Source organism: Armigeres subalbatus, chromosome 3 (genome assembly GCF_024139115.2).
Source record: "Armigeres subalbatus isolate Guangzhou_Male chromosome 3, GZ_Asu_2, whole genome shotgun sequence".
Classification (NCBI taxonomy): domain Eukaryota; kingdom Metazoa; phylum Arthropoda; class Insecta; order Diptera; family Culicidae; genus Armigeres; species Armigeres subalbatus.
In genome coordinates, this window is record NC_085141.1 from 330,911,076 (window position 1) to 331,199,433 (window position 288,358).

The 288,358-nt window shown below is 40.8% G+C and overlaps 7 protein-coding genes and 3 long non-coding RNA genes across 17 annotated transcripts; 4 read left to right on the forward strand and 6 right to left on the reverse strand.

The window, feature by feature from the left end:
• Window positions 1-4,457: 4,457 nt before the first annotated feature.
• LOC134225657 (membrane-bound transcription factor site-2 protease) lies at window positions 4,458-17,904 on the reverse strand. Its single transcript, XM_062705914.1, has 3 exons — window positions 17,590-17,904; window positions 16,355-17,042; window positions 4,458-5,531 (listed from the first exon to the last, which is right to left on the reverse strand). Exons 1-3 carry the CDS (start codon window positions 17,662-17,664, stop codon window positions 4,780-4,782), a joined length of 1,515 nt encoding a protein of 504 aa, XP_062561898.1. The 5' UTR covers window positions 17,665-17,904; the 3' UTR covers window positions 4,458-4,779.
• Window positions 17,905-27,588: 9,684 nt separating this feature from the next.
• LOC134225659 (LYR motif-containing protein 2) lies at window positions 27,589-29,286 on the forward strand. Of its 2 annotated transcripts, XM_062705916.1 has the most exons (3): window positions 28,462-28,557; window positions 28,629-28,678; window positions 28,750-29,286. In XM_062705916.1, exons 2-3 carry the CDS (start codon window positions 28,640-28,642, stop codon window positions 29,020-29,022), a joined length of 312 nt encoding a protein of 103 aa, XP_062561900.1. In that variant the 5' UTR covers window positions 28,462-28,557; window positions 28,629-28,639; the 3' UTR covers window positions 29,023-29,286. The 2 variants fall into 2 exon arrangements, 1 of the variants encoding a protein (XP_062561900.1); XR_009983294.1 differs by having other exon boundaries at window positions 27,589-28,678; window positions 28,736-28,872.
• Window positions 29,287-29,330: 44 nt separating this feature from the next.
• Window positions 29,331-31,001, reverse strand: LOC134225658 (transmembrane protein 39A-B). The gene is made up of 3 exons (XM_062705915.1): window positions 30,491-31,001; window positions 29,637-30,422; window positions 29,331-29,567 (listed from the first exon to the last, which is right to left on the reverse strand). The coding sequence occupies exons 1-3, from the start codon at window positions 30,854-30,856 to the stop codon at window positions 29,331-29,333; spliced, it is 1,389 nt and encodes a 462-aa protein (XP_062561899.1). The 5' UTR covers window positions 30,857-31,001.
• Window positions 31,002-52,287: 21,286 nt separating this feature from the next.
• Window positions 52,288-173,027, forward strand: LOC134225660 (sine oculis-binding protein homolog). Of its 5 annotated transcripts, none has more exons than XM_062705918.1 (6): window positions 52,288-53,155; window positions 53,239-53,469; window positions 68,576-69,307; window positions 131,098-131,710; window positions 171,137-171,454; window positions 171,513-173,027. In XM_062705918.1, exons 3-6 carry the CDS (start codon window positions 69,191-69,193, stop codon window positions 172,826-172,828), a joined length of 2,364 nt encoding a protein of 787 aa, XP_062561902.1. In that variant the 5' UTR covers window positions 52,288-53,155; window positions 53,239-53,469; window positions 68,576-69,190; the 3' UTR covers window positions 172,829-173,027. The 5 variants fall into 5 exon arrangements, with proteins under 5 accessions (XP_062561902.1, XP_062561903.1, XP_062561901.1 ...); XM_062705919.1 differs by having other exon boundaries at window positions 52,288-52,783; XM_062705917.1 differs by having other exon boundaries at window positions 52,288-53,469.
• Window positions 151,723-155,491, forward strand: LOC134225661 (uncharacterized). The gene is made up of 3 exons (XR_009983295.1): window positions 151,723-151,923; window positions 152,112-152,309; window positions 154,854-155,491. It is a non-coding gene; the product is annotated as an uncharacterized LOC134225661 (long non-coding RNA).
• A 6,039-nt stretch (window positions 173,028-179,066) lies between the features above and the next one.
• LOC134225665 (uncharacterized) lies at window positions 179,067-213,208 on the reverse strand. 3 transcript variants are annotated; one of them, XR_009983297.1, is made up of 2 exons: window positions 212,889-213,208; window positions 179,067-180,513 (listed from the first exon to the last, which is right to left on the reverse strand). XR_009983297.1 is itself a non-coding variant. In XM_062705931.1 (2 exons), the coding sequence occupies exons 1-2, from the start codon at window positions 181,259-181,261 to the stop codon at window positions 180,443-180,445; spliced, it is 654 nt and encodes a 217-aa protein (XP_062561915.1). In that variant the 5' UTR covers window positions 181,262-181,572; the 3' UTR covers window positions 179,067-180,442. The 3 variants fall into 3 exon arrangements, 1 of the variants encoding a protein (XP_062561915.1); XM_062705931.1 differs by lacking the exon at window positions 212,889-213,208 and adding an exon at window positions 180,679-181,572; XR_009983298.1 differs by lacking the exon at window positions 179,067-180,513 and adding an exon at window positions 212,682-212,722.
• Window positions 193,875-196,169, reverse strand: LOC134225664 (guanine nucleotide-binding protein subunit beta-like protein 1). Its single transcript, XM_062705930.1, has 2 exons — window positions 195,674-196,169; window positions 193,875-195,163 (listed from the first exon to the last, which is right to left on the reverse strand). The coding sequence occupies exons 1-2, from the start codon at window positions 195,812-195,814 to the stop codon at window positions 194,345-194,347; spliced, it is 960 nt and encodes a 319-aa protein (XP_062561914.1). The 5' UTR covers window positions 195,815-196,169; the 3' UTR covers window positions 193,875-194,344.
• On the forward strand, window positions 202,922-203,686 carry LOC134222730 (uncharacterized). Its single transcript, XM_062701893.1, has one exon. It carries the CDS (start codon window positions 202,922-202,924, stop codon window positions 203,684-203,686), a length of 765 nt encoding a protein of 254 aa, XP_062557877.1.
• Window positions 213,209-226,989: 13,781 nt separating the features above from the next.
• Window positions 226,990-232,151, reverse strand: LOC134221240 (uncharacterized). The gene is made up of 2 exons (XR_009982281.1): window positions 230,896-232,151; window positions 226,990-230,835 (listed from the first exon to the last, which is right to left on the reverse strand). It is a non-coding gene; the product is annotated as an uncharacterized LOC134221240 (long non-coding RNA).
• A 13,776-nt stretch (window positions 232,152-245,927) lies between these two features.
• On the reverse strand, window positions 245,928-246,717 carry LOC134221241 (uncharacterized). The gene is made up of 2 exons (XR_009982282.1): window positions 246,581-246,717; window positions 245,928-246,497 (listed from the first exon to the last, which is right to left on the reverse strand). It is a non-coding gene; the product is annotated as an uncharacterized LOC134221241 (long non-coding RNA).
• Between the last annotated feature and the right edge of the window lie 41,641 nt (window positions 246,718-288,358).

A 288,358-nucleotide genomic window follows, 5' to 3' on the forward strand; every position in this document is an offset into this window, starting at 1 on the left:
TTTTCCGCCATTTTGCAGCTGCTGTTTTCGTTGATAACTTGGGTCGAATCAAATCGCGTTTTTAGCACGTAAAAAGCAATAACCGAAACTATTAATCCGCAATTTTGTCACAAACTTACTGGGCCCATAACCTATTGGCAGAATAGGCTGTAGGAATCTTCGGATAGTGGGTACGAACCGTAAAATATACGCAAATCTGCAAACAGACACCTGAAATTATCACTCAGAGAGTGGGGTTGACAGATGGCCGACCCACTAAACCCACCCAAGTAGCGGAAGGTTACTTAAGTTACCCTCTCGGCTAGAACGGCCTAGCGAACGGAGGAAGTGGACCGGTGAAGGGGCCCCGCCAAAGGAGAAGAGTAGTGAGAAGGTGAAGAAGGTAGGAGATAGCCGAATAAGAAAGTGGGAGAAAAGATACCTGTGTCCCTGTGTGCTGAATAAAGTGGTTGAAGATACTAACGGTTTATTAAGGTGTTTTCTTGGTCGCGAGAGAACCAAGCGCGTATGCCGACCCTGAGGTTATGGGAGTCTCATGTGTGCCGAAGTGAGGGCTGCCCTATTAGTTACTAACTCTAGCACATCCTGCCACTCTTCCTGACACACCATGTGGGACTTACTTAGGTTCTAACTTCTGACATGCCATGCGAGACGGACTTGTGTGCTCGCCCTTAACATACCACGTGAGGCTGACTTGGATGCTCACTCTACTCTCCTCTGCTATGTCTCGAGGTGTCGATTGCGATAAGTACCAACAGTTCTAAGCTACGACCCTCCTACCTCGGCATGTGCAGTCCATACTAAGACCTATGCACTCACTCTTCTGCCATGCCTCTGGGTGACAACTGCGGTTGCCACTCACTGCGGCACTTTTACCTCGACATGTGCAAACCTTTCATTCACTACCCTGCGCTCAGTCGGTTTTCGCTCTAACTAACCAATCACAAGTTAGTCATGCTTGTCGTCTAGAGAGCTTCAAACTCCGCTTTGAAGCGATCGTGACTTCACCCACGTGAATCACTGCATGTTGAACCAACTTGCGGTTCTACCTCGGGAATTGACTCCCCGTAGACCTCCAAGGTTACGTCATCGGCGAAGCCGACGATCTTAACACCAGGAGGGAACTTTTGCTTCAGAATCCCGTCATATGTAAGGTTCCATAAAACCGGGTCCAGTATTGAACCTTGTGGAACTCCTGCGGTAATGGAAATGCTTCTCTGACCGGCATCGGTCTCGTATAATAGTACACGGCTCTGGAAATAGTTTTCCAAAATCCTGTACACGCCCACCGGCAGGTTAAGCCGGTGTAACGAAAGCGCGATGGCATCCCAGCTTGCGCTGTTGAATGCGTTCTTCACATCAAGTGTCACTAACGCACAGTATCGAATACCTCGCCTTTTCTGTTGGATCGCTATCTTTGCGGCCCCTTGCGAAAACTGAACTGATTGCTTGACAGGCCGTTCGTACCCTCTGAGTACAGGGTCAGCCTGTTGAGGATAATCCTCTCTAGCGGCTTGCCCGTCGTGTCTCGTGTCTATAAGACAGATTGGTCTATGCGCCAATGGGTCACCCGGCCTTCGGCAACAGCACAAATTTCTGCCTTTTCTATCTTTTGGGGAATCTACACTCATCAAGGCATCTCTCCGTAGCCTGAACATGTTCGGTTTCGCTATGATTGCTGCCTTGAGAGCGCGGTTCGGAGCTCCATCAGACCCTAGAGATTTCTTCGTTACCAGGGATTTGGCCACTGCGAGTAACTCTTCGTTCGTCACCGGAGCCACCATTTCGGCCGCACCCATATTGCCTGGTGCAGGAGGCCAGGGACTTGTGGCTCGAGACGGGAAGAGTACCTCGACAATCCTCGCCAAAATTTTCCGGAGACCGTTCGGGGGGTGAAGAGCTCCTTTTGGTCTTGGCCATCACTATCCTGTAGACGTCATCCCAAGGATTAGCGTTAGCTTCTTCGCATATGTTGTCGAAACACGCTCTCTTACTGCTCTTGATGATCTTATTAAAGGCCAGTTTCGCAGCTCGAAACACTTCACGGCGGTCCGCCCTTTCATCCTCGGTGCGGGCACGTTGCATCCTTCGTCTAACCTTGAGGAAAGTTGATCGAAGGGTCGCAATCTCGGGACTACACCAGTATACCGCGCGTCTGCCATTTCAACGCATCCCCGCTTAGACCTTCAGTGTTGGCTTCCAGTCCCAGGGCCGCGGTGCAAACTTCGCTGTCGAAGCGATTGGTTCTCCCCCGAGCAACACAAAGCGAACGAAAGTGGTTGCAGCAACTTGATTGTGACTGAATCTGGTCATATATAAGTTGAAGTAACTTTTTTGGAACAAGTGTGCTGCTAGGGCCACCCACGGACCTAACAGGGATCCCCGGACCTCGGATGTTGCACGCCATAGTTGATCTTAAAGCGAATTGCTAGATGACCACTATGGGTGTAACCCTCATCCACCCTCCAGTCCAAGTCTGGTGCCAGACCAGGACTGACAAACGTTACGTCAATCCAGGACTCGAAACCGTTCCTTCTGAACGTGCTAGTGGAACCATCATTGACTAGCACTGCGTCGAGCTGTGCTAGCGCCTCTAGTAACGCTTGACCCCTTCGATTGGTGCAGCGGCTGCACCATTCCACTGCCCAAGCATTAAAATCTCCTGCTATGACTACCGGCTTACGATCCACTAGGTCAGAGGATACCCAATCGATCCTCTGGTTGAACTGTTCTAATGGCCACCTTGGTGGGGAAATTGCCGTTATCAACAGGGACGTTGTAAGGGTCACACAGAAGGGCGACATCGGTCCTCGACTCCGAAACCGACTGCCACAGCAGCTTCTTGGCAGTTGCACAGTAGTCAAGATTCAGCTGTGTTACTTGCACGGCTTCTTCTTATTTGTCTCTCCGATGGAACACGAAGATCCACCCATAACAGCACGCTTACTGGGCATACTGACCAGCCGATCTTCAGCTTCCCTTTCTCAGTGACTTTTTTGGCATCCGCCACCGGTAGTCTGAGATAGGCTACCTGCGTACCAAAGAGTCCCCCTCTTATATGTACAGAGGACCGCTCAACCTCTGTACCGCACTGCTCTTTGACGGCAGAGACGACGTCTTCAGCGGTCGTGACCACGTCCAGTTGCTTACACTGGAGGGTCACTTCCGCACCCAACGACCTGACCTGAGCGCCGTCACCCAAGACCTCCGGGCCAGCTTTTTGTACGCTACTCCGCTGGATTGCGCGCCACGCTTCAGTACCAAGATCATTTCACCGTTCTTGGTACGTCTGACGCTGTGCACATCCTGTCCCAGGGCCGATAGGCTATCGGCCGCTCGCAGCGATTTGAGGACATCGGCGTACTTGTCCTTGTCGGCTTTCACTAGCAAGGCCTCGCCTCTGTCTCTCATCTTCTTTGCTGGTCGAGGGGTGTTCGACTTCCGCACCCTACTGACCAGCTGCTAGGGATTTGTTCCCCCTTTGGCGGATACCAATGGCCGGCTGGGGCCAGCTTGTGGCTCAGCAATTTGCGTATTTGTTTTACCTTTCACCTTCTTGGGCACACGCCCTTCGGGCTCCGTTGCACCATCCAGTCGACGTTTGGCCTCCCGAGCGGCACACATGTTGTACATAGATCACAGTAGCTTATGTGTGACCCGATTTAGTCACAATTAGGTTGCTGTAACCAGTTTCATTAGACTTGTGCTGCTTGGGCTTTATGGTAGCGCGGTCCCTTCGAGTTGGGTGTTTTTATGTCGTCGCTGGCCGTAAGGGCGGAGTCCGTCGCCTCTTTGGCCGTAGTAACACCGCTATGGGAGGAGAGGGCCTTAGTCTGGATACTTTTGGCTACCTTCTCTGTTCCCGCTACACGCCTGATGAAAGCGTCCTGATCTTGTCTTGCGACTCGAACAATTTGCCGAAGCACCAACAGGCTCTGTTTAAGCTCTTTGTTGGTGTTCTGCTTACTGCTTATGAACTCAATGATGTCATCGAGTTTCTCGACCACCACCCGTATCCCTGGTAGTGGCTCATCGAGCGTGCAGACAGGGCTACTCCCTACCACCATTGGAGAGTCTTGGATACTGCCAGTTGCAGCAACCGTCACTCCTTTCTCCCCCTCTCTAATAGCGGACCTCGCTAGACCCTTTTTGGCAAAGGATTTTTGACGTTCAAGACTCATTGCTATATGGGTCCTCCTTGCGGCTGCCGCCGAATCCTGCTGGAATAGTTGCCTTTAGTGATCCCATGGTTATCTATGCCTGTCTTGCGGCAAGCAGAGAGGCCATGCGAGGGTTGACACTTGTGTGTTCAGAGCCAGATCAACGCAAGTCAGGAAAGGGAATCTGAGCCTACTCCCACTCAGTGGGCAAAACTGGATGGCAGAATTGGGCAGCTTGCTAATGCAAACAACCATGCGTCTTCATTAGAGGTCGAAATAATAACATGAACCAAGCTGTATGATATTTTAAAAGAGTGATTGTTTTTAGCTACACTTTTTTCAATACTCGGTACAAGTAGTACTACAATCAAAGTTGCACATCGTTGCTCAGTATACATACACACACTACTACGGTATCCCTATGAACTATTCATAACAACTATTGCTATCATCGCCGTTTCGTGATTACCATACTCACAAATCTTCTTAAATACTATTGACTACAGCTCATTATGTCTTATATTAACGCCCTAGAAGTGTGGTTCTACGTCAACGTAGAGCCACTGTCAGTTGTACAAATTTCAGATATAATCTTAATTTCCTTCGACCCGATTCAATTTTACTGCCATAGCGCCCTGAACAGCATCTGCCAGAAGACCTTGGTCAGCAAAATGAACACGAACAGCGTCCCAACGATGTTGATGCACAGAGCAATCACGTCCCGTTTGCTCTTCTGCGGTACTCGGCTGACAATCAATCCGTTCGACAGCAACGTACTCACAATTTGCTGCCCATCGAATCCGAAGCAAGGAATCACGTTTATGACTGCTAGCCCCAGGGAGAACACCGTCACGTACTTGAGCAAAAGTTGAATGTCATCGGCGAATCCGGGCCGGAAGAAGGACGTCTTCGGGACGAACTGTGAGATTCGGATGGTGCGGGTCAGGTCCGCTGGGTGGCCGATGTAGATGACGTCCGGTTTGCGGTCCCTCCGGATTTGCAGTATTGTCGTGAAATTGTTGATCATCGGTTTGAAGCAGTGCCCTTCGGAGCAGACGGGCTTCTGGTGGCAATAGGCAAACGAGTTCTCCACCACTTTCCGTATGTTGAGACACATGTGCTGCGGGAGGGCAACGTCCTCTTCGTTCACGTCGACCTGGTACTCGAAGCAGTTGGAGGCTTTGTTTTCCACGTTGCAGCACTCGATTAGGCCGTCGTTCTTGTGCGAAATGGGGACCGATTCGTCGTTCAGGTGGACAAAGTCCGGCGAGATACAGTACGATGGCTGCAAATGGAGGGACTCCAGGAGACAATCGTACCATGCTATATCGTTGCGAACTTCGCAGCTGTTGATTGCGGTTATAATGTCCCCTGGAATGATAAAAAAGGGTATTTTTTAAAAACTATAAGCAATATGAGTTTTCCCGGAAGGAGCAATGTGTGTCTTCAGATAAGTATCTGTTTATTCATAATTCATTGGTTAGTTGCTTAGGCCTAATTTGATACATTATGTTAACCTTCATGTTAACTGAGATTTGGTAATCCTTTCAGCAGTAATATTGATTCATTGTAATAGACATTGATTAGGGTTCTATAACAAATTTAGCATGTAAGGAAAATTCTGAGAAGAAAAACCTTGTCAATTGCTTTTAGTAGATGGGATAGCTAGACTGCCGTAATCTGAAAAAGTGACGTATGCGCCAAATTAAATTTACAACCTACATGTTTTCCATTTTTCTGTTAAAGAGCTCGATGAGTACTACTCGTTAACACCAAAATGGCGTATACGTCACTTTTTTCAGATTAAGGCAGTAGAGGAAAATTTTCTTAAAATATATTATCACAGTAGGCGGGGGATGGTTTATAGCAAAGGATTTTCCGACGAATCACAGCTATTCCAGAATTTCAGTTCGACACAGTGGATCCAGTTGTCGATTGTGTCGATTCTAATTTGTGCAGCTAATCTGTTCGGCAGTTAGGTTGCAGATCCAATATCATTTTCAGCACTCGATTCTGCTTTGTTTCAAGTTTTCTACGATGGGCGCAATTGCTCCATGCTGGAAAGCCATAAGTGATGGTAGGACGAACTATACTGCCGCTAACCGCAAGTCGAGCACATCTGTATATGGAGGCCCATATACAGATGTGCTCGACTTGCGGTTAGCGGCAATATAGCTTTGTAGAATAATAGTTAGTTGGTGACGCGCAGACGAGATCGACGACATACCAATGGGTATAGCCTATACCGTATAGGTACTTTATGAGCTTGTCACATTTTTGGAGCGTTTTCTGGATGTGCACACTAAACTTCAGTTTCCGGTCTAGGTTCAAACCGAGATACTTGACTGCCGTGGACCATTTCACTGCGTGTCCTCCTGCAAACACGCCATATTGGGGAAGGTGTCGTGGGTTACGACGATTGGTGAAAAAAAAATCCTTGCGTTGTGATGGGATTAATTTTCATTTTCCATTTGTGTTGAAGGATATCAGTGCATTTTATGCTGCTTACAATATGGTGATCACGACTGCAGGATTCTGTGTCGGTTCCTATGAATTCAGAATCATCAGCAAAGATGTAATAAGACACGCCATCAACCATTACGATATCGGCTGTAGAGTAGAGTGGGACAAGAGTACGCACTTAGTTTTTAATCGATCATGTGGCCCTTATGAAGCAAGCTTCTGCATTTCGAATCAATGTCAACGATTCGCACCCAGTGGAACAAATATTGAAATTATTGTGATTCATTTTAGTAGAACCCTAATTGCAAGACACGTGAAAAACGCACTCTTACTCCACCGGTGGGGCAAGAATGCGCATCGGGTGGGGTAAGAGTACGCATTTATCTAATCATGTGCTTTAAGGATATATTAATACAAATATGACTTAATAATATTTAATTGATGTTTAATGAACATATATTAGGGAATGTTTAAAGATTACGTAAGGGGGGGGTCCCATAAATGTGAATTTTCATACTAAATACCATTGTTTTTTTTTATAGACAAAAAATGCAGAGGTAAAATATATCAGGTTACGCGTAGCGTAAACAAAGGAATTTTCCTTAAAGAAAGTCCACCAATCACGTAGCCTAAAATTTGGCCATTTCATCACCCCTCCCCCCTATCTCACACTTTTTGTATGAATCCTCTAAGAAATATATGGATCGTCATACATCTCTCAACCTCTCCCAGCTAAGCATTGCGTAATTTATGGATGTTTCTTTTGATTAAATGAAACTATCATTTAGATGAAATTGTGTTTTTGTACTATGTTTAGGTGTACAACAAGTCCTAATACAATTTCATAAATTCGCTTCAGTGCTTTGTTCGCTGTCCTTTCTAACATCAAATTACTTCAACTTATCCTCAAAACTGGTAATAATTTTCGATTTCTGACCCTTTTGTCTTAGTTGTGGAACTTTACATTTCGGAAGTAGGCTTATTTCGGCCAAAGATACGGATTTGACATCAGAACTTGAAGATTCACATGCGTACTCTTGCCCCACCCGTTCCTGCGTACTTTTACCCCACAGTCCCAAAATTTATGCATGTAATGGTTTTAACTTCTTGGAAAACCAACCGGATTTGTCCTCGGCACCATAGGTCATCGAAATGATATAATGTTCACCTGATTGAACGTATATATGGTAATGAAATACTAGTTGCGAAAACATAATTATTTTTAGCAAAGTGACCAAAAAAATATCTAACTCCATATCTCCCTTGTCGTTTATTCAAATCGTTCACAATTACACATGATAATAGTTGGCCAGAATACCTGTTAAACTGATGCAGTGCTGCTAGTTAATCTATTTTTTATTACTTCAAAAAATCCAAAACGTACTCTTACCCCACACGCACTCTTGCCCCACTCTACTCTAAATGTGCTGTACAGAGTTGGGCTATGAACTGAATTCTGAGGGACTCCATAGAGAATAGCTCTTTTAGGGCCGATTTCTTCACCTCCGCTTAGGCCTTAAACCAGGTTTAAACGTATGGGTAAGCACCGCTTAAGAGTTAAGCGAAGGTGAAGAAATTGGCCCTTAGAAGATAATGCACGGTTTACGTTGACTAGAAAGCTTTGGCTTTTAATGAAGGATCGAACGATTTTTGCCAAATAAATCGGAAAGTTCGCACATGCCATTTCATGCAGTATGGCATCTTGCCACACTGAATCGAATGCTTTCTCGACGTCTAACATTAATATTCCCGATGATTTTTTGTTGGAGAGACCAGTTTTGATATGAGAGACTATAGACGAACTAACTGACGACGAGTGACCTCGTTTAAATCCAAATTGTTCATCGGGGATTTTTTTTCCTTGTTGGGTATTTTAATCACTGCGACCACTTTTTAGATCTATTGTGATATATGCCCCATTTGATCTAGCTTAGTCAAGTTGACGCATCATTACTATTTAGAGCAATTGCATTACCTTGACTACCAGCGTTATCCCAATTCGGTATTATGGTTCTGATGAATCGTACTACAATATTGAGACTTGTTCTCCAAACTTCTGAGGGTTCTATCAGCCCCTTGTTGAAGAACTGTAATCTCTTTCTAAAAATTGTCGGACAATGGCATAACAGATGTTCCGAGTCTTCTACATGTATGCCGCAGAAACGACATACATCATCTTGAAGTTTTCCTAACAGCTTCAAGTGATATCGGCTCGGGCAATGGCCTGTTATAAGGCCTGTGTATGTGTTAAGATCTTTTTTTGAAAGATCTAAAATTTTGCGAGTGATAAATACGTTTGATGTGATGAAACGCTTAGGCTGCCGCGCAATCAAAGTGTTTTTCCAAATGTCCTCTATTTTAGAATGTTCCCAAGATTTGAGTTCCATTCGAAGAGAACACGCAGATACGCCACAAAATGGTTCGGGACCTATGAATTGTCGAGATGAACCAAGTCTGGCCAGCATATCAGCTTGTTCATTGCCTTCAATGCCACAATGTCCAGGAACCCAATACAGGTTCACTTTGTTACGACTACCCAAGGTTTGGAGTGACTGAGCACATTCCCAAACGAGTTTAGATCTACATATTGCTGATTTCAAAGCATTCAATGCTGCTTGAAATATTTGAATGCCTATAATTTCTGCGTAAACATAATTTAGAGCATTCAAGAATAGCCTGAACTTCAGCTTGGAAAACAGTTGGCCATTTGCCCATGGGAATCGAAATATTTATCCCTGGGCCAGTCACGCCTGCTCCAACTTGATTGTTCAGCTTTGAACCAAATACAATTGATCCTGAGCGAAGATTTGGTCCACCGTTTGCCCATGTATTTCACTCAAGATTGATTACATCAAAACAACGACAAAAGTTACATCTTCTCCTCATCCAGTCATCATTGTTTGTGATAAGTGAGCTGATATTTATTTTGTTTAGAATACTAAGATGTCCTTTTAGGTCACCTTCAAAGAGGTTTTGATCTTCAAAGCACTCTTCTCTGCTTCTAACTGAATAGGTAGCACGTGGAGCAAAGCGTCTAGCGCTTTATTCGGCGTGCTTCTCATTGCACCAGTTATTGAAAGAGTAGCCAATTTTTGAAGTTTTTCCAACTTTTTCTGAACCACTCTTTCTTTTGTTTTTGGCCACCATATTATTGCGGCATATGAAATTCTGGGTTTCACAACCGCCGTATAAATCCATTGAATCATGTTTGGCTTCAGTCCCCACTTTTTACCGAATGTCGCCTTACTTATCCATAAAGCATTTGTAGTCTTACTCAATGCTTTCTCAAGACGTAAGTTCCAATTCAGCTTACTGTCAAGTCTAACTCCAAGATGCTTGACTGAGTTTGAAAGTTTCAAATCTGCTCCTTTCAATTTTAAAGTATGAAAAGAATAATTTCTTCTCCTCGTAAACCCCACCAATGTGGCCTTTGAAGGATTTATGTTTAATCCTTCTTTTTCACACCATAGTGTGATGAAATTTAGGGCAATTTGCATTCGGTTAGTAATAACACAGTCATTTTTTCCTCTCACCAATATAACTATATCATCCGCGAAGCCAACTATTTCGAAGCCACGAGCCTCCAGTTGTTTGAGAAGATCATCAACGATTAAAGACCACAATAGAGGTGATAGTACGCCTCCTTGGGGACACCCTTTTTCTGCTCTTACACTAATTGATGAGCTTCCAAGGTTGGCTGATATTTCTCTTTTTGATAACATCTCACAAATCCAATCAACAATGCATACATCGAAACCAGGTTTCAACATAGCATTTTTAATTGAACTGTGAGATGTGTTATCGAATGCTCCTTCAATGTCAAGGAACGCTGCGAGATTTCTTTTGCTTCAAAAGATCTTTCCAACTTTGTAACTAGCTTGTGAAGCGCTGTTACTGAAGATTTTCCCTCCTGATACGCGAACTGATTTCCGCTTAAAGGAGTTTTCGTTAAATAAGATGATTTTATATGCTCATCTATTAGTTTTTCCATTATTTTTAATATGATGGACGATAAGCTAATTGGTCTGAAGGATTTTGGGGATGATTTATCCTTCTTATTAGCTTTTGGGATAAATGTGACACGCACTCCCCTCCATGCAGTCGGTATATAGCCTAATATTAAGCTTAATCGGAACATCTTAGTCAGAATGGGTGCTAAGATTTCTTTTCCATTCTGTAGTAGTACAGGAAAAATTCCGTCCCTACCTCGCGCCTTGAAGGGAGCAAAAGAATCAATCGTCCATTCTACTTTCTGTTCAGTAAATATTTCACTGCCCAGAGTACTAGCATCGCTCCTAGTGCAATTCATCCCAGTGACCTTATTCGTTTGCTGAATATCTCGCCTGGCTTCATTTACACTAGTTTGCGATACAGATACATTCTGGTCTTCATGTAAATTGATGATAGAACACGGGAAGTGTTTTTGCATCATTACTTCTAATGTTTCATAAGTTGTCTTGGTAAAAGAACCATCATCTTTTTTAATAGTCCCAAGACCATTTGTGTGATCCTTAGCAAGGACTTTCTGCAGTCTGGCAGCAACTGGAGTACTTTCAATGTTTTCACAAGTGTGCCTCCAGTTTATCCTTTTAGATCTACGAATTTCTCTATTGTAAGTAGTGAGGGATTCTCTGTATTGATCCCACTGTTGAGTGCGTTTAGCCCTGTTGAAGAGTTTCCGAATTTTCTTTCGCATCTTTTGAAGATTGGTATTCCACCAAGGAACGTCTCTCTTTGAAGAAAGTTCCTTAGCAGTGCAGCTGACTTGAAAAGATTGCAGTATCAAGCATGATAAGAGTTTAAAGAGGTGCTAACGTTTTCCGCCTCTATTATTAAATTTGAGTTATACAATTCCCAGTTAGTTTTCCTCGGATCTCTTTTGGTTTCTATGAGTTGATTTCCAGCCTCATATTCGAATAATATGTGCATGTGATCAGATAGAGATGTTTCATCTGATATGTACATGCCAATTTTCGATCTTTTCCGATAGTGTATGACTGCACAAGGTTAAATCAAGAACTTCTTCCCTGATGACATTTGAAAAGGTTGGTTTATTCCCCGTTACATATATCTACTTCGTTTTTTGCGATGTAGTCTAACAGGTGCTCACCTCTTTTGTTGATATCCGAACTAGCCCATATTGTGTGATGTGCGTTTGCGTCGCAACCAATAATGAAAGCTTTATTTTGCTTTCTGCAATAAGAAATAAAAGCGGTGACTTCTGGTGGAGGCACATCATCAGCATCTCCCGGAAAGTATGCCGAGGCGACAAATATTTCAGTTTTTCCACGAATTGTCGATACCTCCATCATTACCGCAACAATATCTCGTTCAATGAATTCTGTGATTGGAATTTTTTTTGCTTTTTCATTCACCAAAATTGCAGTCCTGGGGGGTTGCTGTCCATTTTTGTAAATTATTTTTGAAGTACTTGTAGGAATACCTAAGATTTTACTGTTGTTCGTCCATGGCTCCTGAACTAACGCAATATCCAGTTTGCTCTCAGCAATCGTTTGCTGTTTGCTCTCATCGGGGATTAATCGAGCAGTATCCAGGTGCCGTTCAATTTTGCAAAGGATAATGCGCTCTAACAGCTTGCTTAGAGACGGGAGCAGGCTGATAGGTCGATAGTTCGAAGGGTTGGTAATGTCTTTGTCGCGTTTTGGAATTGGTATTATAGCAGCGTGTTTCCAAACATTAGGGAAGTAACAGAGCTGTAAGCAGGCTGTAAATATTTTAGCCAGCACAATAGTAGCTTTTCGCGGTAGGTGTTTCAGCAGTTTATTACAAATTTGGTCACATCCAGGTGCTTTTTTATTTTTCAGCCTAGCGATTAGCTGTTTCACTTCCTTCGGTCTGACTAGACGAGCTCCATTTGGGTGATTTGGTGATTCGTCAATCAAACGTATCGATCCAGTCACTGCTGATATCGTTGTCCAATGTATTATTATGTGCTGAAGCAAAGCTGTCGGTGAGTAATTCGACTATACTGTGCGGAGATGCAATTAGGACATCGCCGTTTCGCAGAGGGGAAGTAAACTTACAGTCTTGGTTACGAAGTCTCTGCTAATTTTCCACAATTTATCTTCACCAGGAGCTAAGTCACAAGTAACATTCCCGCACTTATCAAAATGGGACTGCGCTCATTTTTCCCGGATTCTGTTGTTGAGTGCTTCGATGATGACCTTGTAGAGTGGCTCTTTTGATCTTATCCACTGACGCCGCCACACATTACGGAGGTAAATCAGATTTCTGGTGTTAGATTGTATTAAATACAGGACCGCACATACCACGTAGAATTACGTATGGTTCGATAGTGGATGCAAAATTCAATTATTTATTTGCATGTTCATTGAGGATGCATACAGCCGAAATGTAGGCAATGTACTGTAAAAATTAAATTTCAACACTACCTGTCGAAATAGGGTTTTCAATAATTACAGGGTTGTTACGGAGATCCTAAAATATTTTCCGCGCCAAATCCGCGCCGACTAAAATCAAATCCGCGCCATTTCCGCGCGACGTGAAATCCATTCCGCGCCAAATCCGCGCGATCCAGATCTAAATTCTAAGCAAATACACGTTAAATTTCAATTTTTGTATAACAATTTATTGAACGTCTTCTCTTCAAGTTCTTTTCTTACAATATTACTGATTTCAAATATGATTTTAAACTGCAACATATGTTTGTATCGAAATGCTAATAGGACTATTAAAACCGCAGTAAGTATTACAACCCTACTAAATGTCCTTATTCACCACTAGAAGTACTGAATCTAAGGGAACAAGAACTAAACAGTCAAAATTATTTGCATAAGCACCGCTATTTGGATTAGATTATGGCTTTGGCATGTTTTGTTCCGTTATTGTCATTATTTTTGTTAATAGAACTTTAAAAAATTCAGCACAAGGTACGTTGATATACAATTGAATGTTAAGGCCAGATTTGATCATAATTGATTAAAGATAAACGTGGCAAATATTTAAAAAATCTGCCAAAACCGCAATTTCTTTTGAAGTAATTAATTATGCAGCTTTGTAGTAGTTATTGACAAGACAAACTTGCGTAGATATTAAGAAATTAGACAATGAAGCTAAGTTTTTTAAACAAAACTTCTGTAAAACAAATATTTGAATTCATATCAAGAAACAAATAATACAAAATCTAAAATAGTTGCTCAAGCTCCGTTTATTTTTTAAGTTAGAATCAAGCGTAAATTCCTTCAAAGATTCCAGAGAAATATTTTTAGAAATTTCAGAAGATATTTCTTTGGAAATACGGCAGAATAATATGCGTAAACTCCAACAGAAATTAATCCGTCATTTCTCCTTCAATTCTTGTAACAAGCTTTTTTTAAAGTTCATGCAGAAATTTGTTTGACCATTCTTACTGGAATTTATCTTTCGTGCGCAGATTCATCCCAGAAATTTCTGCGGGTCATCCTCCGGAAATTTTCATAGAAATGTTTGCTGAAATCCAACTGCCATTGAATCTGCTGAAGTACAGAAGTCGCTCCAAATTATCTGTTGGAATTCCTCCGAGTATTCTTACAAAAATTCCCTGTGAAATTATTTTGTAATTCATTTAAGAATTTTATCATGACTTCAAGTAAACTCTCCTCAAATAACCTGCGGAAAATCTTCAGAGCTTACTTGCAGAAATCCCTTCATGAATTCCTGCGGAAATCGCTTTAAAAATTCTTGCTGAAATTGATTGGTGACTTCCTGCGGAAAAACTCCCGGTTCTATTATTGAGAAATTATTAAAGAAATTTCTGTGATCATCGCTATAACTCTTTTGTAAATTCAAGGCGGCATTCTTTTCGATTTTCTATAGTCATTCCTGAGGTCACCGCTCCAGGAAATTCCTCCAAAAATGTATTTATAATTTTTCGGGTTTTTAATGCTGCAGAAATCCTTTTTACGCTGTGGAAATTTATTTGCAAGGAATTTATACAAGGATCACCATAGGGTCCTTGTGGAAAATTCTTTAGGAATTTTCTTTGTTTTCTGTTGGTAATCCTGTAAAATCGGAGTTAACCGAAAACATCATAAAAAACCCGCCAGAAATAACTTTTGAGAATCATTTTCTAATTTTTGATCGACTTTCTGCGGAAGAACTTATTAAAATGAGGCATCTGCATTAAATTACAGAACATTTTTATGTTTTCAATTGTTGTATAAACCCTTATTCGTTCTAGGTGAATGTTATAAAGGAAATATAAAATGTTCCAATATTATGAAAGAATTCTTGACTACTTTTGAAGAATGATATAATATATCATGCTGAGTGGTTCATCGTAAAAGAAACAACCAATTAGAAACTGACAAACATTTTGGAATTACAAAGAAATTGACAAGATGAAAATGGGTGTTCATGTCCTTCAATAGACAACATGGTTTGTGTGCGTCGTGTTTCAGAATGGATTAAAAATGACAACAAGTGGCGTATCTCTCCTCATAACATTTGTTTTAATAATGCTTGAGAGTGTAATACATGCCATTAAATAAGGACTTGTACATATCCGAAAAATAATGTTAAATAACCTTGAAACGTAAATTTTTTTTCAACACCATTGTAAAAGAAAATAAAGCCCATCTATAGATAGGCATCAAACTAATTTTCAAATAAACTTCCTTCGATTTAGCATTTTATTTATTAAATTTCCACCTAAAACTAAATCCGCGCCAAATCCGCGCGAAACCCTAAAATCGTTATGTAAATCCGCGCCAAATCCGCGAAAACCGCGAAATCCGCGAAAATCGCGAAATCCGCGTAGTCGTAACAACCCTGTAATTAACTGCATTGAATCAATTGTTTATAATACTTGTATGAAATTTTAGACAATTAACTGAACGATTCATGCCGTTGAAAATCGGCTGAGTTATTGACTTTTACTTCCTGACCTATTTTCGAAAATTTGCATGACGGTCCCAAATTTGAAACTTTAGAATGACCCCCCTATCTTACCGAAAGACGTAATTCTACGTCAAAACTACTGGCAGGTGGTCGGAGGATACAGAGCTGAGAATTGTTCTTGCTTGTTTTTGCATGCTTGCGGACAGTGAAACATATCACGGGCCAGGCATAGAAATTCCGTTATGGAGAATAAGTTCGATTCCATAGCCTCGATCATTGGTTCGCCACTATTGCGAGTCATTTTCGAGTAAAGAGGACGACCTTGGTTGGCGATTGTTCGCGGATGTTGTGCTGAACTGGAGTACTGATGTTGTACACGGGCCGCTGGCCGATTAGCACATGCACGTTCTTCAATCGATTTCAGGTACGATTGCCTGGCTGGTCATTCACGGAAGTTTGCAGTGTGTTCCGCTGCAGTTGGCACATTTAATATGGGTTCGATTGGAGAGATCACTGTAACTAAGCCTTGCTTTCATCGGTAGTTTACACTGATTAGTCTCCTGTCGTTCACCACATTTAACACATAGTGGAATCATTTGCAATTTGTTTTCCCGTGGTCAAAACGTTGGCAACGATGGCATTGAACGACATCTGACTTCTTTTTCACATAGGGTATCCACTTTACGATCACATTGAAAAGTAACCGGGTCTGCCTAAGGTCTTGTAGCTTTACCGATCCCTTTCGGAAATGCAAGGGATACAGAACACTGTCCTCCACACTGTTTTTTTTTTACAGAGGATAATTTCACTTCCAGTGGGTTTACATGATTTCAAAACCTGCAATAATTCCAAATATTATTAATCTAACTCACCTTCTTCCAGTCCTCGTGCACCCAAGAGCGGTGAGTTGTTCTTAATATGGGTCACAATCACCGATTCATTTACCCGGTAAATCGCCGACAGCATTACCGGAGTCGTGACGAACAGCAAATATGCAAACGCCCCCATCAGCAAATTATGCCAAATCCCAGCGCATAGAACCTTCAGTCGCTTCCACATCTTCAGCGCATTCAACTGGTCCGAATCAAGCTGCGTGTAGGCCATCGGAATGATCAACATCACGTGAATGCCGAAGCCCTTAACCGGGACATCCTCCAGCACCGCTGCCAATCCGTGGCCAAACTCGTGGATGATACTGTTGATACCCAAAGCTGCTATGTAGTATCCAATTTCGTTTAGCGGAAGGTTAACTCCCGGGATCAGCAAGTCCAACGAAACCGATTCTGCCACAGCAGCAGCTCCTGATGATGCATCCGCAGTTGCACGCCCGGAACCTTTAGTGTGGAATGCTGACACCACGATCAGAAGCGATGCCAGCGGCATGAGTAGAATCGAGAGATAAACTCCCAAGCTGAAACTCAGCTCTAACAGTTTTGGGTAAGCCGTACTCCACTTGACGATGGATCTGTTCAGCGCCGTTGTGTGCCATTGTAACCGAAAAGGTTTGACTGACAAGCCGGTTCCTTTCAGAAATGCTTCATATGGGTAGTGCATGCAACTCTAGAATAGAAGAATCGTTTGGTTGAATCAGATATGCATAATGAGCTATTCATTTTAAAATAACACTTTTAAAAATGTAAATGATTTGCAAATATACGTATACGATCGAAGAAACGTAGAAATATAGACAAATCGTTTGTGCGACATTATTGTCCTTTGTTGATTTCTAAAACTGTAGTATGTAGAGTTCTAGTTCAAAATTATTTTTAAAATTATTTCTCGAGATTGTAGTTCATTCTGATTTAAGAGATAGTTTACATCACCGAACGCATATGCGAAATACTTGCAATGTTCGGTAACATTTTTAGGACAAAGATTACAATTACTATAATAGTTTCACGACTTCGGTGTCATTATTTATTTCTTCATGCTGTTACCCAGCAGACATAAACTCAATTTAGTATAATCATACATTCAATCAATAAAGCTCGACTTTCCTACGGTGTGTAATCGATAATTGCTCTATGTGCAACATAGTTGATACATAACTTTTAGGTCAGCGTAAGCATTAAAATGATTAAAATCCATTGAAGATCGAAGAATTTACCTTGAAAAAGTTGTCAAAAAACCACAGGACTCCATAAATGGCCACCACCACGCCCAGGAGCAGCAGAAAGTCCATCGCGTTTGTTTGTTCAATAATATTAATATGCCGTCGGGTTTCCAGTAATTAAACCATTGGACGACCGACCTTCCGGAGATGAAATGATGCAATGCAGATTCGGTTTCGGGACAAATATAATGCAGTTGCTAATGTTTTTTCTCCTGGCCGGTTTATTTTTTCTCCGGGAATTTTTTTCTTTCGATTCCGCTATGCATGCAGCTTACTGCAGCACTGACTAATGAATGAAGACCAAAACAAACAGACAAAATCATCGATCCGGCCGCGACTGTCATGAATGAAAAACAAAAATCACCTCGAGGTGAATTACGGACGAAAAAAGCCCTCTGGTAGTGGAAGTGTGATAATCATTAGTGGTGAATGAAATATAAGGGGGAGTGGTCCGCGAAATGCACTCGTGCCCATATATGGCACTGCACAAAAGATATTTTAGTTACTAGATAAAGATTGTCGCTTCGGTTCCATTTGTTCTGCTGTCCGGAACATATTGGGTACCAAGCTGTCAAATCGTATGGATTTTCCTTCTTTGACATTTAGCTCCCCTATCCTCGCCAGCAAAAGATGTTCCGGACAGCGACGAGAGTGACAATTTTTATCTGGTAACTAAAATATCTTTTCACTGCACGGACTGCTTCCCTGCTTCGTCCTTGGTAGGGTAAAATGCCCAATAGTGGACCCCCTAGTAGCGAAATTTTGCTCTTCCTGGCATAAGGAGTGGAAATTTTCAAAATATTAATTTTGCGTGATATCTAATATCAAGCTCTGCATCTCCTCTTCACGATACATACATAAAACACTCAAATACTCGACGTTATTCTTTGAAATTAACATTGTAAAGTCGGACTGAATTTGCCCTATAGTAGACCCCCTGGGGGTCCATAATAGGAAATTGCTTCCCTATAGTCGACACTTCATTTGATTTTCATGTTTCGTTTCGGGACGTTCTTCTTCCCTATTATGGACCCCCCAAAATATTCCTTTAATGGACACTCTCGTGTTTATTTTTTATAGAATGGTAAAAAATCATCTAATTTTACTTTCCATAGCATTTTCAATGCATGTAATCAAATCATAGGACTGTAAGGTAGGTTCTCCCGATGGAATTTCATAGCAAAATGTTTCCATTGTGCTGTAATAATGAAAAAATGTCTGGAGGGTCCACTATTGGTTGAGGGTCCACTATTGGGCATTTTACCCTACTCTCCCAAATTTTATGCCGTTGACTAGCACCAATTGCAAGGAAGTTCGTGGGGCAGTACCAGGCGGGTTTTAAGGGCGAACGCTCCACCACGCCATTCGCCAAGTGCTGCAGAAATGCCGCGAATATAACGTGCCCACACACCATCTATTCATCAACTTCAAAGCCGCATATGATACAATCGAACGGGCCCAGCTATGGCAGATAATGCACGAACACGGATTTCCGGATAAACTGACACGGTTGATCAAAGCGACGATGGATCGGGTGATGTGCGTAGTTCGAGTTTCAGGGGCATTCTCGAGTCCCTCGAAACTCGAAACGCGTAGAGGGTTAAGGCTGGTTTACAGTTCGGAAAACGTGTCCCGGGATTTGATCTCCCATGTAATTTAAATGGGAGCAGGATTTGCGTTTCCCGTGACAGGAGCAGAAGTCTACACGAAAAAAATATTTTTCTGAAGTGTAAACCCAATCGCGGGAAAAGTGTACGGTTAAAAATCCCATGTGTAGAGATGCAAATCCCGCGGGGAAACAATTCCGTTTGAATTGTTTCCGCACGGGAAATGTGTAATCTATGACGGAAATTTATTATGGAAAGAATTTAGTGAAGTGGATAGTAAAAAGTGAGAAATGTGAGAAGTGTGAAGAGAAAACTAAGGAATTATAAGCGAGAAATGAAAAAATGAGTAAATAGGCAATGAGCAATGAGCAGTGAGAATAAGAAGTAAGAAGTGTACAATTAGAAGTGAGAGTTGAGTAGTGAGAATGAGGCGCGAGAAGTGAAGAGTACGAAGTGAGTTATGAAGAGTGAGAAAAGAAAAGTGAAAAGTGACTAATGAGAAGTGAGAAGGGAAGAATGATAAGTGAAAAAAATAGTTGTGAGAAGTGAAATGAATAGTGAGAAGTGGGAATTGAGAATGAGAAGTAAGAAGAGTAAAGTGAGAAATGAGTAATAAGAAGTGAGAAGTGAAAAGTGAGCAGTGATAATTGAAAAATAGTGCATAGTGAGACGCGCTCTAACTTATTCTCACTCACTCGCTCTAACTCATTCTCACTTACTCGCTCTAACTCATTCTCACTCACTCGCTCTAACTCATTCTCATTCATTCGTTCTAACTCATTCTCACTCACTCGCTCTAACTCATTCTCATTCATTCGCTCTAACTCATTCCCACTCACTCGCTCTAACTCATTCTCACTCATTCGCTCAAACTCATTCTCACTCACTCGATCTAACTCACTCTCACTCACTTTCTCTCACTCTCTCATTCACTCACTTAATCTCTCAATCACTCACTCAATCTCACTCATACACACACATTCTCACTCACTCGCTCAATCTCACTCACTCACTCACATTCACTAACTCTGGCTCACTCACTTTTTCACTCTCACTCAATCACTCACTAACTCTTTCTCACAAACTCACTTTCTCTCATTCACGTAATTTTACACACTCACTCAACCTCACACAGTCATTCTCACTTACTCACGAATTCTCACTCACTCACTTTCACTCAATCTCTTGTTCACTCACTCACTCACTTTGACTTACTCACCCACTCTCACTTACTCATTTTCACTCACTCGCTTACTCATTTCCTCTTTCTCTCCCACTCAATCGCCCTCTCTCTCACTCATTCTCTCTCTTTCTCTCGCTATATCTCCCTCTTCTAATTATCTTTCCAACTCTTGTATAAAGAAATCCGAACCAAAACCCCGAAGTGTAAACTCAAGCACGGGCGAGGATACGCAGATTCTCAAATCCCGAAGCAAAATCCTGAAGTGTAAACCCAATCACGGAAAATGTTTTGACAGTGGAGACTTATCGGCGGAAAATTTTCCCTGGCAAAACCCGGAGCAAAATCCCGCAACAAATCCCGCGGACACGTTTTCCGAACTGTAAACCAACCTTTACGGTAAGGTGATGGTCTGTCGTGTCTGCTATTCAACATCGCTTCGGAAGGGGTAATACGAAGAGCAGGGATTAACATGAGTGGTGCAATTTTTAATAAGTCTGTCCAGCTATTTGGCTTCTCCAACGACATTGATATGGAGGATGCCTACATCAGACTGAAGAGAGTAGCTAAGCAGATCGGACTAGTCATCAACACGTCGAAAACGAAGTACATGATAGGAAGAGGTTCAAGAGAAGACAATGTGAGCCACCCACCTCGAGCATGCATCGGTGGTGACGAAAAAATGTAAATGAATTAATGAATAAAAATAAATAAATAAATAAATGAATAAATAAATAAATAAATAAGTAAATAAATAAATCAATAAACTAAAGTCGGAGTAAAAGAAACGAACAAAATAAATAATACATCTGAAGACATCAACCAAAAGCTACTGAACACAAAATAAATATCACTCAAACACTACAAAAAGTGGACATTTATTGAATATTCAGACATTTACAACAACACAAGACATTTATAACAATGTTTCATTTGGGCTAAACCACTAACTGGCCTTCCCACCAAATATTTAATTGTGACCCGAAAATAAACGGTCACAAACTCTGCCTAATAATTCGTTGTTAGGCTCTGTCTCATTTGGAGAATTAAATATAAAATTGACAGTTCAAAAATTAACAAATAACCCGGTCATAAGAATGGCTGGTGCTACCCAGCAATTCCAATAAGACATCGATGCAAAATTATTCGATATCTGTCAAAAGTAATCTTGCTCTGCGAGCAGGGTTATTTGATAATTATTGAAATCTCGCTTAACTTTTCAAAAGGACCTAAGTAACATTTTTTTCATGAATTAATTTGAATAGCGCAATCAACAGAACAACATGAAAGCTATTGATTGCGCTATTCAAATTAATTCACGAAAAAAATGTTACTTAGGTCCAGGCCTGGGATTTGTCACCTTCATACAGAAAAACCATGCGACAAAACCAAAGAGAAAACAGTCACATCAAATTGGACAACACAACCTAACCAACGTAACTCGATGCAGGGTACTACTGGTCTCTCTCTCCTACAAGACATTTTTAATCTTGTCACAGACTTATTTTGTTACGATATACTTGTCGTGTGACGCTTTCCACCACGACTAAGGCTTTGCACAACCAGACGGACAAGAATTGTTGTCATGGCTATTGACAAAAATGTTCGTCATGTCACCTTCGAATTCTGTCGCGACAAAAGTTGTTGTCTTGTCAGCAAAATGTTGTCATTCTGAATTGACGACGAAATGTTGAAAAACCGCTGAAACGGTGTGGTTTTTGGGTTTTACAGCAGTTGAAGCCTAGCTCATTATAAAAACGACTAATATGTACTGCATAATAAAAATGTTTCGAATTTTGGTTATTGGTTTGGCTGAACATTTAGTGTGTTATTTTTTAAATATATAAACATTATCGCAAAGTTCAGTCTACGAATATATTTAAGAAAATGCGACCATCAAGATGTAAAGGCAAAGAATTAATTGATCTTGAAGACAATTGTTTAATTTATTTTTGGTAACTGAACAAATTGCAATTTTTGATATTCAAACAATCTGAACCGCCTACGTTCGTTTATTTTTAAAATAAAAACAAAGCCGTAATAATAGCCGATACTAGGAGATACTTTCATGTTTAATGTTTAACTAAAATTCGTCATTTAATTACATATCTAAAATTCATGTTTAAAAAATCACGAATGGTTTGTAATGATCTATAGTCGGAAATCTTCTAAGCGGGCCATTAACACTCGAGCACACAAGCTGTTGTATTTTGAAAAACATAAACCAAAAAACATAGTTCGCTGTACATAGCATGAACAAGCCCGCATGCGACTTTCATGGCCGTACACTTATTACGTAACCACTTATGGGGTACTATCATTTTCTTACGCACCGTATAAATAAAAAAATAATGTATGAAAAAAATTTACATGGGAGGAGGGGGTTTCAAAAGACACCGAAAAATGCTCACGTATTAAGTGTACGGCCTCCACAACATCGCGCGTGCCGAACGATTAAAATGTAGTACTTCGCCCAAATAAACGTGCAGTAATTCCAATCAATCAAAAATGTATCGAATGTTCCTTAATTGCCCCTAGTATAGGATATACACATGAACATTATTCCGTATTTATCTTATAAATAAAATATTGCAGTCAAAAAACCCTTTATCAGGCGATTGCTACAAACGGTGTACCAGTTAAAATCCACTGAAGTCGATATTTACGCGGACAATTGTACTGCGTAAGTCAAAACCGCGCAAATCACAAAAACCGCGTAAAAACAACTTCATCCAAAATCGCTATTTCGTTTTCACGTACCCTCCAAATTTTTTCAAACCCCGTAAACAAAATCCTTAAAAAAACACGCATAAATCCAAAATCCGCTTGAAAAGCGCGAAAACTCCAAAACCGCGTGAAAAACTAGCAAACTTGCGTTGCGTTAAATGAAAAGATATTTTTGTTACTAGATAAAGATTGTCGCTGTCGTCGCTGTCCGGAACATCTTTTGCTGGCGAGGATAGGGGAGCTAAATGTCAAAGAAGAAAAATCCATACGATTTGACAGGTATGTACCACACATGTTTCGGACAGCAGAACAAAGGGAACCGAAGCGACAATCTTTATCTAGTAACTAAAATATCTTTTGTTAAATGGCTCAGCTATTTGGCACTGGGCGGTCTTCCTCTACAAAGAAATAATTAATTATAAAGTGCTCTTTTCGGTAAGACTTGGTAAGACATTTCAAATCTGTCTGCTGCTATTGCTGCTCCACGAGCAGACAACCAGATGATGCGACATAACTTACCTTCGGGACGAATGTTGTGTCGTGCACAGAGCCGAAAGTGTATGCGTTGTCATACTTTTGTCGCAGATGTGTGCTCTAACAAGACATACAACAAAAGCAAATTGTCGCGATTGGAAAAAGTTGTCATCAGGTCGTGGGCATCCAGTCGTGCGACGGTAAACTGGAAGTTGACAAGTTTTTTTTGAGTGACCATAATTTTATGTATCTTGTCAGGTGTCACTGACAAACGCGACAATTCCCAGGCCTTCTTAGGTCCTTTTGAAAAGTTAAGCGAGAAATATCACTTTTAAGTTTAATTTCGGTTTAATCATTAATTCTCCAAATGAGACAGACCTTAGAATTTAATTAATAACGGAGTTATAAAAAGATGTTTTAGTTACCAGATAAAGATTGTCGCTGTCGTCGCTGTCCGGAACATCTTTTGCTGGCGAGTTAGGGGAGCTAAATGTCAAAGAAGGAAAATCAATACGATTTGACAGCTTGGTAACCAACATGTTCCGGACAGCAGAACAAAGGGAACCGAAGCGACAATCTTTATCTAGTAACTAAAATATCTTTTGAGTTATAGCACAGAGAACAGACACGGATGCTCGAACAAAATTTCGTTAAAAACGTGTGTAAAGATTTAAATCGAACCTCAGCGCCACCAACGCAGGCTGCCCGACATAAAAACTTAATATCACTAAGTGATGGCGTTGGCATACACTACATAAACAATGTAGTGCTGCCACCTAGGAGTGAGCCTAGGAGCAATTCGAAATGAACACTAGCGATAAAAAGTAAAACACGGCAAATTTTTACCATATCTATCAGCACACTAGCACCGCGCAACGGGGGCATAACGACATACTTCAAAATGACCAGTACAAACTTTTACACAAGCACGCGAATGAAGATGAACGTCTGTTCTCTGTGGTTATAGCGCTAGTTGCAGTAATTTAAACTAAATGATTGGAAATTTGTTATCATTTAGTCTAAGAGCAAGACTATCGGGTGCGAGTATAAGGCTTGCTGACGTTAATCATCTTTCTCTTGCACGCACGGAGGGGATAGGATTTGTTTTCATCTGGAAACGCTTCCGAAGCGTGGCAGTTTTACAATAGAAAATAGGGGTTGTTAGTTACCGTGACAATAAAAAAATCGTTTTTTCTCGAATAATTTTTTGCGATTACAATAGCATTTATTGTAATTCTATTGTCAAATTTTTTCTGTCAATAGATTTTATTGCACGTTTATTGGAACAACAATAAGGCATTTTAATTGGTATAATAGAAGAACAATAGAATTGAATGTTCATCAAAAAAATGTATTGTAATTTTATGATATTTTAATGTAAATCTATTGAACTTTCTATTCGGGAAGTTACTGAAACCACAGACAAACAGACGTAACAGCTAGAACAATTTGTTTTAAAATCCATCACCCAGCTATTTTACCACCACCTAACGTGCATGTTGTACGAAACAAAGTTTAGTACGACAATGTCAACAGAAGGCGCTAGTGTGAGATGTCAAATACAAAGGTATACGATGCGCGCGCCCCTGGATGTGAAACTCGCAAGCAGTTGAATTTAAAACGACCGTTGAGCTCATGGTCGATGGGAATTTCCTCAGTGTTACGTCTGTTTGTCTGTGCTGAAACTATGGGCACAGACAAACAGACATAACAGCTTGAACATTTTTCTGAAAAATCCATAGCCCAACTTCTCTACCACCATCTTGCGAGCATGTTACACGAAACAATGTTTCGTAAGACATTGTCACCAGTAGGCACTGGAGTGAAACGTCAAACACGCTAGCGCCTCTAGTTGTGAAACGCGTAATCAATCAAATTCAAATTGATCGTTGAAGTGATGGTTGATGGCAATTTATCTTGTGTTACGTCTGTTTGTCTGTGCTATGGCTATAACCACAGACAAACAGACGTAACACTAGATAAATTACCATCGACCATGACTTCAACGATCATTTTGAATTTGATTGATTGCGCGTTTCACAACTAGGGGCGCTGGCATCGTAATCCTTCGAGTTTGACATTTCACTCCAGCGCCTTCTGGTGACAATGTCATACGAAACATTGTTTCGTGTAACATGCTCGCAAGATGGTGGTAGAGGAGTTGACCGATGGATTTTTCAGAAAAATGTTCAAGCTGTTACGTCTGTTTGTCTGTGCTATAACTCCGTACTAGTGGAATTCATACTACGAACCATTGGACACATGTTTTGCAAGAAATTTTGTTCGAGCCTCCATGTCTGTTCTCTGTGCTTCTAGTGCGAAAGTTTTTCTTCAACTAGGCCCAATAAAAGATATTTTAGTTACTAGATAAAAATTGTCGCTGTCGTCGCTGTCCGGAACATCTTTTGCTGGCGAGGATAGGAGAGCTAAATGTCAAAGAAGGAAAATCCATACGATTTGACAGCTTGGTACCCAACATGTTCCGGGCAGCAGAACATGTTGAATGTTGGACAAGTCTAATGTTTCGTGTACGATGTTTATAATCCCTTGCCAGCCCTGTGAATATGTTGTTGTCTATAGGGCACTGCGCGGACTGCTTTGTCTCTTTCTCGCTGCATAGAAATTAGAAAACAACAAGGCCAGTAAACGTCAAAATTTATGAGGAACGAAGGAGAAAGAGATGTTTCCGTGCAGTGCCCTATTGTATGTTGAATGTAAATAATGTTAATAAACGACCACCGCGGAGAGCGAATCGCTTGTGTTTTCTCGTCCACTTTACGCGTCCGAATCCGAAATCAATGTGTCGGTTCCGCTGTGTACCGTGGGAAGCCTCAGTGATAACTTCCCACAGGTTATTGGCCCAGTGATAGTGGAGAAAACGGTGGATTTCGCTGAGAAAATAGACCCGGAGTGTGAAAGTTTGCCCGCGGACGCTACCCTTTGTGCTTGTCGTTCGGCGGGAGCAAATTTGTTCCACTCGTTAGACTGTGCTGCAGTGGGTGGTTAAAGCAGCTGAGAACGTTGTACATGGTAAATAGTGATTACCGGGAGGTGGTTAGTGTCCGGATTGCCAGCTGTATTTCGTTCCATCAACGCTGGAATCTGAAGCAATTAGTGCGGACTGAGAACCATTTTGTGCAACGAGCTGTAACTGTAGCCGGTGGTGATCGAAGACATTGTTGTGTACCGACTTCGTGTGTGTACGGGAATACAGTGTGCGCCATCAGAAAACGAACGATTTCGAAATGGCTGAAAAAGTTTCGATCGCGCGTTTGGGTAATAAGAATTACCAAACGTGGAAAATAAAAATTGAAATGCTTCTGATCAGTGTCGACCTGTGGCATACGGTGAATGAGAAGAAACCGGAGCCAGAGACTACGAGATGGTCGAAAGAAGATCAGAAGGCGAGGGCAATGATTATTCTTAACGTCGAAGATAATCAGTTGCCGTTAGTGAAAGACGCCAAATCGGCGGTCGAAGTGTGGAAGAAACTGAAGAAGTACCACGAAAAGGCTACGGTTACGTCGCGAGTGTCGCTTCTGAAAAAGCTGTGTAGTTTGAACTACGAAGAAGGTGCGGATATTGAAGCGCACCTGTTCGCCATCGATGAGCTGTTTGATAGGCTATCGTGTGCCGGTCAAAAGATCGAAAGTGCGCTGCAGGTCGCGATGATCTACCGGAGTTTGCCGGAGTCATACGACGGTCTGGTGACGGCGTTGGAGAGCCGGCCAGACGCGGACCAGACGATCGAGTTTGTGAAACAGCGGCTGATGGACGAGTACCACAGACGGATGGAGAAGCGTGCAGGAATGTCCCATGAGTGTGAGGACCGAGCATTGAGTGTGCACAGAAGAAGAAGAAGCGAACGTGCGAGGGAACGAATTTGTTATACCAATGCCGAAAACCGGGACATCCGGATAAATTACCCGATGCTGCGGGAGCCAGAAGCGAAAACGGCAGCAAAGAGGGACCCCCGAATTTGTTTCGGCGTGGGAGGCAATCGGCAGCATGGGAACTGGTACGTGGATAGTGGCTGTTCGAGCCACATGACCAGTGACCGGGCATTCTTCTTGCCCAGAAAGAACTGAGTGTAAACTTTAACAAAGCTAAGTGCGAAATTATAAGCCTCGGAAAAAGAGTGGAAGCCGTTGCTGAACTTCGTGGAGGACTGTATGCCTTGAGAGTTGCAGAAGAAAAGAAGCGGAATTGGCGTACGAGTGTGCAAAGCAAAGCTAGCAATGGGCGTTCGCTTGAGGAGGAGCGCCTGATAGAAGAAACCGATTTTTATGACTGTGTGGACGAATATTGAGGAGAAACCCGATGCTGTGTGCCGGATGAGTCGTGAATAACGAAGACTAAGCGGTGAAGAAGACGAAGCAGGGGCTGACGACGCAGGGAGAGTACCGAAGACTGAGTGTCAAACTATGTAGAACTTTGTTTGACTTTGTGATATCTGTTAGAGATGATAAACCTCGAGGAGGAGTGTTGAATGTTGGACAAGTCTAATGTTATGTGTACGATGTTTATAATCCATTGCCAGCCCTGTGAATATGTTGTTGTCTATTGTATGTTGAATGTAAATAATGTTAATAAACGACCACCGCGGAGAGCGAATCGCTTGTGTTTTCTCGTCCACTTTACGCGTCCGAAATACCCCGCCGGGAGTTGTGTCGGTTCCGCTGTGTACCGTGGGAAGCCTCCGTGATAACTTCCTACAGAACAAAGGGAACCGAAGCGACAATAAATATCTTTTAGTAAAATCCACAATAAAGATAAAAAAATACCATATATAGGTATCCCTGGCATCCCTGCCTGAGATGAATGATACAATGATTAATAGATCCATAACTCATATTTTTAGCAGTGGGTTTGTTGTGAACGTGAACAAAAATGAATGAAAGCTTGACAGTTCTTTGTTTTGATTTTTGTGCCTTGATGTGCCCTCTGTCTGTTTTTTTTTTGTGGAAGCTAATAGTAATATATAAAATATCAAACAAAACATATATTTTTGGTACATAGATTTAAAGGACAATTTGTTTTAGTAGAAACTTGCAATATGTCAAAACTACCTAAAAGTGCGCTGAGTTTGAAACAGGTTTGTGAAGAAAAATCATGAATATGAGAATCTGGTAAAATTTGACTGTACAATAAGCTTTCTTCCTGCAGTTTATGCTTCGCCAGGAGGTGCTGAAGCTATACCGAACCATCTTTCGTACGATCCGTCAGGTGCCGGATGAGTCCAGCCGCCAGGAGCTGCGTCAATGGGCACGGGCAGATTTCCGCGCCAATATGCACCAATCCGAAGAACTGGCCATCAAGATGCTGATGCAGCATGCAAACCGATCACTTAAGGAACTACAGACCAGTTTGGGACTGAGTGGTGTTTCTACGCCGGCCGATGAAGTTAGCTCTGGAAAAAGTGGCTGCAAAACCACGTAACTGTATCTTTTTGTTAACAAATACTGTAGTCAAATGGATGTTCCTCCTACTGTTTTAATATTATTTATGAAAAAATGTGCTAATGGCTATTTCGAAAGTTTTAGAATTGTTTAAAAGTTGGCCTTTTTTTATGATTCATTTCAAGCGCTCATTCGTTTGAGCTTTGTTTTAATGTATTCAATACATATGAAAATGTTATAATTAAGTAATGTGTTAATTTGTGAAATAAATAACACCTTTGTGCTGTAGAGGAAGTAATACAAATTACGTGTCTAAAATTACCTTCATTGACGTGACTTCAATAAGATTCACTGAGTTTTGAACTTCTCGTTGATTGCATTCTCGCCGGCGTAAATTCGCTTCGCAATCAGGTAGTCCCGGGCAATTTTGAACAACGTAAAGTAGTTGGCCAGCATGAGGAAGGCAATCGAGATGAGATTATGCCACTCACGCGAAAGGCACAAAATCAACAGCTGGATTGCCACCAGCGCAATTTGGATGCCGAACAATACCAGATAGATCAGCGCGGGGTTTTTGAAGATGACCTGTCGGAAAGTAATTCATAGATAAGGTAGATAAGTCAAGTTTAAGATAAGCATCGGTTATATACTCACAAAAAACCGCACGTGACTGTTGTTGGCCGGTATTGCTGAAGTACAGAATCCGGACGCCCGATAGATCTCCCCCATGTGTCTCACGTAGGCTCCGTAGGGAAAAATAGTTGACTTTGACCACGCGTACGGTGGCGGATGATGTGTCCGGTGCGTCATTCGATTCCACTGTCCCAAATGTAGGGCTGCCCTGTGGAACACGTCGCAGTATTTGACTGGAAAGCAGTATGCCACGCACATCGTGAATCCTCCAATAAAGATGAATCCCAAATGCTGCGTCGCCCAGAAAATATCGTAGTAAAGATGCTTCGGAACGAGAACGCACGGCACAAATCCGGAATAGTAAGCATTCAGGACGGAAGTAAAGATGATCTGCTTGAAGCGATTATTGAAGTCCGTTTTCAACGCATCGATCTCCGATCGAACAGAAACAGCATTTGACGAACAGCTATGGACTGGCATACCATTGATGCAGTTTGCTTCCGTATCGACAATTGTACGAAGAAACTGCTCTAGATTGAACCCGAAAATCGTCAGATACAGCACAAACGGGTAGGACAAGCAGAATAGATAGAGGTAACTGTTCTTCTGGAATATTTGAACTCCGCAGCCGACGAATGAGATCACCACGCATGCTAGGAACACGTACTTGGCTATTTTCTTGCTGACATCCACGTAAACCTCCGGGCAGTTCAAATCGATTAGCTTGAGAATGCAGCAATATAGCAGCCGCCGACTGGCCATCACGTAGATGAAGATTGCCAAATCCCAGTCAATCAGGTAAAAATTCTGTTAAAAGAAAAGATCTAAAACAATCCACAATTTGGAGGATTTGATTTACCCTCTTCTCTACTTACCACTGCGTGTCGAGTGTACGAATTCGGCAGCCACCAAACCGTCCGGTACAGATGCAGGAACTGAGTCGCACTTGCAATGATTGTGAATCCAAAAATCAAAAATTCGTTTACCAGCTCGGAACTGTGTTCTACATTCGGAAACGGCACATGCTTGGGAAACGGTGTTCCAAAGCTGAATTGGGTATCCTCGTCGCCGTTTATAGCAGCGGAATTGCCACCCTGTCCGCCGCCGGCATCATCCGCATTTCCACCCAGCCCGGCCACTCCTCCTCCACCAGCACCCGGAGGATGTTGGAAATGCTGCGGGGGAGGCAAATGGGCTCGATGACCCGATAATCGAGGGATCCTCCTATTGGATACTGTCATTTTAAGTTTTGCTAATGGTTCTATCAGCTATCTGAACGTTTTTAGTTCATTTTATATCAAATTTTCGAGAAAACAGATATTATGAATGACTTTTCACAGCTGGAGATTCCACAACGAACTGATGCGGCTGTTTTGTTTTGTTCTAGGTTTTCGTCGACCTGAAGTCGATTTTGACATTTCATACAGTGAGTGAAAAAAAATTTTACCCTCCGGAGGTAAAGAGGACCTCTGGCTGTGAAAACGCATACTAGTCGTCAGTCCAACCACAGAGAACAGACGTTCATCTTCATTCGCGTGCTTGTGTAAAGTTTGTACTGGTCATTTTAAAGTATGTCGTTAAGCCCCCGTTGCGCGGTGCTAGTGTGCTGATAAATATGGTTAAAATGTGCCGTGTTTTACTTTTTGGCGCTAGTGTTCATTCCGAATTGCTAATAGGCTCGCTCCTAGGTGGCAGCACTACATTGTTTATGAAGTGTATGCCAACGCCATCACTTAGTGGAATTGAGTTTTTATGTCGGGCAGCCTGCGTTGGCGGCGCTGAGGTGGGATTTAAATCTTTACACACGTTTTTAACGAAATTTTGTTCGAGTATCCATGTCTGTTCTCTGTGGTCCAATCATGGTCCAACGAAAAGATATTTTAGTTACTAGATAAAGATTGTCGCTTCGGTTCCCTTTGTTCTGCTGTCCGAAACATGTGTGGTACATACCTGTCAAATCGTATGGATTTTCCTTCTTTGACATTTAGCTCCCCTATCCTTGCCAGCAAAAGTTGTTCCGGACAGCGACGACAGCGACAATCTTTATCTATAGTAACTAAAACACAGAGAACAGACGTTCATCTTCATTCGCGTACTTGTGTAAAACTTTGTACTGGTCATTTTAAAGTATGTCGTTATGCCCCCGTTGCGCGGTGCTAGTGTGCTGATGAATATGGTTAAAATTTGCCGTGTTTTACTTTTTAGCGCTAGTGTTCATTCCGAATCGCTCGTAGGCTCGCTCCTAGGTGGCAGCACTACATTGTTTATGTAGTGTATGCCAACGCCATCACTTAGTGAGAATCAGTTTTTATGTCGGGCAGCCTGCGTTGGCGGCGCTGAGGAGCGATTTAAATCTTTACACACGTTTTTACAGAATTTTGTTCGAGGATCCATGTCTGTTCTCTGTGATCAGTGTTTGTACATCTACACTCAGAAATAAAATAAATCTCTAAAGGATTAAAAATTAATCTCTCTGGTAATTTTTTAGTGTTATACCACAGACAAACAGACATAACACATTGAACATTTACTTATCAAATACATCGTCGTTGAAACACTAACGACATCTGTTGATTTCAGTTAGTTGGGCAAATCACGAACCAGATGGCGGTAGAGAGCAAATGTCAAACTCGAGCAAATCCGATGCGCGCGCCACGAGTGATCGATTGGCCAACTAATGATTATTTGAATCGACCAGTATTTCAGTGAACGATGGAAATTTGACGAGTGTTATGTCTGCTTGTCTGTGGTTATACTTTACATAGTATAAAAAGTATACTATCGACCATTATCATTTATACTAGACCAGAATAAAGCAAACATATTTTTGTTTGTATTCTAGCTTTTGCAAAATTCAACAAGTCGCGATGACATGTTGCTCCGAATTTTAATTGACAAAAACTAAATTATTTCCATCATAAAAAGTGCAGCAATGTCTGGTGGAATTTCGATCGCTAATCTGTTACTCAGAAGAAAATACGGGCAAGATGTTTCTCTCGTCCGCAAGCTAACTTACAAAGATCCCAAATTGGAACACAGTGGACAAATTAGAACACAGAAGGACGATGCCTCAACGACAATATCCAAGGGAATCCGGCTTGCTGATTGTTTCCGTCCTGAATCCATACCTCTGTGTGAAGCAATTCACAACACCGTTGACAACATGTGTATTCTCGGATGTATCATCCGGAGCATTTTGATTGCTGGATCATGAGAGTTCGCAACGACACGGGAACGGTGGAACGGTTGCCCTTGTTCCCTGCGGACCATTGCATCGTAAAAATCTCTCCCTATGTTTAGTAAGATTGCATCAATTTTTGCAGGGTGTTTATATTCAGTTCATTATTTCTCCCCAGATTACCTACACTACGGAGCTGGTAAAACCACGGCGTTCGTCCATGCCCCGGATCTAGATCTAGGTCGACCAACAACACGCATTCCACTAGTTCAACTTTTTAACTACGTCCCGGCTCCATATCTCAGGTGACCCCCCGTGCGTTTCTAGTGTTACGGCTAGCGAATCATGGCAGGCATCAACGACCACCACAAAGATGACGAAATATCGAAAATGTAAGTTTCACACTCTGACCGAGTTCCACACCTTTGATGTGACTCATATAATGGTATACAGGGTATACAACATTACTGTTATATTAGGAATAAAGTATATGTTCTTAGCTTATCTGGCTTTTCATTTGATCAGTTATAATTATTAAATTAACTTATTGAAGTAGAACAATAAAAACAAACATAACCTAGAAACTATGACCAAAACTAAAATAAACTAAACAATCATAGTGCTTACTTATACTATATACCGTATTCATCAAAGTTATACTAATCGAGTATAACCTGCATTTAAACGAACTCGGGGTCAACCAGGCGAATAGCCAGTTAGAATGAATTTTAATCTATTTAGTATAGATTATTTTCAGAGTGTAGTTTTCACTGGAAATAATGCATACACGGTTAGATGACTTTACCCATTAATGGGTACTGTGTTATTGTTGATATTATTCCCACCGTGAAAAATTCACCCATTTTCTTCAAAAAGCGCCACTACTCATTAAAATGGGTAGTGGCACTTTTTCAAGAAAATGGGTGAATTTTTCACGGTGGGAATAATATAAACAATAACACAGTACCCATTAATGGGTAAAGTCATCTAACAGTGTATGGCATCTCATGTCAAGATTCGCTATATCAAGTGATATAGCTCATAATCTGAACGTACACGTTTGTTTTTATTGTTCTACTTCAATAAGTTAATTTAATAATTATAACTGATCAAATGAAAAGCCAGATAAGCTAAGAACATATACTTTATTCCTAATATAACAGTAATGTTGTATACCCTGTATACCATTATATGAGTCACATCAAAGGTGTGGAACTCGGTCAGAGTGTGAAACTTACATTTTCGATATTTCGTCATCTTTGTGGTGGTCGTTGATGCCTGCCATGATTCGCTAGCCGTAACACTAGAAACGCACGGGGTTCACCTGAGATTTGGAGCCAGGACGTAGTTAAAAAGTTGAACTAGTGGAATGCGTGTTGTTGGTCGACCTAGATCTAGATCCGGGGCATGGACGTACGCCGTGGTTTTACCAGCTCCGTAGTGTAGGTAATCTGGGGAGAAATAATGAACTGAATATAAACACCCTGCAAAAATTGATGCAATCTTACTAAACATAGGGAGAGATTTTTACGATGCAATGGTCCGCAGGGAACAAGGGCAACCGTTCCACCGTTCCCGTGTCGTTGCGAACTCTCATGATCCAGCAATCAAAATGCTCCGGATGATACATCCGAGAATACACATGTTGTCAACGGTGTTGTGAATTGCTTCACACAGAGGTATGGATTCAGGACGGAAACAATCAGCAAGCCGGATTCCCTTGGATATTGTCGTTGAGGCATCGTCCTTCTGTGTTCTAATTTGTCCACTGTGTTCCAATTTGGGATCTTTGTAAGTTAGCTTGCGGTCAAGAGAAACAGCTTGCCCGTATTTTCTTCTGAAAAACAGATTAGAGATCAAAATTCCACCAGACATTGCTGCACTTTTTATGATGGAAATAATTTAGTTTTTGTCAATTAAAATTCGGAGCAACATGTCATCGCGACTTGTTGAATTTTGCAAAAGCTAGAATACAAACAAAAATATGTTTGCTTTATTCTGGTCTAGTATAAATGATAATGGTCGATAGTATACTTTTTATACTATGTAAAGTATAACACTAAAAAATTACCAGAAAGATTAATTTTTAATCCTTTAGAGATTTATTTTATTTCTGAGTGTACTACAACTCATGCGCATGATAGTACAGTCACAGAGAACAGACGTTGAAGCTCCACTCGCCATGCTGTGATCATTTTTTACTGTTCATTTTGAAATTACTCTGGGATGTCGCCGTTATCCCGTGCATAATCAGCGCTAGCGTCATCAAAAAATGCCACTGTGCGCTAGTTTCGTTATGCATGCAAGAGCATACCAGCGCCATCGTGTTTCCAAAATGAGATTGTGAGTTGCAATGTCGACGTCGATGGCGTGGAGGTTCGATGTGTTTGTTTAAAAGATATTTCAGTTACTAGATAAAGATTGTCGCTTCGGTTCCCTTTGTTCTGCTGTCCGGAACATGTTGGGTATCAACCTGTCAAATCGTATGGATTTTCCTTCTTTGACATTTAGCTCCCCTATCCTCGCCAGCAAAAGATGTTCCGGACAGCGATGACAGCGACAATCTTCATCTAGTAACTAAAATATCTTTTGTTTGTTTACACATGTTTTGCAAGAAATTTTGTTCGAGCCTCCATTAGGGTCTCGCCGACATTTCTCACCAACACGAACGCAGGTTCGTGGTTGCAAACAATCCCATTTGATTTTGCCGTGACAGCTGCTCGTGGTTGCAAACAAACCGAGTAAAAGTGTGAGTGAAACGTGCGTGTATATTAGAGTGGGGCGTCATGGTCATTTTTTCAAATCAATGGTTTTTCGAAGCCATTCTGGGTCCTGAACAACTGTGCAAAATTTGGGACCGATTGGTTGCTGCCTCGCTTTCCGCATCGCGTTTGAAGTTTGTATGAAAATTAGTATGGAAGAACGTATATTTTTGCATTTCTACTACTAGAGGTTTCAGTTCATCGTAAACCAAGTGGCACATTGCGTTAAAGTATAACCCAACGGATGCCGAAAAGCTTTGCTGAAGAAGGCACGTTGCTGGAACGTCCACGAAAAAAGTTATAACGCTTCGAACATTAAGTGTTCAAATTATATGCAAAAACCGTTTAATCTGCCAGCACTGCCGTACTACGTAGACCAATAATTTAACTGAGTGTTATTTCAAAATAATTGATCTTATAGGGCTTTAGAGCTAATGGGAGCTATCCGGAATTATTTCACAAAGAAAAAATCCGACAAGAAGGAAGATGGGTTTTGCCCTTCGATAACCATAGGTTGTCCGGTAGTGCTGGCAGAAACATTGATTTCTTGCATATGGTTTGAACAATCAATTTTCGAAACGCAATAACATTTTTTGTAAACCTTCCAGCTACGTACCTTCTACGACAAAGTATTTCGGCATCTTCCAGATTATATGCTAATGTATTGAGCCACGTGATTGATGATAAATTGAAGCCGCTAAGAGCAAAAATGTAAAAAAGTACGTTTTCCCATACTAATCTCCATGTAAATTTAAAACGCGATGCGGCATGCGAGGTTGCAACCAATCGAGTCCATATTTTGCACAGTTGATTGGGGTCCCAAAACGATTCAGAAAAACCTTGATCTCACTTGATCGGACGAAGTTTGCGTTTTCCCATACAACTGCGCCCCACTCTAGTGTATATACACGATCGCTGAAAGCCTAATGTCTGTTCTCTGTGGTACAGTATCCCCCCGCTTATCCGGACCTCGCTAGCACAGACAAACAGACGTAACACTAGAGAAAATATCGACTATGACATTAACGACCAATTTGAATTTGACTGATTGCTCTTTTCACAACTAGAGGCGCTAGCGTCGTAATCCTTTGAGTTTGACATTTCACTCTAGCGCCTTCTGGTGACAGTGTCATACGAAACATTGTTTCGTGTAACATGCTCGCAAGATGGTGGTAAAGGAGTTGAGCCATGGATTTTTTAATAAATTATTCAAGCTGTTACGTCTGTTTGTCTGTGTCGCTAGTTAGACCGACGACTCGTTAGTCTGGATCTCGCTAATTCGGAATTTTCCGGATTAAAAAGTATCAACACCCATTTAAACACATTATGCTGTCAGTTTTCAAATTTGTGCTGTGATTTTGTTTTGGATCATTTGTATGGATTTGACAGTCGGATTAACGAGGGAAACCTCGATAGACGAATCCAAGTAAAAATAAGAAGAAGACACACGACGGTGTTAACTTTGACAGATCCTACAGCACAGCATAGGGAGATCATTTTAAAATGCTTGTAATAAATTCTAGACAAAATGTAATTAAAATCTGATTGATGTACGGTACGGAAAAAGTTCTAAATTACATATCTGGAAGCTTATCTCAATTTTTTGAATATTTTCCAAAAATGTGTCTATCATACAGTTCGGAACTTTTTCCGTATCATACATCAATCAGATTTTAATTACATTTTGTCAAGAATTTATTATAAGCATTTTAAAATGATCTCCCTATGCTGTGCTGTAGGATCTGTCAAAGTTAACACCGTCGTGTGTCTTCTTCTTATTTTTACTTGGATTCGTCTATAGTCCGGCCATACATTTGTCGGATCAGCGGGGGTATACTGTACATAAAAGATAGTTTAGTTACAAGATTGTCGTTGTTGTCGCTGTCCGGAACATTTTTTGCTGGCGAGGATAGGGGATCTAAATGTCAATGAAGGAAAAATACATACGATTTGACAGAGGGGTACCACACATGACTCGGACAGCAGAACAAAGGGAACCAAAGTGACAATCTTTATCTGGTAAATAAAATATCTTTTTAGTACATCCACGCGTGCATGATGCACACTACTATGTTGGCCTTTTATACCGGATATTCCGGGTTTCCGGAATCTGTTTGGTGATCATCTGGAGGCCAATTTTTGGCTATTGTTCAGAACAATATATTAGGCTCTTTTAGTGGAATGTATTCAACCGTCTAAGACGAGTTAAGTACTCTCCATTTAATTCCACCAATTGTTTTCGATATCTTTGCAGATACGTATTTCGACCACAACACGGCGTGTGTATGGGGGACCTTTATGACAAAAAAATGAGCATCCCCAAAACTTTAACCACAGACAAACAGACGTAACACTAGATAAATTACCATCGACCATGACTTCAACGATCATTTTGAATTTCATTGATTGCGCGTTTCACAACTAGGGGCGCTGGCATCGTAATCCTTCGAGTTTGACATTTCACTCCAGCGCCTTCTGGTGACAATGTCATACGAAACATTGTTTCGTGTAACATGCTCGCAAGATGGTGGTAGAGGAGTTGACCGATGGATTTTTCAGAAAAATGTTCAAGCTGTTACGTCTGTTTGTCTGTGCTTTAACTACGTGAAAATATAGCTCTTAAGCTTTAATTTCGTGACTATTGACTCCCTGAAACGGATCTTTGTAGTTGGAGGACCAACGATTATTATTTATCGCGTCCCATTTAAAATGAGATTCCTGGATTTTTTTATTCCAATAATCGTATATAAACTCAGGGGTACCGAAATTACCAAGTTATAGTCTAAATTAATAGTTTGTTGGAGCTCAAGCGCCAAAGTGCATGACGAAGCCGAACTCGATATATTTATGTTATCCTGCAAACAGCTAAGAAAGGCTTGGATGGAGATTATGCTCTGCATCGTCATCTTATGCATATATACACCCAATTCTTTCCCCAATATATACCAAAATTGAAACTTTGGTGGTAAATTTGATGGTAAAAAAATGGTAACTTGGCTTAGAAACCTCGCAGTTAATAACTGTGGAAGTGCTTATTGAACACTCAACTGTGAGGCGGCAATGTCTTAGTGGGGAATGTAATGCCAAAACGAAGAAGGAGAAGTAATGTAGATACACATAATTCACTTTTTACACTTTTTTCTGTCGTATTTTTGATTGTGTAACTTCAATTTATCACTAAAAACTATCCAACATGCTCATAGAAATCCTTAATACCTCATTCAAATAGAAATCAGATTTCAATTGATATACGGTAAACGGATGAGCGCAAAAATGAGTCATGCTAAGTGCACAATAAAGGCAAAAATGGAAGTAAATATCTAGCTTTTAGTTTAAAATAAAATTTCTTCTGATTTCAACTAGACCTGTGCGCCGAAGTATTTGTGAACGGCGGCGGCGTAAGGCCATTTTTACACCGGCGGCGGCGGCGTCGGCGGCGTCACGCCGTAAGCAATGTTCGGCGGCGGCGGCGTGAATCGGCGTGAATGTTTTTAAGCTGAGAAAAAAAAAATCACGCAGCAACACCTATCATGCTTTTATTGTATTTTAGGTTTTTGTACAATTGCTAGCTACAGATAGACTGAAGGGTGAACATGCTAATAGCTATATCTTGTATCTCCACAGCAAAAGTTTACATAACATCCTCCATTAGAATATTGCCGCATCACAGCACATAAATTCAGTGGAAAGTACTTCAGATATAAATCCAGAAACAGTGATGGGAAATGTCAAAAAAATGTCATGGCATTGCTATTACTAATTTTCTAATAACTTTTTACACAAGTCATTTACAGCCGAACCGAATTGCCGAACAGATCATTGTTCTAAAAACAAAGTTTGAGTCATGAGAGCAAGATTTAAAAAATATCATGACATTAATGTCATTTGACATTAATTCGGCTCTCACGTCGCCAATATCACGTTTCGATAAATTACTTGTTAGAAAAAGTTTTCAGGTCCTTTGAGGGCTACATGTTTACATGTAAAACATAATTGTAAATGACTTGTGAAACAAGTTATTAGCAAATTAGTCTCATGACATCGAAATGACATTTCCCGTCACTGTCCAGAAATTCGTTTGGAAATTCCTCAAGATATTCCTCAGAAAATTCAAAAAAGGAATTCGGTGAACTAATTTAGAATTCCCCTATGAATTCCTTCAGAACTTACTCCAAGAACTCCCTTGAAAATTTATTTGGCTATTGCTTCGGAAATTCTTTCCAAAATTTCTTCAAAAGTTCCTTCAGGAATTTCCTTGGAAATTACTTAAGGGATTGCTTCGGAAATTCCTTTATGGAGTCTTTTGGGAATTTCTTCGGAAATTCATTCGAAAACTTTTTTCCTTCGGAAATTCCTTTAATTTCTAATAAAAATTCTTCCAGTAATTCTTTAAAAATTTCTTCGGAAATTCTAAGAAGATATTTTTGGTATTCTTTCGAAATTTCCCTCTGGAATTTATTTAGAACTTTTTCCAGGAATTCTTTCTGAATTTCCTATAGGAATCCTTCGAACATTCCTCCGGAAATTCCTTTAGCAGAAATTCCAGAAATTCCTGTAGAACTTCGAAAATTTCTTTTAAAATTCCTTTAAGAATTCTTTCGAAAATACCTTCAGACATTCTTTTGGGAAATCTTCTAAAATTTCGTTTGTAAATTCCTTTATTTTTTTGAACTTTTGTTTAAGTGTTTTTTTTTTTAATTGAAAATAAGTTTACCGCTCAAATACCTTTGGAAATTTCTTCGAAAATTCCTTTATAAATTCCTCCAAATAAGAATTCTTTCCGGAATTATTCTTGTATGAATTTTGTAAAGTTTATTGAAGGAATTTCCTAAAGACCTCCTGGAGGAATTTCCAACTCAATTCTTGAAGGAATAACCGAAAGAGAACCTGAAAAGATTTTCTAACAGAATTTTTAAATGAATTTCAAAGGGGTTGACCAGGGCTGAAAACCTCTATAATAAATTTTGTTTGACTATTATCGGCTCTTTCAGTCAAAAAAGTATCACATCAACTCTATAATAAAGAATTTAAAAAATGAATTTCTGAAGGAATATCCGAAAGAATTCTGAAAGTAATTTACGAAAAAATGTTTAATGGATTTACCGAACAAATAGCTATTGGTATGTACACAGAAATTCCTATAGTTCTCCAGAATTTTTTTCGATAGTCCGGACAGTAGTAGACTCAGTTTTGGCTTTAGAATCAAGACTACATGCCAAGAAAAACTCCCAAAACATCGAGATTGCAGAAATTCGGATATTCTCAAGAATTCTTTGGGAATTTCTTGCACGAGTTCCTTCGAAAATTTCTACACATTTTTTTTCATAAATACCTTAAGTAATTCCCTAGGAAAAATATTCAGGAATTAATTCGGTAAGTCATCAAGAAACTCATCCTAAAATACCTTCTAAAACTCCGTCAGCAATCCGATCGAGAATTTCTTCAAAAACTTTCAACAAATGAAACCAGGCTTTTCTTCTAAATTCTCCCTAGGAATTGCTTCGGAACTTCTTAGGATCTTAAGAAATTTCTTAAGGAATTCATCTGGAAATTTCTTCAAAAATTCATATAAGATTCACACTGAATTCCATAAAGAATTCCTTCAGAAATTCTTTTTAGTAATACTTTTAATAATTTCTACTCATGTAGATGGGTACACTTCCCCACAGTTGTAATGGACTCGACGTGCCCTTCTTCAAAGAAGCCGTCCATTATTTTAACAATTCCACTGGAATTTTTCCAGGTATTTCATAAGACATTCCATTCCCTCGGAAATTAATCTAGTAATTCCTTCGGAATTTCCAATACCATTTCCTTCCAAAACTGTAGGACGAATTTAAAGATACCTATCTCCGTACGAATTCCTAGAGCAATTTCCAAAGGACCTCCTAAAGGAATTACTGACATACTTAAATTTCTTAAACAATTTCTTTGGACATTCTTCGTAGAATTCCTTCATGATTTTCTCCAGAGATTCCTTCAGAAAATCTTACAACGGAATTACAACGGAGATAAATTCAGAAATTCTTCAAAGCTCTAAGAATTTTCTTCAGATATTCCTTAAGAACTTCCTCCAGGACTTCCTGGAAATTATTTCAAGAAAATCAAGAAATTGTTTCTGAAATTTGTGAATTGTTTATCGAAATAAATCGAAACCAATTTTTTTAAACAACTCTAGCAATTACAAGGAAGATGAATGAAATGTTCAATTTGTTGGGTCACGTGCCCAATCGTGTTCCAGCTCCAGAAGCCAAAAGATCAGTTTTGCATTCGCATATCGTGAGGCTAACACAATGATACTCCATGCCCAGGGAAGCTAAAAAAAATCATACCTGACTGGAAATCCAAATCCAACATTCATTATGGTGTATGGCTGTATTTTTTCCGGGATCTCAGCAATTTGTTAAACTTTTACCGAGATTCGCACAGCCGAGCCCCAACAAACATGTTTTTGCCAAGATTTCTGTCAAAATTGCTGAAAATCAGCCAATTATTTGCCAAGAACCAGGTAACAAACGTTATTTTTGCCGGGATATCAGTTTTTATTTTGCTGGGCTAACATTCCAACCATTAAAAAGATGATGAATCACCCAATGCGACCAGAATGAGATTATTCCACATGAAGTTACATATGAGATTAGAAGTTAATCGCCACGCACATTGATTTGTAGATCTGTAGCCAAGAAGTTTTTGGATGACCTTATATTTAACACGACAAAGCGTGTTAAAGTGACAGGGATAAAATTAAACAAATCTGCTAAAGGTATAATAGCAATTTAATTAATGCTTGATAGGTTGCCTTGGTTCGGCAGATGTAAACGCACTGCATAATGTGATTTTTGTGTTGGTCAAACATCGGCGTGAAATACGAAATTCGGCGGCGTGGAGCCAACCGGCGTACGGCGCGCCGCCGACACCTTGACCGGCGTCGGCGTACGTCAATAAGTGTCGGCGGCGGCGGCGTGGCGCGGCGGCGCACAGGTCTAATTTCAACAAAAAGTGGCATGGGTATAAAAAAAACTTAAAATGTGTACTGTATTTTGTCCTAGAGATCATATCGCTGCGATGCATAGTTGATGAGAACGAGTGATTCATCCAGACAAGCAAATTAATTTTACTACAAATGTTGTGGCAAACATGCAACTTTCTATGATATTGCACTGCGTGAGCTTGGAGAAATACTCATTCGAAACGATTATTTTCACTCGAAATTCATTACCAATTTAAAAATGAGTCCACTTTTCATTGTGTTGTCGCATTATTGCTATTTTGCTTTTGGCAATCACTTTCAATAACGTTCAATTATTTGGTCAAGCAGAATATCACCAACATAAAACGCAAACATAAAACCTGGACGATCAGAACCAGGGTAGTTTTAGAAGTTTTTGGAAAAGAGTTTGAATTTTTAGACACAAAAATCGTGCTGAAGGGATGACTCTAATAAAATCTAAATTGCCTAAGAGTTCAGAAAAGTTAACCAGTAAACGAAAATCAATCTCCTGCCCTATGCATCAAATGCATCTTCTTCTAAAAAGACACTTATTTTCATGACTCTTGGTACAACCACCAGACTTTGAAGTAATCGATGAGCTTTACTTTTATTCATCTATCTAGTGGAAAAAATCTAGCTCAACAATGATCAGAAGCGTAATTTAGAAAAGCTTTACTAATTATTAAGCCCCGTTAATATTTATAAAAACTCCATAGAATAAAATGTATTCCTTACTTTCAAAACCAAAAATATCTTTATCCCACATAGAAATGCCGAGGAAATGTCCAACCTAAACATTTCCTAGACCGAACCTAGACCGAACCGGGAATACAACTCAGCCACCTGCAGCATGGTCTTGGCATGCTTATCTCGGTAGGTTAAAATAGTTTTATATTATCTTGGAAATGTTATAAAAAATCATTAGGTTTTCAGAAATCGTTATGTCTTGAATATCGGAATCCTGTCGTTTTTTTGAGCTCAAACAATCAATTTGAAATTTCTCAATTGTCTGGAATAACTTCTACGAATTTCGCTAATTCTCGTTTAAATCCAAAAAGTATAAAATTGAAACTAAACAAACACTGTTAAAAATATTAGTGGGTTCAACCCTTGCGAAGCAGTATGTTTGCTAGCCAAATGTTGAACTTAATAATTTTGGCTCCGTCATGCTTTTCCATATTTGAGCCTTTTAAATTAGGTTCAAAATAAAAGAACATGAAGAATATTCATTCCTTGCATTTAATTCATGAAAAATAGTTAAAAAAATAAATGACGAGTCAACTCGTGAGGGACTCGTGACTGGCAGCTGGTATTAGATTAGAATGCAGGTTCCATTTGGAAAGGAAAAAAAAGTTGTTCGGGACCCCCCGGTAGATTTTTTTAAAATACCCAGGAAATGAAAGATAAGAAGCTATATTTTCACGTAGTTGAAATTTTTGCCATGCTCATTTTTTTGTGATAATATTGTTCAACTGAACACGCCGTGACAACCACAATTGTGTAGTCAAAATACGTATCTGCAAAGATATCGAAAATAATTGGTGGAATTAAATGGAGAGTACTTAACTCGTCTTAGACGATGGCTATTGTTGTCAACCATTCACATTGACCATTAATTACTTTTATTCTAGAACACCTGCTACGATGTATGACACACTTCAAAACTCCCCCTCTAAAAGAAGGAGGCTCATCTTGAGCATTTTACCCATCTAGAATCTCGTCCTTGTAGGATAGCATTTATGACTAGCTTTAGCTTCCCAAAATCTACCCGTTTTTGTTGCTCATATTAGAAACTGACGTTGGCACCTTGGAGCTCAGAGAAGACTGCTTCGAGATAAAGCAAAGACTGGTATTCATTGGTTTTTCAATCTACAATTCAAATTTGTTAATATATATATAATTTGAACTACTGAGAGATCGTAGTAGTCATGTCTCGTGAAGTAACGTGTTTTAACATAAGTTTTGTCGTAATTGCGCCGCTGCCGCTTTCCTGTTGATGATTGCCGAAAAATCTACAAAGGGCCCTTTCAAAGGGACCGTGTGCCGCTCTAAGCCCAGGTAGTGCCAATTGGCACATCAGGATCAATACCACCGAGATCCTGATTATGGCATTTTGGCCGCGTGTTAACGGACCTTGTCTTGGATATCGTAATATTGTGAAAGCGACTTTCTTAGTAGTGTCGGGTGACACTGACTCGAAACGGTGAGTGGGCAAATGGCTAGGCAGTCTTCCGTCCCCTAAAACCGCGGCGGGCCTTGTAGCACGTTGTACAATCCTGCCACCAAGCTTACCTGCTGGATGAGAGTAGGCTCAGATGCCTTTTCCTGACTTGCGATGATCCCAACCAAAGGAATTTTCATAAGAATTTTGGGAACCTAAGGAATTATTTTGGGAAGTCTTTTAAAATACCTTTAAAAACTCTTTAAGCAGTTCCAACGGGAATAATTTTCAAAAACCCATTCAGGCTCTCTTTTGAAAATACTTTCGGAAATTCATATAGAAATTCCAGCACAAAACCCTCCAGAAATTTCTTCAAAAACTCCCCCAAAAATTCATTTGAGAACTCCTCAAGATTATTTTTCCTAAAATAATCTAAAAAAATCCCCCAAGAATTCCTTCGGATATTTCTCCAGGGATTTCTTTAAAAGTTTCTTCGAAAAGCCTCCGGGATTCCTTCGTAGATTTCTTTAGAAATTGTTTCGGAATTTCTTCCAGAAAATCCTTTGAAAATTAATTATAGAATGAAATAGTTTCCGATGGAGTTACCAGTTAAATTTTCGAAAGAATCAAACAAACAAAAAATAAACAGCAAACACTAAAAAAAACCGAAGATATTACTGAAAGAATTTCAGAAAGAACTCATGCAGGAATTTTCGGAGAAATTCCTACAGGAACTTCTGAAAGAATTCCCGGAGAATGTTTAAAGGAATTGCTGGATAAAGTTCTAAAGAAATTTCTTAGGGAAATTTTGAAGAAATCCCTTATGCAATTTGTGAAAGAAATTATTTATGGAATTCATGGAATAATTGCCGAGGAAATTTCATAAGGAGGAATTTCTGAAGGAATTCTCAAAGAAATTTCCGAAGGCATTGCTTAAAAAAACTAAAAAGTTGCTAAACAATTTTTAAGTAACTCCTAATGGAATTTCTTGAGGAATGCCTTAAGAAATATCCGGAGGAATTGCTAGAGAAACTTCCGAAGGAATTCCTTAAGGAATTCCTTAAGTCTTCTAAGGAATTCCTAACGAAATTTCCGTAGGAATTCCTGAAACAATTTTTTCGTATACATTCCATAAGGAATTTCCGGAAGAAATTCGTCGAGGATTTTCTAAAGAAATCCGTAATGGAAATTCTGAAGGAATTTTTGGATAAATAATCAGGATTTTCGGCTTTCAGTCACATGAAAATGTTGATAATTTTTAATCATTGCCAACGTTTCGATCCGGAAGTTTGGATCATCATCAGGGAAGAAATTTCGTATGAAATTTCCGGAAGAATTTATAAAGTAATTTTCAAAGGATTTTTTAAAGCAATCATTTCGGACGATTATCTGGAGGAATTTACTAGGAAATATACCAAGTTAGTTAAGGTACCCCGGGGCAAGTGAAAATACGGGGTAAGTGGGAACTATGACTTCCGATTAATCGGTGAACCTTTTTAATGTAAACAATGTTCTAGAAAAATGAAGCAGAACTATCAACGAATTCGCCTGACGCAAAAATATTTGGAATCAAAACCATTTGCGGCACCATACTAATGATATTGTTTAATCATGACCTTAAGTTACCAGCAAAAGGTGTTACTTTTATTTTAATTCAATCGATTTCCAACAAAACAGTCGTTTCTAAATTCATCATTGATGTGGAAAGTGAATATTTTGAGCAATTAAATAATTGTGTGACATCGAAAATGATTTAAAAGTTTTGATTAAAGCCTAAATCTGCAATTTTCCCTTGCCCTTGAGTTTTAGCATACATGGGGCAAGTGGGACATATTTGAACAACATGTTCGATAGAGCCATTTCAACTGTTTTTAGATTGTTGCCTAGTGATACATAATTTCCACACTAATATATCATATGGATCTGAATCAAAGGCAGTTGATATCGTTGGTTTCGTTGTTAAGAAGCAGTGTACACTTGATTTACCACATGTGTATTTTACTTTCTGAAAATTATCTTCCTCAATGAAAAGAACAATGATTATAACTATGCGAAATTTTCTGTAAACAGTGCAACAACAATCTATTTATTCTACAACAGATAAACAGGTTCAGTCTTGATTTTTGTTATTTTTAAACTTTACATCAGATTAACAGATTTTCAGATAAATAAAGTGCTTAAGACATAAATTGGCCATTTCGTTCTATTAAAAAATAAACAACACTGCCCATCGCCTGAATAAAAACGTTCCTTTTAAAGTATTAATTTATGTAATAATTTGTGCTCCAAACAAGAAACATTCTTTCGAAAAGTGAACATAGATTTGCTTATCCTTTCCATCTAACACATTTGGTATGAAAGTAAGCTAATGAAAGCCAGGCAACAGCCAATTAAACAGTAAACCGGCTGTTGTCTTCTTTTTATATCTGTTAGCATTGTAATCCCTTTCTTTTTGCAAAAACAAAAGTCTGACAAACAATAAACCTCCATCCATGATCTGAAATACTACGATACCCGTAACGCTGGGTAGACACCTTTACGTGGTGTGTTACGGGGTAAGATCTACCACGGTCACATTGCCAGCTACAGGCAAATCCTGACCCAACGAATACCTTCCCAATATCCAACTCCGTGGTACTTATGAGGGTGTCGCTGAGGGAAGAGCCTCTCTTTAAGTATCACATCAACATTTCCTTTCCCTCCCCTAGTTGCGGTACAGATGGGCGTAGTACGGAATAGTAATCCTCACGCTTTTGTAATTCTTGTCTTAGATTGAAATCAAGGAATACACCTACCTTGATTTCTGATAGCAATCTGGACAGTAATTTCAAAAGAAACATGAGTTTTACTCAAGGTTTTACTCCACTTTTATTTATTCATTAATTTGGAATTCGAATAATTTCTTATTTTCGTATAATTATTTCCTCACTTTTCCATATTTATATGTTCTATATTTAATTAATTTCATAATGTCATATTTTTATACACCCATATTTTCAAATTTTGCTATTTTTTTATCTCCATATATTTTTTTATGTTTATGCTTTCATAATTTCATTATGTTGTATTTTTATGCTGCCATACACTGCTGACTTATACTGACTGCCATACACTATTTTTGACTTATATATTTTCATATTTGTATTTATATATTTTTCAAATATGTATTCATACTATCACGTTCTCATTTTATCATTTATTCATATTTTCCTATGTTCAAATTTTTATATTTCCATTTTATCTTGTTTTCATATTTTTGTTTCTTCGTGCGTTCATATTTTTATATGTTTATGTTTTCATTTAGTTATATTTTCATATATCTTTATTTTCATATATTTTTATTTTCATATATTAATTTTTTCATATACATTTATATTTTCATACTTTCGTTTTCTCATATTTTCATTTTTATAGTATGTGAATATAATAGTGTGAAAGTGTGAAGTTATTTTCATATTTCACACTTTCTTATTCATATGCTTTATTCTCATAATTTTGCTTGTTTCAATGTTTACTTCTTATATTTCATATTTCAGTTATATAACATATTTCCATATATTCATGATTTATATTTTCATATATCCATATTGTCATATTTTGATATTTTTATTTACTATCATATTCATTATTATTTATATTATCAAATGTTCATATTATTTTTTTAAATATTTTCATATTCTCATATTTTCATATATACATATTTTGATCCCTTCATATTGTCACATTTTCTAATATCTATTTTTCCACATTTTCATTAAAATATTTATTAAAAATTTACTAAAAAATACGGATCGAGAGGGCATCATTTGCCTAAGACGTTATTATCTGACAAAATTTTAATACGTTCGATGATCAAACTTTAGAAAAAACGGGAGGAACTGACAAGATACAAAGGAAAGGTAACATTTCCAATACAATAGAATAAACATATTTATTTTAATAATTTTTACCATTTGTATTTTTATAATTTTTGACACACGGTGATCTAGTGACGCTGATTTCTTGAAGCTGAGGTCCTTCGGTCAGGGACACTGTGAACTATTTTTCAAATATTGTAATCCCAATCTAAATATTTATATTTTCTTTTCAGCTGAAACAAGTGTTGCTGGTGAAGTTTGTTTCACACCAAGGATCAATTTGCTCTCCTTTGATTTTCATAAATTTCTACGTTTTTTATACACTTATTCTTAATATTCCATACATTTTCTCAAATTACCATATATTTTAAATAATCTCGCATAAACATTTATAAACAATCTTCTTGTCATAAACGATTTACCTAACCAAATGACAATTATCTTCACTTTCAGAAACATTGGGTGCTGACGTAGATTCTGAAGACGCATCACATTACATCACACTCTAATATTACTGCAATTTATTATTTCAGTTATATGCTGCAGAATGCAAAATCAATGGAATTGTTTTGCCAAAATCTATTCATTCATATTACATTCAAGAACAAAACATCACCTTTTACAATATCTATTGATCGATCAATATCTAATAAAAATATAATCACGCTTTTTCGCCAAGAAAAGCACCCCTCAATAACCCATCCAAATTCCAACTCCAGATACCTATGAAGGTCGCGCGAGTTCTCCGCATCTTCTTAAGTAGGTATCTAATCAACACTTCCCACCCAAATCCCCACTGATCGTAAGGACCTGGCCAGGTGTTGAACAAAGGGATCGTTGAATGAAAAACATGCAAGCCCCAGGCTGTTTTTCTGGCGCATCTAACGTCCCTATCGACAGCCAACCCAGGATAGTGTGCGGTCAGATATGCTATGCTATGCTATGCTATCCATGATCTGAAATACTACGACTCAGAAATTACATGAACATTATATCTACATTCTTCAAATTAGTTTTGTTCAACAGTATAAAGCAGAATAGGTCCCACTTGCCCCGTTTGAAGGGGTAAGTGGGTCCCACAGGTAAATTCATTTATGTCACTACCAATATTTTTTGTAACTGAATAAATGGCTTACAACACGTCTACACTTCAACAACGGAAGCATATAATGATGTATCCGTGGTAAATGTCCTGAAATACCCTGTTTTCTAAGTATGCGTTAACAATGTTGCTGAACTAGCGTTTTTTAGGTCCCACTTGCCCCGGGGTACCTTATACTCAAAAATTGATTTCAAAATAAAAATAAGTTCTACTCTAAAGTGGGGATTCAATTATTTTTGTTTGCCAAATAAAGCAATATTATCAATGGTAATAAGATATATATTACTAAGAAATGATAATAAGATAATTAATGTGCTACTTAACTTGGAATTCCTGAACTGCAATAATTTGCCTACACCAACACCAGATTCTTTAAGAATGAGGGTGCTTTGAGCAGGTATTCAAGTCGTCACAAAAGCTTATGTACCACAACAAACATAATTGGCACATTTCTGCTAAGTAAGCAGATAGTTCACGTGGAAGTTCGTGGAAGTGCAGATGACTCGCCGGCTTCTATCAAAGGGAGTATCACGTCAACAATTTCTTTCCTATTCCTTAATTGACCTGCATTCGGACACGGCCGGCGCTGGTATTGCTTATTGTTAGGTCGCCAGGTCTTACACATTGAAGATAATGTTAGTCCCAAACATCATCTGTTGCTTCTCTGTGTAATTACAGCTGACCTGGCAAAAACGAATTAGCAACCGTGGGCGGTCAATCATGCTCATACTCATGCTCATAAGACGAGTTTAGTACTATTCCAATCAATTCCACCACGTTGTATTGTTTTACAGATACGTATTTCGTCCTCAACTGTAAAGCCGACTCGACTCAAGTCGAGATTCACTGAGCTGCTTCAGCTAAAAACGTACTCTTAAAGGAACTTTGGTTACTTGGGATCTGGTTCTGAACACGTACGTGTCAACCCTTGCATGGCCTCCCTCCCATGGCAAAGATAACCATGGTAAACCCCTCTCCCAGGGAGGCGGAGAGCGGAGTGACGGAGGCTGGAACTAGCAGCACCGGAGTCTCACCAGCAGTAACGGGGTATATCCCAAGAGGCCCAAGGTCCAAGAGGCGATTGATTTGGCCCTGACGGCCAATGAAGAAAAGACTGCGCCTAACCCGATACGGCTCAGGCAGTAATCCGGCGAAGGCGCCCAGAGCAAAGCCAAACTACGTGCGACCATAAAGGCTAAACGTCGTCTGGACGAAGCAGATCGGGGTGCAGAGGAGCCCGAAGGGCGTCGACCCGAGAAGCTGACTTCTCGGCTTAAAAAAGCCAAAGGCACCAACCAGGCGTAAGACGAAAGGCATCATAAGGGAACGAAAATCCCTGGCAGTTGGTCAGTAGTGCAAAGCGGATGTCTCGACCCGCAAAGAAAGCTAAGGAAAGAGGCGAAGCAGAGGTGAGGTCGTTGGGGCGGAAGCAACTGGACGAGGTTACGAACGCGAACGACGTCATATCTGCCGTCAGAGACCAGTGCGGTACAGAGGTCGAGAAGTCCTATGTACGCCTTAAAGGCGGTCCCTTTGGTACGCAGATAGCCTACCTTAGGGCCGATGCCCTAACTTAGAAGTCCGCCATACAAGACTTTTCGGAATTCTGCCTCTGGAATGAGTTATTGGCTGAATACTAAATGATAATGGAATGATAAGTTCAATCCCTGCCTCGAAGAGAACAAAGCAGAGTAAAGGCACACCTGCTGTACCGTCGACCAACAACAGCTGAATTGATGGATGCATCCACCAGGGTTAGTACACTATTAATGATATGAGTGTATTACTTCTACGTGAAGTTGAACAATTTACAATGATATGGAAATGCTACTATCATCTTCCAAACTTAGACGTACATGTTCATGATAGAATTAGAGGCGAAAGTATAGATTTGATAGTTCTGCTAGTTCATACCAATAATTATTTTTGTTCTCGAGATCGTCACTCCCGCTTGGGGATGCTTTGATATTAACTCTTTGCTTTCGGTCAACTAACTGTAGGCTGCACAGTATTCAGCAAATGACCTGATACTATAACTTGAAAAGCCATTATTTTGTCACATGTCTATAACGCAAAATTTATTACGCACCTGGAACACGAAAGAATACCTTCACACTTTTCTTATTATCCTTTTTTTTGGTTTGAGGATGATACCTCGATGGTGATCATCAAATTACCACACCACCCAGCCAAGCACCCATCCAGCCAGCATGATATTCTCTCACCAACCAACCATGATCCGAGATCCCTACAATAACGCTGGCAGCAGCGCAAGGAGAGCGCAATAATCGTGCAGTTTTTGTAATTCAATATCCTCCGCATCGACTTTCCGACTAAACTTATGAAGCGGAGCGGGACGATGCAGAGACGTCGAAATGTTGAAACGTTGAACTGAACCACCGCACAGTGGCGAGACATCAAGCAGGACTGTGATTCGTTCAACTTTCAACATACAATAATAATGATTAACATGTTGGCTCATATACATGATATTTTAATTTGAATCGAGAACCCTTTCGTATTCAAGTGCGCCGGGAGTTTTCTTCGAATGGTACTATGTTCGGACACAGTATTGAATATGAAAACAACAGGAATGCGATCTTGGGCACGCGTGGAAAATTTCTTAGGGGTTTTCGTCCACCTTTCGGCGGAAACCCCGTCACTGTGCATCGCGCTCGCGTTGTTGTTGTGTGGTGCCATCGCTGCCGGTGAAGCACGTTCCCGCTCTGAACATCAGCAATAGATTCGCAGCAACCTTCGCCGGGAGTGGACGTGTTTTCCAATCGGCTTCACCGGTCAATTCCATGCGGTGGTAGACTGCTTATGCGGTCAAAGTTTGTTTTTGAAACTGGGATACCGGAGGAGGATATTTGCTCGTTCGGTCGTGTGCAGTTTCTCGCGCTGAGTCGTTGTGGAAAATTTATTTTTAATTGAGTGAACGGCCAGAAGTTTGCCGCAACGCTGTTTGGTGCAACAGATCAGATGATGAAGAGAAGAGCAAACACCTGGCACCGAGCGATGATGGATTATTAATTGTGATACAGTCCGGCGGTTGCAACTAGTGAAGGAGACGCTTGGTAGATTTAAATTTTCCATCGGTCGAAACATAGAAGTTGGGTGAGCTAATAGAAATTAGTGAAAGAGAATCGTGAAAGCGATGAATTAAAAATAGTACTCTGTGAGAGAGAGAAGCCTGCGGTGCAAATTCTGGAATCATGATTAGTGCGAAGACGAAACGTGGAAGTGTATCCAACAGTGCATTATTGCTTGGGTATTGAAGAGATGTAGCGAGAAATGCAAACGAAGAGTGCTGAACAGTGAGAAATGCTGAAATTTGATACTTTTAAAATACGATACCCGCGCACAGTTGGTGGTTCGTACGTGCGAAGTTCAAAGATCCCTTGACTCTGGCGGTGTGGTGACCAATAACCAGAACGGTATATCGAAATTTTTGCGCGAAACAGTGTTGTTTGTAAATATCGGACGAAGGTATTACACACGCAGTAGGGAATTGGCAAATTTAGCGCCTTTATGAAACAGTTCGCGTCTTGATCAATTTTATCCAAGCATAGGTACTAGAGTTTGGATAATAGTGAACACACAACGTCGGTTATAATTTTGAAATATGAGACTGAATAGTGCTGTGAGAGAATGAACATTGGACATTAGGCAATATTAATCGTGTAGAAATAGGAGGAATAATCGAAGTGACAGCCTGAGTTGAGCTTTAAGATGTCAATTATCTTTAATCGATAATTGGAAACTGTCAATTTAGATCAACTTATCAAATGGAGCACGACAAGGTGAGTTTCTAATGAAGACATTTATTGAGCCCTATTTTAGCTTCGTGAACATGATATTTATAAATATCATAAATATATGCATGTCCAAACATGAATATTGAAATATATTCATGTCCACACGGTTGTTGTTGAATTCATATTAGAAAATATTAGGAAAACTGGTAAGTGACATGGATTATAGATTTTTACAGAGCGGTTTTATCATATGAATTTGTACAATAGGAGTACTCGAGCCACTTAAATATAAATGGTTTCTTGACTATCCTGATTCTAATATGCAGCACCAGAACTATCATCCTTATTCTTGTTTATGGACGACCGATACTTTCGAAGAAATCCTATTCCTTCGAATGGTTTTTCCATTTGATTTTGCTAGCGCACTAGATCCTAAACAACTGGCCGGGGTTCTGCCAGATCGCACTAAGCACCAATCCATTGTTCTGCCCAAGCTTTCGTTTATCAGATTCATTTGATGAATTCTATTAAATATCTCTCAATCCTATAACTGAGGATATCCTACAATAAATGTAGGCATGAATTGACATGAAATGATTTTCGTTTTCCTTCCTACAAACAAAATATCACAAGTCAGTCAAAAAGCCGCTTAGTGCGGTTTGGCTGAAGCCCGACCAACTTCAATTTTGACATTTTAGGGAAATTTTATAGCAAAAGGAAGAATAATTCAAAACTTTGAACCAAACGTGTTCTATAATATTCCATATTGGTATAATACTAACGCAGAAGTTTACCAGAAATCGAATGCATGCAGTGGTTACCCGAGCAGGAGCGACGACCTCGATAACAGAAATTGGTATGAAGTAGCCTTGCATAAGAGGTAAAATACCAAAAAATAATACCAAAAACTTATATGCAGAATACTTGAGGCATAACATGCTTAGGTATTTCAATACCAAACGAATAATAATTGGTTATGCATTTGGTATTGAAATTCAATTTAATAACTGAGTATGTTATGGCTTAAGTATTGTGCATATTAGTTTTTGGTATTATTCCTTTGGTATTTTACCTCTTATGCAGGGCTAGTTCATAACAGAGTATGGTTACAATTACAGAATTAGGTATTATTGAGCCAATTTCTCCTGCTCGGGTACTGATGGTATCCGGTGCAAGTTGGTCTTTTTCACGAGTTTCTATCTCGTATCTTGAGTACCGATGGTCTTGAAAATGCATAAAATTGCTTATAATGCCAAACCTCAATGGAATCACCAATCAGGCTTTTCCCCAAAAGTTAGATAGGTACCCCCAAAAGTTTGATATTTTCAACAACTTTTCGAAAATAGTATAACCTGTGGTATAACATTGCTAATACCGACACGAATCGGTAAGATATAACTTCCCGGAAGAAACTTAAAAATTATTATGTTATCGAAAAGTAGAGCATATTGCTTAAAGTATCAAACTTCAATTCTACTTCACAAATATATAAAGTTATATATGAAACATTGCATATTCAACCAGCTTTATTTAGCTGAATTATGTTGATAATACGTGGACTCATTGCTGAGATATGATAAAAAATATCTTCAAAATAGCTCATAGAAATAGTAAAAAATCAAGAAGATACTTACTTGATAAAAGTGCACGTTTCTATTGGAAACAATGCTTGATACTTCATAATTATTTGCTGATTACAGATTGAGGAGAGTTTGTGTGGCGACTACAAAAATCTCACATATACATTTCTTCTTCTAAATGAAATGGTCTATGTTCGTATCCGCATAACGCGAAAACGGCTGGATGGATTTTCTTCATTCCTTCAGCAGATAAAAAACGATCCCGTTAAGCCCTCAAAGTAATGGTCTGGTGGAACGTCAAGATCAGGGCATCATAAAAGCTCTGGCAGCTTCAAGAATTGATGGGAAAAGTTGGCGGGTGGCCCTACAGCGATATGTGCATAACCACTAGGTAGTTTGCCTTTAATCCCATGTAAACAATTGAGTTTAATTTATCCAAAGCGGACCTTGATTAACTCAAAATTGAGGATATTGAATTTATTCAAATTAGGGTTATTGGGCTGAGTAACCCCGGTGAGTTGTTTGCATCTTGCTCTAGTTTTGACAACAATCATGGGAAAGAAAGGGAAACTACCCAAATTTGGGTAAATTTTTTCTGCGATATTCTCATTAGTGCGTATATTGAACTCAAAGTTTGGGTTGATTTATCTGTCCCTGTAGTTTATGGGGTCCATCTGCTTTGACCTCGTCGGACCCCATAAACTAGGGAACATGCCTCGGTATTTCCACCCCACCAAAAGCTCGAAGGGTGTTACTCCGAGCCTTGCGTGTGGGGTGAGATTGTTGTGGTTATGCATCGCTGTAGGGCCACCCGCCAACTTTTCCCATCAATTCTTGAAGCTGCCAGAGCTTTTATGATGCCCTGATTTAGACATTCTACCAGAACATTACTTTGAGGGCTTAAAGGGATCGATTTTCTTACCCACACTCCTTTGCCTTCCCAAAACGTAGTAAAAGCCGAACTCTGACATGGTGGGCCATTATCGCTTTGGATAACAAGTGGACAGCCCCAAATCTGGAATATTTCGCAAAGTGCAGTGTTGGTACATTGCGCCGTTGTAGATTTCATTTCCATAACAGTAATATGTCGCGAGTAGGTCCACGACAACTAAAAACTCACCAGAGCCAAAGGTGTGCATTGACAAAAAGTCCACTTGCAAGATTTCCCAAGGATTTTCCGGTAGGATTCTGCTAGACAACGGTAGCGGGGGGTTCTTCTTCGATAACAGAGTACAAGTTTCGCAGTTTTTCACGTATTTACCTATTTCGGATGACATAACGGGCCATCAGAAAAAGTTACGCAGTATACGCTTCATAGCAACCTCCCCTGAATGCTCGCTGTGTGCGGCTTTCATCGCTTTTGTTCGGAGAGCCAAAGGAAGAACAGTCCTTTCATCCTTGAAGACCAAGCCTCCGAGGTAATTCATATGTATTTCGTTTTTGGGCTTCGTACTTACGTAAAATATCCGGCCAATAATCGTGTTGCAGAGCTTCTCTTACTTCGCCATCGTTTTCGGAGTAATTTTCTATTTCGGTCCACGATATTTCTGTTCCTGCCGTTAGAATGAAGCCGATGAATTGAACTGCCTGGCTTCCGAAGACACACTTAGTTGTATTTAGCTTGACATTATGATTTTCGAGGCGAGCAAGCACTCCTGCTAAATTCTCGTCATGTTCCTCTTTTGTCCGGCCATGCACTAGAACGTCGTCATGGCAATTTCAAACGCCCTTGCAACCGCCCAAGACTTGCCTTTGCAAGATTCCTTGAAACAAGTCTGGCGCGTTGCAGACCAAATGGTAGACGAACACATCTAAACATTCCGTATTCCGTAAAGAAATTCGTCAAATGCCTCGATTCCTTGTCTAGTTCGACATGGAAAAATGCGTTTGTCAAGTCGATTGTCGAAAACCATTTTGCTCCATCAATATCAACCAAAATTGACTCGAGGGTTGGTATAGCGAAAGGAGATCTATGAATATAGCGATTCGGTCCTCAAAGGTCTATTACGAGCCGAATATCCTCCTTTCCTTTCAGGACGACGACCAATGACGAATAGAAGGAGTCAATCCATATCATCGTCGACTCTTTCAATGATATTGGCGGATACTAGTTGCCGTAGACGCTCTTCTACTCGTGGCTTGACCGCTTGTGGAATGTTTACAAAAACGTTCCTGCATGGTGGTTTCGATTTGTCGTAATAGATTTTCACGGGAGGGACGTTAAACTTGGGAAACGGTTCGTTGCATAGTATGGATGCCACTTCTTTGTTCTTGCTGTCCGATTATTTCAATTTCCTAGCATTAAGACACTGTCCTTGTAGCTGTGGACCTTTCCAACAATGCAATGCTTTGGCTTCGTTGACGACGTAGAATTTCTCCATTAGGATAGGTCGCTCTTCGGATAAGAACAGATTTGCCTCAAAAGTGGCTACTACGTTTATCTCACCAGATGATGCGTAAGCTTTCAACGACTTGTCCGACCCACTATGCAAGTAGAAAACTTTGCTCTTGTATCGTTCGTTGCTCATAAGTGTCCTAAATGAAGATTCTGTGAACGTGTTCACCTGTGCACCAGAGTCGATTAAAAACTCGCATGCTATTTCAGCTACTTTCGCTGAAACGACGCTGTCATCCCTGAATCCACTTATCTGGTACAATATCATCATATCACTATGGTCACATGCAGAGCGTTAATGAATAAAGCTTTCAATGAATGATTAAATTTGTTATGATTAAATCATTCAACTCTATGATTAAAGATTATGATTAATGATTTATTCATTTTTGACAATGATTAATGATTATGATTAACGATTAAATTAATATTCGACAATGATTAATATGATTATGATTAATGAATAAAACGGTTGAAGTTTGATTAACGATATGTGTATGATTAATGATTAACGATCCATATGATTAATGATTAACGATTATGAATAATCAAATAAACTTTCTACCAAATTATGTTATTAAAGGTATAAAAATTGTATGATTATGATTAAAGATTAATGAATAAAAGCGATGTATGCAATGATTAAAATTGATGATTAATGAATAAACTCAAAACAATCATGAATATGATTAGTGAATAATGATTAAATGCAAAAATCTATGATTAACGCTCAGTGAATAATGATTGAATTGTATTCTTTGTATGATTATGATTAAAGAATAATGATTAAATAACCCATTATTCATTAATCATGATTAAATCTATGATTAATCACTAATGCTCTGGTCACATGTATGAGTTGTCATCTGTTGATCAAATTTCATCTTGAATTAGATGCATGGCTCTACCAAATACTGTAGTAATCATATCAATACCACGTTGAAGTGACGACATAAAGTAGTATATTATGACAATTACGTCTAGACTAATAATTAATTGAAAAAACTAACAGTGGGTAATGTCTGTGACATAACCGGAAGTGGACGTAGGACTTGGCATGTAGGACCAAGCATGTAAAAATACATATTTTGCTCAGCATTATTCAGCACGTTTCGTTACCAATCTAGAGAAAATATATCAAAATGGAAAGCTATCAATCGATTTTTCATCTAATGTTGATTTTTTTTGTCATTGATGAAAGTATGTAAAAAGATAATTCTTTGATTTCTAGAGACGGCAATATCATCATCCCTGTCCGGGCTGACAATAGTCATTCTCGTCGTATGAAGAAAGCGAAAAAAATTTTGTCTTCGTCATAACATTGCCCGACGCGACACCTATTCGGTTTCTTCATGCCGCATGCCTACCACGAAGATAGTCGTGCAGCCAAAAGTAAAAAGACGATTTCCGTCGCCACTACTTCACATAATCGATTGCACTTCATTATAGACGGAGTAGTTAAAAACATAATGACGTCTAGAATAAAGAAATAGTACGAACTTTGGTAACATAAATGTTTCGATAGCATTTATAACATCTTCATACGTTACTTCAAATTCATTTTCACAAAGTAATAATAAAAATCTTCGCAGGGCAGCTGCCGCTTGAAGAATAATGGTATGAAGTCTTCGTTCTTTGCTGTCGTCATGACGATTTGGTTGCACGACGAAAGCTAACGTTGCGCGCGTCATTGACGATGCGTCGAGTAGCAATGAAGACAATAAATCTCGTCGCTACTGAGGTTTTTCTTGTTGCGACGATGACTATTGTCAGGCCTGTCCCTGTCGCTGGATGTTGGTACTCTACCGACCGCTCAAGATAAAATTTGAGCAGGAACTAAACTCGCCTGAGCCATGATTTTAACATTATATCAGAACTCTAGCCGAAGCTCCGCCCCTTTGATGAATAAGACCATTGAACATCGTTTGCTCACAGCTAGTCGTGGGTAATTAAAGTGACAAAACATTTCAAAATTATTATTTTCTAAATAATAAGTAATGAATAAAAGAGTTCACTATCAAAATAATTATATATGGGACATTCGAAGTATTTTCAATGCCATAATTGCCAAAAAGATGAACTATAGCATAGGAAATCCGCCGAAGCTCCACCTTTTCGATGAATAATACCATTGTAAATCAGCTGATGGCTACACCTTTACATTGATCAATAAAACGAATGATTTCTTCATTATAGCATTGCAACTTAAGCCGATGTTCCGCCTTTTTGATGAATACATCGCAAAACATTTGTTGGTTCTACCTTTACGTTGACCAACCAAGCAAAAATGATTTGTCACATATATAGTATACAGTATAGTATATTAATAACATGGTCCACTTCGAGAATCCCATATATTGGGCAACAGACAGCACATTCACACCATCTTGGGTTACCAAAGATGACTAACGCCTAAAAATGATTGCCAGGGGTTCGATAATTACAAATATTACACTAATTTTACAATTTTTGAAAATTTTAATTACATTTTTCAACATTTCATTTTTAAACTAAGATTCCAAAACGGGGTCATGTGATGATTTCTAGCACATTATTTCGACATGTTATGCTGCACATTGAATTATACGTTTAAGCACCCCTCGCAATGTCTCTCCACTACATTGCTTGTCTTTTGTGATACCGCGACGCTACTGCGTTAAGTTCACTCCTGACAGAATCCAAGTTTCAAAGTGCTCGCCTTTTCGGGGGCACACCACTCGATACGGAAGCAACGCACAACTGTCATTTTTATTTTTTCACGCATGCTGCGACGCAGCAAAGCTGAATCAACAAAAATGACAGTTGTCCGCCGCCTCCGTATCGAGTGGTGTACCCCCGAAAACGCGAGCACTTTGAAACTTGGATTCTGTCAGGAGTGACCTTAACTCTTCAAATTAGCTAGAGTGGTAATAGTGGTAATAGAGTATACTTGCTGAAACACAAAGTCACGTTAACCAAGAATATTCAAAAGCTTTATACCAACGTTTGAAAGTTACACAAAATTCAGTAGCTAGGGACACGGCAGGTATTTTCGTCTGTTCGTCATAGTCTCGAAAACCAATAAAAGAGACGCTTTTTTTGTAAAAATCATACGTCCCAAATCGTAAGCTCAGGTGAAACGTTCTGCTATAGTGGAGTTCTAGCAAATGTACGTTGCTTTCGTTGGTTTTAGCACAGAGAACAGACGTTGAAGCACCACTCGCCATGTTGTGATAACTTTTTACTGTTCATTTTGAAATTACTTTGGAATGTCGCCGTTATCTCGTGCATAATCAGCGCTAGCGTCATCAAAAAATACCACTGTGCGCTAGTGTCGTTATGCATGCAAGAGCATGCCAGCGCCATCGTGTTGTCAAAATGAGATTGTGTCGATGGCGTTGAGGTTCGGTGTGTTTGTTTACACATGTTTTGCAAGAAATTTTGTTCGAGCCTCAATGTCTGTTCTCTGTGGTTTTAGCCCCTACGACGATGGACGGAAACACCTGCCGTGTCCCTATTTACCTATTCACATCAACAAATAAATCAAATTTTAAATTGAAATATTTAGACTCAAAACAGTGACAATTTTTGGAATTCTAATGGAGAAATTTCAAAAATTTTCGTTGAAATCTTAGAATAAGAAACACATTTTCTTTTGTCGTGAGCGAGGAAGACAGAATTTTGTAACAATTCATCGCCAGGAACGCGAATTAATAAAATTGTCACGCAAACGCTCTCTAATTAGTTGATTGTACTACATTTTCAAAATGATTCTATTGCGAAAAACTCTTTAGTAAGTATATTAGTGGTTCTGAAAAGATCCATTCACAATGTTAGATGAAAATTTCCTCTTGAGCGGTTCAACTTGGAGTTAATGATTGTTTAAAACATTATGAATCGATGTCTGCAGGAATACCAAACGCTTAACCGCTGCTGCCATCGGCCGAGAAAACTTGATCAGTAGTGTTGTCGTCGACACTCTATCGTCACACACCGCCGTGCCGCGCTTACTGTTGGCTTCTCGACAATGCCGGGCTAAAAATGCCGATGATGTTGACCTGAGATGAGAATACTGACGATTCTGCCGTGCTCTTGAAAAGGCTTAGGTTTGCGAATGCGTGGCTGAGACGATGATGCAACCGTTCAAAAATTCCGACGATGCGCTGCTGTTATTGCTTTGCCTGTTTCGATCAGATTGAGAGGAAAAATTCGCGCTGCGCTATTTTATGCCTTCTTAGCAGACCTAGCGTGAGCTCATTCGTTGACGTCTGCACCAATCAGAACGTGGTAATGGAATGATGCAAGAATGATGCGGTACCCATATTTATAGGTTTTCGTGAATTCAATGTTTTGCTTTGAAAACAGTTTTAGGCCTATTGAAACAAGTTTTCGGATATTATCAAGCATTAATATGAAAAGCATACTTGAAAGCTGTCGATTGAGGGGTTAACTGCAGAAATCTGTTCACTAGGGTTAAAGCTATTAACGTTTGAAATCTTCCAACTCAGCGTAACGCGGCCAATGTAGAAATTTTGAAATGACACCCGGTATAGTAAAGAGAGACGTAAGTCCTACGTCAAAAAAATCAATACCCATGTTCATCGTAGTTTATTTAATTCAATTTTCAATAAATAAAATTATTTTGAGCTTCACTTGTCATAAGACGAGTTTGTACAATCCCGTTTAATTCCACCACTTGATTGTACCTTGACAGATACGTACTTCGACCTCAACAGCAAGGTCATCGTCAGTGTCTCGTCGAGTCAAGTACGAGACACTGAAGACGACCTTACTGTTGAGGTCGAAATACGTATCTGACAAGGTACAATCAAGTGTTGGAATTAAATGGGATTGTACAAACTCGTCTTATGACAATTATCCTGTTGACCAATTGGTTTATTCATTTTCCGATTGTCAAAAAATTGCGAATCAAACTGAAAACTCCGAGCAAGGCCGGGCTCATACAGCTAGTAATATATATTAATGAGTTTACATTTATTTACAAACGGTTAGACTGATTTACAAGATTTCCTCACTGATCGATTCGTCTTGGGATCAGCTGCGTTCGTACATACTAAGAAAGAGTTGATCAATTTGACTGATAAAGTTGGAAAATTGTCTAAATGCAACGATTGCATGAGTTCTGAAGAAAGTCATCCAGCTCGAACTGAAATCGATCTAGAGTGCGACGCTGCAATCAATTAAATGATTGACAGATCGAAAATATAACAGGAGCGAAATCGGGTGGGTTCTCTTAGTGTTTTATAAAATACTAGTCGACCCGGCAGACGTCGTCCTGCATAGTAGGCGAAAACGCGCGTTGTGAACTTCCCATGCGAAATTTTCATACGATTCTTAATTTTAGTTCTTCACGATTTACTCCATCTTACCCGTGATTTTCGCATAAGGAAATATCATATAAACCCGTCGGAAACGATAACGAATGTTTCTGCTGAAGAAATGAAAAAAATCCATCCAGCCGTTTCCGAGTTATGCGGATACGAACACAGACCATTTCATTATTATATATAATATAATATAATATAATATAATAATATAATATAATATATTCTAGATATATTACTATCTTCTGTATATACAAGTTTACAAAGAAGTTTACATTTCTTTGAGGCAATATAACTCTCGAACGGATATACTGATTTGCAAGATTTTGTCATCAATCGATCCGTGCAGTTATTGTGTTTATATAAATGAAACGATGAGAAAATTTACCGTGAAAGTTGACAAATTTTCAAAATGAAACATCTTCATGAGTTCTAAAGAAAGTGATCAAACTCGAACTGAAATCAATCTAGAGTGGATTGACAATTTGATCGAAAACAATCGTTAAAATAATATCTGAAAATTAAAATACTTTCAGCTCGTTCCAAAGTTTTAATTTTCACATCAAGTGCCTTTATGAGCAATTTAGCTGTTCAAATTTTTTGAAAATAGAAATTAACCCTCCACAGCCATATTTCCCCAAATTGTTTGCTGTAAAATCTGAGTTTCTCTAATATTATGTTGTGATATAAAACTAGAACAAGCATTTGGGCATTTTCGGACCACCAAAAAAATAATATTATATTGAATCAAGTCAATGCCATTCAAATCTCTGATCTTGCACGTCATCCTCGTATGCATCGTAAATTTCCTCATCAGGATTTGCTAAAAACTTCTTCATTTCCAGATTGAATTGATTTTCAGGAGATCGTTGCTGCAATACCAAACAGCCAATCTTCGGATCCGAATGCGCTAATAAAGCTGTCTTCATCATGTCGGACATGTTGGTTTCCGGAGAAGTTTGTTTAGCTAGATGTGAGCGAACGAATTATAAATCTTGTGGCATCTTTCTCCAGCTTGCTCGTCTATGAAGCTCATGTGGAAATTAATTATTTATTATATTGTATGTTTATAACATCAGTTTTCTCTCATATTACCATTTTTCTACAAATTCAGCAAGATGCTTGTAGGGGAAGTGCACCGGTTTTGGCCAACTTAGTGCCTAATTTGGCCAACCCTGAAAAATACATATTTTTCCAAAATAATCGATTAGTTGAAAGCAGCGTTGAAGCGTGAGGGATATATCTCTTGTTGAAACTAATAAAACCTTTGCGAATTGCTTTAGTTTTGGTGTTATTCGCAAAATTGGCCAAATTAGGAACATGGCCAAAACTGGTACAGTTCCCCTACATGTACAAACTAGGTGGCAGATTTTTTACAAACGGAAACTCTTAACGAATTTGTTGCTCGAAGGTTGAGTAAAGGTTGGGGTCTAACATTTGGCTCGATAAGGCTAAATCACTAATAAGACGTAAGCTTTCTACAGCTCCTTCGTCTACCTTTAACACGTCTGCCAACTTTTGTGGCTCTGTTCAAAGCCGGCGAGTCATGTTGCTTTTGTTGCTACTGCAGCTACAGCCGATTTTAGGTCATCAATTGAGATGAAAATATTCTTCAATCATGAGAATTCCGAGCCGTGAATCAACATCAGGCACAAAGTGAGCAAGCGTGTATCTCGGTTTCCAACAATTGCGTTGGACGCTTTCCCGTCAATTAATGAGTACAATGAAGTTATCATGATACACAACACTACTTCGATCTCCAATCCATTTTCATTATTGTTGTCGACTTCTATGTAAAATTCCTTGTACAACTTTTTTGTAAAATAATCTGTTTCCTTAACCCTTGACATTGAACGAACTCTGTAAAATAAGTCAGACTGAGGATATGGATTTCCGCCTATCGTTTGCAAGAGTAGTGTCATGTGTGTAGTGTTCCGATAGTAATGAATTATCTTTACCTCTGAGATGTGGCTGGTTATGGGCCGATGCCCACGTAGCGTTTTTTCAAGCTGCGTACACGCCGCGCCCACGCAAGGTACCCAGCATCAAATATGCATCATGATTTTCTTTGGAAATTTGTTCGAGAATTCATTCTGAAATTTCTCCAGGATTTTTTCTGAAAATCCTTCAGAAATTCCTTCCACACCAGGAACTCTCTCCAGGAATAATAAAAAAAATACGCTTATAATTCCTTTCGACATTCCTACAGGGATTTCTTCGAAAAATCCTCTGAAAAGGCGTTTGTGAATATATCCGGAACTTCCATTGGAACTTCCTTTTGCTTTTAGTAAAACCATACAAAGTGCTTCTGCAGGAATTATTCCGGAAATTTAGATGATTTTTTTTCCTGGAAATTCGTAAAATAATGAAATAGAAAATCCTAAAGAAATTGTCGGAAAGGTTTCTAACGAAAATGTCAAAGGAATCTCCAAATGAAATTTCCAAAGGAATTTTTGAAGTAATTTTTAAATGATTCCAAAAAGAATTACTGAATTAATTTCTAAAGAGATTTCCGTAAAAATTTCTAAAGCAATGTCCGAAGGTCTTAAGAAATTTCTAATAAAATTTACGGAGGAGTGTGCATATGAAATTTCAAGGGAATCCCATTTTTTTTAGATTGTTGGAAGGGATTTTTTGAGGAATTACTGGAAGAATTGGTTTAATAAAATCTTAGTATAATTGCTGATGTAATTCATTCAAAAATAATGAAGAAGTTCCCAATTAAATTTTGGCAGGAGTTCGTGGAGCTATTACCAAAGGAAATTTGAAAAAAAAATCTTAAACAATTTCGCTAGGTATTCTTAATGAAATTCCTAAAAAAAAATTCCGAAGGAATTCCAAAAACAATTAGTAAAAGAACTCTCGAAGGAATCCTTAGAACGGGCTTGCCCAACCTTTTCAAGCCAAGGGCCAATTTTCAGATTGACCACTTGCAGGCGGGCCGGTACATATTTTTTAAACATTTTCAAAATAACCAAAGTGAAATACACTTTTTTCAGAATGGCATTTAGTTTTACAGAATGGCTAATTAAATAGTTAATGAAAAGCTAGACATGATATTATTGCGTATAAACAATCTTTTTTTCGTGTGTTCATTTTCTTTTTTCTTTTTATGTAATTTTTGACTTTTTTCCAATACTCAACGCATATTGATTGATCGTATATTGATACTACTGAAGAGATGTGTCTTTATGAAATTCAAATTTGAACTCATTCATTCATTGAAACATTCCAGGTGCATTATTTACATCATTAAACTATGTTGAGAAACTGTGTTCTCAAAAATTATCGAAGAGGCTTGAAAACTACAGTCGAAAAACTGCTCTACTGGATTATTACAGAAATGTATCAGTTTTCGACAATCAATTGTGCCAAATTGTTTAAATTTTGTTTCTATCTTGAAAATCGTGGTTTTTATTCTCTATACCTCGTAATGATTACAAAATGAACAACATTATTACTAGAAATATGGTTGTTTGCTATCTTATGCAAGCTGTATTGGAATCAAACAAAAAAAAGCCCAAAAAAAATTGAAATTTTTTTTTTTTTACCGGTTACATTTTTTGAAGAGTTGACGTGGTGACTAGGGCATCGCCCCTGGAGCGATTGGCGCCTACCCTAGACTTCTTGCTACCCTCATTCGCCTGGGCCTTCTTTTCGGCCCTTGACGTCTTCGCTTTCCTCTTGTTCTTGACCAGGGTCCAGGAGGCGTCACCCCCCTCTATTTCCCTGGCCTGGTGCGGCTGAGAGCTCTCAGCCAGCCGTAACCCCTTACCACCGTCTTTCCTGGGTGGACGGACCTTTCCAGGTCTTTCCTCCCCCGGTTTTGGAGGTACCTGGCCGGGGTTCAGCTTCCCAGCCCCACTACCCTTGTTCGGGGTAGTAACCCTCCGCGTTTTGAAGCAGCCCCCAGGGAGCTCATCCCCTGGAGACTGTCTCCCTCATTTTTGTGTCTGCTCCGTTGGAGCAGTCACCCCCGACGTACCCGCAAATACTTGAGCCTCAGTCTGGGTAGACTTTGGTACCACCGTCTTCGCTGGCACGCCTTCGATCGATTCGACCTTGCCCAAGTCCGCGAATCCTTGGGCCTCAGTCTGGGTAGACCTCGACTCCACGGATTTCACGGGTTTACACTTGGCCGTCCCGACCGCCCTCTCCAGCTTGGCGTCCAGCATCGACTTTCGAAGTTTCTGCAAGCTCCTCTTGAGGTCCTTACTGACATAATGCTTCGATGACGCAAAGTCGATGATGGGGTCCAGCTGTTCCGTCGCCACCTCGAAGGCTGAAAGCCCATCGCGTTTGCGGTTCATCGCCTCCACAAGCCATGTGCCGTCAATAACCTCTACCGGCGTCTACCCACGCTGGCGCTGCGCAGTGAGCTGCCGACTATTGCCTCTGGCCTCCTAGGCGGAGACCTGAACATCCCACCTCTTGCGAAGGGGTTGTCGCCTACACTACTACCACTAAATTGAAGAATTGACTTGGTTTTCCATTTTGGTCCCACGAGTTGCTTGGGAAAAGAGGTCCACCACGCCAGAGCCCAGCATGACGCGGTAAGGGACAATTACTGTGGAGGGTGCCCAGGTACACCACAGGCTCCGTTAAAGGCCTGGCTTATTATTTCACCCCCCTGGCCATGCATCCCCTCGGCACGGGTAGCTTGACGCCTTGGGATTAGGGGTTAGGGACGATGGTCCCGGTCTAACTCGCAGTGGACATGGGGAGGGGTCGTCAAGCCCTTGGACAAAGTCCCTGCTGCCCCCTAATGTGTGTGTGTGTGTGTGTGTGTGTGTGTGTGTGTGTGTGTGTGTGTGTGTGTGTGTGTGTGTGTGTGTGTGTGTGTGTGTGTGTGTGTGTGTGTGTGTGTCTGTGCGCACCCACCCATTAAAAAATGTCACTAACTTTTCAGGCATTTATCCTTAACCGATTTGCTCGCAACAAGTTGCATTCGACACATGCATTCCCATTGTTTCCTATTGAAAATTGGCCAGATCGGACTATGGGATCGGAAGTTATGGCCAAAATACCACTTTAAAAAAAAATTGAGAAAAAAATTTCACTTATTTTTCAGGTACTTATCCTTAACCGATTTACTCGCAATAAGTTGCATTCGACGCAAAATCGTGTCCCATTGTTTCCTATTGAAAATTGGCCAGATCAGACTATGGGCTCAAGAGTAATGGCCAAAATACTATTTTTATAATGCACGAGAAAGGCACCATCACCGCTAGGTGGATTAATCTGGGGTTTTTATTCCTTTATTTATTTGTTTAGGCACTCTGTGTTACTTAATCGCTACTGTGCTGAGATCTACTGTGGTATCCTGCTTTTGCAGAATCCACACAGAATCTATTTTTAGATTACCATTGCCATTATGTATTGTTGTCGTTGCCAGTCCATCTCATCGTGAGTCCATTGTGTCCGTTTATCCATGTCGTGTATCCAATGATCGTTACATTGTTCGTTTGCCATTTTATCCGGGTACGTTGGAGGAATGCCTCCGAGAAGAACAAGTATCATTCGTCATCAGGCAGCCATGACGATAGGCGCGTCTCCCAAAACGCTACCGAATGGGCTGCGCATCCGGCGACTGACGAGGGTTTGGTGGAGGGGCTGGGAATCGAACCCATGACCATTCGCTTATAAGGCGAACGTGTAGCCAACTACGCTAAGGGACCCCCTAATAAATAATTGTGTACGCAAAAAATTATATCTGAAAATTGATCCATTTTTGGTGAGACGTGGTGAGACAAAGTTTGCCGGGTCAGCTTGTTGAATATAAACGATTGCAACCAAACATGTACCCGTCATAGTGAAACCCTAATTTCCGAAATATTTTCTCTTATTTCCAGAATTCGGTGCAGTGAAGTGGCGCAAAATGCCTCAACACATTCATTGGACAACTGCTTCGATACATTTGAACGAAGTTATGATAAGCAACTCTTCCGGTATTAGTCTCGCACCAGTAGTAGATCTAACATCAAATAGAAGGAAAGAATGAAACAAAAATACACAAATCACTCGTGGAAGACAACGGATCAAATTACATCCATATCCAAACCACATTCTTCACGCGTAATCAATCGAATGGAATCTTAATTTCAAAATCAAAACTCTTTACCCGCTCGATTAGACCGCGTGGGATCACCTGCTAAGTATTCGTTTCTCTCCTTTTTCGGGTTCTGTTTTGATCGGTATTTAATCCACTGTGCAACCGAACGGTTGAGATTAGTGACGACATATTCTGCGCCGTAGGAAACAACTACCGAAAAAATAAACCCCGAACGGTGGAACAGTGAAACGCAACAAAAGGGGGAAAACCCGAGCTGTTCGCGCCCTCATTCAGCACATCGCGTCCTGCTGTTATGCTACCATGTGAAAAGGATCCAATTTCAAGCACTGAACGCGCGTGACGCCGTCGTGAGAGTTACAAATTGTCACATTCGCAACCTGCAAACCGGTGGCCGATGGATCTAGTGATGGCCGCTGCATCTGCGACCACATCGGCATCGAAGAGCTGTTCACCCGCACCGCACCGGATTAAGGTCAAAAAGGAGATTTGCAGCGAGCCGGACAACATCAAGGTAAGAATTGCAATGCCCGGGGCGTGGGGCAAGTTGGAATCGGAAGGAATTTGCACCAAGGGTCCTACATATTTCGAGATTCCCAGACGCCACATTCCTGAAACATGTTTTGCCTCGATGGATATCGGGTGGCATGGCAGACGGGTGACTTGTGACTGAGAGTATATATTAATGATAATCCTATCACCAGACCATTGATTTATATTTCGGACAGTCAACATTTATAAAACAAAAAGTTCAAATTTTCCTTGTCGAATATTAGGACAAGTGTTTTTAAGAAAAACACCAGCCATCATAGAAATAATCATTGAAAATTGTTGACTTAATGTCAACATATATTTCATGAGAAACAAATCCGGAAAGCTGTCACACAATTTGATAAATTTATCAAACCCCAATTGGCACTTTGATGTTGCACGAAGAAGAAGAAGCAGAAAGATGATAATCGAAAAAATCTTCACGGGAAACTATACGGAGAAGTTTTTAAAACTCTTCTCTAAAATTCTAAAAGCAATTTAATTAAAAACGGTAAGCAGTACGGGGTTGGACTTTTCTTATACTGTGTTTCAAGTGTAATATTAGAAAATAAAATTTCGAATAGAAATATTGTGTTTCCAGCTTTTTTCTACCTTTATAGTCTCGTCCTAGTAACGTTTACCTTTCATTATTTTCGTTATTGCCATTAAACAAATATCCCGATACTTGACATGCTTTCAAACTTCGTTACAAATGGGAACAAACTAGTGGTTCTCCATTCCCAATACCTTCAATGCCGTGTGGCAACAACTCAAACGAAATGGTTTCCGTATGGTTTCCCGTGGAGATTTTTTCGATTATCATCTTTCTGCTTCTTCTTCTTCGTGCAATATCAGAGCGCCAATTAAGAAGGTAAAGAGAATTTAAAAAAGTGTCCACTTGCAAAGTAGGTAGTAAATAATGCTTTGAAAACATTATTTATCTGATACCTACTGTCAATAAGTTTCGTTTAGTTATCTTGAAAATGAACAGCGAAGTTGTCATTCTAATGCAAAGTACAAAGAATTTTCAAAATTATCACTTCAAAGGTTATGAATGAAGTACTTTCATGTAAAAACTGCTAATATTCCTAATATAATTAATCGAGAAATATGGTTTACTCGGGAAATGGGGAATTTATACGATTTGGAAGTAACGCACGGCTTTTGTTGGAATTTCTGCCACTGCACGACGACGGCGACTCGGATTCAGGATATTGAGTTACGATTTGTGTCTCATCTACAATACGCTCGAGAAACGGGAATGGATCGAGCGGGATGCAGACGGGTTTGCTATATATCGGCCGAATATACAACACATTATATGGTGCCATGGTGGTGCCAGAAACGTGTCTGCAGTAATCGGATCCCACTGTACATGGTAAACGTAACCCGATACCGTCTGATTTGTATCGGATATAAAAGAACTATGCGTTCTCGAGTAATGCAATGGGCGAAAGAAATAGAAGTATCTGTGGGGATGAGGTGGTGCAGAGTTGTTTGTAGGAAAAGTGGACAAACGGTTGAAATTGCGTCTTGTGATTGGGTCGAATTAATTTCGTTTGAGTTATTGCCACACGGCATTGAAGGTATTGGGAATGGTGAACCACTAGTTTGTTCCCATTTGTAACGAAGTTTGAAAGCATGTCAAGTATCGGGATATTTGTTTAATGGCAATAACGAAAATAATGAAAGGTAAACGTTACTAGGACGAGACTATAAAGGTAGAAAAAAGCTGGACAGAAAGATAGAGGGATAAAGAGGATGAATCTTTGGAGTGTAGAAGAATTTAAAGGTTTAAAATATAATATGGGAGCATGGTAAGAATTCTGTTCGGAACGATTGGTTGAAGAAAAGGATCATACTATTTAAATAAAATACAAAAGGAGAAGAAACGTATCGTAGAGTAAATTATTAGATGCATAGAAGATAGTTAATAGAAGACCAAAGAATACTAAGCGATTATGACCAACACTCGCCGCACTCATTAGTCAACCAGATCGCAAGTATACAGCACCTAAAATTTAGTCATTAAGCCACACCCACGCTCGTTTCACTCCAAACGAGCTCACAAGTCGCGATTCAACTTCACTGTCCACCAGTCAGTCAAAACAACCAGACAGCAACTCGCAACAACATCGCCGAACTGGGATAGGAATCACCATTCGAAACGAAATAACCCTCTGGACGCACATCGCCGCCGGTTGAGGTATCGAATTTCACACGGCGGACCATATCGTCGCATCCCATCATTGCCTCATCGGTAACGGTTCAGCGTTGTCTCGGTTTGTTTTGCACCGTATTTTGAGTTTATTTCTAGCCGCTTTACCGAAAAATATTCACCGGAGAATCGTCGTCCGTTGGTGACCTTTCACTTTCGAAATCAGTAGTCCGCTTCTCGGAGAAACGACTTGGGAAATGGATCCTACCTGCGAGTTTGAATTGTCACTAAAAATGAGAAGTTCTACGCTGGCTTGACAAGGTTGGTGTTAATTTTAGATGGACTTGCGTTACAACACTCTGCAACGGCTAGATGTGATATAGGAGAAGGTTGGTCTATATTATCATTTTCACGTCCACCTGCGAAATCTGCGGAATACGATACAATGGCAGCATTCTGCCAGCGTCATTTTTTGCCATCATCACCATTAGCGGCGTATGTATTTTTAACTGGGCAGAACTTTGATATTTGAATATTTTGTCAGAGGATATCGTTCGCGTTCTAGTCGGGTCGTTATATGCAAGTCTCATACCAATAAATGAATTCTGTACATAAGTACGGCGTTGCTACTGGGCGGATGTATGATTAGGACAGTGGTTTAGTACGTGCCGGAATATACTTACTTTTATTTATCATCAGACTAAGGCCGGAGTGGCCTGTGCTGCACATAAAAGACTTCTCCATTCAGCTCGGTTCATGGCTGCACTTCGCCAACCACGCAGTCTGCGGAGGGTCCGCAAGTCGTCCTCCACCTGATCGATCCACCTTGCCCGCTGTGCACCAAGAAGGCGAGGTCGTCGGATCGTTGTCGAGAATTATTTTCACCGGATTACTGTCCGACATTCTGGCTGCGTGCCCGGCCCACCGCAGTCTTCCGATTTTCGCGGTGTGAACGATGGATGGTTCTCCCAACAGCTGATGCAACTCGTGGTTCATTCGCCTCCTCCACATACCGTCCGCCATCTGCACCTCACCATAGATGGTACGCAACACTTTCCTTTCGAAAACTCCCAGTGCGCGTTGGTCCTCCACGAGCATCGTCCAGGTCTCGTGTCCGTAGAGAACTACCGGTCTTATAAGCGTTTTGTAGATAGTCAGTTTGGTACGGCGGCGAACTCTATTCGATCGGAGCGTCTTGCGGAGTCCAAAGTACGTACGATTTCCAGCAACTATGCGTCGGTCACCAGTGAGCCCAAGTACACGAATTCTTCAACCACCTCGATTTCGTCACCACCGATAGAAACTCGTGATGGGTGGCTCACATTGACCTCTCTTGAGCCTCTTCCTATCATGTACTTCGTCTTCGACGTGTTGATGACTAGTATACTTACTTGCTACTTGAATATATTTGGGCTTTAGCTCTTCATGATGCGCCTACGCCGAATGGAGTATCTTTCTCCACTGGACTCGATCCACCCTGGACGTTCAGCCCCTCAAATCCTCTTGCAAAGAGTCATCGTGTACGCGATCACGCCATACGGCTTTTTTCTGGTTATCTACTGAATACTATCTTTGCTTGACGCTCTTCCGGCATACGAAAAACGTGTCCAGCCTACGTGCTAAAATATAGTACGGTTAAATTAGAAAATTTTATTCATCAAGAGCCCCTTTCCCAATATAAAATATAAAATATAAAACCTTTCTCCTTTCCAATTTAAATTTTATCGAGTTTTTGGCTGCAATCTTGAGCTACATCTGATCGCAAATACTGCCGTAATCTGAAAAAGTGACGTATACGCCATTTTCCAAAAATGGTGTTAACGAGCTTTCGAGCTCTTCGAACTCTTTAACAGCTCTTTAAGGCCCAAATTACCGTAATCCAGTCATTGACAAGAAAACAGCCACGTGCTTGTACCACCCCCAGGAAAAAATCCGCCCACTGAGGAGAAAATGCATTCCCCAGCTAAATCGGGGAAGCACTCTTGTTTTAAAACTACATCAACATATAGTGGTGACTTCAATACATCCGTGAGATGCTTCATTTGGATGAATTTCGTAATATTATTTGAAAAAACTGCCTTTTGCAGAAAATATTGCAAAGTTGAAAAAATATTTTTTCAGGAGGGGAAACCGTCGATTTACTCTCACGCTCTCTTATACTTTGCAGATACTCGAAAATCATCGTTCAGTGTTGCGTGTTGATTTGTTCTATATGTTATGCTTGTTTTCTCGAATATGTACGTAAACATCAAGCAATAATCTATGAAAATGATACTTTTCATGCTATATATTGACACTAAATATTAGATGTGAGCTAGAACTGTAAAAACGCAAGCATTCATAAGCAACGCAGGTTATTTTTTTTCATAATTCAAGTGTTGATAATGTAATGTAATGCTAAAATAATAATGTAATGCTAAAACGGCATCACTGTTCATGTACACAGAGAGAAGACCGATCATATGGTCATGTAAACAATCCATTGAATCTGGACGAACATTTGAGAAGGTAGTCAACTGCATCATAATTTTACATTCATGTAAAATGCATGTAGGAAATTGTGTAAATAGGAGAAGGATGCACAACAAATCAATCTCAGATGCATGTTTGAGGTTGTTTATGCGTATCACCATAATCTGTGCGCTGTACAGGTATTGAAAAGGACGTTTATATTTTGTGGAAATATATAGAGTTTGATACCTTTTGAAATGTTTGTGTACATTGTACAAAATCAGATCTGAGCGAATAAGTAGGCTCTCCGCAAAAAAAGAAGCGAACAGCAAGAAAAAGAAGTCGATTTGATGTATGACATTTGAACCTTAACAGAAAATGGAAATCATGTAGGTTTTAATTTGGCGCATACGGCACTTTGTCAGATTACGGCAGTATATGCAATTTTGGTAGACTTTGAGTTATGTTCACGAATTGAGATCGTAGTAAGCTATGCTTGAGAAAGGACGCATATTAGCATTGTTACGGTGTAATTCGTAGATTGGACACCAGTGATACTCATGATTTACTTTTGAGATCCTTATCTAGCAGAAATCAAGAAGGAGAGTGGTCCTTGATTCCAGTCCTAAACAAAAATTACAGAAACATGAAGATTACTACTCCTGGCCACGCCCATTTTCACCGTAACTAGGGAGAGGAAGGAAGTGTTGATGTAGTACTTACTTAACTATAGAGACCACCGACTTAGCGACACCCTCATAAGTACCACGGAATTTGATAATGCTGAAGGTATTCTTTGGGTCACGTTTTGCCTGTAGCTGGCAATGTAACCGTGGTAGATCTTACCACGTAACACATCACGTAAAGGTGTCTACCCAGCTTTACGGGTCTTTCTACTTTTGAAGTGTTTTACATTTACACATTAAAAACCACGCAAAACATGATAAAATAATGAATTAACTAAACTGCTCCTGAATCGAAATCCGTCCATCGTGGATGGATTTCCAACCAAAGGATCCAAATCCGTACAGCTATTTTTTAACTAAATATTTAAAATTTAGCAGTCTGATTGACTAAACCACTGTAAAAAGTTCAATACCCACGTTGAGAAGCGATCCCAGCTGGAGCAGCCATACGATGGATGCCCACTGCGGGACGTCAAAATCGTCAAAATCGGCGACATGAACGCCCTGGGAGGAAGGGAGGAAATGTATAGACCGGTCATCGAACCGGATAGTCTGCATACCGTATCGAGCGACAACGGCCAAAGATGCATAAACTTTACATAAACCCGCGGAATGGTATTCCTAAGCACTTTTTCCCCCCGCAAGAATATCCACAAGGCCACATGGAAATCACCTAAACAAGAAACGGAAAATCAAACCGACCACGTTCTAATCGGCGGTAAATTCTTCTCCAACATCACGAACGTACGCACTTACCGAAGTGGGAATATTGAATACGACCACTACCTCGTTGCAGTATGTCTGCACTCAACACTCTCGACGGTGTCGTCCGCCGAGGCTAAACAGTGGGCGGCTACAAATCGGTAGAATAGCCCAAGACTACGCGCAGCAGCTGGTAGTGGCACTCCCAATGGAAGAGCCGCTAGGCGCAGCGTCTCTTGAATAGGGCTGGATAGATATTCGATCTGCCATTGGAAGCACCGCAACCGCTGCACTAGGCACGGAGCCCCCGGATCAGAGAAACGACTGTTATGACGGCGAATGTGAGCAGTTAGTGGAAGAGAAGAATGCAGCATGGGCGAGATTGCTGCAACACCGCACGAGGGCGAATGGCAGATAACGGTGGCGGCATGGTAATGAGCCTGGGAGCACGCGTGCAGGACATACGACTTCCGACTCCAAATCTCCAGGAAATTCAGGAGGAGATCGGCCGGCTCAAAAACAACAAAGCCCCTGGAGTTGACCAACTACCAGGAGAGCTGATTAAATACGGTGGTGAGGCACTGGCTAGAGCGCTGCATTGGGTAATTACCAAGGTTTGGAAGGATGACGTTCTGCCCAGGAAACGCGAAGGGGGTTACGGCAAGGTGATGATCTTTCGTGCCTGCCATTCAACATCGCTTTGGAGGGAGTAATACGATGTCATGACACGTAACTTTGAGAGTATGGAGGAAGCCTTCATCAGACTGAAGGGCGAAGATAACCGGACTAGTTATCGTGTACTTGGGATCACTGGTGACCTCCGATAACGATACCAGCAGAGAAATTCGGAGAGGCATCATGGCAGGAAATCGTACGTAGGGAGAATGACGGCTTTGGCAGGTTTTGTTCTATCATTGGCAGGGTTTTTTTATGACTGACTAGGCTCAAATTTGGCCTAAACATTCTTTGCATATCAAAGAATATTGTGACCAAATTTCATAAAATTTGGTCGACAAAAACCCCCCTTCCAATAATAGAACAAAACCTGCCAAAGCCGTCTTTCCCCCTACTTTGGACTCCGCAAAACGCTCCGATCGAATAGAGTTCGCCGTCGTACCAAACTAACTGTCTACAAAATTTATTAGACCGGTAGTTCTCTACGGACACGAGATATGGACGATGCTCGCGGAGGACCAACGCGCACTGGGAGTTTTCGAAAGTAAAGTGCTGCATACATGGGCGTAGCCAGGATTTCGAGAAAGGAGGGGTCAACTTTTTTAGGTCTTCTAAATTGTTATTTTTTCAGTAGTTTTACAAAACACATGAATATTAGTGCTCGGCACTATTTCCTCCAAAAACTTTGAAACCAAATCCACAACCAACAGTAAAGGCTGGATCACAATATCGCGTTGCGCGTCGCGTCGCGCTGGGCGTTGAAGTCAGCGTTTTGTACTAAAACGCAACGCCAATGGACGTGACGCATTCACGCCCACAATGCAACGTTCGCGTTGTGCGTTTATTTAACAACAATATTAATGATAAAAACAACAATGGATTTAAAAATGCATGATTTTTTGGATACATATTTTTAAATAAAGAGTGAAAATTATTTTCGAACTTAGCATTCAGAGCGAATATAAAATCTTATAGCCAATTATTATAAAAATCCTGCATTCTTCATAAGTTTAAGGTGATTATGAAATAATGCCAGAAATCGGTATTTTGTAAACCATGTGCTTTTCCAATTTTTTTTTTCAATAGCACGAGATGAAAGAACCATAACGCGTTTGTGGCTGAAATAATGGTAGACCGTTTGCTTAGTTATACTGAACAATCATAATTTGAGCTTCGGCACTGTACGAAAACTATTACGCCAGATTTGGGCTTTTGGAAATATATGTAGATAAACGTGTGGTGAATTTGAAATTCACCACGGGCTTCATTGTATAATCACCTTAAGAACTAGAACCATACATCTGAATTTCTAAACAAATCCTCTCTGAAATAATATTATAAAATAGGCAGAAAAAAAAAGCTTTCTCCAGGAATTCCTTCGACAATTGCTCCAGGCATTCTATCGGGAATTCTATCAGGTATTCTTTAGGAATGCCTCCAGCAACTTCTTCGGCAATGTCTTCAGGAATTTCACCATAAATTTCGCCGGGAATTGATCCGAAAATTCCACCATTCCACTCCAAGAAATCATCCACGAACTCCGTCAAGTTCTGCAAGGAATTCTTCAGATAATTCTTTCGTGCTCATAAAAAAATCTGAAAAACTGCACCGTGGAATTCCCAAGAAAAAACTTTCCTTAGAATTTCGCGAAAAATCTTCGAATTTCTTGTATAAATTTCATAAAATTTTCTGAGAAAGTTTCGAATAATTTCTTGTGAAAATTTCTAAGAATTTTTCCAGGAATTCCACCGATTCCATCAATTTATGCAGAAATCAGACCGAGAATGAAATAATTAATGGAATTTTCGGAGGAATTGCTACACGCAAAAAAAAGATTGAAGTCGAAACTACCATTCCGATATTTATTTTAAGAATATGCACCGACGATTTTCAGCAGATAACAAATCCGTTTGATTTTAGCATGCGTGCAGTAAAAATCAACTGTGGCCCATGCGAAATGTTGTCCCATGAACTGAAACAGTGGTGAATTCTTCTGAAACCATGATAAAATTTACTGAAATTTCGTGGTAGTTTTAAAAACAGAGCGTCATCCAGGAGTTTCTCCGGAAATTCCTCCGGGTGTTCTTCTTCTTCTTTTTTTTTTTTGGGTGTCCAGCTGGAGCTACCTGGTAGCTTAAATTGTCAAGACTGGACCCGAACAGAAGTTTTGCTTCTACTAGGACCAATACTTAGAAGAACTAGTCTATGTTGACCACTTGAACACTATTTGTTTTAGTATTGTGAAAGCTAGCAAAATCTCAAAATTTCTGTTGTAGTATAGATTTCCCTTTTACCCTTTTCCATTGTCGTTTTCCCGTCAGTCTGTCAAGCAAATAATGGAAGTTCTAATTTAAAACGTTTTAAACACACAACGAAGGTTATCTGGCGATTTGAAATGTAAAATTTGAGCAGAATTTAAATGTAAAGTTTAGTTTATAGTTTCTTGGAGCCGACAATCAGTACCTAAAGGCAGTCTATGTTGACAACGGGTGATACCGTTGCCACCTCCAAGTAAGGTGCCCGCCAGAGTAGACGCGACGTGCGATGCGACGCGACGCGACTCACGTAAAAGAATAACAATCATTATCAACAGGCTGTCAAATTGCACTGTCGCGTCGCATCGCATCGCAAGTCGCGTTTACTCTGGCTTCACCCTAACACTTCTTGAAATAGGGATATAATTAGATGTTATGTTATTGATTATACTAACATTATTTAAATGGCGATAGACCTTAACATAAGTGTTACCGTTACTAGTACCAATATTTAGCACAATTAGTTTATCTTCATGCGGTGAACACTGTTTGTATTGAGTATCGCGTAGTAGCATATTGTCAAAATTTCTGTTATTGTTTATAATTTGTATTTCGTAGTAATTTTACAGTCTTTCTATCAATTGTTAATCCGGATCAATAAATAGTTACAACGAAAGTGAATTAGTTTAACGTGAAGTAGAACATAGGGTTTCTTGGATATGACATTAGATACCTAAAAGCAGTCTATGTTGACAACGGGTGGTAATATTGTCACCTCCAAGTAACCAATCTTGAATAAAAATGTAATAGAATTTTTCAGATTGTAATTGAATCAGCGAAATTATGCAAATTTTGTTATGGTAATAAAATATATTCACTCAAGAGTTGTCTTCATATTTCACACATAGAAAAGAGGTTTTGAATAATTGTGTATTTCGTTAAGTCATCCTAATATCTGAGTTCTAAGTAACGTTCGATGCTAAAGTTATATGAGTTAAATAGTCAGTATTTGTTTCAATATAATCTGTTGTTGGAGAACGTATCATAATATAAAAAAGCAATTTTGAGAATTGTGTCGTCGAGCCATATGAGCTCAACCTATTGTAGCAAAGCCAGGGGATAAAAGTGGTAGTAAGTTTGAAAAGTTCATTTCCCAATAAATCAAACGTTTCACACGATGTCACTTTATCTCACTCTGTTCAATTCACCCATCACCTATCTGTCTCAGTTATTTTCTGTACCTCACGTTATTCAGTTTAAGTCTATAATATTTGCAAATCATGTTGCGTCAACTGTTAGTTCACTAGACTTCCATTCTTCCCATCTAATACCATTGGTATTATACCAATCTCTGAAGGGTTACCTACGCTGTACCTTGCCTTCGGAAATAAAAGTCCAACTTTAGCTTTTCATACACAACACAATACATAAACACATTTTTGGCTGAATAAATAGTTCAATGATAATATAAATATAAACAATGTTAATGCACTCTACTAAAAGAAAATCGGAGATCATAACGCTAATAAAGGCAGCAAATCTACTTAGTTTTTTGCTACAAGTTACTGGTAATACTACTACAGCTACTGCTATTACTACGAAAAATATATTAACTATTAAGACAACTATCACTACTCCTAAGAACTACAGCGGATGATCGTTAGCTTCCGAAGTCTTTCTTATTTGTGTATAAGGTTAGTAAAGACTCGTACTGGGCCCTGCCGGCTCCTCCAATCTTACGCATAGTCTGCTGACGATAAAGGATGTGCCAGTGTTCAATGCGCATATTAGGGGCGAGGAGCGTCAAGTTTCAAACGATTTTGTTTAGGTAGTTAAGAATTGTTAATTAGTCAACAATTGTATGTATGTTTCACAATATAAAAATATGCATGTAATTGGAAAATTGTTATGGATCTAAAAATATTAAATAATGCGAACGCAATACAAAGAACAAAATTTATTGAGAGTGAATTTAGTTTAACTCCATTAATTCATGTTATACCGAGATACTTGACGAACCACCGTCGATCCCATCATCCATGGACAGGGAAAAACAGAGCGTCATCCAGGAGTTTCTCCGGAAATTCCTCCGGGAGTTCTTCTTCTTCTTATTGGCATAACATCCCCCGGGAGTTCCTCCGGGAATTCTTCCAGGAGTTCCACCGGCAGTTTCTCCGATAATTCCTCCAGGAATTTCTCCTAGAATTATTCCTGCTGATAGAAACAGTTCCTACGGGGGTTCCTATGAATTTCTCCAGAATTACCTCTGGGAATTCATTCAGGCTTTCTATCTGGAATTCATTGCGGATTCTTCAGGAATTTACATAGACATTTCTCCAAAAGCTGCTCCGAGAATTTTTCTGGAAGCTCCTCAGGGAATTCTCCAGGAGGTCCTCTGTTGATGATTATGATAATCCAGCTACATACCCCTACAAAGGTTTCAGCTGGACGAGATTTATTTATATAAATTCTCCAAGATTTTACAGAACTCTTCTGGTTGTTCCACTGGAATTTCCTACTAGGGTTCCTCTGAAAATTCTCCTGGAAGTTTCTTCACAAACTCTTCCGGGAGTTACTTCGAGAATTCCTCCTGGAGTTTTCCGGGAGCTCCTCCGGGAATTCCACCGGCAGTTCCTCCAGGTGTTCCTTTGCAAATTCCTCCGGGAGTTCCACCTGTAGCTCTTCCAGGAAATCATTTAGGCTTTCTTCAGAAATTTAGCTGGAAATTTCTTCCGAAGTTCTTCCGATAGTTTCACTGGGAGTTCCTCCGGGAGGTCCTATAGGAATTATGCTAGGAGTTCCTCCAGGAATTCCTTCGGGAGTTCTTACGGGAGTTCCTTCGGGAATTTCTCCGGAAGATCCACCGGCAGTTTCTACGAGAATTCATCCGGGACTTCCACCGGTTTACAAAGCAAAAAAAAAAAAATTCCGTAAGAGTTCTTGAAGGAAATCTCGAATGCATTCCAGAAGGAAAGAAGAATAGCCGAAGAAATGTCTAGAGGTAAAACTTGGAGAGAAGAAAAAAAATCTTCAAGGAATTTCGTCCTGAATTTCCTAAACAAATTTAGTGAGGGGTTTCTAAATAATTTTTTGGAGGAATTACAATTACATGAGAAGAATTTTTGAATGATTTTCAAAGGAATTTGTAGATCACTTTCCGGAGTAATTTATTAAATTCCCGGGGGAGCTTCTAGAAGGATTTCTGGTAGAAACATATTATTTTGCAGGAAGGAACGACAAAGGAGATAAAATAATAAAAATGTGATTTATGAATTTCATTTCAAATTCGTTTTATTTTTTTTAAATGAACAAATAATAAATTTTGAAAATCTTAGCAATGAAAATTTAGGTGTCAATATCTCGATATTTTTTTTACTTGGTTGTTTGCTTGATTTCATCAACGCGCTAAATTTTCAAAACCGACGTGCCCGACACTGTGACTCGGTTGATTTAGAACATTTAGTACAAGAACGCACGACGCACTATTGTGCTGGTCAATAAGGAATTGCCATTTTCAAAACAACGGGTCAACGTGATGTCAGCGCAACGCGCTATCGAGATCCAGTCTTGACCAACCTTGACCAAAATGACAGAAGAGACTATTCGGCAATCCTATGGTCGGCTAGCTATTGGGTTTTCCGCAACACAAAAAAAAACTCTAGAAAAAATATGGTAGTATCATCATCATCATCATCACAAAAAAAAACTCTCAATCACTTCACGGACAGTCGTCGTGGGTTGTTCTGGGTCGTACGGCACCAACGTCTTTTCTTCTTGGAATAACTGATAGACCCTGGCGTCAAATTGGCTAAGCGTGGCTGAGCGTGGTTTTATAAAAGCATTAAAATAGGTTTTAGAGAAACCTTCTTAAAATCTAAAACTAATCTTTCATTTCAAAAGTAAATTCCAGGTTTTGGCATCCAGGTTTGGAGTAAATTTATAATGCCATAAAGAACGAGCTTCATAAAAAAATATTCCGAAATATTTCGGTTTATGATTTTAAAAACTATACATTCTAGAAATGGTGAAAAATATAAAGAATCTGGTAACAATTATAAAAATTCACAATACATTAATGTTATTATTGAGTTTCACAATTGAATAAAGGGATTTCAAACAGAATACAAACATTTCAAAGAGAATTCTTGAGCCCGAAATGTTTCGAGTTGTTTTGAACTTTCATATATTATGGATCGTTGATAATCTAATAAGTTTTTGAGAATCTTTTGTAATTCAACTCCCTATTTCTGAATATGATTGGATCGTAAAGTGCACATGTTAACGAGAATTCATTTCAGTACTCGTCCGATCTTTCCACACTGGAAGAATTTCAAACCATATGGATATATCCATGGATTTTGATCCGACTAGGTCCTATCTTTATTTCGTTCATTGACCACGTCACTCCAAGTTTTAATGAAAGCCCAGTAGTTCCGACCAAACCACTGCACTGTAGAGTTTGATTTTTATTCATCAGACTAATGAATGGCGATTCCGAAGATCATCCAATCCTCTCCAAAGTATGTGTTTTCTTGATTCGACAACGTCCGGTAGCGATTCGAAATTTATTGGCCTTTTTTTTGTTGAGGTACAGGCGTGATTAATATACACTATTCGCATCTTGTAGGTTGATCAAAATTTGTCCAGTAAACAACCTAAGATGCGCTTTTTCCAGTACGGAAAAAATGAAGTAATAAAACCCACGACCTTTCCAGGACTATCAGTCGAAATTTCTTTTAGTTCAATAAAGCCACTACATATTTTGAAATTGAGCAGATGTTCGGAGGTTCCACGTCCCATGTTACAGAACGACAGATATCATTCTGAAGCAAGCCAGTATTTTTCAAATAATATCTACTCGGGCAGTGTCCGGTTATGAGGCCAGTAAATATGCAAAGCGCTCTCTTATTGAACTCCAAGAGCTTTTCGGTTACTGAAACATTGGGAGTTATAAATCTCTTATTTTACTTAGTAAGGTTTAAACCCCAAAAGGTTTCGTCAAGGGCTCTGAGAGTCCACGCTACGGCTCTGTATGTCGGTATTTCTCATTCTTATCGCTCCGTGTGGAAATTGGACAAATTTCATGCTTTCTGCCTGCTGCCTTGAGGGTGATCTTTATTGTAATAAGGTTAATAATTTGTTGAGTTTTTTTTTCATTATTTTATTATGGTAGGCTTAATGATTTGTCGAGTTTTTTTTTTACTATTTTATTATTTAGCGAGTTTGTGCTTCACGATAATAATTTCAAAATTATTGACACTTCCTATCCACTGAAGGAGCGAGAAACAACATCAGCTCCTAAGTCGGCAGTTGCAGATAATTCACCAACCATCCCATCCCGGGAATAAGTCATCTGAATGTGCGTGCCCGTCGGACTCTACAGCAGCATGTCAGTGCTCTATGCTCCCGCTCGTGGATGATGTTTCTTGGCATTGAGGAAAAGTATACCGTTTCACGGGTATCACATTACTCTGTTATTCTCGAATTCGAAACTGCTGATGCCCCGACTCCGGCTTCGCTTGTATATACTTCATCAGCTCCTTTGTTCGTTGGAGCTTCGAGCAAACTAACAACATGAGACTGCCGGATTTAATTAAGTAAACTGATCTATTACTTCGTTGGTACCAGAGGAGACGAACGTTGTTGTTGGGTGGGGTTTCGGAATGAACACTGCACCAACGAGCACATCGATGGGTATCAAATTGATGATAGAAAATTGAATCAAACAGTCTGACGTGTGCTTCTACGTTGCAGTTGATCCCCAATACTATACTCTCGAGTGGAATCAAAAGCAGAATTCGATTTTTCAAACTGGCGGATACACGGCTGGCAAAAATTAGACTTCAGCCCCATAAAGCCAAACGATTTCCGCTCTTCAAGAAAGTCATCCGATAGCGTTGATCCAACAGCAGCAGCAGCAATGATGTGGACTCAATTCTCACATTCCCGTCGTAGAACGATTCGATGAGGCCCCGTCTAGCACATGGGTGGGTATCAAACGACTGCAATCCGAGAATCGTTCGCTAATGGTCGGACAGCATGATGACTTTGGCAGACCATCCACATCCATCCAAACCATTCATCTCCCGGTTGACCGGCCCCAAGCGACGGCATCAGGTCAAAACGTGCACCTGTCGCCTGTCAGTATGGGGCCAATGTGAAATGGACCATGCATGGCGGCTGCTCACCCTTCCACCCGTTAGTGCCATCGATTTGGTTACAGATTCTTCCCTGCTGCGAATGCATCGTCGCCTCGCTACATCGTTGTTGGTAGAATGCTTTGCATTTTATGAAACGAAATCAGATCAAGATGTTTGGGGTTTCCACCGCGAGCGAGCTGCATAGTTGCGGTCAAACCCGGATAGACCAGACCACAATAATAGTCCATTTATCATCTATTCAACTGCTAATGGGCCGTAGTTTGTCATAATTAGATAACCTTTTACATATCAAATTTGACTAGTAGGTATTATGTTCTGTATTATTTAACGCTGACGACTGTCGATTGCCGAGATTTCTTTACGCTAGACAGGCTTTGCAGCAATCGCCCTCACTAGATAAAGAACACCGATAAAAGAGAGGCAAACACTGACTGCTTCGAATTATTACAAGCCATGATAGCAAGTCTATCAAACTTGTATACAAGTGCGAAAAAACAAAATCGGATAGGCAGCCCTCACCGAGAAGTGATGATATCTCGGCACGGTGTAAAAAAATGGATTATTATCGAGGTTTCATGTACATCTGATATTTTTTTCGCAGAAAGTAGGCAAGGTTATTAGAAATATGCTACGGGGTTTTTCAAAATATTTCATAGGCGATTTTTTCAAAAAAGTGATTTTTATTATTAATTGCATATTATTCGGCAACTCGGCCGTACGAAAACCATTTTTTGTTAAATATCTTGGCTGTGCCTATGCACAGCACATGTTTCGAAATGGACAAATTGATATGAAATTTGCGAAAAAGAATCCACGTGTCTTGGAGCACTTGGAAGGACTCGAACCCTCAACCTCCTACTCTCTTGATAGGCGTGATAACCCCTACACAACAAGACCACTTAAAGGTTACGTTTGCGGAAAAGCCATCAGAATCCGAGTACCAACCTCCACCACGGTTAGCTCTTTTTTTGCAAATTGATCTTTCGGATGCTTGATTTGTCCAATCTTTACATGTGCTTTACTGTTGTATATCCGCAGGGGTTATCACGCCTATCTAGAGAGTAGGAGGTTGAGGGTTCGAGTCCCTCCAAGACACGTGGTTTCTTTTTCGCAAATTTCATATCAATTTGTCCATTTCTAAACATGTGCTGTGCATATGCACAGCCAAGATATTTAACAAAAAATTTTTTTTATTGTTTTCTTTTCCAATATTCGATATAAAAAGTCAATGTATAACTCAGGAATGGATAAATCACGGCAATTATCAAAATCAAAATTGAAAATATGCACATTTGTAACATTTCTTTATAAAAATTCAATTTTTAAACGGATAAAAAATGTTGAAAAATAATTTATTTCTGTATTTTAAGCGTTTTAGAAGTATTTATTGGGTAATTTTGTTTTCATGTTTGCAAGAATTACGATCTTTTTCCAGCAATTAACTATTTCCAGCCTTTATTCAGTTCTCTGCTCAATGTTGTACCTGTATTTTTTACTACCTACATTCGTACTAGATAGCCAGCCCATTGTCAGTCTGCCATATTTCATAGGATTTATAATAATTTCCTGTTGATACACTGTCTCTAGTTTCTGTGGCACACATCACATTTTGCTTGAAAACCACAAAAGCTTCTCATAATTTCCATGCTTCATGTTCAAACATGGCTACCGGATAAACTAAAGTTTTATATAGAGTAAATTTCATTTTTGTATGTATATTACGGAAGTTAAGCTGCTGCTACACGCTCGACAGTCTCATATTTGATTCATTTCATAGCTGCGGGGGTTATTCATGCCTTTATGGACAGTAAACTGGTTACTTACGTCTTAGAAGACCAGTCTTTCAACTTTGCGGGAAACATCCCAAGTAATAATTATGGCTTTATAATGTTCTTGAACATAGCGATTTACTCTTCAAGTGTGCTATGATTCTATTTCTAGCCGTAATAATCTTCTTTGCATTGGTAGAGTAAATGGTTATGTATAATCTTACCGTTTTAGTAAGACAAAAAAATACACCATTCTTCTTTGATAGTTTCCAATGAGCTCGATTTCGTCTGCAAAACCCAGAAGCATATGCGTTAGCTCTACTAAGACGATGCACACGGTTGCGTGTAGAGACAGAGATAAGTTTTGTGTTGTTTGTGCTGAGGTAGTGCTTGAAGGGTTGTGGTTGAAGGTGTTGAAAAAATGTTTACCGTCCAAATGCTTGGAGAGACCAATTATGACGTTTCCTGTGTAGCATTTCTACTACGAATAAGGTTACCTTCTTCCCGTAACACGGTAGATCATTTTGACGTAGTGTGCTACGGTGTAAGATCTACCAAACAGAGCCCTAGCCTAATCCATTTTCCATGGATTCATCGTGTTTAGTCCCCGCTACCAACAGCAGTTTCAGAAATAAAACATAATTAATGTTACTTTGCAGACAGCTGAAAGACTCGAATTCTTCTTGTTTGAGGCTAAACTGTATGCAGCGGAAACAACTTTTCAAGCAATCAGTTAAAAAACCTCGGTACACGGTCCTAGGCTGAACAGACTGCTGGAAAAATCGCATTAGGGGTTTAAATGCGTACTAACTCTTCATGAACTGGTGAACAAAGGTAGTGAGAGGAACACACGCAAGTTCTTATTACTGAACAAATTCTTTTGTTTGAAATGGTCTTGTAGACAGAGCTAAATCCCGGATTTTCATTGTTTTACTGGTGATATTCTAGAAGCAAGACAAGGATGTGGCTAGGGCTCCGATGCATGGCCAAAAACAGTATCACTGTTCTGTTTTCTCAAGAAAGGATTGATTTCCTATTGATAAGGGGCGCGTCTTCAATGGGATTGCTCTCTGTGAAGGGTCTAAATAGCGGGACCTTGTCATGGTGCTCTTGAGAAAACAAAACAACAACTGTATCGAAACCGATACTGCATTGCTTATCAATAGTAATGGAGTAATTCGACATGCACTTAAACACTAAGGATACGGGTGGTAACGGTGCAATAGATCTAATAACTGGTCGCAGTGGCACACCCGAACAGGAAAAAAAAGGTTACCTTCGGCTTGCGTAACCATTCTTAGGACTATGTTTGGTTTCGTGCAATAACAGAGGGAAACGAAATTCGCTCTTCATAATACCTTAATTCTTCCGATAGTAAACTAAGGCAGTCTAGAAAGCTTTCGAATTTTACGAGTGGAAAGTGTTACGTACAATACTCAGTAAGAGGGTGGCAAAAAGCATATGGCGCATACCCATTAGCCAAGGATTGTATCATATGTTCAAAATAGAAAATGTTATTAATTTTATAAATACGGCGCACTTCAATGGGCAGGTCACATATGTCGGAAAATAGAATTGCAAATATTTAATTTAACAGAGAACTGGACAGATGCTGGGGATAGATGATAATTGCTGAAAATAGATTGTAATTATCGCAAAAAAAAACAAACAAAAAAACTTGAAACACGCTTGAGTTACTTAAAAAATGTTTTTTTTAAACATTTTAGATCCGTTTAAATATTGGTTCTTTATACAAAAAAACCCAGATTAATCCACCTAGCGGTGATGGTGCCTTTCTCGTATATTATAAAAATAGTATTTTGGCCATTACTCGTGAGCCCATAGTCCGATCTGGCCAATTTTCAATAGGAAACAATAGGAGAGTATTCTGCGTCGAATGCAACTTGTTGCGAGTAAATTGGTAAAGGATAAGTGCCTGAAAAATGAGGGACATTTTTTTTTCTAAATTTTTCAATGGAAAAGTGGTATTTTGGCCATAACTTCCGAGCCCACAGTCCAATCTGACCAATTTTCAATAGGAAACAATGGTAGAGTACCCTGCGTCGAATGCAACTTGTTGCGACTAAATCGGTTAAGGATAAGTACCTGAAAAATGAGTGACATTTTTTTTTTGGGTGGGTGCACACACACACACACACACACACACACACACACACACACACACACACACACACACACACACACACACACACACACACACAAACACACACGTCTGGGGGCAGCAGGGACTTTGTCCAAGGGCTTGACGACCCCTCCCCATGGCCACTGCGAGTTAGACCGGGACCATCGTCCCTAACCCCTAATCCCAAGGCGTCAAGCGACCCGTGCCGAGGGGATGCATGGCCAGGGGGGTGAAATAATAAGCTAGGCCTTTAACGGAGCCTGTTGGGTACCTGGGCACCCTCCACAGTAATTGTCCCTTACCGCGTCATGCTGGGCTCTGACGTGGTGGACCTCTTTTCCCGAGCAACTCGTGGGACCAAAATGGAAAACCAAGTCAATTCTTCAATTAGTGGTAGTAGTGTAAGCGACAACCCTTTCGCAAGAGGTGGGTTGTTCAGGTCTCCGCCTAGGAGGCCAGAGGCAATAGTCGGCAGCTCAGTGCGCAGCGCCAGCGTGGGTCACTCAACCTTCCTCTCGGGTAGAAAAACGCCGGTAGGGGTTATTGACGGCCCATGGCTTGTGGAGGCGATGAACCGCAAACGCGATGGGCTTTCGGCCTTCGAAGTGGCGACGGAACAGTTGGACGCCATCATCGACTTTGCGTCATCGAAGCATAATATCAGCAAGGACCTCAAGAGGAGCTTGCAGAAACTTCGAAAGTCGATGCTGGACGCCAAGCTGGAGAGGGCGGTCGGGACGGCCAAGTGTAAATCCGTGAAATCGGTGGAGTCGAGGTCTACCCAGACTGAGGCCCAAGGATTCGAGGACTCGGGCAAGGTCGAATCGACCGAAGGCGTACCAGCCAAGACGGTGGTGCCAAAGTCTGCAGACTGAGGCTCAAGTATTTGCAGGTACGTCGGGGTGACTGCTCCAACGGAGCAGACACAAAACAGGAGACAGTCTCCAGGGATGAGCTCCCCGGGGCCGCTCAAAACGCGGAGGGTTACTACCCCGAACAAGGGTAGCGGGGCTGGGAAGCTGAACCCCGGTCAAGTACCTCCAAAACCGGGGGAGGAAAGACCTGGAAAGGTCCGTCCACTCAGGAAAAACGGTGGTAAGGGGTTACAGCAGGCTGAAAGTTCTCAGCCGCACCAGACCAGGGAAATAGAGGGGGATGACGCCTCCTGGACCCTGGCCAAGAACAAGAGGAAACCGAAGACGTCAAGGGCCGAAAAGAAGGCCCAGGCGAATGAGGGTAGCAAGAAGTCTAGTGTAGGCGCCAATCGCTCCAGGGGCGATGCCCTAGTCATCACGGCGGACGAGGCTAAGTACTCGGATGTTTTGAAGGCGATGAGGAGTGACGTCATGCTCGGCGAACTCGGCGCCGACGTACGTCGAATAAGACGTACCCGGATGGGCGAGATGATACTCGAGCTGAAGCGGGGCGTCTCGCAAAGGGCGCCGCCTACAAGAAGTTGGCGGAGGAGGTCCTAGGCGAGACGGTCAAGGTGAGGGCACTCACGACGGAGGTGAATCTAAGGTTTAAAGACCTGGACGAGATCACTGAAGTCGAAGAGCTCGTCACGGCACTGCGGCGACAGTGTGAAGTGGAGACGCCCACCGCAGCCGTTCGGCTACGGAAAGGTCCGGCAGGGACGCAGGTAGCATTGGTTCGGCTATCTGCAGCGGACGCCTCCAAGGTAGTCAAGTTAGGGAGCGTCAAGGTGGGATGGTCGGTATGCCCTGTGCGCATATACGAGCAACCCGAAGTTTGCTTCAAGTGCCTGGAACCGGGGCACAAGCAATGGGACTGCAAAGACCCTGACAGAAGCAATCTCTGCCGACGCTGCGGATTGGAGGGACATAAGGCACAATGCTGCACGAACCCTCCCAATTGTTTGATTTGTTCCAGCAAAGCTGTGAACAGCAAGCACCCCATGGGGGGTTCGATTAGGGTTTTAAGTACCGACCCTTTTTGGCTAGTCCCGGTACTACGGTACTGCACCCCTTAGTACCGGGAGTACCGGGAAAATCCCGGTACTGGAAGATTTTTTTTCGAAAATCCAATAAAAAGTCAGGATTTAATGGTAACGAATCAAACTTTATTCATTGCTTTGTATGTATTCAACACTTGACGTGGGGCTTGTCCTTATCCTTGAAATATGCTTTCAAAACGCACAGCATATTCAATGTTTCGTCAGATATACGGGATCGTATTTTAGTAACGAAGCTTCCAGAAACAGAGAAAGCTCTTTCTGAGTCTACAGAAGTAGGGCGAACTGTTGCTAGTGAATCATGAAGCATTCACAAGTATTTTACTTTAAGCTTTTCCTGAGTCGTTTTAAGTTAACTCTTGTCTTACAATCTTTACGAATCCTGGTGCAGTAATCGAACTTACAGGAACACTCTTGCCTCAAGGGGGGACGATTTGGAAAAATACTGATGAAGTGTGACGATTTTTTGGGATGTGACGATGTCGTGGAGGTTTGATTGTCTTGAGGTACGTCATCGGACGCCCGACGTTTGTCCTAATTGATTGTCGCTGTCGTCACTGGCGAAACATCTTTTGCTGGCAAGGATAGGGCACTAAATGTCAACGAAGGAAAAATGAGTACGCTTTGACAGATAGGTAGCCTACATGTTTGGGGACGATAACAAAGGGAACCGCTAACCGCAGTGACAATCGTCCTCTATAGTTTATTACCTCTATTGTCAGGTGTTTGAAATTTTAGTAAACAAATTTGTTCCGTGCACGGAAGCAGTCATGCGGTGCGCGAACATTCTATTTCATTTTGCTCAATCGGTTTCGTTTTCCTTCCCCTCATTCTGTTACTTTCCTTGTGGCAAAATTTGCCGCTTTTTCCATTGACGAGCAGCGGAGAAGAGAAGAAAAGGCATCATTGAACAGAACACGTTCAGACATGAATGGTCAGTGAAGTGCTCCTGCTATCGCGTTTTTATTTCGTTAGTTTTAAATAAATAATAGTTAAGTAAAATCCATGTTTGCTTAATTGAATTCCCAGTACCACAGTCCCAAGCTTTGGTGAAATTTAGATAGCTGTAAAGTGCCAAGGCTAAGGCAGAGTGTCCAGCGAAGGATCCTTACCTTCTAGCTCAGCCTTTATTATAACGAAGTGTTACAGTCCACCTTGCTCGTTCCCCCGGACGGAACAAAATTAATATCTTTCTTACTAGCTGCTGCATTCAAAAAATGTGGTTTTAACCATCGGAAGTTTTAACCAAAACTTTTTCCTTAGTACCGAAAATACCGGTACTTTCATTAAGCCAGTACCGGTATTTCGGTACCGAAAATTAGTCGGTACTCCCGGGAATTCCGGTACCGGTACTCCCGGTACTAAGACCCTAAAAGAGACGTCTTACTTCTCACTTCTCACTGTGAAAAGTGAGTAGTGCGAAGTGAGTAGTGAGACGTCTTACTTCTCATTTCGCGCTGCTCACTTTTTACAGTGAGAAGAGAAAAATGAAGAGTGAGAAGTGAGACGTCTCTCTTCTCATTTCTATTTTCTCACTTTTCAAATGAACTATTCGGCCAAATGTCCTATTCGGCCAAATGTACTATTCGGCCAAATGTACTATTCGGCCAAATGACCCTTTCGGCCAAATGACCTTTTCGTCCAAATTACCCTTTCTGAACATTTTTTTTTATTTGAGAGGGTTCGCAAAAAAATTTATTCTAAAAATTTTATATCTGTGGGGTTTTTTTTATGTCCAAACCCCTCACCCCCGTGGCTACGCAACTGTACCTGCGAGGTTTCTAAGCCAAGTTAATATTTTTTTTGCATTCGTTTAACACGAGATTAATACGTTGATACTTTTATAAAAGCCGAAAAATTTGTTTCGATAAATTTCCTAGACCGGGCCTGAAGCCTCCTTCAGCATAGTCTTGCTTAACAGCAACGCATCTTCCCGCACGGCGAAGGAAGGCCTCCCAGAATATTTAGAAGTAGTTTTCAAATTTTCAATTGCCCCTTATACCGGGCAGATAAATTCATTTAAAGAAGACGTTACCCTTTTGACTTATACCGGGAAGACGCGTTCATTTTAAAAAAAAAGGCATTACCCCTCCTTTCGCCTTATACCAGGCAGATGCATCCATTTAAAGAAGGCGTTACCCATCCCTTCGCCTTATACCGAACAGACGCGTTCTTTTTAATACAGTTCTGCATAAGAAACTTACAGAAACTGTATAATAATTGGGCATCTACAATTTCGGAAGATTTTAATACAATTGTTGTATTGAAATTATACAGATTTGTATGATTTTAATACAATATCTGTATTAAAATCCTACAGATTTGTATATGCCAAGATTTTATACAATAATTGTCAGATTTGGTTTTTGGGTGTAATTTGAATTATTCGGGGAAAACTTTTGTGCGGGCTTAAATAATTAAATTATGTCGGGTTCGGGTCGAGTACGGGTTTACGAATGCAACAATTCTCGGGTACGGGTCGGGTTCGGGTTTGCATTAAATCCAAAAAAAAAGCCCGTGTTTCATGTCATTAAGCAGAAATAGGTAAATATTTGAATGATAATTATTTTAACTGAATTCTGCCAAGTGGCATTCCGCGGAACGATTTTCGGTGAAAAGGTACATTCCGCGAAATGTCTTTCAGAAAAAAGGTGCATTCCGCGAAATGTGTTTCGGAGAGTTGTTACATTCCGCGGAATATCGTACCGCGAAAAAAAATTCCGCGATATGTTTTTCGGCGAAATAGTATAGAATCTTCGGCCAATGACTTTCGGCCTTAAGACCGTTTCGGCTAAACGACCCTTTCGGCCAAATGACCCATTCGGCCAAATGACTTTCGGCCTAATGGTCTGTTCGGCTAACTGGTATATTAGGCCAAACAACATTCGGCCTAGTGGCATTCGCCCGAATGGGCTTCGGCCAAATGAACCTTCCCCGTAAAATTAATGTTTTAGAAGCTCCATTTTATTTAATTTAATTCGGTGTTTAACCGTCGCTAACGGCACATGTTGTTTTTGAAAGACACTTAGGATATCTTTTATCATATTTTAACTTAACTAACCTTAACTTTTCTTTTCTTTTCTTCAAGGGATATAACCAGAAAAGTGTTTTGTAAGATTGTTGGATTTTTGAACTGAAAATTATCCCGAGACATATTGTTAGTCGTCGACGAACAACGATCCCCCACGACCACATGTCCGTCTGCAGGTCTTGACTCCCTAGAGTTCGTAGACTACCTAGAACTGACGACAACAATAAGAACTACTTGAAAAGCAAACATAAATTTTGTGCCTAGAACATCAGAAGTACGTAATTAGTTCATCTACAAAAATTATAATGAAACCAATTTTGATTTGCCTTATACAATTGGTTGAAACTCTAATTACGCTCCTAGAGTTTTATATGCCTTTAGGGAGATAATTTCGTATTTTGAAATTAAAAACCCAGATCAATTCACCTAGCGTTGGTGTTGCCTCCTTCGCACATTGAAAAAAATATGAAAGACACATAAGAGAGGTCAAAATAGCACTTTTAGGGGATATATTTTACTTTTTCCATCAATTCATATGCATTTGCGGTCATTTGAATGCAATGCTGCATTTAAAAAAAATACGTTTTAAAATAAAATTTCCCAAGGGGGGACTCTTGGCAAAAAAACAACGTTTTTAACTTTGGAACGCAATGACCGATCGGGCCAATTTTCAATAGGAAACAACTAGACTGCAATCCGCGTCGACTGCAACTTGTTGCGAGCAAATTGAATAATGATAAGTACCAAAAAGTGTGTCTCACATTTTTGCACACACACAAATACATACACACATACAGACATCACCTCAATTCGTCGAACTGGGTTGATTGGTGTATAACACTATGGGTCTCCGAGCCTTCTATCAAAAGTTCGGTTTTGGAGTGATCCTATTGCCTTTACGTATACTTTGTAACGTAAATGGCAAAAAGGAAACGTAAATGAAGTGAGCAAAAATAGATACAATATACCCTCATCAGAAATGTTTTGCGCGGGTAAGTTGTCAGCATGTTTTTAGTTTGTTCACGGTCACTCAATTTTTGGGAAAGCCTAAATGCGCGAAATGCATTTTTGTAGTTTCTCAAACAAATGATTCAATTGTTGACAAAACTTTATCACGCGTTAGTCTTTGTAGGTAACCAACACCGTCGGTGTGGGAAATAATTTCGGGTGAAAAAATAACATCGCCTTCATTCACCTCAATTTGGTTTGAGTTGTGATGGTTTTTAATTACCAGCAACTATAACTTTTCTGGGTCACAATGGCAGTTGAATCGAACACGTTGCACCGGCGATGCAGCGCTGATGGCTGGCTGCTGCTGGTGCATTCAGCTTTCGAATGAGGTGCCACAAATTCGATATGAATCGAGCCGACAAAGCGCGAAGTCCATCCATCGCTGAGGCGCTGACGGCGTGGGATTTGATTACGCCCCAATGTAAATAAAACTCATTCACTGCCATTTTGCAGTTTATTTTTTCGCTTGTTTATGATCTTTTTTGTCGCTTTCCGTGCAGCAATGAACCCAGCGTGTCGGAAGATGTTTTGCAAGTTTATTTGTACTGTATCGCATTTCAATTAGCAATTCTCCCTTTTTTCAGCGTTGTTGATGTAAGGTATATTTCGTTTCTCCAGTTCGTGTGTATTCCGTGTCACCGTTGTTGTCTGTCTTCAGCTTGGTGCTGTATTGCAGTTTTTCTTTCTTGTCGTATGAAGGTATGCAGAAAAGTCACGTGCTCATGTCTAAATATGGTTTTTCGAAATGAAAAGAATAATGCTAAACAAGGAATGTAAAATAACAACATTGCCAATGACAACAACATTATCCTCTCTTGTAAATGTTGGGACAAACTCAACTCGCAATAAGCGTTTGTCCCAAACTGCAACAGAATAGGACAATGATCGCCTGCCACGCATTTTGAAAAGTAGTCGGTTTCCGATGATGTTTTTGATTAAATTAGTATCAGTTATCATAGATAGATTAGACATAAACTTAACCATCTGTTGACGTGATTTGCGTTTTACTTCTGAAATATACAAATTATCGCAGTTTGAAAAGTTCACAACAATTACCTCTCCATGTTTGTTGCAAATAAAATGGAACGCAACAATGTCTTTATCCTCTGCAGATGGGGACAAAGAGTTATCGCTATTCTCTTTTGTCGCTTGTTTTTTGCATTTTTCAGCGACAATTACATTCCTTGGCTAAATAAGAGAGAGGTGCTTCTCTTTTCACTTGTATTTTCTCATTTCACGCTTTTTTTAATCTTTATTAAAGTGATTTTTTAAAATGTGTATAAAGTTCATCACTGTTATTTCTTACTGTTCTGTTCGCTAATTTTTACATTTCACTTCTCACTTATAACGTCTCATTTCTTACTTCCCAATTCTTACTTCTCAATTGTCACTTTTCAGTTCGCACTTCTCACTTCTTATTCCGAACTTCTTACTGCTAACTAATCACTTCTCACATCCCACTTCTAACTTACTTCTGCATTCGTATTTCTAACTAACTGTGAGGGAAAATTTTCAACCTTTTGACAAAATCTCTTTTGACCAAATGGCGTGTACTTAAAATTTTACTTTTGAACCGAAATTCGTCTACCTTGTGTTTTGGTCACCATGTGTTGTAGGATAACTGTTGCTACTGTAGAGTAACTACAGCTTCAACTAGCTGTGTTATCAATACTTGGGTAGCTTAGCTTTGCTTAGCTTAGCTTGATTATCTGTACACATCGTAGTTGTTAGTCGTGATTGGCCGAGAAACAACAAATATGCACAGCTATTCAATTGAATAGTTTTCTTGGGATTAGAAAGCTATTCTCACTATACATGCTTCAGAGTTTCTTTAATTCAAGACCAATAACGATGCCGCCTACGACTTCACAGTCAATTGGGATAGGGGGAGGAAAATTAGTTCGACACATATTGCTACAAAAGACCGAGGAATCCTCTGCATCTCCATGAGCGCACTGGAAAGGAATACGGGAACTGCTCCTTGAATTCATACCATGTATCCAAATCAATACCATTCGAAAACAAAGAATCGGTGCGCAAATTGTTTTATTTCTCATTTTTGTGAATTTTTTCAGCAGTGAGCACGCCGGAAAACAACAAAACACGACACAAATTGATCCTAAATTGCCTGTTTTGCGAATGTTATTGATATAGGAGCATGTTATTAATAATGGAACAGATACCCTAGCATGTTAGTTGGGAAGGAAATCTATTGGAACGACGCCATATTCATGATGATACAAAGACGGAAACGCAACGCGTGTCTAAAATATTTTCCCGAAAAATGATTCGATATCTTAGCCACATAGCGACGACTAGAACACGCACTGTACTTACTTGCTCGACGGCTACTGCAAACTCGCTGTGTTAATGACAACTCGCGGTAATAAATGACAGCAAAATACTGTAGATGAATGAATTTGGGCACTCGTTCGACGGCTCGTCGTATTCTGCAGGATAGAATTTCCGTCCGTTTCAGGTTCTCCCGTTGGCTGGTGTCGCTTTCGCATAGCGAGCCCCATGCCGAAGCTCCGGTAATGAAAACAGGCCCTACATAAACGATATATAATTATAATTTGAATCGTATCGCATTGCAAGGCTGGGATTCGCTTACCGTTGGCAACCGAACCGGCGGGTCTGACGCAGAACCATCGATCTCTCTCTGGCGGGGATTCCAACACACCTCAAAAAGTTATAGGATTTCGTTCAGCTGCATCTCTCGCTTGTTGGCTATTATTTTCCAATATATTTATTACTCCGTTTGCACCGCTTTGTTGCTTGATGCTAACTGCCAGCCATCCGGATTGGGTTACAACAGGTTCGGAGCAGAGACTGCTGTCACAGGTCGTAATTTTTGCGCCCGGTGTCACACGATTCCGCCATTGCCGCCGTGCCCTGCCGTGTATTCGCGCAATCAGGCGAGTAACAAGCATCGATTAAATTGATTAAATTTCACATCGAGCTTTAAAATGTTAATTTCAATTCGCAATCGTGGTGGGAACGAGCGGATTGAGGCCGAGCCAAGTGGACAACTGATCCATTCCACCAGTGACAATTGTCGTCTGTGAGAAAACTGGAAACATGGACAGCTGAGTCACTTCTCGAGGATCGAATGCCACACTTACGGCATTGGACGTACGTACATACTGCCTCTATTTGCATTCATCCGTACAGGGGTAGACCCTATAAGGCGGTATGAGTTGTGAATAAGGGACACGTTTTGCAGTTTAGCGAAAACTTGAGAACTGGTGACGCGTATTAGTTTTCCATCTGATTGCGGATCGTTTTTCTGCATGGCTTCTCGGTATGTTTCCAACGTAAAAATATCGTGGTCTCACGTGTTTTGATTTGAACTAGACACACCAAATTTGATTGAAACATCTCATAAAGCTCGTAATAATGACACAATAGAAAATTAGCACCCTTACATTAATTATATTAACAAATCTAAAATGTGGCCTGCATTTCCAATGATGCCCCGTTTGCCGGTACGAATATTAAAATTCATTTTCTTATCAAGTTCATCTACGCTGCTGCGTTTCAGGTTCAAAAAGTTCTCACATTTCGGGAAAAATGAGTAAACTTCAGATGATATCCATCTGCTTCCCGACAGAAACGACATCGACGTTGCTGCGTTTCGCTATTTTGCACCTAAAACGGATGATGGGACAACGACGACAATGGCGACGCCACCGATACTATATCCGATGCCAGCTTGGTTTAATATAACCGGGACCGGGAGCTCATCCTTCCCATCCACGGTGCTGCCAGCAACGAGCATCATCCAATGATGAGCAGACGAGATGACGCTGCGCTGTTGATGTTGTTGCTGATGACGGCGATCATATGACAGAGAGACTTTTGTTCCAGTTTTCCTCGCTTACCGAAGCACTATATAGGTACCTCCCTACTCTACTACATATATACTACGCTGCAGCAACAGAAAAAGCTAGTATAACACATAATTTCGATGGTAAAACATCATTACGGAACCGGAAACCACCGGAGTAGTATCGAATTTGAAACTTGTCATGGCGACTCATTTTTCCGTAACGGCATTGCAGTGGGCGCAGCAAGAAGGCAGCAAATTTGCTCGCAAATGGTCAATCCAATACACTAATTACTGCGACTGAAATACGAGAAATAACGACGGTGACAGGTTTTGTTCTATTATTTTGAGTGGGACTTTCTATGGTCAATTGTGTTTGTTTAGTCTAAAACTTTTTTGTACGGTGCAAATTTGAACTTTAAACCATTAAACACATTCTCATATAATATCAGTCAGTTTTCATACATTTTATCACACTGTTCAGATCACAATTTCAACCATAGTGCTTTGAACTATAGATATAATGAGTTTATTGTTTCGAAGAATATGCGCAATTCTTGAAAATGCCCGCAAATGATTTTGAATCTCGAACATGCAGTTCCACAGAAGGCCAGGCATCAGTGCGATTATTCAATTCAGCACTGTGTTCTTACAAATTTGGAGAACCTTTTCAATTACAGCATAATTAAAAAAACAGTTTTAATTTAATCAGTTGCACTTTCAATAAGCATTTTGTGATGTTTTAAATTCAGCTTTAGATATTTTTTAAAAAATGATAGCGTATAATATGTTCAACATCTCTATTGAAAGTCTGTTGAAGCAAGATCTTTCAAGATAAGCATTTGAAAATCTTCCTAAATCGGATCTTGAACTGCTGACAGTCAAACTACTGTTTGTATAAACTTTATTTCAAACAATGTTCAGCCAGTCATAAGCATCGCACACTTGGGAGAATATGTAAAAGATAATGTCAAAATAAAACCTAAATGCATCTCCTATCTATGTCGTTGCTACACCAGATTTGCAGCGAGTAAACCATTTTATCGAAATTTATTTACATTAACAAACGTAACTAGTTTGAAAACAATCACAAACATGCCTTATGGTAATCATATTATATTACATTCAGTTGACTAAAAATGACAAGTTGGATACACAAATTCACGAATTTATTAGGTACTAGTTGGCAAAGCAGATGTTGTCCTGCATAGTAGGTGAAAATGCACGTTGTGAGCTGCCGATGCATAATTTTCATACCAATCCTAATTTTAGTTTTTCGCGATTTACTCAAACCTACTCGTGATTTTTGGATGGGGAAATATCATATAAATACGTCGGAAACTATAACGAACGTTTCTGCTGAAGGAATGAAAAAAAATCCATCCATCCGTTTTCAAGTTATGGGGATTCGAACACAGACTATTTCATTTTTGGATCATTCCATACCAAGTGACCGAACTTGTAAACGACTTACACCGATTTGGATCGATCAAATTTGTTTACATGCTTCTACATGCTCATGCTCTACAGCACGCCAATGCAATGTAACTTTACGCCTGGCGCTGTTAACCGCACAGGCATGAGCTCTCTCTCGCTCATCAAGCAATCGAAAATTGTAAACTGTATGTGAAGATTATTATTATATGAACAAAAACAAACCACATAAAAATTACCTTCTGTGGGATAAGGATTTAATTTTATGTACTTTGCGAATAATGGGTAAATGGGCAATAATTGCTATTACTATCGTTTTCCATTGCTCTGTGTGCATGTGGTTGTATGTATGCATATGTTTGTATGCGTGTGTGTATGTGTCAATGTGTATGTCAAAGAGTTAGTAAAAATCATTAATGTTCATAGTGAAAAAGGTACTTTTCATTTTTAAAACCCTGTATCTCAATATCGGAACAGAGTACCTCGGGGTTATAAGCGTTCCCAAAGTAATGGCTAAAGAACACGATGGTGATGTTATTTTTAAGATAAAAATATACTTATTGGGTGAAAAATGCATTTTTTTGCACAAAAGTTTGAAAATTATTGATTTAGCAACACTGCAACTCAAAAAACTATTTTGAATGGTTACCTTAGAACAAAAAATAATCTTCTTTTGAATGGTTCCACACATTTGTCCAAAAAGGAAGATGGTCACGTTAATCGTGTGGTGATCCTATCACCACAAAATTTTGGATTTTAGGATAAAACCCAAACATGAACAACTGGCCAAACTTTCATTCAATTCTACGAAAGTCGATTACAAGTTTGCATTTTTTTCTCGGTCACTTCATATGGAAGACCCATATACAGCTTTGCCTCTCAATTATAAAGTGCCTGAGTTTCCTTGAAAATGAATCCTTTCAATGGAATGCCTTCATTTTCTTCATCTTCTTCAATAAATCTACATTCTAACTGGAACTTGACCTGCTTTTCAAATTAATATTCCATTAGAATTTCCTTAGTTGTTAGTTAAAAGTATTTCTATGCCCTCCATTTCATGAGTATTTATCTTGTGTGGCAAGCACAATGGATACTAGGGTGGTTCAAAAATTTGATTTTGCTCCACAGTGCTCATCTGATTCTTTATCATGTTCTGAGTGTCCTCTGAAAATTTGAGCTCATTTGGATTAAAACTGATTTAGCACAAGCGATTTCAAGTTTGCATGCAAATTAGTATGGGAAAATTTATTTTTTCATTATACTGTTGATGACGCTTCCCCACTAAGCGCAGGTTAAAAGAAAACCTACATAGCTAAAAGGAATACTTGACATCTTTCACTCAGTGAAAACCGCATCTTAATTGATCGTTTCAATAATTAGTAATCGAATTTAATCTATATCATAGTTTTCTGGAGCTAATTGCATAACTCCTAAACAGGCAACATTGCTGCTCGTGGCGCGAAAGATAGCACACACAAATTCAGGCTACTATGTTGCACTGCACATTTCAGTGATGCCCTCAAATAATTTTAGCGATCATGACTAAAGATTCGCAACCTGTATTAAAATCGAGTACTAATTACTGGGGCGATCAATCAACATGCGGTTTTCGTTGGGTGAAAGCTGTTGAGTATTCCTTTTAGCTATGTAGGTTTTCTTTTAACCTGCGCTTAATGCGGAAGCGTCATTTACAGTATACTGAAAAAATAAATTTCCCCATACTAATTTGCATGCAAACTTGAAATCGCTTGTGCTAAATCAGTTTTAATCCAAATGAGCTCAAATTTTCAGAGGACACTCAGAACATGATAAAGAATCAGATGAGCACTGTGGAGCAAAATCGATTTTTGAACCACCCTAATGGATACTCTATACCTAGGGAACCGAGATAACATCCTAGGCCGGACAGAGAATCGAACTCGCCATTTCTACTGGCATCCTAAGACTAACTGGTGACTCATCAATGTTTTGATAATATATTATTACTTTTCAATAAATTAAATATTATCAATTCGTGAAATGAAATTCGTGATCTCCAGTGAAACTTCAAAATAATTTTCCCAATAATTTTAGGATCGTGGGCATGCTGATATGACGTGCTTCGCCGATTCTACTTCAGACCGGGAAGTCTGCATTGCCGAGCCTATGCAAGAACGTCATGAAACAGCCATGTTCAAACAACACATCTGTGATTTGAGAAGTACATCTGACCATTGCCCCTATTGATTCAACCAATTTAAGTTTCATACTTGACTTAAAGAAAAGCTTATAACTATACAATGATATGGAAATGCTAATATCATCTTCCAAACTTAGACGTACATGTTCATGATAGAATTGAAGGCGAAAGTATAGAATTAATAGTTCCGGTAGGATACGACAGGCATGAAGAATGTTTTTATAGAAGTCGATTTGAAAGCGAGCGGAGGGCAATATTTGTGATGGCACATATCGCACGACCTTCCTTCTGCCAAGCTCCCGTATGAAGGGGGAGGGAAGAATATCAGTGTGGAAGCTGATATATCTCCACTGGCAAAAGGAAGGTGGTTTGACTTGCTCATATGCCATCGCGTGCGGAAGGATTTTCTATCGACGAGTACTGTCTCCAAATTTCTAATATGACATCAGCATTTAGTCGAATAGGATTTTTATTGCACAGTTCTGTTTTCTCATTGCGTCCGTCTCGTTGCAACCAACTTAGCTGCCTCGGAGAAAACAAAGCAGAGAAAGACACTGCTGCTGTACCGTCGACCAATAACAGCTGAATTGATGGATGCCCCCACCAGGGCATCATTCCCTCCCCCTTCATACGGAAGCTTGGCAGAAGGAAGGTCGTGAGATATGTGCCATCACAAATATTGCCCTCCGCTTGCTTTCAAATCGACTTCTATAAAAACATTCTTCATGCCTGCCGTATCCTAACGGAGCTATCAATTCTATACTTTCGCCTTCAATTCTATCATGAACATGTACGTCTAAGTTTGGAAGATGATATTAGCATTTCCATATCATCAAGTATTATATTTTTTACTTCCACTGTGCGATAGATCAGAGAAATATTTTATTCAGGGATTAAGAAGGATGCATGTTAAAAGGAATATCCAATGCTTGCTGGTTGAATCAATTGAGAAAAGTAATTTGTAAAACATTAGAATCATTTTCCATAAAAAATCCTTAGAATTATTCTTGATATACAAAATATTTTCTCACGGAAACTCAAAAGAATTTCCTTAGGCAGTTCCAACGAATCTCCCGTTGAACTTCGAAATAATTTTACCATGATATTCAAATCTACCGTAGGGGCCCGAAATTCGTACAGCACCGAAATCCATCCACCTCATGAGATATCAATAAATTTAAGAGGGTTTAAGGTAATTAGTTTATAAATAATTTATCTTGTCCTGTTCTTATACTTGACAGTAAGCTATTAGTCTATTAGGGCATTGAGATGGAAAGTAGGCTTTGGAATTAAAACAACACAAATCGACAACAAATCGTCTCCCATCAAACGCGACGATTCTGGCGCCATTTGTATGCGTGCAGAAAATAATTGCCCCAAGAGTAACTGCGTTTTTATTGAAAACTGTGAACCATAAAGTAAGATAACATAATATAAATTAAAGGGGTCGCTTCTCAAGGCGCGTATTGAACTATTTACCGTGGTAGCTTAGTACACCAGTCTGCTTCAATTTAAATATTTAGCTGAAAAAAGCTGTTCGGATGTTGATCCTTTGATTCGAAATACGTCGCGTAGTTGTTGAAAACCCCGTTTCGGTGGCTCGGACGGCGGATGGATGCTGGAGGATGATGAGAGGCTGTTCGGCGTGGAAGGTTCCACAACTGTAAGAGATGGGGGAGGCAACTGGACGGAGAGGAGGTTCATCTAATCTATCTAATCACACACAAACGTAGCCAGTATAAAGAAAGCATTTTGGAAAATCATCGAATTAGATCAAAATCTCAAAACTCATGAGCGATTAAAATCAATCGTGAGTTGAAACGAACCAAACTTAGCACCTGAAAAATCATGGCTGAGTTGAACATCCATTTGAATCATTATAGGCTTTCTTTTGTTCTTCTTCGTAAATTAACAGTAAATTAACGTTCAACACATTGAACAATGGATACTCTTGCGTGTGTAAACAATAAATTGTCCCCAAATGGACCTAAAAAAAATTTCGAAGTTAAGTTGGTATGTACATCTTTTTCTGAAGATGCTGGAAATTATGTGAAGAACTTATTTATTATTTAGTACTTAATTAGTATCAGATAGCAGGCCATGTGTCAGGACATCGTCTGCATAAAGCATGATGTGAAGGTGAGGTTTGATAGTGGGTTATGGAAACGTTAAATTATGAGAGTGTCGAAATGCAATAATACAACAACATAAATAGGGGAACAGTTTTTCATCTTACTGAATACCGCCAACTGTCATTGGGCCAAAATGTGGTATGCTCCAAATAAATGTTACAAAGCTCTAGTAGTTAACATTGTAATCAAGTTTTAATTAGTTTGGTACAAGCTTGAACAATGAATTTATTACTGTGTGGGGAAAAAATAATAAATGAGGGAAATTCCTCAAAGTTATATGTTGTTTAAAATTGGCCCATTCTCACCCCTCACAGGGGGTGACATTTGGCCAAGTAAAATAAAGTTCAACGGTGACGAGGCAACGATTCAACGTTCATTAAAAATAATTGCCTAAATTACAGTTCTTACCAACTATGTATGGAAAATCAACCAAAGGCTTGGCCCAATCTCACACCTTTTCAGCGTGCATTGCTCGTTGGTACGAAAAACCAGAACCACTATATCAATATTCATAAAATTCGATAAAACAACAACAGATTATCGTAACATGATAACCAGGTATCCATCGATCTAAAAACTAGTTATGTAATAGATGTGTGGGGCATTACTGACACTATTTTAATACGGGTTCATTCTATCAATAGTTTTACATTCAAATTCCAAGCATTATGGTACGAGCACAATTAGTTCTTGGAATTTGTTTTGTGATTTCCTAGACGAGAATTTTACTATTATTTCGAACCGTTTGAAGTTTTGATTAAAATTCGTAACAGTTTCTGAGATATTAGGAGTTGAAACATTTTTCGTTTTTGGCCCAATCTTACCCCCTAGGCCCAATGTGACGAGCTCGGTGGTCTAGTGGCTACCGCTTCTGCCTTATAGGCAGGAGGTCGTGGGTTCAATTCCAGGCTCGTTTCTTTCCTACTTTGTATTTCTATCTTAGTTCTTTCTGTGTTTCACGTTCAACCAAAACGATTCCTGCTAAAAAAAACCTCCCGTGGCACCTGAGAGGTCGTAGAGTTCTCTGCATCTTTCTTAAGTAGGTGTCCAACAAACCATCCTTCCCCTTCCTCAGCATTCGCCAGGACGTGGCCAGGACAGATCTTGACTATTGGGACTGCTTCCATCTAAGAGATAGTGATTAGTCCCAAATCAATATCTGTGGTAACGGATGATAGTGATGCTACTCTCATACAATAGTCTTGGATTGTACCACCTACGAATTTGTGCGAATTGCTCAATGCTAATGCTAATCTTACCCCCTAGGCCCAATGTCATCCCGAACGACGGTATATGTTCATCTAATCGCGAAGCCAACATGCGTGCTCACTGCTGAAAAAAATGAGAAACAAACCAAATTCCAAAACCAAAAATATAGCAACAGCAGTTTCAGAAATAAAACATAATTAATGTTACCCTGAACTGTAGTTAAAAAAAACCGCGTTGCCCATTGTCCCACTGACTGCTGGACAAATCGAGTTAGGGGTTTAAATACGCACTAACTCTTCATGAAATGGTGAACAATGGTCTAGATCTGGTGAACTGTCTAGATTGAAATGGTCTTGTAGATAAAGCTAAATCCCGGATTTTCAGCGTTTTACTGGTGATATTCTAGAAACAAGCCAAAGATGTGGCTAGAGCTCCGATGCATGGCCAAACAACAATATTACTGTTCTGTTTCCTCAAGAAGGATTGATTCCCTATTGACGAGGGGCGCGCTTTCAATGGGATTGCTCTCTGTGAAGGGCCTAAATAGTGGGACCTTGTCATGATGCTCTTGAGGAAACAAAACAAGAACTGTATTGAAAACGATACTTTGCGCGGATCACATCACTTTCCTTGGTGAATTCTCGATCTATGCTATGCTATGCAGTTTATCTACCCTACCCAATTAACAAAACTTCCTTTCCGTGGTATTGTGGGGATGCAGAGGTATTCTCGGTCTCTATAATCCTACAATAACTACACACTAACATTCCCTCCCTTCCCCAACTGACTGTGAGGACTTCACTTTTCATAAGACGAGTTTGTACCTTTCCATTTAATTCCACCACTTGATTGTACCTTGACAGATACGTATTTCGACCTCAACAGTAAGATCTTCTTCAGTGTTTCGTACTTAACTCGTCTTATGACAAGTGAAGACATTCTACTAAAAAGCTCAAAATAATTTTCTTAACAAAATGTAAGGACTTGCCCGGCGCCGTTATTGATTGTGAGCTGACGCAATGCTGCTTCAGCTGCTCCAGATAAAGTGAGCCAGCAGCATCACTCACATCCTGGAAACGCGGCAGACATCTGACGGTGAATTCCGTACCGATTTTATGTTCCGTTGCCACTGGTTGCCGTAAACGGTTGGACTCCTCGGCCGACTCCATCGTTTACCTTTCGTGTTGCCAATCGGCACTGGCAATTCGTTTTCCCAGAGTCGCAACGCAACGAAAAACTGTTTAAAACTCCCCAACCCAGAGGCGGGTCTACCTGCCAGATTTATTAAGCTCGCGGCCAGATTTATAAGGCTCCCGCACAAGTTGAGGCTCAGCCAAACCTAAGCGATTTCATCGTCGCGACGGAGACGCGCCGCGATTTTCTCGTTGGGTCGTTGCAGGCGATGTTCCATTTTCATTTACGCTTTTATTCCAACGACGACAGAATCGCAGTCGCCAAGCGATAGAATCGCCTCGAGATTTCGCGTCGCGTGTGTTTGGGGGAACCTTTATTTTCGCGACCTACGGAAAATCCACCACGAGACTGGACAAATGCCGTGCGCCTCCTTCGCACTTCCGGAAAACGTTCGTTTGGTTACCACCGTGCAAGTCACTATCACACTAGCCAAAATGAGGTAGGGTAAGACGGTATAATATGCCCTCTTAAGGCAATACCAATGATAACTTTTTACTTTTCAATGCAATTTATGCAAAATTGGTGTTATTTGGTAGTCCAAAAAGTCGCAAATGCATTGCCTGTTGCCTTTTTGGAAAGTCGTGATTTCAACAGTCGTGGAATTAAAAAAGTGCCTGGACAAAACCGTAACCCACCGTAACCAAAGACATTTCATAGCCCTTCATTAGTAATTTATTTATCCCATAATATAAAGTTACATTGACATTAAAAAACCAAAGCAAACCAAGGTTTAAATTACATTTCAATATTTTCCATATCATTCGGAAGCAACTGCTGCAGGCTCGCTTCGCTTGTGTTCAGTTGGTAAGGGCATATCGTCCGGCCTACACTGGGGCGTTTTGACCAGTGAAACATATTTTCGAAAATCGTTACATTTTTGAAGATGGAAGCAATTCTATATCACTGAGAAAAATTATTTTGTTGCCCAACTGAGTGTTCAAATGCAAGTGTTGCAGACAGTATGCTAGCGTCGCTACAGAATGTTGAGCAAACTGTAACTTTTTGTATTTTGCTATTGTTTTCAGTATGTAATACAAACATACTTCCACACTCACATAGTATTTATTTATTTATTTATTTATTTATTTATTGATGTTGTTATCTGTTCTGGCAGGAAAAACAAGCAGAGCTTGTTAAAAAAACTGGCATCTTTTAAACAAAAATTACAACAATGTACATTCTGTATGATGGTTTTACAAATATTTTAAGGTACCATCTGGTTTTTACTCTTAGTTAGTTATAGCTTTCTAGAAATCAAAGGGGGGCGTTTTGGCCAGGTGGAGTGCATTATACCGTCTTACCCTACTATGCGTATCTTTCGCACCACACTACTGTTCACTGTCCCGTTACGCCCGTTACTGTAATGTGACCAGACGTCCCGGATTGTGCGGGACAGTCCCAGATTCAGCCTGCTTGTCCCGCATTGCCAGGTGTCCCGTTAGGTGTCTCGTAAATCCATGGAAATCTTTGGAAACATTAGGTAATGGGATGACCATGAGCAGAGCAGCATGAGCATTATGACCGCACAATTCGTAGTTGCTACTCCGTGATTGACTGAACTTGCGAAATTGTACAGAGAACACAATGAATGGGGCTTGGGATTAGCTACTCATTCTCAATGTACACGTTTCGGGAGCTCAAATATCTAAAGTCAATAACGGCGCCGGCCACGTCCTTACGGTCATATAGGAAGGGAAGGATTCGGTACATTCAAAGTTAATTGCCTATATGCCGGGTATTAAGCCACCCGGAGTGGAAATTAATTACTATGTCTGAAAACTTGATTATGCATATGTACAACATGTGATAGATTTAGTTCGGAAAAGGTATTGGAGGGTAACCGCCCCTTCGGTGGGGTTTGATCCCACGACCCCAGTTCGCATGACAGGTGCTTTCCCTACTAAGCTACGAAGGACCTCCGTCGTCCACCGCAGCTTAGCGGGTACTGATGAAACCAAATTCCCAGCACCAGGTACCAGTGTATTGCGAGAGATCGGCTGGTACCTGGTGCTGGGAATTTGGTTTCATCAGTACCCGCTAAGCTGCGGTGGACGACGGAGGTCCTTCGTAGCTTAGTAGGGAAAGCACCTGTCATGCGAACTGGGGTCGTGGGATCAAACCCCACCGAAGGGGCGGTTACCCTCCAATACCTTTTCCGAACTAAATCTATCACATGTTGTACATATGCATAATCAAGTTTTCAGAGGGAAGGATTGTTAGTCCGACTCTCGTTGCTACTAGAGACCGAGCATACCTCTGAATCTCCACGATTGTCTTGGGATAGGAATATAGGATATCGTTTTAGTTACAAAGAATAATTTATCTGGATTCACTTCGGTAAGCGATGTGATCTATGGGATGGGAAATAACACTAATACGCGCGCTGTTTCGCGACGAGTTAAAAGTTAAAACATGCACGCCCGGTGCCATATGAAAACTGAGGAGATACGCGTTTTGGACGGCCGAACGGAAGCGCAGCACTCTGTACTCACTTGTTTGATGGCTACAGCAAACTATTGAAGATCGCGCTTGTTTCGATCGGAGCAAAGCGCAATACATGCGCATGAGCCACCGAACACAAGATAGATATTTTATATCTTTCCCGGCGACTAAAACACGCACTGCACTTACTTGTTCGATGGCTATTCGGAAACATTAGGTAATAGGATGTGTAGAAAATCTATAAAAGACCGAAGACTAAACTAAACTATTCAGAAGAAAAAGGAAAACTTAAGTAATCTAGGGGGTTTACTGAACTTGGAGAAAAAGTTTTGAATGTTTTGAGAATTTAAATTATTTTAAATGGTGCCAACGGGATAATTCATATTTCGTGTCGAAATCTCTTCACTCTTTACTCCCGCCACTAAAAACTAGACTGGGAAAAATCCGTGGACCAGATGACCAAGCTATCTTAACTTTTAAAGATTCCCAGCCTTTTTAAAAAATCAACAATAGTTGAGTTGATTTGCCAGCCTTTGGATAAGGGAGAAATCTTCGGAATCTTAGTCGTTTTAATGAACTAAAAGGAGGAATGTAGGAATATTAAGGATTTTTATGATCCAAGTACAAAATTAAAAACTTAAAAATGTCTTGTGATATTCTGAGAAGTTTAGGCCAGCTCCAGAATCTAGAAAAAAAATGGAACATCAGAAAATGTGTAAAATCTGGGGTATTCTTAAATCTGCAAATATCTAAAAATCTTCATAATTAAGAAAATCCTTGAAACAAAGCGTCAACCAACGACGGTCGTTCAGTTGGACACTTACATAAAACAATGGACAACGGACAACACTCAGTAGACCAATGAAGAATGTTTTGTTTATCGAATACTTTCCACGGCTAAAGCGGAAACCGAACACTCAATTCATAAAACACATAATATAACTAAAAATATGCTCAGCACCGAAATCCGTATACATAAGCACTTCTCGCTACTATAATATACCTACAATTCATATCCAACTAACAAGTTTGATATATTATGTTCTTCTTGACACGAGATCTCTATTTCTCTGATATTACACAATCATCAGGGGTCATCCATAGCCGTGCGGTAAGACCATGTTGGAGTAAGCTGGGTTTGAAAATTTTGTCAACTTCCCGGGGCATAAAAGTATCATCGCGTTAGCTTCATGAAATCGTGAAGCGTAGCGAGCAAGGTAGACGGTCTAGGCGCATGACGTCTTGGCGAGCGTGGGGCGTAACCGAGGGAGAGACGTGCCTTCGGACCATGTATTGTGGCGTACAATTGTGCCTGATTCAGTGCTATTTTAGCTAAATAAATAAATCACTACTAAATAAATAAATCCTGTTGATACATTATCCAGAGCAGTGTTGATAAATGTCCTTTCGGTGCCATGGTACTATTTGCTAAAATGTTTTTTTTAAGTTATACACAACTCGGGATTTTGCTGAATCTGAAATTTAGTAACGTAGTCTGTACCAGAAAATATGCGGATGTATTCTTCACCAAAGGCCAAAGACCGATTGCATTGCATTGCATTGCACCGATTTTTCGCCATATTAAACATTCTACTGATCAACTAATAGCAGTTATTACTCACATTGCCTAAGACCGATAGATAAGCCAGATCAAATCTTCTTGCTTTACATTGCAAACTATGAAAAGAATCGATGATAGTGAAAAATATGATATCACTGCTGAGTGCTGAATCAACCCCATCCCTATCGTAATTCTTCTGCAATGGGTGCATATTTGTTCCACAACCCACAATCAATTAGTGACACGTCCTCCTGATGAGACTCAGGATATGGCGACGGAAAACAAACATGGGCAAACAGATTCTTGCTCATCAACGCCAAGCAGAGACTGACGATAATTTGATGAATAAAGGCAAGTTAATTAATTTAATAGAAACCGAGCGAAAAAGTAAACCGCCGCCGACGACGTCGACGTTGTTGATGGCGGTCCGGCGCGGTGGTGTCACATTGCCACAACAACGCAACGATATACCTTTCATAGGAGTATAGAATGGCCATCTAGTACTAGCAGCGCGGTACGGCACAACCAAATTCAAACCACATGTTTGGACCAGTCACAAATCGTTGCGTCTGTGCGGATGAAATCATATACGAGCGGCATCCAAACAGGAACGTATAAAATGCAAAAACACCGAAACTAACGGCAAGACGACATGATCTTTATGGTCGTGTCGGTGCCATTTTCGATTTTTTGGACTGATTCCATCGAAATCGTTACTTTGTCGTCGGTTGGGACATTTTAATGCTCCTTGTTCTGTGATCAAGTAGACCACATCAGAAATTAAAGTAGATAGTAGGTAGCCCAACATTTGGGGTGGTGCGGAGACGACCGGGCGTCGATGGCTATGAGTTGAGGATAGGCAGACACACAAACAGTTTGGATCAAAAATTTGAATAATTAGGTGTGTTTCGTTTTTGATTTCCTCTCGTGGCTGAGCGTAGACGACCTACAGTGGAAATATTAGATCGCGACAAAGTATGTGATCGTGATACCGGTGGTCTTATGATCGGGGATGCAACGGACAAGTGCGATCGCCGCCATGTAACATCTAAAATTACATTTTGCTCTTTTGCCATCTTGGCAAACCATTTTACAGACGCTAATGACGTGGATCGATCAATCAGTGTGTCATTTCACAAATGGCAATTATTTTTAATGGTAATTTAGATGTGAATCGTTTTTAGCATTTTGTTACATTTTATTTACCTAAACAATAAAAAAATAAAATTAAAGCTGGTTTCTTCGTTCGGACATAGTATCTGATTGAAATTTTTTAATTGCAAAGTTCTTATAGTTAAAACTATTTCGATTCATAACCCAAATAAACACATCTAGTAGTGATAGAGATTTCTCTACATTACCTACCTAGATAACTGGTTGGCTACAGCGTCGATACACCTGTGCCCGACGTATTGTAGAACTCCATAATCGTCGGTCTTGGGCGATGTTGCTCCAGTTCCGTCTGAGCGATTCGGGTACGTGTTCGTGGGCTTTCATGAAGCCGCCGGCCTCTATCCGATTTTCTGTTGAATATTGTTTTCATTCGTCCGACTAAAGTCTGTAGCATTATATACGATTCACGATTTTTGCTTCTTTGTATACTTGATACAGTTCGAGATTCATTCATCTGCTCTACATACCATTTTCTAGGGTCTTCTTCTTCTTCATATTGGCATTACATCCCCAAACTGGGACAGAGCCGCCTCGCAGCTTAGTGTTCATTAAGCACTTCCACAGTTATTAACTGCGAGGTTTTTACCAAGTTACCATTTTTGCATTCGTATATCATGAGCAGGGCTGGTAGCGACCATTGCCGCTCAAAATAGTGACTTTAGTGACCAAAGCTGACGAAAAAAGGGACCAAAAAGTGACTTTTTGTTGCAGAAAAAGTGACCAAATAGTGACTTTCAGTATCAGTTGCAATTTCGATTAGTCGAAATTAATCGTTTCTGGATCCAGAAAGATTTTTTTTTCATAGTTTGTGGCGGAAACCATCTTCCACTCACCGCTCTCTCATAACGAACGCAGAAAAGAAACGAAAATCGTGCACGCTAACTTCTCTCTTTTGCTGATGTCTGATGCTGATGTCATATTAGAAATTTGGAGACAGTACTCGTCGATAGCAAATCCTTCCGCACGCGATGGCATATGAGCAAGTCAAACCACCTTCCTTTTGCCAGTGGAGATATATCAGCTTCCACACTGATATTCTTCCCTCCCCCTTCATACGGGAGCTTGGCAGAAGGAAGGTCGTGCGATATGTGCCATCACAAATATTGCCCTCCGCTCGCTTTCAAATCGACTTCTATAAAAACATTCTTCATGCCTGCCGTATCCTAACGGAACAATCAATTCTATACTTTCGCCTCTAATGCTATCATGAACATGTACGTCCAAGTTTGGAAGATGATATTAGCATTTCCATATCATTGTTCTCTCTTTTTATCCCAAGGATATTTTATTAAATATCTAATAATGTAAGACCTGTTTTTCTTCCCCGAAAAATGATTTCTAAGCAAAAATCTGCGTGAATGAACATTCTCTTCTCGTGCACTAAATAACAAGCCTTTCATCAACTATTGGGTTTCCTGGAGAACCAGAAAGAATATCTAAAATTTAAAAGATTAATCTGAACCGCAAAAAGTGCAATTGATAGCGGAGACTGGGCAGACTTGATCCACTTTTCTCATTTTCGATGTATCTCAGCGCATGCAATATTCAAAATTGGGGAGACTTTATCTTCTTTATATAATATCTAGGGTAAAGTGCCCAATAGTGGACCCCCAACCAATAGTGGACCCTCCAGCCACTTTTGCATTATTACTGCACAATGTCAACATTTTACTATTAAATTCTATCGAGAGAACCTACCTCACAGTCCTATGATTTGATTACATGCATTGGAAATGCAACGGAAAGTAAAATTAAATGATTTTTTTTACAGTTCTTTAAAAAATAAACACGAGAGTGTCCATTATAAGAATATTCTGGGGGGTCCATAATAGGGAAGAAGAACGTCTCGAAACGGGACGTGAAAATCAAATGAAGTGTCGACTATAGGGAGGCAATTTCCTATTATGGACCCCCAGGGGGTCTACTATAGGGCGAATTCAGTTAGACTTTAAAATGTTAATTTCAACGAAGAACGTCGTATATTTGAATGTTTTATGTATGTATCGTGAAGAGGGGATGCAGAGCTTGTTGTTAGATATCAAGCAGAGTTAATATGTTGAAAATTTCTAAGCCTTATGACAGAAAGAGCAAAATTCCACTACTAGGGGGTCCACTATTGGGCATTTTACCCTATATTCTTTCCCGTCAAAAATTGCATCTCATTTTATTATCTCAATCCATTGTTACCCCAATCTTGAAAAACAACACTTTTTTTTATATTTTGTTTTAAATTTGAAAAATACTTAGAGGCGTCAAAAAATATGGGTTCTTTGGGAAACTTGACTTTAAATAAAATAAAGAATCGATTGAGCAAGTTAAAAATTTTGACGGGAAAGGTCAATTAGCTACCAATAAAAGCAGTGGTGAAATGCCAATAAAAGCAGCGAGTAGTATGGCTGGCGAAGTTTCAGAGCGATCATTTTTCCAAGATCCGTAATTTCATTTCCGCCATGAACAAAGCATCATCCAACTTATACATAGAGCTTCATTCAAAAATAGTCAATAGTTTCAAAATAGTTGAAAATAGTGACTTTTTGCGAGAAAAAGTGACTTTAGTGACTTGAGGTCGAAAAAAGAGACTTTTTAGTGACTTGCCCGAAAAAAGTGACCAAGTCACTAAAAAGTGACCCGCTACCAGGCCTGCATGAGACTAACACGATGATACTTTTATGCCCAGGGAAGTCGAGATAATTTCCAATCCGAAAATTGCCTAGACCGGCACCGGGAATCGAACCCAGCTACCCTCAGCATGGTCTTGCTTTGCAGCCGCGCGTCTTACCGCACGGCTAAGGAGGGCCCCTAGGGTATCATCGAGTATTTTACGCAGCACTTTATGCTCGAAAACCCCGAAAGAGTTTGTTTTTGGAACGAACATATAGCCTTTACGTATGCTTAGTATACATACGAGAAAGGCAAAACATAGAATGAACCAAATTCAATACAAAAACAAGAAAAATAACAGAGGAATAATGGAACTAATGAATGAAAAGACCAACGCATATGAATGTGTTGCACTACTGAATGAGAGCTTAATTCCATTCAAACCATATAGCGTGGTCCGTGATGGATCAAATTGTCAACTACTCACCCCAATTAATATTGGAAAACCCATCGTTTCATATTCGAACTATGATCTTCACACTCTAACTATAATCCGAACCGTGTTCAACTCAGAAAAATTAATCCGATCAATTATCTCGAGCTGTCAAACTGTGACGGGCCACATCAACGTTTTAGCACTACTACTCCGATTACCAACCAGCCAGTTATTGCCGACTAATCGAAGCCGATCAATCAAATCGTGCAAAAATCACTCCTCTAATAACCCCCAATAAAGGGTGATTTGTACCAATATGTGTCAACGCGCAGCAGATGGAGGCCGTGTGGATGACAATTGATACCCCCCACGTTTCCATGTTGCCATGTTGTCTTTGCTGTACATTAGCTGGAGCTGACGTACTGAGTGTTTATCACCGATGCGAATTTCTCATAGTTTGAAATTCAACGGTTCGTTATCCAAGTTGTAGTAACGATTGAATTCGAATGAACATCGATAAAGTGCAACCTAATTAACAGAAGGAATAATGGATAAGTTGAAAACATAACCAAATGCCAACATTGACACATGTCATAAGATTTCGGATGATGGTAGGACTAGGTTTCAGGACTAGGTGTTTTTGTACTCGTTTTCTGATATTTTTCCATACATTTTCCGTACTGTAACTTCGAATGAAATAAAATTCGTGAAGAGCATCGAATGGGATGAGTAGACCAGCCCATCAAAGGATTGGAGATATGTTTTTGATCCAGTTTTAACTTTTGCTTTCAGAGTTTTATTAGGAATAATATAAATAGTAATGAAATCGTACAAAATCTATTAGTTCTTAACATCAACACGGTTTGTAACGAACGCAGCTAATCTTCTTCTTCACTGGCATTACATCCCCCACTGGGATATTTCCACCTCGCAGCTTAGTGTTCATTAGGCATTTCCACAGTTATTAACTGCGAAGTTTCTAAACCAAGTAACCATTTCTGCATTCGTATATCATATGGTTAACACGATAATACTTTTATGCCCAGGGAAGTCGAGGCAACTTCCAATACGAAAATTGTCTAGACCGGCACCGGGAATCGAACCCAGCCACCTTCAGCATGGCCTTGCTTTATAGCCGCGCATATTACCGCACGGCTAAGGAGGGGTTCCGTGAACGCAGCTAATGCTAAGGTAAATTCGTCATTCTAGGCAGCAATCATAGATTTTAACATATTATTTCTTTGCATTTCGAAATCAGCTGGGTATGCATTCTTTTCGTTTTAGATAATGCGCTAGGCATCATTTTAAAAGTGTTTGGTCCATCATGCAAAATTTTGGTATGCTGGTTTCCACTTGAAAATGGTCATATTTGAACCGGTGTTGAAACCTGTGTTGCGACGTCTCAAGTTTCACAAATGCATAACACAATTTTTCAACATATTTGCTCTAAAAACCTTGAGCGGGTCCACTTTGTTGGCTCAAATTCACTCCGCATCGCTGTTCTATACTGCCCACAATCGCATATTTGTCCCATATGAATTGGAAATCCAGTAAACAAGGGACTGATATGCGCCCAAGTAACACATGCAACTTCATTGCATTAAAAATATGAAAAATAGTTGTTAATGAGTTGTGTCTAAGCTAGTTGCCAACCATTAGTGATAATATTGTTCTTCGTGTTTGCATGTGGTATTAAACCATTTTGTTAGAGATTAACAATGATGTAATCTATTTACAACTTCATCATAACAGAGTGTATGTCACCATAAGGAAACATTGAAACTATTTAACAACTGACAAATTAAAGGGAACGACAAGGTGAATTATAATACAATGTTTTACAAAACTCTTCATGTTTCGTTAACACTGCATTTGATATAATGCTAAATCATTCTATATTTTATTCTCGGTATTTTGCACTGCAGTAGAAAAACTAGTCCAATTTCGAGGGGCAATATTCTAGATGAGATTTCGGTCACTTGTTGTCTTTCAATATCATCAGCGGTGCAGCGATTGCGATGCTTTCAATGGCGGACCGAAAACAAACATAGACTTAAAATGTTAGCCTCCAAAACGTAAATTTAATAATCTAAGAGTCATTTGATGGTTACTTTATTCTGACATCCAGTTTAGATCCATCCTAAATTCCTTTTAAATGGAATGCATATAAGTGCAATCCAAGTTCAGCCTAAATCCAATTCCAAATAAAACTCCAATTTAATCAAAATTCAATCCCAAACTAAACGCAACTTCTATCGAAATCCAACATAAATCAAAATCTGGTCCGAATAAAATCCAATCCAAATCTAATCCAATTAAATCCTAATGCAATTTTATTCCTGCCAGAACTCAATTCAAATTAAATTCAAACCTTAATAAAATCCCAATATAATTTAAATCTTGTCTTAACCCAATTTAAATCCATATAATGCCTATATCCAAATCCAATTCCATTCCAATCCAAATTCAAATCCAATCGAAATTCAAGTTAAACTATCCAAATCGCTTCCAAGGCTAATCCAATTACAAATATTTTCAAATCTAATCTAATACAAATCCCATCGTAATGCGAACTAAATTCAAATCTATATTCAATTAAATGCAAATTCAGTCCGATTATAATTCAAATCCATTCCAAATTGAATTCAAATGCAATCAAAATCTAATCTAAATCCAAATCAACCAAACAAACAAAATTCAAATTTTATCTTAATCCAATTCCAATCCAAATCCCAATACAATCAAAATTCGTATCAAATCCAATAAAACTCTAATCCAAACCCATTTAACATCCAATCCAATTCAATCAAAATAGAAATATAAATCGAATTTATTTCAAATCAGTCCAAACCCCATCAAATCCACACTCAATGTCTATCTTGTTCGAATTCAATTCAGGTCCAATCTGAATCCAATTCAACTTCAATCCAAATCCAATCTAAGCCCTTTCAAAATCCATTTCACTTCCAATCCAAATCTAATCCAAATCCAATTCAAATCCAATCAATTCCAAATTCAATCCAAATTCAATGCAAATCCAAACCACATCCAATTAAAAGTTTAAAACCAACTTAAATCAAATCAGAACAAGGTCAATCCAAATCCTTCCTAAAAACATTCAATACCATCCAAATTCTATCCAAACCAAATTCAAATGCAATCGTAAACAACATAAATCTAAGTCCATACAAGACGCAATCTAAATCATTTTTTAAAACTATTTTAAATCAACCCAAAGCCAATCCTTATTCTGTCTAAATCAAATCCAACTAAAATCCAAATCTAATTCAAAACCGAATAATTCCGAACTCAATCCAAGTTCAATGCAAGCGATTTCTCATCCAATTCAAAACCAAACCAATTCCAATAAAATCCTCATCAATCCTTATCCAATCCCAATTAAATTCAATTTCAATCAATTCCAAATTCAATCCAAGTTCAATACAATATCAATCCACATCTAGCCAAAACCAATATAAATTTTATTCAAAACCAGTCCAAATCCAAACAGAATCAAATTTAAATCCTTCTAAGCCAATCAAATTCAAATTCAATCTGAATTAAATTTTAAACCAGTCAAAATCTATACCATCCACAATTTAAATCCTTTATAAATCTAATTTATGTCAAATCTAATCCAAAACCGATTAAAAATTTTATCCAAATCAAATTTGATTAATTCAAATGCAAACGAAATTCAATCAATTTTAAACTCAATCCAAGTTCAATTCAAGCCATACCACATCTAATTCAAAAACAACTAAATCTAACTAGTTCAAATTCAAATAAAATCCAATCAAAATGCTTTATAATACCATTCCATTCCAACCAAATTCCATTCCAAATTCAATACAATCCAAAACCAACCCAAATTCTATTAAAATCATATCAAATGCGTATCTAAACCCATTCCAAATCTAATCCAATCCAAATTCTATCCAAACCAATACAAAGCCAAACCACATTCAATTTAAAACTATAGTCCAAAATCAAGCAAAATCAAATCTATTTTTTCTAAAATCCTTCTTAAATCTAATTCAAATACAGAACAACCTGCATCCAAATTCAATCCAAATGCAATCCAAGTCCAATTTGAATCCGATCCAAATCCAATTCAAATTCGTTTCGTCTTTTGTTATACAAAAATCATAATTTATATGGTTGGTTGATAAAATACGAATTTTCAAATTCCATACACAATCGGAAATTGTACTTTTTTACAATAATTTCCAACAATTGAAATGAAAACATCTTTGTGACCAGCAACATTAATTGTTAACTTTTGATCTAAGTCGAAGTCGAAAGTTAGACACGCGTCGTATTCGTGCATTATTCTAAACGATGACTTTTTACAAACACCTAAAATTGAAATCCTCTCTCAAATGTACTTAAAACATAACGATTTTTTTTTGCAAGCACAGATATTGCTGTGTATGTGTACATTACTGTTTGCTGTCTACGCATTTGTTTATTATTGTTTTTTTTTTACAAACAGATCCCCACTCATCCTGTTTTTCTTTGTTCATTAATAAACTAGTCGTCCGTCCGTAATTAGTTTTCCATTGTTCAAGCACGCAAGGAACCCACTCGTCCTGCGTTAGAAAATGATGCCAGAACACGTCAACACTTTTTTATCTAATTTTTCTTTCTTTCGGCATGCAGGTACCCACTCGTCCTGCATTCATATTATGTTTTCATGAACAGGTAGCCAGTACCCACTCGTTCTGTTTTTTTACGTTTTCACGGTGGATCCCAGTCGTCCGCACGTCATTTGTTTTTTATTCTACTTCCTACACGCAAGGAACCCACTCGTCCTGCGGTAATTTTCTGTTTGGTCCTGCATACAGGGGAAATGCCAATCAAAACTCACTAATCTTTCCATTTACAATTTTTTTTACGAAAACAATTTCATACCTTTACAATCAAAGTTAATTGGCTATTTCCGGCTTGGACCGACTTGGACATTAATTTACCATGTTGTGAAAACTCTTATGTGAATATGTACGTTATGTGGAAGATATTGATTTGGAAAATGTATTGTAGGTAACCACTTTCCCTTCGATGGGACTCGAACCCATGACCCTACAGTATGCTAGACTGGTGCTTTAACCAACTAAGCTACGAAGGACCTCCGTCGGCCTTTGCAACCGGGGGGTAATATGCAGTGCATCGCGCCTCCTCTGCATGTAGTGTGAAGCAAATGTAAATAAACAATCCCACACATTTTTTGTTAGTCAGCAGTAGTGTAGATTAACCAATATCCTACAAGATTCCAATTCGAACACTGTTACACTTGCCAAGCGGGATGGCCCGCCTTTTCCAAGCGGCGTGGCCCAGATAATACATCTTAGGTAGGCTTGATTTGTTCGTGGGTGACAGGCTTATTCCCCCCCTGTTCGCAACCTAGCGGCTACTGAACGAGCTCAAGATTCCCAAATTGGACGCATAGTCAAATCACTCGCAATCCATTTCTCAAGCCAACACTTCCACATGTGTATAGTACACGTTCACATTAGAGTAGCTTGAGTATTTAGAATGTCTGGCGGCTGTACACATTCTTCATCAGCAACTATACTGATCAAGTGAGGTTGTGTAAGCTATTTGCCAGTCGGTCGTCAAGCTCAGACCCGACCGCTCCTCTAATGTGAACGTGTACTATACACATGTGGGAGTGTTGGCTTGAGAAATGGATTGCGAGTGATTTGACTATGCGTCCAATTTGGGAATCTCGAGCTCGTTCAGTAGCCGCTAGGTTGCGAAGGCCGACGGAGGTCATTCGTAGCTTAGTTGGTTAACGTTCTAACTTTTTTCCGGATAGACAATATTACACGGTAGAATAAGAGTACCCAGCGTTGAGTTTTTTCAAACTTACTTTTGAGTTATTTTTTCTATTCTCTTTTATCCACTCTTTCTTCTGTTGTTAAAAACAAAAGAGCGAAACAATCCAACATCGCCAGTTCAATACGGGAAGCCAATTTTGAGTTTTATTACCTGAGGTCGAAATTGAGTGAAATAAACCTCCTTTTGGGTAAATAAATTTTCCGTTGGGTACCTTTTTAACATGGGAGAAACGCAAACTACTTCGACCCCATTTACTCAATTTTGGCTTCCCGTACGGATGTTCGAGGTTGGGTGAATTGCACTCACTATTGGGTAGTTTATTTCTTCCGTGTAGATGATTTTCTAAGCAACCCAAAGAAGCCGATCACACTCACATCCTCATCCACATCCTCATCTTCATTCACACAATCAGACAGATCGGATTCACCGTTCTTTTCTGGTGTGCACAATTATATACAATCATCGTGACACATCATCAATGTTCAGGGCGACTGGAAGCGATTGGCCCAGGATCGAGTCCAGTGGAGAAGGATACTCCATTCGGCGTAGGTTCATGGGAGAGCTGTAGCCCATCAAGTATCAAGTAAAGTAAATCGCACGACCTTCCTTCTGCCAAACTCCTGTATGAAGGGCGAGGGAAGAATATCAGTGTGGAAGCTGATATATCTCCACTGGCAAAAGAAAGGTGGTTTGATTTGCTCATACACCAGTGCCTGCGGAAGGGTTTCTATCGACGAGTACTGTCTCTAAATTTCTAATATGACATCAGCATTTAGTCGAATAGTGTACTAACCCTGGTGGGGCACCCATCAATTCAGCTGTTGTCGGTCGACGGTACAGCAGCAGTGCCTTTACTCTGTCTTGTTCTCTCCAATGCAGCTCAGTGAGTTGCGATGAGACGAACGCATGGAGAACACAGAACTGCGCAATAAAAATTCTATTCGACTAGATCTAGGGACGTTCCGATACTTCAAAATATCGATATTTGATTCGATACGATAATCGAATCAAAGTATCGATACCACCGATATATTGGAATGAAAATATCGATATATCGGAAAATCATATGATATTTTAGAAATGAGAATATTTAGAATATATTTGTTGTAGTTATTCAATCACTATCGTATTACCGACGGTAATTTACTGTATTACCTATTTACAATAATTATCAGAAATGTCTTTTTTTCCTTTATCCAGTCCAATCTGCTTCTAGAATGTCCCAGTCCAACAATCATCGGTGGCGGCGTTCATCGTAGTTTAAACCGATAGCGGTGGCGTTTTCGACTATTTTTTTTATATATTTCTTCTCGGGTTATTCTGATTCTTAAATTCTCTCTTTAGAATTTCCACGGAAGCTTTTTTTTAAATTCAATTAAAAAAAACAGAATTTCAGAAAAACAGAAAAAACAGAAATTCATTTGAATATTGTAAACTAAAAAAGGAATTTCTCTTAACTTTTCACGAGAAATTATCTTTATGTTTCACATGAAATTCCCTTGAATTTCGGCTGAAAATTTTCTCCGATTTTCAGGGACATTCTACAAAATTTTCGCAAAAATTTCCATTAGAAAAATCATTCAAAATTTTCATTAGTAAACCTGTAGAAATATTTTAAGAAAATTCTTTTGAATTTCGAAAGAAAATTTTCATATGTTTTCCAATTCTTCTGAATTTCCATTTCCACAAATCTCTTCCTATTTCTAAAGTTAGTTTTTTCATAGGAACACGTCAAATATATAATTGAATTCACGTAAGGATTCAAGAACCAGCGGCATGACAGATGTTGCACAAGTGTCGAGTTGCCAAAACTATTTGTGATGGCAGCGCACTCCTCACAACATCCGCGCTACCGAGAAAAAATATCTTAGTCATTAAAAATACGGCGTTTCAGATGCATTTTGAAGTTTTTTTTTTCACAAAATACAATGCAATTGTTATATTTGTGTGACTTTGTTCTGATTCAATATATCGATATCGAAAACAAAAATATCGATATAACCGATATATTGAAAGCAAAATATCGATACAAAAATATCGGATATCGAAACAAAAATATCGATATTCCGATATATCGGAAGTATCGGAACGTCCCTAACTAGATCTGAGAACATATTAGAAATTTAGAGATAGTACTCGTCGATTGAAATCCTAAGGATAGTGTCCCTAAAGTGTGTGAACACCATGCAGAGATGCATTCTGAACAGAACGTGAGCGTGCCTGGATGTTCTTAGTTTTGAACTCTAAACACTGCACAGTGGGGAAAAAGCGACCCAAAGGTACCTATTTATTGCGGCTACATGATGCGGCAAAGAAATACCCTTCTTTAAAGGAAAATTCACGACAAATCGAATGGTACTATTTTCGTTCGCAGGAAATTATGGGAACTGGCCGTAAAAAATATGTTTTTATGGGGTAAACGGGGCAAAACAGCCACTTCCAGTCACGATTCAGGGTCGGAATTACATACCATACTTATTCTCTACTAAATTAGCATCAGAAAACATAGGAGTAGTAAGCCGCAATTGGTTTTAAAGAGTAGCTGTCATAGAAAAACCCAGATTAATCCACCTAGCGTTGGTGGAGCCTTTATCACATTTAGTTAAGACACCAACCTTATATGGGGTTTATATGGTCCGATGTACCATTTTCTTCATAACTTTTAAACGCAATAACCGATCGTTATACTGATCAACAAGACTTTTTCCCCTGTCGAATGAAACTTGTTGCGAGAAAATCGGTTAAGGATTACTATACGAAAAGTTGTCTAATGTTTTTCAAAGCTTTTGTGCACACACATACACACGGACAGACAGACATGTGCTCAGCTCGTCGAGCTGAGTCGATTGGTATATAATACTATGGTTCTCAAAGGCTTCTATAAAAAGTTCGTTTTCGGAGTGAAATGATAGCCTTTCAGTACAACTTAGTTGTACGAGAAAGGCAAAAAGGCATTTTTAGAGGAAAATGGGGCAAAACAGCTCCTTTCAGTCATGATCCAGGGTCGGAATATATACCAGACGTATTATCTACAAAATTACAATAGAAAACATAGGAGTAGATAGCCGCAATCGGTTTTTAAGTATAGCTGTCATAGGAAAAAAATGTTTTTTAGGGATAAATGGGGCAAAACGGCCAGTTCCGATAATTTCCGGCGAACGAAAATAACACCATTCGATTTGTCGTGAACTTTCCCTTAAGGAAGGGTATTTCTCTGCCGCAGCAAGTAGCCGCAATAAATAGGTACCTTTTTGGGTCACTTTTTCCCCACTGTGCGCTTGGTTGGTACGTAAGCAAAAACGATAATGTAACCTAAGGTTCTCTAGATTTGGAAATATGCAAAAACATACGTGCATGCTTGATTTTTATCTGTTAGATGTCCACGTGTCTCTTTACTAAGCAAAAAATGAATAGCATACGAGTTGCTATGTTAGGTCCATACTCTTGAACAGTGAGTTGTGTTCAGAAGGTTGTATACACGAACATGCGTTCTCGTGTTCAAAATGCATCTCTGACACCAAGGTCAGTCCGCAAACCATCCGGAACGATATCGGATATCATAGTCGTTGAAGGATACCGTGATCGCAATTCGCGGTATCTACCAAGATTTCCAAGAATATGGAGAAGCTACAGGCGTATGCTCAAAATCGTGTAACTGAGCCGCAAAAGTTCTAGCAGATTGTCATATTCATGGACGAGAATTTTTTTTAACTATTTCGCCATCGACGAACTGGTTAGGGAATGGGACAAACCAGCTATAGGATTCGATCCACCAAAATTGCTATCGACTGCGAGGTAAAGTAATGGTCATGTTATGGTATGTGGTGCCTGAGGTACAAACGGCATCAAACACCTAAAGTTTATCAATAGTTCTATGAAACGTTTAATTTATTTGGACATTGGAAGGTTGGAAGGATAATTTGAAATAGGCGCCGTTAAATTGGGTCATAGACGAGTCATAGATCAAATGTTTTCTTCGTCCAAAACGATGATCCAAATCATTCTTCCAATCTTTTCAGAGTGGGTGCTGATACAGTGGGTCCAGGATACAAATTTACGCGGAAAGATGCATTTTACGCGAAAACTATATTTTTTTCTAGATAAAAAAGGTCTTCTACAAAGATATTCAGAATAGTGAGGCTCACGGCGTGTTTGGTAGAATATTATCACACAAAAAATGAGCATCGCTAAAATTTCAACTACGTGAAAATATAACTTCTTATCTTTCATTTCTTGGGTATTTCGAAAAAAATCTACCGAGGGGTCCCGAACAACTTTTTTTTTCTTTTTCAAATGGAACCTGCATTCTAATCTAAAACCAGCCGCCTGCACGAGTCACTCCCAAGTTAGGACTTTCATTCATATTCAAACCATTCTTCATGAATCATGTGCAATAAATGAAATATTCTTCTCTTATTTTTATTGTAAACCTAATTTCAAAGGCTCAGATGTAGACAAGCATAATGGATCGGAAATTATTAATTTCAACCCTTGGCTAGCTAGCATTACAGCTTCCCACTGGTATGATTTAACAGCAACCTCTCCCTGATCAATTTACTTTTATTTTGTTACACTTTTTGGATTTAAATGTAAATTAGCAAAATTCGTAGAGATTTAACCAGATATATGAGAATTTACAAATTGATTATTTGAGGTGAACCGGTCTAGGGCCGAAAACCTCATTAATAAAGACAATAATAATAAATTGATTATTGGAGCTCGAAAATCGACGATATTCAAGACATAAGGATTTTTGAAAACCTGACGATTTTTTATCACATTTTATCACATGATATTATCAAACTTTTTTACCTACCTGTGAGATAAGCATGCCAAAACCATACTTGAGGTGGCTGAGTTGTATCCCCGGTTTGGTCTAGGAAATTTTTAGGTAAGATATTTTTCCGGCTTTCCTATGTGGGATAATTTTTTGGAACACATTTGTTTTATTGAGTTTTACAAATATTAGCGGGGCTTTTTGGAATGACGGTTCTTATCATTGTTCATATCATATGCTTTCCTTTAGATAGATAATTAAAGTGAAGCTCATCGATCACTTCAAAGTCTGCTAGTTGTACCAAGAGTCATGAAAACAAGTGTCGTTTAAAAGAAAATGCATTTGTAGTATGATTTTCGTTTATTGGTTAACTATTCTGAACTGTGGGACAATATGTTTTTCATAGGATTCATCCTTTTAGCACGATTTTTCTGACAAAAAAATCCAAACTTTTGAAAATCTTTCAGTTTTGTGAATACTGAACCTGGTTCTGATCGTGCAGATTTTGTGTTTGCGTTTTCTGTTGGTGGAATTTGGCTTGACCAAATATTAAACGTTATTGAAAATGATTGCCGATAGTAATAATGCGACTATAAAATGAAAAGTGAATCAAATTTCGAATTGGTAATGAATTGAAATGAAAATGATGGTTTCTAATGGGTATTTCTCCAAACTTACGCATTGCAATATCATGGAAAACTGGCGTATTAATATTTGTTATAAAAATGGGGTAAACGCTAAGCTGCTGCTGAAAGGACAAAAAAAACAGCAATATTTTTTTCAGATTTTCAAACGCTATTTTTATATGTTATTTACTTCCATTTCAAGCCACCTTCAGCATGGTGTTGCTTTGTCGATGCATATATTACCGCATGACTAAAGAAGGCCCTTATATTACTATGGTAGTTATTGTTTAACATGATCAAGCGTTTTGAATAATTTTGTGATACCAGTTAAACTTATTCATTCACATGACAATTTTCAAATTTGGCATGTATTGGGAAAGAATTGGGTGTGTATGTGCATAAGATTACGAAGCAGTGCAGAATCTCCATCCAAGCCCTTCTTAGCTGTTTTCAGAGGATAACATAAATTTTGCGAGTTCGGCTTCGTTATGCTCTTTGACGCTTGAGCTCTAATAAACAAGTTATTTATTTGTATTTGTATTTAACATGGTAATCGATTCCCCCTTATTCTTTAAATGATGATTGGAAGAATAAAAAAATCATGAATCTCATTTAATAGGCGACGCGGTTATTCGATAGTTTTCCAACTGAAAAGTTTCGTTTCAGGGAGAAAAAAAATGTTCGGGACCCCCCGGTAGATTTTTTTAAATAGTCAGTAATGAAAGCTGAAGAGTTATATTTTCACGTTGTGAAAGTTTTAGCTATGCTCATTTTTGTGTCATAAAAAATAGGGTGTCTCATTATATAGACAAATTAAAAAAATATTTTTTCTTTACGGAATACTGACATGTAATATTCTACAAAGTTGTAGCGTAGCTTATTGAAAACAATTTTGCTGAAAAGCCTTTTTCTGTACCTCTGATTGGCTGATTGGCTGATTTGGAGCAATTTTACCTACTTAGATTAGAGTGTCCCTAAAAAAACAGTTTTGATCTACTTTTTTTGTTTTAGATTTTAAAGAAATGTCGTCTAAAAGTGGAATTCGTAAAATTGAAAAATAAAGAATAAAGAAATCTACAGCCTAAACACTTTTTATTCGTTTTATCATTATTACCCTATTGCAAAATTTACGAGAGAAAATGCATTTTCGGTCAAAACAATACTTTAAACAAAAAAAAAACAAAATGTGTCCTACAAAGTTGTTCTGGATACTTCGGACCTTGTTTTAGAGTTATCAAAAAATAGGGTGGTCCATTTTATAAAAACGTGAAAAAATATATTTTTTATTTTGCAGAATATTGACATAAAATGTTCTACACAATTGTAGCGCAGCTTATTTCAAACAACTTTGCTATATAAAGTTTTTCTCTAGCTCTTAAGCTCACTAATTTAAATAATTTTTACTTACTTTCCGCATAAAACGCATAGTTTTTTTTACATCTTTCCGCATAAAACTATATCCTGGACCATAGAAAAAAATTACAAGAGGGCCACCCTAATGACAACTTACACCAAAAATAGATCTTCTCTTGTAGATCATTTCTTCTGAAGACGTCAAAACTCTATCACCGATAGTTTTCGAGATATCGATTTATGTCGTGAAATTTGACGAATCCGACCATTGTGCCTTGTGGAAAATTTGCATAAGGCGTTTGATTGAGAATCATACGTCCATTTTCCTCAGTGTACTATTGATGTGAAGTGACAAATTTGTGACTTAGATTTTCTAAACATTACAAATGAACAAAGAAAACCGCGAAGTTGCATTTGTTTTGTCCAACGTAAAATTCGCTTGCAACGAAAACATGTCCGTGAGCTGTAATTTATCGAAATTATTACTCATGTGTGCGTATTATATGATACTTGGCACGCAATCCGGCGTCTCCTGAAGATAATTCTATTTAGGTTCTTGAAAATAAATGTTTTGTAGAGATTTTCATGATAGTTAGATTTCATTTGCATATGTTTTGTGTAGGTGCTGTACTGCCGCTAACCGCAAGTCAGACTTATCTGGATATGGCGTCCATATACAGATAAGTCTGACTTGCGGTTAGCGGCAGTGTAGGTGCTACAAAATTTCGCTCACACTACTGCAAAATCAATCCAGATTGAAGAAAAAATAATTTAGTAATCAATCAATCTGGGTCCATTTGTAGCATTATGAGAGAAATAGCATTGAAAAATGCGCAGGTTTGGGATATTGTGTACTGTTCTAAAAACGAAAAAAAGGGACATACGTTTCAAACTTGCGTTTTGTGCTTGACATATAATCAAGTATGAGAATAAAATGCTTTCTAGCGACACACATCCAGCAACATCATAATTTTCTATGCAGCCTTGTAAGCTCGTTTATAATTATATTATTAGAGTTGTAGTTTAGGTCAACAACAGCTGTAAACAGTTGTTTGGCGGACTAGTGGCTGTGGGCCACTCGCTATAGTAATCGATCCCCGGCCGAACACGAGATACGAAACCCGCGATATAAATTATTTAATGGATTTGATCGTTGGGAAGAGATTGAAATCCGAACTTCACGCCGAAGGTTTCCATGTTATCTACGTTACCGCTCTGTTTGAAATCTTGCTTCCTGGCTCGATCGAAGCCGCACCTCGAAATTCCAATTATCAAACTGATACTGACTTTTATGGGTGCACAAAGCATGGGCTTTGCGGTTTCTTTGATTTATCAGTTTGTACCTTGGTGGAAGTTTGAAAGTTGGGAAGTTTCAAGTTTTTTTTTTCTTTCGGCAAACAATCTATTAAAACAAAAACGAGCGAGATACAAAATACTCCACGAATCGATAATGTCAGATGGTACGGTAGATGGTATCTCCTTCGCGATATCGCAGCATGATTTATTACTCTATCGACGAACGGCCAGTTGATGTGCAAGGCTTGAAATTTCAAACCAAGATCGTCTGCCCCGGTGAAACCTGTCACAAAACAACAATTTTGCACTCATCGCGGATTGTTGCGACTGATTTCAATGCGTCTCTGATTTCAATTTGAAGCTCAGGCATGAAAAAGCATGACCGATTTGTCACTGATATTTTTTTCGGTGGTCATTTTAATTGGTTGCTGATTTGTATCGTGTTGATCATGTTTCATTGCTTAAGGTGAATCTATCTACGTTCAATAGAATTCGGTTTAAGATTTTATTCTATAAAATACCCCGCACGTAGAGTACATGGTATATGGATGCAAAACATTATTTACCTTAGAAACCTCGGGATTACTAAATCTAAAGTCAGGGATGAACCTAATTTTCAATGTTTTTATTCATTATTCGTTAGACATCATAATTAGAGAATAAAAAAAAATCATACTGAATGTGAAGCACTTTGCAAGTACAGTGTGGTAGGCCGCATTGTCCCAATTGTGGAGAGGTAAGCTAATATAAATAGCAAAATGATTTTTTAGAAGCATTTATGTATGTATGTATGTATGTAGTTATCCACCATCCTGGCTTGATTCTCCATACGGTTCCAGTAGCCTTGCGAGCACAGATGTAGGATCCAGAGACGCCAATCCAGAGATGGCGAGTTCGATTCTCAGTCCGGTCTAGAATGTTTTCGGGTGGGAAACCTGCTCGACTCCCTGGGTGGATATAGTGTACCCGACTAGAAGGTCATATCAAAATTATATCATACTATGTTATTATGTTATACTAAATTTTTAAAACAAAATTTGTTAGAAACATGGTGCAGGATGTTGTTAAAATAACTAAATTTCTATCAAAATCTGCACCACTGGAAACAAAAAACTATCAAATTTTGTTACAATTTTATCATAAAAATAACATATTCTGTTAGAAATTTATAACAGAATCAGATACAAAATATGTTGGTGCTTTGCAGTTGGAATTTTTACAGGTCGTGATAGGTCTCCAGATTGTGATCAACAATCATAATTTTTTTGTTTTTGTCTGAACAAGAATATTTATCGAGATCATGAAATTAACAACATAACAAATAAGGCAACCTTCCCAAATTATATCAGCGTTGTGATACCTATGGCTGGGAGACTTTGCTACATCTATTTTAATTGCCTACTATTGGGCAATTCGGTGTTAAGCATTTTTAAAATCATATTATGATATAATCCTGTTACAACATTTGAAAGATACTGGCTACTGAGAACAAAATTGTATGAAAATAAGTTATAAATATCACAATATGTTAAAATTGTGTTCAATTTTAGTTACGCTCTTCTAGTCGGGTAACCATTGTACTTGCCACACAAGATACATACTCATGCAACGGTGGGCAAAGAAAAGCTTTCAATTAATAATTGAAGGAATGCTTATAGAATACTAAGTTGAAAAGCAGGCCAAGTTCTAGTTGGAATGTAGAAGAAGAAGATGGTTCCACCCAAAAGTAGAATCTAATTGGGTTATCATTCTATTTGAATAAAAATGTTTAGAAGTAGAACCAAAAAGTTTGATCCCATTTTCAAAAATTGTTTCTCCCGCCAATAATTTTTTACAGAAGATTATATTGTATTTTTTTATATAGGGGGAATGACGGCTTTGGCAGGTTTTGTTCTATTATTGGCAGGGGGTTTTTTATGACTGACTAGGCTCAAATTTGGCCTAAACATTCTTTGCATATCAAAGAATATTGTGGCCAAATTTCATAAAATTTGGTCGACAAAAACCCCCTGCCAATAATAGAACAAAACCTGCCAAAGCCGTCTTTCCCCCTATGTAATATTGTAATACTATTGAAAGTCTGAAAAATAAATATGCGTTATAAATAGTATTTACATATGTGGTAATCGAACTGCCGTTCCTTATCATTAACATTAACAATTAAAAACAACATCTTTGAACATATTCGTCGCTTCTCGTCATTTCCTACGGTCCATCAATCGAGGCTCGTACTTAGCTGGAGATCGTGTTACAATTATTATCCCCCGTCCACGTTTCGCGATTCCTGCCGCACGAACCTACTCTATCTATGACCTGTCTCTATGCACACTGAAAGCGCTGCTGTTGCAGCAGGCACACGAAAACCGATCTCCGGTCCGGTATCATGATTTTAATAAAATAATGACTTTGCTGTTGGAAAATATCGTTTTACACAAGCGCTCGACTCGTTTTGGGTTCTCAGTCAACTATTCACTCACTGTATGGATGATTTAAGTAGGGGCGGGGGGATTATTATCATATTATTATATTCAAATCTTCTAAACAATCGCAAATCGATTGTAGGATTTACGAATGCTTAATGCTCCAAAGACTGGGGAATAAAATTCAAGTTGATAAGGATTTTTATTTTATGTATTGCTAATACTCTTTATTTTACCCCCATTCTACCAACAGGACTTTGCCGAGACGGCTATGAACGACATTCTCGGCTGGTACGGCTACGGGGACAGTGTGGATCATCGTCTCGATAACACAGCCGCTCCACCATCCGCCTCGTCGAATGCGACTGCAGGTGAATCCGGAGCCCAGCAGCGCACCAACGGCAACAAGGAAAGGAGCTCATTGTCCCCATCGTCAGTATCGCAAACCGTTTCATCATCTGGGGTGGTGGTTGCGACGTCGAAATCGAAGCACAACAAAACACAACACCACAAGCCCAGGCAATTCAATATGCTGCAGCATAATTCCAGTGAGCTAAGTGATACCGTTATTGCATCGGCAGCAGCGGCGGCGGCGGCGGCAGTCGTCGTCGCATCAGGTGTGGTATCACCATCGTCGTTGGGAAAAGCTACCAACAGCTGCACCACCACCTCCTCCGCCGGCATCGGCGGAGGTAATGCCAATAAAGCCACTGCCAACAGTAGCAGCGGAGGCAGCACCAACAACTGCAACAACACCAGAAACGGTGTAAATTTACATCACCATGGTGAAAGTTCCACATCCGAGAAGGATAGCTCCCGGGAAAGTTCGAAAAGTCCGATGCTGGTGAAGATGCTGGACAAACAAGGTAGGAACCGATGTCGTACTTAAATATAATATATACAGGCTGCAAGGATACATGGATATTAGACCTCTTCATGATTTCAAAAAGTATCAAAAATTCAACCGGTCAGCCCAGAATCACAATTCTTATGCTAAAATAAGTCTCCTGTCAAATTTTCAGCTAATTCGGAAAAAAATCGATGTGGCTCAAGTCGATTTAGCGTTTTTGGGAAAAAATCTAACAAGAGATATAAACGTCGAAAACTATCGCAACAACCTCTATAGGGAAGATTTTGGTGTGCTCTACAAGTCTTGTGAACATTGCGATTCGTACCATTCACGTTTTGTCCATGTTAAAGTGATTTTCAAACTTTTAAGTGCAAAAAACTACTGTTTCCCCCAAAAGTCGTTGTTCTACAAAATTCTTGAGTTTATGACAAACGATTGTAAATTTATTTTATTATAGTTCCTCTTTTTTCCCTGGAAATTTGAGTAATATAATTGCCCATGTGCGATTAACCGTTAAATTCTTAAAAATCAGAAGCTCAACATTTGACATAAATTTGCACGCTAAGATTTCTTCAAACAAGTTGTTCAAACAAAGAAGCTTCAATTTCACTTGTTACTAAGATGTACTCAATGTTAAAAGCATGCAGACATATGATGAAATTAACAAAATTTGAAAGTCGTTTGTTGTAAGCATCAAATATCATATGATTTAATTTATGTTTTGTTCGAACAACTTGCTTGAAGAAATCCTAACGTGCAAATTTATGACAAATGTTCAGCTTCTGATTTTTAAGAATTTAACGGTAAATCGCACATGGGCAATTATATTACTCAAATTTCCAGGGAAAAATGAGGAATAATAATAAAATAAACAATCATTTGTCATAAACTCAAGAATTTTGTAGAACAACGACTTTTGGGGGGGACAGTATTTTTATGCACTTAAAAGCTTGAAAATCACTTTCACATGGACAAAACGTGAACGGAACGAATCGCAATGTTCACAAGACTTGTAGAGCACACCAAAAGCTTTCGTATAGAGGTTGTTGCGATAGTTTTCGACGTTTATATCTCTTGTTAGATTTTTTCCAAGATTGAAAATAGCCCAAAAACACTAAATCGACTTGAGCCACCTCGAAATTTTATCCGAATTAGCTGAAAATTTGACAGGAGACTTATTTTAGCATAAGAATTGTGATGCTGGGCTGATCGATTGAATTTTTGATACTTTTTGAAAACATGAAGAGGTCTAATGGATATATATCGATAAATTGCGTAATAAATTCCATAGTAATATGTCTTATGAAATGGAGACGCATGGTCGATATAATACTGTTAAAGAAAAGAGGATTTGTTTTCTTAACTTGTTTTATTTCTAACACATACATTCGCCTCTTTGACTCTTCTAGTTTTCTGTCCTTGTCCTAAATTTCAAATCAGTCCACGAGCACCGGTGACGTTCCGAGTTTTCCGAGGGTATATCAAAAATGCATTTTTTCTTTGGCATGTCATTTTATGTGACGTTTACTTTCATCATGTTTTATGCTTTCCCCTAGAACTAATTAGCTGATCAGTCAGCATTGATCACACATCAAGAATCCGTCAGGATCGTCACGTAAATGGCCATACCTTTGCGTATATTGCAAACGTTGGTTTAAATTATAGTTTGTTGGATCCTGATGCACAAATATCCTCGTCTCTTATCACGCCTGCCGAGGAGATCTTAATACACACGGGTGGCTCAAATTAGTATGTAAAAGGAACAAAATTTGCCCGAACTACACTGCAGAGAAATGCTAATAACTAATGCCGGGTAAGCACTAATCTTACCGCGGTTTTCAGCATAACATTCTGTATTAAATTCTACAAGAACTGAATGAGTCTCATAGTTTTTCATCGTGAATTGTGCCGCATAACTGCAAATAACTGTTTTCCGAAGTTTCTGCATAAATTTTTCTAAACAGCGGTTCTCAACCTTTTTCTTGAGAGGTACCCCTTCGAAATTTTCCATTAATAATTAATGGTATTATAGAGGTACCGCCTTTTTATTTTTTTTGCTGTAAATGAAAATAAGCTTAACTCATAAGATATATGGAAACTGGACCTGAAAACTAACGGAATATATATCCATAAATTTTCCTGAAATTTTAATTTTCCATGAAACTTCGCAATTCAAATTAAGTTCATACATCGAGCTTCCTACAGAACTTTTTTGACCATTGAAGGCTTCCGGGCTCTTGAAAGTAGGATTCAACGCTTCTTGAAAAAAAAACCTTCCGAGCTTCTTGAAGAGAGGTTTCCGAGCCTCTTGAAAAGAGGCTTCCGAGCCTCTTGAAAGGTGGCTTCCGAGCCTCTTGAAAGAAGGCTTCCTAGCCTCTTGAAAGGAGGCTTCCTGAGCCTCTTGAAAGGAGGCTTCTGAGCCTCTTGAAAGAAGGCTTCTGAGCCTCTTGAAAGAAGGCTCTGAGCCTCTTGAAAGGGGGGCTTCAAGCCTCTTGAAAGGAGGCCTCTGGGCCTCTTGAAAGGAGGCTTCCGAGCCTCTTGAAAGGAGGCTTCCGAGCCTCTTGAAAGGAGGCTTCCGAGCCTCTTGAAAGGAGGCTTCCGAGCCTCTTGAAAGGAGGCTTCCGAGCCTCTTGAAAGGAGGCTTCCGAGCCTCTTGAAAGGAGGCTTCCTAGTCTCTTGAAAGGAGGCTTCCTAGTCTCTTGAAAGGAGGCTTCCTAGTCTCTTGGAAGGAGGCTTCCTAGTCTCTTGAAAGGAGGCTTCCTAGTCTCTTGAAAGGAGGCTTCCTAGTCTCTTGAAAGGAGGCTTCCGAGCCTCTTGAAAGGAGGCTTCCGAGCATCTTGGAAGGAGGCTTTCGACGAGCCTTTTGAAAGGAGGCTTCCTAGTCTCTTGAAAGGAAGCTTCCGAGCCTCTTGAAAGAAGGCTTTCGAGCCTCTTGAAAGGAGCCTCTTAAAAGGAGGCTTTCGAACCTTTGAAAGGAGGCTTCTGAGCCTCTTGAAAGGAGGCTTCTGAGCCTCTTGAAAGGAGGCTTCCGAGCCTCTTGAAAGGAGGCTTCCGAGCCTCTTGAAAGGAGGCTTCCGAGCCTCTTGAAAGGAGGCTTCCGAGGCTCTTGAAAGAAGGCTTCCGAGCCTCTTGAAAGGAGACTTCCGAGCCTCTTGAAAGGAGACTTCCGAGCCTCTTGAAAGGAGGCTTCCGAGCCTCTTGAAAGGAGGATTACGAGCCTCTTAAAAGGAAGCTTCCGAGCCTCTTGAAAGGAGGCTTCCTGACCTCTTGAAAGGAGGCTTCTGAGCCTCTTGAAAGGAGGCTTCTGAGCCTCTTGAAAGGAGGCTTCCTGAGCCTCTTGAAAGGAGGCTTCCTGAGCCTCTTGAAAGGAGGCTCTGAGCCTCTTGAAAGGAGGCTTCTGAGCCTCTTGAAAGGAGGCTCTGAGCCTCTTGAAAGGAGGCTTCCTGAGCCTCTTGAAAGGAGGCTTCCTGAGCCTCTTGAAAAGAGGCCTGAGCCTCTTGAAAGGAGGCTTCCGAGTCTCTTGAAAGGAGGCTTCCTGAGTCTCTTGAAAGGAGGCTTCCTGGCCTCTTGAAAGGAGGCCTGAGCCTCTTGAAAGGAGGCTTCCGAGCCTCTTGAAAGGAGGCTTCTGAGCCTCTTGAAAGGAGGCTTCTGAGCCTCTTGAAAGGAGGCTTCCTGAGCCTCTTGAAAGGAGGCTCTGAGCCTCTTGAAAGGAGGCTTCTGAGCCTCTTGAAAGGAGGCTCTGAGCCTCTTGAAAGGAGGCCCTGAGCCTCTTGAAAGGAGGCTTCTGAGCCTCTTGAAAGGAGGCTTCCTGAGCCTCTCGAAAGGAGGCTTCCTGAGCCTCTTGAAAGGAGGCTCTGAGCCTCTTGAAAGGAGGCTCTGAGCCTCTTGAAAGGAGGCTTCCTGAGCCTCTTGAAAGGAGGCTTCCTGAGCCTCTTGAAAGGAGGCTTCCTGAGCCTCTTGAAAGGAGGCTCTGAGTCTCTTGAAAGGAGGCTTCTGAGTCTCTTGAAAGGAGGCTCTGAGTCTCTTGAAAGGAGGCTTCTGAGTCTCTTGAAAGGAGGCTTCTGAGCCTCTTGAAAGGAGGCTTCTGAGCCTCTTGAAAGGAGGCTTCTGAGCCTCTTGAAAGGAGGCTTCCTGAGCCTCTTGAAAGGAGGCTCTGAGCCTCTTGAAAGGAGGCTTCTGAGCCTCTTGAAAGGAGGCTTCTGAGCCTCTTGAAAGGAGGCCCGAGCCTCTTGAAAGGAGGCTTCCGAGCCTCTTGAAAGGAGGCTTCCGAGCCTCTTGAAAGGAGGCTTCCGAGCCTCTTGAAAGGAGGCTTCCGAGTCTCTTGAAAGGAGGCTTCCGAGCCTCTTGAAAAGAGGCTTCCGAGCCTCTTGAAAAGAGGCTTCCGAGTCTCTTGAAAAGAGGCTTCCGAGACTCTTGAAAGGAGGCTTCCGAGCCTCTTGAAAGGAGGCTTCCAAGCCTCTTGAAAAGAGGCTTCCGAGTCTCTTGAAAGGAGGCTTCCAAGCCTCTTGAAAAGAGGCTTCCAAGCCTCTTGAAAGGAGGCTTCCAAGACTCTTGAAAGGAGGCTTCCGAGCCTCTTGAAAAGAGGCTTCCGAGTCTCTTGAAAGGAGGCTTCCGAGACTCTTGAAAGGAGGCTTCCGAGACTCTTGAAAGGAAGCTTCCGAGCCTCTTTAAAGGAGGCTCCCTAGCCTCTTGAAAGGAGGCTTCCTAGCCTCTTGAAAGGAGTCTTCCTAGCCTTTTGAAAGGAGGCTTCCGAGCCTCTTGAAAGGAGGCTTCCGAGCCTCTTGAAACGAGGCTTCCGAGCCTCTTGAAAGGAGGCTTCCGAGCATCTTGGAAGGAGGCTTCCGACGAGCCTTTTGAAAGGAGGCTTCCGACGAGCCTTTTGAAAGGAGGCTTCCGACGAGCCTTTTGAAAGGAGGCTTCCGACGAGCCTTTTGAAAGGAGGCTTCCGACGAGCCTTTTGAAAGGAGGCTTCCGAGCATCTTGGAAGGAGGCTTTCGACGAGCCTTTTGAAAGGAGGCTTCCGACGAGCCTTTTGAAAGGAGGCTTCCAACGAGCCTTTTGAAATGAGGCTTCCGGGCCTTCTAAAAAAAGAAAGTTCGAAGAAAAAAGCTTAAAAGAAGGATTCCGGGCCTCTTGAAAGGCGGCCCCTGGTTTTGTTGAAATGAGGCTTCTGGGTCTCTTAAAAAAGTCTTCCTAGTCTCTTGAAAGGAGGCTTCCGAGCCTCTTGAAAGGAGGCTTCCGTGCATCTTGGAAGGAGGCTTTCGACGAGCCTTTTGAAAGGAGGCTTCCGACGAGCCTTTTGAAAGGAGGCTTCCAACGAGTCTTTAGAAAGGAGGCTTCCGACGAGTCTTTTTAGAGGAGGCTTCCAACGAGCCTTTTGAAAGGAGGCTTCCGAGCCTCTTGAAATGAGGCTTCCGGGCCTTCTAAAAAAAAAAAGTTTGAAGAAAAAAGCTTAAAAGAAGGATTCCGGGCCTCTTGAAAGGCGGCCCCTGGTTTTGTTGAAATGAGGTTTCTGGGTCTCTTAAAAAAAGGCTCCCTGAAGTGAACGCCTTTTGATCTACACGCGTAACTAAAGATCAATTTTCCGGTTTCAAATATGGTACAAGCTCTCTGTAGTTCAAAGAACAGAATGCGTTCACAGCATATTATCATGGTCATCCAAGAAATCCCTGGAGTAAGGCCTTTTGATCTAAACACGTAACTAAAGATCAATTTTTCGGTTTCAAATATAGTACATGCTCTCTTCATAATAGGTACATTACATATTCAGAACAGGCCTTTAGATGGTTGGTTACGCGTGTCAACCTAAAGGCCTCCACTTCAGGTATTTCTTGGATAACCGTGAAGATCTTCCATATGCAAATCTTATATATAAAATGAAATGGTCTGTGTTCGTATCCGCATAACTCGAAAACGGCTGGATGGATTTTCTTCATCCCTTCAGCAAATATGTTCGTTATCGTTTCCAACGGGTTTATATGATATTTCCTCATGCAAAAGTCACGAGTAAGGTTGAAGAGATCGTGAAAAACTAAAATTAAGAATCGTATGGAAACTTTGTATGGGCACATTTTCGCCTACTATGCAGGACAACGTCTGCCGGGTCGACTAGTTCTATCATATATACCACAATGGGTACATTACATTTACAAAATAGGCCTGTAGACCATTGGTTACGCGTGTCGATGTGAAGGCCTTCACTTCCGGTATTTCTTGGATAACCGTGAAGATATTCCATACGCAGGTTCTATCATATGTACCACAATGGGTACATTACATTTACAAAACAAGTCTGTAGATCATTGGTTACGCGTGTAGATCTGAAGGCCTTCACTTCAGGGATCTCTTGGATAACCGTGAAGATCTTCCATACGCATATTAAATCATATGTACCACAACGGGATCTCTTGGATAACCGTGAAGATCTTCCATATGCAGATTCTATCATATGTATCACAACGGGTACATTACATTTACAAAACAGGCCTGTAGATCATTCGTTACGCGTGTAGATCTGAAGGCCTTCACTTCAGGGATCTCTTGGATAACCGTGAAGATCTTTCATACGCACATTATATCATATGTACCACAAGGGGTACATTACATTTACAAAACAGGCCTGTAGATCATTGGTTATGCCAGTAGACCTGATGGCCTTCACTTCAGGGATTTCTTGGATAACCGTGAAGATCGCAAAACAAGCCTGTAGATCATTGGTTACGCGTAACGATCTGAATGCCTCCACTTCAGGTGTTTCTTGGATAACCGCGAACATGCTCCATACACATATTCTGTTCTATGTTTCACAATGTACACATATCATATTCAGAACAGGCCAATATTAATTGAATTTATGGTGTACTTGTAGAAATCGCACACCAATTCCAACAGATTTATTTGACAGCAATCCATCGAAATTTAGACTGGACGAATGAAAATTCTCATGGACGTAAACAGATTTTCATAAGACAAATTTAAAAATTTTGAAGGGTGTTTTTGTTTGCCGATTCTCAATAAACTATGATTTGTTCAATGCGCTAATAGTACACAATGAAAACTAGGAACTCTAAAATACGTGTTACATACAACTTAATCGACGAAATTTTTAAATCGATTTATTTTGGTGTTGGACTCATTTTGATTCTTCAATATTTTAATTTGAAAATTTGACTAATTTTTCATTAGTCACCCCTACAACACTTTCAGCTTCACAGTAGCTGGGCAACCTTCCAATGTCTTGATAGTCAGAAGGCGGTACAAAGATCGCCATAGGGGCACGAATCAAGAAGGCAAGGGCTGCCTTTTCAAGTGTAAGAAATATCTGTAAAAACAGGCTGGTAAGTGAACGCACCAAAATCCAAATGTTTAACTCTAACGTGAAATCTGTGCTGCTATACGCTAGCGAAACATGGTGTGTATCAATGGAGAACACTCAACAGCTGCAGGTTTTCATCAACAGATGCCTGCGGTCGGCTGTTCGGCCACATTGAGAGTTGACGTAAAGTCAATGTCAACTTCTCTCCACGAACAGCCTAGATAGCCGTGTGGTGTCGGCAGCTGGTTATCTGGCTAAGAATAACATTACGGATTGCCTGTTCCAGTGGTAAAAGTCCACCATACAGGTGACCCCTAATTTTCGGTGTGATGCGGCTCTATGCTTACCGTGCCTACTAATGAATGGTTAGGGGGGTCTAATAAGAACCTAACCGCAAACGGAGCCTGTGAAGCACCAGGGCCCCCTTCACAGTATTTTAGCCCTCGCTGCGCTAACCGGAGCTATGGCGTAGTTGACTTTTACTTCTCCGAGATAATCGGCTACTCTTATTCAACTTCATCGTGAGGTTAAATAAGAGTAGGGTTATGAATATGTGTTTTAATTCGTTTTCAACAAATTGTCACCTAAATGGATTCGCATTATGCGTTTTATACAATGTGCTTTGTGTATGTTACCTATATGGATTCACATTATGCTTTTTTTTTCACAGTGTACTCTGTGTCTCGTCCTTGACGTTTGGCTTCGGCTACTCTTGTTCAATCTCAACGTGAGGTTAAATAAGAGTGGGGTTATGGATACGTTTTTTACTTAGTTTTCAACAAATTGTCACCTATATGGATTCGCATTATGCGTTTTTCACAGTGTACTCTGTGTCTCGTCTTTGACGTTCGGCTTTGACTACTCTTTCTCATCCTCAACGTGAGTGTGGGGTTATGAATATGTGTTTTACTTAGTTTTTCAACAAATTTTCACCTATATGGATTCGCATTATGCGTTTTTTTTTTACAATATACTTTGTGTATGTTACCTTTATGGATTCGCATTATGCGTTTTTCACAGTGTACTCTGTGTCTCGTCCTTGACGTTCGGCTTCGGCTACTCTTGTTCAATCTCAACGTGAGGTTAAATAAGAGTGGGGTTATGGATACGTGTTTTACTTAGTTTTCAACAAATTGTCACCTATATGGATTCGCATTATGCATTTTTTTTACAATGTACTTTGTGATTGTCACCTATATGGATTCGCATTATGCGTTTTTCACAGTGCACTCTGTGTTTCGTCTTTGACGTTCGTCCATTGTTACATCCTCTGTGTTTTTGTGACCTCTCTTTAGTCCCTAGCTGAATGCGTGTGAGTCTACATAATTGGCTTTCCTATAAATGGTTCCATTCTCCTTTCCAACTTCACTTCCTCTTCCTTTCCCCTTTTCACTTCCTTTTCCGTCAGGTAAATGATGAGAAAGGCCAGTGAAGGCGATGGCACAAATCTCCCAAATTGAGGGGAACGTGCCTCCTGAGCCGACGTTCTGATACCTGATACCTGATAGGGGCACACATCAAGAAGGCAAGGGCTGCCTTTTCAAGTGTAAGAAATATCTGTAAAAACAGGCTGGTAAGTGAACGCACCAAAATCCAAATGTTTAACTCTAACGTGAAATCTGTGCTGCTATACGCTAGCGAAACATGGTGTGTATCAATGGAGAACACTCAACAGCTGCAGGTTTTCATCAACAGATGCCTGCGGTACATAATTCGGGCATGGTGGCCTCGATCTCAAACAGCGAGCTCCATCGTCGTTGTCACCAGAGGCCGATAGCAACAGAAATTTAGGAACAAAACTGGGGGTGGGTCCGACACATCGTACGTAAGGGCGGAAATAAAATCTGTTAAAACACTAGTCTGGAACCCAGTAGAACATCGCATCCGAGGCAGACCCAGAGGCTCATGGTAGCGCAGCCTCAATAAAGGAATAAAAGAAGTCGACCAAAATCCAACTTGGCAACAGGATAAGGCGATAGTTGGACATGGCCCAGGATGAAGATCTTACAGGTCGGCCCTTTGCACCACTCAGGGTGTACAGGACCCAAGATTAATAGTAATAAACCCATACAACACTTTTTTTGTAGGATTTGTCAATTTTCGATTATATCCATTAGATTATATTTTTTTAATGCCATTTAAAATGAGTGGGTGCATTGTGTCTTGTTTTATACATCTGGTGGGAGAAGAAAATTTCGAGTTCGAGGGCCCAATCCGAATTAGTTTCTGTTTGATCCCGTGTAAAAAAGTACCTAAATACTAAGTTGTTTTCATTTAACGCATGGTTTGAATAGGATCAAAAAATTCAAATTTGAGCCCAACCCCTTCAACTTAACCCTTTCCTTCCCATGGTAGCTGTAGAGCTCCATCAAATTTTGCACCTTCCAACATTCATCGATTTATTCCAACAACAAAAAGCAGTATTTGGCACAACTTTATGGTTTCATTAGACTGCAAATATAATCAATTTTGAGTGAAAATAGTAAAACTATTGAAAACAATCAAGTAACTATTGATTTACAATCAAAAAAAAAAATTCGTTTTCCACTAATTTAAGCTATGCCAAATAACTTTTGTTCTAGCATTTTTTTCATAGATCATTCCTTCTTATTGAAATCTTTGAAAAAAGTCGTGGGAAAGAGAGGGTTAACTATGGCTTCCCCCATCGAACTGCTATCGTTAGGTGGTTTGTTAGACCTAACCGTGTAATATTAACTTACAGATAATTAATCGTTGACTAGGGAATAGTGCCCCCCTTTTTCCTACATTTGGCTCCGTTTGCTAGAACCAATTGGTTACAATTAGAGCAACTCGCGATGTGCAATGAACGAACAAATTACTTCCAACATCCATGCATTCGGCATCGTGCATCGATGGTTACATCCCTATTCGCTGCATTATCTTATTGCCTCGGTCCATGAATATTTTAGTTAAAGTAATGATTCGTTCACCGCAAATCGAAATCACCAAAATCGCCGGGCTGTTCTACCATCGAGAAATAGTTCCAACTAAAACGAAACTATTATCGTGATGAGTAGGCAAGGTAATGCGATTCCTTTACTATTGATTCGCATTTCGACTGATGATGACCGTGGTATTTCGTCCATCCAGCCAAACGATTGTAGCTCAATACTCGCCATAAAATAAAGTTAACAAAATATATTAAAAGCTTCATGGTTATCAAAAAACAAATATTATTTCTACGCAATATTTCGGACAATATAATTGTTGAAATTAGAATTACTCTTCCAAAACGGTAAATTTGATATCTTTTAAATGAAAAAAATACCCATTCTTTGACGCATATATTTCAACCGCGGATTGCCAGTTCGAGATTATTTTTCGAGAGGCAAATCTCTCGCGCACAGAGCCAAGGGAAAGCGGGATAAAATTTCGCGCTTTTAATGAACCACATGATGAGGATCACGTTTTTGATTCCATCGACCGATGGTCAAACCGGATAACGATGGTCAAGTCGGTTGGGCGGCTGATTTGTGCCGTGCATTGCAATATTTTCGGGCATTACCTACGACGACGAGGATGATGGCGTTCCAAGCTCCGGCCATCAGGAGGAAAACCGAAATCAACGTCTCCACCGTGCCGGTTCAGGTGGAAGGCATTAGCATTGTGCATGTTTGGCCGAACTGAACCAACGATGATTATCAATTAAAATAATGTGAAAATTGATCCGCTTGAGAATGGCTCGATTTCAAAAAGGTTTTGTTTTGTTCGGAGTTGGGTGTGGTTCGGTGACTGGTAGTTGTTAACCATGCTACCGAAATGGCCTCCAATGGCTCTTGTACGACTTTGGAGACAGGAGCGAAAGACATATCTAGGATCGCAATATTCTCTTTACTGAAGGGGCCAACGTCGTTTGAACTCATGACCTCTTCAAGGAAACATGAACTGAATGTGTCTTCAAGAGAAAACACATGGAACTAGGAGACTGTTCCCACCACCTTTTCAACATACACGAATTCACGGGGAATCATTTATCCGTCTACATATACACCAAGGTTTATTTTTACGGTTTGGTTTTAGTCGATTAAGACCTTCAGCGTAAATGAAACAATGAACTAACCCCACGAAAACAAAAACATACAAAATTCAGGTTAAAAAGCTGTGAAAGTTCAGGTTAACCGAGAAATTAATTAATACCAGTTGCGTAAAAAAACCTGGGTGTACACGTAAAAAAATTGATGTTGATTATCATTAAGATTTCTAATACATTTGCTAAAGCAAACCCTTAATAATATTTATAGAAAAAAATTATACACAAACAAAAAAATTTTCCGCCTGAATTTACTATATCGAGGGTTAATTTAAGAATATGCACCGACATTCTCAGCAGATAACAAATCCGTTTGATTTTACCATGCGCGCAGTAAATATCAACTGTGGCCCTTGCGAAATGTTGTCAAATAAACTGAAACAGTGGTGAACTTCTCTGAAACCATGGTTTTTATTGAAATGAGTTTCCATAGTAGTTTTAAAAACAGAGAATAGCTACAAACGTTTAAACGTCATTCAGCAAGCGGAATGGCGAAAATAAAAATTTAACATCGGCAAACGGAACGCATAATCAAAACAAAATAGCAGAGAGTAAATAAACCTTGTTAATTTGAATGAAGTAACATTTAAACAGAGGGGCGACAACGGATTTTTTTCATATGGAGTTTGGCAAGTATGACAGTACCCTCTTATTTGGCGCATAAATTTATACTCAAATGTCAAAATGCTCATATACTTACATAAATTGTCGTGGTATTTGTGAAAATTTGTATTGTTTACCGTTTTTACAAGAGAGAGTGGTGTCGAAAGCACATATAACAAAAATACACCAAATCCGTAAAAATGTAGCGTTTTCACTTTATTCCGTACACGAAATATGCAGATGAATAAGTATGTTGGTAGAAAAAACTCTGTGCTGAGCAGAAACAGTCGTTTCTGGTATTATCCAAACTTTGTGCGTTTCAGAACATTCTCACTCACTGCAGTGTTTATTTTTCATAGACTACGGCGTAGTGTTAGTGCCGTCGGCATTCGCTTGATTTGATGGAATAAATATTTGACACCTTAGCACCCGCCTGCGTTTAAATGAACGGGGGTCCGCAGTTCGGATTTGATTCTATTCCCTATCTTCTCACGGAACTTTTATTAACTTTCATTTTTTTTTGTTCAATGAATTGATTATCGAAATGATATGACATATGACAAAGTATAATTTGTAAAAATATGATAAGTTAAAAATATCGATAAATGTTAAATTTGACAGGCCTTTGTATTTTACTGGAATTAGAAAAACTTTCAATAATATTAGTTATTCATAGTTGTGGAAATGCTAACTGAACATTAGGTTGATAAACAGGCCAAGCTCCCGTTGGAATGTAGAACCATCGCATGAAGAAGAACTAATCGTATCCGAGTGCCGCTACTTTCAGCAAAAAACATTTCATTTTTGAAAGTTATGCAAATTTTATTTTGACCGTTAAACTGCCCACAGTGTAGTAGCCCTGCCCACGGTGTAACAGCATAGCATACTCTCGCGACAATTGAGTTTTTCCTTATTTTCTGATGTCGCAACTGCATCGCGACTAGTGCGCATCTATGCCACCGTCGTGCGCCATGATGCGCACTAGTCGCGACGTAGTTGCGACAAAAGGAAACGGGAGAAAACTCGATTGTCGCGAGAGCTCACTTCGGTTTTCAACTGGAAGTACAATAATTGATTATATATTGGCGAGAATATTTTGCGAAATCTATTATCCTTAATCATAACGGCAGCATTTCTCGAAGGTTTTTAAATATTGAAGCAAAAGATATTTTAAGTTACTAGATAAAGATTGTCGCTGTCGTCGCTGTCCGGAACATCTTTTGCTGGCGCTGATGTATATCAGCGCACATATAACCATTCTCCATGCGAACTACTAATAAAAAATATATCCAAACAAACTTTATGTGTGGTATCGAATAAGCAATTATTCAATTTATGTGTGGTTCTGTATCAATTATATTAGGGTGGAGCTATTACAAAAATTTATATCGGCGACACATATATCTTATATAGATATTTTTGGCAGTGTACCTGGATTCACCAGAAATTCGAACGCGCATAAAAATTGTAAGCACGCGAACGAATTCTGGGGCATCCAATTTCCGATTATTGAATAATATTTTTCATCCATGATCAATGTAACATGAATGTTGTTTTTTTATTTATCCATTTCTACTACCTATTTTCCTTTTCCTCCAAAACAATAACAAAAAGATACACGGAAAAGAAATTCCCTTTTTGACAGCGGTTTTATGGAACTCTTATAAACATTCTTGAACTTGGTTTGAAGGCGTTCTCAAGAGTGGTCTTCTTGGTCATAACATAATCTTATAGCGGTCATCAATAGGTTGATATGTAGATATTAGTTTTATTGCTAGTCTTGAAAATTTTTTCTCCAAATCCGCTAATAGACTATGATAAAACTCAAAATGTTACTTGGGAGTTAACAAAATAGTAATTTCTATCACGGAGTTTTTTGTTTTCTGTGTAGCATTAGCCACATACATTAGGGTGTCCTAAAAAACACTCTGTCATGATGCTGCTTGAATGAAAGATCATCTGGAGCATTTCTGTAGAACAACCCAACATTCTAAAAACAAAGTTTAGAGCGATTTTTGAAAAAAGCTGTTTTTTCGTACTTATTGTCATGTATTGACTATTTTCGCCACATTTTAATCACTTTTTCGACTGTTTTGCCTTTCTCGTACAACAAAGTTGTACCAGAAAGGCTTTCATTTCACTCCCAAAACGTACTTTTTATAGAGCGCTTGTAGACCCATAGTATTATATACCATTCGATTCAGCTCGACAAACTGAGCAAATGTCTGTCTGTCCGTGTGTGTGTGTGTGTGTGCGTATGTGTGTGCACATTGAAACATTAGCCAATTTTTCTAGTACTAAACCTGAATCGATTTTGCTACAACAAGTTGCATTCGATGGGGAATGTTTTCTTCTTGTTCACTATTGAGTTTCATAATGATGGCACTTCTCAAAAAATAGTAAATATTCAAAGAGTTATGAGACATCATTATTTCGTAACAAATAAGCTATCGATTTTGTAGGTTATGTTCTCCCAAGACACAATTTATTCGAAACCGGCACACTGACAGCATAGAATACACAGCTTACACGGAAGAAAAAACTTCACAAAGAAACATAGGAGCCCATTAATGAGTTAAAAAGTACCTATTTTAAGATTTCATGTATACACTGAAAATTCTCGTTTATTTTTTCAAAATGACCTAAGAAACATATTTTCATGAATGAATTTTAATATTGCGATCAACAGACCAATATGATAGCTTTTGATTGCAGTATACAAATTAATTCATGAATAAAAGGTGACATATGTTCTTTTTAAAAGTTAAGCGTCATTTCTGCCATTTCTTTCCCCTATAGGCCTTTTCATGTGACACTGCCGAGACTGCATTTGTTTACAACCGTTGAACAGGCCTGCAAGTCCGAAGCTGTCACTTTCATAGAAGAACTGTCAATTGACGATAAAATCAGCTGTTTTTAAACGTCTCGTGAAAAGGCCCATGGGCCGATGTGAGCAGTGAGAAGTGAAAAGTGAGACGTGAGAAGTGCGAAGTGAGGAGTGAAAAGTAAGAAGTAAGAAATGAAAAATGAGAAATGAAAAATCACCAGATGATCCGAAATGAAAACAAAAATGTTTTTCCAAATTTAATCTAGACTATCCTTTGAAAAGAGCTGAAATTTTTTTGCTAATATTTTCAAATGGATATAATAGAAAAACGACGCATCCCACAAAAAAGTGTTGTATGGGTGACCATCGCAAAATCAGTCAAACTTTCTAGTGAAAATATCGGAAACAATCCAAATTGAGCCATACACTGAAAAAATCAGTTTAAAAATTTTAAAGTCGATTTGCGAAAAAACGCCCTTTTTTATTTAAATGAAATTTTGTCTCAAGATAGGTGATTATGTTTCCTACCAACCGTCCATACATCGCAAGCTGGGCACTCTTAAGGAAAAAAAGTTTTTCTAACAAAAACTTTTTCTTGTCGGAATTATTTTCAGTGTATTTTCATCTGAAATTAAACCAATGAAAGCCATCGTTATAGAACCCCAAGCAAATCTATTTTATGATACATTGTCTAATTTAGTCACTAAATATAGTTTGTTTTTAAATTAAGAGTAATATTAAGAAGGGGTTTATATTCCATTATTAGCTTTTTTAGTTGCGACCAGTTAGGACCAAAACATTGTACTCTGCCTGACTGTACAGGAATACTTAATATGAGTATATTATGTATACATATGTTAAATCCACCCCTTAAAGACACTGAAAAAATCAATTCCGTCAAGAAAAAGTTTTTGTTAGAATTTTTTTCCCTTCAGAGTGCCCAGCTTGCGACGTATGGACGGTTGGTAGGGAACATAATCACCTATCTTGAGTCAAAATTTCGTCCAAATCGAAAAGGGCGTTTTTTTGCAAATCGACTTTTAATTTTTTCAATCGATTTGTTTAGTGTAGGGTTCAATTTTGAGTTTTTCAAAAAGTTTTATTAGAAAGTTTGACTGATTTTGCGATAGTCATCCATACAACACTTTTTGTAGGAAGGGTCGTTTTCGATTATATCCATTTAAAAAATCAGTAAAACAAGTTTGACCCTTTTCAAAAGATAGTCTGAATCAAATTTGAATAAACTAAGTATGCACTTTCTTTTAACTGCACTTCTTAAATATTGACCAATAAATTTACAAAAAGTCAACTTAAACAATCAGAACACTTGCAAGTTCCCAAAAAGTTCTATTTTGGCTTTACGCATTTTATTACATTTCCCGCATAACTTTTCAAAAGGACCTAAGTAAATTTTTTTCATGAATTCTCGCTTAACTTTTCAAAAGGACGTAAGTAACATTTTTTTTCATGAATTAATTTGAATACTGCAATCAATATTGTGATTCTCGAGATATTATAGCATTTTGCTTATTCACCTCTGCCTCGCTTAGTTGTGCGCCGCTAAGGCACAGACAAACAGACGTAACAGCTAGAACAATTTGTTTCAAAATCCATCGCCCAGTTATTTTACCACCACCTAACGTGCATGTTGTACGAAACAAAGTTTAGTACGACAATGTCAACAGAAGGCGCTAGTGTAAGATGTCAAATACAAAGGTATACGATGCGCGCGCCTCTGGATGTGAAACTCGCAAGCAGTTGAATTTAAAACGACCGTTGAGCTCATGGTCGATGGGAATTTTATCAGTGTTACGTCTGTTTGTCTGTGGCTAAGGTATTGTGTCATATTATGGTACTTTACTCAATTTAAGTGTAGAATATTACATCACAAATTAAACATAATTGCACTACTAATATCCACTTAAACAATATCCCGAACGCAACACAGGCGAAAGAAAAGCAAAAAACTACTAAACCTCGAACAATTTCACTTAAAAATATCTTTTCGTAAAGGGACGACAATATGCTACATACCTTTGAAGCAAATGTGGAAAAGCTTACCGAAAGCTCACATCTGTTTGACATTGGTTTATTTACTTTTTGCATGGCGCACAACTTGGCGCATGGGGCCCGGCGCGTAACTGGTGAGCCAGTATGCTAATTTTAGAAAAGAATCGCAATAGCTTTCATGTTGTTCTGTTGATTGCAGTATTCAAATTAATTCATGAAAAAAATGTTACTTAGGTCCTTTTGATAAATTATGCGAGATCTATAGTACAGCAGAAAGTCCATTGCTGATAAACGTTCATTTCGAACAATACACCGCAGATTGCTGGTTAATTTTTTTTTGACATATACTCTGTCTCGCTCAAACCAACAGCGAATAATCTAGCGACTACTTTAACGAACTATTTAAGGAACAGCTACTTTAACCGACCGTGTCCATTTAGCAAGTACGGTGTTGAACATAATCTGGAGATTAAAATAACACTTAACCCTCAAAAGGCCGGGACGACAGTCAACTCCTTCAAAGTGCTCGTTCTCGGTAAATCGTTGACCAAATTTCATGACCCCGGGCTTTTCTCAAAGGGATTAGTAGAGCTTTCTTTTGACATAGGTGCCGCCCGCTAGACCCCTCCCCGCGTTCATGAGTATCGAAAATGTCTGTGTTTTTTCCTTATTTTTTGCTATGATGGCCAAATTTCTTCAGTAATCAAGTGCAATAAAGTTCTGGCGCCATAAAATAAAGTGGATACATGAAATATATCAAGTAGAAGTTATTTTGAACGTTTCCAAGTTATCTGATTACTGTAATTACCGATATTGAAAGAAATATCCCTGATCTAAGATTGATGGTCATATTTCTTAAAATCTGATCACGAAATAAACCAGACAGGAGGGGAAAATATCACAAAAAACTATAGACATATGTGTAATCAATTTTATGTATTGAAGATACTATTTTGGAACATTCCAGTTCATCCAAAATATCCGCTAGTTCAGGTCTTGAATTCTACCATAGAAGCGAAAGGTAATGTGCACATAAAATACCCTGAGTACATCCTACTCAGTTCAAAGATATCAAATAACTCATGGAACATTTTTCTGTGTGTCCCATAGTGACATTCTAGAATGCGCGAAATGTTCTGAAGTTCAGCTCGTAAGACCTACGCTACAACGGTCTCGAAAATGTTTTCGGCAGCTATCAAAAACCTTCCCAACAGATCCTTGGATACCTGCCAAGAAACGTTATACCGATCTTTCTGCACTTCAGTACACTGCAGGTCATCCAAAACGCTCTTGAGTTCAGGTCGTCAAATCTACAATCAAGTAGAAGCGCAATGCTTGTTTCAAATCAAGCTCAGGTCATCCTGCCCAGTTCGAAGAAATCAAATGAGTTATAGGAAATTTTGCTGCGTGCCTCAGAATGTCATTCTAAAATGCGCGAAATGTTCTGAAGTTCGGGCCGTAAGACCTACGCAACAACGGCCTCGAAAATGTTTTCGGCAGCTATCAAAAACCTTCCCAACAGATCCTTGGATTCCTGCCAAGAAACATTATACCGATCTTTCTGCATTTCAATACACTCAAAGCCATCCAAAACGTTCTTGAGTTCAGGTCGTCAGATCTACAATCAAGTAGAAGCGCAATGCTTGTTTCAAATCAAGCTCAGGTCATCCTGCCCAGTTCAAAGAAATCAAATGAGTTATGGGAAATTTTGCTGCGTGCCCCAGAATGTCATTCTAGAATGCGCGAAATGTTCTGAAGTTCTGCTCGTAAGTCCTACGCAACAACGGCCTAGGAAATGTTTTAGGCAGCTATCAAAAACCTTCCCAACAGATCCTTGTATACCTGCCAAGAAACGTTATACCGATCTTTCTGCATTTCAATACACTCAAAGCCATCTAAAACGTTCTTGGGTTCAGGTCGTTAGACCTACATTACAACGGCCTCGAAAATGTTTTCGGCAGCTATCAAAACCTTTCCCAACAGATCCTTGGATACTTGCCAAGAAACGTTATACCGATATTTCTGCATTTCAGAACACTGCAGGTCATCCAAAACGTTCTTGAGTTCAGGTCGTCAGATCTACATTCAAGTAGAAGCGCAATGGTTGTTTCAAATCAAGCTCAAGTCATCCGGCACAGTTCATAAAAATCAAATGACTTATTGGAAATTTTACTGCGTGCCTCATAATGACATTCAAGAATGCGCGAAATGTTCTGAAGTTCAGCTCGTAAGACCTACGCTACAATGGCCTCGAAAATGTTTTAGGCAGCTATCAAAAACCTTTCCAACAGATCCTTGGATACCTGCCAAGAAACGTTATACTGATCTTTCTGCATTTCAATACACTCAAAGCCATCCAAAACGTTCTTGAGTTCAGGTCGTCAGATCTACAATCAAGTAGAAGCGCAATGCTTGTTTCAAATCGAGCTCAGGTCATCCTGCCCAGTTCAAAGAAATCAAATGAGCTATGGGAAATTTTGCTGCGTGCCTCAGAATGTCATTCTAAAATGCGCGAAATGTTCTGAAGTTCGGCTCGTAAGACCTACGCAACAACGGCCTCGAAAATGCAATCAAAAACCTTCCCAACAGATCCTTGGATTCCTGCCAAGAAATGTTATACCGATCTTTCTGCATTTCAATACACTCAAAGCCATCCAAAACGTTCTTGAGTTCAGGTCGTCAGATCTACAATCAAGTAGAAGCGCAATGGATGTTTTCAAATCAAGCTCATCCGGCATAGCTCAAAGAAATCAAAAGACTTATTGAAATATTTTTTGCGTGCCCCAGAATGACATTCTAGATTGCGCGAAATGTTCTGAAGTCCAGCTCGTAAGTCCTACGCAACAACGGCCTAGGAAATGTTTTCGGCAGCTATAAAACCTTCCCAACAGCTCCTTGGATACCTGCCAAGAAACGTTATACCGATCTTTCTGCATTTCAATACACTCAAAACCATCTGAAACGTTCTTGGGTTCAGGTCGTTAGACCTACACTGCCGGAAAAAAAATTTTGATTTTCATAAACTTTGCCTTATGAAACATCAAAAGTTCATTTTATTTCTGTTTCATAAGTCCCTTATTAAAAACATAACAAACTTCAAAACATTCATAACATTACCTTATGAAATTTATAACTCATTCTTGTGTAAATTTTTCATACGGTGTTCTTATGAAACATGACGTTTATTCCTGAGTTCATTTTGGAGTGACAGCAGAAAAAAAAGTGTAACGTATACGTTCTATAGAAGCAGCTCAAGCGGAACCCCGGAAAACGCTGGCTGTTGGCCAATTTTATGTCCAAAGAGTGTTTATTCACCATCAGCGAAGAGGATGGGATGCATCGTCCCTGAAGTTGGTGGAAGAAGGAACATCAGAAGCGGAGTTATCACAGAGGGTCCTCAATCAATCGCACTAAAAGTCGGAGGTAAGTACATCAGGCCAAGATGACGATAGTTATCAACGGGAGATTTTGTGTTGGTATTCTACATTCTACCTCCGCTGCAAGCATAACTGTGCCACAATAATATAAAATTCATATCAATATGGGATATGATTCATGCTTGTAGTGGCAGTCTATTATAGCTGATAATAAATCTTAATTTCTTCCCACAGGGAATTACGGATATACTTTACCCGCTTTACACGCGACAAGGCGGAGGAACTGGCACGCTGTGTGGCAATAAAATTTTACAGGATGGAATCCGCGCCGCCCTTACATGAGGAATTGTGGACAATGATACAATTAATCGAGATGGTGGAAAGATTTTTAAATAGGAGGGAAAGGGCAATCAGTGGAAATAAAATGTTAAGGTAAGACAGGGATCATAAAAATTATGTATCTTAAGGAGGAACCCTCACGGAATCCAAGACTAAATGCAATCGCGGGTGGATAGAGGGTGGACGTGCCCTTGAAAACGCGAGTATATTTAGTTTTGAATTTCGGGGGACATGATCAGAAAATCATGGGAACTAAATTTTCAAATCGTTGTATCACTGGCGTCTTTTGACCTTCCTGTTGATGTTTCTATGGATGCTCACTTTTACCCTAGAGGGGCGCGAGTAAAAATGCTTTTTCATTTTTTCAAAATACAGTTAATTTCGTTTGACATGACATACTTCAGTGTGAGCATCATTTACAGGTTCAGAAAAAAGTCTTAATACCCTAGTTTAGCATTGACAATTCTTCTTCTTATTCTTATTGGCATTACATCCCCACACTGGGACGCCTAGCAGCTTAGTGTTCATTAAGCACTTCCACAATTATTAACTGCGAGGTTTCTAAGCCAAGTTACCATTTTTGCATTCGTATATCATGAGGCTAACACGATGATACTTTTATGCCCAGGGAAGTCGAGACAAATTCGAATCCGAAAATTGCTTAGACCGGCACCGGGAATCGAACCCAGCCACCCTCAGCATGGTCTTGCTTTGTAAGGAGTGCCTAAGCATTGACAATACTATGGGTGAACAATATGTTTCTTCTAAACATCCCTAACGACTTCCAAGTGTGTTCTATTCTGAGCGAGGGGCTGTCAACTCACGTATTTACGATTCATTTGCCTGAATTGAAAAGGCGTATTGAGGAATTATTTTGAATTTACGTATTTTTTGGCGTATTGAAGTATTTTTGTATTATAGTGTATTAAATTCATCATTAATTGTATTTTCCGCGAATTTTTACTATATGACATGTATTTTTCGCGTATTATTGATGGTATTTTTCCATTTCATGTTTATATCTGTCAAATTATCAAATTGTTTTCAAAACAAAGGCGTGATCATTTTTGGGTCTCCTTGCGAACAAAAAAATACTAATTCAGGAAGGCGAGAGCGATTTCGGTCCAGCCTATAGGATGTTTTCGGTGCGCAACATTCCAGACTCCCTGGGCATGCCGTATCTATTATTGTACTTGCCGCACACCGACGGTGCTTGCCATACAAGATACATATTCATGCAAAGGTGGGCATAAAAGCTTTCAATTAATAGCTGAGGAAATGCTATATAATAGAATACTAAATTGCCAAAGTAATCCCAAGCATTACATTATCGCACAATCAATCACAAATCAGCATACAGATTACATTAGATCGCTTTTATCTATGTGAAGATCTCGGTGAAGATATATTCATTTATCTGCTATCAGACAACGATATAGCAATGCATTACTGATGCTCGACATGTCAAAGTAATGAACCATTATTTCGGTAATAAAAGTGCCTTTTTAACTTCAAGTCAACTTTAAGGGCTTTATTATTTAAAAGTATATATATATTGCTTCATGGTTATTTGGGTGAAAACCTGGCCAAGTCCATTCCCACTAGAACTTTTAATATTACCATAGAAAAAGAAAAAATGCTACGGTAACATCGAGACGAGCATCGAGATTAATACTCAACATGACTGAAACTATTAAAAACGTTTTGGCTACGTTCGTATCATTCGGCAACTTATCTGAAACGATTTCCGTTGGAAATCTAGGCAGCCCGAAATCAAAATTATTAATTATTCCATTCTGAATGACATATAGGAACATATTTTCACCATTCCTTTTTCGCCCCGACAGTGGTCGTCGAACTGCTTCCAGTTTCATTATGTAGATTTCGATTTTTCATTTCAAAACAATAATGCCATCGCTGTCAAAATTAACTGATTGGTATTGACAGGTATTACCGTATTTTTGGTGAGCTGGAGTATTAATCGGGTATTAAAATTGTACTTTAAGATGTATTGACGGATTGTCGGCGTATTGATGTATTATTTCGAATTGAAGTATTAATTTGAATTTTTGTATTTTTTATTGTATTTTTAGATGCAAGTATTTACAATTCAACTGATTTATACAGTTGATTGCCCCTCTATTCTGAGGGAAAATGATATGTAAATTTTGACTAAGAAATCTATGACAACTCATGCCAATGGAAAAACCCATGACCCGTGATCCTGTAAATGATGCGATACTGAAGTGTGTTATGTAAGTCAATATTTACTGTATTTTGAAGAAAAAAAAACACCCTTACTCAAATTTGTCTTACGCCTCTCTAGGGAAAAAGTTATCATCCCCAAACATATAACTCACCAGTATGGTGAAACCAGATGAGAAACGTAAAATAATTATGAAAATCGGTCTAAAGACGCCTGAGAAACAGCTATTTGAAAATTTAGTTCCCTTCTCCTATAGCGTTACGTAATTTGTGAACGATTCCATACCAAAAGTATTCGGAAATTTTACCGAGCCATTCGATTATGTATAAAGAGCCGGATAAATCTTATTGAACTTGGAAATGTCAATCAAAAGTGACATGTAGACTAAATATGAACAAGTACTAAACCGTTTTCTCTTTTTTACATTTTAGCCTTCCTCGCTGACATCGTATTTAACATCCTCATTGATATGATTACAAGACCAATATTTGAAAAGGACGCAACAACAGCCAAAATTTATTCTTGTATTGTTATTCAGTTATTGTTACTTGTTCAGTTATTTGTCTATGTATAGCATTTATGTAGGTAGAAGAGAAATAGGAAACAAAATGTTTTGGCTATTAACGCGAATTATGAGACGAGCCATTTTTATAACTACCTCGAACAGGACGATTTAGTTGATGAAGAATTGAAGGTATTAGATTGGACGGAAAATGTTGTTTGCTCAGGTTTTACGTACTAATGACTGTCAGAACGTTTGCCTTAATTATCGATATCAACTTTGTATGTATAATTTCAAAATCATTGATAATGTATTATTTACCTTCTTTACTTGACCAAAGCATTGGAAAAAAACATATAAGGCCATATGAAGTTAGAACGATAAAAATGCTTTAGTATTTTTATAAGCTACACATTTACTATTTCGAAACGCTTTATTTATATTCTATGCTTTGAGTCGTTCTTAATAGTTGTATCTATCTTCTATCTTCTATGTATTTAAAACAAAGTTGGCATTTGTACGACCGTGCATCACTCAATAATAGACAGCCCAATTTTTGCTAATTTATATCCCTTTAATTCTATTAACGATGAAGTTGAAAAAAAATTGGCAATCAAAATCCAATCCTTATGATGAAATGGTTTGTCGCGCATTTTGTATGGTAATTTCAAATCATGTCATCTAAGTTCACATTATTATCAGATTACGGAAAGATCGATTTTTGTTAATTTCGGAAGTATATAGGAAGAAAATAGTAATTTATTCAAGGCTCAATTCACTTGTCTTGTTTTAAGACTATGCCTAATATAAACTTAACCAATTAATGCTTGGAGTGTAGGTTACGTTCACAAGAACTATTCTATTTGTAGGACGCTGGGTAATATGGGTTGACAAAATCTGCCATGCAATATATTATATTTTGTATTTGTAAGTACTAAGTTGAAAAGCAGGCCAACTTCCAGTTGGAATGAAGAGACATAGGAAAAGAAAAAAATTACAGTGATTTAGAAAGATGAAGGATTAATAAAATTTTCATTCTGTTAAAAATAATAAAATGTGTTTAGCATATTTTTTCGCATTTACAAGAAAAAAATTGATAACTATAATAACTGAAATAAAATCTCGATTAAGAATTTCATTAGGTATACTTATAAAATTTCATAAGGTTATCTCACAAAATTCATAAGGTAATTTTATGAGAAACATAAACATCCACTATGCGTCTGGTTCATCCAAAGTTCATTCCGCATCATAAGGTAACCTTATGATTTTCAAAGTGTTTCCTTGTGGCTAATTTTCATAAGGCAAGTTAATGATATCCGGAAGGTTTTTTACGGCAGTGTACGTTACAACGGCCTCGAAAATAGTTTCGGCAGCTATCAAAACCTTTCCTAACAGATCTTTGGATACCTGCCAAGAAACGTTATACCGATCTTTCTGCATTTCAATATACTGGAGGCCATCCTAAACGTTCTTGAGTTCAGGTCGTCAGATCTACAATCAAGTAGAAGCGCAAAGCTTGTTTCAAATCAAGCTCAGGTCGTCTTGCTCAGTTCGAAGAAACCAAATGACTTATTGAAAATGTGTCTACCTGCTCCATAATTACATTCTAAAATGCGTGAAATGTTCTGAGGTTCGGCTCGTTAGACCTACGCAACAACGGCCTCCAAAATGTTTTCCACAGCTATCGAAACCCTTCGCAACAGATCCTTGGATACCTGCCAAGAAATGTTATACTGATCTTTCTGCATTTCAATACACTGAAGGCCATATAAAACGTTCTTGATTTCAGGTCGTCAGATCTACAATCAAATAAAAGCGCAATGCTTGTTTCAAATTCATCTCAGGTCGTCCTGCTCAGTTCAAAGAAATCAAATGAATTATTAGAAATTCTCCTGCTTACCATTCTGCTGCGTATCAAAACCAGGCATTGCGATTTATCCCATCATTCGATTTTCTGAGCAAAGATACTGATGATATGCTGGGATATCGATCTTAGTTATCTATCTGCTCAGTAAACAAAGTGCAATGTTCGCCTTGGAGAAAAGTTTTTTCACTGTTTTTGTTGTAGCAACGCCCTCGCAACGTGAACAAACCCCGAACCGCACTGTCTATCAGGATAATCATCAAATGCTCAAATGATAATATCTTTTCAGAGTGCTCTTTGATTAGGGATAATATCTTTGCACAAGCAAATATGACATCCTGTGCTCAGATGATATTGCAATGCCTGATCAAAACCATTCCCAACAGATCTTTGGATACCTGCCAAGAAATGTTATACCGATCTTTCTGCATTTCAATACACTCAAGGTCATCCAAAACGTTCTTGAGTTCAGATCGTAAGATCTACAATCAAGTAGAGGCGCAATGCATGTTTCAAATCAAGCTCAGGTCGTCCTGCTCAGTTCAAAGAAATCAAATGAATTATTGGAAATTATTCTGCGTACCATTCTTCTGCATATAAAAGCCTTTCCCAACAGATCGTTGGATACCTGCCGAGAAATGTTATACCGATTTTTCTGCATTTCAATACACTGAAGACCATCAAAAACGTTGTTGAGTTCAGGTCGTTATGGAGCACGCAGAAACATTTCCAATAAGTCATTTGATTTCTTTGAACTGTGCAGGATGACCTGAGCTTGATTTGAAACAAGCATTGCGCTTCTACATTATTGTAGATCTGACGACCTGAACTCAAGAACGTTTTGGATGGCCTCCAGTATATTGAAATGCAAAAAGATCGGTATAACGTTTTATGGCAGGTATCCAAGGATCTGTTGGGAAAGGTTTTCATAGCTGCCGAAAACATTTTCGAGTCCGTTGTAGCGTAGGTCTTACGAGCTGGACTTCAGAACATTTCGCGCAATCTAGAATGTCATTCTGGGGCACGCAAAAAATATTTCAATAAGTCTTTTGATTTCTTTGAGCTGTGCCGGATGAGCTTGATTTGAAAACATCCATTGCGCTTCTACTTGATTGTAGATCTGACGACCTGAACTCAAGAACGTTTTGGATGGCTTTGAGTGTATTGAAATGCAGAAAGATCGGTATAACATTTCTTGGCAGGAATCCAAGGATCTGTTGGGAAGGTTTTGATTGCATTTTCGAGGCCGTTGTTGCGTAGGTCTTACGAGCCGAACTTCAGAACATTTCGCGCATTTTAGAATGACATTCTGAGGCACGCAGCAAAATTTCCCATAGCTCATTTGATTTCTTTGAACTGGGCAGGATGACCTGAGCTCGATTTGAAACAAGCATTGCGCTTCTACTTGATTGTAGATCTGACGACCTGAACTCAAGAACGTTTTGGATGGCTTTGAGTGTATTGAAATGCAGAAAGATCAGTATAACGTTTCTTGGCAGGTATCCAAGGATCTGTTGGGAAGGTTTTTGATAGCTGCCTAAAACATTTTCGAGGCCGTTGTAGCGTAGGTCTTACGAGCTGAACTTCAGAACATTTCGCGCATTCTTGAATGTCATTATGAGGCACGCAGTAAAATTTCCAATAAGTCATTTGATTTCTATGAACTGTGCCGGATGACTTGAGCTTGATTTGAAACAACCATTGCGCTTCTACTTGAATGTAGATCTGACGACCTGAACTCAAGAACGTTTTGGATGACCTGCAGTGTTCTGAAATGCAGAAATATCGGTATAACGTTTCTTGGCAAGTATCCAAGGATCTGTTGGGAAAGGTTTTGATAGCTGCCGAAAACATTTTCGAGGCCGTTGTAATGTAGGTCTAACGACCTGAACCCAAGAACGTTTTAGATGGCTTTGAGTGTATTGAAATGCAGAAAGATCGGTATAACGTTTCTTGGCAGGTATACAAGGATCTGTTGGGAAGGTTTTTGATAGCTGCCTAAAACATTTCCTAGGCCGTTGTTGCGTAGGACTTACGAGCAGAACTTCAGAACATTTCGCGCATTCTAGAATGACATTCTGGGGCACGCAGCAAAATTTCCCATAACTCATTTGATTTCTTTGAACTGGGCAGGATGACCTGAGCTTGATTTGAAACAAGCATTGCGCTTCTACTTGATTGTAGATCTGACGACCTGAACTCAAGAACGTTTTGGATGACCTGCAGTGTACTGAAGTGCAGAAAGATCGGTATAACGTTTCTTGGCAGGTATCCAAGGATCTGTTGGGAAGGTTTTTGATAGCTGCCGAAAACATTTTCGAGACCGTTGTAGCGTAGGTCTTACGAGCTGAACTTCAGAACATTTCGCGCATTCTAGAATGTCACTATGGGACACACAGAAAAATTTTCCATGAGTTATTTGATATCTTTGAACTGAGTAGGATGTACTCTGAGTATTTTTATGTGCACATTACCTTTCGCTTCTATGGTAGAATTCAAGACCTGAACTCACGGATATTTTGGATGAACTGGAATGTTCCAAAATAGTATCTTCAATACATAAAATTGATTACACATATGTCTACAGTTTTTGTGATATTTTCCCTCCTGTCTGGTTTATTTCGTGATCAGATTTTAAGAAATATGACCATCAATCTTAGATCAGGGATATTTCTTTCAATATCGATAATTACAGTAATCAGATAACTTGGAAACGTTCAAAATAACTTCTACTTGATATATTTCATGTATCCACTTTATTTTATGGCGCCAGAACTTTATTGCACTTGATTACTGAATTAATTTGGCCATCATAGCAAAAATAAGGAAAAACACAGACATTTTCGATACTCATGAACGCGGGAGGGGTCTAGCGGGGCGGCACCTATGTCAAAAGAAAGCGCTACTAATCCCCTTTGAGAAAAGCCGGGGTCATGAAATTTGGTCAACGATTTACCGAGAACGAGCACTTTGAAGGAGTTGACTGTCGTCCCGGCCTTTTGAGGGTTAATAAAGTTTAAAAAAAACTTAGCAAGTAACCGCACAATATTGAGTAAAACAAATTAAGGGTGTAGCATTTCTGCATGCATGCGGTGAATAAATTTCGCACCGTGTACACGGAAGAAAAAAAGTACCCAAAATTAAGTACTTTTAAACTTACTTTTGAGTTATTTTTTCTCTTCGCTTTCATCCACTCTTTCTTTTGTTGTCAAAAACAAAAGAGCCAAACAATCCAACGACGCCAGTTCAATACGGGAAGCCAATGTTGAGTTTTATTACCTGAGGTCGAAATTGAGTGAATTAAACTTGAATTTGGGTCAATAAATTTTCCGTTGGGTACTTTTTTAACATGGGAGTAAAGGCAAACTACTTCGACCCTACTTACTCAATTTTGGCTTCCCGTACGGATGTTCGAGGTTGGGTGAATTAAACTCACTATTGGGTAGTTTATTTCTTCCGTGTATATAATTGACAGCACACTGTGCCACCAAAGTACTCTTTAATGGGTGAAAAAGTACCCACTATGAAGTTAAATAGTTCAACTCATTAAAAGAGTAAACAGCGTTTACTCATTAATGGGTAAACTGCTTGTATGTCAGATTAGCGAGTGATTTTTACCCATTATCTTAAAAAACTTTTATTGGAAAATGTGTAAAAATCACTCTTTATTATTTAAAAAATAAATTCTCCGAAATATTGAAATTAATCCTTATTATTAAAAGACAAACATGTTGATAAAAGTAAGCAGAAAAATAATATTATTTATTCAATAAACGTAAATGCACATCATAACTTTAAACAAATCAATAGTTGTTCTTTCCACCGGTGGCTCCAAACTTTCTCATCTCTACGTACTCTCCTGATGGGAACTTCTGATATGCACGATCAGACCAGTACCATCGACGAATTAACAGGTTCTAATATACTGGAGTACGGGATCTGTTGTTATCGGCAAAATCGGATCAGAGTAGCTCCTAACTTATGACTGCATTCTGCATCGAACTGCAGAGCTCTTTGAACAGCTGCACTTGGAGCCAATGCCGGAAACGAGGGTATTCCTTATGACCGCCAATCGTCTTCGGCTGTCTGACTACCAGCAGCTGCCCCTAGGATCAACCGACACTGTCTTCGACTTCTCAATCTTTGGAACACCAGCAGCTGGCAGCCTCAGGAATCAGTGCCAAAAGTTCACTGAAGACGACACTGTTGTTTGCTGTTAAACTTCTCAATCGTCGGGCTGAAAGAGACATAAATTAACGAATGTTTAATAAAAATAATCATAATTAAAGCAAGAACTCTTACCTCTTCGACCATCAGCATCTTGGCTTGTTTGTTCATAAATTTTAACTTGATTTTCACTCTTTAATGAGTAAAAACATGGAACTTGAAAATGGGTTCAAAATACACATTATGAAAAAAATATAATTACTCATTATTTTGACAGTTTCATATATTGAAAAATAATGGGTGGTTTTTACTCTTTAAAGAGTACTGTCGGGCTTACAATGAATGTTTGTGTTGCTTCTTTCGTGCTTTATTGATGATGCTAACCTCTCAAGCAAAGTTTTCCAAAGCTTCAAATGTGGAACACGAAAACTAATGGACGAACACACACGCGCTAGAGACCCGAAGCCGATGACTTCAGCCGCTCGCCTCAACACAGCTGTAAAAGTTTCGTCGTTGGAAATAAAAATCGCATACCTACGTACATGCTTTCTCGTGCGCTCCAGAGTGTATGTAATTAAGAGTGGCGACACTGTCAGAATTGGAACAAAATTCATCTGTCATTCCCATACAAAATCGTGTTCCAAACGAGCAGGAGACCTGTCAAATGCGGTACATGTCGCCACTCTTAATTACATTCACTCTGGTGCGCTCGTTACGTTTGCTGCCATTTTGTTTCATGCTTTGAAAGGAAAGAAGAGGCGTGTCATTAAGGCTAACTGCTTTTTGGTTTGGGTGGTTTGGTTGGTTTGGGTGGAATGATGGTGTAGTTTGGGCATATGGGTGATTTGAACATAACGTTCGTTTTCATACACCTCCTTATTTCGGGTCTGGGTCATTTGGCATAAAGTCATTTGGCATAACGCCATTTGGCATAAGGTCATTTGGCATAAAGGCCATTTGGCATAATGGTCATTTGGCATAACGGAGATTTGGCATAATTTTGAACTGCAAGAAAAGAGTGTGGCCATTTGGCATAACGGACTTTTGTCATAATTTTGAACTGTGAAAGCGAAAAGGATATTTCATGTAATGTTTAGCGTAGATAAAGTAGGTCGAGGGTGTTTTCTGATAAATTTAGACTGATGGTAGACATTTTCCGGAAGAACGAAATAACAAAACGGCAGATTTACTTCCGAGAGAGGGATCACATCCATCATTGACTTATTCCGGCCACATGCCTACTTTTAAAGTAGGGATTACATCCACTATTGCTTCAATCCGAGAATGCGCCTTAAGACCGGATAAAATCCACCATTGCCTTAATCCGGGCAAGCGCCTAACTCTCAAGCAACACACTTGTCGTAGACCAGTTACTTAAACCAATCAAGTCACATATGAGTTATTGCAACCAAATGAACCTGAATTGTGCTTTTCGGGGAAGAGATCACATCTACCACAGATTTATTCCCGACAAGCGCCTACTTATAAAGAAGGAGTCACATCTACCATTGCCATAATCCGAGCAGGGCCTACTTTTAAAGAAGGGATCACATCCCCCAAGCAACACCACTTGTTTCTCAGTGAGTACCAATAACTGTGGTGTGACTTACTAAAGATCTGAATTATGTACAACGTGTCGTATTTGGAACTCTTTTGTGACACAAAAAGCGCAAGAGGTGGAGCCTATTTGCAACATCTTGGGGCTACAATGAAAATAAAAACACAAAAACCAACCGGGAATCGAACCATGGACCTTGAGATTTGTTACCTTTTACTATAACCATCACACCATCAATTCTATTTGAAAACTCTGCTACAAGTGCACTATATAAACCACAAAGTCATTTGTAACTTCATTGTACCTTACAGGAAGCATGCAAAGGACTGTCAAAAATAAAATACTGCTCAGCTGAGCTCGAAGTGTATTGCAACATATCAGGAACATTGTTGTTACAAAAATGAACCAAAGTGTTATCAATTCTGCAACTTATCTGTTTTGTTCCTGATATGAAACACATTGAATTCCAAATCACCCAAGAAGTCAGATGCGTGGCATATTGCAACGCCACTTAAACGGAAATGAAACATTATATGTTTCTGAAACTGGAAGGTGGCTTTAATGTGACTCGATGTATTGCCAATATCTTCAATGCAATTTATTAGGAACAAACAGCTATTTCAAAGATGTTGCGCGTGCTGCTTGGGCCACCATTGCATTGCCAAAATTCAGGTCACACACCTACTTGTAAAGAAGAGATTACATCCACCATTGTTTCACTCCGGACAAGCGCCTACTTTTAATGAACAAATCAAATCCTCTATTGCCATAATCCGTGCAAGCGCCTATTTTTAAAAAGGGATCACATCCACCATTGCCGCAATCCGGGCAAGCACCTTTTTAAAGAAGGAATCACATCCACCATTGTCATAATCTGGGCAAGCGCCTACTTTTAAAGAAGGGATCACATCCACCATTGCCTCAATCCGGGCAAGCGCCTTTTTTGAAGAAGGAATCACATCCACCATTGTCATAATCCGGGCTAGCGCTTATTTTAAAAGAAGGGATAACATCCTCCATAGCCATTGCCTACTTTTAAAGAAGGGATCGCATCCACCATGGCCTTAATCCGGGCATGCGCCTTCTATTAAAGAAGGGATCACTTCCACCATTGCCTCAATCCGGGCAAGCGCCTTCATTTAACGAAGGAATCACATTCACCATGACCTTAATCCGGGCAAGCGCCTACTTTTAAAGAAGAGAACGTATCCTCGATTGCCATAATCCGGGCAAGCACCTACTTTAAAGAAGGAACCTCATTTTAATAAAGATTTTAAAAAAGAAGGAACCACATCCACCATTATAATAATCCGGACAGGCGCCTACTTTTAAAGAAGGGATCACATCCTTCATTGCCCTAATACTGCCACACACCTACTTTTAAAGAAGGTATCATATCATTCATTGCCATAATCCGGCCACACGCCTACTTTTAAAGAGAGGATTACATCCACCTCTAACTGGTGGATTACATCCACCGCCACTGCTCTAATCCGGGCATGCGCCTACTTTTGCATTGCATTGCAAATGCATTCTTTCCACGAGAGCATAATGTCTTTTTAATATTGTTATCGACGGGTGTTATATTTACTATTCCGGGGTGTTTCCCGCACCACTTAGTCACTATTTAGCGAACGCAAAGCAAAATTATGCCAAATGTACGTTATGCCAAAAGACCCTCACTTTTGACGTTGGCTACAATTATGCCAAATGTCCGTTATGCCAAATGACCGTTATGCCAAATGGCCTTTATGCCAAATGACCTTATGCCAAATGGCGTTATGCCAAATGACTTTATGCCAAATGGCCCGCTCCCCTTATTTCCATATTATGCGGCTTTTTTTTTCATTTATATTTATGTAAATTGTTGGTTTCATTTTCACAAATGTACTTGTACAATTATTACACAAAGGGATGCAAAATCAATGTATGACATACAACTATGTGGTATTATTGAACTTTAATATTACTTTGGTGAAAAAACACTACGTGGGAATCAGGAAAGTTGGAAACATATCGAATTTTAATCCATATGTATTTTTCAAAACGCGCCGTTGCGCTAATCATTGTATTTACTATCGCTAATCATTGTACTACCGCACGATCGCATATTTGTAACATATGCATTTTTTCCTTTCTCGTACAACAAAGTTGTACCGAAAGGCTATGATTGCTAAAAAAACTTGATGGAAGGCCCGGAGACCCATAGTGTTATATACCGATCGACTCAGCTCGACAAACTGAGGTGACGTCTGTTTTTTTTTGTGTATGTGTGTGTGTATGTGTGTGTGTATGTACAAATTTTGTAGGCACACTTTTTAGAACTTAGAATTATCCGATTTACTCTCAACAAGTTGCATTCGACGGGGAGTTGGTTGGTTTTGTAAATGGGCCCGATCATTGCTTTTCGGAATTATTGAAAAACATTGTTTTTCCCCAAAGGTCCCCTTGAAAATTCAAAGAACAATTTTTTGAATGGTGGCAAGGCAAAAATATTAAAATGATCGAAAAATGTGATCTATTCCCCCAAAGAGCTTTTTTGACCTTTCTAATGTGATTTTTTCAATATATTTTATAATGCACGAGAAAGGCATCATCACTGCTAGGTGGATTAACCTGGTTTTTTTTTAATTTTCTCTGGATCATAAGGGATATATTACATGGTAATACAATTTGTATCATGCAATAATTTGAGCTCTAGAACCATTCAAATATCATAAAAACTCGCACTTTCCCAATCCCATTACTGTCGCCTTACCTGCATAGCCATAAATTCCCCTGGATTTTTACTGCAGCAAAGGAAGAACGGATATGCTGCCTTCAATCAATTTTCAGAGCTCTAGAGCTGATATCCAGAGTTCTGATTTTGTTTAATTTAACTACCGACGTTCTGTATTCTTGAAACTACGATCGTAAAAAAAAATCCTCGTATAATTAATAAAATAATTCTTACCACATGTTTGAAGCACATGTTTGTGATGTGATTGAAACGCATCCGACTGTTGTTCTATTCTGATACACACAGTTGGGTAGAGAGAAAAGGTGTGAAATGTTGCCAAAGCAGATTCGATGGATACGGGGAATTGACTGATATCCCATCGTTATTAGCTGGTTATGGAACAACTTCTCGCAAGGGCAGCTGTTGTATAATTGGTAATACGTCCGTGTACTTACTGCAATAGTGTGGGTTCAAGTCCCACCGGCAGCCGAATCTTTTTTCGCAATATCTCATTAAAAAACACCTTAAATGGCAAACTAAACTATGGTATCAAAATTAAACTCTTTTCCAAAAAAGTTAAAATCTGACTTCCCTCACAAGTCATTAATCAAGAAAAATAATGTTTACCTATAAATATTTGCTAATTTATCAAATTTCAACAATATTTTGGCCATTCCACGTCGAGCATCCGTGCAAGACAGCGGCATAGTCCGCGTAACGGTTAATTCTTCTTCCGGTAGCCTCGATTGCGGCACGGGCGAGTGGCCGTCCGTTCGGTGTGTGCTGCTACAAGTGCTAGCCGGTGACATAGTTGTAACCCCTTTCTCTCCATCTTTTTGATAATCCGTTTTCCCTGTGTGTTTGTTAATGGGTTTTGTGTTATTTTTTCCCCTGTGATAAAAGTGTTTAATTGTGTGTGCCTCGCCAGCGAGTAACGGACGAAAAAAATGTTGCTAGGAGTCGAATGCTAGTGGCTCGTACCCGTTCCAACAGAGAGTGGTATAGTGTAGGAAGGGCAGCAGAGAAACGAATCCACCGCAGTAAAAAAGGCAACACGAAGAGACTGTGATAGCTGAAGCGCAGGCGAACATGAATAGAAACCATATGCGGAGATTTTACGCAACTGTCAATGGCGCGCGGCATAAGACTGCCGTTTCTTCAACTATAGCATCATCAACGTACACTGCCCACACGAAGGTAGACCCGACGATGAGAACGAAGCGTTCTACGCACAGCTGGAGCAGACATACGTTGGATGCCCACTGCGGGACGTCAAAATCGTCATCGGCGACATGAACGCACTGGTAGGAAAGGAAGAAATGTATAGACCGGTCATCAGACTGGATAGTCTGCACACCGTATCGAATGATATCGTAAATTCTTCTCCGACATCACGAACTTCCGCACTTACCACTGTGCGAATATTGAATCCGACCACTACCTCGTTGCAGTATGCCTGCGCTCAAAACTTTCGACGGTGTACAACACGCGTCGAAGTCGAACGCCGCGTCTCAACATTGGGCGGCTACAAAACGGTAGACTAGCCCAAGGATACGCGCAGCAGCTGGAAGTGGCGCTCCCAACAGAAGAGCAGCTAGGCGCAGCGTCTCTTGAAGATGGCTGGAGAGATATTCGATCCGCCATTGCATTGGTAGCATCGCAACCGCTGCACTTGGCACGGTGCCCTTGGATCAGAAAAACGACTGGTATGACGGCGAATATGAACAGTTAGTGGAAGAAAAGAATGCAGCATGGGCGAGATTGCTGCAACACCGCACGAGGGCGAACGAACAGACGGGCGTGGAACAGACAAAACTTGATTTTCCGGAGGAAAAAGCGCCAGCAGGAAGATCGAGACCGCGAAGAGACGGAGCAACTTGATATGTGTAAGAACATAAACGGGAACCTTCTTACAAACGAGCGTGAGGTGATCCAAAGGTGGCGGCAGCACTACGAAGAACACCTGAATGGCGATGTGGTGGACGAAGATGGCGGTATGGTGATGGACCTGGGAGAATGCGCGCAGGACTTTACTGGCTCCGGATCTCCAGGAAATCCAGGAGAAGATTGGCCGGCTGAAGAACAACAAAGCCCCTGGGGTTGACCAACTACCAGAAGAGCTATGTAAACACGGAAGAGAGGCACTGGCTATAGCGCTGCACTGTGTCATTACCAAGATTTGGGAGGAGGAAGTTTTGCCGCAGGAGTGGATGAAAGGTGTCGTGTCCCATCTACAAAAAGGGTGATAAGCTGGATTGTAGCAACTACCGCGCAATCACATTGCTGAACGCCGCCTACAAGGTACTCTGGACATACAAATTGTGTGTCGTTGACTAGCACCAATTGCAAGGGAGTTCGTGGGGCAGTACCAGGCGGGTTTTATGGGCGAACGCTCCACCACGGACCAGCTGTTCGCCATTCGCCAAGTACTGCAGAAATGCCGCGAATACAACGTGCCCACACATAATCTATTCATCGACTTCAAAGCAGCATATGATACAATCGATCGGGACCAGCTATGGCAGCTAATGCACGAACACGGATTTCCGGATAAACTGACAGGGTTGATCAAAGCGACGATGGATTGGGTGATGTGCGTAGTTCGAGTTTTAGGGGCATTCTCGAGTCCCTTCGAAACGCGCAGATGGTTACGGCAAGGTGATGGTCTTTAGTGTCTGCTTTTCAACATCGCTTTGGAAGGGGTAATACGAAGAGCAGGGATTAACACGAGTGGTACAATTGTCAATAAGTTCGTCCAGCTATTTGGCTTCGCTGACGACATAGGCATTATGGTACATAACTTTGAGAAGATGGAGGAAGCCTACATCAGACTGAAGAGGGAAGCTAAGCGGATCGGACTAGTCATCAACACGTCGAAGACGAAGTACATGATAGGAAGGGGTTCAAGAGAAGACAATGTGAGCCACCCACCTCGAGTTTGCATCGGTGGTGACGAAATCGAGGTGGTAGAAGAATTTGTGTACTTGGGCTCACTGGTGACTGCCGAAAATGATACCAGCAGAGAAATTCGGAGACGCATAGTGGCTGGAAATCGTACGTACTTTGGACTCCGCAAAATGCTCCGATCGAATAGAGTTCGCCGCCGTACCAAACTGACAATCTACAAAACGCTCATTAGACCGGTAGTCCTCTACGGACACGAGACCTGGACGATGCTCGTGGAGGACCAACGCGCACTTGGAATTTTCGAAAGGAAAGTGCTGCGTACCATCTATGGTGGGGTGCAGATGGCGGACGGTACGTGGAGGAGGCGAATGAACCACGAGTTGCATGAGCTGCTGGGAGAACCATCCATCGTTCACACCGCGAAAATCGGACGACTGCGGTGGGCCGGGAACGTAGCCAGAATGTCGGACAGGTGAACCCGGTGAAAATGGGCACAAGAAGGCGAGGTGAGCAGCGGGCAAGGTGGATCGATCAGGTGAAAGATGACTTGCGGATCCTCCGTAGACTGCGTGGTTGGCGACGTGTACACGCAGCGAAATTTGGTATGATTAAACTAAAGGTAAATATTGTTGATTTCAATAATCGCTTTATTGTTGAATCAAAAGAATTTGATTGTTGTTCCTACAATAATCTCTGATTGAAAAAACAATATTATTTTAATTTCAACAATATTTCCTTTTGTTCTAAACGTGCTTGAATATCAATCAGTGTGTGTTTTTATGTGTAACAAAAGTCAAGCCCACGATTTAAAATTTAGTTCTCAGTTTCACAGTGGATTATATTAATTATTAAAAAAACGACGGGAGTAGAGACGTGGAAACAATCTAGTGCTATGCGGCAAGAAGGCATTTCGTTTAACGCCAAAGACACGTATGTATGGATAGCAAAAATCAATTGAAATCGTTTGAAAATATATTGTTTCTTCGCAGAACTACAGTACGTTACCCATCATGAAGAAAACCAATAGAGTTAGCCGGAAAGATCATGTTCCATGCCGGTTGGAACTGCGGTAAATTGAAAACCGGTGCAGTTTTGTGCAATTCTCTTATTATAAATATGCATAGTACGATGAAATAAAGTACCCATGTAAATTTTCCATTATCTTGTTTAGATAAAACAATTGAAAATGAAAAAGAAAATAAAACACATTCTCAAATGGAATGCATTATCATTTCAACAATATTGTATTGTTGAACTGATCTGTATATATCATTGAAACAATAATGCACGAATGATTATATCAAAAATAATATTGTTGATTCTACAATAATGTAGATCAAAACATGAACGCTTTGATTGTAAAAACAACAATATTATGGATTGAATCAAACGATAAATATTATTAGCCCTGAGTTAACAATATTTATTGTTGAATTTGATCCAGATTATTGTTGTTTCTACAATATATTTTTCTGCGTGTAGCCATGGACCGAGCCGAATGGAGAAAACTCTTATATACCGCACAGGTCACTTCGGCCTTAGTCTGATTAAATAAATAAAAATAAGACTGCGCCAGTGCCTGCCATATGCAAAGACCGAGAGGGTTGTTTGCTGACAGACAAGACTATGGTGACAGCCAGGTGGAAGGAGCCCTTCGAAGAATTGTTGAACGGTGAAAACGAAGGTGTTTTAGCGAGCAGGATGAACATATTCGACGACGGTCAAACTATGAAACCACCAACGATGGATGAGGTTGAGATGACTAAAAATGAGCTGAAAACCATAAAGCTGCTGGGAAGGATGAGATCCCGGTCGAGATTTTTCCAACTTGGAAGTGAGCAGCTGCTTCAATCGATCCACCACATTATTCAAAAATATGGGAGGACGAAGAACTGCCTACCGGCTGGTAGGATGTCCTCATATTCCCGATCTATAAGAAAAGGCGCAGACTAGGCTATGACAATTACCGGGGAATCACCCTTCTGAACTCGGCGTTAAAAATCGGTTGTTTTCTGTTCAACAGAATGAGACCGCTTGAGGAGTCCTCCGTCGGCGAATACCAGGCAGGTTTTCGCGAGGGCTGATCAACAACGGGTCAGATGTTTAGCCTGCGGATAATCCTTGATAAATTCCGGGAGAGCAACTTGCAAACTGACCATCTGTTTATTGATTTCAAAGCAGCGTACGATACAGTGAAAAGAAATGAGGCAGATAATGTCTGAACATGGTTTTCTGGCGAAACTAATTAGGTTGATACGTGCAAAGCATGAAATCAAGTATTCGGATTGCAGACATAGTGTCAACCTCCTTTATGACCTTCGATGGATTGAAGCAGAGTGATGCGCTTTCGAATTTATTGTTCAACATTGCACTCGAGGGCGCTATCAGAAGATCTGGCGTGCAGAAATAGCACGGTCGCACGCGGGCTTTGCGGATGACATGGCACCGATCTCACTGGAATCGCAGTAGTGGAGACTTTTGTCTCACTGAAGAGGGAGATGGCGAGATAGGTTTAACTAATAATAAAATTTGCTCTGCATAAAACTTTGATTCTACCAGTGGCCTTTAACAGACCTGAAGCTTGGACGTTAAAAGAGGCGGACTGGAAAGCTTTCTGGGTTTTCGAGCCAAAAGTGCTGCGAATAATACTCGGAGGGAAACTAGAAAATGGTGGGCGGCGCAGACGCATGAATAACGAGCTGTATCAAGTGTACAAAGAAGAAAATATTGTGTATCGTATAAAATACGGCAGACGGATGTCGAATGTCGGAAGACGACGTTAAGATTCATCGTTTTATTTCTATCGAATCCCTTCAAATTAATCTTTATTAAGACAGTTTAAATCTATTGGCTACTTACAGATTCCGTTTTCACTCTCACATAAGGCGCGCTGTTATTTTTGTTCAAACTGAGCAAGTTTAGTTTAGCATTAACGTAAACATGAAACAAAGCGCAGCTTTCTCAAGAAAGTAAACCCCTTATTTCTCGTTTCAGAACCCACCTGCCAATGGTGTCGACGGGGGGTCCCTCCAGGCCAGAACGGAATACTCGGCACTACAGAAGGTACCATCTTTTGTTCAGAATCGTGCTTCTCGCAGAGCCGTCGAGCTTCGTTCAAGCGAGCCAAAACATGTGACTGGTGTCGCCACGTGAGGCATGCCGTCAGCTACGTAGATTTCCAGGATGGTGTTACACAGTTGCAGTTTTGTTCGGATAAATGTCTCAACCAGTATAAGATGCAGATTTTCTGCAACGAAACTCAAGCCCACCTGGACATGAATCCACATCTCAAAGAGAAGAGTGCTTCGACAGGTAATTCGTTAACTGTTAACATAGAAATCGAATGATTTCAGTTGATCGATTATTTTAGGCAGTCTTATAACTCCGGATCTCTGGTTGAAGAACTGCAAGAGCCGATCGGTGTCACCTACATCTGAGCGATCAGAATCCGTTTCTCCTGCACCGTCGATTACTATGCGTCCATCGCCAGAGCACTCTCCAGCGATGCACTCACCACCTGCCAAAAAACCGATGATTTCTGTAGCACCCGCGTCTAAACTTCTTTCAAAGCCCGCTCAAGTTTCCATAGTTCGGAGTAGCAGCAAAGTAAATCGCAAACGTCGGCCAGGACTACGCCCTATACAACACCCTGTGTTGCAAAGTCGGCGTAATTCAACTCCCAAAATTGATTTCTCCCAAACCAACAACAATAACTCGAATGTATTGAACAACAATCTAGCTTCCGCATGCTCAAACACGCTTTCGAAACCGGCCACTGTTACTAGTAGCGGTGTTCAGGATCTGCGAACCGTGATTCCGATGCAAAATCTACAACATCCGTTGACTCCAACTAAATTTGAGAACCGAGAATCACCAAACGCGCCACGACCTTCACTCAACATCCCTCACCAATTCCTGCAAATTCCGCCGAATCCAGCCATGCGACCACCATTCTTTCCAATGAACCCTATGTTCAGGTTTGGAAATCCCAACACCATGCCACCACCACCGCCGGTCGGTACTCCCATGCCCAATTATGATCATGCCGCATCAAATCGCCCTCCCGGATCTATATTGGGCCTTCCCGTTCCGCCTGTCACTATTCTTGTACCTTGCCCAATAGTGATACCCCTTCCCTTACCGATTCCCATTCCTATCCCTTTGATTGACTTCCTCAAAGCTACCAACCCAAAGTCACCGAAGCTGGAGCCTTCAACTAGTCAAACGCCCGATAACCAACCTGAAGACATAAGCGATCCCGAACAGGAACCCGAGGCAGAGGAATCCCCTCTAGACTTCACCATCGCCGGCCACGGGCACCGAAGGCAACAGGAACAGGAGGAAGAGCTGATGTCTGCCGGCAGGAACAGCTATACTTTGGAGTCAGCTCACGGCGCCGGTGATACAAGGGCTAACAAAACGGAAAACAGTCCGGAGCACAAGTTACCAAAATTCAAGATAACACGATTGAATATGAGGCGAGTCGAAGAAGGCGATGAGGGTGACAAGCAACCTACTGTGGTGAGGATTAGGGAACAAAGGCCAGCCGAAGAAGAGCCGGACGAGATGTGTACGGAGCTGGTGGAACGAAGTCGACCGCTGAGGAAAAGGAAACGACTGGTGGTGGCCCACCATGAAGCGATGGCTGCCGAACAGGACGAGGAATCTGGCGGTGCTAAAGGTTAAATTGGAAATATTGTCACAATACTTCACAAATCATATTGTCTGGGTGATTTGAATCACTGGTATTAGGGAATGGTAGTTCATGAAGCGCTGAATTGTTTGGTTAGGTTTTACTGGCAATTGAAATTGAATGGTAATCGATTACATGAAGTTGATCTACGCAGTTCTATATTGTTAGGAATGATCGTTTTTCCACTTTACTCATGGTTAGACAGTTTTTGTTTGATGCATTTTATAAAATCGGTCATTAAATGGGCAACGCAATAAGTGATTGGATTCACACATCATTAACATCATTTTTTTTTGTTTCTTTCATATCTAGGGTATTGGGTATTGGTTTGTGGTATTGATCTACCGACATTAACATTACATAATTACACAGTTTTAAAACTCGATGTGTATATGCGCAACATGTGAAAGATGTATTGGAGCCAACTACTTCCTTCGGTGCGGTGACCCGAGTATGCTAAAAATATGCTTTCCCTACTGAAAGACCTCGGCCATCCTCCGCAATTAAGCGGGTACTGATGTTTTGCGCACATTCACAACGAGTGAAGGAAATATTTGTTAATGTCTGACAACTACACACGTGCACTCGATCAAGTGAGGTTGTGTGACGACTAAACTGACATTAATCTGACGCAACATATCTGAGATCATATTTTTGCGTCAAGTTTCCATTTGCGAGGTAAAATTCTTCACTCAACCAATGACAGTTCTTTATGGGTTTTTACAGTAGAGCAACAGAAAGGAGGGGATGGCGGCCATTATTCACTCAAACTCTGACAGATAGATCGGAAGGCTCTTTCCTTCGTTCTATTTATCTTGCACTCTGATGTCATTTCGTCTGAGACGATCCGCAATCGCCTTCATCTTCAGTTTACATTACGAAGTGAAGCATAGCTGAGATCAAGGCAGAGATGCATTTTGAACAGAACATGAACCAAGAGCTTTGGTTTTCTTAGATGTTTCATTTTTCATTTATTTAGCTTACATCTAAACAAATAACACTGAATCAACAATTTGACGCCACAGTACATGGTTCGAGGCCGTATCTCTTCATCCTCGATCGCGCCTCACGCTCCCCCTCGTACTGTACCTGGTCAGCCCACCTCGCCGTCTCGTACCTGCCGGTTAGGAAGCGAACACCTATTTTGCAGGGTTGCTGTCCGGCATTCTTGCAACATGCATTGCCCATCGTACTTCTGGATGTTGGGCTCGCCATTGAGGTGGTCGAGCTCGTGGTTCGTCCTTCGCCGCCACACACCGTTCTCTTGCACATCGCCAGAGATGGTCCTAAGCAAGCGTCTCTCGCATACTCCAAGTACTTGTGAGTCCTCCTCTAGCGTGGATCAAGTCTCATGTCCAAGTCTCATAGCACCAGCGGTCTTATAAGCATATTGTACGTGACACATTTGGTGCGGTTGTGAATCTTTTATGACCGCAGGTTCTTCTGGAGCCCGACTTCAACAGATGATGTGGCTTCGGGTTCCACGGGTAACGTTATTATAAGCAGTTGGCAAGGATCACAGGTAGACAAATTCCTAAACCACCTCTGTCGCACAACGCACAACTGTCATTTTGTATTTTTTCAGCTTTGCTGCGTCGCAGCATGCGTGAAAAAATAAAAATGACAGTTGTGCGTTGCTTCCGTATCGAATGGTGTGCCCTTGAAAACGCGAGTGCTTTGAAAATTGGATTCCGTCAGGAGTGACCTTAAGGTCTGAGGGAAGCTCTCTCGCGGTAGAGCGCTATTTTCATACTAAAATGTCTATAACTTGGAATGGGGCACGGATTTCGCTTATCCCAACTGACAATCTCTTTGGAATTTATCAAGGAATGTTCCTAGAAAAATTTTGTGGATCAACTATTTCCCAAATTTGAATTAAGCTCTAAATACTAAACTATTGAACAACTAAAATTTTCGCTTCTCAGTACCTCTCTCCGATGATTTAACCCATAAAGGAATTGAGTTTCGCAAAATCCATTGACAAAAGTTTTGAAATTTTTCAACGATCATTTTGATGTAATAAAAAGTATATGTGACCGCAATAAATTTTGCAGGAAGCTCTTTTTACTTCAACCAAGTTTTCCAAATTCCATACAAAAATTACCATTTTGGGAGAGAAGTCAACACCATATTTTCTTGTGGCGCACGGCAGGAAAGGAGCGATGAGGGTGACAGAAAGCCCGTCTACTTTGTATGTAGCGTGACACTAGAAAAAAGCGTATTCCCATTTGTAAACACGGAGATACCAAATAAATAAATAGAAATCAAATTGAGATATGGGACGAGATAAATAATTGATAGTAAATAAGACAAGAAGATACTCCAGGAATTCCTCCGGAAGTTCGTACAGGAATTTCTCCAAAAGTTCCCACAGGAATTCCTCCGGAAGTTCCTCCAGGAATTCCTCCAAAGTTCCTTCAGGAATTCCTCCGAAAGTTCCTCAAGGAATTCCTCCGAAAGTTCCTTCAGAAATTCCTCCGGAAGTTCCTCCAGAAATTCCTTCGGAAGTCCAGGAATTTCTTCGAAAGTTCCTCCAGGAATTCCTCCGAAAGTTCCTTGAGGAATTCCTCCGGGAGTTCCTCCAGAAATTCCTCCAGAAGTTCCTCCAGAAATTCCTTCGAAGTCCAGGAATTCCTCCAGAAGTTCCTCCAGCAATTCCTCCGGAAGTTCCTTCGGGAATTCCTACGGAAGTTCCTCCAGGAATTCCTCCGGCAGTTCCTCCAGGAATTCCTCCAGAAATTCCTTCGGAAGTCCAGGAATTCCTCCAGAAGTTCCTCCAGCAATTCCTCCGGAAGTTCCTTCGGGAATTCCTAAGGAAGTTCCTCCAGGAATTCCTCCGGCAGTTCCTCAAGGAATTCCTCCAGGAATTTTTCCGGAACTTCCTCCAGAATTTTTCCCGGAAGTTCCTCCGGGAAATTTCCTCCGATTTCTCCAGGAATTCCGAAGGAAGTTCCTCCGGGAAATTTCCTCCAGTTTCTCTAGGAATTCCCGGAAGAACTTTCTGAGGAATTTCCGGAGAAATTCCCGGAGGAATTCCCGGAGGAACTTCCGGAGGAATTCCCGGAGGAAATTCCCGGAGGAATTTTCGGAGGAACTTACTTTATTTTTCTTATTTGTCTTATCTATCTTATTTGTTTAATTTGTCTTATTTGTCGTATTTGTCTTATTTGACTTATTTGTCTTATTTGTCTAGGGTAAAATGCCCAATAGTGGACCCCCTAGTAGCGGAATTTTGCTCTTCCTGTCATAAGGAATAGAAATTTTCAACATATTAATTCTGCTTGATATCGAACAACAAGCTCTGCGTCTCCTCTTCTCGATACATACATAAAACACCCAAATACACGACGTTATTCGTCAAAATTAACATTTTAAAGTCTAACTGAATTCGCCCTATAGTAGACCCCTTGGGGGTCCATAATAGGGAATTGCGTGCCTATAGTCGTCACTTAATTTGGTTTTCATGTCCTGTTTCGGGACGTTCTTCTTCCCTCTTCTGGCCACCACAAAATATTACTATAATGGACACTCTCGTGTTTATTTTTTATAGAATTGTAAAAAATCATCTAATTTTACTTTTCATAGCATTTCCAATGCATGTAATCAAATCATAGGACTGTGAGGTAGCTTCTCCCGATGGAATTGTGGTGGTAACTCTATTTTGTCACCCCAAAACAATTTGAAAATTTTATCTTTCACCGCCTATGGTTTATTATGAATGATTTTAGATTTCCTGTCAAGAGTTTTGTAAGCCTTTTGGTTCACGCAGTTTGCCTTTCCAAGGCATAAACTGATTCATATTTGAGAAATAAATATAAAAATAGAAAATATTGTGTCACTTTTCCTATTTTATCACCCAGGATTTAACCAGGAGGTGATAAAATCGGTTAACAACAGTTCAATTTATTCTTATTTCGCTTTTTCAAAATTCACATTACATCTTACATCGTAATGAGATCCAAACTACTTTGAGAATTGCAGATTGCTTTCCTAGAAAACAGTCTATCCGATGGAACCGACGTCGCCAACAGTGGACGAAGGGTTCAATCAAAGTTCATTGCCTATTTTCCGGCTATTGACCACTCGGATTGGAAATTAATTACACCGATTCTTTTTTACACGGGGGATGCGTTCCGTGTAAAAAAAGTTTTCAGTTCAAAATTTGAAAATCCGTGTGAAAAAAGTTTTATGATTTCTCGACGAATCATGCAAAATGGAGCAACTTTGCAAAAATTTTGTATGGGATTTTTTTTACACGGCCGTGTAAAAAAAATCCGTGTAAAAACAGAATCGGGTGTACTATGTTTGAAAACTAGCTTAGGGGCGATTCAAGTATGACGTTCACTACTTTTTGGGATTTCTAGACCCCCTCCCCCCCCCTCTGTCACGCTTTTTATATACCTAGTATATGTACTGTCACAAAATCTCAGACCCCTCCCCTCTAAAACCTGTGACATCATTATTGAACGACCCCTTATTGAAATTGCACAACATGTGAAAGATTTAGTTCGAAAAATGTATTGGAGGGTGACCACTTCCTTCGGTGGGGTTTGAACCCACGACCCAAGTATGCTAGACAGGTGCTTTTCCTACTAAGCTACGAAGAACCTTCGTCGTCCTCCACAGTTTAGCGGGTACTGTTGAGCCCAAATTCTGAACACCAGGCACAATGGACTTTTTTAAAAAATCAGAAGGGTTATGTATGTACAAGACACGACCGCCCAACGTAAACTACGTAAGGCAGTTTTGTTCATTGAGGATTGTAGTGCCATCATGCATGAATATTTTTAGAAAACTCATTTGATTACTTATGTCACTGGTTTCGAACAAAACTAGCGTATCTTATGATATGAAAATTGTTGGATACGACAATTGTTTAAAAAATTTACTATGAAAACCCAAATTTAGTCCTCAGTGGTAATGATGCCTTTCTTGGATCCGAATTGCCTACATTTGGGTTTTGAAGCATTTGATGAAATATTTCAATAGAAGAAGCCCTCTTTTCCTTTTGCAACATTTATTATTCAGAAACATTTCAATCATTTTTCGTGCAGCATTTTCAAAATCAAATTTCAAATTTTTCGTGCAGCACTAGAAATCATAAAATGTCAATCATGTACCAAAACCCAATTAATTTGGTTGTGGTGCGCGCGAGTAGTAAACGTTGCGGACGGGAAAAGATAGTGTGTGTTATTACATTCTAACTCCTACTGTCTGGCAGTGTCACCAGTGTTGGTAAAATCTCAAAATCTCAAATCTCATCGGCGATTCAAACCATGCGTGAGTCAAATCCCATCAGAATTATGGCCGAGAGATTTGCTCATGATGAAATGAAAACGTATGAAACATACGTCTCGATTGCGTTTTGACGCTTTTTAGAACGAAATCATTTTTCGGTGAATGAGCGAAGTGATGCGATTCTGGCCGAGAAACTCAAGCGCGATGCTTCCCCTACAGAATCGCAGGCGAGTTAGCTCGTGCATGAAACCTTGATGATTCAGATTTGAGTATGATTCTACCAACACTGAGTGTCATTATGGATAAAATATTCGTGCAAACATTTTATTAATATCATTGCAAGACTTTCGAATCAGGAGCAAGAAGGTGATAGCTCTATTGTAACTCATATAGCCCGTTTCAAGAACGTATGCGTTCCAAAGCTTTGTCGTGTACAATAAGTACCGTATTATTGCACCCACGTATTATAAAAATATCTTAAGTGCATTCACACTTCCTGAATCAAAGTTAAATCCTTCTGATTCAGGCGCGCATTTAATTAGACAAAATATTATTAGGCCGATATAAATATTTTTTTAAATATGTCTCACCCTCACCCCCCCCCCTTCGAATTGTTTTGCTAAAAAATAACAACTTGAGGGGCAACAAAAAAAATTCCGGTAAATTTTGAGAACTTTCAAAACATTATTTAACAAATCCGAGGAGTTTTTTTTTTCATTTTAATATTTATTTTTTACTAGCAGACCCGTCGAACTTTGCTTCGCCTAAAATTGATTTATTCTCTGATTAATTCTCTAGTTATGCAGAAATTTTTGGTTCATTTGTATGGGAGCCCCCCTTTCCAGAAGGGGGAGGCGTTGCACAAGCACCACTGAAACATATCTTCTCTTCCAAAACCTCCAAACGCCAGATTTGTTTCCATTTGCTTGATCTCGAGTTATGATGAAATTGGTGTTTCATTTGTATAGGAGCCAGGTTTCAAAGAGGAGAGGGGTCTCGAACCATCTTAAGAACCTTCCCCGGCCCCAAAAACCTCTGCATTCGAATTTTCATGCCGCTGGATTCAGTAGAAGAAGAAGAAGATTACCTCCTCCCCCTTGACTTTGCGGAGACCATAATTTGTAATAAATATGTGTAACGGCCTTATTAGTTTTCAGTTTGCTAAAAAAAATGCATTTTCCAAAGTAGTTTTTTAATATTAATTGATTGCATTACTAGCAAGGGCATTGGCATTGATAACAATTGATCGTCTCATGCCTGCACAAACATGCCCCTATCTGGATCACTTTTTATACACCATGCACTACATTACGCTTTTTTGTTACATTTGTTTCGACCGCGGTCACTCCATTGTCCCACTTTTTGTGCGAAACACCACACAAAAAGGAGAGTTCAAAAGGAGGACAAGAAAAGAGGGTGCTGCCAAAATGATCCGATACCCTATTTTAACATTCATAACCCAAAGTTTCAATATAATTGACAAATTGGTAGAGAATTTCCGAATCGATTGATATATAAATCTCAAAAATCCATCGGAAGATAAAGGCGCTATTAAAGTTCAAAATCTTACATGATTTCGTGACGGTCTCGAACTTGGAAATTTTCATTTGTCACCCTGTATCCGAGTCTTCCCCTTAGACGTAGTTTACGTCAAAAAGTGAAGGACTTGCTACATAAGTTACTTGCTACAGAATCAGAAGAAAAAAAACATTAACTGCATCTCCCGGAGAAGCACCTGTTGTCGTTAACTGTTAAAAACCTTGAAAAAAGTCGATCAATGAAAAATACAAAACGACATAGATAGCATTCTTTTCAAAGCAACACTAATAACATAACATCTCGAGTTTTTTTAAGGGTTTCGACCACTTTCTTTGTTGAGAGATGAGTCAGGGCTGTACTGCCGTCGGACGCATAAATGTCACATGTTACAAACGAGAAAAATGAGTAAATCTCTCTAATAAAGACGCAAACAAACACTTTCTATGTATGATCAATGTAGAAACAATGAAAAAACGGCACAAATTGAGGATTTTTTAGATTACGACGGGACAACCCAAAAAGGTCTTAAAAACCGGGACTGTCCCGACGTATGGTCAGCCTAGCAGGAAATGAAGTTAACGTTCATTATGAAGCGTTTTTTTTTTTATCTGTTGTGTTTATTTGACAGGCTCAGGCGTGTATAACACTTAACGGAGCCGAGACTTTATGATATTTACAATCGATATCATCTTATTATCAACAGTTAGTAAGGGGAAAGGGTATAGACCAAGATACTCGTGGCGACTCAAGGTTAGATTGCGTAATTTCAGGATGGACTAGGTTGGGATTTAGGTTTGAGGTATTTCAGCTGCTCATCCGGGTATTTGACGTCAATAACGGTATGGCGTAGCGTCGGGCTCGAGTTGTGGTTCGTCAGGGAGCATCTTCCGGATGGCCATAGCTTCGTATTACACAGAACAATAAGACAAAAACAAAAACGAGAAAGAAAAAAGATAGGGGAATTAGACTTTTATGTCAGACGAGCAAAGAAAGGCATAGATGGCCTGCATATAAACCACATCGCGATCCCCCAAAACACCTCTTACTTCCCTGTAGGGTTGTTTACCTCGGGCCACAAGGGTATCCAATAGTCGGCGCAATCCCGGGGAAGACAGTTTCTTCCTCTTTTCGGGTACGTGTACCTCCGCAGAATCATCCATATCGGCTACGTCAGAGTCCGATTCGTCTATGGAAATGACATTATAAAAATCACTTACTTGAACGGCAGCTGAAATAGCAGCCGTTGCGTTGGCAGTTGCGGATGTGTCTTGCGACTTCACTATTTCTGCATACGACTGCTTAGAGCGCTGTACTAATGAACGCTTAACTTTTTGGGTGCGCTTTTTGTACACCGGACATTCTTGCAAACCATGGGGAGGGTCCATGCCACAATAAGCGCACTTTGTAACTTGTTGTTGGCAGGACTCCTCCCTATGCCTTTCAAAACATTTGCCACAACGGGGCTTGTTGTCGCAAAACTCGGCAGTGTGCCCCAACTGTTTGCAGTTGGTACAATTGAAAACTCTGGGTACAAAAAGACGCACCGGAAACAACATATTTTCGATATCTACATATTTTGGGAGTATCGAACCGGCAAACGTTACCCGTAGCGAACCTGACTTCGAATATACTTTTTTACCATCTACCATGGCTGCTGAATGCAATTCCTTGCAGTCCAGAATATCCACGGTAGATTGCAGGGCATTCTTTAAACGGCCTTTTCCTGCAAGCACATCCTTACAAGTCAGGCTCGCTGCGTTAATTACGCCTTTGTAACCGGCGGTTCCAATTTACTTACTTGTTGGCTCCACCACAAGTCAATTTCGCCTTACCTTTATTCCCACCCTGTAGTTACCCAACATATATTGAGTGCACTCTCAATCTCTCACCAAAGAGATTGACAGATGTGGTACTCATGGTCCATTCTCAACCATTCCTCCTCATGAATATTCGCCGACTGTGGTTTGAATGAAAAATACACATAAACAAATGCTTGCTCACTATAAAAAATATGACATAAAGAGGGCACTAGTGTATATTTTCAAGAAATGTACATTTAGGGTAGGAGATCAGCAAAACGTCAATCTTCGTGATTTACACGAGGATTGACCTCCGTTTTTATGCAATCCATATAAATATTCTCGACCGAAGAAAGAAAGCCTTCTATTTCGTTGCAACCTCAGAAGAAATTGTAGTGCGCGACGTGAATTCATTAAAGTGTAATATTTGAGGTTAGCAAGTGGTGTGCTTTTGACAGCTATAAAACCTTATTTTTCTAATTTTGTTCGTCTTACTTAACATTTCAGTGATTTATTCTTATTAAATATAGTACGGTCAAAGTGCTAGTTATTATTAATTGCTTTTTAAAGAAGTTTATTCATAAAAAAGGTAATTATCTTAGATGGTATTAAGTTGCATGACGTCATTGTAGAGAGGGTATTCATGCTATGTGGCAGGTCCACACAAGGGCCTTTTTTTTATCTTCCGTGTCAACTGGACAGGTTTAGTTGTCCCCGCTGACGACACAAGTGATATCCACGGGAAGTGAAGACCGCGCACATAGAAAATTTCTACTGCAAGAGGTTGCTCAACGAATTCCCACGGTCCAGTCAGGCAAAAGCGGCAATAATTCCGGACACCTGAAGGACAATTTCGGCGCGAGTGAAGATCGATTGTGTGCCGCGCCATTGTTTAGCCGTTTGTCCAGATCAACGATTAAAGCTATTGTCCGGAAAGACATACAACCGAGCCGCCATTGCTTGGAAGGCCGTTGTGAAAGAAACTGTAGCCGCCATTTGTTATCCCGTGGAAAGATATCACTGTGAAAGTTCCGGCCACTGAATCGCCTTGACCACCGTACCACCTGGCCACCGAATCGCCGTGCCCACCGTACCACCTGGCCACCGAATCGCCTTGACCACCGTACCACCTGGCCACCGAATCGCCTTGACCACCGTACCACCTGGCCACCGAATCGCCGTGCCCACCGTACCACCTGGCCACCGAATCGCCGTGCCCACCGTACCACCTGGCCACCGAATCGCCGTGCCCACCGTACCACCTGGCCACCGAATCGCCGTGCCCACCGTACCACCTGGCCACCGAATCGCCGTGCCCACCGTACCACCTGGCCACCGAATCGCCGTGCCCACCGTACCACCTGGCCACCGCATCGCCTTGCCCACCGTGCCACCTGGCCTCAGCATCGTCTTGACCACCGTGCCACCCGGCCATAGCGTCGAATTGCCCACCGTGCCACCTGGCCACAGCATCGTATTGCCCACCGTGCCACCCGGCAACACCATCGTATTGCCCACCGTGTCATCCGGCCACCGTAGCGCCTATCATCAGCCCTAACAGTCGCCTGCCGGCAAAATCAGCTTTACACGACCAACCAGCCGTCTGCAGGCCCCGGCAGCGTCGTGTCCCATACACCTCGGGCAGAGACCATCAGACGTACACCCCAAACCTTCTACGGATCCGTATCATAGGCTGGCCAATACCTATAACCGCAAGTACCCTTTTTTGATATGACGTCATGTACATACCCCTAAATTACAAAATTAGCCCAAAGGGCGAATAAAAGCAAAAGCATGTTAATTTAATAATCAGGCGTAAGCGATTCTTTTTCTAAGGCGCATCCCTGGATTAATAAGGTTCCACTTGCTCTTACGTTGTTTTCCGCTTTTTCCGTGCTCAGAATAGAGTTTTCAAGCCTCGTCTTCGGAGGTTGAACAAAGAGTACGCTTTCCTATGGTTTTTGAGTCACTATAGCATAAAACCCTAGAATTTACTTTCTTCCGTACACGTGTCAACCCAGTGGGCACGTGTTTCGTTTCAATAACATTCCCTCACGTGGGTGAGTACCAGTGAGAGGTTGGTTCGAGAGTAGACAAAGGTAAGTTGGAGTAACGACCTTGAGAATTCCCATATCCCATACGAGTCACTAGTTTCAATTGGCGCCCAGCTAAAACAGCACTATTTTTGTTACATTATCCAACCCTACCACCCCCAACAACGGAGGAGAAAACTTCCAGTTTAGTATATATCGTTCTCCAAACGATTTGCATATTTCACAGGTTGTGTAGTTAGATCTACAGGCCTGCATACATACGAGCAAGGAAATCCTATTAGAATAACAAATTACCTTTTTTGAATCAGACAGTTCTGCTCGCATTAGTTAGGAAAACAAATTTAAATGGATCACGATTTCACAATGCAATATGCCAGTCTGATGGTTCACCATCTGGAGAGACAGAAATAGAACACGAATTGACAATTCGTGCGGTTCAGTTTGAAGACAAAGATAATCAAGCTGCACTCAAGAGGAGACTTAAAGATCGTTTAAAGGAAGAGAAAGGAAAAATTGTAGATTTGGATATAACGAGATGTACAAGGTCGATTGACGAGGAAATTAAAGTTATTGATTCTAATGTTTTCAATATACGTGGAATTTTGGAGAAGAAAGTTGATTTCGACGGAGTAAAAGAAGCTCTGAAATCCAGATTAGTACATTATTTCGTCCGCTGCACTCGATTCCAGGAAGTGGCAGAAGAAGACAATGACCTAGAAGACCTAGACAAACTGAAAGGATCAATTAGAGAGTTAATGAATAACTACTTTTCTCCGTTTTCGGTTAACCCGGCTATTCGGAAAGAAGTTATAAATGAAATTGTTCGGAAGCTTTCAGATTTGTCCATATCGCAAGCATCCAAACAAACTGTCAATAAGTCTAAACTAGGAGAAGAAACGTTGGAAATAGCTTCAGGTAGAGAGAGGTCCAGGGAACCCGCGGAAATAAGATCGCGAAGGAACTTGAGATCGATTGCTTCGGTAGGGTCTAGTTTATCACAGGCAGAAGAAGAAAAAATCCTTAGAAGATTCCGTTTAGATTGTTACAAATCAGACGGAAACAATTCCGACGAGAATTCCGATCACAATCGCCAATCAAGTTCAGATTCAACACGGAATGAGTCACCGCCGCGCAAATATAGTAGGAAAAGCTACCGAAACAATACGCGAAAATCCGCCATGTATCGGAGTGGAATCTCCGATACGATGGAAAAGATAACAGGCAGAACTTAATGCGTTTTATCCGCGAAGCCGAGTTTCTCGCCAGATCGGAAAATATCTCCAATAGAGAATTGTTCAAATCCGCGATTTATTTATTTAATGGCCAAGCAAAGACATGGTTCATGACAGGGATCGAGAATCACGAGTTCGACACGTGGGATGATTTGGTGCGGAAATGAAGAAGGAATTCTTAAGCCCCGACCACGACCACGTGAGTGAAATACGAGCAATTTCGCGAAAACAGGGAGCTAAGGAAAAATTCCAAGATTATCTATTTGAAATGCAAAAATTTTCAATTCATTAACGAAATCAATATCGGAGGGAAAAGTTCGAGATCGTATTTAGGAATATGAGGTCCGACTATAAAGGACATGCCGTCGCGTCGAACATAGACAATCTCGCGGATCTCAAACGGTTCGGTCGAAAGTTGGATGCCACGTTTTGGTATAAATACAATACCATTTCGGAAGAATCTACGCGAAATAGGGCTCATGTAAATGAAGTTAGAACCGGCGCGAAACCGAAGTCTTATACCGCGAATGAGAAAACGTTTGTAAAGTCGCGAAACTTCTACCGTTCCGCGAAGGCCGAAGCCTCCGAGGAAGAAAGACCCCTTAAGAAATTACGCGATACCCCAAAACCTAACCATGAGGCAGGGAGCAAACCTAAAAGCACTAAAGATGGGCTACAGGTCCTTTTAGAAAAGCACATACGTCCACTAGAGGGAATGTGTTATAACTGCCGCTTGATGGGACATAGTGATAGAGAATGTCGAGCTCCGCGCCACCAATTTTGTTCCCGTTGTGGTTTCTACAACGTAGAAACTAAAAACTGTCCGTGGTGCGCAAAAAACTCGGAATAGACCGCCTGAAGAGGCAGGCTGGTCAAGAGTTGCCGAAAAATCCCCACAAAACTTCCTCTTTCCCGAATATATCTAATAGTCTTACTCAAAATGGGTATAGACCTGTAAACCCACAAGAGTACATCCATTCATCTCAGGTGAAGTTAGATGAACATTTCATCAAACTCACCCACGATGACAGACCGTTTGCGAAGATTAAAATATTTGACATTCCCATCATTGGCCTTCTAGACAGTGGGGCCAACCGTTCCATTTTAGGAATTGGAGCAAATAAGCTAATAGCCACCTGCAAATTAAAAATTCACGACGTTAACGTCGATGTAACGACTGCTAACGGACAACAGCTGGAGGTTCAAGGGTATGTTAATCTGCCAATTGCTTTTAATGGAGTCACTAAAATCATCACGGCTTTGGTGATTCCATCTTTGAAAAGAAGATTGATTCTAGGCACTGATTTCTGGAATGCGTTCGGAATTGTTCCAACCATTGGTTGTACTGCGGTCGAGGAGGTAGAGAGTATAGACGAGAGTCCGACTCTTACCGAGGACCAAAAGCGCCAGTTAGATAAAGTAATAAACCTTTTCAAACCCACCCTTGAAGGAGTCCTAGACAACACTTCATTAATAGCGCATCGTATTGAACTAACCGAAGAGGCGAAAAAACAAGCCCCGGTAAGAATCAACCCTTTCCGTCATCACCAAAACGCCAACAACAAATTGACCAAGAGTTGGACAATATGCTGAAGGCAGGAATAATCGAAAGGTCCTACAGTGATCTGGGCATTACGTCTAGTGCCAGTCGATAAACCGGATGGCACTGTTAGACTATGTTTAGATGCTCGTAAACTGAACGAGCGAACTGTCAGGGATTCATACCCACTGCCACATGCTGACCGAATACTAAGCCGGTTAGGGCCATGCAAGTTTATCTCTACGATAGATTTGTCAAAGGCCTTTCTCCAGGTACCACTACACCCTAAATCTAAAAAGTTCACCGCATTCTCCGTGTTGGGACGTGGACTGTTTCAATTTACAAGAATGCCATTCGGTCTAGTGAACAGTCCGGCGACGTTGTCGAGATTGATGGACCGGGTACTCGGGGCCAATGAATTGGAACCGAACGTGTTCATCTACTTAGACGACATCATCGTCATAAGTGACACGTTTGAAGAACACCTAAACAAACTACGGGAAGTGGCATCGAGACTAAAAACGGCGAATCTATCTATTAATGTCCTAAAGTCCAAATTTTGCGTGGCTGAGGTCCCTTATCTGGGGTACATCCTCAGTCGAAACGGCCTCAGACCCAACCCCGAACGTATAGAAGCTATCGTTAACTTTGAACGACCTTTATCCCTAAAAGCCTTAAGAAGATTCCTAGGAATGTGCAATTATTATCGCCGATTTATATCGAATTATAGCGAAATTGTTCTTCCCCTAACGGATCTTCTAAAGGACAAACCTAAAGCCATTCGATGGAATGAACTAGCTGAACTCGCCTTTGTCAAGATAAAAGAACTTCTAATAAGTTCTCCTATCCTGACAAATCCGGATTTCAGTCGGCCTTTTTGTATCCACTGCGACGCCAGCGACGCAGCCATAGCCGGAGTCCTGACTCAGGCATATGATGGACTAGATAAACCCGTGGCTTACTTCTCACAAAAATTGGGAACCACTCAACAACGATATTGTGCGACGGAGAAGGAAGGCCTAGCCGTCCTAAAATCCATCGATAAATTTCGTTGTTATGTCGAGGGAACGAAGTTTACTGTCTATACAGATGCTTCCGCCTTAACCTACATACTCAGAAGTAGTTGGAAAACGTCTTCCCGGCTCTGCAGATGGAGCATAGAGCTACAAAGGTACGAGATGGACATCAAACACCGCAAAGGGTGGACAATGTGGTGCCTGACGCCCTTTCTCGAGCCGTTGAAGAGCTCCAAGTACTAGCTCCAAAAACAGGCTGGTACGCACAGATGGTTAAAATGTTGCTGAAAACCCGGAAACCTATAAAGATTTTCGGATTGATAATGGAATTTTGAAAAAACTAATCTCACCCTCTCACGACACAGTAGACTACGGTTTCGAGTGGAAAACCTGTATTCCAACCGATGTGCGTGAGAAGATTCTGGGTGACGAACATGATAACGGTCTCCACTTAGGTTTCGAAAAAACCTTGGCCAAAATTCGAAAGAAATATTATTGGCCTCAAATGGCCAGAGATATCCGATCGTACATACAAAAATGTTTTGTATGTAAGGAAACAAAACCCGCTAATAGAGCACAATATCCAGCGACAGGCAACCAGAGAATCACCACTAAACCGTTCCAAATTATAGCTTTGGATTACATTCAGTCCTTACCGAGGAGCCGCCAAGGCAACTGCCATCTGCTGGTCATTACAGACCTTTTTCAAAATTTTCTCTACTCTTTCCCGTTAGGAAAATATCCACTCCGCAGGTGTGTAAAATTTTGGAGGAAAATTGGGTCCGGAGATACTCCGCCCCTGAGTACCTCATTTCGGATAACGCCTCCACTTTCCTTTCGAAGGAGTTTAAAAAGCTGCTCGAAAAATATCAAATCCAACACTGGACAAATTCCCGGCATCACAGCCAGTCCAATCCGACTGAAAGGTTGAATAGGACAATAAACGCCTGTATGCGCACTTATGCACGAGCCGACCAAACTATGTGGGATACACGGGTATCCGAAATCGAATATGTCCTTAACAACACCCCACATGCATCAACCGGGTTCACCCCGTACAAAACCATTTTCGGGCACGAAATTGTCGAAACCGGTGACCAACACCGGATGGATTTTGATCAGGAAGACGTGTCAGACGAGGAAAGGCTAAAAATAAAAACAAAAGTTGATCAACACATTCACCAGCTGGTAATAAAAAACTTGCAAAAACAATACGAGAAAAATAATAAGATTTATAATTTACGTCACCCAAAAACTGCACCCATTTACTCCGTGGGTCAGAAGATTCTAAAACGTAACTTTCGTCAATCATCAGCGGTAGAAAAATATAACGCCAAGCTTGGGCCACTGTATGTACCCTGCACGGTGATTGCCAGAGTAGGTACTAGTTCCTACGAACTAGCAAATGATGCCGGGAAGTCAATCGGAGTCTTTTCCGCGGCTGATCTGAAATCCACCTAAAAGTAAACAAAAATAATCCACAAAGCATCTACTCTTCATTGCTGAAGGAGGGAGCACATAAACAACGAAACTTATCTGATCAAACACGACTCATTCAGTAGATCCGGATGCTGAATGAGGGAAAATCCAATTGCATTTTGGATAGTGTTTTAGTCATCATCTTCGGCATTTAGACGCACGGTTTTCCTCGAAGAAGCAGCTTGATTAATTTGGCTACATTTTCTGGCCGAATCTCTACAAAATTCTGAAAGCGAACGTGACCAAATGAACAGTTTAGAATAGGCATCTTTGAGCTCAAGAAATAGAAAGTTAAGACAAATTGTTTGAGTTGCTTACCTTTGTTTTGATCCTGTTGAATACGTTTCGGCAGCGAGTTAAAAAAAGACCGCGATGTCAGATGTCGGAAGACCATAGTAGAGAAGACACTCAATCACGCGTACTCACATTTGACGTGGGAGAATAATCGATCTCATTTTCAAGTCACAGGGCAGACCAAAAAAAACCTTTTTTTATTCCTACATTCGTTTCACGGGATGAAACTTACGATAGCGAATAATCTATTAATTGGCATATATGAGTGAATTGTTGCTAAAGAAGGAGGGACGATAGGGTAATGTAACCGGCGGTTCCAATTTACTTACTTGTTGGCTCCACCACAAGTCAATTTCGCCTTACCTTTATTCCCACCCTGTAGTTACCCAACATATATTGAGTGCACTCTCAATCTCTCACCAAAGAGATTGACAGATGTGGTACTCATGGTCCATTCTCAACCATTCCTCCTCATGAATATTCGCCGACTGTGGTTTGAATGAAAAATACACATAAACAAATGCTTGCTCACTATAAAAAAATATGACATAAAGAGGGCACTAGTGTATATTTTCAAGAAATGTACATTTATGTGCCGTCCAGACTACGAGCTATATCACTTGATATAGAGTAGCTTGACATCAGTGTTTGTACATCTAGTTTTCACTGGAAATAATGCATATGGCATCTCATGTCAAGATTTGCTATATCAAGTGATATAGCTCATAATCTGAACGTACTATTAGGGTAGGAGATCAGCAAAACGTCAATCTTCGTGATTTACACGAGGATTGACCTCCGTTTTTTATGCAATCCATATAAATATTCTCGACCGAAGAAAGAAAGCCTTCTATTTCGTTGCAACCTCAGAAGAAATTGTAGTGCGCGACGTGAATTCATTAAAGTGTAATATTTGAGGTTAGCAAGTGGTGTGCTTTTGACAGCTATAAAACCTTATTTTCTAATTTTGTTCGTCTTACTTAACATTTCAGTGATTTATTCTTATTAAATATAGTACGGTCAAAGTGCTAGTTATTATTAATTGCTTTTTAAAGAAGTTTATTCATAAAAAAGGTAATTATCTTAGATGGTATTAAGTTGCATGACGTCATTGTAGAGAGGGTATTCATGCTATGTGGCAGGTCCACACAAGGGCCTTTTTTTTATCTTCCGTGTCAACTGGACAGGTTTAGTTGTCCCCGCTGACGACACAAGTGACATCCACGGGAAGTGAAGACCGCGCACATAGAAAATTTCTACTGCAAGAGGTTGCTCAACGAATTCCCACGGTCCAGTCAGGCAAAAGCGGCAATAATTCCGGACACCTGAAGGACAATTTCGGCGCGAGTGAAGATCGATTGTGTGCCGCGCCATTGTTTAGCCGTTTGTCCAGATCAACGATTAAAGCTATTGTCCGGAAAGACATACAACCGAGCCGCCATTGCTTGGAAGGCCGTTGTGAAAGAAACTGTAGCCGCCATTTGTTATCCCGTGGAAAAGATATCACTGTGAAAGTTCCGGCCACTGAATCGCCTTGACCACCGTACCACCTGGCCACCGAATCGCCGTGCCCACCGTACCACCTGGCCACCGAATCGCCTTGACCACCGTACCACCTGGCCACCGAATCGCCTTGACCACCGTACCACCTGGCCACCGAATCGCCGTGCCCACCGTACCACCTGGCCACCGAATCGCCGTGCCCACCGTACCACCTGGCCACCGAATCGCCGTGCCCACCGTACCACCTGGCCACCGAATCGCCGTGCCCACCGTACCACCTGGCCACCGAATCGCCGTGCCCACCGTACCACCTGGCCACCGAATCGCCGTGCCCACCGTACCACCTGGCCACCGCATCGCCTTGCCCACCGTGCCACCTGGCCTCAGCATCGTCTTGACCACCGTGCCACCCGGCCATAGCGTCGAATTGCCCACCGTGCCACCTGGCCACAGCATCGTATTGCCCACCGTGCCACCCGGCAACACCATCGTATTGCCCACCGTGTCATCCGGCCACCGTAGCGCCTATCATCAGCCCTAACAGTCGCCTGCCGGCAAAATCAGCTTTACACGACCAACCAGCCGTCTGCAGGCCCCGGCAGCGTCGTGTCCCATACACCTCGGGCAGAGACCATCAGACGTACACCCCAAACCTTCTACGGATCCGTATCATAGGCTGGCCAATACCTATAACCGCAAGTACCCCTTTTTGATATGACGTCATGTACATACCCTAAATTACAAAATTAGCCCAAAGGGCGAATAAAAGCAAAAGCATGTTAATTTAATAATCAGGCGTAAGCGATTCTTTTTCTAAGGCGCATCCCTGGATTAATAAGGTTCCACTTGCTCTTACGTTGTTTTCCGCTTTTTCCGTGCTCAGAATAGAGTTTTCAAGCCTCGTCTTCGGAGGTTGAACAAAGAGTACGCTTTCCTATGGTTTTTGAGTCACTATAGCATAAAACCCTAGAATTTACTTTCTTCCGTACACGTGTCAACCCAGTGGGCACGTGTTTCGTTTCAATAACATTCCCTCACGTGGGTGAGTACCAGTGAGAGGTTGGTTCGAGAGTAGACAAAGGTAAGTTGGAGTAACGACCTTGAGAATTCCCATATCCCATACGAGTCACTAGTTTCACCTTCAATCTCGACCTCCCGCGAGGGCACATAAACCAAATATTCCACATTATAGTTCTGGTCTTTTGCGATAGCATTTGCATCCTGGTATGTAGGTGCGGTTACACGTAGTTTATTCCGATTGATTTGATGAAAATCAGTTTTCGGAAAACGACGCGTCAAATCACGTTTGATTCCTAGGAAATCAATACTTTTCACTTTCTGCCGAAAGTAAACAACCCAAGGCCCAGGCGAAGAAGCCTGGTAGAATCGCGTGCGAACGACATTGTCTTTGGGAGGCGTCTCGCCTCCGTTTTCTTCGTCCATGAAATGTAATACAAAATCCCCCCCCCAAAAAAAAATAGAAGAGAAAAAAAAATAATACTAATAGGCTGGGTGGTGCGAATAGAATCGATTTGGTTGTCAAACTGAAGCCAAACTTTTCTATTGTGCCGGAGCCAAACATTGAAGATTGTGGTTATGTTCGTTTCAGATCTTATATTGAGAAGTATTGTTATTATTTGGTAAAAAAAATAAAAATAAACTTCGTTTGATTTTTGTATTCTTTGTAACACATATTTTCACATTATATTTCGAGTGGAAAATTAGTAGGAATGCAATTAAAAAGCACTCGTTGCGAAATTTCACGAGATTCAACAGCTGATTGGAGGAGGAATGTATGTAAATCATCGTAAAGTCATGTAGAGTCTCGCGCATTTGTGCGCCCTCATGCAGCATGGAAAGAGAAATTCGAAGAGCGGGAAATGTTTGACACCTAAGTAACTGCAAAATAATTTTGCTCATGGGAATGATTTCAAAATATCCCTCTACTTGCTTGAGAGCAGAAAAGCGGCTCTATCCGCAACACCCAGCTAATAGGTTTTAATTATAATAATAACAAAACAAACACACACACAAAAAAAGGAAGAAAAAAAATCAAAGTTTTTAATAATAATTCAGGCAACCTTTTTGCGTTTCGTCCCACTCTAATGCAACGGTGCCACCCTTGCCTAACGACAGGCAGAGCACACAAAAGCTTCACCACTGGTGCGTGGATGAAAGTTAAACGAATGCAAAGAGACAATGGGATACAATCTTTTTACTTAGCCTGTTTGCTGCCTACCCGAGTAGGTAGCGTTGTCGATGACGACCTGATGCTGATTGATACTGATCGTCGTCGCAGCACTTGATGAAAAAAAAAAACCAAACTAACGAGACTGCAATAGCATCGCTAGAACAGCTCGCTTCCTTAACTAGTCGGCTGGATAAATCACCTTGTAACTAGCTTTACACTCGCGTAGGCAACTTAACGATATAAAAACAACCCGCCGAATACTAAACGGGGGAAAAAAACTCTAGCGGTATAAAGCGCGTCACGTGATGAGACACGGGAGTAAAATACGTCCGGCTAGTCCAGAAACACGACAAGGAATGAGCATTATGAAGCGTTCATTAACCAATGAACAATTCCACATAAAATTATACTATGGTTAAATAAGCTTTAAGTTAGTTTTTGGCCTGTAGAATCCGACGACTTTTTTTTCTCCCCATACTCGGCTGGGCCAGTCTACTGCACATCAACGACACAGCGGCACACCGCCCGTGCTGCGTCCTTCTCTTCCAGAATATGTATGCACTCTTCGTCGAACCAATCGTTCCGTCGACTTCGTCCCACATACCCGACGTTGTTCTCCGATGCGTCGTTAATGACTGCTTTAACTGTATTCCAGCAGTCCTCAAGAGCAGTCCTCCAATCGCTCGACCCTTTTTTTGACGCTGTGGTTGATTCAAATGAATTAGTGACGGGAGATTTTGTCACTTGCTTCTGTTCCACATGGCATTCGACTATTCTCTCTAGAATATTTTATCTGGGTTTTCGCCTGCTTCGATTGCGCGTTCACTGCAGTTTTAACCGTTAGCCGATTATGTGCCGATATGAGCAGATTCCGCAATATTACAATGTGACCATTAGGTCAGACTCTACAGTTGCCTACCAATATCATTGTCATATTATATAACATCCCGAGCAAAGCCTAAGTTCAATTCGATAACTTGTTTTGATGTTGAAGACTCGCTGATTTTGATTACTTGTAGTAGCACACTTAACGATTATTCCCAATCATCTGCAAAGAACAAAACTTTTTGTGTATCGAACCAGAGTTTTGCCAGTGAACATAAGAAATAAGGAGATTTCGGCATTCAAGCACAAGTATGTATATATACCAATCGTTGCTATTCGACGTATATATTGTTGTAAAAAACATGTAGCAAACAATTATTTATTATTACTGTTTAATAATTCGTTCTAGTCGAAGTAGATTCGTAGTCATTACATTAATGTAATTTCACAAACACAATCCTGGAAAATGAAACTTTCTTTAGAAGAAGTTGAGAGTAGCTTGAACATGTGTTCGCAAAAGATGGGTTGCCCAATTAGAACCTAAGCTAAGTCAATATATTTGTAACATAATAAATAAAATAAAATGAAGAACGAGTAGTAACAATCAGATTATTGGGGATCCATAAAATTTCAGCCGTTTGTAAATGTGAGTTGTATATACGTAATCACTCTTAGAGTCACTCGAAGGATATAGATATTTAGTTTTGGATCTAAGAGCCACCATGTAGTAATGATCAACGTTCATAAAAGTAAACGCAACGTCTCAAAGTACTTATCTGCCTTTTTCTTCTGCGGTATGTCAGTTGTAAAGATCCCACAGCGAAATCTGCCCATCCGATCCGGCCGCAGCCATGATGACAGCCTTCCACATCGATACCTTCTCTTCCGAATAGATCACGTCCAACAGCTCCTTTCGGTGCTCGGTCAGCACGGCCAACGGCCTCAGACTTTTCCACGAGAAAATGCGAATCCTGCCGTCCCGCCCGGCACTCACAAACACCTTCAGATCCTTACGAATCTTCAGCCGGCTAATGCCGGCGTTCTTCACAGATATTTCAGACTTTTTACACAATTGCATTGTTGGCCGCTCCAGCGAGAACACGTATATTTTGTCGGATGCTCCACCGCAGACACCCCGATTGGTGAACGGATCGTAATCCAGGGCCATCAGACAGTCGTCATCGCTCACCTTCAGATGGCTGATCGGTTTCGAGCTGTTCAGGTCCCAAAGCACTAGCGTTCCGGCCTCGTGTGCGGCTAATAAGTATGGCTTTTCCTTTACCTCCACCGGAAGGATACACATAACTGTACCCAGGGGCGGAAGCGTGGGCTCGGCGGCAGTCGGATTGAGCAGTTGCCGCTCTTTGAAGCTTTGCCCACACAGGATGGAAATGTTGGCGTCCCCGCGGGGCATTATCACAGCATCGTTGTGGTACACGAAACGACAGAAACCGACGTGATCGGTGGAGGTTTCGTGCCGGAGGACGTAAGCTGAATTGGTCAGCTCCCACAGCTTCACGGTGCCCTCCTTTTCCTGAGTTATCAAGGCATCTTCGGTGTGAGCTAAACCGATTATGGGGCTTTTGCCGGCCGCCAGCTGATATGGTGAGCGGTTTGTCTAGAAAGAAATTTATATTGCAGTAACTATATTTAAACATAAAATATGTCAAAAATTCAAAATCTACATTAATGGAATACAATATTTGATGATAAGCATTCGAGGGATTCATTCAAAGTTCTACTAATTTCATTAAAACATAAAAAATATCATGGGGTCGAAATCAATCAATATAAAAAAAATGAATGTTAAATAATTCCATGGCAAAACTGTGCATTGATCATGTTTTGTTCTATTAATGAAAGTTTTCTAAAGCCTATTGTGCTTACTTTCCTGCAGAACAATAGGTACTAGAATTTGTTTTGGTTGATTTAAGGCTTTAAAATCTGTTGAGGTCGAAATACGTATCTGTCAAGGTACAATCAAGTGGTGGAATTAATGGGAAGGTACAAACTCGTCTTATGACAAGTGAAGACATTCCACAAAAAAGCTCAAAATAATTTTCTTGTCTGAATTCGCATTAGATTTCCCAGAAGTATCCTCCTTTGAAAGACTTAGTTAAGTTCTTACCTGCAAGTCCCACAGCTGCACTTTTCCATGGAAATTGCCGGCATACAGACGTTCCGACGTGTGAAAACACAGCGAGTGGAACGCACCAAGGTCCGACGATTTCAGGCAATAGACCGGATCCGGTGGAAGTAGCGCCGTCATATCAGCGATTCGTCAATCCAACGACAATGGCGTCTCCCGTAATTGTTTTCGTTGTACAGATGCTGAGATTGATCTACTGCAGATAAGCGTTTCTCTGGCGATAGTAGGTCAAATGGCGACGCAAAAGCTTGGCAAAGTGGGATACACTTTATTTGGCATTTCCAAACAACTAGATTTGGTTACCCTTCCATTGTTGTGATAAGTTTGAGCAGATTGGTCGTACCGGAATAATCTACCGGAAAGTACGAGGCCAACGAACCGCACTGCAACACAGTTTTGCACGAAAAACCGGAGAGACCGGAGAACCACGTCCACAAACTGCAAACTGAAGATCGGCAGCTGATACTCATCCAGTGACAGTGACGTACTTTCTTTTCTCGCTTAACTTTTCAAAAGGTCCTAAGTAACATTTTTTTCATGAATTAATTTGAATACAGCAATCAATGGTCCAATTGAGATTCTCACGTCCGAATGTGTGAGTGGCGATAAAAGGAAAACAAACACTCCTAGATGGTGCAACTCAGCAAAGATTGGGTAAAATGAGTATATTTCCATATATTTTTTGACTCTTTTGAAATCATTGTGATGACTCGATCATTTTTGAGGTTATGAGCAGAAGGAAAACAAACATGTATTTACACATGCCGAATTGCACATCAGTGTGCGAGCGCTAAACGTCACTCATCTCTATGCACCGAGTTCAGCATTGACGTTTGAGCGGTGCGCTGTTTACTAATAATTAATACTTTTTCATTCATCGTGTTCATGCAAGTGTTCATTTTTAGTAAATAGCGCCCGTCTCAAACGTCATTGTGTTCATTCGGTGCATTGGACCATAGCTTTCATGTTGTTCTGTTGATTGCGCTATTCAAATTAGTTCATGAAAAAAATGTTACTTAGGTCCTTTTGAAAAGTTAAGCGAGTTTTCAAGTTTTTGTTTTGCTTATCAGCTGTTTTGTTTTTATCTTCGCCACCTTTCGCCACCATAGAACTTGCGCTGGGGTATTTCGTGACACAAACCACTGCAATGAAGCCATAAATCATCTAGTTTAGTCAAACGAGAGATAGAGGGCCAACATCAATGTTATCGAAATCATACACGAATCATTGCAAGTACCCATTAATGGATTGTTTCATTCCCATTTTATGAAAAAGCTGCATTGAATTTTGTCCACAGAGAACAGACGTTCATCTTCATTCGCGTGCTTGTGTAAAAGTTTGTACTGATCATTTTGAAGTATGTCGTTATGCTTCCGTTGCGCGGTGCTAGTGTGCTGATAAACATGGTTAAAATTTGCCGTGTTTTACTTTATAGCGCTAGCACAGAGAAACAGACGTCTCACTCAACACATGTTCCATCGTTCACCTTTTTAACGGTGAATTCAATTTTTTGTAGGTGGTCAATCGGCCACTGATGGCGCTTCCATCGATTTTGCTTGTGTTTGACGTTTACGCACTACCGCCATCTGGGGGCCGCTTGTCCAAACACAGTGAATTTAGAATTGGGCGATAATGATTCCATGACGATTATTTTGATTGCATTTTGCTCTAAGTGAGACGTCTGTTTCTCTGTGGCGCTAGTGTTCATTCCGTATTACTCCTAGGGTCGCTCCTAGGGTTTTTTTTTCTTGAGCAAGGGTAAAAGGAAATCTGCAACCAGACACCTGAGGAGGTACTCAGGTAGTGTGGGGATGGGTATGTCATGTAACTCTTACCCGACCCACTAAAACCAAAACCCTTTCGCCAGTCCGTACCCCCGGCCCGCAATTAAGCAATACATCAGGGGGGGACTATTGAGAACGCTCACGCCTATGCTAACGCACTTGACGTCAATACACACACCATCGACTTCAAGGGTGGCTACCTCACCACCCGTCGATCGCAAGCTATGATAGTAACCTAACGGTCCGTATCATAATCTCACGTTGGAGACGAGCACCCCGACAACAACCACCGCGCGTGAACCGCAATGACCTCTATATCTACATACTGAGGTCCCCGCAACCCACCCGCGACATGTTGGTTGTCGGGGTGAGCAAAGTGTTCACTGCATCACAGGTGCCCTTACTGCACTCGTTGGTTTTGTTCAAGACGCCACCACCGCTGCAGTTTCGACATAATCTGTTGAGATGCTGTGTTCACCGCATTCCATATAGCTTCTTCCCGGCACATCCTCTCGACGAGGTTGTCCGGGGTTGTATCCATACCACTAATAAGCAGCATGGTATTGCGTTCTACCTCGAATCGCGGGCATGCGAACATTACATGCTCTGCCGATTCTACCTCACCTACACATTCAGGACACTCCGCAGAATCTGCGAAGCCAAACCTGTGTAGGAATTTCTTAAAGCAGCCATGTTCAGACAACACCTGTGTTAGGTGGAAGTTGACTTGACCATGCTTCCTATCAACCCAGTTGGACACATCTGGAATCAGTCTGTGGGTCCAACGACCTTTGACTGCGGTGTCCCATGCTCTTTGCCATTTGAGCAACGAAGCTGCTCTCTTGACACGTCGCACTTGCACCGAGTCCCTTTCGTTGTAGCACTCCACATCCTCCTCTAAGAGTGTGTCGATCGGCATCATTCCAGCTATAACGCACACCTCCTCATATGATATGTATATCAATTTCTTTACATTGTACTCGGCTTTTAGTGCTACGGCCCATGGCGGCACGCCATAACGGATGATAGACAATGCTACGCCAGCTATCAGCCTACGCACTTGACAATGCACCGCCGATCTGTTGGACATCATTCGTGATAAAGATTTTATCGCCAATGATGCCCGCTGACATGCATAATCGACGTGGCTCGTAAAATTGAGCTTATCATCGATCATCACGCCCAGATGCTTGAGAGACCTCACGGAGTTAACTGTGCAGGTCCCTACTCTTATCCTAGCCTGTTGCAACCCATGACGGTTATGCACTACCACGACTTCAGTCTTGTGGTGTGCAGGGATAACCGTCTCGAGTTGAGCCATTCCTCCACTCTGCCAATCGCGTATGAAGCCTTCAATCTAACTTCGTCGAGAGTGTCACCTGCTACTTCTAGCATTACGTCATCCGCGAAGCCTTCTATTTTCACACCGGCCGGGAGACTTAGGCGTAATACTCCATCGTACATAATATTCCACAGAACCGGTCCGAGGATCGATCCCTGTGGAACACCCGCGGACACTACGATCGACTTTTGACCGGCATCAGTGTCGTATAACAACACCCTATTCTGAAAATAGCTTTTCAGTATCCTGCACAGGTAATCCGGAACTCTCAATCGGTGCAGGGAGTCAGCAATTGCTGCCCAGCTAGCATTGTTAAATGCGTTTTTTACATCAAGTGTAATCAACGCGCAGTACCTAATACCGCTGTGTCGAGTAGGCAAATTGGTCTGTATGCCGAAGAGTCCCCTTCGGTAATAGCACCAATTTCTGCCGTTTTCATCGATCTGGGAAGTTTCCTTCGTCTATGCATCTTTGGGGGCAGCTCCTGAACATATCTGGATTGGCAAGAATGGCGTGTTTAAGGGCCAGGTTTGGAATACCATCCGGGCCTGGCGCCTTATTGAGCTTAAGTTTTCTTGCGGCTACGATAAGCTCCTCGTTAGTCACTAGCGGTACCACGTCAACTGACTCGTACGGTGTAGCGGGCCAGTTCGATGATTCATGCCTCGGAAACAACCCGTCGACTATTCTGTGTTAGATTATAGTAACCTATGGAATTAATAAATGAAATAAATTAGTTTGTTCCTACACTAGCTACGAAGTAGACGTGCTTTTATTAAGCAGCAACTCATTAGGTTATGGGCCCCAGAGTTTCCATAGCAACAATATAACAAGTGCAAAAATTTTCAAGTCAAATGGCGCAGAACGGAAGCGAAAATGGAATCGGAAGCAGTAGCGTAATTCAAGCCGGAAATAATGGACGAAGCGTATCACTGCCGATGATAGAGCGATTGCGTGGGCGCGAGAATTATACTTCGTGGGCGTTTGCAACCAAGATGATCCTGATACGTGAAGGTACTTGGGACGCTGTAGAACGCGAAGGAGCGGATTTAGCCGATGGCCATTCGCTGAAAGCTCTTGCAACGATCTGCCTAAGTATAGAACCTGTCAATTATAGTCTGGTTCAGAGTGCTAAAACTGCAAAAGAAGCTTGGACGAAGTTAAAAAATGCTTTCCAGGACGACGGAATGACCAGGCGAATAGGATTGTTGCGAAAACTCACCAGCATACGTCTTTCCGAATGTTCCTCTGTCGAGGAATACGTGAGTGAGCTGATGTCAACGAGTCACAAGTTGTCGGAAGTTGGCTTTCAAGTCGATGACACATGGCTTGCCAGTCTTTTGCTGATGGGTCTACCTGAAATGTACGAGCCCATGATCATGGGTATGGAAGCATCCGGAACGCGTATGACGGCAGATGCTGTCAAAGCCAAAATTCTACAGGATGTGAAAATGAGCAGTACTCCACGATCAGTTGGCGATGGTGCATATTATAGTCAGCAGAATAAGAAGAATATGAAGCAGAAGGACACATCCAACGTCAAGTGTTTCAAGTGTAGGCGTCTGGGGCATTTTGCTTCGGAGTGCCGGAAGGGCGAAGCAAAAGGTATGAAAGAAAAGAAGGAAAAGAAGACCGATCAGCATGCAGCGTTCAGCGTTTCACAGATGTCTGGAAATCATAATCATGATTGGATATTCGATTCTGGAGCTACCTCCCACATGTGCCGCAGTGGGGTAGTTCTCGAGAATGCAAACGAAGTTTCACAGCACATCAACGTTGCGAATAATGCAGAAGCATCGGTAGTCGCCACTGGAACCGTGAAACTAAATGCAGATATCGAAGGTAATTCGTGCAAATTAACCATCTCTGATGTGTTATGTGTTCCAGAGTTAGCGCTCAATCTGCTGTCTGTGAGCAAAATCTGCAGTTATGGCTTCCATGTTATGTTCAATAAGGACACCTGTGAGGTTCGAAAACAATCTGGCGAAGTGGTAGCTGTCGGCAAAGAAACAGCTGGTTTATACAAGTTAGCATTATTGAACCAGCAGTCATCCTGCGCAGCGAAGAAGAACGATGATTTGATCCTGTGGCATCGTCGGATGGGTCATCTAAACCAACACAGCTTGAAGCAATTGCGCACGATGGCAACAGGCATCGATTTCAACGATGTGCAGATTCCTGTGTGCCGTGTGCCTCCAGGGAAAACACCATCGTCAGCCTTTCAAGAGGAAGGGATCACGAGCAAGTGGATTGTTGGAACTGATACATTCCGACCTGTGTGGACCGATGGAAAATGCTTCAATTGGTGGAAGTAGATTCTTTCTTACTTTCATCGATGACTTCAGCAGGAAAGTGTTCATTTATTTTCTGAAGTCAAAAACCGAAGTACTAGAATGTTTCAAGGATTTCAAGGCGTACACTGAAAATCAAAGTGGTAGGAGCATCAAGAGGCTTAGAACTGACAATGGTCGAGAATATGTCAACCATGAAATGGAAAAGTTTCTGCGCGATTCTGGAATTCACCACGAAAAAACCGTAGCTTACAACCCAGAACAAAACGGACTTGCTGAGCGAATGAACCGGACTGTGGTGGAAAAGGCGCGGTGTTTACTCTTCGATGCTGGACTGCCAAAGCGATTTTGGGCGGAGGCGGTAGCGACGGCAGCTTTCCTGATAAACCGTTCGCCGACAAAAGGTTTGAATGTCACACCAGAGCAACAGTTCAGTGGAAAGAAGCCGGATTTGTCAGCATTGCGAGTCTTCGGAGCCAAGGTAATGTGTCATGTTCCTAAGGTCAAACGGCAAAAATGGGATCCGAAATCAGTTCCCGGCATTTTTGTGGGGTATGCAGCACAATCCAAGGCCTTCCGAGTGTATATTCCCAGTACGCAAAGGGTGGAAGTATGTCGCGATGTTGTCTTTATGAGCGAGGCCATTGAAGTTTCCATGAAGCAAGGTGAAATTGAACTAGGCTGTAAAAACGACGCAATTGAAGTTATTGTTGATGCTAATTACGAAAGCAGTAGTGATCAAGTAGTTGCGGATGAAGAACCATCGACACCCAGTGCCAGTGGTGATTTTAGAGGATTCTCCGATAGCGAAACTGACTACGACAGTGCTGATGAAACCATCGAAGCATCTCCAGCGGAAACTTCTGCGCTCCCCTTGCAATTTGAGGACCCACAACTTCTGGTACGGCATAGCGAGAGAAGCGCCGTCCCCCGGAAAGTATTTGAATTAGGATATGACGTGCAGTATCGTTCCCAAAAATAGTTCATGTCCACAGGAAACATTCAAGCGCCAGTCGGCGTGCGAGCCGCAGACGTTCCAGGAGGCAATGGAATGCGAGGATCGTCAGCTGTGGCAAAATGCAATGAAGAAAGAGTTCCATGCATTGGATGCAAACCGGACATGGGAACTGACAAATTTACCAGCAGGTCGTAAAGCGTTGAAGAATAAGTGGGTATACAAAATCAAGACCAAGTCTGATGGATCGGTGGAGAGGTACAAGGCCCGGCTCGTCATCAAAGGTTTCTCTCAAGTGAAAGGTCTGGATTACACCGAAACGTATTCACCTGTAGTCAGATATGCCAGCATTCGCTACTTCTTCGCACTGGCAGCGCAAATGGATCTTAAAGTGTTTCAGATGGATGCTGTGGCAGCATTTCTCCAGGGTGACCTTGCCGAGGAGGAGATTTATATGGTACAACCAGAAGGGTTCGTTGACAGCAAAGCTCCACGGAAAGTATGTCGACTTCGGAAAGCACTCTACGGACTAAAACAAGCTAGTCGCGTGTGGAACGAAAAATTAGATGTAGTGTTGAAGCGAGTTGGCCTCAAGCGTTCCGGTTACGATCCGTGCGTCTACTACAAAGTTTGTGGTGGTAGCGTTATCATAATCGCCGTTTATGTGGATGATTTTTGATTTTTTCAAATCAACTGAAGTGGGTGGAAATTGTCAAGCATCAGCTTATGGATAAATTTCACATGAAAGATCTCGGCGAAGCAAACCATGCTCTTGGTATTAGGATCTCAAAAGGAAATGAAACTGTTGAACTGGACCAGCAGAGTTATATCGAAGAGCTGCTTCATCGTTTTAACATGGTTGATTGTAATCCGGCGACAACCCCAGCTGATGCAAGTCAACGTTTGGACAAATCAATGAGTCCGAAGAATGAGCAAGAAAAGCAAGAGATGCGGGACATTCCTTTCCGAGAATTAGTTGGATCATTGCAGTTCTTAGCACAATGCACTCGTCCAGACATCGCTTATGCCGTTAATGTCGTAAGCAGCTATAACAACAACCCCGGAAAAACACACTGGATAGCGGCAAAAAGAATATTGCGTTATCTGAAAGGAACGAAATCGGTGAAGTTAGTATACCGGAAGCAAAATGAAGTGCTGTTCGAGGGGTTTACTGATGCAGATTGGGGTAACGATCCCGAGTCTCGACGATCGATTACTGGCTATGTTTTCCAATACGCTGGTGGTTCGGTGTCATGGAGCTGCAGAAGGCAACCGACCGTTGCGCTTTCTACAACAGAAGCAGAATACATGGCACTTTCTGCTGCAACACAGGAAGCGTTGTGGTGGCGAGGATTCCGCGATGAGCTTTTTGGAATAGAGCAACCGGTCCCAATGTTTTGCGATAATCGCAGCGCAATTTGTTTGGCAGAAAATGAGATTGGCTACTCACCCAGAAGCAAACATATCGATTTGAGACACCATTTCGTAAGGGAACAACTCCAAATGAAGAAAATTGAAATCAATCACGTTGGATCAAAACAACAGAAGGCGGATGTTCTCACGAAACCTGTTCCAGCTCCTAAATTTTGTGAAGCGGTGAAGTTATTAGGTTTAAAATAAATTCCCGGTTAAGGAGGGGATGTTAGATTATAGTAACCTATGGAATTAATAAATGAAATAAATTAGTTTGTTCCTACACTAGCTACGAAGTAGACGTGCTTTTATTAAGCAGCAACTCATTATTCTGGCCAACATCCCCGGAGATTTCTCAGGTGGCGTGGTATTGGTTCTAGCCATCACCATCCTGTATGCATCTCCCCATGGATTGTCGTTTGCCATCCTGCACAGCCGCTCGAAGCAGGCTCTCTTACTACATTTGATCTCGTAGTTCAGAGCTCTGCTCGCTGTCTGGAACACCCTGCGTCTCTCGACCTTATCAGCATCTGTTCTGACACGTCGCAGACTTCTCTTTGCTCGAAGACAGGTTCTACGAAGGTCTGCAATTGTGTCAGTCCACCAGTACGCAGGTTGCCGGTTTCCGGGAAATTTGGTCCTCCTAGGCATCGTCACATCGCATGCACGGGTTAGTACATCGATTAACTCGTCGCCACTTAATCCCGTAGTTCGCGTCTCCCATCGTAGTGATTCCTCCATGAGTTCTGGGTTGAACTGCGAGGTGCGCCATCCTAGATCCGCCTTGTGGTTGCCACGGGGGTATACCGGATCATAAAACGAATTTCCTGGTGATCGCTGGAGGTATGCCCTCATGAACCTCCCATTCTGGCTCCACCGTCCATCCCGCGCTGCAGAAGGTCACATCGATGCATGAATCACCGCTCGGTCCCCTGAACGTTGGCACTTGGCCTTCATTCAGCAGGACTACGTTTAATACCGCTAGCGACTCTAGCAGGGTATGACCTCTGGCGTTTGTGGACCGGGATCCCCAGTCCACTGCCCACGCATTGAAGTCGCCTGCTACAACTAACGGTTTTAAGCCAGTTAGTTTTGCTGCAGTAATATCTACTACCCTAGTAAACTGCACTATACTCCACCTGGGAGGACAGTAGCAGCTACAAAAGTAAACACCGTTTACCTTTGCTATAACGAAACCCTCATCGTCAGGTGATGATATTATCTCCTGGATGGGATATCGCCCGCAAGTCCAGATGGCCACCATCTGAAACTTATCCGCAATCCAACTACCGTTACCGGCAGGGATGCGGTAAGGATCGGACAGAAAGGCTACATCAGCTTTACACTCAGTAACCGACTGTTGTAGCAGCAATTGAGCCGCCTCGCAGTGGTTCAGGTTAAGCTGTGTTACCTGCGTGTCTGGGTCCTTCTAGAGGCCGGACAAGCCTGGACACCGGTGAGGTGTCTGTTGTCTGTACCCGGGGGACAGATCAGACACCTTGGTGCAGCCTGACAGGTGCGAGCTTGGTGGCCTTCAGCTCCACACCTACGGCATAGCTTACTGCGATCAGGTCCTTTACAGTCATAAGACTTATGACCGTTGCCAAGACACCTGACCAACCCACTTTCAGTTTAGCCTTAACCATTACCTTTTTGGCCTCAGCCTGAGGTACTTGGAATGAGGCAACCTGCATTCCCGCGAAGCTTTTCGTAACCGAACCGTAGATTCCTGGATCTCGACATTGCACTGATCTCTCAGTGCGTCGACCAGGTCTCTAGCCTCGGTTACTTCATCCAGGCCCTTGCACTGGATGTTCGAAACTGGACATAGGGCTCTTACTTGAACCCCATCGCCCAGGACTTCCTCCGTCAACTTTTTGTACTCAGAACTCTTCTGAGCAGCATCCCGCTTCAAGACGAGAATCATCTCGCCTCTCCGCGTCCTTCGGATGCAGTTGACATCCTCTCCTAGGCCAGCGAGTTTGTCATTAACTCTCATGGCCTTCAAGACTTCGGCGTAGCTCTTGTCGTCAGTACTGACGATAATCGCCTCACCTCTATCTTTACGCTTACCACTGACATTGGAAGGCTCACCCGTCGTCTTCTGGGCTCTACCCTTCTTAACAGTGGCGCGTATCGCTCCGCCTGCCGCTTTCTCTGCGGTCTGCTGTCGTTGTCATCTCGCCTTCTTGGGGTTCACGACCTCCTCCAGGGTAGATCTTCCTCCCGACGAGCTTCAGTGGTCCTCACTGGTGAAGGCACTGGGTTCACCGGCTTGGGATGGCCATCCTTCTGCTCGACCTTCTTCCTTTTCGCTGACTTCAGGGGCTGCGGAATTCTCGACAGCTGCTTTCAGGTTCGCCTCCTGCGTAACCTTACTCAGCTTCAGGGTCGCTCCGTTACAGCCATCCTTTTGCGGAGTTCCTCGACCTGGCTCTCCGCCAGTCGTTTGCCCTCGGACAAGAGACGAATTTTCAATTCCGCCTCCTCTTTGTCCTTATCCGCCTGCTTCCGCTCCTTGACGAGTTTGCGGAGCTCTCTCTCTGCACTCTTACTGGCCTCTAGTAGGGACCTCCACTCCGTTTTGGCCTCAACTACTAGGGCACAGAGTGCCTGCACAGCAAGTTTCAAGTCCTTGCTGTAGTTAACCCGGTTGTCTAGGAACGACATAATCACGTCGGATACCTCCGTGACTACTTCCATCGTGTGACCACCGCGTTCTTCGTGGTTCGCCATCACAGATTTGATGACGCGGGTCAGGGTAGGGCCGTCCATCTTTACTTCAACCGGCACCTCCTCAGACCCTCCACGGGCTTCACCATCGCCTTCCCCCGGCGATCTTTGGGGAGACCTTTCCAGGCCGCTACGTCTGGTGAAAGGGTTCTCCTTACCACCATTCGCCTCACCTCCTTCCTTCGTCGATTTTATTTTATTGGGATTACTCATGTCTGTTGGGTCCCCCTTGCGGCTGCTGTCGAATCCTGCTGGTGTAGTCGCCTTCGCGATCCCATGGTTATCTATACATACCTTGCGGCATGCAGGAGGCCATGCGAGGGTTGACACTTTCGTGTTCAGAGCCAGATCAGCGCTAGTCAGGGAAAAGCATCTGAGCATACTCCCACTCAGCTGCCAGCTGAGCGACAGAATTGTACCGCGTGCTGCAAGGCCAGCCACGGTTTTAGGGACGGAAGACAGCCTGGCCATTAGCCCATTCGCCGTTTCAGGTCGGTGTCACCCGGCCTTACTAAGAGAATAGAATAACCAGACTACCAGCCCTCGCGTTCACAATATCTCAATATCCAAAACAAGACCAATAACATGCAACCAGTAGATATACCATAATCAGGATCTTACTGAGATCAATCCTGATGTGCCAATGGCACTCCCTGGGCTTGTGCTTTTGAAGCGGCACACAGTCGCTTTGATAGAGTCTGCTTACGGGCACTTGTGGTTTTGACGTAGGACTTACGTCTTTCTTTACTATACTGGGTGTCATTTAGATTTTTGGAAATCGAGAGCGTTACGCTGGAAGGGAAGATTTTGAACGATACTAGCGCCTTTATCTTTCGATGGATTTTTAAGATTTATATATCGATCGACTCGGACACTCTCCACCATTTTGCCTATTTCATTGAAACTTAAGATTATAAACGATTAGCTATTGAAAATTTCAATTCTTGTCAAAGCCAGTAAAAATTTCATATGTAACCAATCCCGTGCATTCCTAACACGGACATCAGAATGCGGTATGTTACGAGCCTTCGGGTCTACCGGAAGATTTTCTTTGTGTATAAAAGAAGCAGTGCCTGCAGTGTGCGAGTCATTACAATTTGTGACAGCAGCGCGTACTGACGTGCTTTTTGCTCGGACATTTTTCGTTTCGTTCAATCGTTCGTTGTGTTTACCTACACACCGACAGCATGCAGTCACCAGCGGTAGAACTGCCGGTGGGTCTGCGAATATGCATGAAAGAAGTGGGCGCATTTTTTGTCATTCTGTGCTTGATGATGGTCAGATGCAGTGGTTTAGGTTGCGATGGATGCAATCGCCCATCGCATTGCTCGGCGTTCACGGATAGAGGCCAATTATTAGTTTTATTTCCAGAAGTTTTGAATAAACAAATTGCTAATAATTCTACACAGCATGGAAGTTATCATTTCAAATAACAATGCCTATAATTAAACTCCATAGATTCAAAAGTTAAATGTAAATACGTTACGTTTATACAAGTCCTACGTCTACTCGGGGTTATGTTGAAAACATTACCCATTGCTTTTTTTTGGGAGGGATTTTAGCAGAGCCCACTGCTAAATCCCACCACGCCCTAGGCAGTTCTCCCTGACTCACAGACAGCTGGGGAGGGGTCGTCAAGCCCTTGGACATGGTCCCTCCTAGGTGGCAGCACTACATTGTTTATGTAGTGCATGTCAACGCTATCACTTAGTGAGATTGAGTTTTTATGTCGGGCAGCCTGCGTTGGCAGCGCTGAGGTGCGATTTAAAATAGAGGTTATAAACTATAGAGGGTGACTGTCGCTGTCGTCACTGGCGAAACATCTTTTGCTGACGAGGATAGGGCACTAAATGTCAACGAAGGAAAAATCAGTACGTTTTGACAGATAGGTACCCAACATGTTTGGGGACGATAACAAAGAGAACCGCAGCGACAATCGTCCTCTATGGTTTATTACCTTTATTGATTTAAATCTTTACACACGTTTTTAACGAAATTTTGTTCGAGCATCCATGTCTGTTCTCTGTGTTTTGTCTGTGATTGAATCATTTATAGCACAGAGAACAGACGTTTATCTTCATTCACGTACTTGTGTAAAAGTTTGTACTGGTAATTTTGAAGTATGTCGTTACCCTGATAAAAATGTACTATTGGTTCAATAGTATAAACAATTGAATTATTACCACAGATTGTATCTGTGCCCATTCTTCAACGGGAAATAACGTTCGTTTTGACAACTCACATATTCTTCGTTTGAAACCAAAGTTTGTTTCCGTGTTAGCACAGAGAACAGACATGGATGCTCGAACAAAATTTCGTTAAAAACGTGTGTAAAGATTTAAATCGCACCTCAGCGCCGCCAACGCAGGCTGCCCGACATAAAAACTCAATTCCACTAAGTGATGGCGTTGGCATACACTTCATAATTAATGTAGTGCTGCCACCTAGGAGCAAGCCTAGGAGCAATTCGGAATGAACACTTGCGCTAAAAGGTAAAACACGAAAAAATTTAACCATATTTATCAGCACACTAGCACCGCGCAACGGGGGCATAACGACATACTTCAAAATGACCAGTAGAAACTTTACAAAAGCTTGCGAATGAAGATGAACGTCTGTTCTCTGTGGTGTTAGATAAAAAATGTAAACAGAGATGAACTGAGAATATTGTTAGAAATTTTCTGGTTTTGATGCAAGAGTGATTTTTTAAGAGCCTGGTAAGCTCTACCCATGATTGCATGAACAAGATCAGCTGTTGCTTTGAGTACAGTGTTAGAAAGTGTAAACTGAGATGAACTGAGAATATTGTTAGAAATTTTCTGGTTTTGATGCAAGAGTGATTTTGAAGAACCTGGTAGGCTCTACCCATGATTGCATGAACAAGATCAGCTATTGCCTTGAGTACAGTGTTAGAAAGTGTAAACAGAGATGAACTGAGAATATTGTTAGAAATTTTCTGGTTTTGATGCAAGAGTGATTTTTTAAGAGCCTGGTAAGCTCTACCCATGATTGCATGAACAAGATCAGCTGTTGCCTTGAGTACAGTGTTAGAAAGTGTAACAGAGATGAACTGAGAATATTGTTAGAAATTTTCTGGTTTTGATGCAAGAGTGATTTTTTAAGAGCCTGGTAAGCTCTACCCATGATTGCATGAACAAGATCAGCTGTTGGTTTGAGTACAGTGTTAGAAAGTGTAACAGAGATGAGCTGAGAATATTGTTAGAAATTTTCTGGTTTTGATGCAAGAGTGATTTTTTAAGAGCCTGGTAAGCTCTACCCATGATTGCATGAACAAGATCAGCTGTTGCCATAAGTAAAGTTTTAGAAAATGTAAACAGAGATGAACTGAGAATATTGTTAGAAATTTTCTGGTTTTGATGCAAGAGTGATTTTGATGAAACTGGTAGGCTCTAGCCATGATTGCATGAACAGGATCAGCTGTTGTCTTGAGTAAAGTGTAAGGAAGTGTAAACTGAGCTGAACTGAGCATATGATTGGAATTCCCACGATAGAGGACAGTAACTGTTTTTGAACACGTTTGATAAAAGTGGATGTTATGAAGAAATCCAATCTCAGAGTGGATTGGTGCGTCTCTGAGTGGACGTTCGATCCGGGTGGATCACATGGAAGAAATCCAATCTCATAATGGATTGGTACGTCTCTGAGTGGACGTTCGATCCGGGTGGATCACATGGAAGAAATCCAATCTCAGAGTGAATTGGTGCGTCTCTGAGAGGACGTTTGACCCGGATGGATCTTATAGAAGCAAATGAACAAGATCAGCTGTTGCTTTGAGTACAGTGTTAGAAAGTGTAAACTGAGATGAACTGAGAATATTGTTGGAAATTTTCTGGTTTTGATGCAAGAGTGATTTTGAAGAACCTGGTAGGCTCTAGCCATGACTGTATGAACAAAATCAGCTGTTGCCTTGAGTAAAGTGTTAGAAAGTGTAAACTGAGATGAACTGAGAATATTGTTGAAAATTCTCTGGTCTTGATGCAAGATTGATTGTCTAGAGCCTTGTAAGCTCTTCCAATGACTGCAAGAACAAGATCGCCTGAAAAAAACAGCCCATGCTAGCAAAGACAAGATCAACAATGTGTTCCGAATAGAGATAGAACTTGTAGCGCTTGAAGTGGATCGTAGTCTGATAGAACATTTAATGCTTAATGTGGTAAGTTGTTTCATAAACATTTTCTGTTTTTGATGCTGGATGGATGTTCTTGAGCCTGGAAATGAGCTGGATGGATATTCTTGAGCCAAAGAAAGCGAACACAAGTTCAGCAGTGGGTTAGGGATAGAACTCGTTGTACTTGAAGTGGATCGTAGTCTGGTAGAACATGTAATGCTTAGAGTGGTGAATAGTTAGATACACAACTCAACCCATGAAAGAGAAGACTAGTTGAAGTACTTAGGTCGGTTATAGAATACATATGTTAAATCGTGCCATGGTAAGTCTCGTTCCATATAAATACTGTTATTATTAAAATAATGATATTTTCTTTCCAGATTTATTATGTTACAGCTTCCGTAACGCACGTTAGTGTCGCGACCAGACCAACCAAAGCTCCTCATCGGAGCTAATGCTGCTACCTCCGAACGACAATTCAAGTAGAGAGCAGTTCTACCCGCTCTCTGACTTAATCGTCATCGGGAACTGCTACCTCCGGCGACATTTCGACCAGCAGGGGCGGTGCCACCCGCTTACCCGCTGCCTACCAATGCAACCGGGAACACGGACCTACTCCTGTAGGTCCTCCGCCGCTTGGACTTACTCCTGTAGGTCCTGGTCCAGGAATGGGCACTACGCTACGGTAGTCTCCGCCCAGGTGTACGTCCCACCTTCGATGCGTTCCAACACATCGGCCAAAAATTCGAAACATTCTTACCCTTTTTACTCATATTTATGGACATATGAGACATGGTCCATTAGTGATGAGTTAACACTCCATTCGTGCCATTCATACCTTGTTGCCATGTCTTACCATTAATACCTTCAAGTTCATTAGTTGCAATATAATTGCCTACATTTTGGCGAATTGTCAGCAATACGCAGTGAGCTTTCATAACTTGGTTACATCGCATGATCAAGAATTTGTGATATGCAAAGATGTATAACATTAAAATAATATTGAATTTTGCTTAACTTTAATTTCTTAATATTTTTTAAATAACCTCATTGCTACCACTACAGTTAGTTCATCAGATAACTAGTTGACTAGTAGTAAATTGTTCCTATAACAACTATAACTATAACAAAAACAACATTGAAAATATACAGATCATTTTTATAATGATATATATTGATTATTTAGAATTAACAATAATTAAGAGTAGAGGAGGTGAAGGATGTAGGGAATAAGACAATAATGTTGACAGTATAATAATGCTAACTTATTCATTAAAGTAAAATAATATTAAAAAGAAAATAAATAAAATATAACCCAAATTTGTTATGTAATGTATTAGAGTGCAGGAGCGCTGTTAATAAATGATAAATTGATGATTCATTTTTTTTGAGTGAATATCGTATTTGAATAGAATCTGATAATAGGTAAGAACATATTCAAACAATACTAGAAACTTTTTTCAAATAGGTATATCTGCATTTGACCCGACTTAGAAACGACTCATACACTCTCTATTATGCATATATTGTTCAACTTTGGCTATTTACTATCAGATAGATCGCAATTTATTTTTTCTGTTGTATACATCAGTTGAGCAAAATAGTTTGAATAAAGACCACAATCGGCATTCCACACCAGACCAGAAACAATTACGTCCATTTGAAAAAAGTTCCAAGAATAATTCATATATTCATAATGTCACGTGTGATTTTTTGGACTTGTTTGACTAGCAGTGAATTTCAAGTTCTAATAGTTTTTTTTTGGAAAAGTTTTTTTGTCTTTGTTTATAATTTCTTTAGGTTAAACCTGGTAAAACTATTAAAACTGTTGTTTTTGTTGTAATGAAGTATGAAAAAGTATGTATGTAGTTAGCCACCATTAGCAGAAGTCTCACTCTGAATGTGGTTCCACTTAACAGTAAGATAAAATTCCAATATCATTTTGACATTTTGAATTCAACATACTGCTGTATGAAGGGCCAAAAATGAGAGTGGTGGACTTGTAAACAGAGACACTTACACGAATCTCACTGGAAAATTGGAATCTTCTTCCAACAGAATGAGCAAACAAATTAAATTAGGGAATTGGCTATACTTGCCATGCTTTCCACATGATGGTTTGTTTGAAGAAGGGCTGGGCAACTTGTTTTTTTTTTATCTATTGTGTTTATTTGACAGGCTCAGGCGTGTATAACACTTAACGGAGCCGAGACTTTATGATATTTACAATCGATATCATCTTATTATCAACAGTTAGTAAGGGGAAAGGGTATAGACCAAGATACTCGTGGCGACTCAAGGTTAGATTGCGTAATTTCAGGACGGACGAGCGTCGGGCTCGAGTTGTGGTTCGTCAGGGAGCATCTTCCGGATGGCCATAGCTTCGTATTACACAGAACAATAAGACAAAAACAAAAACGAGAAAGAAAAAAAAGATAGGGGAGTTAGACTTTTATGTCAGACTAGCAAAGAAAGGCATAGATGGCCTGCATGTAAACCACATCGCGATCCCCAAAACACCTCTTACTTCCCTGTAGGGTTGTTTACCTCGGGCCACAAGGGTATCCAATAGTTGCTCTCTGGAGGTGTCGTTTTCCGAGCAATACCAAACTACGTGATCGATGTCATCGTAACCGGCTCCACACCTACATAGGTTGCTATCAACCAGGTTTATTCTATAGAGGTGTGCGTTTAGTGAATAGTGATTGGACATAAGTCTCGACATCGTGCGAATGAAGCCTCGGCTTAAGTCCTCACCTCTGAACCACGCTCGCGCAGAAACTTTAGGAACTATGGAAAAGAGCCACCGTCCAAGTTCATTGTGTGACCAAATCATTTGCCAATTTTGAAGAGTACTCTGACGGACTAATGGGAAAACTCGTTGTTCGAGATTTGTCTATCATAAACTTCACCTTCCTGTGCGCCCACCTTTGCTAGCGAGTCCGCCTTTTCATTGCCATAGATTAGGCAATGGGATGGGACCCATACAAAGGTAATCTTAAATGATCTTTCGACCAAATCACGCATCTGCTCTCTTACAGTTGTAAGAAAGTAAGATGCGTGCTTAACAGGTTTCATCGACCGGAGTGCCTCGATAGAACTAAGACTATCCGAGAAGATGAAATAATGGTCTACGGGCTGATCGGAAATTATCCCCAAAGCGAAATTAATTGCTGCCAGCTCAGCAACATAAACCGAACACGGTTCATGAAGTTTTCGGAAGGTGGTTGAATTTACGTTGAAAACACCGAAGCCAGTGGATCCGTTAATGCGAGAACCATCAGTAAAATATCTGTTATTGCAATTGACATGTTCATATTTTTCAGAAAAAATGGAAGGGATAGATATTTGTCGAAGATGATCTGGTATTCCTTGAATAGCGTGTTTCATGGACAGATCGTATTCAATTGAGGAACTGTCGTTGACGAAGTGAACTCGAGGTGGATTATAACATAGAAGACAGACCACCTGTCATAAGACGAGTTTGAACAGTCCCATTGAATTCCACCACTTAATTGTATCCTGACAGATACGTATTTCGACCTCAACAGTAAGGCCGTCTTCAGTGTCTTGTACTTGACTCGACTCGTCGAGTCAAGTACAAGACACTGAAGACGGCCTTACTGTTGTCGAATACAATTAAGTGGTGGAATTCAATGGACTGTTCAAACTCGTCTTATGACAGGTGAAAACATTCCACTAAAAAGCTCAAAATAATTTTCTTATAGAAGACAGAGATCTGACGATATGTAGTTGAGATAGACTCGCAGGTATCTTGAACGATGAACCAGTTCAAGCATATTATCGAAGTTTTCTAATACAAGTGTGTTACTTGTTCCACATTTGATCAGTATTCTAAGTGAGAGCTCCCAGTAACGGTGCTTTATAGGAGTGACTCCAGCAAGCACCTCCAGGCTCATGTTATGCGTTGAATGCATACAGCCAAGGGCAATACGCAAACAACGATATTGAATTCGTTCCAATTTGATTAGGTGGCACTCAGCTGCTGAGAGGAAGCAGAAAGAGCCATACTCTAAAACAGAGAGAATAGTCGTTCTATAGAGTTTGATGAGGTCTTCCGGGTGAGCGCCCCACCATGTTCCGGAGATAGAACGGAGAAAATGGATCCTTTTTCGGCATTTCTCTAACAAATAATCAATATGGGTCTTCCAGGTACACTTAGAATCAAACCAGACCCCAAGGTATTTAGAAGATAAAGATTGGTTTATGTCATCTTTCAACAGCTTTAGTTTCAGTTGAGCAGGGTACCGCTTCTTAGTAAACACAACCAATTGAGTTTTTTGCGGAGAGAACTCGATCCCTAAATGTCTGGCCCAAACAGTCAGGTTATTTAGGAATTTTGCAATGGTCTTTGCAGGACTTCTGCACATGAACCTCTTAGGGAGATCACGGCATTATCTGCAAGTTGTCTAAGCGTGCATTGTCCTTCCAAACAATTGTCAATATCTTTAACATAGAAATTGTAAAGCAAGGGACTTAAACATGAACCTTGGGAAGGCCCATGTAGCTATTTCTGGAAGTTGTCAGAGTGCCGAGAGTAAAGTTCATGTGTTTTAATGTCAACAAATTGTACAAGAAATTATTCAAAATAACGGGTAATCCACTACTGTGCAGATTTTCCGACAGTACTTCTATGGAAACAGAATCAAAAGCGCCCTTAATATCCAAGAAAACTGAAGCCAGTTGCTCCTTGTGCGCATAGGCCAGCTGTATATCTGAAGAGAGCAACGCTAGACAGTCATTTGTTCCTTTACCTTTTCGAAACCCGAATTGAGTATTTGACAGTAATGCATTTTGCTCGACCCAATGGTCAATTCTTGAAAGGATCATTTTCTCCAATAATTTTCTCATGCATGATAGCATGGCAATCGGTCGGTATGAATTGTGATTAGACGCTGGTTTCCCAGGCTTTTGAATAGCTATTACTTTGACCTGGCGCCATTCTGGTGGTACGATGTTGTACTCCATGAAACAGTTGTACAGGTCAAGTAATCGTCTTTTAGCGATATCTGGGAGGTTTTTTAGAAGATTGAATTTGATATTATCGCATCCCGGAGAAGAATTGTTTGATGAAAGAAGAGACATAGATAGTTCCAGCATTGAGAATGGTCCACCCAAAGAACCGGGATCAAGCGTAGATTCTCGAAATAGCGGTTCTGCTGGTACGGAATCTGGGCAGACCTTTTTTGCGAAGTTGAATATCCATCGATTGGAGTATTCTTTACTCTCATTGGTGGAAATGCGGTTCCGCATGTTGCGAGCCGTTTTCCAAAGTGTTGTCATTGAGGTTTCTCGTGATAGTCCCTCGACAAAACGTCGCCAGTAGCTACGTTTTTTTGCCTTGAGAAGATTTTTGAGTTTTCTTTCGAGCCTCAAATACTCTTCAAAAAGCTCTGACCTTCCGTGTTTACGGAAGGCCTTGAAGGCATCAGATTTCTCAGAATACAACTTAGTACATTCATCATCCCATCCAGGAGTGGCTGGTCTTCTTATGACAGATGTACTTGGAACGCGTCGTTTCTGAGCTTCTAGTGCGCTTTTTTGAATCAACTCAATAAGGAATCGATATTCATCCAAAGGTGGAAGAGTATCAGTTGATTCAATACCAATTTTTACCGCCAATGCAAATTTTTGCCAGTGAATGTTCTTCGTGAGATCGAAAGGAACATTAACTGGCTCAGATTGTTGATAGCCACTCTTAATTGTGGTGACTATAAGCATATGGTCACTACCATGGGGATCTTGAATTACCTTCCACGTACAATCTAATGATAGTGAATTTGAACATAAAGACAGATCAATACGGCTTTGTTGACCATTTGGTCCTATTCGAGTTACTTCACCAGTGTTCAAAATATTCAAATTGAAATCGTCACACAAATCATAGAAAATAGGCGCTCTATAATCGTCATACGTTTCGCCCCATCCAATACCATGTGCGTTCATATCACCCAATATCAATACTGGAGATGATAGGAGGGAGACTGGGTTTCAAAAATGTCGACGATTAATAGAGGCATTTGGAGGAATGTACACTGAAGCTATGCAAAGATCTGTATGCTTCACATTTACTTGGCATGCGACGATTTCTAAGCCGGGAACAGTCGGAATGGGAATTCTGTAGAAGGAGTAGCATTTTTCGATCCCAAAAGAACGCCACCATAATGATCATCCCGATCTTGGCGGATAATATTAAAATCGTGGAAGTTGATTTCATCTTCAGAAGAAAGCCATGTTTCACAGAGTGCAAATATATCGCAATCGGAATTGCGAATCAAAAACTTGAACACGTCTAATTTATTTTTCAGACTATGACAGTTCCACTGCAGCACAGTGATTGTCTCTTGTGTAATAGCCGTATTATCCATCGAAAGATACAATTCCTGCAAGAAGGGGCCATGAAACAGTCAATTGCTTCAGATAACTTTCCACTGTTGGTATAAAAAGGTCAATGATAGGCCTCAATGAATTCGGAATATTGAATAAATTCAAAAAACGGTCCACAAGATCCTTAAAGGAGATCAATCCTCGCTTGGACGGAGTACTTTTTTGGGAAGAACGAATTGCAGTTTTTCTTTCGTTGATTCTCCTAGCCGGATGTTTCTTGGAAACATCGGTTTTGGGCAATGGCGGGAATGTCTTGCTGCAACTAGGATCCAAAGGAGCAGTGAAGACAGGCTGCTTCAGAATTTTAAAATAATCCCCCATTGCCTTCAGATTTGGGCAAGCTTTTATGGATGACTTTTGATTTCTTACGGCGCGATCCCGGGAAGACGGTTGCTTCCTCTTTTCGGGCACGTGTACCTCCGTAGAATCATCCATATCAGCTGTGTCAGAGTCCAATTCGTCAATGCATATGGAATCATAATAATCACTTACTTGAACGGTAGCTGAAATAGCAGCCTTTGCAGTGGTATCGGCGGATGTGTCTTGCGCTTTAACCATTTCCGCATAAGTCTGCTTGGAGCGCTGTACCAACGAGCGCTTCACTTTTTGGGTGCGCTTTCTGTACACCGGACAATCTTGCAAACCATGGGCAGGAGCCATACCGCAATAAGCACATTTTGTGGCTTGTTGCTTGCAGGATTCCTCCCGATGTCTTTCGAAACATTTACCACAACGTGGTTTGTTGTCACAAAACTCGGCAGTGTGACCAAGTTGTTTGCAATTGGTACAATTAAATACCCTTGGTACAAAAAGACGCACCGGAAACAACATATTCTCTAAATCGACATATTTTGGGAGAATCGAACCGGCAAACGTCACCCGAAGCGAGCCTGACTTAGAATATACCTTTTCGCCATCTACCACGGCCGCTGAGTGCAATTCCTTGCAATCCAGAATATCCACGGTAGACTCCATTGCGTTCTTTAAGCGGCCTTTTCCCGCAAGTACATCCTTGCAAGTCAGGCTCGCTGCGTTGATCACACCTTCGATTTCGACCTCCCGCGAGGGGACATAAACCAAATATTCAACATTGTAGGCCTTGTCTTTAGCAATTTCGTTCGCCACCTGATATGTAGGTGCGGTGATTCGTAGCTTGTTCCTGTTGATCTGACTAAAATCAAGCTTCGTAAAACGACGCGTCAAATCTCGCTTAATGCCGAGAAAGTCTAGACTTTTCACTTTCTGCCGAAAGTAAACAACCCAAGGCCCAGGCGAAGCCGCATGGTACAATCGTGTGCGGACATCTTTCAGAGGACTACCGCCCCCATAGTCTCTGCCTCCCTTCTCACCCCGCAAGGCGGAAGGACTATTAATTCTTAAACTAACTTAAAACTAATAGCAAAATAGGAAAAAAAATAAAAAAACTAATTTAATGTATTATAATTAATCCCACTCTGTATCAGAGAGATGGGAGAACAATAAAACAATGCCTTCCACTTATCTGCGCTGCTGCTGTAGGTAGCAGCAGAAACAATAGCCTGCTTCACTGGCGTCGCCAGAAGCAGCTACTTCGCTCGCCGACAGTAATCGCCTTGGATCCGTAGGTAGGCACCACACAATAGACACGCACTACCGAACAAAACCCGCGATGAGACACAGCACACACGTCTGGCTCGTTCGAACTATCGGCACGGAATGAGGTACGGAATCTGGGCAGACCTTTTTTGCGAAGTTGAATATCCATCGATTGAAGTATTCTTCACTCTCATTGGTATAGAAATGCGGTTCCGCATGTTGCGAGCCGTTTTCGAAAGTGTTGTCATTGAGGTTTCTCGTGATAGTCCTTCGACAAAACGTCGCCAGTAGCTACGTTTTTTTGCATTGAGATTTTTGAGTTTTCTTTCGAGCCTCAAATACTCTTCAAAAAGCTCAGACCTTCCGTGTTTACGGAAGGCCTTGAAGATTTATCAGAATACAACTTAGTACATTCATCATCCCATCCAGGAGTGGCTGGTCTTCTGATGACAGATGTACTTGGAACGCGTCGTTTCTGAGCTTCTAGTGCGCTTTTTTTAATCAACTCGGTAAGGAATCGATATTCATCCAAAGGTGGAAGAGTATCAGTTGATTCAATACCAATTTTTACCGCCGATGCAAATTTTTGCCAGTCAATGTTCTTCGTGAGATCGAAAGGAACATTAACTGGCTCAGATAGCCACTCTTAATTGTGGTGACTATCAGCATATGGTCACTACCATGGGGATCTTGAATTACCTTCCACGTGCAATCTAATGATAGTGAATTTGAACATAAAGACAGATCAATACGGCTTTGTTGACCATTTGGTCCTATTCGAGTTACTTCACCAGTGTTCAAAATATTCAAATTGAAATCGTCACACAAATCATAGAAAATAGGCGCTCTATAATCGTCATACGTTTCGCCCCATCCAATACCATGTGCGTTCATATCACTAAATATCAATACTGGAGATGATAGGAGGGAGACTGCGCTCCAAAAATGTCGACGATTAATAGAGGCATTTGGAGGAATGTACACTGAAGCTATGCAAAGATCTGTATTCTTCACATTTACTTGGCATGCGACGATTTCTAAGCCGGGAACAGTCGGAATGGGAATTCTGTAGAAGGAGTAGCATTTTTTGATCCCCAAAAGAACGCCACCATAATGATCATCCCGATCTTGGCGGATAATATTAAAATCGTGGAAGTTGATTTCATCTTCAGAAGAAAGCCATGTTTCACAGAGTGCAAATATATCGCAATCGGAAATGCGAATCAAAAACTTGAACACGTCTAATTTATTTTTCAGACTATGACAGTTCCACTGCAGCACAGTGATTGTATCTTGGGTATTGGCCGTATTATCCATCGAAAGATACAATTCCTGCAAGAAGGGGCCATGAAACAGTCAATTGCTTCAGATAACTTTCCACTGTTGGTATAAAAAGGTCAATGATAGGCCTCAATGAATTCGGAATATTGAATAAATTTAAAAAACGGTCCACAAGGTCCTTAAAGGAGATCAATCCTCGCTTGGACGGAATACTTTTACTAGAAGTGCGAATTACTTTTTTTCTTTCGTTGATTCTCCTAGCCTCTCCTTTCTTCGAAACATCGGATTTTGGCAATGGCGGGAATGTCTTACTGCAACTAGGATCATGCTTCCTCTTTTCGGGCACGTGTACCTCCGCAGGATCATCCATATCGGCTGCGTCAGAGTCCAATTCATCAATGGATATGGAATCATAATAATCACTTACACGAACGGTGGCTGAAATAGCAGTCGATGCAGTGGCTGTGGCGGATGTGTCTTGCGACTTAACCATTTCCGCATACGACTGTTTGGAGCGCTGTACCAACGAGCGCTTCACTTTTTGGGTGCGCTTTTTGTACACCGGACATTCCTGCAAACCATGGGGAGGATTCAAACCACAATAAGCACATTTTGTTGCTTGTTGCTGGCAGGACTCCTCCCGATGCCTTTCAGAACATTTGCCACAACGATGTTTGTTGTCACAAAACTCGGCAGTGTGACCAAGTTGTTTGCAATTGGTACAATTAAATACCCTTGGCACAAAAAGACGCACCGGAAATAGCATGTTTTCAATATCAACATATTTTGGGAGCATCGAACCGGCGAACGTCACCCGAAGCGAACCTGACTTGGAATATACCTTCTTTCCATCTACCGTGGCTGCTGAATGCAATTCCTTGCAGTCCAGAATATCCATCACACTTACCTCATTTCACCGTATTCGGTAAATTTTACCGAAATCTCAACAGCAGAACTGTTCGGTAATTTATTTTACAGATTTTTTGTAATTTTTTCCATTGCTCAACTGTCAAAATCACCGAAAATCAGTTAAATTATTTACCGAACAGTTCTGCTGTTGAGATTTCGGTAAAATTTTACCGAATTCGGCGATTTATTTTAAGTGTGCACGGTAGACTCCATTGCATTCTTTAGGCGGCCTTTTCCCGCAAGTACATCCTTGCAAGTCAGGCTCGCTGCGTTGATCACACCTCCAATTTCGACCTCCCGCGAGGGGACATAAACCATATATTCAACATTGTACGCCCTGTCGCCAGCAATTTCATTCGCCACCTGGTATGTAGGTGCGGTGATGCGTAGTTTGTTCCTGTTGAGCTGGCTAAAATCAAGCTTCGGAAAATGACGCGTCAAATCTCGTTTAATGCCGAGAAAATCTAGGCTTTTTGCTTTCTGCCGAAAGTAAACAACCCAAGGCCCAGGCGAAGCCGCATGGTACAATCGAGTGCGCCCTCCATCTTTAGCAGGCACATTGCCTTCTCCAGTCTCCGCCTCCATTCTCACCCCGCAAGGTGGAAGGATAATTTTGCTTATACTAACTTAAAACTAATAGCAAATTAGAAAAAAAAACTTAAAAAAAAAACTAATTTGATTAATTCTAAGCAGTCCCACTCTGTATCAAACAGAAGGGAGAACAATAAAAAGTTTTGCCACTTATCTGCCCCTGCTGCTGTAGGTAGCAGCAGTAACTATTGCCTGCTTCACTGGCGTCGCCAGAAGCAGCTACTTCACTCGCCGACAGCGATCGCCTTGGATCCGTAGGTAGGAGCGCAGCACACAATAGCCTTTTCACTACCGAACACAATCCGCGATGAGACACAGCACACACGTCTGGCTCGTTCGAACTATCGGCACGGAATGAGCCTGAAAACACTTATGGGCAGTACTGTAATTTCTCATTGTCATTGTGAGATGTCACGCGATGTTTACATATCTGCCCCTTTCAATATCTATAGGAACGCGGAGGTTGAATGGCATGCTATAAAAATCTCAAAAAATATTTGTTTCGTGACAGGGCATGAAAGTTTGCAATATCTTCTTTATTTTTGTGTTTATCACCACTTTAAACTCGCTGAATTAAAGAAGTATGATTAATTTATCGACTATCGACAACATAATTTCATGACTGCTTTTCATGCGAAATTGATCAAAGAACCCGCGACTCATTCATTTGGTCGCCTGAAATAGAAAAGGCGCTTTGCTCTCTGTCTTATGACGATCACGACCTTTTCCAGTACATACTGCTTATGGGAACATACAGTTATCGTAATAACTTAGATTTGTCCTTTATATGAACATGCAATCATGTAAACATGCAAATAGCTTCGAAACCGTTATAGCAAAGAGCCCGCTCCTACTATGTGACCAAATTTCCCAATCAATCAACTCACACCAGTCACCAGTCTACAAATGCAGCACGTGACCATCGCGAATACAAATTTACTGTGGACCGGTGTAGTCGTTCTTTAGGCTTAGATGACCTTTCGACTTTATTCTTGTCGCCAAGCTGTTCAGCCTTGAATCTTTCATAATAAACGAAATACTACAGCGTGAATTAAAACCCGAGTAGACGAAAAAAGCTCAATAATATCAAATGTTGATTAGATAGCAAAATGAGATATGGACATGATTGATATAAGAGATAAAAGATCAGACGACAATATCAATATTTTGCACTAAAATATCATGAGGAAATCAAGTTATGCTATTTGTAAGAAGTGATCAATATCATGTGCCATTAGTTTGTTCTTATCCATAGCATATCTTGATATTCAAATAATATTTTGGTGCAAATTTTTGATATTATTGCCTGTTCTTTTATCTCTTATATCAATCAAGTCCATATCATGTTTTGTTATTCTGTTCATGGCTTCTCCCCGGGAATACATCTATTTGATTCGAAGGGTATCTAATCTAGATCAACATTTAAAAAGGGTGGACAGCCAAAATTTATTCTTCCCGTTTCCCTGTCTATATACATTGTCAAAGAAATTTTTTCTTGTTCTGCTGTCCGAAACATGTGTGGTACCTAACTGTCAACTCGTATGTATTTTTCCTTCATTGACATTTAGATCCCCTATCCTTGCCAGCAAAAGATGTTCCGGAGAGCGACGACAGCGACAATCTTTATCTGGTGACTAAAATATCTTTTTCTAATAGTGATGAAATTTCGATTTTACTTCCATTGAAGGCCATCTCTTGCATTAATCGTTTTGACTGGTACCTTGTTAGGGCCATATTTTCAAATCTTAAGCAATATTTACTCATACGATTGAACCTGATTAAGTAATCGACCCTAAGTAGAAAAAAAGTCTTCTGCCATGCTATATTAGAAGACTTCAATTTCTTAATAGCTCCATGTCGATTTCACGATTCCGTCGAATGTATAATGCAAGATTTATTTTTTTTTATTTTTTATTTTATTTTTTATTTATTTTTTTATTTTATTTAGGAGCAGGGAAAAGCCCATTTGAGTAGAGCTAACTTAGGCTCTCTCTCAAATGGGCGCAAAACCTCCTCATCTTTTCTCATCAACAGAATACAAACACATACATTCCAAATGATGGTCTTACTAACTAAATAATTAATGACATAAACTACACTTAAACTATAGTCACAGAGAACAGACGTTCATCTTTATTCGCGTGCTTGTGTAAAGTTTTTACTGGTCATTTTGAAGTATGTCGTTATGCCCCCGGTGCGCGGTGCTAGTGTGCTGATAAATATGGTTAAAATTTGCCGTGTTTTACTTTTTAGCGCTAGTGTTCACTTCGAATTGCTCCTAGTCTCGCTCCTAGGTGGCAGCACTACATTGTTTATGTAGTGTATGCCAATGCCATCACTTAGTGAGATTGAGTTTTTATGTCGGGCAGCCTGCGTTGGCGGCGCTGAGGTGCGATTTAAATCTTTACACACGTTTTTACCGAAAATTTGTTCGAGGATCCATGTCTGTTCTCTGTGCTATAGTACAATAATAAATACATTGAGAGACAATTTTAACAAGTTTATCAGTTTCCCTTAAATATATCACTAAACTTCATTTTCACAAGCAGGGCTGTCAGATGATTTTTTTGTAAATCTGTATTGGCATGCGTAAAAAATCTGTATTGTCTGTATTTGGGGGAAAATAGATTTTTTTTATAAATTATGCAAAATAGCGATTCTGATGATTGTAATGTGATGTACTTAGATAACATTTTCAATGAGTTGAGTTCTTCAAAACCAGTTAAACAAAATTGGAGATCCTAGAAATCCATTGGAATCTATCAAGGGGGCTCCTTGCAATCATGTAGAAGCATCACTTAAAGTTTCTCGGTTGTTATGATTCACATTAAAAGTTCAATCTTTTACGAAATTCATGCTGTTCTTTGAATACCGCATCTCATCTCAATTACTTTTCGATCTCAGTAAAAAAATGTCTCATAATTCTACAAGTGATGATGTTCAGATATTTTGGCTAGCTTTTTCAATATTCTACCGAAATTCGGAAACAATGTCTAATAACGACTAATATTATGCCTTGCAATAAAATGACAACTTTTGTGATCATTTTCTAAGGCTGTCATGGATGTGAAAAATGTATCCGCAGTACAAATAACACTTGCTATCAAAGCATTCATCGCCACAATCCACCACGTGTCCACCGAATTTTCAAAAATATCAAAGAAGCTTTTTTTCTGGTGGTATGTTTTTCTTAGGCAACTATCTGGCGCTCATTTTCTGTTGCGATTAAAAATAAGCAGATAAGTAGATTTTTTTTATGAGCGGTACAGTAAATTCGATTACACAACAATTGCTATATTTTGTTATTCTTATGCATGCCCAATCAACTGATGCTTATCACTCATAAATTTCTTATGTATTCCATAGATATGAATTAAACCTGTCTATTTACTTCTACTAATTGCTTAAAATTATGAATGAAGAATATATCACAATGGAAATACAATTTTCAAGTGTGACTGTGAAACATCCTAATTTACTTTGGTTGTATAATAATTCTAAAATTATTTATCAAAAATGCTGATGTTATATATTATATATCTATCAGTCAATTCGATATACATGGACTGATAAGGTGGCAGAATATTCTAAAGAAACATTTAACTAGCTTAAAAGCTTAAATATTCGAAACTTCCTTAAAACATGTTTGGTGTTCTTTAGAAATAACAGTACTTTATGTGAAACTCAACTGAGTTTTTCAAGTACGCAGAAAGCAGTCACAATTCAATTTATTAATATTATTATTAAATTATTATTCTCAAGTATGGCTTATGTGTGACAGTGAAATGGTACTGGGTTTATATTATGCAAAGGCAATATCCAATAGATTTGAAAGCATCGAAGTAGACTTTATATGAAGCACAACGGAGAGCCACCAAAATATTAATCAAAGCAATCCCATCGCAGAGAGTAAATATGATAGTTTTCCAGCAAACCCTGCTTGCCTATTCTCACAATAAGCTCCACAGTTTTAAAATTTTAAAATATTTAATTAGATCTTGTATGTGATTTTTATATGGACGATAACATTTAAAATAACAAAAAATCTGTACGAATCTGTACTCTATTTGAAAAATCTGTATAAAATCTGTAATCTGTATCATGTCTGTATTGACGTTTAAAAATCTGTAAAATACAGATAAATCTGTATATATGGCAGCCCTGTTCACAAGAGAACGAGACAAGTTGAAGTCAAAGCCATGATAACAGCGATTGAATAAACGAAACATATTTGCGACAAGTTCGTTGTAACTGTAGTTAGTACGAGAAGTAGGAATATGGAGGAACTGATACGAACGGAGAGGGCGTCGTTGTATGCCAATATTGAAAGAGTGTAAAACACTGGGACAATCTACATGGGACTGCAACACATCTGCAACAAAGCAGGCCTTGATGATATTCCGGCGGTCTTCTAGAAGCTGGAGATCAATCAACTTGCATCTATCTTGATATCTGGGAAGGTTGATTGGGTCGTTCCAGGGGAGATGACGGAGAGCATAACGAACAAATTTACGCTGTATGGATTCAATTTGTTGAATTCCATTTGCGTAATAAGGGGCCCATATGACAACTGAATATTCGAGTGTGGAACGAACTAATGAACAGAACAAAGTTTTCAGACAGTGAATATCTTTGAAGTATTTAGTCGTGCGAAAAATGAACCCTAAAGTCTTAGACGCTTTAGAAGTAATGTAACCAATGTGTTCTTTAAAGTTCAATTTCGTATCCAAAATCACGCCTAGGTCTTTGATGGACGAAACCCTATTTATAGATTTACCCTCTATCGAGTAATCAAAACGAACAGTAGAGTGCTTTCTTGTGAACGATATAACCGAGCATTTAGAAGGGTTCAAACACATATGATGGTTTTGATTGATGGTGCACCAGTTTTTAAAGTTGTCGATCTCATTTTGCAGAGTAGCAGCATCCTGGAGACTGCTTACTTCGTAGAAAAGTTTAAAATCATCAGCGTATGAAGATTTTTGGCATTTGAGTTGAAGGTTAACGTTGGTAAAAATGGTAAAAATAGTAAAAATAGTAAAAATAGGAAAGGTCCAATATGACTACCTTGTGGAACACCAGAAGCAACGAGAAATGGTACAGAGGTAGCTTCTCCTATTTTAACCGACATAGAGCGACCGTTCATGTAGGAATTAAGCCAGTCCAAGAGTGATCCAGAAATTCCAAGACGTTCCAACTTAGCAATCATAATTTTTTGGTTGATTGTGTCAAACGCAGCTGAGAAATCTGTGTATATTGCATCCACCTGTTTGTGTGCTTCCATGGATTTGATGATAAGCGATGTGTATGCAACAAGGTTCGTCGAAGTCGATCGTTTCGCTACGAATCCATGCTGGTCCCGTGAAACATAGTCAATGCAATTGTGCTTGATAAAGTCCAGAACAATAAGCTCGAATAGTTTTGATGTGGCACACAAGGCTGCTATACCACGGTAGTCTGTAACATCGTTCCTTTTACCTTTTTTGAATACAGGGAAAACGAAAGATTTTTTTTGTTCATATCTGCTATAGGATATTATTGGAAAGGATATATTGTTCGTATGCCGGAAGAGCGTCAAGCAAAGATAATAAGAGGCCCGAAAGAGGCCACAGACTTCGTGGTAGCCACGTACACGATGGGTTTTGGAGTTGACGAGGACCTGAGTATGCTAAACGTTCAGGGCGACTGGAAGCAATTGGCTCAGGATCGAGTCCACTGGAGAAATATACCTATTACATTCGGCGTAGGCTCATCGAGGTGAAGCTGTCGCGCCTAAAGTATCAGGTGAGAATCTGCTTCTTTTTGCAATCTTATTTGTTCTTACACTCACGTCACATACGAGGCGTTTCGGAATATTATAGACAGTAATACGTACTACCAATACTTGAATTTTCGAATTTTTGTTCATACTGATTGAGGCATTTATTTTACATTCATCTTATATGTATTATAATAATAAATGTTATAAATAATGTGATATATGAATAATGATGTATAAGATCAATCTTTATCTTTGCGTTTTGGTATAATAATGCAATAATAAACTTTTATTTTAATTGTTTAGTGGTATCCAATCATTGGTTTTTGTGTGTCCTCGCACACGCTGTTTAATATGATAGCTCAACTTTGTCACTTTTTTATTCCACGAACGGGAAAAAAAATCCAGCAATGGAGTTTTGGTATTCGGTTTGGTTTTGCATTTCTTTATTACATAATTGTGTCGAATACGAATGATTACACATAGAAGGCAAAAATGCTTACATTTTTTTTCTGTGGAGTTTTATCCCAAGGGGTTTATTTTCAAGCGTAAATGCGTTGACCCGGCAATTTTTTTTCGAATTATTAGGCTGGACAAATGTTATTCGATAGAAGAACTAAATTGTTTGTACATGCAGATTGTCATGAAAGAGCTCTGTTGTTTTTTTTTAAATTTGTGCTCCTTTTAATTTGAAAATTGTAAATGTGTTACGAAGTTTGTTTGACATTGATCGATATTGTTTTCAATGCATTCATTTTGCTTCAGTGCATGCACTGTTGCCACAAATGCGTCTTGCACAATCAATTCTCACACGTAACATTTTTTTTAGAGTGTAGGAACTTATGATTATACGATTTGTGTCGAAGACGATAATCCTGCACATTTAGTAACAGCTAGTTGAATTGTTTGGCATTGCTAATATCGCGCACTTATTTCATACTCGCCGTTTGGATTGGCGTTGTTATTCTGATTTATTATTTATCGCTAATTAACTATATTTACAAGTACTTACTACACGAATCAGTGCGTGGTCTTTCCTTGAATTAGGTTCTTAGGCGGGTATTAACCACGTCTGGCGTTATTTCTCCAGGATAAGAATTTCAAAATATAAATGGCCGGGGTTCTGACAATTCGCACCAAGCGCCAACAAAAAAAATCCAATTTTTCTACGGCAATCTTTTGTTTAACAAATTTATACGATCACAAATCGTATCGGATATCTTTTAACCCCAGAGCAGAAGATATATCCTACAATTAATGTATATGAGAATTTATATGAAAAGATTTACGTTTACATTTTACGAACAAAATATTACAAGTCAGTCAAAAAGCTACTTGGTGCCGTTTGGCAGAACCCCGACCAAATGATAAAATAATGAAAACATATTTTTTTACAATTCTTTCGATAGTTTATATAATATATCTTTCTCTTGGGAGTGCCGAAAAATTATTTCATAAGGTTCGATACTTATGGACTATTCTATTATGGTGCATCAAGTTTATTATTTGTATCTGGTGCGGTGCAACATTAAGGACAAACAGTTTCTTTGCTTTTTTTTATTTAAAATATGTGATATCAAAATTATTTTAATTTTTAATTGCTGTACTTTGTGCGGACGGTTCAACCAAAGATACTATCTATAAACAAAGATAAGAAACAAAAACAAACACTTCGACAGGCAGCTCTGATAAGTTAAGAGCCCCGCACATAGCATACGTTTGCGTTGCGTTTGGCACATTTCCCTTGGGAAAACTGTCAAACGCAACGCAAACGTATCCTATGTGCGGGGCTCTTTTTACACCGCTGTTAATAAATGATAAATTGATGATACACTTTTTTTTGAGTGAATATCGTATTTGAATAGAATCTGATAATAGGTAAGAACATATTCAAACAATACTAGAAACATTATTCAAATAGGCATAACTGCATTTGACCCGACTTAGAAACGACTCATACACTCTCTATTAAGCATATAATGTTCAACTTTGGCTACTATCAAATAGATCGCAATCTATTTTTTCTGTTGTTTACATCAGTTGAGCAAAATAGTTAGAATAAAGACCACAATCGGCATTCCACAAATCAAGACCAGACACAATTACGCCCATTTGAAAAAAGTTTCAAGAATAATTCATATATTCATAATGTCACGCGTGATTTTTTGGACTGACAGATCTCTTGTTTGACTAGCAGTGAACTTCAAGTTCAAATAGTTTGTTTTTGGAAAAGTTTTTTTGTCTTTGTTTAGGGTAAAACGACCTATTATGGAGGAGTTAAGCACCGTGTCAAAACAAAATTGAAAAAAAAAATCTTTAAAAATTACCCGTTGGTCTTTTTCTACATCGCAGTAGTCAAATAGGTTGCTCGTTAACTATAGTTTCGTAAATATTACGTCAATTGGGCTAAACTTATGTTGTTTTGTTTTATCACAACAAAAACAAACTACCGCAATAATAGGACGCAGTTGCCTATCGTTGCGACATTTTTTCAAGGTCAGTCCTATTGTTGCGGTATTGCATGTAATTCTTATGGAAATCGATACCACAACAATAGGACCTTAGCACTACCGCAATAATAGGCTCGAAGGATTCAATTTTTTAATGAAAAATGTTGACTTTTCATAATTTTGAACGGAATTTTGTCAAACAAAAGCTGTTCTAGTCGTTAATTCGATGAGTTTTAGCGTATCCACAATTGTTTTTAATGCTATTATATCCAGAATGGACTATTTTAACACTACCGCAACATTAGGACATACCACAACGATAGGACGTTTTACCCTATAATTTCTTTATGTTAAACCTGGTAAAACTATTAAAACTGTTGTTTTTGTTGTAATGAAGTATGAAAAAGTACGTATGTAGTTAGCCGCCATGCTAGCAGAAGTCTTATTCTGAATGTGGTTCCACTTTACAGTAAGATCAAATTCCAATATCATTTTGACATTTTGAATTCAACATACTGCTGTATGAAGGGCAGAAAATGAGAGTAGTTGACTTGTCAACAGAGATACTTACACGAATCTCACTGGAAAATTGGAATCTTCTTCCAACAGAATGAGCCAACAAATTAAATTATGGAATTTGCTATACTTGCAATACATGATGGTTTGTTTGAAGAAGGGCTGGTCAACTGGTTTACAAACTGTTGGAGATAAAAACAATAGGCGCGAACGACAGACACTTTCCCTTCTTGACTCCGATCAGTTCATAATGAAATTAGAAAAAAGTAAAGTATCACACTTAAAATAAATCGCCGAATTCGGTAAAATTTTACCGAGATCTCAACAGCAGAACTGTTCGGTAAATAATTTTACTGATTTTCGGTGATTTTGACAGTTGAACAATGGAAAAAGTTACAAAAAATCTGTAAAATAATTACCGAACAGATCTGCTGTTGAGATTTCGGTAAAATTTACCGAATACTGTGAAATGAGTTAAGTGTGAGTATTTTATTGTTGTTGATTAGTTAAATGTAAAAAAATCAAAGAGCTCAAATGACGATATAATTGATATTAATTCAAGACGCAGGTATTGAGTAACTAAATTAGGCAAAATAATGAAAATTAGGAGGCCTTTCATATCACATTTAAAGTGCAGTGATTTTTTTTCAGTTAGTGTAATTCTAGTACTTTCATGATTTCATAAGTTTTTCAGTGCTCAATATCGCGTAATTATTTGTTGAGTTGTTGATGAGTGATTTGCAAAGATGTTCGTTTGTTTTTTTTTTAACACAACAGTGCATTGTTGAAACAGAGTAGTGAAATTGTCGTGTTGTGATAGTGTTGGCTGCAACATTCAGGCAAAAATGTTGTTTACCCTATACGTAGAAGAAGAGAACATTTTGGTAATGACGACTTGTTTGGAAATCTCTATGTTTTCTTTTTGGTGTAAGTTTGAACGCCGTTCAATTTTTTCGTTATGGAAAAAAAACTGCCTGACCACGTGTTCAACATATACGTGACTCACCTGTCATAAGACGAGTTTATACAATCCCATTGAATTCCACCACTTAAATACGTGACTTACAAATCGAATCATCGATTAATCGGACGAGACCTGAAGTGAATTACCTTTTGTGATTGTCATTCATTGGAATATGAGGAGTGATTAGATATTATTTATTTAGCAAATTTCACCAATTTTTTTAAATATAATTTATGGGGTGGTGAAATTAGGTTTATTTTTAAATCAGCCGAAATAATTTCCTTGTAGAACTGTAAAAATCGTGATTCTCTAATTTATACTCCTTTTTGATTGTTTTTAGTACATTACTACAGTATTATTCAAATATGATAGTCAAGTTTAGAATACTGGCTTAACAAGTGTAGACTGGGTTCCGCACTGAAAGTATTTTATTTTGTCCTTTAAAATCACATTTTTACATCACCTGAACACACATTTTTTGCGATACTTGCTTGGGTCATTGCTCTAACAAAAATGATTTGTTGTTTCTCACAGTGTTGAATTGGTTTATTTATGCAAGAATGCCAGACCTACAGACATGTCTGCATTCATACAGACATTTGGTCTAGAACATAGGTTCTCAAAATTGGTGGTTCACGACCTTCATCCATAAGAATTACATAATCCGGAGGGTCACGACCCTCCACTTTGGGATATCATCCAGTTTACAGACATTATGCATACTTTTGATTGAAGTTACAGTTTTTAAAAGTCCCATTAAAGTTTATAGGAATCTTATGGAGGAATTCTTAGAACAAGTATTTAAAAATACTGGAAATACTTTCCTGGAAAAAAGTTTCTACACAATTTTAAACAGAATACCTTACGCCTATAATAATCCCAGTAAAAAGCTACTCATTTTTTGATATTTATTACAAGTTAAAAAACCGAAGAAGCTCCTGAACCGAAAATAAGCGTCACCAAATCTGTAAGCTGATCGACGGGTGCTTGGACGGGTGTCATTCGTAAGAATTCTGTGATGACCCAAAAAGAAATAAATCAGAAAAGCTATCGTCGGAGCTGCTTAGGACCATGTCCAGGGCATCGATATTTTCCAAGCACGTAGGGGCGGAAACGAAATCTGTAAACAAGCATTAGACTGGAACTCAGTGGGATATCGCAGCAGAGGCAGACCCAGAGGCTCATGGCGGCGAAGCCTTAATAAAGAAATAAAAGAAGTCAACCGAAATCTACCCTGGCAACGGGGTAAAGCAATAGCTGGACATCGTTCAGGATGGAGATCTTTCAACCATGTGATTGGCGGCCATGTTTCACGCACAGTCTGACAGATAGCAAGGAGTTTTTGCAATAAGAGTGAGTAAAGGCATTACCTTCGTATTCGCGAATTGGAAACTAATGTGTTGAGAAATTGGTTAGTTTTGATTTCATCCGCTGGGTGACGCTAGTTTATTTAAGACTACTAGTTTGGTTAGATCTCCAGATCTGGGAGGTTAAGGAAGTTTTCTACAGAGTTGCTCGAGGAATGGAAACCAATATGTCTTGTCTTGTTTTAGCACATGCACAGCCAGTATCGAAAAGCATCCTGGAAATATCGGTTGTATTTCCGAGCATTTTCTTGTCTGCATCAATATTTGCAGCATATCATAAGTATGACACAAGCACAGACAAACAGACGTAACACTAGAGAAATTACCATCGACCATGACTTCAACGATCAATTTGAATTTGATTGATTGCGCGTTTCACAACTAGAGGCGCTAGCGTCGTAGTCCTTTCGATTTGACATTTCACTTCAGCGCCTTCTGGTGACAATGTCATACGAAACATTGTTTCGTGTAACATGCTCGCAAGATGGTGGTAGAGGAGTTGAACGATGAATTTTTCAGAAAAATGTTCAAGCTGTTACGTCTGTTTGTCTGTGACACAAGTATCAAAACGGCCAGGCCCACCGTGCAGGCTTGAATTTGGGAGACAATTCATAACTCCCCGGCAATCAGATTTTTTTGTAATAAATAACATGATCAACCAATATGTCGTCTACAAAACTGTTTAAAGATTGGAAATCAATATTGATCAGTTGAAAAACTATTTACTTTTGTTAGAATAAGTCCATTTGATGGTGCTAGAGTATCCAGTTTATCGCGAGCGGTAATGGCCGCCAACTTGCCTGTGAGCACTATAAAGTTTGACCTGTGTGGAGGTCAATAGCACCCACTGTTCCGAGCATTTGGACCAGTGTAGTAGATAAGAAGGTCACTTGTCATAAGACGAGTTTGTACTATTCCATTTAATTCCACTACTTTGTTGTAACTTTGACAGATACGTATTTCGACCTTAACAGTAAGGCCGTCTTCAGTACCGTCTTCAGACTCGTCAAGTCAAATACGAGACACTGAAGACGGCCTACTGTTGAGCTCGAATTACGCATCTGTCAAAGGAACAATAAAGTAGTGGAAGTAAAAGGAATAGTACAAATTCGTCTTATGATAGGGGGAATGACGGCTTTGGCAGCTTTTGTTCTATTATTGTCAGCGGGTTTTTTGTTGATCAAATTTTATGAAATTCGGCCACAATATTCTTTGATATGCAATGAATGTTTTGGCCAAATTTGAGCATAATTGGTTATAGAAAACCCCCCTGACAATAATAGAACAAAACCTTTTTTTTGTCTTTATTATCGAGACTTTCAGCCCAAGGCTGGCTCGTCTCGAGTACAAAACCTTCCAAAGCCGTCATTTCCCCTAAGTGAATACATTTCCCGACATAGTAGTTGCAGTTGACATTCACAAACGTCAAATCTAAACTACCCACAGACATGTTAGCGACTATAACCGCTGTTGGAAAATTTGATATAAGCATTTCGCTTTTGTAAGATAATAAGATAGGATAGGACCAGTGGCGTAGCCACGGGGGTGGTTTTGGACATACCCTCCCCCCCCCCAGAGACAAAATTCACACCCCCCCCCCGACCAATTTTCTGGCTACGCCACTGGATAGGACAGAGATATTATCGAAAAACTAATGAGTGTAGAACCAATCCACTTGTCACATTTCGAGAAGCAGATTCTATAGTATAGTATAGTATAGTATACTATAGTATCTTATTAATTTGGTATTAATTGGGGAACGCTTGTTTTTTTTTTTTTCAAATTGGAGGCAATTTGAACTCTTACTCGTTATTGATTATCGAGTAAAAAGAGATGTCGAGATAGAGTTGCGAGATTTTGTAATTAGTATCATAAAACATCGTTAGTATCATGATTCACATCGTTTTTCTGGAGGAAAGGAGAACTTACTGTAGGGTAACAGTACCAAGAAAATAAATAATGCACCTTATAGTGAAACTGCTTTTCTCGCATTTATCCAAGACACCGACCTTGTATGGTTCGATACACAATTTTCTTTAACATTTTTAAACGCGATTGTCAATCGTTATAAAATTTAATAGTGATCAACAAGTCTTTACTCTTTGTCGAATGCAACTTATTGCGAGAAAATCGGTTAAAGATGATTATATGAAAAGTTGGCTAATGTTTCTCTTAGCTTTTGTGCACACACAAAAATGGAGTGAAATGATAACCTTTCGGTATAACTTTGTTGTACGAGAAAGGTAAAAAAATAGGTCTCTTGATCATCTGCAGCGATAGATAAGTAAGAGCTGTGAAATAACTTCTATCACAGAGAACAGACATGGAGGCTCAAACAAAATTTCTTGCAAAACATGTGTAAACAAACACATCGAACCTCAACGCCACCGACGTCGACATTGCAACTCACAATCTCATTTTGACAACACGATGGCGCTGGTATGCTCTTGCATGCATAACGACACTAGCGCACAGTGGCATTTTTTGATGACGCTAGCGCTGATTATGCACGGGATAACGTCGACATTCCAAAGTTATTCAAAATGAACAGTAAAAAGTTATCACAACATAGCGAGTTCAGCTTCAACGTCTGTTCTCTGTGCTTCTATGTTCCTATCAGAATGATTTAGTGCTGGTTTAGGACGAGCTTTTCAAAACGACTATATTTACTGACGTTCAAATTTTTCCGGATCATTTCCGGAAACACGCGGTCATAGCTGAGAAAGAATTGTGAATAAACTCAAAGATGACTGCCAGGAGTTATTAAGAAAATAATGCACTTCTCTAATGGCGGTAAGCTCCAACGAGGATAATACGCCAATCTCGTATTATCCTCGATTTTGGTAAGCTTCAAGCCGTATTATCCTCATATTTAATCTCCGATTTTCACTTAATACCCCGAATTCGGAGTATTAAGATAATCCGAGATTTTCTGTATGTACGCAGCCAAATCTTAACTTGCTCTCACTAACACATCTGTATGTGGAGCAAATGTCAGTTTTTGTTTTTCAATTTGAGTTTAATTCCGTCGCGCTATCAATGTAATTTTTTTTAATGTTCAACACGGAAGCTCTCAAGTACCCATTAATGGGTATTTTCGTACCCATTTTGAAGAAAAGCGGCATAACTCATTAAATGAGTAAACGCGATTTACTCATTAATGAGTATTCCCTCTAAACTTCAAATAATGGGTATTTTTTGCTCCTGAATTTTATTGACAAAATGAGTAAATAACCCCCATTTTTTTGTTTTTCTGGATTTGAGGTTATGTTACATAAATGATTCGTGTATCCAAATAAGCACAGACAGTATAATATGAGCACGATCGTAATTGAAAAACATCAGCAACAACTTTATTGTAATTCATCATCGTTTTCCTTTACATTTTAAATACATTTTGGTGCTTGTTTTATAGCCAATTCACCCGTCATCATCGTTATTAGGTTCTGCAGCGTCTGTACGTAACCTCAATCTGGTGACAGATTAGTAGTACTTCTTGTTGGACTCAGGGGCAGCCAACCAATCACGAAGTCGATCCTTGTCGGAGTCAGTGGAAAGTACTACTGAACTGTCAAAAAAGTTCATTTGACGAGGACCGAATTCATTCGTGACGTCATGCTGCAGAACCTAATGGTTCTCGGAAATGATCTCAACTTCCACATTCACATAATTCCTCTCGGGAGGTAGGCAGAAGATGAATTTGATTCGTCGGGTAGCTGCAAGGCCATAGTTCTCTGCAGGGGATAGTTGTTTGAATACGAAATCAGATCACTGTGAAGAACCAAAGAAATCCTATATAGATACATTTGTTGTTGGATTGCGAATGGAAAAACTTACCTCACTCACGGCTCAGCAAAATCCTACCACTGAACATCAACGGATGTTTAGCTTTCCGCCCGGAAACATTTCCGGATCGGTGCAACTTCGAACAAAGCACACTCCTGACTTTTGATGACATCTTTCCAAAAACAAACTTCCTTTGTAAAAATGATGGCGGTGTTGAAAAAATATTCCACGGGTAATGTTTACGCATTAAAGTTAGTCGAGGCAAATGTATAAATTGTGGTTAATTTACCCATTTTATGTTGTCATCAAAAAGCCCATTTTTTGACATCTTCATACCGATTCAAAAAATGGGTACCTTAGACACATATAATGGGTACTTCCAAATGTCCGTGAATATAAATTATTTACGGAATTTTTACAAAAAAAATCGCCGACATTGTTGCTTTCCTGGACCGAGGAGATGATTTCCGAAGGTGGTACCGGGTTTCGAGGTGAAAAGGCTGTTACCGGAGCTTGGATTCCGTAGATCGATTTCGCCGCAGTTATCGTCAACGAATCCGGGTGCCTCCACGTCCACATTGTCCGTCTGTCGATGCAAAGAGGTAACCCACTTCAAGATCCAGAACAATTCTCCACTATGTCGGAGTTGGTACAGTATTATGTGGAAAACGGAGGCCAGTTAAAAGAGACAAATAATCCAGCTTCAACGAATGAAGAGTGGTTCCACGAAAACCTGTCCGCCAAGAAAGCAGGACGACTGATCATGGAACGGGGCAAGAATGGCTCCTTTCTCGTGCGCGTAGCTCTGAGGACGATATTGTACTTTCGATGCGGACAGATGACAAAGACACCTGATCTGATCGAGTACTACAAGCAGAACCCGATGATGGAGACGTGTGATACTATGATGTACCTGCGGCTAGCGGCAACCGTTCAACGTGACATGCATCACGCCCGAATCGAGCAATTGCAGCGGGAAAATTGCACCCACTGTGGTCAGGGTGGTTTCTGGGAGAAGTTCGAATCTCTACAGCAGCAGGAATGGCGACACATTTCGCGGCGGTAGGGCCAGCCGTGCAAAAACTGGGGCAAGAATCGCTATAAAACATTTTGCCACATTTTATTTACCATTTGACCACACTTGGGTAAAGCTGAAAGACGTGGACAACAGCCAACCCGGTGCTATATATGGGATTATTTGATGCTTTGGTGGCACAGAAAGCAATGCCGATGCTGTGTGTTTATAAAACAGTTTTTAAATCATAAAATAAAAATCTTGAATGTATAATATAGGAATGGATTTTAATCACACGTCCGAACTAAACTTTTACAGAAAGTTACTGATAGAAATCCCCGAAAGCAGAAGATATTGAAAATTCCTCCACCAATTCAAAGGAATCGTTTTGGGAGTTATGAAATTCTGGGAAAACCTTGTGGGAGTTCTAAAAAATCCGGATTATGTTCCTATGGAACTCCTCTAGGAATTTCACTACTAGTTACTCCAAAAAATGCTGGCGTTTCTCCAGCAATTTCTTCAAGAGTTCCCAAAAGAATTCTTCCAAGAGATTATCCAGGAATTCCTCCAGGCGTTCCTCAACAAATTTCATCAGGAGTTCCTCTAGGGATTCCTCCAACAGTTCCTCCAGACGGTTTTCCAGGAAATTCTCCAGGATTTTTTTAGAAGATCATCCAGGAATTTCTCCAAGAAATCCAGAAATTTCTACTGGCATTTTTCAGGGATTAATTCTTAGAATTCTTCTTAGGGTTACCCAAAAATTTATCAAGGAGTGCCTACAGGATTACCTCCAGGAATCCCGCAAATAATTCTTCCAGAGATATCGCAACGAATTCCTTCATGAATTACTTTTGGAAATCCTCCAGAAGTCTTACTGGCGTTCCTCCAAGGAAATTCTAGAGAACCTCTTCCTCCAGGAATTCCTACGGAAGTTCCTCAAGGAATTTTTCCGGAAGCTCCTCCGGAAGTTCCTCCAGAAGTTCCTCCCGAAGATCCTCCAGGAATTCCTCCGGAAGTAACTCCAGGAATTCCTTCGGATTTTACTCCAGGAATTCCATCGGAAGTTCCTCCGGAAGTTCCTCCAGGAATTCCTACGGAAGTTCCTCCAGGAATTCCTACGGAAGTTCCTCCAGGAATTCCTACGGAAGTTCCTCAAGGAATTTTTCCGGAAGCTCCTCCGGAAGTTCCTCCAGGAATTCCTACAGAAATTCTCCCGGATGTTCCTCCAAGAATTCCACCGGGAGTTCCTACAGGAATTCCTCCGGAAGTTCCTCAAGGAATTCCTCCGGAACTTCCTCCAGAAGTTCCTCTAGGAATTCCTCCAGAAGTTCCTCCCGAAGATCCTCCAGGAATTCCTCCGGAAGTTACTCCAGGAATTCCTTCGGATTTTACTCCAGGAATTCCATCGGAAGTTCCTCCGGAAGATCCTCCAGGATTTCCACCAGAAAAAAAACACCTAAATAGAGAATTAAAAAATAATCCTCCGGAAGTTCCTCCAGGAATTCTTCCGGAAGTTCATGCAGGAATTCCTCCGATAGTTCCTCAAGGAATTCCTCCGGAACTTCCTCCAGGAATTCCTCCAGAAGTTTCTCCCGAAGATCCTCCAGGAATTCCTCCGGAAGTTACTCCAGGAATTCCTTCGGAAGTTACTCCAGGAATTCCATCGGAAGTTCCTCCAAGAATTCCTCCGGAAGTTCCTCCAGGAATTCCTCCGGAAGTTCCTCCAGGATTTCCTCCAGAAAAAAACACCTAAATAAAGAATTTGAAAAAAATCCTCCAGAAGTTCCTCCAGGAATTTCTCTGGAAGTTCCTCCAGGAATTCCTCCGAAAGTTCTTCCAGGAATTCCTCCGGAACTCCTTCGGAAAATCCTCCAGAATTCTTACTGGCGTTCCTCCAAGGAAATTCTAGAGGACCTCTTCCTCCGTAAGTTCCTCCAGAAGTTCCTCCAGGAACTCCTTCGGAAGTTCCTCCAGGAACTCCTTCGGAAGTTCTTCCAGGAACTCCTTCGGAAGTTCCTCCAGGAACTCCTTCGGAAGTTCCTCCAGGAACTCCTTCGGAAGTTCCTCCAGGAACTCCTTCGGAAGTTCCTCCAGGAACTCCTTCGGAAGTTCCTCCAGGAACTCCTTCGGAAGTTCCTCCAGGAACTCCTTCGGAAGTTCCTCCAGGAACTCCTTCGGAAGTTCCTCCAGGAACTCCTTCGGAAGTTCCTCCAGGAACTCCTTCGGAAGTTCCTCCAGGAACTCCTTCGGAAGTTCCTCCAGGAACTCCTTCGGAAATTCCTCCAGGAACTCCTTCGGAAGTTCCTCCAGGAACTCCTTCGAAAGTTCCTCCAGGAACTCCTTCGGAAGTTCCTCCAGGAACTTCTTCGGAAGTTCCTCCAGGAACTTCTTCGGAAGTTCCTCCAGGAACTTCTTCGGTAGTTCCTCCAGGAACTTCTTCGGAAGTTCCTCCAGGAATTCCTCCAGGAATTCCTCCGGAAGTTCCTCCAGGAATTCCTCCGGAAGTTCCTCCAGGAATTCCTCCGGAAGTTCCTCCAGGAATTCCTCCGGAAGTTCATCCAGGAATTCCTCCAGGAATTCCTCCAGAAGTTACTCCAGGAATTCCTCCGGAAGTTCCTCCAGGAATTCCTCCGGAAGTTCATCCAGGAATTCCTCCGGAAGTTCCTCCAGGAATTCCTCCGGAAGTTCCTCCAGGAATTCCTCCGGAAGTTCCTCCAGGAATTCCTCCGGAAGTTCCTCCAGGAATTCCTCCGGAAGTTCCTCCGGAAGTTCCTCCAGGAATTCCTCCGGAAGTTCCTCCAGGAATTCCTCCGGAAGTTCCTCCAGGAATTCCTCCGGAAGTTCCTCCAGGAATTCCTCCGAAGTTCCTCCAGGAATTCCTCCGAAGTTCCTTCAGGAATTCCTCCGGAAGTTCATCCAGGAATTCCTCTGGAAGTTTCTCCAGGAATTACTCCGAAGTTCCTTCAGGAATTCCTCCGGAAGTTCCTCCAGGAATTCCTCCGGAAGTTCCTCCAGGAATTCCTCCGGAAGTTCCTCCAGGAATTCCTCCGAAGTTCCTCCAGGAATTCCTCCGGAAGTTCCTCCAGGAATTCCTCCGGAAGTTCCTCCAGGAATTCCTCCGGAAGTTCCTCCAGGAATTCCTCCGGAAGTTCCTCCAGGAATTCCTCCGAAGTTCCTCCAGGAATTCCTCCGGAAGTTCCTCCAGGAATTCCTCCGGAAGTTCCTCCAGGAATTCCTCCGGAAGTTCCTCCAGGAATTCCTCCGGAAGTTCCTCCAGGAATTCCTCCGGAAGTTCCTCCAGGAATTCCTCCGAAGTTCCTCCAGGAATTCCTCCGGAAGTTCCTCCAGGAATTCCTCCGGAAGTTCCTCCAGGAATTCCTCCGGAAGTTCCTCCAGGAATTCCTCCGGAAGTTCCTCCAGGAATTCCTCCGGAAGTTCCTCCAGGAATTCCTCCGAAGTTCCTCCAGGAATTCCTCCGGAAGTTCCTCCAGGAATTCCTCCGGAAGTTCCTCCAGGAATTCCTCCGGAAGTTCCTCCAGGAATTCCTCCGGAAGTTCCTCCAGGAATTCCTCCGGAAGTTCCTCCAGGAATTCCTCCGGAAGTTCCTCCAGGAATTCCTCCGAAGTTCCTCCAGGAATTCCTCCGGAAGTTCCTCCAGGAATTCCTCCGGAAGTTCCTCCAGGAATTCCTCCGAAGTTCCTCCAGGAATTCCTCCGGAAGTTCCTCCAGGAATTCCTCCGGAAGTTCCTCCAGGAATTCCTCCGAAGTTCCTCCAGGAATTCCTCCGGAAGTTCCTCCAGGAATTCCTCCGAAGTTCCTCCAGGAATTCCTCCGGAAGTTCCTCCAGGAATTCCTCCGGAAGTTCCTCCAGGAATTCCTCCGGAAGTTCCTCCAGGAATTCCTCCGGAAGTTCCTCCAGGAATTCCTCCGAAGTTCCTCCAGGAATTCCTCCGGAAGTTCCTCCAGGAATTCCTCCGGAAGTTCCTCCAGGAATTCCTCCGAAGTTCCTCCAGGAATTCCTCCGGAAGTTCCTCCAGGAATTCCTCCGGAAGTTCCTCCAGGAATTCCTCCGGAAGTTCCTCCAGGAATTCCTCCGGAAGTTCCTCCAGGAATTCCTCCGGAAGTTCCTCCAGGAATTCCTCCGGAAGTTCCTCCAGGAATTCCTCCGGAAGTTCCTCCAGGAATTCCTCCGGAAGTTCCTCCAGGCACCCCTCCCGAAGTTCCTCCCGGAATCCCTCCGGAAGTTCCTCCAGGAATTCCTCCGGAAGTTCCTCCAGGAATTCCTCCGGAAGTTCCTCCAGGAATTCCTCCGGAAGTTCCTCCAGGAATTCCTCCGGAAGTTCCTCCAAGAATTCCTCCGGAAGTTCCTCCAGGAATTCCTCCGGAAGTTCCTCCAGGAATTCCACCGAAAGTTCCTCCAGGAATTCCTCCGGAAGTCCTCCAGGAATTCCTCCAGGAATTCCTCCGGAAGTCCTCCAGGAATTCCTCCGGAAGTTCCTCCAGGAATTCCTCCGGAAGTTCCTCCAGGAATTCCTCCGGAAGTTCCTCCAGGAATTCCTCCGGAAGTTCCTCCAGGAATTCCTCTGGAAGTTCCTCCAGGAATTCCTCCGGAAGTTCCTCCAGGAATTCCTCCGGAAGTTCCTCCAGGAATTCCTCCGGAAGTTCCTCCAGGAATTTCTCGGAAGTTCCTCCGGAAGTTCCTCCAGGAATTCCTCCGGAAGTTCCTCCAGGAATTCCTCCGGAAGTTCCTCCAGGAATTCCTCCGGAAGTTCCTCCAGGAATTCCTCCGGAAGTTCCTCCAGGAATTCCTCCGGAAGTTCCTCCAGGAATTCCTCCGGAAGTTCCTCCAGGAATTCCTCCGGAAGTTCCTCCAGGAATTCCTCCGAAGTTCCTCCAGGAATTCCTCCGAAGTTCCTCCAGGAATTCCTCCGGAAGTTCCTCCAGGAATTCCTCCGGAAGTTCCTCCAGGAATTCCTCCGGAAGTTCCTCCAGGAATTCCTCCGGAAGTTCCTCCAGGAATTCCTCCGGAAGTTCCTCCAGGAATTCCTCCGGAAGTTCCTCCAGGAATTCCTCCGGAAGTTCCTCCAGGAATTCCTCCGTAACGTAGGAACTCTTTCAAAAGTTCCTCCAGGTACTCCTTCGGAGCCCAGGAACTCCTTCGGAAGTTCCTTCTGGAATTCCTTCGGAAGTTCCTTCTGGAACTCCTTCGGAAGTTCCTCCAGGAACTCCTTCGGAAGTTCCTCCAGGAACTCCTTCGGAAGTTCCTCCAGGAACTCCTTCGGAAGTTCCTCCAGGAACTCCTTCGGAAGTTCCTCCAGGAACTCCTTCGAAAGTTCCTCCAGGAACTCCTTCGGAAGTTCCTCCAGGAACTCCTTCGGAAGTTCCTCCAGGAACTCCTTCGGAAGTTCCTCCAGGAACTCCTTCGGAAGTTCCTCCAGGAACTCCTTCGGAAGTTCCTCCAGGAACTCCTTCGGAAGTTCCTCCAGGAACTCCTTCGGAAGTTCCTCCAGGAACTCCTTCGGAAGTTCCTCCAGGAACTCCTTCGGAAGTTCCTCCAGGAACTCCTTCGGAAGTTCCTCCAGGAACTCCTTCGCAAGTTCCTTCAGGAACTCCTTCGGAAGTTCCTTCAGGAACTCCTTCGGAAGTTCCTCCAGGAACTCCTTCGGAAGTTCCTTCAGGAACTCCTTCGGAAGTTCCTCCAGGAACTCCTTCGGAAGTTCCTCCAGGAACTCCTTCGGAAGTTCCTCCAGGAACTCATTCGGAAGATCCTTCAGGAACTCCTTCGGAAGATCCTTCAGGAACTCCTTCGGAAGATCCTTCAGGAACTCCTTCGGAAGTTCCTCCAGGAACTCCTTCGGAAGTTCCTCCAGGAACTCCTTCGGAAGTTCCTCCAGGAACTCCTTCGGAAGTTCCTCCAGGAACTCCTTCGGAAGTTCCTCCAGGAACTCCTTCGGAAGTTCCTCCAGGAACTCCTTCGGAAGTTCCTCCAGGAACTCCTTCGAAGTTCCTCCAGGAACTCCTTCGGAAGTTCCTCCAGGAACTCCTTCGAAGTTCCTCCAGGAACTCCTTCGGAAGTTCCTCCAGGAACTCCTTCGGAAGTTCCTCCAGGAACTCCTTCGAAGTTCCTCCAGGAACTCCTTCGGAAGTTCCTCCAGGAACTCCTTCGGAAGTTCCTCCAGGAACTCCTTCGAAGTTCCTCCAGGAACTCCTTCGGAAGTTCCTCCAGGAACTCCTTCGGAAGTTCCTCCAGGAACTCCTTCGGAAGTTCCTCCAGGAACTCCTTCGGAAGTTCCTCCAGGAACTCCTTCGGAAGTTCCTCCAGGAACTCCTTCGGAAGTTCCTCCAGGAACTCCTTCCGAATTTCCTCCAGGAACTCCTTCGGAAGTTCCTCCAGGAACTCCTTCGGAAGTTCCTCCAGGAACTCCTTCGGAAGTTCCTCCAGGAACTCCTTCGGAAGTTCCTCCAGGAACTCCTTCGGAAGTTCCTCCAGGAATTCCTTCGGAAGTTCCTCCAGGAACTCCTTCGGAAGTTCCTCCAGGAACTCCTTCGAAAGTTCCTCCAGGAACTCCTTCGAAAGTTCCTCCAGGAACTCCTTCGAAAGTTCCTCCGGAAGTTTTTACAGGAATTTCTTCGGAAGTTCCACCAGGAATTTCTTCGGAAGTTCTACTCGGAATTCTGTCGGGAGTTCTTCCAGGTGTTTCTCCAGGAATTCCTCCAGGAGTTTCTCCGGAAGTTTCTCAAAGAATTCCTTCGGAGGTTTCTTCAGGATTTTCTCCGGAAGTTCCTCCAAGAATTCCTTCGGAAATTTCTCTAGGAATTCCTTCGGTAGTTCCTCCAGGAATTCCTTCGGAAGTTCCTCCAGGAATTCCTCCGAAAGTTTCTCCAGGAATTTCTTCGGAAGTTCCACCAGGAATTTCTTCGGAAGTTCTACCAGGAATTCTTTCGGGAGTTCCTCCAGGAATTCCTCCAGGAGTTTCTCGGGAAGTTTCTCCAAGAATTCCTTCGGAGGTTTCTCCAGAAGTTCCTCCAAGAACTCCTTCGGAAATTTCTCTAGGAGATCCTTCAGAAGTTTCTCCAGGAATTCCTTCGGAAGTTTCTCCAGGAATTCCTTCAAAAGTTCTTTCAGAAACTACTGAAGGATTTTTTTTTGTAACTATTGTATTTATTTGGCAGGCTCAGGCGTGTATAACACTTAACGGAGCCGATACCTTAAATGATATTTACAATCGATAACGTCTTATTATCAACTGTTAGTAAGGGAAAGGGACAAATACCAAAATACTCGTGGCGATTCAAGGTTAGATTGCGTAATTTGGTGATGGACGGGGTTGGGATTTAGGTTTGAGGTATTTCAGCTGCTCATCCGGGTATTTTACTTAAGGAATTATGGAAGGAGCTCCTGGAGGGCTCCTAGAAGGATCTCCTGGGGGAATTTCAAAAGGAACTCCTGGAGGAATTCAAAGAGAAACTCCTTGAGGAATTCCAGAAGGTAATTCTGCAATAAATGTTGAAGTAACTCCTGGAGGAATTCAAAAATGAACTCTTGGATGAATTCCAGAAGAAACTCCTAGAGGAAAATCTGAAGGAATTCCTGGAGGATAATGAAACTGAACTGAATTCCTCCAGGAAGATCTACGAGAGTTTCTCCAAAAAATCGACTTGGAATTCCTCCAATTTTCTTTTAGAAATGTCTCTGGATATTCTAGCAGAAATTCCTCCGGGAACTACATAGGGATTTCTTCAGGGATGTTCACAGGAAATTCTTCCAGGAGTTCCATCAAGAATTATTCTAGGAAATCCGTCCGGAAGTCCTCCAGGAAGTTCACAGAATTCCACCGAGATTTCCTCCAGGTGCAATTTAAAGTGGAATTCAAGCTAAAATTTTATTAGGAATTCCTGGGAACCGTCTTGTGGAATGCCTTGAGTAAAGTTGCCGGTTTAGTTTTTGGAGAACTCCTTGTGTAATTTCCGAAGGATTTCTTTGTGGAACTCCTAGAGGAATTTCTGGTTAAACTCACGCAGAAATTGCTGTTGGAATTTTAGGAGGAATTCCTGGAGCAACTACTGGTGAAATGCCTTGATGAACTCCTGGTTAAGTTTTTGGAGAATCCTTTGTGTAACTCCTCTAAGATTTTCTGGTGATATTCTTGGTGAAAGTGCTGGAGCAATTTCTTGTAGAATTTCAGGAGGATTTTCTGGAGTAACTCCTGGTAGAATGCCTGATCAATTCATCGGGAAGTTCAAGTGTTCTTAAGGAATTCTGCCAGAGTATTGTGTTCACTTTGAGAATTCCGGAAAAAAATCTTCCTAGAGTTCCTAAAAAATACTCTTGAGTGTTCCGAAACGATTTCATTGGGACTTCTGAGGAAATTGCTTTTGTAATATTGTTGTTATACTTCCACAAAATCAGCAAAAAATATTTTCGAGTAGTAATTTTTAGGAATTCCGAGATAAGCCTTCAGGAATTTCGAATATCCTCCAGAAAATTCAAAAAGAACTTCTTCAGAAATTCCGAAACATTTTCTAAAGTTGTTTCAGGTGTTCGGAGAGGATTCCAGGTGAACAGAATTGCTCTAAGAAATATCGAAAATTGTACATATCATAAATTTTGAGGAAACACATTTTTCTTCTGAAAGAGTTTTCTCAGCTGTTCTGAGGTATATGTATTCGGAAATTTCAGGTAACTCGCTTTAGAATCCAAAAATGAATAGTACAAAAGATTCTTCAGAAAATCCGAAAGTATTTCTCCACGATTTCTGATTGCACTTCTCCCGGAGTTTCAGGTAATTCTTCTATCCGTAATAATGCTCCTAGAATTCGAAGAATTTCTACAATTCCTTTTCTAGGATATTAAACATTCACAACAACGAAAACTCCAACAGTTTTGAAAACATTCTTAGATTTCTTCAATATAAAACAATTATTCAAAAATTTCAGCTAAAATAGGTATGTAAATAATAACACAATTTTGCAAGGAACTGCCATACGTTTACAGATTATTTATTTTTTACATTATGACAAAATATTTTATCTAGAAATTAACAGAAATATCCTTCTTCATCACCTCACCCATCTGGACGAGCCGTGTCGATTCTGGTTCCATCTGACGAAATCGTCGGCTTTCTTAATAGGAGTCGTACCCCGGTGGGGTTTTGAAGCGCCTGAAGCGCTGCTGCTAGATTATTCGTTATGCGAGAAGTATCCGTAGCCGCCCTGCTTTTTTTCATGCTTTCATTCAATGATAATGTTGTTGCTCGGCAGTTTCACTTTACCGAAACGTCTTTTTGGTCCAGGTTTATCTGGAACTTGTCCTTTTAGGACTTATCATCGATCCAATGTCCTGTGGAGCAGCGATACATGCATTGCGCCATGGACGATTATAACATCGGGTGCCCGTAAAGATTTTGCTACGTCGATTGCGCCATAGAAGCAGCCAACAGATTGTCAGAGATGATTCCGCTCCCGAATTGCTGGTCCAGATTCCGTGAATGGCGCAGCGGATCCCATCAGTTGCAGAACACAATAGCATTGTGTTACTATTGAAACCATTGAAACAGAACACACGGATAAAGGAACTTTTACAGATAGCACAAAATCGAACACTTGCTACGGAGCTTACCGTAAATTCCAGATCCGTCGCTACAAGTCCAAGCTGCTGAAGTCTTGATCGCAATCAATGGATTCTCGTATCCGTTTCCTTGATCTTTGTCCAACGCACTTCCGATTTATGCCGAAAAAATATTGTTTTCTTTCCGCGAATTTATTCCGAATCAATCAGGAAATGATAGCAAAACCAGCAAAACAAATAGCTGCAAGAGTGGCAAGAGTCATCGTTTATTATTTATGATTTCATCATTCTCTCACGCATACATTCTCACTATCGTGAAGAGCGAAAAATGGTTGCGTACTTAATACGAGTTTGGAGCTTACCGTTCGAAGTATTAACTTTAATACTGGATTTTCAGTAATACGTATTAAATCGAGTATTATCCTCGTTGGTGCTTACCGCCATAAGACGAACTTTACAAAATGACTATTTTTAAGGACGTTCCGGATTTTCGGGTGGCCAATCTGCGGTCATAGAAGAGCAAGAGTTGTTAATTAACTTCCAGATCACCGTCAGAAGTGAACTAGAAAAAATGACGCTGCTTTTGGACGAACTTAACGAATTAGCATTAGCATTAGCATTTAGCAGTTCGCACAAATTCGTAGGTGGTACAAGCCAAGCCTATTGTATGAGAGTAGTAGCACTTTAATCCGTTATCACAGATATTGATTTGGGATTAATCACTAACTCTTAGATGGAAGCAATGCACTCTCCAATAGTCGAGATCTGTCCTGGCCACGTCCTTGCGAATGCTGAGGAAGGGGAAGGATGGTTTGTTGGACACCTACTTAAGAAAGATGCAGAGAACTCTACGACCTCTCATAGGTGCCACGGGAGGTTTTGGAATTGTGTGGAAGGTTATAACAGTAGGAATCGTTTTGGTATAACGTGAAACACAGAAAGAACTAAGATATAAATACAAAGTAGGAAAGGGACGAGCTTGGAATTGAATCCACGACCTCCTGCTTATAAGGCAGAAGCGATAGCCACTAGACCACCGAGCTGCTTTTGGACGAACTTAACGAATTGGCCATTTTTTCGAACGTTCAGAATTCTCCAGGAGGCCGTCTAGTGGCCACCTGCAGTCATAGACCATAGATTTAGAGAAAATCTTGCTTCCTTATAATTCATAATTGATCATATTTCTCTGTGCACTAGGGTGGCTCAAATTAGTATGGAAAAAACTTTGTTCAATTTTTGTGATGGGCCACCCTCTTATTCGGTTCTATTTGATGCCCCGATGCTCTGGACAAAATTTCAGTCAAATCGGTCAACGTTTGGGCAGTGTTAAATCAAAAAAATTGAAAAAGTGTTTTTTGAGCCACCCTACTGTGCACCCTGAGCTTTTTATTCATATTTACCCTAGCCTTATATATCTTGTCAATTGTATAGAACTAATTTTGTGACATTTTCTTGAATTCTGACCCAAAATCAATGCCGTTGCTAATTCCATCACTGGCTTCAAGAGAATAATGTTGTTTTGCATTTGTTTAACCAGTTTCCTGTGCAAAAATAACGATATTCAGATGAAATTTTAATGAAATCAGTTTGGACAAGAAGGCAAGCGTTACATTGCGTTACGCTTTAAAGTATACATCGCTCTCAAAATGCACACTAATAAGTTCCTGTCGAAATTTAGAATTTAGAATGCATCTTATTCATGTATGCCAATCGAAAAATGGGGCTTTTCTTCGGCACAATGACCACAGCGAATTGATAATTCGACTTTTAAGAGACTTAATTGGGGGCGTCCAAAATGTGTACATTTGAGGTTCCAAAATATGGTGCACTGTCCAAAACGAAGATTATTTTCATTTCAGAAAGTTGCAAATTTCATCTGTTTATCAATTACTGACTAAGCACGAACGCTTTCGGGAAGGAAGCGTCGATCCAAAGTGGGAGTAGTCGATCGTCGGTTGTTAGAGCCCGAATGGCCTTGATCGAAGAAGAAGCGAAGCTGAAAAGGATTGAGCTGAAAGAAGAAGAAGCCTTCAAACGCCAGTTGGAGGACGAACGGAAGCTGAAGGATGAAGAATCAATCCTTCGACAGCACAAGCTGGGAGCAGATAAAGCGCGTCTGTAAAAACAGCAAACGATTCGCCGATAGTCGTTGGAGAAGAAAAACGAGTTGATGTTGCAGATTTCCGAACGTGGTAGTGTGATAGAGTCGAGTAGAAGCTCTAGAGAAAAGGTCTCGGACTGGTTGGTAACCCATTCGGCACATAGGAAGACCGGTTGGGAAACACTGGGTAATCGGAACGATGTCCCAGCTGAATTGGTTCCTCCGGCCCCAAAAAATGTCAGGCCAATAACCATCGATGTTCCTTTCAACCGGGCATTCGTATCGAAAACATCCGTATCACAAGTTAAAACAGCTGCAAATCATTTCAACCCAAACATCCCACCGGCTCAATGGTCGCAAAGGACATTTCGGAGCCAAATTCTCGCTCAACGAATTACGGAATCCAGCGCCAGGCCGTACGATCGGCTCCCATCCGTGAGCCCTTCCAACAGTTCACGACGTCGTCAAGGAAATTACAAGCATTCTCCGCGTCAGTACAGTCGTGTCCTCCAGCAATTCATCGGTCCAACGCTCCGGCTTATGATGTAGATGCTAATGTCCACCAGAGTTGTTATACTTGTACTACAAGTCATTAGCACCCTCCGCACGCTTTATGGTCGCCCAGAACTACTGGTTCGCTCGCTACACGAGAAAATCCGCACAAACGCCTGGACCCAGACATGATCGTTCGGAATCCATTCTAAAATTCGGGCTGGCAGTGCAAAACTTCGTGGACCACTTTCAGGCGGTGGGCCAGGAAGAGCATTTAGCTAACCCAATGCTCATGTAAGAATTGGTCGAAAGCTGCCGGAGCCGATGAGAATGGAGAATGGTTATGCAAATCATGGAGAGGAAGCGAATTCGATGGATGTCGACTGAAACACCACACTCTTCTTCATTCTTCGTCCCCTCCAACAACCTGGACACACTCGGTGAATGTATCGTCGGGTACACAAGCTGCTGACGGCGGGAATACGCTTTTTCGAATTCTGCCAGTTGTGCTCCAAATGGGAAAAGTCTAGCGGTGTTTGCATTCGTGGACGAGGGTTCACAAATTACGATGCTGGAGGACAAGATCGCGAAGGAACTTGGTGTTTCTGGCCCAAGAAAGCCTCTCACCCTTCAGTGGACAGGGAACGTTAAACGCAACGAACAAAGATCTGAAGAAGTCAATCTGGAAGTAGCGGGGAAACACAGCAGAGTTCGCCACGAGTTGCGTAATGCGCGGATTGTTAGTTGTCTTCTTCTACATACACAGCGTTTTAATTACAAGGAGATGGCATCACGCTTCTCGCATCTGAGAGGACTTCCAATTGAAGATTACGATCTAGTGCGACCAAAGCTCCTAATCCGACTAGGTAATCTGCGTCTCGGTGTTCCTCAGCGGTTACGTGAGGGAGGACCGTTTGATCCTATAGCAGCTAAGTGCCGATTAGGTTGGGCAGTATATGGCGCATCAACAAAGACGCTGCCGAGAGCGATTGTTAACTTCCACACGGCTGCGGTGCCTACCATGGATGATCTACTAAACGAACAGCTTCGAGTTTATGTATTTCACTCTGGAAGAAAATGTAACTACTAATCCAGGAAAGACGATTGAGTCAAACGAGGACAAAAGAGCGAGGAAGATCCAGTTTCCGGATACAACGCTGCTATTTTCGTGCTCCATTTCCCACTAACTTTGACACTATAGAGCTCCATGTTTTCGTCGACGCTAGTGATTCCGCTTATGCTTGCGTTGCATATTACCGCCTCGAAACGGAGAACGGAATGCATGTAACACTGATCTGCTTGGAAAACAAGGTAGCGCCTCTTTAGGTACTATCGGTCCCTCGCCAGAAGTTAAAAGCAGCTGTCTTGGGAGTTCGGATTCTGGAAACAGTGCACAGCCCAAGTAACATTTTAAATTTTATAACGCTTTTGAAGAGCAAAATTTACCCACAAGAGTGTTATAAAACCATCATTAAACCAAATTGTTACTAGGGAGTCATCACATTTACCATATTCGTCGAAGATTTTTGTGGAGCGATTCAAGTACCGTGCTTGCATGGATTCGGTCTGAACATCGTCGATACAATAAATTCGTCGCTGTCCGGATTGGCGAGATCCTTACCACAACAGATCTTCGCGAATGGAAATGGGTTCCCTCCGTGTTAAATACAGCAGATCTCGCCACTAAGTGGAAGAATGGGCCAGATTTTTCGCCGGACACTCCTTGGTTCGACGGACCGTCGTTCCTTCACCAGCCGGAGGACTTCTGGCCACAACAAGTGCAAACAATAACCACCAGCGAATAACTGAAGCCTATTCACACCCATTCTACGGCTGCATCGTTAATCGACCCCTCACGGTTCAGCCAGTGGTTCCGCCTACAACGAACGATGGCGTTTGTACTACGGTTCATCAACAGCCTTAAATGTAGACGAAGTGGTTTTGCACCACATCTTGGCATTCTCTGCCAAGACGAGCTGAAACGTGCTGAGGAAGAACTCTGGAAGGTAGCACAAGGTGATGCCTTTCCGGAAGAAATGTCCATCCTCTCGGAAACTCAAGGATCACCTGATGGTCGTCATCGTCGTTTCCGCTACGCCAATCGTGAAACCGTCGTCAACGAGATGAGACAACGCTTCGAAATCTCCAAGCTGCGCGCCTTGGTCGAAAAGGTCTCGAAAAACTGCATGATATGCCGACTGAAGAAAGCCGCGCCAAGTCCTCCCGCAATGGCTCCACTTCCTGCGGCTCGTTTGCAACCATTCGTTCGGCCATTCAGCTTCGTTGGGGTGGACTATTTCGGGCCGGTATTGGTCAAAGTGGGAAGGAGCCAGGTGAAGCGGTGGGTAGCTCTGTTCACCTGCCTTACGATTCGTGCAATACATTTGGAGGTAGTAGATTGCTTGTCCTCTGGATCCTGCATCATGACAGTACGACGCTTCGTAGCTCGTCGCGGGTACCCGGCCGAGTTCTATTCGGAAAACGGAACATGCCTTCAAGGCGCGAGCAAGGAACTGCAGAAAGAAGAGATATCGAAACGGAATAACGCATTGGCCACCACGTTTACACACGCTCAAACTCGATGGTGCTTTATACCACCTGCCGCCCCTCATATGGGAGGCGCATGGGAGCGCCTTGTTCGCTCTGCAAAGGAAGCTATTAGAACCATAGCAGAGGCCCAGCGTACACCGGACGATAAAGTTCTCGAGACGGTGCTCCTCGCAGCTGAGGCTCTCGTCAACTCACGCCCACTCACCTATATTCTTCTAGAGTCGGCGGATGAAGAAGCCTTCACCCATAACCATTTTCTTCTGGGGACTTCATATGGCGACAAATGTCCAGCCAATGATCCTGTGAGTAGCCCGACCGTATTACGAAGCAGCTGGAGACTTTCTCAGGCCATAGCCCAGAATGGGTCAAAGAGTACTTACCGGTAATCACACGCAGATCAAAGTGGTTCAAAGAGGTTCGGGACATTCAACCGGGAGATTTGGTGTTGGTTGTTGGCGGAACGGCGAAGGACCAATGGATCCGCGGACGAGTGGAGACGGTAATTCCTGGACGAGACGGGAGAGTACGCCAAGAAACAGTCAGGAAACTGGAGTGCTCCGACGGCCAGCAGTGAAATTGGCAGTACTCGAAGTTCTAGATAGGAGTGAACCAATAGGATATGACGCAGAGCAACAGGAACGTGACAAGGGTTCACGGCAGGGGGATGTCAAAGTGTGAAGCATAAGCATAGCCAGATCCCAGAGGGTGATGAGATCCCACATTCTAAGCTGTTCTAAGCAAAAAATGTAAGCTAGTGATAGGGTAGCCAGATTGATTTTTTCGCTAATAAACGCATTGCTTAGCTTACTATCACAAAATCTGGTTTGCTTGAAGGAATTTGGAACCTTCCTCACCACAATAAGGGGCTATGTGAATTGTCGGCTCCAAGGCCCAGTGCAGGCAAAATCCGGCCCTGGTACACCCACCTAAAATAACGTGAGACAACAAAAGTTGGACTGGTTGTGTATGCTTCGGAGACAAAGAACATGTTAGTGGGCGTAACAGGGCCCGTCTGGCAAGCAGTGTTGCGAAAGACGGGTATACCTTGGAGGTGGTCGATACATTCTCCTAGCTTGGATCCTTGCTAACGACGAGCAAACTGCGATAAAAAAATCAGCTTCAAATGCATCATGTACAAAAAGTTCATAAGACCGGTATTCCTCTGTGGATATGAAACTTGGACGCTGCTCGAGGAGGCCTCCTGCTCGAAGGGCGCATGCTTAGGAACCTCTTCGCTGGTATGCAAGAGATCGGTGTGTGGCAGCAAAGAACGAACCACGAGCACGCCCAACTCTACGGCGAACCCAGTGTCCAGAAGGTGGCAAAAGCTGGAAGTAAGCGATGGGCAGAGCATGTTGCAAGAATGCCGGACAGCAACCCTGCAAAAATGGAGTTCGTTGCCGAGCCGGCAGGTACAAGAAGGCGGGGAGCACAGCAAGCCAGGTGGGCAGAGCAGGCTTAACATAATTTAGCGCGCGTGCGTGGGGCGCAACCGAGGACAAATGAATGAAGCTGTTCAAAAAAACAAAGATCATAACCAACCAACTGCATAGCTTACTTCGATTTTTCAGTAAGGACACAGATTAAGACTAAAACCAGCGAGGAACAATGAAGAGTAAAAAAACTTAATGGAAGTGGGTACAAGCAAATTTCCTACCCATCACAAATAGCTATCCTTGTTATTCGCAAGACCCTCCAGAACGCCAATACAAAGCAGAAACGAGGTCTAGTGTAATCTATGAAATGAGTATTTCTGGACGAAAGAGTTATTATGCGAACGCGTGGGCGAATAGGAGGGACACCATACATATTGATGGAAGCCAAGCTTCGCGCAATTCTTCCCAAGGAACATATGATAATCCAACCTGAAATTTTCAGCCATGGCTTCTTTACCCGAGATGCGTTTAACAGCCTTCATTCAACCAGTCATTAAAAAAAAATAAAACAAAGTGGTTCGTGCGACGCAACCCGAAACAGTATACCTACATACATAATTCTATTTCTGCTGGTAATTCGTCAAAAAGCTACACCACTTTGAAGTTGTAGCAAAGTGTTCCTTTCTTCCTCCTGAGGCATAAACGCGGAAACGTGGAAAATTTATCCCGGCCGGGCGTAAATGATTTATGAGCTACCCGCGCGGTTCTTTTCCTTTGGCTGTCTACCACGCTGCGTTATGGCCTCCCTCCCACACCTAGTGCCCGTGTCGCGTAAACCGGATGACACGGTCACATCAACGCCGCTGGTCCCGGTTCGTGGTGACATCTATTCTCATTCGGAAGATCGCCGACGGCCCGTTGAAGGGAGGCTCATTAGGCATAGAAGCGATAGACATATGGATCGAACGTCACGGAGGTTTCACTTCAGTAGGATATCTACGGATAATGATCATTATAACAATATTGACCCAGCTAATCGATTTCTCTGTGGTTCAGTAAACTTCTGGGAGTTATTGTTCAGTTGTGCAATTGCCCAAATAGGTATTAAGTCAACTTTTATCAAAGATTTTGATCACAGTGAATTCTGAAATCTATTGATCAACTTTTCACTTATACTCCCAGATAAGAGAACAATATTATGCTTGGTTAAGGTAAGCTTTAGGAAACGATACACAAAATAACGAACGCCTATTATACCAAACGTCGTTCACCCCCGTCAAAGTGCTGCCGGTTTGAGATTTATGTCCGTATATTATTGCTATTCGACCGCCTGCCGCCGATATCTTCCCGCTATTCTCTTCATCATCAGGGGGAGATATCCGCTCGCTCGGGATTCGATATTCGGCCTTTGCTGGTTGCCGTTTATGATGGTGATGAGATGAGCTTTCCCGCGTCAGATTCCAGTCAATTTTGGAAAGCGGATTTATTTTTGGTCACCGCACCACCACTCGTTCATTCCGGGCCCTCAGCTTTCTTTATTATTTTGTTCCAACGGGCTGGGAGGAATGTGAGTGGTGATTCATCTTTCCTGATAACGACGGGTAAAGATTTAATGATATAATCCAGTGTCAACGACGAGGGTAGATGAGGAATTATGAGCATGAGTGGGGGTGATATGATGTGGTGAAAGAAATAAATTGACAACGAAAAGGAAAAATTTCCTTTTTTCCCAGATTTGGTTTTGTTATTCGTAGGCATTTTAAGGATTGTGGAAGATAGTACTTGACTTTAAAATGGAAATTAACCTAAATATTCTCATAACCAATCAAATTTGGTTACATTTGATCCTGATTTGAAGTGTGAAGTGCACAGCTAAAAGGAATTGCCTTAGGAAATCCAGGCTGAGAGAGATGTGCACTTACCTATGTAGTTTTCCAGTGAAAACAGCTGGACAAAGTTACTATAAATTCTGAATGATTAAAACAAAAAAAACTCGCCACAAATAAATAGGACTTTTTGCTAAGTTATATAAATCCCTATGATTTCTTACGCTCTAGAGTATTCATGAAACTCTTGAAAGAGTTTTATGGACTGCCTAGAATTCCAAGTACCTGTGCCAATTATGTTCCGCCGCCGCCAAGTTCAGTGTCAGTGCTTCATCGTTGAAACTTATTTGAACAAATAGTTGATTATCCTGAATGACGGCTCCCCTACTCGAATCGACCGGGCAAGGAGTAGAACTTCGGCAATCATCGTCACACTCTGCGAGAGAGAAGCTCACCGATTCAACTGACGAAACCTGACGGACATGCATAACAGTGATCACTTCCCGATAGTGGTATCTATTCTGGGGTGGTCACACTCACAAATGACGAGACGTGAATGGCTCTACGACCAAGCTTACTGAAGCAAATAAAACAATTCAGTGCCAAGGTGGCGAAGGAAGTACCTATCTAAGACCCTTTACGCTAAAAAAACCTCTTGATCAATCCGAAATTACGATTTGCGATTACGATTACGATTACCAAAAAATCGACTAGCGAAAGAACTAGCGTCGTTCTACAGCAAGAGATCCGCGACCTTCATCATTCCAGATGGGAAGCATGAGTAGCAGAATGGAGTCCAATAGAGCTTTCGTCCAATAAAGATGCACTATGGGGATTTAGGCGGACTTTAATCGGAAAATCCACTTTCACCAATAATTTTTTCACAACTTTTTTTTTTCGAAAGTAGATACACAAGATGAGAGAACCCCAACAACAGGCAAGAGCACGCAACTCAGGTTCAGTTCAATCCAAGTTAATTGCCTATTTCCGGGGATTAAACCACCCGACTTGGACATTAATTTACAATGTTGTGAAAACTCATATGTGAATATGTACATTATGTGGAAGACACGCAATGCGGTCGGGTCTGAGCTTGAGGACCGACTGGCAAATAGCTTACACAACCTCACTTGATCAGTATATGCATGGTATCTATTCTCAATGTATGCATTATTCAGTTCAAGGAAAGGGAAGATATAATTCCTTCTTTCAAAGCATGCATTTTCTCGGCGAAGGCAAGGGAAGATTTTATTCATTTGTTCAATTGAGACATTTGCTCGGTTTAAGGCAAAGGAAGATATGATCCCTTCTTCTAGAAGGATGCATCTTCCCGACAGTTGCATAACAGAAGATATGGTTCCATTTTTCAAAGGATACATATGCCCGGCAAATGGCGAAATACGATATGCTTCCTTTTTCCAAATCATACATTTGTTCGGTTTAGGGGCAGCAGGGACTATGTCCAAGGGCTTGACGATCCCTCCCCAGGCCATCTGCGAGTTGTGGCGCCTACCTAGGATGTGGTGGGGTTTGACAGTGGGCCCTGTTAAACCTCTATAAAAAGCTGCATGTATCCGCAAGTAGGCTCCGCCAAAGCGACCGTGTGCCGCTCAAAGCGCACAAGCCCAAGTCCTGGTGTTAGGTGGGACGCTAAACAGCCCTGACACGACGGCCCTCCGACGAGACAGGAGGTTTGCGCAGGCCCAATAAGCCGCCTTTAAAAACAACTATTACGAACGACATAGAAGATAATACGACTCGATACAATCGGCAACGACCTAGGCGACGAATAAAGGACCACGATTGGAAGCTTGGAACATGGAACTGCAAGTCGCTAGGCTTCGCAGGTTGCGACAGGATAATCTACGAAGAATTACATCCCCGCAACTTCGATGTCGTAGCGCTGCAGGAAATCTGCTGGACAGGACAGAAAGTGTGGAAAAGCGGGCATCGAGCGGCTACCTTCTACCAAAGCTGTGGCACCACCAACGAGCTGGGAACCGGCTTCATAGTGCTGGGAAAGATGCGCCAACCCGTGATTGGGTGGCAGCCAACCAACGCAAGGATGTGCAAGCTGAGGATAAAAGGCCGTTTCTTCAACTATAGCATCATCAACGTGTACTGCCCACACGAAGAGAGATCCGACGACGATAAAGAAGCGTTCTATGCGCAGCTGGAGCAGACATACGATGGATGCCCACTGCGGGACGTCAAAATCGTCATCGGTGACATGAACGCTCAAGTAGGAAGGGAGGAAATGTATAGACCGGTCATCGGACCGGATAGTCTGCATACCGTATCGAACGACAACGGTCAACGATGCATAAACTTCGCAGCCTCCCGCTGAATGGTAGTCCGAAGCACTTTCTTCCCCCGCAAGAATATCCACAAGGCCACATGGAAATCACCTAATCAAGTAACGGAAAACCAAATCGACCCCGTTCTAATCGACGGTAAATTCTTCTCCGACATCACGAACGTACGCACTGACCGCAGTGCGAATATTGAATCCGACCACTACCTCGTTGCAGAAATTTGTCCGTTACCAAGATTTGTCTGCGCTCAAAACTCTCGACGGTGATCAACACGCGTCGGAGTCGTCCGCCGCGGCTAAACATGGGGCGGCTACAAGACGGTAGACTAGCCCAAGAATACGCGCAGCAGCTGGAAGTGGCACTCCCAACGGAAGAGCAGCTAGGTGCAGCATCTCTTGAAGATGGCTGGAGAGATATTCGATCCGCCATTGGAAGCACCGCAACCGCTGCACTAGGCACGGTGGCTCCGGATCAGAGATACGACTGGTATGACGGCGAATGTGAGCAGTTAGTTGAGGAGAAGAATGCAGCATGGGTGAGATTTCTGCAACACCGCACGAGGGCGAACGAGGCACGATACAAACGGGCGCGGAACAGACAAAACTCGATTTTCCGGAGGAAAAAGCGCCAGCAGGAAGATCGAGACCGTGAAGAGACGGAGGAACTGTACCGCGCTAATAATGCACGAAAGTTTTATGAGAAGTTGAACCGTTCACGTAAGGGCCACGTGCCACAGCCTGATATGTGTAAGGTCATAAATGGGAACCTTCTTACAAACGAGCGTGAGGTGATCCAAATGCATTGGCGTAAATAAGGGGGGGCTAGGGGGGGCTTAACCCTCCCTAGAAAAAAATTAGCCCCCCCTAGGATTTGATAAGTTAGTTAGTAGTGATATCAGTTTTCAACATATAGCATAATGAATTACCGAAAAAGTTTGAAGACTAAAGATTTATCTCTCATATTCACTCTATCATACTTAATGAAATGAGTGGAACAAAATTAGCTTGTTTCTGAATTCTGAGGAAGATTCTTATCTGCATCCGAGAAGGATTCTCATCAGAATCCAAGAAGAATTCTCACTTCAATCTCTAAAAAATTCTTTTCGGATTCATCGAAGTATTCCAATCGTAATCCCAGGGTGGCCAGTTAGTCGGGAAATCGGGAAATGAGGGAAATATGCGGGAATTGAAAGTGCATGCGGGAAATGCGGGAAAAAGTCGGGAATTTCTTGAAGTTATACAAAAAATCGGGAAAAAGTCATCAGTTGTTCTTTTCATTAAATCATGGATAACTATTCTAGTGTAAAACATGAAAAAATAACTGTTTTAAATGCATATGTTTTTCCACTTAACGTTTGAAACTATTTGATGTATCCGGCTTAGTCAATTGTATAATGCAAATGATAAACCAGAATTCTCTAATGTCGAGTCTAGAGCTCTTTTCGTTAGTGATGATAGAAAGCCACATCCCACCTACGCTTCAGCAGGTTTCTAAGACCAAGGATATCTCCGAGAGTTCATGAAAAAGCTAATTAGCATTTCGTTGCAGCTTGTGGGTTCCTGAAGATGATGCTTGATTGATATTCTCTTGAAAGCGACTCGAGTTTTGTCTGGAGACTTGTCGACAGTAGTCCAATATATCCTATTATGTTCAATTCCACACATCTTAAGAATCTCTGGGCGTTGTTAAAATCTTGATTTTGTCACATGGTAACGCTGTACAGGAGAAGTGCTTTAGACTGATGGACAGTGTTTGATCGTAAACCAGTTTAAGGATGAAGGAAGGACTGGCATAAATAATAAAATATGATGCCATAATAAGATCAGGATGTGTAGCAAAGCAATTTAGTAGAAATATTCATATCAATAATACATCACTGGTCAAGGTAAAATAAGTCTCAAGAACTGAAAATAGATTGAGGAAAAAATTAGAGATAGGTAACAAGCAATGAAGAACATGAAAATTATTTTTATTATTATTTTTATTAAAATGATTTGCAGCAGTTTAAGAAATGAATCTGTATAATAAAGATAAAAAAGGATTTGCAGCCTTAGGCTGGCTCATCTCTGAAGTTTGAAGGTGTTGAAGAAGATGGATGTCAAAATATTGGCAGACGCAAAAATGTTTATTCTCTCAACGGATTCTTCAATATATTTGAAGTTTACTTTAGACCAACACTTGAAAAGGGCGTAACAGCCAACATTTAATCTCCCCGGTTCCTCGTCTACATACAAAGACAAAGAACCGAAAACAATAAGATATGGCTGTTACATCTTTTTCAAATGTTGGTCTAGAACTATCGATTTTTAAAATAGTTGGAGGTTTTAAAAAATTACCTTAAATTAGTCAAAGAATCGACTGAGACAATTAAACTAAATAAATTCAATTAAAAGCACTTTTAGAATAAAATATAATCAAACACGATTTATTTTAGATTAGAATAGAAAATTTTCTTTGAGATCTTCAAAATTATATCGGGAATTTTTTCAAAAATATCGTGAAAAACGTCGGGAAATATGCGGGAATTTTAAAATGGAAGGTAAATGGTCACCCTGTAATCCAGAAGAATTCCTACTGGATTCTTTCCAGTATGTATTGTTAAGCAATACCCTTGGGAATCTGTGAAAAATACTCTTTAAAATCCATGGAGGATTTGCTTTAGAATCTCTCGTTGATTTGCTCCGGAATATCTCCAGATTCGTTTTAAGATTGGTTTAGGAATTCCTTGACAAATCAGAATCCTTCGGCGATTTGCTTCGTAATCCTTTGAAGATTTAATTCGGAGTCTCTCGACGTTTTGCAAATGATCTGCGTTGGGATCTCTAGACGATAAGGAATCCGGCTGACGATTAGCTTCGGAATCCCACGAAGAATTGTTTCAGAATCATTCGACGTTTCGTTTCAGAATACATCGACGGTTTGCTTCAGAATTTCTCATAGATTTTGTTCGGAGTCCCTAAACGATTTTTTTTGGCACCATTCGATGATTTGCTTCGAAGTCATTCGACGGATTGCTTCGGAATCCTTCGACGATATGCGTCTTCATCCCTGAAACATTGCTCATGAAAACCTGGAATCATCATATTGGAATTCCTGGAGGGTTTTCGACGAAATCCCTGGAATATTCCCCTTCAAATTCCTGAACTATTCCCGTCGAAATTCCTGGAGGGTGAAGGATCCCTGCTACATTCTCGTCGGAATCCTTGAATTTTTTCCGTTGGAATTCCCTTCATGATCCCTGGAGGCTCCCATCGGTATTCTCGTCGAAATATCTAGAGATTTCCGTCGGAGTCTCTGGAACATTCCAGTCAGGATCACTAAAGGATTGTCATCAGAATTCTTGGAAGTTTCTCGGCGGAATCCATGGAAAGTTGCACTATTTTTTTTTATTTTAGATAGATAGAATATTTATGAAGTATGCAAATATATCCACTGCCTGACGCTAGTCGAGCGCAATTAAACATAGACTTTGAGTTGTTGCTCACACGTGCACACGTGCACGTACTTGAGAAAAGAGAATAATATGAATGAGTGTGATGGATCCGCAATTGCCTTAGGTGGTTGGACTGCATTTGTCACATTACCGCTGATAACTTGGTGAGATGTTAAAATGTTCGAGAATTTTCAAAAAGAGGGTCAATTTCGAGAAAAAATATAAAGGGGCTATAGCCCCCTCTAGGCATCGGAGGTAGTTACGCCAATGTCTAAATGTGGCGGCAGCGCTACGAAGAGCACCTGAATGGCGTTATGGCAGACAACGGTGGCGGTATGGTAATGAACCTAGGAGCACGCGCGACATGCGGACATGCGACTTCTGGCTCCGAATCTCCAGGAAATCCAGGAGGAGGTCGGCCGGCTGAAAAACAACAAAGCCCCTGGAGTTGACCAACTACCAGGAGAGCTGTTTAAACACGGTGGTGAAGCACTGGCTAGAGCGCTGCACTGGGTGATTACCAAGATTTGGGAGGATGAGGTTCTGCCGCAGGAGTGGATGGAAGGTGTCGTGTGTCCCATCTACAAAAAGGGCGATAAGCTGGATTGTAGCAACTACCGCGCAATCACATTGCTGAACGCCGCCTACAAGGTACTCTCCCAAATTTTATGCCGCCGACTAACACCAATTGCAAGAGAGTTCGTGGGGCAGTACCAGGCGGAATTTATGGGTGAACGCTCTACCACAGACCAGGTGTTCGCCATACGTCAGGTATTGCAGAAATGCCGCGAATACAACGTGCCCACACATCATCTATTTATCGACTTCAAAGCCGCATATGATACAATCGATCGGGACCAGCTATGGCAGCTAATGCACGAAAACGGATTTCCGGATAAACTGATACGGTTGATCAAGGCGACGATGGATCGGGTGATGTGCGTAGTTAGAGTTTCAGAGACGTTCTCGAGTCCCTTCGAAACGAGCAGAGGGTTACAGCAAGGTGATGGTCTTTCGTGTCTGCTATTCAACATCGCTTTGGAGGGAGTAATAAGAAGGGCAGGGATTGACACGAGTGGTACGATTTTCACGAAGTCCGTCCAGTTATTTGGTTTCGCCGACGACCTTGATATCATGGCACGTAACTTTGAGAGGATGGAGGAAGCCTACATCAGACTGAAAAGCGAAGCTAAACGGATTGGACTAGTCATCAACACGTCGAAGACGAAGTACATGATAGGAAGAGGCTCAAGGGAGGTCAATGTGAGCCACCCACCACGAGTTTCTATCGGTGGTGACGAAATCGAGGTGGTTGAAGAATTCGTGTACTTGGGTTCACTGGTGACCGCCGATAACGATACCAGCAGAGAAATTCGGAGGCGCATAGTGGCTGGAAATCGTACGTACTTTGGACTCCGCAAGACGCTTCGATCGAATAGAGTTCGCCGCCGTACCAAACTGACTATCTACAAAACGCTTATAAGACCGGTAGTTCTCTACGGACACGAGACCTGGACGATGCTCGTGGAGGACCAACGCACACTGGGAGTTTTTGAAAGGAAAGTGTTGCGTACCATCTATGGTGGGGTGCAGATGTCGGACGGTACGTGGAGGAGGCGAATGAACCACGAGTTGCATCAGCTGTTGGGAGAACCATCCATCGTTCACACCGCGAAAATCGGAAGACTGCGGTGTGCACAGCGGGCAAGGTGGATCGATCAGGTGGAGGACGATTTGTAGTTGTAGTTGTTTTTTGTAGTTTAGTATGCCTGGCAGAAAGGGTTTCGTGATCGATCAATTTACATCGGTCAGGATACCCTGGGAGGTCATTCCATGGTAATTGTCGCAAGGCAAATCTAATGAAATATTATTGAAAGCGTTCGATTCTTAAGGTGTGCGTGACATAAAAAGGGGACCATACCGGGGAAGCATATTCTAAGATACGTAGGAGTGCACAAAACAGTGTCTTAAGGACCTATTCAGGGTACTGACTCATTCGGGGTAGTGTCCCATTCGGGGTAGTGACTAATTCGGGGTAGTGGCCTTATGGGTAATGGAATTATGGGTAGTGTCATAGAATCGGCTCTACCCTGTACCCTGAAAGTCATTATCCCGAATGGGACACTACCCCGAAAGTCCATTATCAAGAATACATTTCGAAACTGTAGTTTTCCACTATCACTATTTTTAACAACCAAGATACCGATGAATCGTAAAATGACAATCTTTGAAAAAAATTTGTTTAAAATAAAAGTATATACTACTTAGAGTTACTCAGGGATTATTGCGTTTCTACTACATAGGGGAATACTTAGAGAAACGCAATAAAGTCAACATTTTTGACTTTTCGTATAATTAACGTAAATTATTATTCTACGTTATTATTATTTGAAAAAGTTCAATTTTTTTTTTATTCCTTCATTTATATGGTAGGCACTCTGTGTTACTTAACCGCTACTGTGCCGAGATCTACTGTGGTATTCTGCAGCCAGAATCCACACAGAATCTATTTTTAGATTTTGGTCGTTGCTGGTCCATCACGTCGTGAGTCCATTGTGTTCGTTTTGTCCATGTCGGCGACTGACGAGGGTTTTGGTGGAGGGGCTGAGAATCGAACCCATGACCATTCGCTTGAGAGGCGAACGTGTAGCCAACTACGCTACAGGACCCCCCCCCGCCCTAGTTCTATAATTCTATCCTACGAAATGGGGTGAGTGAGGAGATAACACATTCTTTCTATCAACATAAGGCGTACATGATGAACGCATTTGCCCGGTATAAGGCAAACATAGGAGATATTGCCTTATTTAGAAGAATGCATTTGTCCGGTATAAGGCAAACAGATGAGGTAATCCCTTTTCCAAATGAACGCATTTGCCCGATTTGATGCGAACAGAGATGATAATGCCTTCCTTAATGAACGCATTTGTCCAATATAAGGCAAACAGGGGATGGTGGTTTAAGGCGAACAGAGTTGATAATGTTTGCATATTCGACAAACAGATCTATGCAATAGGCTTGCTATTGTAATAATAGATCCGTCCAGAATTTAGTTTTTAGTAGTTTTGTAAAAGCATGTTTTACGCAATATTTAACGAACAAAACAGTTTGGTACCCCGCAATACCCCGCAGTAAAACATCATGCACTACACTATTGAACTCTTAAGCTTTGAGGACCATGAATAAAATTCTGCACAAATTCACCATTTTGTAAGATACATGAATTTTAGAAATTGTCCATTTTTGCCTTTCTCGTGTACTAAGTATACGTAGAAGCCATATGATCGCTCTAAAAGCATTTTAAAAAAGCCTAAACACTTATAGCGTTGTATACCGATCGACTCAGTTCGAAGAATTGAGGTGATGTCTGTGTGTACGTGTGTGTGAATGTCTGTATGTATGTGAGCAAAAATGGTCTTAACTCTTTTTAAGCACTTACTCTAAACCGATTTACTCGCAACAAGTTTCATTCGTCAGAGAACGTTGTTCCATTGTTCCCTATTAAAAATAGGCTGGATCGGACTATGGGCTCAAAAGTTATGGCCAAAATACATTTTCTTATAATGTACGAGAAAGACAACATTACCGCTAGGGATTAATCAGGTGTTTTGGTGAACTTCTTATTTTTCAATTTTATTCTGAGTTACTCAATAATGCCACTTCAATTGAATTTGGTGACGAACTGTTTATTGCAGGATTCATAATTTTGGCCAAAAATACCTCCTTTTTCCTATTGTGGAGTGTTAGAAAGTCCACTGTTTCAAAGCTTTCAATTTTGAAAGCTTAGACAGAAAGCGCATACGTTGATGCACAGATTGACGAATGCGACAAACGTCATTCAATCGTGAGAGGTGCGCGACATGATAATGAAGGAATGAAGGGAAGTAGAATGAAGTTATGAAAGAGAGAAAATGTAAATGTAAGGATCTGAGCCGGACAGACGGTAGCTAGAGAAAGCAGAAATGTGCATGAGAGGGTCAGTCTGTTGAGGATGTTTCAATCGATCGGATGTATTTTGTTCATTCGTGTTCGCGATTTGTATGACTCTTCGGCTGAGTCGAGTGCGTATACGACAGGGAAGAGACGATATGATTTCTTCCTTCAATTCAGGCATTCGCTCGGCTTAAGGAAAGGAAGTAATAATTTTCCCAGCAAAAGCCAGAGAGGATAAAACTCTTTCTTTCAATTCAACTATTTGGTTTGCTCGGTATAATGCAAGGGGAGGGGAGCGGGCCATTTGGCATAAAGTCATTTGACATAACGCCATTTGGCATAAGGTCATGTGGCATAACGACCATTTGGCATAACGGACATTTGACATAATTAGGAACAGCGACCAAAGTGAGGGTCCTTTGGCATAAATGACATATGGCATAATTTTTTTGTGTTCATGAAATTAGTTACTAAACTAAGTAATAATGAAAAAAAAAACCGAAATGGTGAATGTAACAGAGCTCGATAATAATATTTAAAAGACATCATCCTTTCGAAGAAAGCATGCATCGGCCGAGTATGAAGCAATGATAAATGTTATATCTTCATAAGAAATGAAGGATCCATCGGGATGCCCGGGTTATAGCAATGGAGGATATGACCCCTTCTTTAAAAGTAGGCGTTTGTCTGGATTAAGACAATGGTGGATGTGATCGCTTCTTTAATAGTAGACGATTGCTTGGATTAAGGCAAAGGTGGATGTGATCCCTTCTTTAAAAATAAGCGCTTGCTCGCATTAGGGGAATGGTGGATGTAATTTCTTTTTTAAAAGTAGGTGATTGCTCGGATTGAGGCAATGATGGATGGGATCTTTTCTTGAAAAAGGCGTTTGTCCGGCATTAGGCGATGGTGGATATAACCCCTTCTTTAAAAGTAGGCGCTCGCCCGGATTATAAAAATGATGATGTGATCACTTATTTAAAAGTGTGCGCTTGCTCGGATTAAGGCAATGGTGAATGTGATCCCTTATTTAATAGTAGACGCTTGCCTGGAATTAGGCAATGGTGGATGTAATTCCTTCTTTACTTAACTTACTTAATTCATTTGCTCGAATTACTACAATGGATATAATCCCTTTTCTAAATGAAGGAGTGTGCTTGGCATAAGGCGATGGTGGATGTGACCCTTTCTTTTAAAGTAGGTGCTCACCCGGATTAAGGCAATGGTTGATGTGATCCCTTCATTAAAACTAGGCGCTTGCTCGGATTAAGCCATGTGTAAATGTGATCAATTTTTGCTCGGATTAGGGCAAGGGTGGATGTGATTCCTTCTTTAAAATTAGGCGTTCGTCCGGAATAAGGTAATGGTGGGTGTGATACCTTCTTTTAAAGTAGGCGTATGCCCACAAAAAGACGATGGTGGATTTGATCCCTCGATCTACTCTAACTAAGTGAAAAAATTAACAGTTCCAAATTATGCCATATGTCCGTTATGCCAAATGACCCACTTTTTTGTTGCAGTTCAAAATTATGCCAAATGTCCGTTATGCCAAATGACCGTTATGCCAAATGGCCTTTATGCCAAATGGCGTTATGCCAAATGACCCAGACCCCAAGGGGAGATATGATCCTTTCTTACAAACCGTTTGCTAATAAAAAAAATTGCAAAAATCCATGTATTTTGAAATATGCAGATCATGCGTCGGCACATTCACACATCATGACCACATGGATAGTATGTGTGAACACTCATGTAATGCATGCGGGCGCATGGAATATATGTGTCGAAAATATGGAATTCATTTCGCTACCCCCATTGCAAAAATCCATGTGTAAACTCATGAATATAATGCGGAGTTTTTTGTAAGTGTAGGAGCGTCAACATTTGAAATGGTCACATTCTGACAGGAAGCTTCTTTATTCTTAATTTGTCACGTCGTACAATCACGTTTCCAATTATCATGTCAAGACAAAATTTTCAAAACGACTTTTCTGCTTTTGTAATAAAAACATTCAAACAACGATTTGACGAATCTGATAGCTCTCCCACGCAAACCAACACCATCAACAGGTACCGGAAACCTTCACCTTCCTATTGATGGTGTTAGTTTGAGTGGGAGAGCTATCAGATTCGTCAAATCGTCGTTTGAATCTTTGTTTACAAAAACAGATTAGTCGTTTTGAAAATTTTGTCTTGATCTATTGCCCATATAAAGGAAACCACGTAACTAGATGGCTCAACAAATCTTACTTATCCAAAGCTCAAGTAAAAATTATGCCAAATGACCTTATGCCAAACGACCATTATGCCAAACGGGGTACAATCCGAAGTAACCTACATGTTAGTCACGCGAACAGTAACGACATTAGCAATCTTATACTTTTGAATCAACTGCTCATTCATTTGAACGCCGAATATTAAAATCTAGTCTAATCAGTCATTTTTTGCCGCTTTCGTTTTCCATGCTGCCTCAATTATTCAGTGCCTCTCTTCAATTGAATGATTCTATTCTGTCAATTGAGATACACGTCATTCGAATGACTGGGGCAGAAAAATGGGAAATTGCAAGAAAACATATTTCTTATTTCTGATTTCAAATTTACTATTGAAGCCGAATTGATATTTGTGCCAATTGTGGTGAAGATTGCTCCATAAATTGATTCTCGGCAAATTTTCAAATTGACATTGATATTTTACTGCCCTCCTTAGCCGTGCGGTAAGACGCGCGGCTACAAAGCAAGACCATGCTGAGGGTGGCTGGGTTCGATTCCCGGTGCCGGTCTAGGCAATTTTAGGATTGGAAATTGTCTCGGCTTTCCTGGGCATAAAAGTATCATCGTGTTAGCCTCACGATATACGAATGCAAAAATGGTAACCTGGCTTAGAAACCTCGCAGTTAATAACTGTGGAAGTGCTTAATGAACACTAAGCTGCGAGGCGGCTCTGTCCCAGTGTGGGGATGTAATGCCAATAAGAAGAAGAAGATTTCACGGCACTGAAGCGGACATCAAATAAGCTCACACGGATCATTTCAATTTTGATTTCTAGGTCAGACCGACACGGATGAAGAGGTTTATTGTTGAAATCTTTTCAGTTAGATGGACCCTATTCACATTCAAAATCACCGTATCGTCGCCCTGGTCCTCGCCGATTGTTCCGGTCCGTATTTTCTCGTTGACGCACCATCTGTTTATAGATTTCAAGGCGGTTATACAACAGTATACCGCGTTGAGCTATGGGAGATCATGGACAAGAACAGCTTCCCTGGGAAGGTTATCAGACTGATCAGAGTAACGGTGGATGGTGTACAAAACTGCGTGTAGATGTCGGGCGAAGACACCAGTTCGTTTGGGCTCGCCTGGGAAGCAGTGTTACGATAGACGGGGATACTTTCGAGGTTATTTTGCTAACGGCTGAAAATAATGTAAGTCGTGAAATACGGAAGTGCATCATCAGTAGACATACTGGAAAATGACAGCAGTCTCTCGTTCCATTGCGGATATTTTTTCTATATCCAGCAGTCTAAGAAGGATTCTAAGGAATAAAAACATAAATATCTGTTCCTCGTTATTTGAAAGCGGACAAATAGGAGAGGTCATTCTGGTTTGTATTATTGTTAACTTTATTTATTACATTATCATCCTAAAACTGATAAATAATGAAAGGAATGAATTTGTTATTTTGTTCAAGAGAGCAAGTAAAGTCGCAAACGTTCGTTCCGATAGTTTTCCCATGGAAAACGTGGCTCTAAAGAGCCAGGGCATACTAGGGGAAAAATCATCCTGCCGTGCACTTACATATACAATTATACACGCATTCATCGAACACCACAAATCAAATTTGGTTGTATCACTCGCCCTTAGGGTGAATCCCAAACCACCATTCTCCTTCCAATCAACACACTCGTTGACTACTATGCATGAGGACCTTCCGTGTCAGTGTTTTTAAAAATATTTTTCCCGAGGAATGTGACAGTGTCGATAAAATTTATATGCATATTTTCATGCATTCTCTTGTAGAATGCCCTTTGGGAATAATTCAATATATAATGTACCGCCTGCAACATCTCGTACGGGCTGTGTGGCACATAGATATTGCGGTCATTAAATCTCCTGATTCGTGGTTTTCCGTTCAGTGACAAATTGTGCGGTTTCGGTTGGAGTAATTTATTCGCTGCCGGTACCGAACCAGCCGGTCCCGTATGATGTGTCACTGATTAGCGCCAGCCGGTTCCACGTGGACAGTTCCTTTTGTCAACCCGCAAAGGTCACACCACTTTTCCAGATTCGGTCCGTCACGATTCCACGGTCTCGGTGATTTTCGTCATTTTTTGAAATTCAGTCGAGCGACATCCAAAATACTCACTTATCGTGTACGTCCCATCAGTGTTGGATCAAAATGGAACATCATCCAAAACTTTCGTGTTTCAATTTCCCCTCGACGCAAGCGGTGGGACAAACCGTTCCGATTCTTCGTCGTGTTCCGTGTTGTATCTCGGAAGGAGACGAAAAGCTCACCAAACACAATGATCATCAACTTTCATCTGCGTGGTTGCCATCTCGCAGACGCCTTCGACCGGGCGGCTCCAAGGAGCAGGCGACGAGACACGACAAAGCAACATAAGATAAGATTAAGAATCTCATTTTCATGAATTACTAATGCAATCGCTACTCCTTTGCTCGGTCGGTATGTTCAAGTTGGCAACTGCAGGGTTTGGCAAACGACGGTCGGTGGCGGATGCGATGATGGTGGATGATTGTTCATCCGTTTTGTTCACCAGTTGTGCCGCCGTCGTCGTGCGAATACTCTAAGCACATTCCGACTTTCCTCCTTTATGGGCTCCATTTCTTTTTGCATTTCGTTTCGTTTTGCCAAAGAGATGGAAACTTGAAAGCCTTCGTCTTTCCCTCTGTGGGGTCGGATGGTGGTTTAATATTATCCATTCAGCAAGAATACTAACTTCGCCTCGGATTTCGGGTCGGCTGTGATGCTATTTTTGGTTGGGATTCGTACAATTCTGCCGAATGGGTCTTTCACTTTCACTGAATTTGTATTTCAGCCATTAATGTGCCACACGTCTCATGATGCTTGAGGCTGGTGCTATTTTTAGCTGCTGTTTATGGGTTGAATAAACTACGATGTTGTGAAATTATCGTGTTCTTCTTTAGTTTACTTGATCAGCGTTAAGTCAGACTGAAATAAGTATTTTGTATCGCCTTGAAAAAAAATTGTAATGTTTTGCTATGGAGATATATTCATTGATTAATTCCTTCTTATTAAGTTCATTGGTTTACTGATACTGAAGGCCGGCTGAATCTTTTTCCCACCTGACTGGATTTGAACGGCTGAAATGCTGCCCCTCAAAATTGGTATTTTTTAAATTTATAGTCCAACATAGACTTGTTTGCAGCCGCGCATCTTACCGGAAGGCAAAGAGATATAAAAATTACTGCAGCAGTTCTATTCGGCTGTTGCCATTATCTGACGATCTGAAGCATTGCCGTATCAGCGTTTTTTTGCAAATGGCCCTGAAATAATATTCAAAACAAATATTGTAATTTTCCACCAAATGACTGTGGGTGTCTTCGGATCATAATTCGGAGAAACACAGATAAGATTACGATGTTCAACACACAATCGGATCCTTGTTGCAATTTCCTTTTCTCCTGTTCACTACCCTCGAAATGACGACGACAAGGACGATGTTGGTTGATTCTACGAAGTGAGCCTTCCGGGTTTCGCTTTATTCAGCGTTGCTGTTGTCCTATGCTCAATCTCATTCCGATGTAGTAGCTTGCCGGTCCGAGCAGTCGTCGTCGTCGTCGGACGCCATCAGAGGACTTCTGGTCGGTTGGTCCAGAGCTCGTGGCCGCCAATAATGGTGAAGCGCGGCCTCCCTCGGGCGCACGAGGACCGACCTGCCTTCAAATTCAACAAAAGACGACGAGAGCAGAAGGCAGCGCTTCAAATTTTCATTCATCCAGCGAGACACGGACAAACGGAAATTGACATGGTTTACAATTGGTTCTCGGAACTCGTCGACGGAAGTGGAAAGTAAATTTCGTTAAATTGTCATTTCGAGCTCGGTTGAACACATTCTGCGAGATATTGCTCCGGGGGGACTCAATTTAAGAATGCGTCTGTTCACATTCCAGAGCAGTTTATTTTTTCGTGAAACTGAGCAGTACATTTGGTCATAAAACCTGATTTATTGACTTTGGGTTACCAATTTTGTAGGTTTGTTTCTATTTTTGGCAGGGTGGTTTTGCTTGAAACTCCACTGCTAGAATCATGTATGTAGGTTAATATCTTTTTTATGCACACATCAAGCGTAGCAAATCTTTGAAACAAACCTTTCAAAGCTGTTAGCTCCCCTGTACTTATGATGTATTCCAACAAAGTAAATCCATGTGAAGCCCATCTCAATCCCCACAATGGGAGCTACGTCTTAGGGAGCAACAAAGGAAAATCCTAGACCGGGTGTGAAAATACAAATCATGCCAAAGCCATCAAATTTTAACACCATCATCAAGTTGTAAATTCCTTCCCACGTGTCGTCACCAGACAATACAGCATTGGCTTCATCACGTACAAGGGAAGGAGTACATTCCGGGCTCATTGTCACCCACCTGTTGAAGGAAATGGAGCTCATACTCGTACGCCTAGTTGGTTCGCCTACAATTTTCGTATTACGACTCCCTGCCAACAAATGGCGTTCGTCGTTTTTATTAACTGCGCTCCCTTTCCGGTTTTGAAATTTTCTAGCCAGACATCCGAGCCAGCAGATGCCGGTACTATCCCTCGCTATTATCATTAAGGCTTACATTGTTCCAAGTGTGACACAGAAGATTATTATATTACGCCATCTTGCTGAATAATCTGATATCGAAATAGATTTCTGTGGCAAACGATGATCTCATCTCATAGTTTTAGTTTCCATTAGAATAGTGTTCTTTTTGCTTTGAATGGCTTCCTTCCATATTCAGCTAATGAAGATTAATCACAGGTTAAAAGCTGGCAGCAAGACTTTAGAATAAGGTATAAGAGGAGTCCTAAACAAATCTGGAGTGTAACGAAAATAGATCTTGGATGTTGTTGATATTAATATTGCAGTAGCAACGTTTTCTGCTTAGGATTCCATTTATTGGAAGCGAAAAAATCGTCTGCAGAATTAAATCCACGAAACATGACCTGTTATCAAAGCAGGATTTTTGACGTAAGTTACATCTACTAAGGGGAAGACCTGAATACTGGGTGTAATGATGTAAATTGTACAGTAATTTACCAATTAAGATGAAACTCAACCGTCTAAGACGAGTTTTGTTATCTGCAAAGATAACAAAACGTAGTTGAATTCAATGGAGTGTACTAAACTTGTCTTAGACGGATGAATACATTCCACTAAAAAGAGCTTAAAATATTTTTTTATGAAGATGAAACTATTTATGAGTTTTAAGGACAAACTATTGAATTACAATTACAATTCCATTAAAAAAGTTGAATCGATCAACCCTCTGCCTCTTCATGTAGCGGAACTAGGGTCATCAAATTAATGTAAGTCGCGCGCGATTCACCTGTTCGGACAAATTTGCGACACCACGATTTATCGCTTTCACGGAACCGCAAATCAACTCATTTTTATTTATTTTTCACTCAAATCCGCCCTTGCGTGGAAGAAGTTGGCCCAGTTTTATTGCAATCATTAAAATCTGATATGCGTTCCAGTTCAGGAGCAACAATTTTATAATACACTTCGAGTCTCACGCATAAAACATGCTACATAAAACCTCCTCCAGACTCCAGGTTTTGAGAACCAAGATATAACCATGATACCACCACTTTATGATCCACACTGGGGCAGACCGCTGTATTCGTTGGACAAAACCTCTAGCACTATCTGTATACGTTCTAGAGTTTTGGAGACTTCGGCACACTATCGCGGGTGATTCTAAGTTTCATTTTGATGAATTTTATATTTATATAGACAAGTTAAAACTTACCTAGATAAGTGTTATCTCTGGATAGAAACGAGATAGAGCAAAACTTTCTTCTACAAAGTTGTTTGTTTTAATATTTTGGACTTATGCTCCATAGACACCTGTTGGCGCCACCGCCAAAGTAAGTGTCTCCACTTTCTGTCTCTCCCGCAATTCGTAAAAACCCAAGCTCTGTTGGTTTGTTTGCGCAGCTAGGAATTTCCCTATGTATTATAGATCCAGGTACATGTATGTATATAACAGCAAACATCCAAGCGCGGGTAGAAAAATGTATAAGCGAATAGCGCAACAGAGTAAAGCCGAAATTGGCACCGCCTTCTAGAGAGTAAGTGATGTAAATAAAATGCGTAACCCCAAACTTCTGTAAATAAATAAGGTGTAGGATTAAGGATTTTGCCAGTCGTCAGACTGAAACTGTGTATTCAAGAGTTAATTAGAATATTTTTCCAAACCAACAAACCGAGTTTTGATTGCTGCAAAGTGCTACAGAGAAGTCCACAAACGGAAACCGATCTAATACAGTCCACTTCGAGAATATTTCCACCTTTGTACTGGGTTGCACCAAGTGTCTAGTTTGAGTGGGATTTAACAGTCTCACAAGATAGCTACCATCCGCTCGAAAGAGCACTGAGTTTATGCGACGTAGTGCAAGGATTGGAAACCAGCGAAATCCCCCAGGAGCCGGGCTAGCGCTCCTACATGGTCCTTCGAGCCGGATCCATCAGGAACACCTGTGAACGTGTAGTACCGAGCAGCAAAATTTCAAAAGTGACGTTAAAGTGATACAGTGGGAAAAAAGACCAATTTTGTGAGAGTGAAAAAGTGAACTAAAAAGTGTCAAAATGCCAATGGAACATACGCCGAAGAAGCAATCCGTGGATCAAGAAGAAGTGAAGATGTTGATCCACCAACGAGGGCAAATCAAAGGAAAAGTGACGAAGATAAACAAAACCATTGAGGAGGGTGAAGATGATCCATCAAAAGTGAGTGTGTCATTGCTAAAAGTGTTCGCGAAAAAGCTCGAGATGCACTACAATGAGTATGTAGCGGTGCATCGTGAAGTGATTGCGGCAACACCTCCAACGAAGATAGAAGAGCAAGACCAGAAGCTGGATGAGTTTGATTTGCTTCACACCGAAGCACTGGATCGAGTTGAGCGACTGATGGAATCTTTCGCTAAGGCTGCAGTTGCACGCTACCCAAACCAAGTGTATGCTGATACCTCAGCACCTCAAGTGATAGTGCAACAACAGCCTCTGAGAGCACCGATACCAACTTTCGACGGTAAGACAGAAAATTGGCCTAAGTTTAAGGCCATGTTTGAGGATTTGGTAGGTCGAAGCCGTGACTCGGACGCCGTCAAGTTGCATCATCTAGACAAAGCTCTAGTCGGCGATGCAGCTGATTTGATCAACGCGAAAATGATCCAGGACAACAATTTCCAGCAAGTGTGGAAGCAAATCACCGACCAGTTTGAGAATCCCCGCGTCATCGTAGATACTCACATCGAAGGATTGATTCAGCTCAAGCCGGTAGCAAAAGGAAGCCTCAAGGATCTCGTGTCGCTGATTAAGGCTTGCGATCGCCACGTCGCGGGATTGGAGTACCAAGGCTTGGTAGTTGACAACTTATCTGGACTCATCATTACCAAGCTCGTCGTCAACCGCCTAGATGATCACACTCGTCAGCTCTGGGAAAGGACGCAGAAACACGGTGAGTTACCTGACTTTAAACAAACTTTGCTATTCCTTAAAAATGAGTGCCAAGTACTTTATCGTTGTAGTAATTCTCGCACCCCAGGCTCAAATAAGGAGCCAAGTACCAAATCATCCAATACCAAACCCCTCTCAAGACTCATATTTCCACATCTGTAAAGGGAGCAATTTCTTGTTTAATTTGTGAAGAGATCCATCGCCATTTCGAATGTCCAAAATTCCACGCTATGACCGTTCCAGAGCGCATTGCCAAAGTAAAAGAATTGAGGATTTGTTTCAACTGCCTCCGATCTGGTCACCGAGTAGTAGATTGTTCTGCCAAGAAAACTTGTTCAACTTGTTTTAGAAAGCACCATTCACTTCTGCATGAAGAATCTTTCTCAAAGTTCCAACCGTCTATATCTGAATCGAAAACCCAGGCTCCTAAACCTTTATCCTCAAAAACAGATTCATCTATTCCTACTTCTAATGAACATTCCGCGATTCAACAACAATCTACTTTAAATTCGACATGTTATTATAACCATTCCAAAAAATTGAAAACTGTTATGTTATTGACAGCTGTTGTATTGCTTGATAATGATGGGCAGTTAATTCCTTGTCGTATTCTCCTTGACAGTGGGTCTCAGGTTAATTTCATTTCTGAGCCAATGGCCAATCAGTTGAAGGTACCCAGAGAATCCATGTGTGTCCCGATTGCAGGTGTAGGTGGCTCAAAAATGTATGCTAGGGAAAGGTTAGCAGTTACAGTTCAGTCAAGATACTCAGAGTTCTCTACCGAAGTCGAGTGTTTAGTTATTCCAAAGATAACTGGAATTATCCCTGGATCAAAAATTGATATCTCCTCTTGGGAAATACCTGTTGGGATTCAGCTTGCAGATCCTCAGTTCAATATTCCTGAGCGAATTGATATGTTGATAGGTGCCTCCAAGTTTTTAGTCTCCTTAAATCCGGACATCTACGTCTAGCTGAAGGTATACCAGAGCTCCAAGAAACTCATTTCGGCTGGATTTTCTCAGGAGAAATAGAAAATTATATGAATCACGTTCATTTAGCTCACCAAGCTTCACTTGACTCTCTAGTCAAAACCATCACCAAATTTTGGGAAGTTGAAGACTTTGTGGACACAGATACCTCAAATGATAAAGATGAATGTGAGAAATTATTTCAGCAGACGCATCATCGTTTGCCATCTGGTCGATTTGTTGTACAATTACCATTTAGAGAAGATGTATCTGATTTGCAAGATAATCGCTCTCTAGCTCTTCGACGTTTTCTTCACTTGGAGAAACGTCTTCAAAAGGATTCAAATTTGAAACGAGAATATGTAAAGTTTATTGATGAATATAAAACCTTAGGCCATTGCCAAGAAGTTGATGAATCTGAAGATGAGAATCAAATTCGATATTACATGCCTCATCACGCCGTGTTGAGACCTACTAGTTCCACTACAAAACTTAGGGTCGTATTTGATGCTTCTGCAAAGCTTGGCCCTTCGTTGAAATCATTGAATGATGTGCTTCATGTAGGACAACCAGTCCAAAGCGAATTGTTCAGCATTCTTCTTAGATTTCGTAAACATCCTATAGTGTTTACTGCTGATGTTGAAAAAATGTACCGACAAGTCTTAGTTGATCCCTCGCAAACTAAATTCCAACGCATTCTTTGGAGAAATGAACCATCCAAACCATTAACAGTATTAGAAATGAAAACTGTTACTTATGGCACCGCAGCTGCTCCCTTCCTTGCTACCAGATGCTTGATACAGCTGTGTGATGATGAAGAAGAAAGATTTCCTTTAGCCTCCAAAGCTGTAAAAGAAGATTGCTATGTAGATGATATTCTGTCCGGTGCTAGTTCTCCTGCAGAGGCTATTGGAACGCAACGGCAGATTGGTAAAATGTTAGAGTCCGGCGGCTTTCGTGTCCATAAATGGAGCTCTAATTGCGAAGAATTGTTGCACCAAATACCCGAAAATGATCGAGAGAAATTGGTAAACTTTAACCAAGATGATGAAGTAGTTAAGGCTCTGGGGTTAATTTGGTGCCCGCAGACAGACAAATTCTTATTTGCGGTCCAGCTTCCAAGTAATGTAACAGAATTTACAAAGCGAATAATTTTCTCCGAAATTGGTCGACTATTTGATCCTTTGGGATTATTGTCGCCAATTGTGGTCATTGCTAAGATTTATATGCAAAAACTATGGGCAGCTGAACTTGGTTGGGATACTAAGATAGAAGGAGAGTTACTTGAATCATGGCTACATTTTCGAAATGCTCTTCCTAAGGTTAGAGAAATTTCTATACCACGATATGGATTTCTCCCTGTTCGAAAAGGTGTAGAAATTCATGGATTTGCAGATGCCTCTTCCGTTGCTTATGGAGCAGTGATTTATGTTAGAAGTTTACTTTCCGATGGATCAGCTCGCTTACGTTTGCTTTGCAGTAAGTCAAGAGTCGCATCAATTAAAAATGCTACACCATACCCCGCAAAGAGCTTCTTGCTGCTAGATTACTCTCCAGATTATTAACAAGAGTTCTTGATGATTTGAAAATCAAGTTTGATGACGTTGTTCTTTGGTCTGATAGTCAAATCGTGCTTGCATGGCTTAAAAAACCTTTTGCTAGTCTTGAAGTGTTTGTACGAAACAGAGTGGCTAGTATCACTGAGGAGACTAAGAATTTCAACTGGAAATATATCAGATCAAAAGACAATCCCGCAGATATCGTGTCTAAAGGACAGCTCCCTGATGCCCTTAAATCCAATAATGATTGGTGGGAAGGCCCGTCTTTCCTACGAGTAGATAACTATTCTGAGGAGCTATGCTCAGAAATTCCTAATGATGAACTACCAGAACTAAAACATTGTTCAATGATAGCAACCCCGGTTTACAATGAAAATCAGCTCGGAGTATTTTCAAAGTTTAGTTCATTTAGAAAGCTGCAACGTGTCATGGCATACGTACAGCGTTTTATCAGAAATTGTCGTCAGAAAAATCCAGCCTTACGGACTTTGACGAGAAACCTGACCATTCCAGAGATACGGAGTTCTTTAGAGCTAATAATTCGTATCATTCAGCATGAAATGCTTTTTGATGAAATTCAACGAATTCAAAAAAACGATCCGTGTAAGCGAATTTCAGATTTGAACCCTTTTTTTCACGATGGACTTATAAGAGTAGGAGGAAGATTAAGACACTCGTCGTTGTTATTCCACTACAAACATCCATATATTTTGCCAAAGCACCCTCTTGTCGATCTTTTAATTCGTGCCTATCACCTTGAAGGAATGCACGAAGGCCCAAAGAATCTTCTTGCTTCATTAAGAACTAGATTTTGGCTGTTAGATGGAAGGTCGTCAGTGCGCAAAATAACCCGAAGTTGTGTGTCATGCTTTCGTGCTCGACCTAAGATTGCTAGCCAATTGATGGGAGATTTACCTGCGTGTCGTGTTACTCCAGCATTTCCATTCGAAATAACAGGTGTAGATTTTGCAGGGCCTGTATACGTGAAAGAAGGTCGATACAAGCCAAAAATAGTTAAAGCTTACATATCAGTATTTGTTTGTATGGTTACCAGAAGCATTCATTTGGAGCTAGTTTCTGATTTAAGTACAGAAGCTTTTCTTGCAGCATTGAAACGTTTCGTAGGTCGACGAGGAAATCCGAAAGAAATGCATTCTGACAATGGGTCCAATTTCCGAGGGCGAAAAACGAATTGCATGAACTATATGGGCTTTTGCGGTCTCAGTCCACCTTTGACCACATTTCCCATTTTTGTCAGCCTCGAGAAATAATTTGGTCATTTATTCCGCCAGAAGCACCAAACTTTGGTGGGTTGTGGGAAGCTGCAGTCAAGAGCACTAAATTTCACCTCAAGAGGACACTTAAAGATGCTCATTTAACCTTCGAAGAGTACACAACTGTTTTATCTCAGGTGGAAGGAATATTAAATTCACGTCCACTTTATACCCATCCATCAGATCAAAATGATTTGGAAATAATTACTCCGGGTCATATTTTAATTGGTAGACCATTAACTGCTGGTTCGGAGCCCAGTTACGATGGGGTTCGAATAAATTGTCTCAGCCGTTGGCAATACGTACAGCGTTTGCGTGACGAATTTTGGAAGAAATGGCACCGTGACTATTTGCAATCCCTCCAACCTCGCAGTAAGAATAGAATAAAAATATTAAATGTTTATCCGGGTATGATTGTTTTACTTGAGGAAAAGGATGCGCCCGCGCAGGTGTGGACACTTGGTAAAATTATCAGAACCTATCCGGGGAAGGATGATTTGGTACGAACAGTCGAAGTGCAAATTGGTACAGTAGTTTATAAGCGAGCAATAAATAAGATTGCAGTTTTGCCTATTAGTGACAATGCAAGTTTGGTTAAAACGTCAGAGAATTCATCTCAGCCCGGCGGGAGTATGTTGGCGCCACCGCCAAAGTAAGTGTCTCCACTTTCTGTCTCTCCGCAATTCGTAAAAACCCAAGCTCTGTTGGTTTGTTTGCGCAGCTAGGAATTTCCCTATGTATTATAGATCCAGGTACATGTATGTATATAACAGCAAACATCCAAGCGCGGGTAGAAAAATGTATAAGCGAATAGCGCAACAGAGTAAAGCCGAAATTGGCACCGCCTTCTAGAGAGTAAGTGATGTAAATAAAATGCGTAACCCCAAACTTCTGTAAATAAATAAGGTGTAGGATTAAGGATTTTTGCCAGTCGTCAGACTGAAACTGTGTATTCAAGAGTTAATTAGAATATTTTTCCAAACCAACAAACCGAGTTTTGATTGCTGCAAAGTGCTACAGAGAAGTCCACAAACGGAAACCGATCTAATACAGTCCACTTCGAGAATATTTCCACCTTTGTACTGGGTTGCACCAAGTGTCTAGTTTGAGTGGGATTTAACAGTCTCACAAGATAGCTACCATCCGCTCGAAAGAGCACTGAGTTTATGCGACGTAGTGCAAGGATTGGAAACCAGCGACATTCCCCCAGGAGCCCCCCATTTTTTTCGCGTAAAACCTCTGGTAAAGTTTTTTGAGCCAACTATAAGCATGCTATTATAAAATCTCTATAAAATTAGCATAAGTCTTCGAAGCCATGGAATTGTTACTTGGGAAGTAAAATGCAAGAAAAGTCCACCACTCGGTTTCATCAATTTAAACTTATACTTATCATTCTCACTTAACCGATACTATGAGACCCCTGGCGCCACTTGAAGTCGTGCTGCGTAGGACGTAGACGTGACGGAACTGAAAAAAACCCTAGAGGAAAGCGGACTAAGGGCTTCAAACATCCATAACATCTCTAAAGCCTTCCAACATCCACAGAAGCTCTCCTCCACCGCTTGACTAGTGAATCTTTCCGGCAATTCCGTCCCCTGAGCGGCCTATCTCGGTCCTCCCATCGCTACAACAGCAGAAAAGGATGACATCATCCGGTGCCTCGATCCCTCCCCAAGTCCCATGCCAAGCAACATTTGGTCCATCCACCAGTGAATGGTCGCCGATCCCCTCCCCCGTAGATTCCGCCGGCAACAACATGAGATACCGGAGGAGGATTTTGCACCCTTAAACGCCGGAGCAGCTGGCTCCAAGTTTCAGTCCACTGGCAGCTCTACTGCGATCAGATCCACACTTTTGGCCCATAGCATATAGGCAGTCTTCCCACGAACCTGAACTGAGTTCAACTTGAGTATAATTTTCTTCAGTTGCGTTCAGTTCCAAACCCGCATCGCTACTGTACTAAGGTTCGGGTGTATACCGTGTACCGAGCGGTACATGTATAAACTGAAGTACAAAACTTCGGTTCGAACTGTGGTACACCAAACACAGACGAGCTATATCCGAACAAAAGACGAAGTATGTCACCTTAAACTTCGACGAAAAGAAGCGAAAAGAGAATGGGAGAGGCTGTAAAGTTAAGACACAGACAAACAGACGTAACAGCTAGAATAACTTTTTGAAAAATCCATCACCCAACTACTTCATCACCATCTCGCGTGCACGTTGCACGAAATGTTATTTAGTACAACATCGTCAACAGAAGGCGCTAGTGTGAGATGTCAAATATAAAGAAAAACGATGCGCGCGCCTCTGTGTGTGAAACTTGCAAGCAGTTGACTTTAAAACGACCGTTGAGTTGATGGACGATGGGAATTTCATTTGTGTTACGTCTGTTTGTCTGTGGTTAAGAGTTGAATGCTAGTGTTCTGATTCTGATCCAACGTTCTTTTTAAATGTCGAAAGAAATTTTTAATTTTTTTTTTTTTCGGCAGGGAATAAAAAAGGATAATGTCGTTTTAGTTTATTCGCACCGGTGTAGGTAAACTTGCACTGGAATCGTTCGTTTTTAAAAACGATGCAGTTCCATTCTTGCTTTATTTTGCCACCGGTGTAGAAAAATTTACACTTTGCCTGAAGCGGGTAGGCACCGCGTGGTAACAATACTTGTGTGATGTGGAATTGTCTTAAGTTTCCTATTAGTTTTCTTATTAGGTCTTTCGGGTATCTTTGTTTTTATTTTATTATCTGCTGATATCTATGCCTCATTAAAATTATCTTCTATATGATAAAAAAGAATTGGACTGTGTTTGTATCCGCATAACTCTAAAACGGCTGGATGGATTTTCTTCATTCCTTCAGCAAGTATGTTGGTTATCGTTTCCGACGGGTTTATATGATATTTCCTCATGCGAAAATTACGTGAAAAGTTTAGTAAATAGTGAAAAATTAAAATTTGTTTGGAGTCTTCGCATGGGCAGTTCACAACGCGCTTTATCGCGCTTATCGCCTACTATGCAGGACAACGTCTGCCGGGTCGACTAGTATTTGATAATTTGTATCAATGTTGTTGAAGTACAATCAAAAGCTGCAAAGATTCTTTATACAAGAACTTTCTATAAATGTACAATTTGTTATAATATTTATGGATTATTACAATTATCAGTGGTTAAAATAAACGATTAAATATATCAAAATCAACAAAAGTAGGTAGACATTAAAAAAGGGAGATCAAATTTCAATACATGTTAAATTTTCACAGAAAAATCTTTCTATATTCAATATTACCTTGCAGTCAGTCATATTACCTAACAATTAGTCAGTCTATTTTAACTTTTTCCAACAAATATTGACATAATCTAACAGTTTTTCACTGTGAAATTCTGAAATAGATCTCAAATTAATAGTCGATTTACATAACTATGTTGAAATCGAAATATAATTTAAAATTTGCACATATGCGGTCAAGAACAGTGTTCTTGGTTTTAACTTCAATCAGTTTTACGCATCATATCATTTTTAAAGCAAAGATATAAGGTGGACTTCAATTCAAAACTTGGATCATTCACATATCTGAATTTTTCTACTATTAATATAAATGTATTGTGTAATTATGTTCTATACTATTTTTTTTTTTTTATTCTTTTATTTATTTGTTAGGCACTCTGTGTTACTTAACCGCTACTGTGCCGAGATCTACTGTGGTATTCTGCTCTACAGAACCCACACAGAATCTATTTTTAGATTTCCATTACCATTATTGTTGTCGTTGCCAGTCCATCTCATCGTGAGTCCATTGTGTCCGTTTGTCCATGTCGTGTATTCAATGATCGTTGCATTGTTCGGTTGCCATTTATCCGGGTAACGTTGGAGGAATGCCTCCGAGAAGAACAAGTTGTCAGTCGTCATCAGGCAGCCGTGACGGTAAGGCGCGTACCCCAAACGCCACCGTATGGGCTGCGGTTCTGGCAACTGACGAAGGTTTGGTGGAGGGGCTGGGAATCGAACCCATGACCATTCGCTTGTAAGGCGAACGTGCAGCCAACTACGCTACGAGACCCCCCTATTCTATACTATTTATATGAAATAATTGGAGTAAAAGAAAAAATGTCAAGTTTCCAGAGACCGACTTTGAAGTAAATCATGCAACGTGCTATTTTTTTTAATTTAACCTTCTATAAATGTAATAATACATTAATAAATTATTTATGTTGAAGTCTACAAACTCATTATTTTTGGATAAAACTCAAATTTTACGATCATTTTGATACAGTTATCGAGGGGTGAGAATAGGGTTGAGAATAGGTCACTGTTGCAACAGCTTAGAATGTGTTTAGTGCAAGAAAATTAATTAATTATGAAAGTCCTTTTCGAACGATTTTGTCATCGACCTCTTGGCTGTCAGTAATGTCGATGGCGGTAATTGAAATAATCTTCATTTTTAATAAGTTTTAAATAAATATAAACATACAATATGATTGGAATCCAGTAACTTTTCCACGGCTAGATTCCATAAATTTCTAGCATTCACAATTTATCAAATCTTACAAGAACCATTTGTTTTTTTTTGTAGATTTTTCTACACTTACATATATTATTAACAATAAACAAAACCTTATGCCTAACCATGTTTTACGTTTTCAATTTGCAAAATTAAATTACAAAATTGGTGTAATAATGTGTGCAATATAAAGTAGATATTGAAAAACATTAAAAACAAGACGAAAATATAATATAAATCCTTGCATAAATCTCAATAATATTTACTTGCTATTTGATTGACGGCATCACCAACTCCATCAAAAACATGTGTTGGCAGTCAAAAAGTTGCACCTAAACTGTTCGTATTTGCGATGACAAATGTTGCACCTCCCGTGTATACCGTTCGGAATAAACGAACATAAGTGTGAAACACAACACGTCAGCTGTACTGTACCCTTACCGTACCGAAGTTTGAACTTGGGTTTGAAAGTGAACTCGAACGCAAGTTCGGGTTTGAGTACATCATCGTGCGTTGCGGTTCGAACGGAAGAAGAGAGTTCAAAAAGAGTACGCGTACTCTTGTACCGAGCGGGTTTGATGTTCGTTGGGAAGACTGCATATAGGCATCTTTGGCATCGAGGAATTCGTCTACCTCGGATCCTTGCTAACGGCTGACAACAACGTTAGTCGTGAAATACGAAGGCGCATTATCTGTGGAAGTCGGGTCTACTACGGGCTCCAGAAGAAACTGCGGTCGAAAAAGATTCGCCACCGCACCAAATGTGTCAATGTGTCATGTACAAGACGCTAATAAGACCGGTTGTCCTCTACGGACATGAAACATGGACAATGCTCGAGGAGGACTTGCAAGCACTTAGAGTATTCGAGAAACGGGTGCTTAGGACCATCTTTGGCGGTATGCAAGAAGACGGTGTGTGGCGGCGAAGAATGAACCATGAGCTCGCCCAACTCTACGGTGAACCCAGTATCCAGAAGGTAGCTAAAGCCGGAAGGGTACGATGGGCAGGACATGTTGCAAGAATGCAGGAGAGCAACCTTGCAAAGATGGTGTTCGCTTCCGATCCGGCAGGTACGAGACGGCGTGGAGCGCAGCGAGCGAGATGGGCAGACCAGATGCAAAACGACTTGGCGAGCGTGGGGCGTATCCGAGGATGGAGAGATGCGGCCTCGAACCGTGTATTGTGGCGGCAAATTGTTGATTCAGTGTTACCTGTTTAGATGTAAACTAAATAAATAATAATAATAATATAGGCATCTTTGCCGTGGAATGTGGAATGTGTTCGACGATTGTTGATACACAAAGAGCCTACTTTGAAACTTGCAGCTTGTTCTATGATGCCTATCTGTTTCGTGCTTTTGGCTTTTTCATCATTGAAAATGGCTACTATAGGATGGGTCTGGTCAATCGTAACAGTAGATGCATAAGCACTGGATAGCAAGTGGCGTTTCAAATCTTGTGATCAACATGTCTTGTTCAAGACGGTACTTTATGTGTCAGATGTTCCTGTTTTCCATCACAGTAGTCCAATTTTCATACTTGTGAAGAAGCAAACCAAAACAATAAATTTGACATTCAATATACCGACCTAACCCTTTATGCAAAATCCGGACTACTATGATTTAATCATGTTGATCATAAATGCTGTATGGGATAACAGCGCCTTTATCGTTCTAATAGTATGCTTCTAAAGTGACTTATACGCCATTTTACAAAAATTGTGTTATCGAATAAAACTCGTCAAGCTCTTTAACAGAAAAATGGAAAACATGCATGTTGTAATTTGGCGCTTACGCCACTTTCTCAGATTACGGCAGTACTGTCGTAACGCTTACTCACTAAAGAGCAAAATAACCGAACTCATCACTGAAACTCTCCTGAAATCCGAGGTAAGTGCAACAATTCTTGATTTCAACCGATGTGATTGGATTGGGCGATCCCCAGAGGAGGAGGTGTGGCCATCGCCCTACAAAGTAACATCGCCTGCTGCCGAGCTTCAAGCTAAAGGTCATCGTAGCCGTTGGGGTGGAAGTTATCACCTCCGTCGGCATCATTCCCGTTCATCGTGGTTATTGCCCCTATGCATGCCAAAACCGGTGATGGAACAGCGTATGATATCAGAAGGCTGAAATCGGTGGGATGCAATAACAAGTTGAGTAATTGAATAATGAATAATGAATGAAGAAACAAAAATAAAGAATAACGAATAAGGAATTGAAAATAAAAAAAAACAAAGAACAAAGAAGTAAGAATAAATTGTGAAGAATAAAGAATGTAGAATAGTTGAAGAAAGAAGGGAGAAAAAATAGGAAGAAGAAAGAATGAAGAAGGCGGGAAATAAGAGGAACCAGGAAGAGAAAAGAAGAAAGAAAAAGGACGAGGAAAGAAGGAACAAGAAAGAAGTAAAAAGGATTCAAAAAGAAGAAGGAAGGAAGAAAGAAAGAAGATATGAGAAGGAAGAAGGAAAAAAGGAGGAGAAAGATGGAAGAAAGAATAAGTGAGGAAGAAGAAATAATAAGTAAGGAAGCAGGAGGAACAGGGACGAAGGAAGATGGAAGAAGAAAGTTGGATAAAGGAACAAGGAAGAAATAAGAAGGATTGAAGAGGGGAGTTGGATAACAGAAAAGGTAGAGGAAAATGGAAAAACGAATAAGGAAGAAAGAAAATATGAAAAAGTAAAAGGAAGAAGGAAGAAAGAATAAAGAAGAAGGAAAAAATAACAAGGAAGGAGAAAGAAAAAAGAAGGAAGAAAAACCCAGATTAATCCACCTAGCGGTGATGGTGCCTTTCTTGTGCATCATAAAAATAGTATTTTGGCCATTACTCTTGAGCCCATTGTCCGATCTGGCCAATTTTCAATACGAAACAATGGGAGAGTATTCTGCGTCGAAAGCAAATTGTTGCGAGTAAATCGGTTAAGGATAAGTGCCTGAAAAATGAGTGACATTTTTGCATAATTTTGCGCACACACACACACACGTAGATACACACATATACACACACATACGCACACACACAGACATCACCTCAATTCGTCGAGCTGAATCGATCGGTTTTTAACACTATGGGTCTCCGGGCCTCCTATAAAAAGTTCATTTTTGGAGCGAACATATAGCCTTTACGTATACTTTGTATACGAGAAAGGCAAAAAAGGAATAAAGAAGGATGAAGAAACGAGGAATAGGGAAGAGGGAAGAAGGAAGAAAGTAGAAGGAAGAAATGAAAAGGAAGAAGGAAAAAAGAAGAAAGAAGCTTGAACGAAGTAAGAAGGAAGAATAAAGAGGGAAGGAGGAAGAAAAAAAAAAGAACGAAGGAAAAATATAGAACGATGAAGAAAACCCTGATTAATCCACCTAGAGGTGATGGTGCCTTTCTCGTGCATTATAAAAATAGTATTTTGGCCATTACTCTTGAGCCCATAGTCCGATCTAGCCAATTTTCAATAGGAAACAATGGGAGAGTATTCTGCGTCGAATGCAACTTGTTGCAAGTAAATCGGTTAAGGATAAGTGCCTGAAAAATGATTGACATTTTTTTAATAAATTTTTCTATAAAAAAGTGGTGTTTTGGCCATAACTTCCGAGCCCATAGTCCGATCTGACCAATTTTCAATAGGAAACAATGGTAGAGTATCCTGCATCGAATGCAACTTGTTGCGAGTAAATCGGTTAGGGATAAGTACCTGAAAAATGAGTGACATTTTTTTTTGGGCGGGTGCGCACAGACACACACATACACACACACACACACACACACACACACACACACACACACACACACACACACACACACACACACACACACACACACACACACACACACACACACACACACACACACACACACACACACACACACACACACACACACACAAGCCCAACAGGTGTGCCAACCGGCACATCAGGATTCATGCCAGTAAGATCCTGATTATGGTATACTGGTCACGGCAAACGACATTGGACGATTCTCGGTTTTTGGATAGGATTAGGCGTATATGGGCTGACAGTCGAGCTATTCTGTTTCCTGAGTAAAAAAGAGTGACATCTTTTTGAAATGGCAAGCAGGCTAATGGTTCGTCTGCCTCCGTCCCGGTAAACAACCTGGCAGGCCTCCGGTAACGCTCAACACTTGTCACCTATACCGGTGGGTAGTAGGTTCAGATGCACCATTCCTGATTTACGCCGATCCGGCTCTGAACACGGTGTTATAAGGCACCGGAGTCAACCCTTGCATGGACCTCACTGTTTACAAAGGCACCCATGGGATCACAAGAGGCGACTATCTACAACAGGTAGAGATAACGGCCCGGAGGGGGACCCTTTTAACATGGAAACAAATTCTACAATCAACGAAGGAGCAGGCGGTGCGAATGTTTTCGCAAAGAGTGGGAGGCTGCAGCGATCTCCAGTGATGGCGCAGGCAGCAGTAGCAAGTACCAGCAGTATGGCCAAGGCTGCTGAGAACCAGGCAGGCCAACAGGAGCTAGGATCCGGAAATAGGGTGTCCACCCCAAAATCGGAAAGTAGTGCTATTCAGGAGGATCTACAATTTGGGAGGTCCAACCTGATGGAGGTGCGGAAGCGAGTCAACGAGCTCTATGACTTCGTGAAGAACAAGCACAATGTTCACACGAAGATCAAGCTTCTAGTGACGAACATCAAGTCCGCCGTGAAAGCGGCTGAGCACGAACAGAACGCGCTGAAAAGAAGAGCGGAAGCAGCTGAAAAATCACTGAAAGAGCGGAGCATACAACAGTCGAGGCACTGCAAACACCAATGAGCTTCCGGAATACTCGCAAGGAGAAGCGAAGCAGGGACTTTCCAGGAGAGCAGGAAATCCCGAAGAAGCAGCGGAACGTGCAAGATTGTGCTAGCGTACTGAAGGAAGGCGTCAAGAACGGTGATTGGCAAACCGTGGAAAGTCAGCGAGAGAAGAGAAAGAAGCAGAAGGAGTACGTGGAAAAGAAGAAGGAGCAGAAGAAGAAAGAAAAACATCGCTCTTCTCGTGAGCGGGTCAAGGGGGCGCCTTGATAGTCGAAGTGAGCGACAAGACGACATACGCAGCGATATTACGGAAGGTGAGAGAAGACCCGGTGCTCAAGGACTTGGGTGAAAAAGTGGTGAGGACTAGGCGTACTCAGAAGGGGGAATTGCTGTTCGAGCTGAAGAAGGATCCCACGGTCAAGAGCTCGGCCTTCCGGGAGCTCATTGCCAATTCCTTAGGTAGTGAAGGAAACGTAAGGGCTTTAACGCAGGAGGCAGTGGTCGAATGCAGAGACCTGGACGAGATCACTACGATAGACGAATTGAGGGATGCACTGATCTCACAATGCATGCTGGGCGAAGTTCAGATGACCATTCGGTTGAGGAAAGCGTACGGTGGTACACAAATAGCAGCGATACGACTACCGGTAGATGCCGCCAACAAAATGGTGGAGGTGGCCAAGGTGAAGGTCGGATGGTCTATGTGTCCGTTGAGACTCACCCCTCGAATCACCAAACAGATGGAGCGATGCTTCAAATGTATGGCATTTGGACACCAGGCGCGAAACTGCAGTGGCCCAGACAGATCCGGTCTTTGTAGGAAATGTGGTGGAGAAGGACACGTTGCTAGGGACTGCACGAAGCAACCAAGATGCCTGCTCTGCAAACCGGAGGATGGAATCGACCACATGACGGGTGGCTTCCAATGCCCTGCCTACAAGAAGGCGATGGCGGGCCGAGATTAATGGAGATCATCCAGTTGAATCTCAACCATTGCGACACCGCACAGCAGCTGTTGTGGCAGTCGACAAC

Coding starts and splice junctions, on each gene's coding strand:
- LOC134225657 (XM_062705914.1), bottom strand. CDS start 17,664: ATGGACTTTCTGCTGCTCCTGGGCGTGGTGGTGGCCATTTATGGAGTC. Junction 17,043..17,589: donor TTTTTGACAACTTTTTCAAG/GTAAATTCTTCG, acceptor CTTCTATTCTAG/AGTTGCATGCACTACCCATA. Junction 5,532..16,354: donor TGCACGAGGACTGGAAGAAG/GTGAGTTAGATT, acceptor TTATCATTCCAG/GGGACATTATAACCGCAATC.
- LOC134225659 (XM_062705916.1), top strand. CDS start 28,640: ATGTCAAAACTACCTAAAAGTGCGCTGAGTTTGAAACAG. Junction 28,679..28,749: donor GTGCGCTGAGTTTGAAACAG/GTTTGTGAAGAA, acceptor TTCTTCCTGCAG/TTTATGCTTCGCCAGGAGGT.
- LOC134225665 (XM_062705931.1), bottom strand. CDS start 181,261: ATGGTAGATGGTAAAAAAGTATATTCGAAGTCAGGTTCGCTACGGGTA. Junction 180,514..180,678: donor GGATACCCTTGTGGCCCGAG/GTAAACAACCCT, acceptor TGTAATACGAAG/CTATGGCCATCCGGAAGATG.
- LOC134225658 (XM_062705915.1), bottom strand. CDS start 30,856: ATGACAGTATCCAATAGGAGGATCCCTCGATTATCGGGTCATCGAGCC. Junction 30,423..30,490: donor CGTACACTCGACACGCAGTG/GTAAGTAGAGAA, acceptor TTCTTTTAACAG/AATTTTTACCTGATTGACTG. Junction 29,568..29,636: donor ACAGTCACGTGCGGTTTTTT/GTGAGTATATAA, acceptor ACTTTCCGACAG/GTCATCTTCAAAAACCCCGC.
- LOC134222730 (XM_062701893.1), top strand. CDS start 202,922: ATGGTTGATTGTAATCCGGCGACAACCCCAGCTGATGCAAGTCAACGT.
- LOC134225660 (XM_062705917.1), top strand. CDS start 69,191: ATGGATCTAGTGATGGCCGCTGCATCTGCGACCACATCGGCATCGAAG. Junction 69,308..131,097: donor GCGAGCCGGACAACATCAAG/GTAAGAATTGCA, acceptor TTCTACCAACAG/GACTTTGCCGAGACGGCTAT. Junction 131,711..171,136: donor GAAGATGCTGGACAAACAAG/GTAGGAACCGAT, acceptor TTCTCGTTTCAG/AACCCACCTGCCAATGGTGT.
- LOC134225664 (XM_062705930.1), bottom strand. CDS start 195,814: ATGACGGCGCTACTTCCACCGGATCCGGTCTATTGCCTGAAATCGTCG. Junction 195,164..195,673: donor TGCAGCTGTGGGACTTGCAG/GTAAGAACTTAA, acceptor ATTTCTTTCTAG/ACAAACCGCTCACCATATCA.